Source organism: Erythrolamprus reginae, chromosome 1, assembly GCF_031021105.1.
Source record: "Erythrolamprus reginae isolate rEryReg1 chromosome 1, rEryReg1.hap1, whole genome shotgun sequence".
Taxonomy (NCBI): Eukaryota; Metazoa; Chordata; class Lepidosauria; order Squamata; family Dipsadidae; genus Erythrolamprus; species Erythrolamprus reginae.
In genome coordinates this window covers 187,294,704-187,583,061 of record NC_091950.1, presented here as the reverse complement: position 1 = coordinate 187,583,061, position 288,358 = coordinate 187,294,704, and the positions used below count along the sequence as shown (strand labels likewise).

Below are 288,358 nucleotides of genomic sequence, written 5' to 3'. Positions count from 1 at the left end.
AATTATCTAAAATAAACCTTTCCAACAAAAATTGCATGCTATTGTTCGTTCATTTCTTTGAACTAAAATGTATTCATATTTTCCTTTTAAGAAGTCTCATTCAAATGGTAAGCCTTTTGATTTACTTCTCAAATATCAAGTCATGACCTAGCTTTTTAATATGCTTACCATGTCTTACACAGAATAGTAATACTTTTTTTTAATAGAAGGGAAATGCTGTGACAAAGATGATAGGTATCCTATCCCACTCAAACATGCACTTGACATGGGTGTTAGAAGTCTTTATTGAGGTTTCCCAAGCCTCGAAAAGTCTTTCCCCAAATTTCCCCACACCAGTGCAACCCCTAAGAAGTTCAGTAGTATATTCCAGGAAAATCCTAACACAAATCCACAGGACAAAGGCAAACTGCAAATCATGTGACCGCTTCTCTGTGCATAGTCTCACTGCTCCTGGCTCAGGCATGTTCATCCATGTTTCTCTTCCCCCTCCCAAATCAACTCTTCCTTGTCTGAACCAGAGCCTGAAACTGTGTCCGGAGTAGCATCCAAAGAAACCAACGTAATACAGCTCATCTGTCTGGAACCCACACTGCATATCAGACATTAATATAGTTGAACAGGTCCAGAGATACTTCATGAGAAGAGTCCTCCACTCCTCCACTCGCAACAGAATACCTTATGCCACCAGTCTTGTGATTTTGGGATTAGACAATTTAGAACTTTGCTGTCTTCAGTCTGACCTAACCATAGTATATAAAATTATCTGCTACAATATCCTACCTGTCAATGACTACTTCAACCACAACAATCCACCAGCACATATTAGATTCAAACTTATGGTAAACCATGCCAAACTCGATTGCAGAAACTATGACTTCAGTAACAAATTTGTCAATGCCTGGAATGCACTACCTGACTCTGTGGGTTTTTTCACCAAACCTCCATACTTTAACCTTAAGCTGTCTACTGTCGACCTCACCCATTCCTAAGAGGTGTTTAAGGGGCATGCATAAGCACACCTGCGTGTCTACTGTCACTGTCCTAATGTTCCCTGTTATTTGTATCCATTTCATGTATTCATAGTTACGTTTGTACTTATATCTCTTATCTAATACATGCCTGAGGAAATAAATAAATAAATTTAATAATAAATTTAATAATAATAATAAGAAGAAGAAGAAGAAGAAGAAGAAGAAGAATTCAGTTCTGTTTAAGCATATCTTGAACTTCATCACTGTAAGAAGTTTACACTTCTATTTATAATAATAATAATAATAATTATTATTATTATTATTATTATTATAATTATAATTATAATAATTATTATAATTATTATTATAAATAGAAGTGTAAACTTCTTACAGTGATGAAGTTCAAGATATGCTTAAACCGAACTGAATTCTTAGCTCTCATTCTAGATTTGGAAAGATCTGTAGGAAACTCAAAAAAGACTATAATAAAAATGTTGGATGGATAAAAGAATTTGAAGATGAATTTAGGGAGAAGCTAATCAGAACAGAACAGTACAGTACAGAATAGAATAGAATACAATAGAATATATTGAAACTCTTTTATGTCGACAACTTGAAGCAGTATGGAAAAACAGCATTTATTTATTTATTTATTCATTCATTCATTCATTCATTCATTCATTCATTCATTCATTCCAATACACAATAATACACAATGAAGATAAGTGAGGACACCTTCAAGGAAATAGAATTAGAGAAAGAAGAGAAGAGAGAGTATAGGATAAAACAATCAATGAGAGAATAGAAGAAAGATACAGTATAGGGATAGGAGAGGATATATGGGATATAGAAGAGACAATAGGACAGGGGTTGGAAGCCACTCTAGTGCACTTGTGCACGCCCCTTACTGACCTCTTAGGAATCTGGAGAGGTCACCCTCTTCAGAATTACTGTCCAGTACTGTTGGAATACAGGTAGCCCTCAACTTACAACAAGAACAGAGCCCAAAATTATGTTGTTTAAGTGAGAAATTTGTTAATTGAGTTTTGCTTCATTTCATGCCTTTTCTTGCCACACTTACTAAGAGAATCATTGATGTTATTAAATTAGTAAATCGGTTGTTAAGTGAAGTTGGCTTCCCTCTGACTTTGCTTGTTAGATGGTCGCAAAAGGGATCACATGACGCCAGGATGCTGCAACAGTCAGAAATATGAACCAGTTGTCAAACATCCAAATGTAAATCACATGACCATAAGGAGGCAGCAATTGTCATGAGTGTGAAAAATGGCCATAAATCACTTTTTTCACTACCATTGGAACTTCAAATAGCCATTAAACGAACTGTTGTATATAGAGGATTACCTGTATCCAGCCAAGATATTGCAATGGAATTTGGTCTAGACAAATTTACCATCAACAAGGGAAAAATAGGAATCAAGATGCTCTATGAAAGTAACAGCAAGTGCCCACATGAAGAAGATCACTAGAAATACTAGGATTCTATTAGGCTGACAAACTCAAGCACGCTGAAGCCAAGAAAAAGGCTAGAAGTGACTACGTCATGAGATTGAAGAAGATTTTAAATGCCAAACTCAGTGGAGGAAGTACCAGCAAGGAAATTAACATGTGGGCAATTTCAGTCCTATATAACTGAAATAGTTGACTGGAATCAAACAGCCCTAAATAGGAAGACAAAGGAAATAATGGCAATGAATCATGCACTTCATCCAAGCAATGATGTTAACAGACTCTACTTACCTAGGAAAATAGATGGGCAATGTTGAAAGTATACCACATAGTTGAAGAAGAAGAAAAATAGTTGAAGAAGAAGAAGAGCCGGGGTGGTGCAGTGGTTAGAATGTAGTTAGAATCTCACCGGCTCAAAGTTAACTCAGCCTTCCATCCTTCCGAGGTGGGTAAGATGAGGACCCAGATTGTTGGGGGCAATATGCTGACTCTGTAAGCCACTTAGAGAGGGCTGTAAAAGCACTATGAAGCAGTATATAAGTTTAAATGCTATGCTATTGCTATAAGAAAAACGTTGGTTGACAGGGCAACCAATTACATAATAACCCTTAGACAATAAGTCATACATTTAAATGTGAAGAGGCTTTTTCCATAACTCTACAGCATCATTCCTACTTATATTTTTTTTCAAAATTCTTAGCTAGGCCTGGAATATCACCAACCACTTCCAGTTCAGACAACTTACAAATCAAATGTTCCAATGGTATCTGGAATATGTAGTTCCCAGGTCAATGAGATTTATGTACAATTATTTTGCTGTGTCATGAATATGCATGCATGTACACGTATGCACACAGAGAGAGGAAGAGGGAGGGATAGGGAGAGATTTACTCTTCAAAGCAATTGAACATGAATCTATTGAATTTGGTACACATTATCCTTTCACAAACAATTCCTGCTTTTGAAAATGTCATCCAATTAAATACAAAATGAGAAAAATAAAGGCTAATGGTTTACTAATTGCTAGTTTATGGCAGGTTTCATGAAGATTTTTTTTTTCTAAAAAAATATTTGAATCTAAGTCTGAGTTAGTCACCTGGGGCTAAAAATAGGTAGTTTTCCAAATGATGTAATTAATGTTTGAGCTAACCCTTGTGGTCTGAACAAATCCCTAAATCCAGCCATGGTGTGGCATTAAGACCAAAGATGCCCGCCCCAGCCTCCACTACTTTTCTCTCCACAATAATTTTGCTCTGAAAATTGGGCTCAAGGAAAGCAAGCCTTGTAGCAAGCACTTTCCTCCCTTCTACAATTTTGCTTAATTTAGAGATTATTGAAAGGTGTCAAATTGGGCTTCCTTTTATTACCTCCTTATTCTGCTTTCCTCCACACTTTGTCCTTCCTTCGCTGCTTCAAATGACTCAAAATCTAGGTTTCTAATAAGATCTGGAAGGGTGGTTTGAATCAAGGATTGGGCCAGGGCAGAGGTAGGCAAAGTTGGCTCTTCTGTGACTTGTGGACTTCAACTCCCAGAATTCCTGAGCCAATCATGCTAGCTCAGGAATTCTGGGAGTTGAAGTCCACATGTCATAGAAGAGCCAACTTTGCCCACCCCTGGGCCAGGGTGACTAGACTTTTCTTGTCTTGCATAACATTTTGATGTGCTGCGGTGTTCATGAATGTGCAGTGAGAGAAGCAACAAACAAGAAACAACAACTCTTCTGAGTTAGGGTTGTATGCCCTTGTCAAATAGTGTGTCTCTTCTTCATATAGAGAATGATTATGCCCTAAATTAGCCAACTTCCCATTTGCTGACATTCACCTCTGCTCATTCACAGTCAGCAAATTGTTTGCGGTACAGATAAATTTCTATCATCACTGATTGATTGCATCCAGATGGGGCAATCTTCTTTAGCATTTGCTTACCTGAAATAATTTGTATAATTTAGAGCTTTACACTAGCTAGCATAATGAGTTATTATTCATACATTATTAGCCAATACAAAGCTACAGTGCAAAAAAAACATCCCATCACCTTTCAAAAAACCCCAAAAGCTGCCCTTTTGGCAGCCTTCCCTTGTTGGAAAGTCATCTTCAGCATGCCATTGTAGCTATTTGACAAATACTTTAAGATCAGGGATACTAAGCCTGCAGTCTTATTTCAGCAGAGTGCTGGACAGAGGTATCATCCTGCCTTCCTTTTTTCCCATTATTCTCCTTCCATTCAAGGGCAGGAATGGGTGTAATGTGATGTCTTTGCATTCTCTCCTCTCTGGTGTAATCAAAATTCCAGATTTGATTAAGCTTGTGGCATTAAGCAGTGTTTACATAGATTGAGATGCAAAATAATCAAGTTTAACTTCATTGCATTAATAAAAATCATTTACCACATGAAGTGAATAAATCCCCTTGGCAACCAGGTGCTATGACCTTCAAAGAATGGCCCATAACTCTGAAGATGATGAGCCAAACAGCAACCATGAGAAAACCCTGCATTAGATGATCGCAAAAGTACTACCTGGTGCTTGGCAGAATTGACATGGCAGGATCTTGATATCTCAGGATCTTTTCCACCCTAAAGAATGTAAGGGATAAAAAAAGATGCCCGCCGTGGACTTGGTAGCGTATATTGTATCAATATTTTGCATCATCAAAAGAATTTGATTATATCTTCCGCTGGTCACTTCACTGCAATTTGAAATGTTGGGGCCCCAGAAAGCTAACATCTCTGTAAAGACATATTAACATATATCTTTGTAATGTATATCAATGTAAAGATATACATTTAGATTCAAATTAAATGTAAACTGCTCTAAATGCCTGGGATGCACTACCTGACTCTGTGGTTTCTTCCCCAAACCCCAACAACTTTAATCTGAGATTGTCTACAGTTGACCTCTCCCCATTTCTAACAGGTCTGTAATGAGCTGTGCATAAGCGCACCACTGTGCCTACCGTCCATGTCCTATTGTCCTTTTTTATGATTACTTTTTACTTAGGCTATGTTTATATAAACTACTACTATTCTATACATGTTTGACAAATCAATCAATCAATCAATCAATCAATCTTTGATATACCATGGCATGAAGTGATTCTAGGAGTAATGGTGGTTCTATTACTTTTCCAATCTCTCTCTCTCTCTCTCTCTCTCTCTCTCTCTCTCTCTCTCTCTCTCTCTCTCTGTCCCTCTCTCTCTCACTCACATACACACTGCTTCTCCAGTCTCTGAATTCTTCAGAGTGAATCCAAACAGGTGCATCAATAGATTAAAAAAAGAACATGATTGGAGAAAATATCTGAATGCTGATTTCCATGCTCTCTGACAAGTCAGTCCTATGCTTAGATATAAGGTAATGAAAGTCATCAGTGTTTTCAACGTGTATTAATATCTCCAGTGGTCTGCGCCTTATCTGGTTTCCAACCCTTTGTTTCAATGCCAATGGTTAACATCACAAAGTAACTCCTTCTATTGGATTTCAGTATCATCCTCAGTGAAGCATGCAAACCATCACCTGCATTTCCTGCATTGGATGAGGAGAGCACATTTTTTTCCTTTTTTTCTGGCCACTTTTTACAGAGGCCTGATTGTGAGTGTTTTAATAAACTGCATCACCACTGAACCATTCAGAGAGTGGTAAGGACAGCCAAGGAGATTATTGGTAGCTCACTTCCCATTTTTCAGGATACTGCTTATAAGTGTTATGGGCTTAGAGCACAAAGCATTATTAGAGACCCCACACACCCATTTCATGGTCTGTTCCTGTTGCTTCTTTCTCGAAGGAGGTTTCAAAGTATTTCTAGCAGGACTACCAGGTTCTATAACAGCTTTGTTCCCTATGCCATCTGTCTGGTAAACTCACAAGAATTCTTTCTCTTGCCATGTACATCTATGCATCTGAACTAGACTGTGTTTCTCTGTGTCATATAATATATGTGGGTACATGTATGTATGTACCGTATGTATTTATGTATGTATGTATTTATTTATCACTATTGTGAGCCACCCCGAGTCTACGGAGAGGGGTGGCATACAAATCTAAATAATAATAATAATAATAATAATAATAATAATAATAATAACAACAACAACAACAACAACAATAATGTATGTATCTGGTCATGCTTATGTTTATATTAGATGCGGAGATCCTTTGAGAGCCGTATGCAATGTAATTACATTTGAATGTATACCAAAATGACAATAAAGTTATTTTAAACCTTAGTCAATGCTGCCATTTTGAAATAGTTCAGGAAGTGTGGAGAAATCAGGTCACTCACGTTCTCTGTCCACTGAAATAAAGCAGCAGAAAGAAATGAATTACATTAGCCATATCTTAGACAAAAGGAGTCAGTGTTAGAGGGGACATTCTTAACTCTCTATCTGAAGTCTACTGTCCCTTTTGATCACTCAGTTATAAAGTAATGAAGTGTCAATGCCATTGAATTTTGACTGCCAACAGCAACAAAGCCCATGGAAGTTGGGCTTCTTTCTACTAAATAATGATGAAGAAGATTGCATTAGAAAGGTTTCTGGGATCAAGTGAGGTTCATACCATTTTATTACCCCCCTCCCCAAGTTTATCTGGGCTGCAGTTACCAAGGAATATGAACTTAAGAACAAATCTAGTGCCATTTCCTAGGCCAAAGATAGAGTGGAAAGGCATGTCCACCCTCTTGAATTCCTCATAGCAATGCAGAATATACTGTAGGCATGTTTATCCTAGGGCTGTGGAATGTCTCACTACCATTGTATTAGGTTTGTTTCCAAAATGAATGCAAAATTTGTCTGTTTTATTATTGCTTCCATTTAGTATTAGTCTGCTTAATTCATCAGATGTATAACCTGCTTTTTCTCCAGGAATTCACGTTCAGAGCTGGTAGCACTTCTGTTCTCCTATAACAGTGATGGTGAATCTTTTCAGCCAAAAAGGTCACGCAGAAATGACACACATGCTTGTTGGAGCTGTACCAGGAGTGGGCTGCTGCCCAGATGGGGGGAAACGCAGTGGGGTAGCGAAAATAGAGCTCCACCCCAGAGCACCCAATTTGCACTGAAAGATGTTGAAAGAAAATACAGGGCATCCTGCATAAGCCATGCCCACAGTGTGGTAGTAAAAAAATTGGTAGCCCTTCACTAGGCTGCACTCAGGAAAAACTGAACATCTGGGTTCTAGCATGTATGTGCACCCGGCAATCAACTAGCCAGTGTGCATGCGTAGGCTGGTTTTCAGCACTGCCATGCACACAATGGGGCTGCACTCAGGAAAACCCAAATTTCCAGGTCCTGGCACACATGCGTATCCAACAATTAACTGTCCAGTGTGCATACACACACTGATTTTCACACTGCCATGTATGCAGAAGACAGCTGATAATCTCATGTGCATATGTGCCAGAAACCAGGAATACAAATAGGCAAGGCCATGTACTATTATTATTATTATTATTATTATTATTATTATTATTATTATTATTATTATTATTATTATTATGTCAATGCAACACAGCAAACAAGATCACTATGCGGGATTTCATATTTCATCACCAGCACCAAGGACTGAGTGATGTAGCGGCGAATTATGTTTGCCGATCCCAGTAAAGCGGCCTTTTGCAATTGACAGATGGAGATTTTGTCAATTCCGATGGTTTTCAAATGTCCGCTGAGATCCTTTGGCACTGCGCCCAGCGTGCCAAGCACCACTGGGACCACTTTCACTGGCTTATGCCAGAGTCATTGCAGCTCGATTTTTAGATCTTCGTATTTCACTAATTTCTCTAGCTGCTTCTCCTCAATTCTGCTGTCCCCTGGGATTGCAATGTCGATGATCCATACTTTCTTTTTCTCCAGAATCAGGATGTCTGGTGTGTTATGCTTCAGAATTCGGTCAGTCTGAAGTCGGAAGTCCCACAGTAGTTTTTCTTGCTCATTTTTGACCACTTTTTTGGGCTTATGATTCCACCAGTTCTTTGCCACTGGTAAATGGTAGTTCCGGCACAAGTTCCAGTGGATCATCTGTGCCACAGCATCATGTCTATGCTTGTAGTCAGTCTGTGCAATCTTTTTGCAGCAGCTGAGCATGTGATCGATTGTTTCATCTGTTTCTTTACAGAGTCTGCACTGAAACATTATTATTATTATTGTTGTTGTTGTTGTTATTATTATTATTATTATTATTATTATTATTATTATTATTATTAATTAGATTTATATGCCGCCCCTCTCTGGACACTCCTATAACAACTTCATAAGTTAAATTTAGTTGAGAGATAATAATTGGTCCAAAGTCCCCAGTGAGCGATAGTGATTTGACCAAAATTGTCCAATGAGCTGATAGTAGATTTGACCCTGGTCTTCCTGGTGCTTGTTTAATGGCAGACTGTGTGTCCCATCTGGAAAGGAATGTCATCTGATGGGACCCAGGTGGAGAATATTTTCTGCCTGCTCCTTGGAACATCTTCCCCTCTGAGGTCACCTAATCTCATTGGAGGGTTGTTGTTTTTTTCCTGGTGAACCTGGTCTACTCAATTATGGGATAGAGCATACTGCTTCCACTTCCACTTTTCAGTCCCAGTCCACGAGCCTTCACAAGCATTTACTTTTGTGACAAACTATTTTTTCTGTTGAATTGATGTTACCGACAAAGAAATAAAGGAAGAGTAGTATAGATCTATTTCAAGCTATTTAGCTATCATCAGCTAGCCATACCCTCCCTGGAATACCCTTCCTGGCTCCCCTTGCTTTGTCAGCTATACCAGGGGAGATATTAAATGTTATTTTCTGGTGAGGCCAGTCTATCAGAGTAACCTGGTCTATGCAATTATGGGATGGAGCATACTGCTTCTGCTTCTTGTTGGCTTTCTGGATGAGCCTGAAGGATTGCTATCTGACATTGATGGAGAATCTATTAAATGGGTTTCCTTTTAGGAAAATCAGTTATGCTCTCCAGGAGGTGATGCTTTTTATGGTTTAAATATTTTTATTGTTTTAATTTTTTTTGCGAGTGGTTGTTTTTGTATTTTTTAGCTTTGTAACCCACAGCAGTCAGATGGTTAGCTGTACTAATGTAATAAACAAACAAATAAATAAAGCCACATCCTACATGATACTATACCAAGGTGGTTATTTCCAATCCTTGGTACTTTATTTTACTCTGATTTACTTCATTTTATTCCAATGTATTTCTTACTGCATTGTGGCGATCGCAAAAGAGTAACACCAAAATGTCACCAAATTGTGTGAAACCATTTTTAAAATTTCTTTTGGAGTGTAGGGTTATTCAATAGACACAATGTGTGCAAGAAATCCCCCTACTATGTGTGAAGAATTATTTTTCTGTCCATGCTGAAGATGCTTTGGAGGGCATTAAATGAATTCTACCTTCCTGCATATAGATGATGGGATGTGAGTTATCCATCTGCACTCTGCACAAATAGCCATATCACTATGGTTCCTCCATTGCAGAGGTGGCTTCCTCCCACTCAGACCAGTTCTATGGAACTGGCAGTAACTTGGCGGCCTGGGTCACTGGAACCGGCAAGGACCCAGGCCTGCCACGCCCCTGAATCAACTCTCCCAGTGGTGCTTTTTTGCTTCTGCGCAGGCATCAGAAAATGAACTGATAGCGAAGAAAATCAGAACTCACCTCTGCTTCATTGGTCTTTGCCTTGGTTGTAATAGGGCTTGGTAAGTATTCAGCTAGACCAGTAGTTATCAACCTTTCTAATGCCATGACCCCTTAATACAGTTCCACATGTTGTGGTGACCCCCAACCATAAGTCTAGTGCCAATTCTCCCAACAGAGCTTTAAGCTGATTGACAGGAAGGTCAGAGGGACCCCCTCTGTAAACGCCTGATTGGTCAGATTGTAAAAATATGTTCCAAGGTGCCAGGCTAGAAGCTTTAGTTCCTAACACCATGGGAAATTTGTCTTTTCCCATGGTCTTTGGCGACCCCTGTGAAATGGTTTTTTGACCCCCAAAGGGGTCCCGCCCCCAAGATTGAGAACCACTGAGCTAGATAGTAGTTGAAGGATAATATTAATGACCACTGTGTAATTGATTTGTTGTCATTCATTAGATATACGCTGTTTCCCTGAAAATAAGACAGCGTCTTATATTAATTTTTGCTCCCAAAGATGTGCTACATCTTATTTTTTTTCAATGAAGAAGAATTAAGTCTTCCACTAAGCAATTAATTTATAATAAGCTTTAAATATGGTAAATTGGAACTCTTATGCCTATCAATCAAAAATGTAATAAATAGAAGCAATATATATCAAGCACTATCAATGCCACCAATTACTAGTTTAGCTTATAATTATTAAATTATAAAATATACACAGTAAAATTATTCTAACAGATTATATAGATTCCTATGTCTATGGTTATTTGGAACAGGATATTAGAGGGAACACTGCTCCCTACTGTATTTAAAACTACGGTATACATCTCCTACGTCTTACTTTCGGGGGATGCCTTATATTAGGCAATTCTATGAAACCTCTTCTATGTCTTACTTTCAGGGGTGTCTTATTTTCGAGGAAACAGGGTACTGTATGCAATGTAAGGGATGCGATGGCGCAGTGGCTAAGGCACTAAGCTTGTCAATCAGAAGGTCAGAAGTTCAGTGGTTTGAATCCCTAGTGCCACATAATGGGGTAAGTGAGACGGTTGGCTGTATAAACAAACAGCTTCTGCCGACCTAGCAGTTCCAAAGCATGTAAAAATGCAAGTTGAAAAATAGGGACCACCTTTGGTGGGAAGGAAACAGTGCTCTGTGCACCTTCGGCATTTAGTCATGCATGGAGACGTCTTCAGACAGCTCTGGCTTCTCGGCTTAGAAACTGAAATGAGCACCGCCCCCTAGAGGTGGAAATGATTAGCACACACGTGCGGGGGAACCTTTAGCTTTATGCAATAGAACGATTACTAACACTGCATGCTCTTCGAGTGCTCTCTGTCTCCCCCCATTAATAAATGTTTTTCAATGTACAGTGATCCCCCGTTTATTGCGTCCCCAACCATTGCGAACAGGGTACTTCGCTATTTTTCAACCCGGAAGTCAAAATACCATCTACGCATGCGTGCCCGTGGGCACGCATGCGTAGATGGCAACCGGGAGATCAGCTGCTGGGCGGCTTCCCTGAGTCTTCCCCCTCTTGCTGGCGTCAGCGAGGAGTTTCCCCACCGCCCACGCAAACTCCTCGCTGCCGCCCGCCCTTCGCCCGCCCACGCCGTTCATTCTCGCCGCACGGGCCTGTCCACGCTGTCTCTCGGCGCTTTCCAGCTGAGTCCGGGAGCGAACTCGCTCCCCGACTCAGCTGGAAAGCGCCGAGAGACAGCGTGGACAGGCCCGTTCCTTGGCGCTGTCACTCGGGGCTTTCGTGCTGAGTCCGGGAGCGAACTCGCTCCCCGACTCAGCACGAAAGCCCCGAGAGACAGCGTGGACAGGCCCATTCCTTGGCGCTGTCACTCGGGGCTTTCGTGCTGAGTCCGGGAGCGAACTCGCTCCCCGACTCAGCTGGAAAGCGCCGAGAGACAGCGCCCCCCGGACCCCCAACCCGGGTTTGGGGGGTGGTAGGAAGCTCCCATTGTTGGCGGAGACCTTTTAAAACACTCGCGCGGCTTCCAGGACTCGGTTTGGAAGCCGCGCGAGTGTTTTAAAAGGTCTCCGCCAACAATGGGAGCTTCCTACCACCCCCCCCCCGAGCCCCCAACCCGGGTTTGGGGGGTGGTAGGAAGCTCCCATTGTTGGCGGAGACCTTTTAAAACACTCGCGCGGCTTCCAGGACTCGGTTTGGAAGCCGCGCGAGTGTTTTAAAAGGTCTCCGCCAACAATGGGAGCTTCCTACCACCCCCCCAGCCCCCAACCCGGGTTTGGGGGGTGGTAGGAAGCTCCCATTGTTGGCGGAGACCTTTTAAAACACTCGCGCGGCTTCCAGGACTCGGTTTGGAAGCCGCGCGAGTGTTTTAAAAGGTCTCCGCCAACAATGGGAGCTTCCTACCACCCCCCCCGAGCCCCCAACCCGGGTTTGGGGGGTGGTAGGAAGCTCCCATTGTTGGCGGAGACCTTTTAAAACACTCGCGCGGCTTCCAGGACTCGGTTTGGAAGCCGCGCGAGTGTTTTAAAAGGTCTCCGCCAACAATGGGAGCTTCCTAGCACCCCCCAAACCCGGGTTGGGGGCTCGGGGGTGTGCTAGCGAGCCCCTCATGTCGGCGGGGATGTTTTAAAACACCCGCGCCGCCCCCAATCTTAGGCTCCTCGCTAGCGCTGCAGAAGTAAAAACACCCTCTGCACATGCGCAGAGGGTGTTTTTACTTCCGCAGCGCTACTTCGCGAAAACCCGCTCGTTGCGGGGGGTCCTGGAACGGAACCCTCGCAAAGAGCGGGGGATCACTGTAATTGGGATGGGAGAGATGATGAAAGGAAGAGCTTAACATGGCATCAGTAATTGATATCCCTATTTTGAAGCTTACAGGAAATAATATCAAGTACAGGTAATCCTCGACTTATGATCAAAATGTCCATTGCTTAGCAAACACAGTTGTTACGTGAATTTTGTCTCATTTTATGACCTTTCTTGACACGTTTGTTAAGCGAATTGCTGCAGTTGCTCAGTGATTATTATTATTATTATTATTATTATTATTATTATTATTATTATTATTATTATTATTATTTAGATTTGTATGCCGCCCCTCTCTGTAGACTCACGGCGGCATACAAATCTAATAAATAATAATAATAAAACCAGTGAAATGAATCTGGCTTTCCCTTTGACTTTGTTTGTCAGAAGGTCACAGACACCAGGTGCCAAGCATCAAAATTTTGATCACATGAACAGAGGAATGCTGCAAAGGTGATAAGTGTGAAAAACAATGCTAGGTCACTTTTTCAAGGCCTTTTTAAGCTTGAACAGTCAATAAAGAAATGGTTTTAAGCAGTGAAGGGCTATCAAAATTTTACTACCACACTGTGGGCGTGGCTTATGCAGGACGCCCTGCATTTTCTTTCAATATCTTTCAGTGCAAATTGGGTGCTCTGGGGTGGAGCTCCATTTTCGCTACCCCACTGCATTCCCCACATCTGGGCAGTAGCCCACCCCTGGTTGTAAGTTGAGAGCTATCTGTGTTCAAACACGAAACATTAAATTTATGCACAAAAATGCATATCTATCAACATATACATAGCTTTGTGATATTTCTGATTATGTTTTGTCATTCTGTAAGATTTTCTGTTTCAGATTTAGCTTTGTAAACAGATAAAGGTGGGAATGTAAGTGTTCCTTTCTAATTTTAGCCTTTCTGCTCATGATCCAATTATAGAGATTATTAATAAGTGTTTGTATATAGATGGTAGCCTGATAATTTTGTTTACTGTGAGAACTCAGAATTATTTTTACATAACATGCATGGAATAACCATCTGAGGTTTTAGATCAGGGCTCTCCAACCTTGGCAACTTTAAGATTTGTGAATTTCAATTCCCTGATTTACTTTGATTCAGCCTGATTTACTTTACTTTGCTTTGCTGGCTGGGGAATTCTGGGAGTTGAAGTGCCAAGGTTGGAGACCCCTGTTTTAGATTGAGTTCTTAAAGAATTTAAGAGGTTTCAGATGTATATTAAAAAAAAAACTTACATGTTTTACCTTGTTTCTTTTGCACTTAACTACTGTAACAACTGTTGCCAGGTACCCGAATTTTGATCATGTGACCCATGGGTGGGTTCCACTTACCTTTGCCACCAGTTTGCATCACAACATTTCAAAAATCATCCAATCAAAAGTATTAAACATTAAAACGCACTCCCTCAGTTGACTACACATACTTTAAGCCAGTTATATTACCTTTGGGTGATTCTGGCTTAAAATTCTGCTGATAGAAATTTTGAAACTTTGAAACAAGTTTTGGAAGGAACTTCCCTGGTCCAACATTAACAAGGCTTTACACGTTGTCGTCTTTCTTAGCCAGCACTTTCTGCTCTGGTCCTGGTGAAACTCTTGCTGAATTAAAGCAGAAGATTTGGGACTTACAAACAGATATTAAAATTGGCAGAGCCTATATTTCTCATATTTACTATAAGTGGAATTGTTTTACACTTCTTGGACTCTCCCCAGATATTTTAAACATCCAACATGTTCTTTGTGGATATCATTGGTTTCTCTTCCGCATGGGAGACGTTTTACTCTGTCATAAATCGGTATGACACCTATTAGGGCAACAACAGGCAGATTAACTGATCTTTGCTATCAAAGCCTATGTTTATATCTGCATCACATCTGTTATTCAAATGTCCATTATATACACAATGGTAATCAAAATATATAACCTCAAATGTCAGTAATATTAATTGCTTTTGCAATTACTTCTCAACTACTACTGTATATCATGGTGTCAAACTCAAGGCCCAGATTCCGCCCATAGAGAATGTAGATCTGGCCCACAGGGCCACCCTGGAAACAGTGAAGGACCAGTCTGTAGTGTTTCTGCTAGTGAAAATGTCATTCATGTCAGGGGTGCCTGGGGTGACCTGAGCTCTCTGCCAGCAAAAAAGGACTCCTGAGTTCCATTTTTGGCTGCCACGGATTCCTGCAACCCTCAACCAGATTGGTTTATGATTGATTCCATGATTTTGCATGTGATGTGGTCTTTAATTTTCAATTATGCTAGGGTCACACTTTTTGAAGATAGGGATGACCATGGCTAGTGACCATAAGTTTGGTAAGGAGCTAGTTCTAAAATATATTTCATAGATTATGCTAAGAGGTTCTGTTATGGTGGTTGAGAACTTTTTAAAGAAGTAGGCACATAATCCATCAGGGCCAACAGATAAATATGGTTTTAGGTTGTGTAATGCCTTTTCAATGGCATCTTCTGTAAAATTGATATGTAGTTGATCGTTGTGGTTAGTTGTGGTATAATTGGGAAATGTGGAGCATAAACCATTGCTGTTTACTGAACCAAAGAATGTGTTGAAGAGGTTGGCCTTAATGGTTTCATCATTACGGTCATTCCCATTTGGCTCTTTTAGTGTTGGGATGGATCTTGAGTCTAAATTTGTTGTTTATAAAATTATAGAAGGGCCAGGTGGATTTTGTGTGTACTGTAGTAGGTTTTCTCCTTGGATTTTTTAAAGGAATTTAATGTACCTTAATTCTTTTATTTACCTTATTTGTTTGTTTTCATGATTGAGATCTGACTACATGTTTTAATTTGCATCATTTCTACCTAAGTCACCAAGAGTCAGTTATTGATTGATTGATTGATTGATTGATTGATTGGCCTGAATTATATTGCCACCCATTTTACAGTTATTGTGTTTTGCCAACACAATAGAATTGTAAATATAATAATAAGGACAATGTTAAAAAAAAAAACACATTATTTTCCCCCTTTCCACTTTTGTCAAATTGTAGCAGCCTAAACATATGCTATTTTTTAGAGTATAAGATACACTGGAGAATAATATGCACCTTAGTTTTGGGGGAGGAAAATAAGGGGGGGATCTGCTTGCCAGGTATTCATCTGGCTAGTGTCCTTAGTCTGGTCAGCTTCAACACATTATTTTATACCCTGGTTAGGGCTTTAAAAAAACTTATTCGGATAGAATAATAATGAAAGAGCCTGCAAGCCGGTAAGAGCTGGGAAGATCATTAGCACCTTGTCAGGGCTGGAAAGAAACAAGTATAGGAATGAAAAAAAGGACTGCAAAATCTTAAGGCTGGAAAAACATTCTTTGGAGAGAGTAACAATGAAAAACCCTGCAAGAAGATTGTTAGCACCTCGTTAGGGCTGGACAAAAAGCTTTGAAAAAGCTACTTTCATTGTATAAAATGAACATAAATTTTCAGCCTTTTAGGGAGGAAAAAAGTGTGTCTTATACAGTACTCTGAAAAATATGGTATGTGCAATAAACAAACAGATAACATAACTTGTTTGGTTTGCTGCATGAAGTGATTTGTAATAACATAATGTATGATTTAGTATGATGTTAATTCTTACATTGGGTCTTACAGCAAACTCTGGCTTAATGCATTGTGTCTGAACTTTCCCATTAATGATATCACTGTAAGAGAAAATGGCCATGATTTAATTGTACAGCTATTTGAGAATCCATATAGATAATAAGGGGAGTGGAGAGCAAGAATTTATTTATTTATTTATTTATTTATTTATTTATTTATTTATTTATTTATTTATTTATTTATTTATTTATTTATTTATTTATTTATTTATTTATTTATTTATTTATTTATTTATTTATTTATTTATTTATTTATTTATTTATTTATTTATTTATATATATGCCGCCCCTCTCTGTAGACTCAGGGCAGCTCACAACAGCAATAGAACAATTCATAACAAATCTAATAATTTTAAAACATTTTTAAAACCCCCATTATTAATCAGACATATATACAGTACAAACATACCATACATAAATTGTATAGGCCCGGGGGAGATATCTCAATTCCCCCATGCCTGGTGGCAAAGGTGGGTTTTAAGGAGTTTACAGAAGGCAAGGAGGGTGGGGGCAGTTCTAATCTCCAGGGGGAGCTGGTTCCAGAGAGTCGGGGCCACCACAGAAAAGGCTCTTCCCCTGGGACCTGCCAAATGACATTGTTTAGTCGACGGAACCCGGAGAAGGCCAACTCTGTGGGACCTAATTGTTCGCTGGCATTCGTGCGGCAGAAAGTGGTCCCAGAGATATTCTGCTTCGATGCCATGAAGGGCTTTATAGGTCATAACCAACTCTGGTTGGTTCCAAGGTGAAGGGACAATCTTGAGATGACATGCGTTTATCAGATGATGGGCATCTCTTGCTTTTTCTCCACTTTTTCTATGAATGGGGAGCTTTCCTTTTCATGTAGTTTTCTCTGAAATGAGCAATCATTATCCCGCAAATAAGAAGCCTGGGTTTTTGTAATAGCTTATCTTTTTCTACTTAACTCTAGTCCGTTTCTTTCCTCTCACTTTGCCTGGATTATTATATGCATGAGAAGAGCTGCAAGGATGATCAGGTAGCAGTCAAAACAGCCAAGATCAATCTTGGATATGTTTTATACTGGAATCAGAAGGTTTGGAGAAGAGAAAAGCTATTAATCTGGAAGTGTCCTGGGAATTAGAATTGAACAGCTCAAAAGCTACAGGCGTTCCTGCATAATGAGGACACTGCAAGACAGAAATGCCTTTGCAGTATTTTTTTTAAGGACATGGTGAGGATTTGGGACTTTTAGGTGCAGGTGCTTTATATTAAAAAAAGGTATTTGTGGTTATCAGCTCTAGCATGCCTGATCAGTTGCTGGTTTCTAATTTTTGTAAAGGATGTTTATGTTTGGCAACACAAATGTACAGTACATCTGTAACCTAATGTTGGTAAGGTGAGGCAGAATAGCAAAATATCCTCCCCTATCATTGCTGAAATAGTTTGCAAAGTTGTAAAAGCATCTTATGTGTGTTTACGCAGGGGTGTCAAATTTGATTTCATTGAAGGCCACATCAGGGTTTGTTTGTTTGTTTGCTTGTTTGCTTGTTTAATAAGCCTCCCAACTCACGAGGGTCTCTGGGCAGTGTACAACAAAACTAAACATCAAAAACAATTTTAAAACAATTTAAAATCTGCTTAATAAAATCATACATTCCGTCTATGGACAGATCTAGGGGATAAAGCACCCGATCAACAGCCCCAGACTGTTGCCAAAGCCAGGTCTTCAAGGCTTTCTGGAAGGCCAGTACGGTGGAGGCAGTACGGATCTCGGGAGATAGATGTTCTGGGGAGATGGTGCCACCACAAAGAAGGCCCTCCCCGCGCCCCTGCGAACTGACATTGCTTAGCCAATGGGATCCAGAGAAGGCAGACCCTGTGGGTTCTTATTGGTCACTGGGAGCTGTGCTGTTGGAGGCGGTCCTAAAGGTAGTCTGACTCTAAGACATGTAGGGCTTTAAAGGTGATAACTAACAGCTTGATTTGCATCTGGAGACTTATTGGAAGCCAGGGTTGTGTTTGATTTGGGGGGGGGGGGGAGGAATGGCGAGGGGGTGTGGCCAGCTTGACTCAATCGTGTTGGGAATGGTCTGAGCACACTGCCAGTGAAAATGGGCTTCCAAGCTCCATTTTTGGCTGGGACAGCCTCCTACAGCCCTCTGCCAGTGAAAATTGACACCCCCCCCAGCTCCATTTTAACTGTCAGAGGGTTGCAGGAGGCTATCCTGGCTGAAAATGGAACTCTCCTGAGTTCTGATTTTACTGGCAGAGACATTGGGGGCTGGACTTTTACTGTTTTCAGGATGGCCCTCCCCCCAGGCCAGTTCTGGCTGCTAGGCCTTAAGTTCGACACCCCTGATGCAGACAATTTGACTTCTAATAAATCATGGCACATGCTGTCGTAAGCCATTTGTCACAGATGTTCACTAAGAGGGCCCTCATTTGCAGAGTCTTGAAATTCAAGGGATTTCTGGGGTAGACTCTAGACATTTATTCAGAATGAAGTGCAATTGAGCAACTTCCTGGTCACTGTCCCCAGCATTGCAACCTCCATAAGTTAAACTAATTTCAGCAAATTAACTTTTGCTGCTTATTGAATTGGCTTTTTTTCATGTTGCTGATCTAGGAATTAATGAAATACAAGCTTTTTGCCTTCTATTCTCATCACCTCTCTCCCCTAAATAACAAGCTGTCTGTTTCACACAACATTTATGCTATCAGGAGAGGCCATTATTTTTTCCTTCTAAAAATTAATCCAGTTTTGAACGGGGTTATTTCAGCTTGCACGAAGCTGTGATTTCCTTTAATCATGATTCATATTTCATTTTATTTATCATTTGCCATGTAATTTCTTTCTGGAAGCTTTCACCAGATAAACTGACCAAGGCTGCTAGCTTTGAGGCTGAGAAGACAACCTTGTTCCCTCTTATGTTAAATTAGCCTCACATGGCAATACAGGAAGCACTGAGGCTTTAACAATCCATAGCCGATTTTGGGAGTGGGAATTGAAAAACTGATTTATTCTAATAAATTTACTCTCTGTTAAAAATATAAATATGGCTGAAAAGAACTCCACAGCAAATGGAAATTCTGTCTATTGGGATAAAGGTAGATTTTGCTTTTCTCCTGCAGTGTGGTTTGGAATTGGGTCTTAACAAAAGATGCTTTCACTGATTCTGTATCTATCAAGCATAATTTAACCACTCCAAATTTGACTGTAAAAAATACGACTTCAGTAACCGAGTTGTCAAAGCGTGGAACTCATTACCAGACTCTGTAGTGTCATCCTCAAACCCCCAACACTTTACCCTTAGACTATCCACAGTTGACCTCTCCAGATTCCTAAGAGGTCAGTAAGGGGCATGCATAAGTGCATTAGAGTGCCTTCCGTCCCCTATCCTATTGTCTCTCCTATATCTCCTATCTCTTTCTTCTATTCCTATATCTTTTCTTCTATTCTTTCATTGATATATTTTATTCCTATATCTTCTCTTCTATTCTTAGATATATTTTACTACGAGTATATCCTCTATAAACTTCATTGTGTAATGGACAAAAACAATCAATCAATCAATCAATCAATCAATCAATAATTTCACATAGTGAAATCTTCTAATAAAGAAACCCAAGAGACAGTCAAACCCAAACATTGAAATCCAGGACCAGGAAACAAATTGGAATTAAAGTGGTGAACCTATGACATGGTGCCACAGGTGGTACATAGCGCCCTCTCTGTGGGCATGTGTGCCATTGCCCCATTTCAGCTCTGCTGCACATGCACATGTGCCTCACACCATCCAGCTGGTCATTGGATCTCTGCTGCACATTCATAGGGTGCATGCGTGCACATGCTGGGGAGGGCACATGCATGGGCACGAGCTTGGGGGACAGGTTGCATGAAGGGGCATGTGTGCATGTGTGGTGGACAGGGCACATGGGGGCTGTGTGTGCATAGAGTGGGGTGCATATGAGGGTATGCACACATTGTATTTTGAGGGTTTGGGGGCACACACGTGCATTGGGCACTCGGTCTGGAAAAAGTTAGCCATCACTGGCCTTGGTGGAAATCACGTGTGTGTGTGTGTGTGTGTGTGTGTGTGTGTGATATAATAAAATAAGGCAGGAATGGAATTTCCACAAACAGGTGAAACTCAAAGAATTAGAATAACGTGCAAATGTTCATTTATTTCACTAATGCAACTTAAAAGATGAAATGAATATATGGGAGAGACTCATTACAGGCAAGATAGTTCAAGCCATGATTTGTCATAATTGTGATGATTATGGGGTACAGCTCATGAAAACCCCAAATCCTCTATCTCAGGAAATTAGAATATGCAATCAATAAAACAAGGATTGTACATAGAACAATTACTTACGGGACCGCATACTGCCTCACGTATCCCAGTGAATGGTTAGAGACCACAAAGTTGACCTTTTCCAGGTCCAATCAGGCAAGGCGGGGCCCAGGGGAAGAGCCTTCTCTGTGGCAGCTCCAACCCTTTGGAATCAGCTCCCCCCCAGAGATTTGTGCCATCCCCACCCTCCTGGCTTTTCATAAGATCCTAAAAACACATCTTTGCCAGCAGTCTTGGGACTGTTGAGCATTGCCTTCATGCTCTGGCCGACGGTATGAATGACTGATTATGGATGAATGTTATTTAATTGCTTTAATTACATAAGGTTCTAGATTAGGTTTTATATTATTTTTAGGTTTTATATTGGGTTGCTCAGATTTTGAGAAGGGCAGCATAGAAATCCAAACTTCTTCCACTGTTGGCCACAGGGACAGGCTGGCTTTGCCAGAAGTGATAACAGCAGCAGCATCTGGAGGGGCTTGCATTGCCCACCCTGGGAGAAAATACTATCAATGTTCAGTGCTTCTTAATCTTGGGCAATATAGGCGATGTAATCAGATTTCATCAGTGGTTCTGACTCACATCTCCCATATTTTACTGAAACTCTATTTCAGCACTCCCTTTTGGACAGCGCAAATGCAGTGGGGTTCCTTATCTTAACTCTACTTGTAAACCTAGGTGGCCAAGAAAGTGTCTCAGCTTAAAGAGGCAAAAGCCAAGTGAAAGAATACATGTTCAGAATGTTCAAATACAGCAGCGTGACACCTTTAATGGGCCACTTCTTTGAAATGATAAGAATCCTCCAGAGTGAGTACAATTTAATGAGAACAGTGGAAGGTTAAATTCCTTCATTTCTGACGGTTCAAGGCTCTTCTGTACTGGTAGCTTTGCCAACTCTTGAAGGCCAACTGTATTTCATGGATCGGCCCTATCATTTCCCTTTGCACGGAGGTAACTTTGGTGTAGCTTGCAGTAATAAGAGTGTTTTCTTTATTGCTTTTCAAGGTGTTTTCCCAGTCCTGACTATAGATCCCCTGCGTCCTTATTAGATCAGAGCAGTCTAAGACCCAACCATCCCAGAATTCAACAGTAAAACATTTCCTTGCAGCATTTATTTGTTTACTAGAATCCTCTTTGCTAGTTTAACCATATGATGCCTTTTTTTTAAATAAAAAGGCTTCCAAAGTGCAATCATGCACTGGATTATTCAATTGTGAAACAAGAAGGAGCTAAGATACCCTTTGTGTTTGGCTTCTCTTGCTAGCAAGCCAGATTTGAAAGGCTTCTGTTCGAGACAAACTGATGGTAGCTTTAACTACTAGGAGCCTTTCATTTCTTCTTTTCCAAGTACTGAAAAAATCTATTGCCAAGGACGATCGAAGTATTTTTTTTGTTGTGAGCCGCTCCAAGTCCTCGGAGAAGGGCGGCATACAAATTTAATAAATAAAAATAAATAAATTTTCTCGAACTGAATGCACTGTTTTCACTGATAATTTTTCACAGCTTAATGATCAAGGGGTATTGATCATGATGGCTGTATAGGTATAAGAATCAAATCTAAGTTTTATGTTGGTTTTATTTTAGATATCCAACATAATGGTGGCTGGAACAGACTTAGTAACAAACCTCACCATGGAAGAAGAAAAAACACTACAATATTTGAGTTTGATCCAGTGAGTAGACTGTATGGCATACAATATTATGTCAAACTATGGTTGGCTTATTTGCTTGTTTGAATGAACCATTGTTAGCCAAGCTCACATTACACATAATCCTTAACTATAGCTTATAAACCACTAATTATAGCACATTCAGTGCCAATCAAAGAAGCACATAATGGCCTTTCACAATGGGTAAATGTAATTACATTTAGATTCACACACAACGTTAAACTCAGTGGCATTGTATAAATCCGCCCCCTGTATCATTGTGGTCTAGTCAATAAACCACAACTAAAATTAGAAAATTCAATTTCATTTTTGTGATGTCCATCATGTAATCTGACAGCTACCCCAAGGATATACATAGTGTTGCATAATATGAAGAGCCAACTATATGGGTTCTCAGTCACCTGAATTATTTTACCATGTTTTGATTGAGCACTATTGCACTTTCTGATCGGAGTCTGACCAATATGGAAGTTACATAATTGGGGGTTGGGAATCCTATGCCTCTAGTTTTTATATAATAATTTGGAGGCATAGTTAGGACTACCCAAGAATCAGGCAACAGAGGAAATAGAACTATCAATCTTCTTGAACCAAAGCCTATTTTTGTTCTTCAATATTTGCATGTAACAACATTCCTGACAAAATTGCCGGTGATAGTAGCTACAATTGTCTATTGGCTTTGAGCCTCTTTCAGACAGAAATGCAATTAATACATATTCATATTTCATTAATACAATTTATTTTCATACTTAGAAGGATTTCTTTTTCTGGCTCAGAGCCTAATAGAAAGCAGAGGTGATGTTTTCCTTATTATTCTATCATTAGGCTAGGAAAAGTGTGTGCACTGTTTTTTGTGCCAAGACAGCGTGCCTCTAAAATATGACATTCTATTCCCAATATCTACAATTGCAAGACTGAAAGTAATTTGCTCAGAATCTTTCAAATAATCCCTAAAAATCCAGATTTTTTTTTAAAAAAGATGCTTCTAAAATATGTCGCCTCTTCATCACCATTAAACCGCGCGGCGGTGAATTTAATCTGCAACCAGAAACCAGAAGGAAATAATCTAATAATCTCATTCCATTAGAAATCATTACAGCATAATATAATGATGTAATTACAGCATAGATAATAATAAACCAGAAGGAACAAGTTGCAAGCAACCATTTATACCAGCGAGTCCAACTTTCTATTCCGTGCAGAAAGATACATTAAAGTATCTTTGACAGATGGCTAGCTGGCACTTGAACATATCCACTGCAGAGGAGTTCATTGTCTGTATGGTTGATTGGTTCCACTGTCAAACTGCTCTTCTTAGAAAAAGAAACATAATCTGTCTCCTTGAAACTTGAATCCATTATGTCAAGTCTTAGTTGCACTCTGGAACAATAAAAAACAAGTCTAGAACGTCTGTGCATGCCATTCTTTCAGGGATTTCAAGACCATAACCTTAGTCTTCTCAAGTCTAAACCAGGGGTCTCCAACCTTGGCAACTTTAAGCCTGGCAGACTTCAACTCCCAGAATTCCCCAACCAGCTTTACCGGGATTCTGCGAGTTGACGTCCGCCAGGCTTAAAGTTGCCAAGGTTGGAGACCCCCAATCTAAACCTTTCTAAGTCCTTTAGTCTCAGTTACTTTCAAATCCTTAATACTTTCTCTTAATCCTTTGGAAAATATGATGCTTAGAATTGGATAGAATATTTGATCTGGAGCCTGTCCAAGGCAGAATAAAGTGGAACTGTAATTTCCTATTACTTGCAAATTATTATTTTTTCCTTGATGTAGTCATATCGCACAGTTGGCTCAGATTCAATCTGTCATCAACCATTATTTCAAGATCTGTTTCCAAGTATATGATTTAACAGTTTTTATTTCATTTTGCCAGTCTTGGATTATTTATTTGTTGTGTGTTGCCCATGGAGGTAATTTAATATGTTTACAGCTACATGTATCAGTTGGAAGTTAACTTCTGTGACCAAAATCTTTTGTAAGTACTTCTGGTAATTATTCTCTGGCAGTGGTGGGATTCAAATAATTTAACAACCAGTTCTCTGTCCTAATGGTTTCTTCCAGCAACTAGTTCACCAAACTACTCAGAAAGTTAATAACCAGTTTTTCTCCGTTGTGGTGCAAGCTGATTGAAACCCACCACTGATCTCTGGATTTAAACAGAGACTTTGACTATAAATATGTACAGCTAGATTCTGCAGGAGACATTTTGCATGTTTAGACAGGGTTGCTATCTCTAATGTGTTGTCGTTAACTCTGGCCCAGCTCCTGCCCCAAGGACTGTGGATGTGGGGAGACATCCACATGCCGCAGGCCTGTTTTGCTCCCGGTGGAATCTGCTGATGAAGGCCCCTCTGACCAAGAAGACATGAGTGACAGGGAGGAGGAGAGTGTGGCAGACAGCTCAGAAGGAGATCAATTATCTAGCTCCTCCTTGGATTCGGAACAAGAGTTAATGATACAGCCATGCATGTGGAGAGCGATGCATAGGCGGCAACAACTGAGAGATTATTATCAAAGAAAATGAGGCCACCTGTGGTTGGGTGGGTCTGTGGTAATTAATGAGGCTGCTATAAATAGCAGCTTGTGGGTTTGGCCATTGTGGAGGATTATCTGATCGTTGTGTTTCATGCCTGCCTTGCTGACTTCAACCTTTGTGTACTGATTTTTCCCCGCTTTGAAACTAAACCAGAGCAAAGTGTGTTTCACTTTGTGAAAGAAGAAGGACTGCGAACTGCCTCACAGCTGCAAGCTAAGTATCTCAGAACTGATAAGGGACTTGTACAAATTACCAGTTTGTTTGGAGACGAGTGCTCTTTGCTATACAAAAAGAGTGCTTCGTTTATTTGGATTTTCGGTATAAAAAACATTGTTTTGAATTTTCAAATGTGTGTGTGTCTGAAATTTGTATCTGTGACTTTTCGGGAGGATTCTACCAGAGACCTCGACAGAACATAATGCAATAGGACATTTTTCTCAAATATTAGTAGAAGTAAAATGGGATTTATCATCCCTCAACCCGCAATGGGACATTTTTTAGTAGGAAACTAACATTACTCTCACCAACTGCTGGGCCACAGTGCCTACCATCTATATATGACAGTACAATCCATCTACTTCAGTTGAGAGTATTCGTCTTTGATATAGGATCGCCAATTTCAAATGTTGACTTCAATGGGCTTCCTTGACTTTTTAATTCCTGCTAATATCAGGTGCAAGGCGATTCAAATGACTACAGGATTATTGCAGGGTTGAAATGCTCCCAGTTTGCTCGGGGCCTATCAGTCATTGTACAGCCAGTCGCAAAGGGAGCATGAGGCTCCGCCCACCTGCCTGGATGCAGCTATTTGGGTTCTTTTATTCTCTGTGCAAGTGCAAAGTGTTCTGTGCATGCGCAGAGGGTAAAATGACCTAAATCGCAGCATCCGGATAGGCTCATAAGTGAACCGGGAGCATTTCACTCCGGTTTGTTGCATGCTGACACTCTCTGCAAGAATATAAACTACTAATGGCCAAAACAAATTGGTGGTGGATAAGAATCAATGGAATTCAAGGTGAGGCTGGATTTAGACTCTTGTAGGTATGAAAGGATTCAAGACTGATGATATGCTTGAACCCTCCCTTGGGTTGAGGCTGGTCTTCTCCTACAGGTAGTTCTACTAGAAGGTCCAGCAGAATATTCTTAAAGTAGTTACGTTTACGTGACTTGATCATGCATTAATCAGACCTCGGTGATTATAAATTTCACCATTGGAGTCAGTAACCTGCATGGAATCTAATCAACTACAGGATATGTAATAAACCCATATTTAAATAAAAGGTAGAAAACATGTAGTACCAGGTGGCATGTGCTCCTTGAAATATTTTTTTTCTGGAGCCTCCTCAACACATCTGTCCCATGTTTTTTAAAATTTGAAATACCAAGGACTTAAAAATGTTTTTTTAAAAAATCTGAAAGAAACAGACTCTCCAAAATTCCTTTGCAAAACACAAGGAAAAGCAGAACATTCTGTCTTTGCCCATAATGTGGTCAGAATTAAAAAAAAATCATTATTTTTATGGGAACTTTCTTAAATGTAACAATACAAAATAAAAGAATATTAGAAAAAAGAGACTAAAGAAAATGAAAAGAAATATATAAAGAAATGACTTCACCCACAAATATAAATAATTTTAGTAATTTATTAGCTTCTCAGAAAATATAACTGATGTTCTCTTTTCATATTCCAGCCCTTGTTTATAAACTAATCCTTAAAGTCAGCCCTGGTATCAGCAAAAGCCCTCTACCAGAGCTAACAACACAGTAGTGGGATTCAACTTTTTAAAAACAACCAGCTCTGTGGGAATGGTTTATTTGGGGGCGTTGCTTGGTGGTCATGTGACTGGATGGGCATTGCTAGCTAGTCATGTGATCGGGTGGGTGTGGCTACGTGCATAGGGACTACTCAGAGGGCTGAAAAAAGTGAATTATGATGCTCACACTTACCACCAGTCCTCGCACTTACCACTGTCCTCATATTTATACCTGTTGCAACATTCTTAACTATGTCACTTATTTCACAACTGTGGTGCTTCTCTTTACCATGGTGACAAGATAGGATGCAAAATGTAAAATGAGAAGACAGGCGTAAGTATGAAGACTGATTAAAAATATTATTTTCAGCCTTCTGAGTAGTCCAGATGTGCCCCTGACATGGCCAGGTGGTCACGTGACTTGGTGGGTGGAGCCAACTCACCATCACTCATGTCAAGGGTGCTTCTCGTCACGTCTTGTGACTGTGGAGATACCGCAATGATACTGCAATGTCATCCTTGCTCCTTCAGGGACACCTACTTTGCCCATAAGTCAAGAAGTCACTATACCGATCTTTTTCTTCTTAGCTATCCTGGCCATGATCCAGCAAAGCTATATAATCTTCTTCTATCCTAAAGAGGAAAGATATTATCTAGTGATAAATGTTTTGAAACAGACTTGTCTTTAGAGAGCTGTATCTGTGGGGGTGGGGGAAAGGAGAACAGAATGATAAAAGCAGTGCAATATTGTTGTGACAAAAGGACACACACACACACCTTTGTACAAGCATCCTAGCATCGCGTATTATTCAAAAGGGAGCAGAGCATATCATGTGCAATACTGTATATGTCATATTTAATACAAGCAGATACAAATTGTGGAAATCCATGTCTTTAGAGACACTTTTGCCCTTCTAAAAATGTAGATAACCCACCATATTTATTAAGCCTCGATCCAACTGAACCATCACAATTAGCTGCCCTGCAATTGGCCAGAATGTCAGTTTTGAAAAATCAAGATACTTCCACCCAAAAGACATGTAAGGGCCAGTAAGCTTGATGCAGCCAAGGCTTCGCTTGGAGTGAAAATAACCTTTACACAAAATCTGCCCTTAGGTACATGATAGTAGTCTTCCAATATTTGAGTAGCTGTCATAGAGAAGATGGATCAACCTTATTTTCCAAAGCACCTAAGGGCAGGACAAGAAGTAACAGAATGGAAGCTTATGAAAGAGAGATCCAACTAGAATTAAGAAAACCAATTCCTGACTTTGAGAACAATTAAACAGCGGAATGGCTTGCCACTAGAATGTTGTAGAGGTTTCATCACTGGAGAAAAGATTGGACAACCATTTCTTCAAAATGGAATACGGTTACCTGCTTGAGCATGAGGTTAGACTAGAAGACCTCCAAGGTCCTTTCCAACTCTATTATTCTATTATTATTCTGATCTGAATCAAAGTGAGGGTTTGGCTCAAACCTCCACTTCAGTTTAAGGATTTTCTTTAAAAGGAAACTTTGAGCAAAGTTTTGTCAACTTGAAGATCTTTTTGAAATTCTGCATGAGCCTAGTATTGCCATACTAATAATATTTTGGTGTTTGCCAGAACAATAGAAGCTAGCCAAAACTGATAAGAACTGCTAACTGTTGAAATATTTGTTGTTGTTGTTAGTTGCGAAGTCATGTTCGACCCATCACGACCCAATGGACAACGTTCCTCCGGGCCTCCCTGTCTTTTAAAGACCTTGGTATACTAATAACAAAAGATTTAAGTGCCAAAGCCCACTGCAACAATATAGCAAAGAAGGCTTCAAGAGTTGTAAACCTAATCCTACGTAGCTTCTGCTCTGGCAATCTCACACTACTTACCAGAGCTTACAAAACATTTGCCAGACCCATCCTCAAATACAGCTCATCTGTTTGGAACCCATATCGCACCTCAGACATTAACACCCTTGAAAATGTCCAAAGATACTTCACCAGAAGAGCCCTTCACTCCTCCATTCAAAATAGAATACCCTATGAGACTAGACTTTCAATCCTGGGCCTAGAAAGTTTAGAACTAAGACGCCTTAAACAAGATCTAAGTATTGCCTGCCTGTCGGCAACTACTTCAGCTTCAACCACAACAACACAAGTTGAAACAGATTTAAACTTAATATTAACCGCTCCAAACTTGACTGTAAAAAATATGACTTCAGTAATCGAGTTGTCGAAGCGTGGAACTCATTACCAGACTCCATAATGTCATCCCCAAACCCCCAACACTTTACCCTTAGATTATCCACGGTTGACCTATCCAGATTCCTAAGAGGTCAGTAAGGGGCGAGTACAAGTGTACTAGAGTGCCTTCCGTCCCCTGTCCTATTGCTCTCCTATATCTCCTATACCTTTCTTCTATTCCTATATCTCTTCTTCTATTCTTTCATTGATATGTTCTATTCCTATATCTTCTCTTCTATTATTTCTTAGATATATTTTACTATGAGTATCTCCTCTATAACCTTCATCATGTATTTTACTATGTGTATATAGATATATACCCACTAAAACCCTCATTGTGTATTGGACAAAATAAATAAATAAATAAATCATCCAGAATCCATTTATGCTCACACCGACTGCTTCAGTGACTCCATCCATTCTCTGTTGTCCCCCTTCTTCTTTTGCCCTCAGTCTTTTGCAGCTCTATCTTTCCCAGCACCAGGCTTTTCTCTAGTAAGTCCTTCCTTCTCATTAGGAAACCAAAGTATTTGAAACATTACTATTGAAACATTACTGTGTGTAAATTTCAAGTCTAGTGGGCACCCAGCAATTCTTTGTCAATCCCTACATACCAATCAGAGCAAGCACACTGCTCTCATCTTAGGTAGCAAATATCAAGGCAGGACCAAAAAGCAGAGATAGAGAAACAATAGACAATGATAATGATACTTATTTGTACCCTATGACAATCATTAAGTGATTCTTGACAAATGTATCTTTTCTTTTATGTACACTGAGAGCAGTGAAGGGCTGCAAAAAATTTTACTACCACACTGTGGGTTTGGCTTATTTTGGAGGTGTGGCTTGACGATCATGTTACCCGGGCTGGCTTAAAGGTCATGCGACTGGCTTAAAGGTGGCCTACTTGACGTCACTCACGTCAAGGATTTGGGTTAGGGTTAGGGTGCCTGGCCTCTACTCGCCTCAAAGAGATACAATTTCCCTATCTATTTACTATTACTGAACATCTAAAATATACTCTTTAATTCTATGTATATATGCTATATGTGTACATACATATTACACACAGGCACACAAAAATATACATTATTTACTATATAAACAGTATGTTTATGTATATACACACACACGCACACATGCAAAGCTCTTCTAAAATTATACACATTATACTAATTTGCTGCAATTTACTGTGTACCTGACTGTAAATGTTGGAGCCCATCACTGCATATGCACCAAAGACAAATTCCTTGTGTGTCCATACACACTTGGCCAATAAAGAATTCTATTCTATTCTATTCCATTCCATTCCATTCCATTCCATTCCACTCCACTCTACTCTACTCTAAAATGAAAGAAGATTTATTAAGGACAATCTATTCGGTATTATAAAAATTTTCAGAGCCCCTGGGAATAATATTTTGGATAATCAGCATGGGCTTCCTCCAAAGGGCTGCCTTTATGTGTTACATCTTTCAACCTCTTTTATAGCAGTAAAATAGAGATAGAAAGCAGATTACACTAGGTCATCTCTTCTCTATTTAGTACCACGAACAAAACAATTCACTAAATGAGGATGATGTATCCAACACCAGCTATGAAAAAGAAGCTACAGTAGGACCTTGCCACCCACAATTCCAATACAGAAATTGTAATGCAAGAGACTATTAAAGGCATAGCATAGCATCATTTATGGTGCCACAGAGTTCTAAATCATCCAATATGCGTCTATATGCTAAGTTATAGAATCTGGATTCTCACACTGTGGTATGATACCATAGGGATTTTTTGGGGGGGGAGGCGGGGTTGTCTTGGCAATCCCTTTGGTGTACAATCCATTTGGGGGAGGGGGGCAAGTGGAAGCTTTGAGAAACTTTGTCTTTATGACTGGGTGGGTTGAGTGTAGAAACTGAATGAGATTTGATTGAAATTATATTTAATTCAGTTAATTAGACGCTGACCATATTTAGCAATTTCTGCCTTTTGCTTTATTGTATTATAATTCAGGAACAACTGTTAGAGGGGCTCTGGAAGCCTCAAGCAAATTATTGCTCTATTTTTTAAAAAAATCTAATGTGATTCTGCTGTAGCTTATCATTTATCAGACATATTTAGAGTTTTGGAGGAACACTGTTAAACTTCCCTGTGACATGTCTTCTAATATCTCAGAAGCACACTATTTATCTATTATTCTCTAAGGCAAAAAGTGTCTTTAGTGTTACATATTTAAAAACAGACTGAGACACCGTACCAATAGCTGGATCTCACCATTTTGGATAATGTTAACCTTATCTCATCTCCCAACCCCTCCTTTATTTACACCAGGTGGTTGAGAAGAATTGCATGAAAACTTCAGAAGATCCTAGAGGAAGTGGGTTACCTGGACTCTTTTCGGACTTAGTAGGAGTGGGATGAAGGTAGTGCATACACCCTTATTTGTGATTTCTTGGCACTTTTTGTTATAATTGATCATGATAACCTTGTAGATGGGCTTTGAAGTTTAATAGTAGGAGGCTGATTCTTCTCCTTCTTCTGGGTTCAGTCAATGTTGATGATGGAGGAGAGGGAGAGGGAGAGATACAGGCCACAGCCCCTTCTCTGTGGACTCCCTCAGGGCTCAGTGGTTTCCCCACTCTCATTTAACATCTATATGGAGCTGATGTCAAGTAATGCACCCATAGAAAGCAGAACTCTGAGGCAGGTAAGTTCTTCAAAGAACAATTTTATTGGATACATCATATTGGCACAACTGGTGAAAACCAACTCTAAAAGTTACCTCAGCTTTCGCCTAATTAAAAGTAAAAGTTTCCCCAGGTGCTGGTCGGTTGCTTGGTTACTTCACTCCTCCTCTGGTCAGTCACCTGTGAGAATGTCCTTGGTTCCCAACTTTATGGTTTTGGCTGCAAAACCCCATCTCCTTTCTGAGGGGGAGAAAGATGGCCTCACACAGGTTCACTTCAGGATTGACAGCTGCTGGGTGATGTCATCTGATAGCATAGGATTAGCTGATAATACCCAACTCTACATTTTTACCTTCATACTGAGTGATGTTGTGGACATTCTGTCTTTGTGTATGGAAGCTATTGTGTTTTGAGGGAGGAAAGCTAGCTTCAGCTCATCCCTGTCAAGAAAAACTGACTAGCTTTGGGTTTTAAGGCCCCCTCGATCCAATGATTTGGATCTGGATGAGTTTCATTCTCCCCAACAGAACCAATGTACAATATGCAAGTGCTCCTGAAGGGACAATTCTTGTTTCATGAGCAGGTGGGTTTTTGCATCACTTCATTTTGTGCACTGGATGCACCCTTTTCTGGACTTATGGAGGCATTACTCACAGTCACTCATACCTTAATCACCTTCACAATGGATTACTGCAATGATGTTTGGCTGGAAGTATCCAGAAGTTACATATAGTGACATGGTTAAGTACTGTATGGGTGCATCTCAGTACACTCATGTTATCCCTCTGGTCTGTGAGTTGCATTGACTCCCAGTGTGTTTCTTGGTGGAATTCAAAGTACTGGTTGTCACCAATAAAGATCTTTCTGGGATGGGATCAGTTATTTGCAAGACTACATTTCTCTGATTGTTTGCACTTGTTATGCCAGGTTTGACAGGAGAGGCTCACTCTGGGTCCCCTCAATTAAAGAATGCCCTCTAATGAAATCTAAAACTGGGCTTTTCCAGCTGCCACTGTAGGATTTTATGCTTTTGGTATCATTGTTTTATCATTTGTCTTGTTCTAATGTGTTGTGGGTCACCTAGAGTTGCACTCATCGTGACATAGACAATCATATAAATTGAAGCAAGATAGAAAAAAAAAAGAACTCTTCTTTTCTCAGAAACAAAACTCTTTAATTGGATTGTGGGGGTAGGCCAGAAATAAACATGCTACATACTGAAATACAGTTACAATTGTGATTTCTGTCTTATGACCTATTATGAAGTTGCTCACGACCCTGTTCTAGCCTATTATACAAATCGCACCCACGTTATTTTTATTTCGTTATGTCATGCAAACCTCAATAATTGGATTCGGGGCTAAACACAGGGTTATGAAAATAGTGCCAGACACAGAAGACATAGTAAAAGATTTAACATATTTGTGTTTGCTTCCAATCTTAGAGTTTCTTTTTAAACTGTTTTAGAAATACCGGTAGTTTTTTTTCTTCAATTTTCCCAGTATGGTAGCAATTTTATTTTGTTTTTACAAAGCCACAGATTTATTTGTAAATAGAGGGGGCAGGCAAAGAAAGTATCAGATCTGCCTCAACTGAGCCTTCAATGGTCCTTGACGCCATTTGATGAGAAAGGTAGAGTTTGCTAAAGGTCAAATGAAATACAGTAGAGCAAAACCAGAACTGAAAGTAGCACGCCAAATCCTCAAGTATAACTTTTCCCTTCTTAGGCATTTCCCATTCCTGCCCCCCAACCCATCATCCAATCAATTTTGAAGAAGTATAAAATGCACCAGAGTATAAAATACACCTTAAATTTTGGGAAGGAAAATAAGGGGAGGGGGGAAATCTGCCTACTAGGTATTTAGCTGGCTAGCATCCTTAGTCTGGTCAGCTTCAGCACATTATTTTATCCCCTGATTAGGGCTTAACAAAGCCTTATTCCGAGCAAGCAGCAATGAAAATACCCCTGCAAAGACTTAGGGCTAGAAGAAACCTTCAGAGAGACTAGCAATGAAAAAAGCCTGCAAGCCTGTAAGAGCCGGGAAGATTATTAATACCCCGTAAGGATTGGAAAAAATATTCTTCAGAGCTAGTAGCAATTAAAAAAAGGCTGCAAATACTTAGGGCTGGGGAAAAAACCTTCGGAGAGATTACCAATGAAAAACAGCTTGGAAGGCATAAGAGCCAGAAAGATTGTTAGCGCCTCGATAGGGCTGAAAAAAAAGCTTCGAAAAAGCTACATTCAGAGTATTAGAGGCACACAAATTTTCAGTCTCTTTTAGGGAGGAAAAGGTACACCTTATACTCCAAAAATAGTGTACTTTCACTTTCCCCCAAGCCAGCAATGGGCAGCCAAAATTTTTACTGCCACACTCTAGGTGTGGCTTATTTTATGGGTGTGGCTTGATGGTCATGTGACTGTGGCTTGCTGGCCATGTGACCTGGTGGGAGTGGCTTAAGCGATCATTATCGTTCAAGTGAACTGTTAAGTCCTCGATTTACAACCTCACCAGTGTCGCTTGCTGGGGTGACAATTTGCTTCGCCTTTTCTGTGCTCTCCTTCCTGGGTCACCCCCTGCCTCACCCCTGGGTAGCTAGGTGAACAGGTGCTGATTAGCTGTTGAGAAAAGAGGGGGGAGGAAAAGGACCCCCTGCAACTGCTGCTGGTGCTGGTCTCCCTGCTGCTTTCCGAGGAGGAGGAGGAGGTGGATGGGAGGGGAGATAAAAAAAATATTGGAGGGAGAGTCACAAGGTTATTATTGTTGCACAATGCCTTTTTATCTCAGCTGCGGGTGAAGTGAGAGCTTTGCGAGGGGAAAAAGACTGCAGCTCAGACTGCTTTGGCACGGTGCGGCTCAGTTCTCCTTTTTCCCCCTGCTGCTGCTGCTCCTGCACGCTCCTCACTTTTTTTATCTTCCCTCCTTCCTGGCCTCGGGAGGTGGCTGTGTGAGGCTGGAGGGGAGCCGGGCAGGAGAGAGGGAAGCTCATCCAAGACCAGGAAGGAGGAAAGAGGAAAAAGGTGAGGTGCACAGACGCAGCAGCAGCAGCAGTAGGGAAAAAAAGGGGAGCCCAGCCAGAAGTGACTGCTGCGGTCATCTGGAGCTGGGCACACAGCTTCATTTCGGCCAGTGGAACTGAGTTCCACCCTGTCCTGCCTGCCTCAAATGTCTCCTGCCTGCCTCAACTCCCCCCAGATATCAGAGTTTCCCCCACCCTCCTTGCCTTTCTTAAGCTCCTTAAAACCCACCTCTGTCGTCAGGCATGGGGGAATTGAGATATTCCCTTCCCCCTAGGCTTATAAAATGTATGCATGGTATGTCTGTATGTATGATTGGTTTCTTAAATTGGGGTGGTGGTGTTACATTACTTTTAATATTAGATTTGTTCATATTGTCTTTTTGCATATTGTCTTTTTGCGAGTCTACAGAGAGGGGCGGCATACAAATCTAATAAATAAATAAATAAATGTCAGGGTTCCAAATAACAACTACATAACAAAAAAGACTCTGAAGCATGTAGATTAATAGAAACATAGAAACATAGAAGACTGACGGCAGAAAAAGACCTCATGGTCCATCTAGTCTGCCCTTATACTATTTCCTGTATTTTATCTTACAATGGATATATGTTTATCCCAGGCATGTTTAAATTCAGTTACTGTGGATTTACCAACCACGTCTGCTGGAAGTTTGTTCCAAGGATCTGCTACTCTTTCAAATAATACTTTTATTTGGAATTATCAAAATGGCACAAAGCTGGTGAAAACCAACTCTGAGAATCCACCTAATTAAAAGTAAAAAAATGTTTACTTTCTCAAAAGTTATATGGTCCAATCACATTGTGGTCTGGCAACTTGGTAGCATCACTCTGACTTCCTCAGACCAGGTGTAAGAATGTCCTTGCTTCCCAAGAGAAAGTGTTTTGATTTTACTACCCCTCTATCACAAATCCCTTCTCCTTATCACTCAGCTCCAGTGAGGCAACACTGAAGTGATTAAGTTGGCCTCAGTCAGGTCATCTTCAGGGTCCATTGCAGACTGGCAGTGCGCAGGTGTGAGGTGGCAGTTCTGACAAAATGTCCTAATATAAATGAATTGTTTATACTGGAAGGCAGCAGTAAAACTATTTTAAAAATCAAAAACAAAAGGAAGAGGGAGTTTAAAAGAAAATGAAAACTCCAGACGATGGCTTCAACCTGACAGTTACTTAAAACAAATTCCCTAACCCTGAAAGTGATCACCAACTGATCAAGAATTTCTACCATATTTTTCCCTCTTGTTATCTGTCATCTTTGTGCCTATTAATTCCCCCTCCTCACCAGAAATAATTTTACCCTGAAAGTTCAACTTCATCATGTCCAAGTTGTATATCTCATGAAAGTAGTTCATATGTTAGTCCTATGAATTGATTCAAGAGTTTTCAGTTCATTTTTGCCTCTTAAGCAACTCTATCATGTTCAAATTGATTTTCATGATTAGTACCACTGCCTTTAAATCTTTAATATACTTGTCTTCTTCAACATCGGTTTACTAATCAAAAGTTAATACTCACTCATTTGGGGTCATTAAAAAAAAGCTAATATACCACAGTTTGTAGCTTAAGTCATTCAAAATTCCGAATTTTGCACAAGTAATTATAATTATTTTCTATGTCACAATTGAAGCTTGGATTCCAATTATCTGAACTCAAACTGAATACAAATAAACTAGCATGTGGCATACCGCAATCATCAATGTGGTTATTAAAAATGAGCTATAAGTAATTACTGCAGTACTGAGCTGGAACTAGAGAAAGATACAGGTAAAAAAGACCCATGGAAATCCATCATGATTAACAAGTTCTACTAATATAATTAGATTAGATTAGATTAGATTGAGAGATAGGGAGATAGGGAAATAGAGAGATATAACTAGCTATAAAGAGATGATAGATAGATAGATAGATAGATAGATAGATAGATAGATAGATAGATAGATAGATAGATAGATAGATAGATGACAGATAGATTAATGATAAATAGGTAGATAGATGATAAACGACAGATAGATGATAGTTGGTTGATAGATAGAGAATAGATAGAGGACAGATAGAGGATAGCTAGATCTCAACAAATGCACTGAAAATCTCCTTGTCTGCATTCTATATCATTCTATATTCTATACTTGTGATGGCGAACCTATGGCATGAGTGCCGCAGGTGGCATGCGGAGCCATATCTGAAGGCATGCGAGGCGTTCCCCTTTGACAGTTGCAGTGCGCATGTGTGTGCTGGTCAGTTGATTTCCAGCCTGGGGATGGCAAAAAATGGGCCAACTGGAAGTTCATTTTTGAACTTCTAGTTGGCCCATTTGGCTGATTTTCAGTCCCCAGGCTTCAGTAGGCAGTGTAAGGGGTTGTGTGTCTGCAAGGGGGGGAATGTGGGGGTTACACACATGCACACAGGTGGAGGGCATTACATTATGGGTATGGACATGCGCATGTGCACTATTATGTGCATGCGCCCTTTTGGCACCTAGGTCAAAAATGGTTTGCCATCACTGTCCTATACAGTGGTACCTCTACTTAACAACTTAATTTGTTCCGTGATCAGGTTCTTAAGTAGAAAAGTTTGTAAGTAGAAGCAATTTTTCCCATAGGAATCAATGTAAAACTAAATAATGTGTGCAAACCCATTAGGAAAGAAATAAAAGTTTGGAATTTGGGTGGGAAAAGGAGAAGGAGGAAGAAGAGGAGGAGGACAGTCGCTGCCCAGAGTGAAGGGAGCGTTTCTTTTCTCTGGGCACTGGCAGAGGTTTATTCCCTCTCCAAGCGCCCAGGGAAAGGAAAATACTTTGTTCACTCTGGACTGCCAAAGCCTCCTTAAGCGCCACTGAAAAGCTCCTCTGGCAGTTTAGAAAAGCCCAAGATGGTCAGGATTAAAGGGGGAATGGCAGGAAACTCCCCAGGCCTTCGTGCCACTATCAAATTTCCTGGGAAATTTTTCCGGGCTTGGGTTCTTAAGTAGAAAATGGTTCTAAAGAAGAGGCAAAAAATCTTGAACACCTGGTTCTTATCTAGAAAAGTTTTTAAGTAGAGGCGTTCTTAGGTAGAGGTACCATTTTCAATGGGGCATAACAGTGTTTGTGAACCTTCCCCAATTGTTATGATTACAAGTGAGCTGTGGGAGGGAAATGGAGGTAAAAGTGGGAAGAAAGAATGGAAAATAAGAAGTGGAGAGGAAAGGAGTTGCATTTGTGAGAACTACCGGTTTATAACATTGGATGTGGATTGATTCAGATGTGCAGATATAGGCCCGTACCATTAGGTGAGCTCCATTGGTTCTTTAGAACTGTTAGTAAAGTGGCGATGATGTCATCGACCAAAGCACGTGAGCACCCCCAATGCAACTCTGAGCAAACCGGCAGCAAAATGATCCACAACCCACCCCGACCTATACCTAAATTCACCCATTACACTTTCCATTAAACATTTTGTTGGAAAGTAGCCTCAGTGAAAGTCATCAGCAAAAATAGATTCCATTTCTCAACCTTACCTGAATCCAGGGTAGAGACAAGGAAATGTCACTTTACATTAACTTTTCACAACACTCTTTCTCTGTTATAAAATATGTCCTGGTAGAGTCAGCTCTTTCTATTTTAAAAAGGGAAGGATTTCACTATTCTTTCTATCCTGGAAATTGGACAGGGAGGGCTATGCAGGATGTAGAGGCACCCAATAATGAGGACAGACATAAAGGAAGGGATGGGGCTAATTATCCCTCTCTCTATAAGTCCATAGAAAACAGCAAAAGAGGATGGATTAGAAATCTTAATATAGGAAAATGAATTTGATTTAGTGGGCATTACTAAAATATACTGAAACAAAATGTAGGCATGGAATGAAAAAGATGGGAGGGTATCAATTATTCAGAAGGAAAAGGGAGGAAATAAATGTGTTGGGGAAATTGTATGCATGTACTGAGATCAAAAACCTGGATGGTAGACAAGAGCTTTTCAGCAAAAATACAAAGTTTCAGAAACAGTAAAGATATTTTTGCAGACTATGTTAAAGATCTCCAAGTCAGGCAGAAGACCTGGATAATGATCTCTTGGACCAGACTACAGATCAGGTTCCTCCCGGTTTGGACCAGATTGCCCCAACTGCTAGTGACCTGCAATGCACTTTACATGGGGCTACCACTGAAGACTGCAAGTAGTCCAGAATGCAGCCCCGTGAGCCTGCACTGGCTGCCGATCAGTTTCCAGTCACAATTCAAAGTGTTGGTAATGACCTTTAAAGCCCTACATGGCATTGGACCAGAATACCTCCAGAACCGCCTTCTACCTCACAAATCTCAGTGGCCGATTAGGTCCCACAGAGTTGGCCTTCTCCGGGTCCTGTCGACCAAACAATGTCATTTGGTGGGGCCTAGGGGAAGAGCCTTCTCTGTGGCGGCCCCGGCCCTCTGGAATCAACTCCCCCTGGAGATTAGAACGGCCCCCACCTTCCTTGTCTTTTGCAAATTACTCAAGACCCACCTTTATCGCTAGGCATGAGGAAACTGAGACATCCTTCCCCAGGCTTTTATATTTTATGTATGGTATGCATGTGTTGTATGGTTTTAATTGTTGGGGTTTTATATATATATTTTAAAATATTAGATTTGTATTACTATTATATTGTTTTTGTTATTGTTGTGAGTTGCCCCGAGTCTTTGGAGAGGGGTGGCATACAAATCTAATAAATTACTACTATTATTATTATTATTATTATTATTATTATTATTATTATTATTATTGGTGTACCTCAGTACATCCATATAACACCTACGCTCTATGAGCTGAACTGGCTACAAATTAGTCTCCAGTCACAATTCAAGGTGTTGGTTATTACCTATACAGTGGTACCTCGAGATACGAGTTTAATTCGTTCCGGACCTGGGCTCTTAAGTCGAGCAGCTCTTATCTCGAACGACTTTTCCCCATAGGAATTAATGTAAATAATTTTAATTGGTTCCAGCCCTCAAAAAACTCACAAAGTTAGTCTAAATTATGCAGAAAGACATGTTTTTAATGAAGAAATGTACATGTACATATAAATGAATAATGAAGTTTCTTTCACTTAACTTGTAAACTTTCTTAAACTTTTAAATTTACATATGTTCAACTTCTCTGCCACCCAATCCTGTAGGACAGAGGTCCCCAACCCTTTTTGCACCAGGGACCGGCTTTAAGCGATCAAGAGAGGAATGGGTGAATGAATGGACGGAGGGTGGGAAGGAAGGAAGGAAAGAGGGAAGGGACAGGAACAGAGGAAGGAAGCAAGGAAACTTATGAAAGGGGAGAGTAAGAGAGGAATGAGTGAAGGGAGGGAGGGAGGGAAGAAGGTGGGAAGGAGAAAGAAAAGAAGAAATAGAGGAAGGGAAGGTAAAAGAGAGAAAGAAAAAGAGCAAGAAAGAAAGAAAGAAAGAAAGAAAGAAAGAAAGGGGGAAGGGACAGGAACAGAGGAAGGAAGCAAGGAAACTTATGAAAGGGGAGAGTAAGAGAGGAATGAGTGAAGGGAGGGAGGGAGGGAAGAAGGTGGGAAGGAGAAAGAAAAGAAGAAATAGAGGAAGGGAAGGTAAAAGAGAGAAAGAAAAAGAGCAAGAAAGAAAGCTGCAAGCACCCCCCCCGAGCCCCCCAGGCCGGCTGCAACCTTTTAAAACATGCGCGCCGCTTCGCAGCTGTCTCCTGAAGCCGAACGCGGAAGTTAGCGTTTGGCTTCAGGAGACAGCTCCTTGGCGCTTGTATCTCGAATTTGGGCTTGTAAGTAGAACAAAAATATCTCTCCCCTCCCAGCTCTTATCTCGAGTTGCTCTTAAGTAGAGCAGCTCTTATGTCGGGGTTCCACTGTAAAGCCCTACATAGCTTAGGGCCAGACTATCTATGGGGCCTGCTGCATACCTCCCAGAGACCAATAAGATCACACAGGGTTGGCCTCCTCCAGATTCTGTCAGCTAAGCAATGCAGGTTTGTTGGACCGCAGAGGAGGGCTGTGGCTGCCCTGACTCTATGGAACAATTCCCCCGAGATGTCCGTAGTGCTCCCACCCTACTGGCCTTCCGAAAGGCTACGAAGACCTGGCTTTACCGGCAGGCCTGGGGGCCATGAACTGACATCTGTCATGGCCAAATTATATTGAATGCTATGTATGTGGGTTGCCTAAATTGATTGAGTTATGGATTTTTAAACTGGGATGATAGTTTTTGATTTTTCCATATTTGAGTTATTTTTTACTGTACAGTGGTACCTCTACTTAAGGACGCCTCTACTTAAGAACTTTTCTAGATAAGAACCGGAAGTTCAAGATTTTTTTGCCTCTTCTTAAGAACCATTTTCGACTTAAGAACCCGAACCCGGAAAAATTTCCTAGGAAATTTGAGAGCAGCACGAAGGCCCATCCAGTTTCCTGACATTACCCCTGGGTTTCTCTCTCTGGCGCAGTGTATGGGAGGCAGCCTCACTGCCTCAGAGTCCCTCTTTTTTTTTAAGCCTTAAAGTTTTGGATTTTTTTTTTGATTCCCCTCACCTTCTTCCTTCGGCAGCAACTGTCCTCCTCCTCTTCTTCCTCCTCCTCCTCCCACCCAAATTCCGAGCTTTTATTTCCTTCTTAATGGGTTTGCACGCATCATTTGCTTTTACATTGATTCCTATGGGAAAAATTGCTTCTACTTACAATCTTTTCTACTTAGGAACCTGGTCACAGAACGAATTAAGTTCTTAAGTAGAGGTACCACTGTATTGGTATTTTTATATCGTTGTATGCTGCTCTGAGTTTTTCGGGATTGGGCAGCATAGAAGTCAAATATAAATAAATAAATAAATAAACAAACGAACGAACGAACGAACGAACGAACGAACGAACGAACGAACGAACTAACTAACTAACTAACTAACTAACTAACTAACTAACTAACTAACTAACTAACCAACCAACTAACTAACTAACTAATAAATAAAAGCATCATGGATGCAGTTCAGTCCGTGCTAGTCCATGGACACTGCCATCTTTTTTAAAAAAATTTTGACTTTTTTTGGTACTGTTTGGACATTGTTTCCTCTAATGCTGCTTGTAAAAGGGCCCTCCTGCAAGCCCCCAGGTTTAAACGAACCTTTATTCTTTCGCCCGAAACACAGATGCGTTTTGGGCCTATTCTGGCTACTGAGCATGTGCAGAAGCAAAATTGCACGACAGAACACGCACATGAACGGATGTGCACCACCAGTGGGCTGCTGCATGGACAGTCCAGAACACAGTCCCCCTTGGAAAAATGGAGATGTGCCCGCATCTCCGCATCCCTAACACATGCATTTGTGGGCCCACATGGGATTCAGCTTCTGCACATGTGCAGGAAGCGAAATCTGACGCAAGGATGCTTGTGCGTGTGAGAGTTTGCTGATTTTCAGCCTGTTTTTTGCTTCTGCACAAAAATCTCATGCACATGAGCACCCTCACATGAGATTTTGCTTCCTGCCCATGCGCAGAAGCTGAATCTCATGCTGATTCACACACCCACTGGATGCGCTTGCGCCAGTCAGCGAGAAGGCACCGGTAGCCCCAGTGATGGGCAGCCCTCCACCGATGTGCACGTATGTGTGCAAAACATTGAGATGAGAGCCAGAGGCAAAGATAAGTGGAACCCACCCCAGCTGCAGATGGAGAGTTATTGTAATCTTGGGAGACCTTGACTATCTAGACAACTGTTGCAAAATCAATTTGGTCAAGACTGCAAAGTTCCCAAAAATTTCAATGGTCTTGATGACAGTTTCATTTCTCCGAAGGCTGTGGGAGTTTAACTGAACTATGTGATCATTGACCAAATGCACATAAGTTAAATACAGATTACTCAATTATATTGGCTAGGCATCCGATAAAAGCCTACTCATGTCTGCACTAGATAACCTGGGAAAGCAATCGGGTCATGAAATGTCTAATTGACTTACAATGGCACATTTGACTACGGTTCTTGGATTTTTAAAAAATCTTAATTGTTTAGTAAGTGGTGCATGATTGCCATATGGCAGCAGTCTAAATTGTTTGTAATTAGAGGGAAGGTTAAAAAGCCAACACAGTTCTAGGCTGCAATAACTGAGGGATAGAATCCAGATCACGTGAAGTGTTAATACCAGTTTATAATGCCTTGGTAAGACCACATTCGGTTGCCATGATGTAAAAAACATGTTGAGACCAAGGGTGGGTTTTGGATTGTGCTACTGACGGTTCACTCAGAAATGTGCCATGCAATGTGCAAGTTGTGCATGCATGCACAGTACTAAAAACACAACTTTTGCACATGTACAGAAGCATAAAAGCAAGATAGAGGCGCCTACAGCTCGGGGGCATGGCAGGCCTTGTTTGCTGCCAGTTCCACAGGCCTAGAGCAAGTTACTAACGATTCTATCGAACCAGTCTGAACCAGTAGGAACCCACTTCTGGTTGAGACTCTAGAAGGAGTGCAGAGAAGCTAAAACATATAAAGAACAGCTGCTAGAACTGGGTATGTCTAATAATAATAATTAATAATAATTTATTGGATTTGTATGCCGCCCCTCTCCGCAGACTCGGGGCAGCTAACAACAATAATAAACACATGTACAATCCAATAATAAAAACAACTAAAAACCCCTATTATAAAACCAAACATACACACAAACATACCATGCATAACTTGTATGGTTTAGTTTGATGAAAAGAAGGACTAGGGGTGACATGATAGCTGTGTTCCAAAATCTCAGAGACTGCCACAAAGATGAGGGAGTCAAACTATTTGGGTAGGGCAAGAAGCAATGGGTAGAAACTAAACAAGGAGAGAAGCAATTTAGAACTAAGGACAAATTTCCTGATAGAACAATCAACCAATGGAATAATTGATGCATGGTATGTTTGTGTGTATGTTTGTTTAGTAAATGTTTTTTAAAAAAATATTTTAAATAATATTTAGATTTGTCATGAATTGTTGTATCCTGCTGTGAGCCGCCCCGAGTCTGCGGAGAGGGGCGGCATACAAATCTAAATAATAAAATAAATACATAAAATAAAATAAACTTGCCTCCAGAAGTTGTTAATGCTCCAACACTGGAATTTTTAAAAGATGATGTTAGATAACCATTTGTCTGAAGTGATGTAGGTTTCTTGTCTAAGCAGGGTTGGACTAGAAGACCCCCAAGGTCCCTTCCCCTCCCTTATTCTGTATTCTAATGTTCTATATTCTCCCAAAGTGGTAGAATGAAAATTTCAGAAGCAAGTGCACTACTGTCTCAATTTCAGTAGGTGCTGGCCTTCCACTTTTACAATTCTTTTTAGTCCTGTTTCACAGGAGCATTTTCAAATTGGCACATCTGGATGGTGTACCCTGAATATTGTTCAATAATGTTCCTTACCAAGGATGGCCATTCATGTATTTGTTCAGAAGGCTAAAAGAGAGTGAAGAAGATTGGCTGTCCTAGAGCTGTGCCTAACCTGTAGGGAATAACTGGTTAAAAACAAAGGAGTGCATTTTAGGAACTACATTGACAAATTAGAGAGGATGGCTAGTGAGGATGGCTCTCTTCAAATATCTGTCATTAAGAAGGTGGGGCAGGATTGTTCAAAATTGTTTTAGAAGTTAGAAAAAGTTGTAATTTTTATATAGGCATCAGTAAACATGTACTAATAGTAGGAACTGTTAAATTGTAAAATAGAGTGCCATAGTGGATTCTCCTGGCTGGACTTGTTTAAACAGGCAGAACAATAATCTGTTTGGGGTGCTGTAGTACTGGATTCCTGCATTGTATGAGGTTTGGGCTTGATGATCTACAGGTTTCCTTCTAAGTCTTTATGGTTGTCAAAGCAATGATAAAATAATTTTTGTGAAGGTTTCAAAATGGCAGCCAGTGGATAATCAAATCAATAGACTGGCTAGGCATGTCATATTTGGCATGAAAAATATCCACCTGACCACTAGATGGCAGTAAAGAGATACAGAAAGGTCTAACTGCAGTATTTTATATCACATCTAGATATTTGCTGCCCAGGTTCCAGAGTTCAAAGTCTGGGTTTGTTGAAGGAACTTGGTAATGCATTGGTTTTGAATATTTTCTCTCTGGCTCTGCAAAACCCATATAATATAGCCCTAGATGTAGCAATATAGCGCTAGAGAACATCTATTAAGATGGCTGTCTAAGTACTACTTTGTCATTGGCTCATCTGATTTAACAAATGGCAAAGGTATTTCTGTGGAAGAAATGCTGGTTTACGTTTTAACTGATCACAAGTATACTATATGTGTTGCAGGCGACTTCTTCTGTTGCAGAGGTTCATACTGAATTAAATGTGGCTCTGACAAAGACCTTAATAAAACGACCCTGTAATGGTATTTCCACACAAAAGTTTTAGATTATTACCTCCTTTCTATTAAACTGATTTTTCTTCTGGAGAGAAATGCTTTCTTTCAAGCCAGAGCAAACAATGAAACATTTAATGTCACTTTTAGTCACAGTTCTTTGGCAAAAGTGTAAAGTGGTAGTTTGTTTGTTTGTTTGTTTGTTTATTTATCAGATTGCAACTGAATGTCTTGGTTCACAGACAGTTCTGGAATTCAGAGGGATAATTGTTATAGTAGGTGTTTGCAGGGGTTGAAATGCTGCAGGTTCTGGAGAACAGGTAGCGGAAATTTTGAGAATTTGGATTTTGCAACATCCTATGCCCACCAAGCCACACCCACAGTGATCTCAAAGAAATGTGTGAAATTTCTTGGAGGATTCCTAGACTGATGTAGGGATTAATTATGATGAGTTGCTACTGGTGTGGTAGGCACAATTTGCATGCAATTGCTTTGGCGCCAGTCCTTTGGGAGCTGCCATCTTTCCTTAAAAATTTTGGTATTTTTTGCTTCCTGAACATGCGCAAAAGCAAACTCTCACGATGCATGACAGAGACTTTGGCAACTTTTTGCTTCTGTGCATGTGCGGAAGCAAAAAAAATCACCAAAATCTCACACACCTGCATGGCCCCTTGCCAGATTTTGACACGTTTTTGCTTTCTGTGCATGTGCGGAAGCAAAATCGCATTGGAGATGTGTGCATCCAAGCGTGCATAGCACGTGTGCACGGGTCTTCTCATGCTGCTCATACAGCGCACCAGTAACAGCAGGTAAGCTCAATCCGTCCCAACTCACTCACATGCAGGAGCAGGCTACCATTCCCGGCCCTACTGGAACGGGCCTGGAGCGCACCCCGGCTTTCCCCCCTTGTGTGTGCATGCACGCGTGCTCACACGCGCACGATTTCTTGGTTTTTTCATGTCTGCACATGCGCAGATGCAAACACCCCCCCAGAATTGGCAATCAAGTAAGTGCCTGCTCACCGCTGCCTCCCGCTGTTTGCCTCCCCACCGACCGCTTGCCACCGTTTGCCTTGCTCGCCTCTCGCTCTTGGGGCGAACAGCAGGGAAAGGCAGCGCTCGCAGTGGGGCAGAGCAGGCATAGGTCCAGGGAAGCGCCGGTGGCATGTGCACACCTGGCATCGCCACCGAAGCTAGGCTACGCTCTACATGGCCGCCACCGGAACCACGTTCCCCACTGTTTGGGCTCAGGCCCACCATTGCTCACATGATATGTTTCCACTAACTGATAATGTTTTGCTTTGGTTTAGCAAATGATGTGAAATGAATCATGATGTTTGTAATCCATGGCTTAGCATGTTGAGTGAAACATAGAAACATAGAAACATAGAAGACTGACGGCAGAAAAAGACCTCATGGTCCATCTAGTCTGCCCTTATACTATTTCCTGTATTTTATCTTACAATGGATATATGTTTATTGCAGGCATGTTTAAATTCAGTTACTGTGGATTTACTAACCACGTCTGCTGGAAGTTTGTTCCAAGGATCTACTACTCTTTCAGTGAAATAATATTTTCTCACGTTGCTTTTGATCTTTCCCCCAACTAACTTCAGATTGTGCCCCCTTGTTCTTGTGTTCACTTTCCTATTAAAAACACTTCCCTCCTGAACCTTATTTAACCCTTTAACATATTTAAATGTTTCGATCATGTCCCCCCTTTTCCTTTTGTCCTCCAGACTATACAGATTGAGTTTATTAAGTCTTTCCTGATACGTTTTATGCTTAAGACCTTCCACCATTCTTGTAGCCCGTCTTTGGAACCCGAGTGAACCCAGCTAACGATGATTTAGCCAAACTTCATTAAATACATAATGACTTACTGTGATGTCAAAATTCAGGGGCATATTTGAAAACCTATCCCAGTCACCTAATCCAAATTGGGTGTTTTCCACATGTTACTTCCAGAATTTTTGAAATCCCAGCAGATCCAGGAGACCTTACAGATTCCTCCATAATTTTCATTATACTGCTTTAATCTGATTTCCACATCTACTCAGGAGTTGTTTTAGCATATCCTCAATTGTATCCGATTCTCACTTTATCCAAAACTTTGTAAAAAAGAGAAGTGACAATCTTTTTTCTCTCTCAGTCTGCTATTGAATATTTCCAAGGTCATTATAGGACAAATGATTCTTCCTTCCCCAATCTCTTAGGCCGCAACTTTTTATGCTAACAATTCTGCATAGCTGTTGCTGTTTCTATTTTATTTTAGCATTCATTTTCTTTCAGTCACTCGTCTTCACTGAAATTGATGGGGATTTAGGCAAGTGATCCATGTGTTTCATTTGGGGTATGGATGAGCTACCTCATTTTTATGTCCTTCAGGAGAGATTTACAGTACCGCTTAAAATTTTAGATTATTGTGTAACAGGAAAACATATATATACGGAAAAAGCTTTTCTATGAATTCTTTGGACTTGTAATCAGGTGTGCCTCAGATTTTATGTTTGAAAGTCACAGTTCTTGCCAATCATTATGCTGCAAGATAGAATAATGCTATATACAATAATTCTGAGGTAAAAGAGGCAACTCTTCCCTGCTATAAAAATGAGGGAAATAAAAACAATCATAATCAATCATATTGGTGATAAGGATTATTTATTATTTATCAATTTAAATTATTAATATAGCTGAACTGCTATATGAAGAAACATCCAATGCTTTAGAAATTATGTGTTCAGGGCTAAGTGCCTTCAAATGGAGAAAAAGCAATTTTTTAGAAATGTACTTTTTCGCACAGTTTATCGAAGAATCAGACTAGTAGGCCGAGTGATTGTACTAAGTAGACTAGTTTTCTTCATGCTGACGCCTAATAGGTCTCCTGAATCGACTCTCATAATCCACAGTCATCATATTTAATGGTTGCTGTAGCCAAATAATACATATTTTGCATATTTGAATAATATGCACCTTCTCCCTATGGTGTTCCTGTAGAAAGTCACTAGTAGCGAATAACTTCAGGAATACAGACATATTAATTCTGCATCTCACCTCATTTCACCTCATTGCACAAAACAATAAGAAGCTAATTTGTAATTGTCCCACTGGATCTCAAAACTTGAATAATCACTGGGAATCTACCAACTGACCAGACAGAGATTTCTTCATCTTATAAATAGCCTATCCCTAAGCTATCAGAGAGCCTAGAGCAGTGATGGCGAACTTTTTTTTCCTTAGGTGTCAAAAGACTGTGGACGCACACTATCGCACATAATTCAATACTTGGGGAGAGTGAAAACAGCTTCCTACATTCCCCAGAGGCCCTTTAGAGACCAGAAATGGCCTGTTTCCCAGCTTTTGGTGGGCCCAGCAGGCTTGTGTTTTGCCTCCCCAGGCTCAAAAGATTTCCCTGGAGCTGGGGGAGGGTAAGAACACCCTCCCCCATCCCCTGGGCTAGTTATTGAGTATTTTTATTTGTTCTGCTCTCTGGTCTATGACTATAATGAATTCAGCACCTGAGGGGAAAAATGGTTTGCCATCACTGCCCTAGAATTTCCCAGAAAATATCTATTGGAGTGATAGTAGTAAAACTTTGCTCTGGCAAGATTCTGTCTATTGGAGGTAAGCAAATAAAGAACTGGATTTTGGCTGGATTATTTTTACGTCACTTTCTGCTGGGTCTTACATCAATCCTGCCACACTCGAGGCCATCACTAGCAGACGCAGAAAAAGATTACAAGATATTTAGAACACAACGATTTGATTTATAGATATATCATTCTTATTGACATATTATTAGCTTGACATCAGTTATAGTTAAAATGATGGAGACTCTACTCAAAAAGAGGATAAATCAGCACCTAAAAACCAATAACTTATTGGACCCAAACAAGCATGGCTTTACTGAGGGAAAATCATGTCAGACTAATCTCATTGATTTCTTTGACTATATCACAAAGGTGTTGGATGAAGGTGGTGCCGTGGATATTGCCTATCTGGACTTCAGCAACGCCTTTGATATGGTTCCACATAAAGAGCTGATAGATACGTTAGTGAAGATTAGACTTAATCCCTGGATAGTTCAGTGGATTTGCAGTTGGCTGAAGTGTAGATATCAGAGGGTTGTTGTTAATGGCGAGTATACTGAGCAGAGACAGGTTACAAGCAGTGTGCCACAAGGGTCTGTTCTGGGTCCTATTCTTTTTAATATCTTTGTGAGTGACATAGGGGAAGGTTTGGTAGGGAAGGTTTGCCTATTTGCCAATGACTCTAAAATGTGCAATAGGGTTGATATTCCTGGAAGCGTCTGTAATATGGCAAATGATTTAGCTTTACTAGATAAGTGGTCAAAGCAATGGAAACTGCAGTTTAATGTTTTCAAATGTAAAATAATGCACTTGGGCAAAAGGAATCCTCAATCTGGGTATTGTATTGACAGTTCTGTGCTAGCAAAAACTTCAGAAGAGAAGGATTTAGGGGTAGTTATTTTTAGCAGTCTCAAAATGGGTGAACAGTGCAGTCAGATGGTAGGGAAAGCAAGTAGAATGTTTGGCTGCATAGCTAGAGGTATAACAAGCAGGAAGAGGGATATTGTGATCCTGCTGTATAGAGTACTGGTGAGACCATATTTGGAATACTGTGTTCAGTTCTGGAGACCTCATCTACAAAAAGATATTGATAAAATTGAACGGGTCCAAAGACGGACTACAAAAATGGTGGAAGGTCTTAAGCATAAAACTTATCAGGAAAGACTTAATGAACTCAATCAGTATAGTCTGGAAGACAGAAGGGAAAGGGGGGACATGATCAAAACATTTAAATATGTTAAAGGGTTAAATAAGGTTCAGGAGAGAAGTGTTTTTAATAGGAAAGTGAACACAAGAACAAGAGGCACAATCTGAGGTTAGTTGGGGGAAAGATTAGAAGTAACGTGAGAAAATATTATTTTACTGAAAGAGTAGTAGATGCTTGGAACAAACTTCTAGCAGACATGGTTGGTAAATCCACAGTAATTTAAACATGCCTGGGATAAACATATATCCATTGTAAGATAAAATACAAGAAATAGTATATGGGCAGAGTAGATGGACCATGAGGTCTTTTTCTGCCGTCAATCTTCTATGTTTCTATGTTTCTATGTAGCTAAATCTGAATGAAATACTAGCCATTTATGCAGGATTTAAATTTAGGATGGAATATTGTGTACCTATTTAGAGAACCCCTTGTTAACAATTTCCAAAGAAAGAAGAGGTTAATAGAAAAATGCAGTGTGAAGAAAGTCCAGTACGCGCACAATTTATTCCTTTAAACAGAAACAAAGAGAAAGAGACTTCTTGTATATACTGTATTCAGAAACAGATTTGTTACTTTAGATGAAATGCAACTTCCTATGACTGTTCTTAGAAAATACGACCCATCTGTATTTCCTTGCAAATAGGCTATATGCGGACATGTTATCTGAACAATTTTCAAGAACATCAAAAATGAATTGTTACAAGCCCCGAACAATTCAAATCCTATTTCCAAGACATATCACATTTGCAATATTTTATGAATGATTTGGAAGCCTCTCCAGTTTTATCTTGTCCTACAAATCGGGCTACTTCTGTGGTGTTCATTTGCATTGCTATTGCAGAGAACTTTCTTTATTATCATTCTGGCCAACACCTATTTTACATCTTAGCCCAACAGTGGAGAATAGAAGGCTTTTCGGACACATAACTCCCAACAACCCTAACCAAATGAGTAATATTTAGGGATGATAGGAGAATCAGATTTCATATCCACATCCTAATGTAATCAAATGTATTCCACAATATGCAACCTCATTTGCAGTCTCCTCCCACTTTGAATTTTGCCTTTGAAATAAGAAAGGACATATGTAAGAACTAGAAAAAGAATAGATCCTTGAGGTAGCATAGGTAAGAATACTACAGAACTATACAGATTATGTTGGAAAAGCTAGAGTTTGGAATTAACTGAAGTTGGCAGAGAAAGCTAACAAAAAGGTTTCTTTTTTATTTCTGTTCAAAACAAAAATAGTGAGGAAAAAAATAAATATATTATCAGATTGGTAAAGGCTCAAAATGCTAACAGATAAGAAAGAAAAGGCAGGGCAACTCAATTTAATAATAATAATAATAATAATAATAATAATAATAATAATAATAATAATAATTCTGCTATATCGCAATCCCAGGAGACAGCAGAATTGAGGAAAAGCAGCTAGAGAAATTAGTGAAATATGAAGATCTAAAAATCGAGCTGCAACGACTCAGGTATAAGCCAGTGAAAGTAGTCCCAGTGGTACTTGGCACGCTGGGCGCAGTGCCAAAGGATCTCAGTGGACATTTGAAAACCATCGGAATTGACAAAATCTCCATCTATCAATTGCAAAAGGCCGCTTTACTGGGATCGGCACACATAATTCACCGTTACATCACGCAGTTCTAGGTGCTTGGGAAGCGCCCGACTGGTGATAAAATACGAAATCCAGCATAGTGATCTCGTTTGCTGTGTTATATTGATATAATAATTTATTAGATTTGTATGCCGCCTCTCTCCGTGGACTTGGAGCGGCTCACAACAAAATAAAAACAGTGTAACAAATCTAACATTAAAACATCTAAAACCCATCCTTAAAACCATACAACACAATCATACCATGGGGTATCTCAATTTCTTTTTTGCGTGCCCATGACTGCCTATAGCAATCAAAAAATAGCTTCTGCACATGTGCAGAAGCAAGATCCAAGATGGCGGAGCTCACCGCAACACTGACAGAACCACGATGTCATCGCTGAATTACTAACAGTTCTAAAGAACAGGTTAGAACAGGTAGAAACCCACCTCTGGTTCCACCAAGAAATTCTACTAGAACATTGTGAAAAGCAGAATGAAAGAGCAGGAGCTGAATTAGACATTGATAGAAACATGGTCAGAGAAAGTCTATTTACCTTATTTTTATATAATTAACTGATGGTGGGTTGAATGTTTAAGTGTTAAAAAAACATTTCAGGGGACTAATGAAGTGATCTATGATTACAGGAGGACAAATATTAACTCAATTTTCTAGAAAGAGGAAACGGGGGACACAACAGCCAGTTTTACTGGATGTGTCAGGGAAGATTCTAGAACAAATCATAAAGAGATTTACAGTAGTCCCTCACCTATCGCTGGTGTTACGTTCCAGACCTGGCCGCGATAGGTGAAATCCGTGATGGGGAATTTATCGACTGATAGTACTTATTTAAGTATTTATATTGTAATTGTTTGGTAAGTTTTCATTGTTTTAAGTGTTTATAAACCCTTCCCACACAGTATTTATTTTAAATACAGTATTTAAATTACAATTTTAGATATATATATATTTTAAAAAACCCTGCCGATCGAGTTCGGCGGGCTGTTTAAATCTGCCGATCGACTTCCTCAGAAACCCGCGATGAAGTGAAGGTGCAGTAGGTGAAGCGCAGTATAGTGAGGGACTACTGTATCTGTAAACATCCTGAAAACAGTGCAGTAATTACAAGAAATTATCAGGGATTTATCAAGAATATGTTTTGACAGATTAATCCTTTATATCCCCTTTTCTCTCTGGCATTTTAAGTTAGTAAGTCGTGGGAATGTTGTAAATATATTTTTCTTTCAACAAAATATTTTATTGTTTATTGTTTATTTTTTTGTTTCTTTGTCTGTCTGTCTGTCTATCTATTTAATTCGACTTCTATGCCACCCAATCCCAAAGGACTGAGGGTGGCTTACAACAAAATAAAAATACAATTTACAATAAAAAGAAGTCAAATATAAATATTTTTCAAAGTATCCCACAACATTCTAATCTGCCAGTTAGTTAAACGTGGCTGGGTGGCCTGTTGTTTAAATTTATGACTGACTTGATAATCAAGGGAGAAGAAGATGGCTTGAGATAATTCTTAGTATAATCCTGGGTCCTTTACTTTACAATATTTAGTAGATGATGTGGTATAAGTTGAGATAGTCAGCTATAGAAATCAAGTAAAAATAAACAAATAAGATTTTTTAAAATATAATCGTTCAGGGTGAAACAAGGGTGGGACAGCTGAAACTTTAGACAATAGAAATAAAATTAAAAACCATCTTTCTAGAGTAACAGGTTGAAAATAACAAAATGAAATTTAATAGCAAATTGTAACATACTTTACTGATAAAAATAAAATACATGGATATAGGAAGAGAGATACATGCATTGGTAAACAGTCTATACAGCGTACTGTGCCTATAAAAAAGCACTTTTATACTGAATCAAGAAATTTATAATAATCACATCACTGAAGTAATACTTCTATTTTATTTTGCACTGGTCAAGTGCTGTATTAAGGATGCCACATGTTAAGAATGAATCCAACCAGAACAAGTTAAAAGAAAAAACAATGAGGATGTGGACAGAGGTTTTTGAAACTAAGTCCTATGAGCTGAGATTCAAGGAGATGTTTAGCCTTGAGAATACAGAGAGGATAAATATGATAGCACTCTTCAACTGAAGTGCAGAATAGATGTTATATAATGGAAAGTTTTTTTTAAAAAAAACTATTCCTCATTATTCCAAAGAGCAGGATATAGAGTGATGGATTTGACTTACTAAACTCAGAATCTGATTAAATAACAGATTTAAAGAAAAGCCATAATGTTTTTACAATGGAAACAATTGCCCAGAGTTGATAGTCTTTGAATGTCTTCAAATAGTTGGTCATCTCTAGAGAGCCTTGGTGGTGCAGTGGTTAGAGTGCAGAACTGCAAGCTACTTCTACTGATTGTTGGGGATAATATGCTTACTCTTTGTAAACCACTTTAGAGAGGGTTGTAAAGCACTGTGAAACGGTATATAACTCTAAATGCCATTGCTGTCTCTCAGGGACACCTTAATTTGGATCCTTATACTGAGCAGGGGGTTGAAATGGCTGTTTCCAATTTTATTGGAAGAGACGGGGTGGCGCAGTGGTTACAGTACAGCACTGCAGGCTACTTCAGCTATCTGCTAGCTGTAGTTCAGCAGTTCAAATCTCACCACCGGCTCAAGGTTGACTCAGCCTTCCATCCTTCCGAGTTGGGTAAAATGAGGACCCAGATTGTTGGGGGCAAGATGCTGATTCTGTAAATTGCTTAGAGAGGGCTGTAAAACTCAACCCTGATAAGACGGAGTGGCTGTGGGTTTTGCCTCCCAAGGACAATTCCATCCGTCCATCCATCACCCTGGTGGGGGAAGTACTGACCCCCTCAGAGAGGGTCCTCAACATGGGCGTCCTCCTTGACCCACAGCTCACATTAGAGAAACATCTTTCGGCTGTGGCGAGGGAGGCGTTTGCCCAGGTTTGCCTGGTGCACCAGTTGTGGCCCTATTTGGACCGGGAGTCACTGCTCACAGTCACTCATGCCATTATCACCTCCAGGCTTGACTACTGTAATGCTCTCTACATGGGGCTACCTTTGAAAAGTGTTCGGAAACTTCAGGTCGTGCAGAATGCAGCTGCGAGAGCAATCATGGGCTTTCCCAAATATGCCCAGGTTACACCAACACTCCGCAGTCTGCATTGGTTGCAGACCAGTCATAAGGTGGATTGTTTATGTCTAGTAGCTATGAGTACATCATTAGAACATCAGATTAGTGATAAATCATCATGGATATTTTTGAATGTGGTCAATAAGAGTCAGCACCAATTTGACTGCATATAATCAATTAATGTTATGACTCCATCATTATATAAAATAATTCTCTCAAATCTCATCTGATCCCATTTAAAAAGAGCTGTCTAATTTATGATTCCGATTACTCAAGGTTTAAATTTGTGCGCAAAACCCCCCCATGTGCTTGTTCATTCTTTTATATCATGAGCATTATAGCCCTAAATAGGTTGCTGTTTACTGTGTAGATTTTCCTGCTGTCACCTGATGCCTCTGAAGTCGGAGGAGACCTCTTTCAATTGGATAAGTGAACAGGCAAATGTTTATTTTCCAATCTTCATGGAACAAAGTAAATTGGAAATATATAAAAAAGAATTAGCATCTATGAAATGAATTATGAAATAACAAAGACCATTAGTAGCTGAGCATCAGTGGACTGGATATCAGGTGTAGTATGTAGGTTTCTCTAGCAGAGAGTGTTTGACATGGGGAACAACTTCTGTTGAAGGACACAATATTGTAGGAAAAGAAGAGTATTTCAGTACTAGAGTACCATTCTTGAACATCATTTGTCCTTGAGCGTCCTTATGACTTCTGGTTGGCAATATTGCACACAAGATGTTGAACAGTTTAATTTTTGAACCAAAATAATGTAACAATAATTTTGAAAATCAGATTTCGCTGTATGGTAAGTATTAATTTCTGAAATACTTACTGCCAAGTAATTCTTGTACTTTAAAAGGCTTCAAATAATTTGCTATACAGTAAGCCATTTTCAAGTGCAATGGGTTTAAAAATAAATTCAGAAACAGCATTTTGTAAAGTGCTTTTTATTCAGTTTTGTCAATTGCTTAACGTAGTATTCTCATGCAAGCTCGCTAACCTAGAAAAACCATTTTATTCAGTACATGAGGACAAGCGTCAACAATGCTAATGTGACTAAGTACACACAGATTCTAAAACTGAGCTTGGTTTGCTTTCCAGATAAGTTGGAATAATTTGGTAAATTAACATTAGTTCCTCGGCTCACCATTTCTGTTAATATTTTCCATGTTGTTCTCCATTCTCCATTCTGCTTTTTGACTTTATTGCTGAACAAAGTCCAGTGAAATTTAAGTGAGTTTATTTCCTACTGCATTCAGGGGACGATAATCAGCTTCATTTTCTTTCATTAAAGCAAAAGAGAGTTAATATCCTATATTTCTGGGAACAAAGTCCATTAAACTTAATGGCATTATTCTCAGTAGACATGAAGAGAATTGAACTGTTAATGTGTAAACCAATGCACTCTTATTTCTGGTTGTATTCAGTAATGCATGGTTCAATTTTGGTTGGATTCTACTCTTTCCTATTGGTTTTTAAGAAACAAAATGTGCATGTTACGTAGCCTGAAAACTTCTAGGAAAAAAAATAAAATAAAGAGTATAACTTACAAATGATGAGGGAACTATAGTGCTTTTTGATCACTGAGTTCAATCGAGTACTTGTATTTCAATATTTCTTGGGAGAAAAGGGTGCAATGCTTAAAAGCTATAAAACTCCAAATATACTTATTATATCATAGAACAACAACTTCGTTACAGTAAAACAATCGGTGAAAAAATAATTTTAGAAATATTTCTCTTATTCTTAGAGCACACCAGGTGCATAATCTCTAAAGTCATTACAGTGGTTAAAGCATAACACTGAAATAGTGCAGTAGTAAGAGAATCTTACAGCTTGTTTTCAAAGAGTAGATAAGTTGCAATTCTAAGTGATGACTTCTGTATATCAATGGAAATGTAAATACAGATTTCATTTACATTATGTCATCTGAAAAAGTTATTTTACATTTTACTTCCTCAATGATGACTTGCATATGAAGTAATCCTTAATAAGTATAAAGAAAAATAAAAGTACAGGTATGTAACTTCCAAACATATGAAACAAGTCTAGATATACATGGATTCTAATGCATTTTAAGCAAATTAAGTTCGCCCGTGTTTTCTGGTACAAATGTAGATAATCATTTCTTTCAAAATTCTGATAGGTAACTGGATGTTTAAATATATATATATTCCACAAATTAGAGGTACATAAGTTTTTAATCAATTCTTCAAAGAAAATTACAGATTTGCTTTGATCAGTTCAAGTGCACAAATTAATGATCTTCAATTTGACCGTTTTTCCTAATCTGCTCACATTTGCTTGGGTGGTCGATCCTGATTTGTTCTTTTTGAGATGACAAAACTACTCCGTTGTTTCAGCTCATCAAATCTAAATATCTGCTTTCATCTTTCTGCAAGGTTTACTTTCCTTCATCTTGACAAATTGCAGTGTGGTAATCCATGAAGTCTTCAGAACATGGACTATAAGCATTTTTGGTTGATGCTGTAGAGCCAAAGAGACTAATTCTGTCATTTCCCGGTTAAAAACTCTGTCGCTGCTAGATCACATGAAATAACACCTAATGTTTTGACATATTTCATTGATTTCTTACCGCCTGGTAATTTGCCTTCAAAAGGAAATTCTTCAACATTCACTTCCTTTAATAAAGTGACTTTGTTGTTAATGCATTGTTTTTCACAATGGACACCCTTATTTTTCTGCTAGACTATCTGAGGTAATGAAATTCTCTCCTTTGATGCTTTCTTCAACATCTGTGAGATTGAGAATCTCTGTGGAATAGCCTACTTCAGAGTCAGCTAGGCAGAGCACCTTTGAATTTACATCACATCTGTCTAGTCTTTCAAATGTGGATTTGAAGGCAGGAGGACACTTTTCCTGACCCACTTCTGTAAATGGATCCTCCTCCAAGGATGTTGCCTTACTACAGAGTTTGTGATGCAGGAAAAGGAGTGTGAAAACCATTTTTATCATTGTTATTGTTGTTATTATTGTTCAGAGTGCTGTTTTGATTACTCTGCCATTCAGCATCATGATCATCATCAGTGTTTGTAACTGGTATAACTTCGGTGACATTAGCTTCCTTATTTTCACCATCTTTCCCCTTGTTAGCAATTTGCACGACCACCTTATCATATTCCTTTGCACTCCTTTCACTTGCTTTTTCCTTTTCTGAATCACCAGCCACATCTGTTCTTCTTTGTACAACTCCATTGCATGTCTTTGCTGTAATAATATTAGTAGATTCATCTTCCCTAGGCACAGGAATGGGAGAGGGATGAATGTCTGAACGCAAGTCAACATTTTCATTTTTCTTTTGTTGGTTTGTCTCCCGAAGATGGCTATTACCATTTGTGAGCTGTGGTTGGCTTGTATCACCCACAGAAAGATTTGTATTAATTCTGTCAGTCTCATATTCAGAAATTTCAGGGGGCCATTTTGGTTTATTCATCATTGGAACCATGTCAATTGAGAGTGAATTTTTGGGAGTTTCTGTAGAAGGAGGCCACATAATGTTTAATTTGCCCCTCTCTGTATTCTGTTTTAAATTATCATTCATAGTTTCACAATGGGCTTGTGGATTCTCAGGATACAACATATGAACAGTTGTTTTATTCACATTTGATGTGGATTTATGAACTTCTTTAGCAGGAGCACAACTATTAGGGCCTTTTTGATTTTTGGAAATCCATAATTCTTTATGTTGCTTGTGCCCGAAGCCTTCGTCGTAATTTCCTTTGGATTTGAAAAGTTGCTTAAAATGTGGTTTGCAATATATTTTACCATGGAGAGAAGCATAATTTCCTAAGCTGTCAAATCAAAGAAAAATGTTTTATAGTACTTTTCAATCATAAACAGTCCAATAATATTTTAGCTGTAATTAATTGTAATTTTACTATCCATAAATAAAACCCCCCCTCCCATTCCCTCTTCCCCTCCTTTTCTCCTTCCCTCCCTCCCCCTCCCCTTTCCATATTATGCCAAAAATTAAATAATATTAAGTTGAATCAATATTTAGTCATACATTGGATTTAAGCCATAATGAATATTTATGGGATTGCTCAGAATATGATTTAATCTAACTCCAAATTGTTCACGTTTAAGATTGGGCTTTAAATGCTTAATTTCACTCTGTGAAATAAGTGGCACAGAATAGATCAAAGAAGTCTTTTTCTTAGTGTATTTTAAAGGAAAATATTTTGAAAGTTAGTTATACATTTGACAATGTTTGAGGATCAGTTCTGTGTAGCCCCCTGATTTTAACAGAATTGCTATATCCTCAACATTTTACATTAATTGCTGGAATTAAAAAGAAAGTACTTTCTTTGTTAATATTTGTCTTATATATGTTATATATCTGTTCAGTGATCCTTACTGAAACATTATTTTTGGTTTAATACCAATATGGGATAAATTGATATTCTGCATCTCTACAAAAAATTGCTACTTCACTCCTGCTACTTTTTTCTCTGAATGTTCTGTATCCAGCAAAGTAATTTGAGGGATATGAAATGTTCCAATTCTTTTAATTTTAGAACTGTCCTCTTTAAACCTCACAATGTTAGTGGGGTAGCTATGCCATTTCATTGTTTCGGGGGTTTCCCTTAAACCACTAAAAATCTGACCTTTTTTATAACTTTAGGATTATTCTATCATCTTCCAAAAGTGTGTGACTTTGACATTTATAATGGAGTATTAAGTATGGAATCCAACTGTGATGCATTATTTTCAGCATACATTCATTTTGGTGCCATTTTTGTAGTCTTTTTAAAATTGATACATTAATTGGAATTGATCTTATTCTACTATCTGACATCACTAGGTAAAAGAAATGGGAGAATAGCAAAATATATTGCAGGTTGTTGTGGAAAAAAATAGAAAGTAAGATTTTTAGGTATATTCACCACCTATTTTTTTTAAATACACATGTATGTATGATAAAATAATATAAATAATAATAATTGCAAAAGGCATCTTTCCTTGGAACAGAACCTTGCAATTATGCCTTTAACAATATCTAACAACATTTGTCTATCTCAGATTCTTGGGCAGGACTTGATAGGTGGATAAAAAGGCTAAGTCTATCTAAATATGGCTGGCTGTGCAGCCAACCATAACAATAATGGAAAGCATACAACTTGTCAATGCTTGGATGTAACTTTGCAATACCAGTCAGGGTTTGCAGGGTTTGTTTTGTTCTTTTCATGACATTGCAGTTTGTACCAGAGTGTGCTAGGTAAAATCCTGAGTGAAAATTAAATTCCCGGTTTCCACCATTAGAAGCTAATGTTATTTATTCTTTTGGGTTTTTTAAAAAAGATATTGGATATTAATTACAAATCTCCCCACATTTTAGCCATTTTTTAAAAAAAGTTACTAACTTTTTTTAGTAATGAATGTGGTTCATTTGTTTTTTGCTTACAGTGGCTTACTATGAAAAAAAAGAAAGCCATTTTCCCCCAGTTAATAATATTCTAAAACAGGGATGTCAAACATATGGCCGACGAGCTGGATGGGTCACGTGCTGGCCACACCACCCCCATTTCAGCGAAGGGGGAAAAATTACGATATATCATGTGATGACAATGTGACAACATGGGTTTGACACTGCTGTTCTAAAATATCCAGATTTGAAATGATATGTGAATTGACTGAGACCATATAGTGTTTCAGCTATAGTAACCTATGTCTTGCCTAATGTTAGGCCAAAACTCATAGCTTACCAACTGCAGTGATTGAATCTACACCTCATATTACATTAGCAGGACAGTAATTGAAGGAGGGGTCAATCAGAGAACACTGCAAATTTTTTCCTACCCCTTTCCTCCAACTGATTCAGTATATTAATATATGCATACAATATTATTTATTTGTCTGTCTGTCTGTCTTATCTATCTATCTATCTATCTATCTATCTATCTATCTATCTATCTATCTATCATCTATCTATCTATCTATCTATCTATCTATCTATCTATCTATCTATCTATCTATCTATCTATCTATCTATCTATCTATATCATCTATCTATCTATCTACCGTTATGTTTATGTAGCATATATTGGAGGTGGTGACACCTTGAGAGCTGTATGCAAACAAAATTTCATTTTAATGTATGGCAATTAGCGTACATTCAAAGTGACAATAATGTCATTCTAAGTTCTAAGATCATTTCTCCCTTTTCTTTTTTTTTAATGCAATGTTTTCTGTACGCCTTGTGTATAACTTCTTTCACTGTTTAATCTCAATATTTTTAAAATTCTTAAAAAGCAGGGCATATTTGGCAGAATCTTCTGATTCTGTAAACAGCGTTAAGTCATTTCCAAGGAAGAAATTACTTCAATAAATCTTTCCACTTAGATTATTGTTGTTGCAATTTATATAGCGGCTTTCAAATACTCTGTAATATGAAGAACACTTTCCCCCTTTAGATAGAGATAAAGCAGAAGTTAAGTAATCCAACTCAGTCATTCTGGTGATAAGAGTTCAGTGGCACCACTAAATATGTTGATTTATTTTCAACATTTCAAGTATCATTCATTCATTCATTCATTCATTCATTCATTCATTCATTCATTCATTCATTCATTCATCTGAACATCAAATCAAGCTTTGACAATGTATAAATGTTAACATTTCTAATTGCTCACTTCATCTTACCTTAATTTATTATCACAATGGTAGCACCGAAAACATGATTTATGGAAAATCTGCTTGTCGGCAGCTAGGCACTCCATTGGATAAACTCTCTTTTGACAAAGTAGGCATGTTTCCTTTCCCTGAAGTTGCAATTTCTAGAAATAAATGAGATGATGTCAGTGCTATGTATTGTTATATTTCTTTTCTTCAGGCTATGCACAAAAAAATTGCAATATCATTAGGAAACCTGAGAACCTTCACTAAATCTCCTCAATAATTAACCCTTTAAGCTTTCTGGGAATCAGATGAAATAAATTCTTTGTTTCGCCTAATGCCAGACTTTTTATATTTATTTGAAGATGCTTAAATATTTTCAATAAAGTGAAAGGCAAGAGAGGATGTATGACTGACCCTTCCTTTGTTCTTTCTCTCCTTTCTCTCCTTCCTTCTTTCTTTCCTTCCTTCCTTCTTTCTTTCTTTCTTTCTTTCTATCTCTTTCTTTCTTCTCTCTTTCTCTTTCTATCTCTCCCTCACTCCCTCTCTCTCTCCCCTTCCCTCTCTCTCTTTTTACATTTAGATTGCATTGAAGACAAACATGTGCTTCTGCCGCTAGCTGCAAAATTCTGCATCCAGGGCTTGTGACATTTCCCCACTGGAATTGTATCCTCTCCGTCTGTCTATTCACAGTGGAAATGCTTCTATTTTGTGGCAAGTTTGATTATGCACAGGAAGAACCCAAAGGATTTTTTTAAAGGATTGAATCTACAGTGTTGATCAATAATACAGATTTCTTAAAATGCAATTCACTTTGGGGACCAAGACTAGTCTTGCTCATGACAACAGCGGTCTTGATCTTCTGTGTGGGTAATGCGATTCGCACTGTCCCCACCCTCCTCGCCTTTCGCAAGAATCTTAACACTCACTTATGTCGCCAGGCATGGGGCAGCTAGATCATGCCTCCCCCCACTATTAAATGTGATGTGTGGTTGTGACTGTGTTGATTGACATTGTTTAGTCGACGGGACCTGGAGAAGGCCAACTATGTGGGACCTAACTGGTCGCTGGGATTCGTGCGGCAGAAGGCGGTCCCGGAGGTATTCTGGTCCGATGCCATGAAGGGCTTTATAGGTCATAACCAACACTTTGAATTGTGACTGGAAACCGATCGGCAACCAGTGCAAACTGCGGAGTGTTGGAGTAACATGGGCATATTTAAGAAAGCCCATGATAGCTCTCGCAGCTGCATTCTGCACGATCTAGAGTTTCTGAACACTTTTCAAAGGTAGCCCCATGTAGAGAGTGTTACAGTAGTCAAGCCTCGAGGTGATGAGGGCATGAGTGACTGTGAGCAGTGACTCCAGTCCAAATAGGGCCGCAACTGGTGCACCAGGTGAACCTGGGCAAACGTCCCCCTTGCCACAGCTGAAAGATGTTTCTCTAATGTGAACTGTGGATCGAGGAGGATGCCCAAGTTGCGGACCCTCTCTGAGGGGGTTAATAATTCCCCCCCCCCCAGGGTAATGGACGGACAGATGGAATTGTCCTTGGGAGGCAAAACCTACAGTCACTCCGTCTTATCAGGATTGAGTTTGAGTCTGTTGACACCCATCCAGACCCCAACAGCCTCCAGACACCAGCACATCACTTCCATTGCTTCACTGACTGGACAAGGGGTGGAGATGTAAAGCTGGGTATCATCTGCATACTGATGATACCTCACCCCATGTCCTTGGAGGATCTCACCCAGCGGTTTCATGTAAATATTAAATTATATTTGTATACACATTGTTTTTATATTGTACCCTGTGAGCCGCCCTGAGTCTTCGGAGAAGGATGGCATACAAGTGTAAGAAATAATTAATAATTAATAATAATAATAATAATAATAATAATAATAATAATAATAATAATAAAATGAACAGGTGTTTCATAAAATGGCATTTTGTCAAAATATGCTGCATTTACCCTAAGAGCCTCATGCAGTTCTATAACAGTAACAGCAACAACAACAACAACAACAGCAACCCATAGTTTTTAACTTGAGCAAAACAATACAATCGCTATAAAACTTATTTTGTGAGATATTAGTTAGATACAGGGAAATTATTTCATCATCAAAGTCAAAATATAGCTTTTACCTTGGAAGACCACACTTAAAACCCTCATTATTGGTTAGCCACATGCTCAGCACATGTACTAAGCTCATGCTTTTAGAAATGGAATAGAGATTTCTGGGAGAGAGGAAAGAGAGAAGGGGAAGCAAAGAGGTGTTAGCTAGAGTTGTGTTACTTTCTCCTTCCAACTGCATTTAATTGAACAGAATGTTTTATTGCCATAGTGCACACACTAAAAGCTTCCTTCACACATCGCATGCTTATTTACCACTGATAAATTCTGCTTCCTCGTGGAAACTACTTCTCACTTCTGCTTCAGTAGCTTCTGACATGGTGTAGCCAAGGCTTTGAAACACTCTCTCACTTTCCTGCCAAGTCTGCTGGAAGTTCTTTAGAAGATCTTCTGGTGAATCGCGAGCAGAAATATCTAAGATGTGTCCTGAGATGACATCTTCATAGGTCGGAGGTGCCCGCTTGAAGCCAAATCCTGACTGAGTTCCATCGGTGCTCTGTGTGGTGGAGGCTGCGGTTCTAGATTCAAGGACCGTGTTCTCAAAGGACTCCATGCCATAGGAGCATCCCATGGGAGATTTTGCTTCAAAGCACACCCTTGGCTCACGGGAATGCTCTTTAATGACACACTGGCTTTGCTTCTTAGAGTTAGTTTCCTTTGATTCTCTTTGATGCTTTCCAGGACATTTTTGGAAATTATCTTTTCTGTTGTCTGGCTCTTGGGAAGTTTGGCTAAGTCTGTCCTTTCTCAATCTACACCTGGCTTCCTTTGACTTGTCGCTCATGATACTATTTTCAACATATTTGTTCTTGAATTTTCCATCACTTAATGTCTGACCGTTGGAAGCCTGTAACATTGCATCTGTTTTATATTCGTAGTCACTGCCAAACATTTCTGGCTCCTTCCTTATGTGAATCACCTGGTCAGATGCTTCATACGTATGCCTAAGCCCTTTAGGGCCAGACTTAGGGACCTCAAAGCTATGTGCAATGGAAATACAGCCTACACTTTGTCCACGTGGCTCTTCTGGATTGCTCCCACCTTTTTGAGAGATGTACATTTCCTTTACTTGGGATTCTTCATGCGTCTCTTTGACTTTTGCCACTGCCTCTGCGCTAACACGGGTGTCTTTTATAAATGGTACTTTGCAAATGTCAGGTTGACATGTATCAATCTTGATTTGCCGACGGAGGGTTGCAGGAGATTTAACAATCTCCGACCTTTTCTCCACAATAGGAATTGGAGTAATTGATCTATTTGGGATTACCCCTTGAGATAGTTTTACTGTAGTCTCTTTAAGTTTTGCAAGTTGTTCAGAACGAGCAGATGACTGGTGTATCTTAGACGTTGGCGTAGTAGATCTCGGTGGGGGTGATGGTGGAACTGGAGTGCTTTCTCTTTGGACTGGAGACAATAAATCCCTGAGAGGAGATTCAACACATCTAGATTCAATTGTGATGTAAGTAGGTGAAGGCGCTCGCATTCTTAGAGATGGGGAAGAAGTCGTGGTTTCTGAAAATCTGTTTGCACTGACTTTCTGCTTTACTTCTTGGTGTGCCCTGGTTTCTTTGGATATTTCTTTAGCCGTCTGTAAATCTTTTCTGCTGGATCCAACAGTCACTTTAGCTATTTTCTGCGATGATCCTTTAGCACCATGAACATTTTTTTTACACTTCAGGGAATTTGTTGAAGTCATGGCTGCTTGGATTGCCTCTTCACATGAATGAAGTATTTTGGAAGCTTGATTTTTAATAACCAACAGTTCTTCTCTCATCTTTTCAACACTGTCTTCCCGTGCGATGTAACTTAAGTCCTGCTTCTTTTCTTGTTCTACCAGCCATTCTGGAATAACACTTAAGAACACCTGGAATGTTTTCATTCCATTTTTACTTGGTTCTGTCTCAAATTCTTTCATTCTGGACAGAAGTTGCTGTATCTCCTCCCGTTTCCTCAACAACTCTAATATGTCTACTGAGTTTTTCTCACTTTTCTGCAGGGATCCTCTTGGTGAACTAGACAGTAGCATTTTTTCTTCCACAGGCTCTTTTTTTGACTCTGGTGTCTTATGAGGGCTTTTTTCCTGCTCTGATCTAATTTCCCAGGTATATTCTCCCTGCCCTTGTAGATTATTCTTTACCCGAGACAGATTTTTATTCTGAACATTTGTCTCCAAAACAAAAGATGGTTCTGGTTTGGAATGCACAGCCTGAAATTCGTTATGTATATCAATTATTTTTTGCTTAACCATTTTTTCTGATTTGCTGCTAGCCACTTGTTCTTTCCTTTGAATTATTCCTTTCCCTTCTTTGAGGTGAGCAGTTGCCCGGCTTTCCTTTCCTTCCATAGTTAAATAGTTTTTTTCTTGCTTCAATTTGTCCTTCTCTGTTTCCTTTCTTTGAACTAATCTCTGTTTCGTTTCAGTAGATTCTTTATCCCTCATTTCCTGTCTGCCTTCTGCATACTTAAAAATTGTTTTTTCTGTGTGGATTTTCCCATCCACTTTCATACCATTACTTGCAGCACTTTTCTTGCTTATGTTTTCTCTCTGGTTTTCTTGAACCTGTTGCTTCACAACACCATGGACACTTGATCCCTCTTGTTTGTTATAAATCATGGAATCCCTGTGGCCTTTAGGTAAGGGGTGATCACAGGCGGGAACCTGGATGGTTCTAACTTTGAAAGAGGGGTATGCTGTTTTATTATTTGACACGTGCAACTGTTCCTCATTCTGGTGCTGCTCTTTCTGGATCATTGCACACTCTTTGTGGGTCTCTACTTTCTCAGAAGATACACTCTGTTTTGAAAGATGTTGTGATTCATGGACTGCTTTTTTCCTGATGTGTTCTTCTGCCGAGCGCTTTGAAATCTTTTGAGTCTGTTCAGCCGTGAATTGTTTCGGTAAGGGCTGTTGGTCATCAGCTTCTGAGTTGGTGACTTGAGGCTTTCTCTGGCATCCGGGCTCAGCAGGTGTAGCTGGAACTTCACAGGGCAACAACCCCTGAGGAGTGATTTCATCCTGTTTATATGATTCTGTCACTGGCAGTCCACCTTCTGACTCTGCCTGAGCTAATCTTCCCCAGCTTTCACTGTCCCTTCTCACCTGGAGGTGACAAACCTCCTTGGTTTGTTTTTGTTCCATCTCTTCCTTTTGCAGTTTGTATTTTTCTTCTGCAATCATTAAAGGAGTTTTAAATTTCCGGACATAAGGCTTAGGGGATGGTTGTGTTGCCTCTGCTGGAAGAGAAGGAGACCTAAAATGTGGAAATGTCTTATTCGGCGATGATACTTCCAGATTGATAGTATCCACAACTGATGCGGCTCTTTTAACATCCTCATTTTTTGTGCAGACTTTCTTCTCTTTTCTTTCATGACTAACAGCGTTCCTTAACACTGAACTTTCTGCCCTTTCTTCCACTGCATTTGTCTTATCCATCTCTTGGTGCATCTGAATAATCCTGGGTTGCATTTTTCTAGATGGTTTGCACTGGCTCGCTTCTAATTCTTTCATAAGTTCTGCCTGAAGATGTTTTGTGTTGTACGGGGTCTTGCTCTGCGGTGGAACTGTTTTGTCTAGGCTTCTGAAGAAACCTTTTGCCTGAGGGAGAGGTGGGGGAGGCAGGTGAGATGTCCATTCATGGTCACATTTCTCTTCCACAGTGGGTGGTGGAGGCGGGAAACTCTTGTGCTTTGACTTCACCTCTTCATTTGGTGGTAATGGCGGAGAAGGAAATCTCTGTCTATCACAAGGCATCAATAAATGAGGAGGTGGAGGTGGCAAAGGAAAGTCAACTTCAGATGAAGCCAATGGAAGTGGAGGTGGTGGTGGAGGAGGAGGAGGAGGAGGAGAAGGAGAATCAATTTCTGTCCTATCTAAGCCTTTAGGATTCTTGTAGGGATTCATAGGAGTTTTCACTTGAACCCTCAAGTCTTCATCAGCACCTTCACCATAACATTTTCCTGAGGACTTCAAGACAGATTTCTCACCACACTTTTGCTTCCTTTCTGCTTCTTTGAATTGACTGTGCATTTCCTGTGTGACTCTGACTTTTTGATTGGTTTTTACATTCTGCTCTGATGCCATGGAAACCTGAGCTTGGCTTGCCACGACATTATTTTTCTTCCCTCTGCAAACCTCCTTTGAATGCTGCGATTGCTTTCTGTCTTGTTGAACCTCTTTTGTTTCAAGATGACCAGCCGCTTTGGAAATCAGGCCAGCTGACTGGTTGAGCAGTTGTTCTGTCCCTCTGTAATTGGAGCTCTGGCGATCACATGTTGACTGGGCCGATTTTGCTTTTGTCTCACTTCTCACATTAACATATTTTTCATCTTTATTTTCATGAAAGGTGCTTTGTTTCTTTCCCATCATTTGTTTTGCACTCTGCATCTCATTGGTTGAATGGGCCTTCATCAATGGTCTGTTTGCCTCCAACTCCTCTGATCTTTCATTCTTCTTAACATTATCGCAAAAAGTAGATTGGCCAATCACATGCTGATCTCTATGTCTCTTTGCTGTGCCTTTATCCACAGAAGATTTATCTGATTTTTCAGTGACTTTGTACTGAGATTTAGGTAAGGCCTTCATATTTTTCTTCTCCATCTCATGACTCTTGGCGTTCCATCTCTGATCCAAATGGGTTGCTTTGGCATCTTCTGAGAGAAAACTCTTCTTTTGGGACATCATTTCCTTCTGAAGAAATGTATTATTGCTTTTCAAGTGTTCAGTTGGATTGACTTTATTCTGGGCTAATTGTTGAGGTGGCTTCAACAATATTTTGTTACTTTGTTTGGCCTGTGCCTCTGTGAATCTTTGGTATTGTCTTATTTTCGTTTCTTCAGAGGTATCCAGCAATAGAGGTATCTCTATAGCAGTTTGAATATTGCCTCTGACTTCTTTGTCTGTTTCCTTGAAAGATTGCTGAACTGTGGATTCAAGGTCATGTTGGACAACTTCTTCTCTCAAGACTTTATTTTTTGTTTGTTTTGCTTTCTCCAGAGATTCAATGGTCTGTTTAATATCACCAGAAATTACCTCTGGTTTTTCTGTCTCTCTCGGTTGATAAACTGATTCTTGAAGAGACTTCAAAATTGCATGGATGTCAGCTTTTGCAATTTCTTCTTTCTCTGTAACAGTGGTCTGATTTATAGCCTGACTTAGGGAATTTAAAGTTGTCTTCAAATCACCTTTTATAATTTCTTCTTTGTCTACATGACAAGATGTATCTTGTGGCTCACTGGTAAAGATTTTAAGGGTATTACAGACATCACCAGGAATTATGTCAGCTTCAGTAACAGTCCGCTGTATTTGAGACTTCTTTTTCTTTAGTAATAGTTTAGTGCCTTCAACATCTCCCCCCACTATTTCCTCTTCCTTGTCTTGATCTTTTCTAGCAAATTCTTCATTTGTCTCTGATTGGAGTAATTTCAAATAGTCCAAAGCTCCAGCTTCTATGCAAGTGGTAAAAAACTGAACGTTGCCCCTTTCTGAATCATCTATTTTAGGTCTTTCTGATATTTCATGATTCATTACGGAAGAGAGAAGGCTGTGAATTGTACGCTTTACATCACCGCCTATAACTTCATCTTGCTCAACTATATTGCCTTCTTTTTTGTGGAAGAGAGAGTAGATTGTCATATTAACATCGCCCCTTTCACTTTCCTGAATTAAAATCCCACTTTTTACAGAACGATCCTGATTAAACAGTGTTTTAATGGCTTGCTGTATATCACCTCTCACAATCTCTTCTTTTTCAACATGCACTGCTGTTGAGGTATTCCTCAGTTGCTTTTTGGTCAATTCTACATTGCCTTTTTCATCTTCATTTACTTTCCTTTCCTTTTCCAGAGTACTTGGCTTGGACAGAAGGTTTATCATGATGTTGGCTAAATCTCCTTTAATAACCTCTTCCTTTTGTATTTCAGGAGCTTCCTGGTTCATCAACCTATATTTTGCCATTCGGACATCTCCAATTTCATCTGCTTCCAAGATGATCCCATGAGTCTCTACCACTTTCTGTGAATAAAGTTCCTTTAAAGTTTCTTTCACGCTTTTCCCGACAATTTCTTCCTTTTCAATTCTACTTTCATTAAATTCATGGAAAGGCGTGGTTTCAAAAAGCCATGTGGTGGTTTTTACATCGGCCTGTGGAATTTCCTCCTTATCTATTTCTGCATCAGTCTCATCATTTTCTTTAATGGAATCTAGAGGCTGGCTTTCAAAGAGCCATACCGCGTGTTGAACATCTCCCTCCTGAACCTCTTCCCTTGTTACTGTCTGGATGTCTTTGTATTCTGAATCTTCCCCTCTAATTTCATCAATAGTGTGTGTTTCAAATAGCCAAGTACATGTTTTAACATTGCCTTGTTGTATTTCGCTGACATTCACTGTTCTCATACACTTGTCTCTCTGGTTTTCTTCAGATTCAAATAATTTCTTGTTGGTTTTCACATCACCACCCTGGACACTGTTCACTGTGGGGACAATGAACTTCTCCTCGTCTGAAATCGTGTCCAATGACTGTGTTTCAAATCGATATCGAACGGAGCTAACACTTCCTTTCTGGATATCTTCCTGGGTGACTGATTTTATAACATACACGTTTTCAGACTCATTTATTGAGCCTAAAGGCTTCGTTTCGAACAGCCACCGGGTCCCACGTACATCTCCATGGATAACTTCCTCCTTCTTCACTGTAGTCACCTCGTGATAATATCCTTCTTTGTCCTGAATTGCATAAAGTGGCTGGGTCTCAAAAAGCATTCGGTAGCTTTTCACGTCCCCCTTCGTTATTTCTTCATGGTTGATGGTTTTCTTGGTATTCTCCTCCATGGCATCTTCATCTTTAATCTGGTCCAGAGAAAATGTCTCAAAGATGAAGCAGCCATTTTTCACATGCCCATCTTGTACATCCGTAACGGTTTGGGCCAAGGTAATTTCTTCTTTGTCCTCTGAAATTTCATCGAGAGACTGGTTTTCAAAAAGCCAACAGCAACGCAAAACATCTCCTTTTTGTATATCTTCACTTTGTATGGTTTTAATTTTGTTCAGGACTTCCTCTGAGTTGATACTGAGTGAGTCTAAAGGTTTGGTCTCAAATTTATATTTCATGGTAGAAACATCTCCAGGCTGGATATCAATTTCCACAATTCGCTTGAGTTCTTTGTCATCGTCTTCTCCTTGTATGTTCTCTAGCTTTTCTGTCTCAAAAAGGAAACATGCTGTACGGACATCGCTGCCTTGAATATCCTCTTGCTCAACCGTGTGCAATTTAGCTGTTTCTGATTCTACTCCGATTGCGTCAAGAGGTTGTGTTTCAAATAGCAAGGTGCATGTTTTCACATCTCCTCTCTGTATTTCGCCAGTGTTTGTTACTGTTGTCTCTTTCTCATACAGAGATTCCATTGGCTGAGTTTCAAACAACCACTTGCACATTTCAACATCCCCTTTGACCACTTCCGTAGCCTCCATCTGTTGCTTACTTTCTTCATCTTCTACATTGCTAAAATATTTAATGGAGTCAAGCGGCTGAGTTTCGAACAGCCATTTTGCTGTCTTCACGTCACCCGACTGTACTTCTTTAGAGGTTATCCCTTTGATGATCTCCATTTTCTCAATGCTCTCATCAAACTGGTCAATGGGCCTTGTTTCAAAAAGCCACCTGCAGTTCCTGACATCTCCTCGGATCACCTCTTCTTGACGAATTGTTTTAACTTTATGGTATTTCCCAAGATTATCCTGGATAGCGTATAATGGAGTGGTTTCAAAAATGCCTTTATTCAATTTTACGGCACCTGTTGTTACGCCTTCAACCTGAATTTTGTGTGAGTCATTGTGTTTGCTTAACCAGCATGTTTCAAATGCATGCTTACAGCTGCTCACATCTCCTTTGTCAATTTCCTCCAGTTTCACAGTTCTTATGAATTCTTTTCTTTCTTCCCTAATTTGTTCAAGAGGTTTCGTCTCGAAAATCCATTTCTGATGCTTCACATCGCCTTTCTCTTCCTCAGTGGCAGCCATTTTTTGAAGTTTTTCAACATCTGAGCTGTCTTTTAACAGATCCATTGGCAATGTTTCAAATAGATGTTTAGTAGTGTTTACATCTCCTCCGATGATTTCTACAGTGGGCGAAACATTCGGGTCTTCATTTTCTTTTAAGGTATCAAGAGGCTGAGTCTCAAACAGCCAACATTTTCTGCAGACATCAGTCCCCAGTATGATTTCTTTTTCTGCAGCAGGTTCCTCGGTCTCTTTAATAGTATCTAAAGGCTGGGTTTCGAATAACCATTTTGCCTTGCTCACTTCCCCTTTAATGTTTTCCTCCATGGAAATCCCACGGACAACTTTGATTTCCACAGAATCTTTGTTGATAACATCCAGAGGCTGGGTTTCAAACATCCAATGGACTGTTTTGACATCTCCTTTCTCCAGGTCTTCTCTGTGGACTGTTTTAATTTCTAGCATTTGACCTAAATTGTTTTGAATAACATACATTGGCAGAGTTTCAAAATGCCTTATGCTCCTCTTTACATCGCCTTTAATCTCCTTTAGTTCTGATCTCAGTTGCAGGAGCTTAGCTTCATCCACCGAATAAAGCTGCCCAAGACTATCCAAGTTCTGTGTTTCAAACATATATTTCACTGTTTTGACATCTCCACCGGTGATTTCCTTGACCGAATTTTCACTTGACTCTTCCTCCTGCTCCTGGTGAATTTTATTCATTGAATCCAGTGACTGAGTTTCAAACATCCACGTGGCTGTGTGGACATCTCCTCGGGCTAAGTCTGGTATTCGATCTGCAGTTCCTGCATCATCTGAAAAATTTGCACTCAGTGCATCTATGGGTTGTGTTTCAAACATCCAAGTAGTATACTTAACGTCTCCCCCGGCAATTATTTCTTTGCCTGCAATGCTTTTAGCATTGTCTTGGTCAGGAGACTCGTCCTTTATTGAATCCAGGGGCTGATTTTCAAAAATCCACTTCATGGATTGGACCTCTCCCTTTAGGATCTCATCCCATTCTAAATATTCTCTTTCCGGGCTCATGCTTTTCTGAGGGCTGCCTTCTGAATTTTCGAAGACTTGTTTAGCCTGAAGGACATCTCCTACTGAGCTGTCCATTTCAGCACTGCCACCACAGACTATGTCAGAAATATCCTTGAAGTAATCTTTTTCTAAATTCTTTCTTAATTCAGGGTGAATGTGTTTGTATAAACGGTTTAATTCATACAGATTTCTTTGCCTAGAATATAAATTCTTGGGAAGAACTTGCTTGGATGGAGAGAGAGGGGGTTCAGGGGACTGGGAAAACTCTGTCATTTCAGAGGAAACCTGTAGTAAATCTGGCGATGGTGGAGGAGGAAATTCCTCTGTACTCCCATACTTTGGAAACTTGTTGTAAGCTAGGGTTGAAGCAGCAGATGTGTCCTCTGTTTTCCTTGCCATAAACGTTTCCTGTCCTCTACTCGTAGAAGTAGCTTCAGCAGAAGAATGAAAATTTGCAGTAGGCCACACCATTTCTTGATACCCGTTTTCAATCTTTAGAAGAGAAAATAATATACCTTTAAATTTATTTCCAGGGGATACTTTTAGATTTCTACTGTACAGTTGACCCAATGTTTCAAAGAGCTAATCAACAAGAGTTCAGAGACAGCTTTCGCAAAGTATCTATTCAATATGGGGCATCAGGTGTATTTCACATACTTGAAAAATCTATATTAGAATGTACAAATACCAATTGTTGATAGTATTATTCTCTGCAGCAGTCATGGGCTTTCACTTTTTTTTAATCAGAATTGGAAATAACAGGCTATGGAGTAAACTAGCAAGGAAAAGATTTTAGAAAAATAGAAAAATTATTTGACAGATTAAAATGGATCGAAGTTTTATCTTAAGACAGTGATAGAATGTACTAGTTCATTAGATCCAAAGCTTGTGCTCAAGGACCCCAGTATTGGCATAATAGCAATAGCAATAGCACTTAGACTTATATACTGCTTTACAGTACTTAATAGCCCTCTCTAAGCAGTTTACTGAGTCAGCATATTGCTCCCTTGTTTTACCCATCTTGGAAGAATGGAAGGCTGAGTCAACCTTGAGCCTGGTGAAATTTGAACTGCCAAATTGTAGGCAGCCGGCAGGCAGCAGAAGTAGCCTGCAGTTATGCACTGTGACCACTGTGTAACCATGGCTCATAAGGACATAAGAGTGGATGGACAATTTAAACTTTGTCATGGTTTGTCTAAACTCCGAGCATTCTTGGAATCTCAGAAATCAAAAGTCTGCTTGTCTCATCAGGTCTCACTACTATGCTGTATTGAGACAAGAATAGTCAACATGTAATATTTTAGGTACAGGTAATCCTCCATTTACAACTGTTTTGTGGCCATTCAAAACCACAACATCCCTTGAAAAATGGGCTTATTTTGGTCTTCACACTTATGACTGTTGTGATGTCCCCAGAGTCAAGGGCTAAAAAACCAGGCACTTGGCAGCTGGCATATATTAACAATCACTGTATGGCCTTGAGGTCATGATGTGACTGCCATTTGCAACTTTCCCAAATGGCTTCCAACAAGCAAAGTTGATAGAGTGAGTCAAAGTCACTTAATGATTTTGTAATTAACTTAACAACTACACTGATTTGGTTATATATATTTTACACTCTGACAATGTTATCAGGGGCTAACAATGTGTGTGTACATACATACACACACACACACACACACACATATGTGCACACATACGCATGCACACAAAATTATCTCTTACCTTGATCTGCTTTGGAGCTATTCCATTTTCTCGTCCAGAATGAAATGTCTTTCCTTGGGTTGTTTTCTCAAAATGCTGCTTCAAACATTGTGTAGAGATCTTTGGAATTTCCTCATTCACAGAAGTATCAACTCCTAGGACATGACAAGAAAACCGAGAGGTTTTTAAAATAGTCAATTGAATTGAGTTTAGTCCCTTTGGGGATGCCTTGGGTCCTTCTGAAGTTAGGCTTTCCATCCTATCCCATGTGTTCTTAGGCCTCTACTTGTGTTCCATGATAGACCAATAAGCTATTGTTTAAAAAGTAATTCATCAGGCAGTACGGGGAAAAAAAGCACAGCTCAAAAGGAGAGAGAGAGAGGAGAAGGAGGAGGAGAAGAAGATGAAGAAGAAGAAGAAAAGAGAGAGAGGTAGGGAGAGAAGAGAGAGAAGGAGAAGGAAAAAGAGAAGAAGAAACAAAGAGAGAGGGGAGGCATTCTTTAAAGACCACAGAATATGTTTATTCAATCAATTGCCATATCAAAAGATAACTAAAGGTATTAGACTTATACAGTGCTTCTCAAATAGTGGGGTGGTCCCCCCTGGAGGGGCATGGAGTGATGCCAAGGGACAGGACCCCAGGGAACATGCATTTTTTTGCCACAGGGAGTAGGACGCATGTCCTACCTGACACTTGTACTGATACCTCCATCCCATTCCTTGGCATTGCGTCCAGGACAGCCCATTCTAAAAGAAAATGTCTCACGAGTTCAATCAAACTTCTCAACGTTTTATTTTAGAACGAACTGCCCTAGGCACAACAACAGAGGTACTGGTACAACTGTCAAGTAGGACGTGCGTCTTGCAATGGGGTGCAATTTTGGGGTAGCATATCAGGCAGGCTGGGCTGCGATAGTATTTACAATTGTGGCAGAAAGTTGGGTGTGTGAAATGCTTTCTTTTTCCTGGGGGGAGAGGCATAACCTACAAAGGAAGCTCAAATCTTGGCTCTAATGATTATGTACATTAATCTATAAAAGCATGGTTGAAGGAATTGTGTTCCTATAAGGATGAGGAATCCTTTGGCTCAGTCTTTATTCACAGCAAAGGCTCATGCCCCAAATTCCCTAGACCAGTGATGGTGAACCAATGGCATGGGTACCACAGGTGGCCCACAGCACCACATCTGCTGGCACATGAGCTGTTGCCCTAACTCAGTTCCAACATGCATGTGTGTGCCAGCCAGCTCATGTTTGGCTCACACAGAGGCTCTGTGGGAGGGGCGTTTTTGGCTTTCAGAAACCTTCCGGGGGGTGGGGAGGGAGTTTTTACTCTCCCCCAGCTCCAGGAAAGCATTTGGAACCTTTAAGGTAAGTCTGGTCTCATCATTTTTTACATTTGTATCTAATATAATAAGCAGGAAAGAGTTCTTTCAGACGTTGTGGACCAACTACCAGCATTTTCTGCCATAATATTTCTCTATGTGCAAGAGGAATTTGGAATTTCTGAGTGATGCCATGGCACCTGCATATTATAGAACTCCTGTTTAGCGTTGTGATAACAGTATCTGTGATCATTAAATGCTGTTCAGTCATTCAGTGTTCATATCTGATACAAAATGATTACAATGAAAGTAAACCAAGACAAAAGAAGGATTTGCTTCAACTGGTGAAAGTTATTGTGTTTCCTTTGAAGATTGCCTAGCAAACAATATGCTTAAAACGGATTCACACAGAATGGTAAGCTGTCTTGCTTTGTTTGTTTTTGTGCTTAGCAATGAAGTGTGAACTGGCCCATTATGGCTAAGCATTCTGTGGAAATCCATTCACAGTCCTTGTCTAACAAACAATAAAATCCTAGCTTAGAATTATGTATGTTCTGAGCCAAGGTGAATTATATACTGATGTCTTTATTCCTCTAACAGTTATCTTATTCTCAAGATGTGTCTCAACTCTCTGTTTAGCGTTTTACTCCTACCTCCATTTAATTTCCTGTATCCCTTATGGAAACTGCTGAAAACCATATTATTGCAACGCAGGCAGCCGGTATGCACAGCACACTTAAACTTATAATTGGTAACTTTGCACACATTGCTCTTCATACCAGTAGGGTATATGCATTGTTGAACAGGACAAGGCTAATAAATGGACAAACATAAATATAAATGTCATTTATTCAATCTTCATGGCATGACCTCTCCTGAATTCAGAGGATGCGCTTTAATGAAATTTCCAGTGTGTAAATTTGGATCTATTTTCTAACCAACATAATATGAATAGAATGTTTGCTGGGTGAGCTATTTACAGGTCCTTTTAATCTTCAACAATATTTTTTATCTAATATAACTTAGATCTTACCTGTCCTGTCAATATTTTGAGTGATGGTAGACGTTTTTCTCTTGGCCTCCATGGAAGCTTGGCCCTGATGAGAAACCTGGGACAAAGAAATATACCAGTGTCAAGAAAAACGAATGCCTTCTCTTCTACATTTTGTGTGGCTCGGGGGGGCTCAGGGGTGTACAAATAAATGGATGCTTTATGATGTGGAAAATAAGATATCTTCTCCCATCAGGAGTTTTCTACAGTCAGACATCAGTAGATCAAATGTCAGCACTGCCACAAATTCATAAAGTCCTAATCCTCTCAATTTAAATGTGTAGATCTATTTTGAAAATACATTCCACGAAGGTTTTTTTTTTCTAAAGCTGTCCACATAAAACCCATTTGACACTGATGGATTTAGTAATACTCAATGGATTGGCCCAGTAAACTATTATTCCCCACTTCTTTGTATCACATGATTCTTGACAAATGTATATTTTATTTTAAGTACGTTGAGAGCATATGCACCAAGACAAATTCCTTGTGTGTCCAATCACACTTGGCCAATAAAAATTCTATTCTATTCTATTCTATTCTTTCTGGAGTTAGGATACTACAAGGTATATGAGGGCCAGAACTAGGATTTTTGGAGGCATTAAGCACCTCCCCACGAAACATTCTTCATATTTTGAGCATGAGTTCTTGCTACCTTTGTGATCCAATTATGCCAGACAATTTTATAGTTGCACTGAGAGAATTAACATTAACATTAATCTGACTGGGATGCTAGTAATGGAGAGAAACAACATTTTCAATCATATGTCCTCACCTGGCCTTTGAACAGTATACTAAGGACTTAATTTCCAAAAGATCTGATAAAGCAGGGCAAAGAAATTTGAAAAGCCAGGACAAAGACTCCACTGCCTTTGTTTTTACTGACATTTAAGTATATACAAAACTTTGCAGTAGCTGTATTTAATTACTTTCTCTGCAATAAATGCTTCCCCCTTCTGTTAAAAATGCCAAGTGAAAACCTTTGGAAGGGTTACGCTCCAGGCTTCAGGGGCTATGTGCAGGAAGAATTCTGTTTTTAAAAAATGCAGCCGAAGGGCAATTTTGTACCGCAAGGGAGTTAAAAAGAGTTGAGGTGGCAACTACAGCTGTGTAATCTATACCCTGTCTTTTAAAACATATTGGTCACATGCAGCGAAGGGCTACCAAAATTTTTACTACCACACTGTGGGCATGGCTTATGCAGGACGCCCTGCATTTTCTTTCAACAGTGCAAATTGGGTGCTTTGGGGTAGAGCTCCATTTTCACTACCCCACTGCGTTTAGGCCAAGGAGGAATGCAGTACTGTCCATTCTCGTCCTTGGGAAGGTTTTGGTGGCTGACGCTGCCACTGAATCTAGCATAAAGTCTAGATTTGCCTTACATTGATTTGGTTGGAATTGCTGAGAAACTGCTAACGTCCTTTCTCTAATCGTTGTTGGAAAAAAGGTTACCCAATGATATTATATTCCTACTGTTGTTTGTGAGATGTGTGGTGAAACTATAGCAGTCCTGAGATGAAGGCCATTGTTAATGTTGCAGATAAAAACTGGGGCTCACTTTCAATTTCCACAAACAAAACAGATAATAATAATAATAATAATAAGAATAAGAATAATAAGAATAATAGTAATAATAATAACTATTATTACTATTACTATTACTATTACTATTACTATGATGATGATGATGATTATTATTATTAAAATAATAATAATTTAAACATGGCATTTATATGGCCACACATCTCAATCACATGACTCTGGATGGCTAACAATATTTAAAGACAGAATTAAAACAATGCAACAAAATACCTACATTAAAAACCTCTCAGGTTATAGTATTCTTATCCCTCTATTTCTACTCCTGTCTCCCAGGCTAGCCATCAATTCTCATATACACTCCTTTGATCTCTTCTAAGACAATTTGCACTTTTAATTTTTCACTCCCTGCCCCAAATTTAATTATGTGCCTTTGAATTAGGAAGAACGATCTATTATCTTTCCGACAATCTGCTGCTTTTAAAGTGAACGTCGAGGTCCAGTCAAATACAATAAAACCTTGAATCTTGCCCTGATTTTCAGAGGTAGTGCTCACTATCCTCTAGAGGAGAAAAAAAGATCTGTTAAAACCTGAAATTCAGAATGTGTTTTTGTGCCTTTGATCATTTTATGTCTCCATGGAAAATGAGGGAAGGTTCAGAAAGAGGGTTTGAGTAGGTGGAAATGAGAGAGAAAGAAAATGCCTAGAAAATGAGGTGGTGGGGTAGGGGCAGAGAGAGAGAGAGAGAGAGAGATACATTTAAGAGAATTCAGCACAGTGCAACAAAAAATAGATTTTTAGCTTTCTATTGTGAACAGAAGCAAGATTTTGAATAACTGTTTATGAAAGCATATAGAAGCCATGCCGGAAATTGCACAAAGCACAAAATAATGCTTCAAGAAAAGTGGCCAGTGTGAGATTGTTAAAAGGTTCTGTACAGCACTTGTTTCCTTAGAATAAATCTCAGTGTGTCCTGTGTGGACTTGTGACTCCTTAACTAGTGTGATTGTGATTGCAGGATCAGTGACGCTTGGATTGCTTGTCTTAGGCAGCTGACAAATGCAACACTGCAAATCTATTGCTGAAGCAGCAGCAGCTGCCGTTAGCGCTACTACTATAGTACAATTTATTGTACATGGCAAGTTTCTAGTAGAAGGATGTTTTCATTTACATTTGGATCCATATTCTGGACTGGTGTTTTGTTGGTTTTTTTGCTTTTAAATTCACTGGTACTGTAATAAGGGAATTATTACTACAGCTGCCATTTCATATTTATAAGCTTGACTTCAATTTAGTGAGAGGTGAGAGCCTAAGAGGAAGGTCAAAAAAGAATTCAGTTTGATGAAGAAAAACAAGTATTGTTAGAAAGGGGAGAGGGGGAAAAGAAGAGTTTTGTTGAAAATTATTCTGTAGTCATTCCAGCATTTCTGAAAAGTGCTGATTTCAAGCAACAAAACAAAACAAAACTGAAAACCACCCTATGTTTTCTTACAATATTCTCATGGGATATTGTGTTTATTTATTTATTAGATTTGTATGCTGTCCCGAGTCTTCGGAGAGGGGCGGCATACAAATCTAATAAATAAATAAAATAAATATTAAAATTTCTTTCATGGTATTTTTGACTCTACTTTGTGGTTGTACAATAACAGTGGATGATTCCCTCCTTCCTTCCTTCCTTCCTTCCTTCCTTCCTTCCTTCCTTCCTTCCTTCCTTCCCTCCCTCCCTCCCTCTCACCTTTTCTGAAAAAGCACCTTTGGGGCAACCATAATCTGGGTGAATGAGACTCTCCATAGACAATCCTCTACAAACTCTCTGGCCTTCTCACTTTGCTGCCTAAAAAGCCCTTAGAGAGGTTTTCTCCTGATGTCTTCCTTAGGTTTTATTGAAACTATGAAGATGATTTCTCTGAACTCCTTGAGAAATTGTACATTGTACAATGAATTGCAGGACACTCACTTCCACTCTTCCTGAAAGCAATTGGAAGAACCCTTCCCCTCTGCATGCAATTTCACTCAATTTTTGTTTTCTTTTCAGTGAAGCACAAGTTATTAAAAAGAAAAGAACAGTTTAAAAACATAGAAAAGAATTGCTGTGGTTTGCTTGTCAAACCAGAAGGGCTGCTCCTCGTATAAGCAAGAACATCATTGCGTAAATTACCTGTTGTCCAAATGACATAACATTTATCAAATGCTAATATTACCTTTTCTGACTGAAACGCTTCCACGTGCCCTCCTGAGGTCACTTCATTTATGTTGGTTTCCGTCCTACTGCTAGACACCATGGTTTGACTCTGACTTGTTGTCTTCTGCAGACAAACAAAAATAATTTCACATTTTTCAACTTGGTGGTAAACTTTAATAAAATCTTAAAATCATCTTATTTTATTTTTCTTGAGAATGATTCTTCAGGGACATATATTCATCCAAACACTTACATATGCTACTTGATTATAATTAACCATATAGTTTAAAAGGGCAAACTATGTAGAGAGGCAGGAGATTCGAGATGATAAAGATGGTTGTTTCATTTTTACAGAGCACCTGAAATTTTTATTATTATTATTAGTGTAGTATATGATATATACCACAGAACATTGCAAATAGTGACCTGGGTTTTAATGCATTATTGATTTAATTGCCAGACTCTTATCTCCTGGCCAAGATGTGAACAGAATACTTAGAAAAATATAAACTTTCCAATGTTGAGGATGCGTTAAAAGTTCTTGTTGATTGAAACAGGTTGTTTACATTTGCAAGTGGCTGGGTTCACATACTGTGCTAGGCCTTGCAAACTGTCAGTAGGTTTCCATAACATATTAGGATAAAGCAATAATTTGTGCCCAACTGAGTTAGCTTGTGATTCGCTACACCGTGCAAAATGAGACAACTGGCAAACAAGAGCTAAGTTAATTATGAGCTTGTATATCTGGAAAACACAGCCAATGCGTGAACAAAGTGTGTGGATTATCTGCACAGTTTTCGTCTGTAAGTCCTATGAGTAGTGTTGCCAGAAGAGGCAATGCCAGGCCCATTTCCAATGATACAACACAATTTTATAGTGGTTTGATTCATAATATGAATCGCAGCAGTATGCAAAGCTTTGCCATCGATACAAATTGAGCGTTATGGCTCCCTGAATATTCTGCGGGGGGTTTAATGCATTTCAAAAATTCCTTTCACTCCTGCCTGCAGGTGCTCCCTAAAAATGTGAATCCAAGCCTTTAAACAGTGTATATTTTGAACAACTTGCATTGCAGGTGGCACCATCAATTTGGTCAAAAGCAAGATTTGGGGAATATCCAATCTGTGCAAGGTGGAAGAGGAGACAACAGAGCAACTGCAATTAGAGAAGAAGGCTGTTTGCAAAGAAGGAAGGAAAAACTGTAGTCATTCCACGGTGGTCAGAATTTAGCCAGTCCTCCTGAGCCTGGTTCCTTTCTGGATCTAAGCAAGTAGCGCTGTTCTCTTCTCTCCCATCAAACCAGGGCATGTTGCCTGGCGTAACTACCAATTCAGCGGATCTGCCAGCTGCCTGTCACTTGGTTTTCACCTGCCTGTTCATTGTTTTTGCAGCTGCACCAAAGTGATTAAGCTTCTCCCCAGCAAATATTCCAAGAGTAGGCTGGGTTGTATATTAGCTTATTCTTAATTAGGCTCAAATGGGCTTTTCACTACTAGCTTCTCTTATCTTCTTTTCACCAAGTCTGTAGAGTGCTGGGCCAGGAAAGAATGATCTTATATGCAAGAAACTCCTTCTAAATCAAATTTTTCTATAACTGGAAGAGCAAGAGTTTTAATGGAGTTTCGATCCTTTCCTGGCCCTCTAAAGGGTAGTCCTCAACTTACGATCACAATTGAGTCCAAAATTTCTGGGATTAAGTGAGACATTTGTTAAGTGAGTTTTGGCCCATTTTATGACTTTTCATCCCACAGTTGTTAAGTGAATCACTGCAGTTGTTAAGTTAATAACATGGTTGTTATGTGAATCTGGCTTCCCCATTGACTTTGCTTATCAGGAGCTTGCAAATAGTCATCACGTGGTCCCAGGATGCTACAATCATCATAAATATGAGTCAAGCATCTGAATTTTGATCATGTGACCATGGGGGTGCGGCAACAATCATGCGTGTGAAAAAGGATCATAAGCAGTACAGTAGTACCTCTAGATACGAACTGCTCCACATGCGAGTATTTCAAGTTACGAGCTGCGACGCAAGCAAAATTTCTGTTCGACACCCGAGCTCAAATTCGGGATACGAGCCGAGCGTCCACTAGGTGGCGCAAGAATTCCAGTTATCTCTGTGCGAAAAGCCAAATCTAAATGCATTTGTTTGAGATACGAGATGATCGACATACGAGGTCAGCTCTGGCACGAATTAAACTCGTATGTCAAGGTACCACTATATCGGGTTCCTACCCGTACGGATGAGGACGCTGTACTGGTAGTAAAACTGGAGCATGCAGTTTCAGGTCTTTGGTGTGCGGCACATGTGTCCCAGCAAGATTTTGCTTCTGCACATGTGCATGTGAGATTTTGGGGATTTTTTGCTTCTGTGCATGTGGGGAAGCAAAAAATAATAATCACCAACTCTCTCTCTCACATGCGCCCCCTCACAAGATTTTGCTTCCTGTGAATGCACAGAAGCAAAATCTTGCTGGGATGATGCGTGCACACACTAAAGATCTGAAGCTGCGCACGCAGTGCATCGGTAATGGTGGTAGTGGCAACCCCCGCCTGATCATAAGTAGCTTTTTTCAGTGCAGTTGTAACTTCAAATAGTCATTAAATGAATTGTTGTAAGTGGGGGACTACCTGTATAGAGATGAACCCAGAATTCTCTGTGAGAAAAATGTGGGTCTCACCACCGGACAAAAGCTATATTATTGTTCTCCAAAGTGCAAATAACTATTGCTCTGCAGATTCTTCTAACACGTAGCTTCAGTGCCTCGCCTTATCAGCCCTCTGACAATCACAATAAACTTGCCTGACCAATTCATGGTTTAAATATATAGAGTGACAGAATGCATTCAGAAAAGTGGCATTTAACTGGCGCAAATTTAGTGGCAGCTGGATGGCTACCTGTCAGTAGTACTGGGTCGCATTCTTGCCTTTCTGCACCCAGCAAGATGTTACATTTGATCACCTCTGTTCTGGACAAGGGCCTCCGGAGTGAACCCCAAACTCCATTTCATGATAAAATCCACTCTTTATTTGAAACCAAGCATACATGATGAAAACGCAGGGTTTAAAATAGTACCGAAGCAGTTATTTCTTTCTTTAGAGCTAGCTGTAATCTATGTCTGGGAAGAGCTCATTCTTATCTGTATTCCTGAGGTAAAGCCCATTTATTTACTTAAAGCGCATTTATTTCATAAATTACTCAAAACCCACCCATACCGCCAGGCATGGGGGAGTTGAGACACCTTTCCCCCAGGCTCTTTATATATATATATATATATATATATATATATATATATATATATATATATATATATATATATATATATTTAAAATAAAGTTTTATTGATTTTTAAAAGTTTACATAGAACAAACATATAACAGTGCACAGTACATGTGCCCATCACCTAACAATAACACACACCCCATCACCCCCACCACCCATACAAGAGGATTCAAGAAAATTTAATTATTTATCTGTTATTCCTTGGCTCTATCTTGCATCAAGTATTACTAAAAGAGTGATTGCAATTTATTTTTCATATTTACATCACAGATTCTACTTAACATATAATCTTTTACCTTATTCCATCGCACCATCAACTTCTCCAATTTGTTCTCATCGAAATTATTTAATCTTATTTCCATGATTTCAAAATGTATGTGGTCCACCATGTACCAGTACCAATTTTGTAATGTCCATTTTGTAGAATCTTTCCAACCTAATACCATCACCGCTTGGCCACTTTCCAATGCTGCGGCTTTGATTTCCTTAAATTCTCCTAGTTCCATATATTTAATTAAAATTGCTATTTCTTTTGTGATTATCCAGTTAATGTTTAACATTTTGTTAATTTCGTTCTGCACTACATTCCAAAATTTCTGAATTTCTGCACACTCCCAGAGCATATGCATAAAAATTCCCTTTTCCTGGCACCCATGCCAACATTTACCCTTCTCTTTCCCCTGGAAGTGTGCAATTTGTACTGGTGTATAGTACCATTTATGTAAAATTTTCCTTCTCATCTCTCTAACTCTCGTATTTTTAATCTTATATATATTTTCTATTATTTCTTTCATTTCCCTTTCATCTATTTGTAAATCATCTTGCCAGCATCTTGTCAAAGTTTTCCATCTGCAATAGCATTCTGTATATGTTGCCGGCTTGTGCTTTGCTCTCATTTATCTTTTCTCTTATTATTTTTTCTAAGCAATTTTCTTCTCATAAGAAAGCTTCTTTATTCTCACTTTTATTTAAATATGTACTTATTGCATTAATCTGCAACCATTTCTGTTTACCAATCCACCATTCCAATCGAGTTCTGCTGACTCTTCCATCTTTCTCATATAATTGTTCAATTCTCGTTATCCCTTTACTATTTAATATTTTAATGATTCTACTTAAGTTAACATCATCCCCTATATTCAATACATATAACGTTGATAGCCTGGATACCCTTATTCCACTTTTCCTCTGCCATTTATACCATATTTCTAAACATGCTTTAAAAGGATCACTTAATTTACTGGTTTCTATTCTACTCCAATTTTTAAATAATAATTCTTTATTGTTTATATTATTGATTTCTTTTTCTAACTCTACCCATTTCTCTCCCCCCCCCCATAACTGTAGTTCCATTAACCTTTCCATTTGAAACGCTTTTCTATATAATACTAGGCACGGGCTGCCCCAACCTCCCTCTTTCTCTTGTGCAAACTGCCAATGCTTCCTTATTCTGGGTTTTTGTCTCCTTCAATCCAATAACTTAATTTGTTATCCCATTCTCTTAGTTTTGCCTCAGGAAAACTACCCGGTAGAACCTGAAACAAATACATCATTTTTGGTATTATCATCATCTTAAGGGCCCTAATCTTAGCAATTCTTCCTAACTTTTTACCCTTCCAATTTTTTATCTGCTTCTGGATTTTTTCCCATATTAGATTATAATTAGCCGTCACTATTTTTATTGGATTCTTAAACAACCAAATTCCCAAATATTTCATTTTTTTGCAACCTAATTTCAATCCTGATATTTTTTGTATCTTGATTTGCTCTTTAGGGCCAGTATTTAAACATATTATCTCTGATTTCTCTATATTAACCTTAAGTCCAGATTGATCTTTAAATTCATGGAGCAATATCATTATTCTTTTCATCATTTCTATTGGAGTTTCGGACATCACTATAGCATCATCTGCAAACAAATTTAATTTCAATTCAAATTTCCCTACTTGATAACCTCTCCATTCCTTATTGTTTCTAATTTTGTTTGCTAAAGTCTCAATTGCTAATGCAAATAACATTGGAGATAGTGGGCAACCCTGCTTAGTTCCATTCTGAATTTTAATCATTTCTGTTCTGTTACCATTTACTCTAATTTGAGCTATATTATCCTTATATATTGCTTCTATAATTCTACAGAATGAATCTCCCATATTTAAATCTTTACATAGTTGAAATAGGTAATCATGGTTAACTTTATCAAAAGCTTTATAGACATCTAATTTTAGAATACTTAGTTTTCTTTTGGTATTGGTAGCATGGTGTAAAACATTGACCACATTCCTTATTGGTTCATAAATCTTCCTTCCTTTAACAAATCCGTATTGATCTTCTCCAATTACTTTCGGTAAGATATTTTCCACCCTGTTTGCCAATATTTTCATAAATATTTTATAATCCTGATTTAATAAGCTGATAGGGCGATAAGAACCTGGGTCAGTTAAATCACGATCTGGTTTTGGGACCGTTATAATTTCTGACATTTTCCACATCTGTGGAGTTTCAAAAGTCTCCATTACATTGTTAAACAATTTTTCCATATGCGGTAATAGTTCATTCATATACATTTTATAATATTCAGCAGTAAAACCATCTGGACCTGGGGCCTTAGCAGGTTTCAACCCTTTAATAACTCTAGATATCTCATCATTTGTAATTTTTGCATTTAGCATTTGTCTATCCTCTTCCTTTAATTTCTTTTTAACCTCTATAGTTTGCGAAATAACATACTCTTTTTTGTATAAATTCCCATTAAAATCTCTCATTATTTTTTCCATTTCTAGATTACTACGTTTAATTAGGCCTTCCTTATCTTTTAAAGCAGAGATGTGGGATTTCTCTTTTCTTTTTTTCAGATAATGTACCATTTGCTTCATTGATTTATTACCCCATCCCCTAATTCTATGTTTTATAATCATCTTCATTTTATTCCATCTTTCTTCGTCAAGTAATTGTAATTTCTTTTTCTTAAGTGATAATAATGAATTCCATTCTCTATTTCTTGTAATTTTTAAAGTTTCTTGGATTAAATCTATTTCTCTTAATAAATTGTTCCTCTCAGCTTCCCAGGATTTCCTAATAAAAGCTTCAGTACTAATGCAATTACCCCTCATAACAGCCTTATGTGTATCCCAGACTATTGTTTGTTTAATCTCACCTGTTGCATTAGTACAAAAGAATCCATTCAGTTCCCTTTGTAATTTAATTCTATTCTCCTCATTAGCTGAAACCAGAGGGTTGTATCTCCATATCCATTGTTTCCTACAGGTCTCTATCTCAATCACTGCCAGGAGAGGTGCGTGATCTGATAACCAGATACTTTTCACTTCCACTTTCTTAAGCTTTGCCTCATCTGTCTTATTAATTAACATATAATCAATACAACTAAATTTATTGTGTCTTGCAGAATAAAAGGTATCTCTGTTTACAATGTCTCCATGTAAATCCGTCATATTGATTTTATTTAAGTGTAACTTTTTCTTTCCCCCCCTCCCTGCTGTTAATTCCAAGTTGAAATCGCCTGCTAAAATCACTATACCTTCCGCAAAATTGTCTAGTTTCCGTTTTACCTTTATTATAAATTGTTTTGCATTTACATTAGGAGCATAAATTACCGCTAAGGTTACTAACTTATTTTTTATTTTCCCCTTAATAAATAACATTCTGCCATCTTTGTCCCTTTTAATATTAATTAATTGAAAATAAACCCTTCGATTAAACAAGATGGCGACTCCTCTTGAACTGGTTGTCCCTCTCGACTCATAAACTTTCTGCCACTCACTATTTGTAACTAATCTATCTGTTCTTTCCCTTCCTTTATGAGTTTCTGATAAAAGTAAAATATCAACTTTACTGTCCCTAGCTAGCTTCATGATTCTAAAATGCTTTTTCTGTGATGAAAGACCATTTACATTCAACGATAATAACCCTATATCACCCATTTACATAATTTTAAATACATTTCCCCCTCCTGCAAAACAGAGCCTACCGGAAAAATGTTTTTTAGTTACCATGAATCCCCACCCTAGTGGCTTCCCCCGAACCCCCCCCCAGGGGGAGGCAACGAAAAAAACTTTCGTTATCGAGAGGCACTCCTGGATCTGCGTTCCACCAGAAAGCTCCCCCTTCCTCCCCATTTTGCAACGTATCAAAAGATTCCCCCCTCCTTCCCTCCTCTCCCTTTATTAATTAGCGAAGAAAACCAAGAAAAAAATACACACAAAAAAAGATTAATTAGTTGAAAATCATAATACCATATTAGCAAGTCAGCTCAGTTCAGTTTATTATTTTTTCTTCTGGCGGGTGACCCTTGGCTCGTCCCTCTTCTCTTTCTCTTTCTCTTGGAGAGAGTCCAGTTCCTTCTGGAGTGCTTTGATCTTCTCCGCCCTGCTTTGTTCTGCTACCCAGATCGGTTGGAGCATAAACAGCTCACTCTCTGCTGCTTCTGGCTGGCTTTTCGACGTCTGTGCCTGGGACTCACCATCCGGATTTAACCCCAACTGATGAAGTAACTTTCTTCCCTCTTCCAACGATCTCGCCTGGAAAGCCTTGGAATCTTTAAAAACAAATATTGTAGCTGGATAACGCCATGAAAATTTAATTCCATTTTCATAAAGTTGGGAGGTCACTTCTCTCATCTGGTTTCTCATCCTGAGGGTCTCAGCAGACAGATCTTTTAAAACGTGTATTGGAATAGCTTTGTAACGTAAGTTTAAAATCTGCTTCAACTCTTTGAATATTTCTGCCGCTCTCCTTTCTGAGGCAAACCTTACGATAATGTCTTTTGAATCCCCTCGGTTCCGGGATCCAAAAGCCCAATGGGCTCTTTCAAATTCTTGTAGATCACATTTAACCTTGTTTTCATTGAACCACTGAAGAATTTCTTGAATAAGATGTTTGCTCTCCGCAAAGTCTTTAGGAAAACCCCTCAGACGAAGATTAGACCTACGTTGTCTGTCCTCCAAGTTAATGATGCGGAGTTCCTGGAGAGACTTCCCCACCTCCAGTTTCCCAATTCTTTGATCTTGTGTTTTGGATTGTTCTTTCAAGTCTGCCATTCCAGCCCCAACGACCGATAATTCCTTCTTCATATCTTGGAGCAGCTGTCCCATGTCAGCAAATGCTTTAAGCAACGAATCCATCTTTCCTTCCAACTCCGTAGTAGACGCCATCTTTCCTTTGTTCTCGCTTCTTCACTTACACACGTTAAAAACTATTGCTTGCTTCAACTTTTAACTCCTTCTCATAAGGTTTTCAACAGCTTTGTTCAGTTCGCTTCCTCTCAAACCACTTTCACCAAGCTAGAGAGGGTTGTCAGGGGTTAACTTTTACTTTTCCTTCTTCACATGAGGGAGCCTTCTCTCGGTGCGTCTATCTAGGGCGACGCATGCGCAGATCCATCAGGCTCTTTATATTTTATGTTTGATATGTATGTGTTGTTTGGTTTTTAAATATGATAGGGTTTTATATGCTTCTTTTTTAATATTAGATTTGTTTTGCTATAATATTGTTTTTTATTATTGTTGTGAGCCACCCCGAGTCTTTGGAGAGGGGCGGCATACAAATCTAATAAATTATTATTATTATTATTATTATTATTATTATTATTATTATTATTATTATTAATCATATGCGTCTGCTCACCAAAGCTTTCCCTAGCAAAGCGTCCAACAAGGATTGTCTTTTTGAAACAAAAATCATGGTTTAAAAGCTTTGTTCAAGTATACCCCCAGTTCCACATCTTTTCCATAGAACGGTGTTGATTGTCCATGCTCCATTTCCCACAATCCTTTTTCTTTATACTGCCTGGAAGTGACATCACACTTCAAAGACGCTAAGGCTGCAACTTCTGTAACTCCTCTCACCTTCGAAGCATTCTTCTATAGCGAGAGTTGATCCAATTGCTTTCCACTCCCATGTCTTCCTCACTCTCTGACTGGGACCACTCCCCCACTGTCACATCAGCCCCCTCTAGTGGTTCCTCAGGCTCACTCAAGTCACTTTCTGCCTCACTCTTGCTCTATGCTTCATCTGGCAACCCTCCTGACCCAGAGTATCCAGAGAGGCCTGGGCTCATCCTCCTCAGAATCTGACATAACCTGAGATGGACAAGGAACACGCACAACACCCTCTTTATCTTTTCCAGCTCTATGACTCTTGAATGATATAATAAGAGTCTCTCCCCCTAAGGCAGGGGTACTCAACCCCCAGTCTGTGGACCGGCACTGGGCCATGGCATGCCAGATAAACTGGGCCACTCAAACATCTGTAGGATGCAGGCAGCACATGAAATCACACCCTCTCCAGTCTGTGGAAAAACCTCTCTCCATGGAATTTATTTATTTGTTTGTTTGTTTGTTTGTTTATTAGATTTGTATGCCGCCCCTCTCCGAAGACTCGGGGCGGCTAACAACAATGAAAAGACAATGTAAACAAATCTAATATTAAAAATAATCTTAAAAAACCCAATTTAAAGAACCACTCATACATACAAGCATACCATGTATAAAATCTATAAGACTAGGGGAAGGGAAATTTCAATTCCCCCATGCCTGACAACAGAGGTGGGTTTTAAGGAGCTTGCGAAAGGCAAGGAGGGTGGGGGCAACTCTGATCTCTGGGGGGAGTTGGTTCCAGAGGGTCGGGGCTGCCACAGAGAAGGCTCTTCTCCTGGGTCCCGCCAAACGACATTGCGTAGTCGATGGGACCTGGAGAAGGCCAACTCTGTGGGACCTAACCGGTCGCTGGGATTCGTGCGGCAGAAGGCGGTCCCGGAGATATTCTGGTCCGATGCCATGAAGGGCTTTATAGGTCATAACCAACACTTTGAATTGTGACCGGAAATTGATCGGCAACCAATGCAGACTGCGGAGTGTTGGTGTAACATGGGCATACTTAGGGAAGGCCATGATAGCTCTCGCAGCTGCATTCTGCACGACCTGAAGTTGGTCCCTGGTGCCTAAAGGTTGGTGAAGGGACAGTGATCTAAAGTCCTACTGGGACTTGCCTAGAAAGGCCTTCCTTGAGTTGTACAAGAGAAAGATTTTAGAGTGCCATGAAGTGGCTGGGCACATTTACTTACAAGTATGCATGTAAAAACCCTCCTCAAGCTACGAACAGTTTATATCCTTGTCAAAACGGTAAGAGGGAATTTATTTTTCAGCCGCTCTTCCTCTTCACAGCAGACCCCGTGAAATCCTCCAAAGCTGCTCTAGAAACTTGGCAGACTCTTTGGAACAGATTTTGAGAAGGGGATGTTTTGATGGAAAGGAAAAACCCCCCAAATATCACTTTCCTCCCCATTTCACAGATGGACAGATTTTTTTTATTGGCAGAGAGACACTTGCTGGTCACCATCCAATATTATAACAATAAGCAACAACCAAGCAGCCAGTTCATTTGCACTTTTTCTCCTAAAATTATTTACTACATTGAGATTAGATTAAAGACGATGCATTAAGTCAATTAAAAATAGTCCAGACTCCAGATGTGTGTATGTTTAGATCTCATGTACTTTTTTTGAGCATATGTTTTGATTTCAGCTTAGGGAAAAACAGTTTCCTCCATGGCAAGCATGCTTGCTACTATCTTGGTCAATTGAATGTTTTCTTTTAGCATTTAAAAGACAGAATGTGTCCTGGAGGGGAAGAGGCTTAAATATTAGTTTTAGAATGTTTTATATACTGCCTTTATCCTAAGACTTTGGATGGAATCCAGCAAAATACAAAAGCCAAAGAAAAGTATAATATCCATTAATGAATATTAAAAATGTTCACAACCTATTTAGGGTAAAGTGACCAGATTTTAAGATTGGGAAAGAGGGTCACCATTTGGGAGGGGGGGCTAAAAAAAATTTGGGCGCTAAAAAAATTTGCAAATTTTTTTTTTGCAAAAAAAATCTTTCTCTCTTTCTCTCTCTCTTCCTCCTTTCCTATTTCTCTTTCTTTCCCTCCCTTCCTTTCGCTCTCTTTTTTCTCTATCTTTCTCCCTCCGTGTCTAATTCTCTTTCTTTCTCTCTCTCTCCCTCCTTCCCCACCTCTTGCTCTGTTTCTCACCAGAATCTTTCCCAACATGCGGGTCAATTCTCACCAGTTTAATTCTCAGCTAGTTTCAAGGAGGTGATTTAAATGCCCCAATTCCTGAGGCAGAACTCTGACCAGCCAATGCGGCCACCGCACGGCAGGCTTCACATGTGTGGAGTAGTGGCCCAAGCCCACGTCCTCTTTCCTAAGACCAGCGACCAAAGAAGGTGCCACAGGCGCTACTTGAAGGTACTGTCCCCCAGCCGCAAACAGCAAATGGTGGCGGTTAGGAAAGATGGGGCATGACAACCTGGAGTTGGAGCTCCCATCTGTCCCGGTCCCGGGGGAGAGGAGGAGGAGGCTGGCGGCATCAGCATCACATGGACCCCACTCCCATCTTCTCTCCCGCCCCCTGCTTCCATCTCCCCCTTCCTTCCCTTGTAGCCTGAGCGGTAGCGGCAGCGATGCCGGCAGCAACAGTATTGACATCAGAAGCAGCATACAAAGGGGAGTGCAGGGAGGCAAAGGAAGAAAGGGAACTTCCCGAGCTGCCGAGGCTTATCAAATGCCACTCTGCACCACTTCGGTTTTCTCCTAAAACCTCTGGGCGGAGGTCTCTTAACACGGACCTCTGTTAAAATCGGGACATTTTGGAAACCCGGTGGGATGTGGGACAAATGATTGAAAAGTGTGACTGTCCTGTTGAATGCGGGACTTCTGGTCTCTTTAATTTAGGGGACAATCTTGTTTACATAAAGCAGTTTTCAGGTCTTCCTAACCAAAAGAAGAGTTAGAACCAACCATACATTCAGGGTTATCCTAAAACGCAAACGAAATGCAAAAGAATGGCAAAGCTCTAATAATAAAAGTCAAGGAGCACAGTGAAAAAAATGGAACTAAGATTAAATACAAAGAAGAGCAAACCCATGACAAGTATAAGAACTGGTCTTGGGATTAAAAAGGGACAGGCAGTCAAGAAATACTAGTGTATATGATTGCTAAAAGGCAACACTGATTTAATGGAACACAACCAACCAATCAACCAACTAATTTTTGGGGGGGGGGGGGAGCTATTAACATATTCTCATAGAATAAGCTACTGTCAAGAAGTAGACTCTGTTTAAATATTTTCCACTTCTGGATCCTTTACAACCCTCTTGATGTCTGGACTGGACTGGCAGTATCATAATGGCACGGCAGTGTGTGTGTGTGTACATATACACATGCATAAACATAGATAAGCACACAGAGAGGCATGCACTAAATGTAATAACTCAGTTCAGTGTGTGCATTTAAAAAAAATTCACCTGTGATAATACTAGGGTTATGGAAATAATGTACACTGAGAGAGCAATCAGAGTGGCTACAAACAGAATCTATCAAATTCATATAAATCATAGGAGGAAAGGTGAGTGAAATTATTTAGACGGCCCTTCTCTCAGAAATGTAGTTGTGAAACTGTTAGTGTAAAGAGACTTTCACACAAAAACAACACCCAGCAGAAAGCGAATACAGAAAATCAAAGCATGTCCCACAGGTAAGAATAGATGTTAAGAACTGTCCAAGATTAATTCTCTATATTTAGAATTGACTGAAGCAGATTCATCTCCGAAAAGGAGTAGAATTTAGGAAATCAGAAATCGTGTCATGAATTTGGCGGGCCCCAGGGGAAGAGCCTTCTCTGTGGCGGCCCCAGCCCTCTGGAATCAACTCCCCCCAGAGATTAGAACAGCTCCTACCCTCCTTGTCTTTCGCAAATTACTTAACACCCACCTATATCGCCAGGCATGGGGTAACTAAGACATCCTCCCCCAGGCTTTTATATTTTATGTTTGGTATGTATGTGCTGTATGGTTTTAATTGCTGGGTTTTTACACATGTTTTTTAATATTGGATTTGTTTTACTGTTATATTGTTTTATTATTGTTGTGAGCCGCCCCGAGTCTTCGGAGAGGGGCAGCATACAAGTCCAATAAATTATTATTAATTATTATTATTAATCTCTGGTGGTCCCATGTTAAAATTATAAATTGTATCAAATTAGATGTTTTCCTAATTATAATTTCAGTATGTACCGATTACTTTGCTAAAGAATGTCAACTAACGAAGGTTTCTCTGCTGCTGTTCTGTTCGGGTCGTATGTGACCCGAAGCCAAGTTTGAGTCCCTGTAAAAAATTTTCCCTGCATATCTGAAACTTGAAATTTCATGACTATCCATCACTTCAGGGGTTCTCTCTATGAGAATTTTTTTTGGGGGGTGGGGGGCTTAGTTTTTGCTGGGCAAAAAAAGTTACAAATCTTCTGTTCGGGTCACATACGACCCGGACCGAAAACTCTTCATTTGCAGTGCTTATGTTTGGTCAATTTGAAAACTTTTTTCACTTGGAAAGTAGTCTGAACATTTCTGCACACAATGATATGAAAATTGAAATGAAAAAAGTAAATCTTATTGGTTTATTTTGCGGATATAATGCACGCCCCCCCGTTTTTGTGATTTTTTTTTCAATTTATGGATAGTTTTGCTTGCAAAATGCATTCTATTTTACTAAAGTTGGTGTGGGATTGGTAGCTTGAACATTTCTGAATATAAGAAAAATATAAAGGAACTGAAAAAAATGATTCTTATTGGTTTTTTAATATCAGAAATAAGGCCTCCCCCCCCCCTCGGCTGCTTGCAACCATTTTCACTTTTTATTTTTTTATGCTCCAAATCCGAAATATTCTTTAAAATCTTAGGCATTAATTTACTCAATTTAACAATACTGATCATCAAAAAAATATTTGTGGGGGTGGGGGAAAAAATTTTTTTCTGGGCAAAAAAAAAGTCACGTTTAGTCTGTTCGGGTCATATAGACCCGGACCAAAATGATTTTTTTTAGGTACTTGAATTTGGTCTTTTTGAAAACTTTTTCAACTGGAAAACTAGTTTGAACATTTATGAACATAATGATATGAAAATTGAACTGGAAAAATTGAGACTTATATTTTTATTTTGATCAAAAAGCCCCTCCCCCCATCCTTTTTTAATTTCGTGTCAATTTCTATTTTTTAAGGCTACAAATCCCTAAGGAATTTTCCCCCAAAAGGTTTGATATACTAAATTGAACATTTCTGAATATAAGAAAAATATAAATGAACTGAAAAAAATGGTTCTTATTGGTTTATTTTTGCCACAAAAGGGCCACCCCCCCTCGGCCTTGCTGTGTGCCATTATTGTCACTGTTTATACATATTTGTCTAGAAATATTTGGAATATCCTTTTGAAAATCAACCACATTGTAGCCAGAGAACTAATTTTATGAAACAAATCCATTTTACTAAAAAAAAGTATGTAAGTTTGAAATTAACAGCATAATTTTTATATAAATTGAAATAATTGAGGCATACTTTATGTGCAAAATAAACCAATATGCATCAATTTTTCCAGTTCAATTTTCATATCATTATGTTCAGAAATGTTCAAGCTACCAATCCCACACCAACTTTAGTAAAATAGAATGTATTTTTCTAGCAAAACTATCCATAAAGTGAAGACTATTTAAAAAAAACGGGGGGGGGCGTGCATTTCATCAACAAAATAAACCAATATGCATCAATTTTTCCAGTTCAATTTTCATATCATTATGTTCAGAAATGTTCAAGCTACCAATCCCATACCAACTTTAGTAAAATAGAATGTATTTTGCAGGCATAATTATCAATAAACCTAAAGAAAATTCACAAAAACGGGGGGGGGGGAAGGCATATTTATGTGCAAAATAAACCAATAAGGATTAATTTCTTCAGTTCAATTTTCATATCATTGTGTGCAGAAATGTTCAGACTACTTTCCAAGTGAAAAAAGTATTCAAATTGACCAAACATAAGCACTGCAAATGAAGAGTTTTCGGTCCGGGTCAGGGTGACCCGGGAACAGAAGATTTGTTACTTTTCTTAAACAGAACAGCAGGGTTAAGTGATTAGATGCAAATGGTTCACAATTTTCTTTTTCTTGTACTGAGTGCAAGCCAAAACAAAACACATTGCATCTTACTGCAAACCACATTGTTGGCTACTGTGAACTAGAACAAAAATGATGGCATGGTATGTAAACTAGATAAGCTACAGCTGCTTCTACTTCTACTGCTTTAGCTATAGATGCTATCATAGGCCATATGTTTTGCAGAACTGCCATAATTTTATACATAATCTTATTTTATTGTGAACAAAATAATCTCCATTGTTATAACTATTAATAACCACCATGAGGTAAAGCAGATAATACATTGATAGCAAATAATATTCTAGGTAGAAAGGTGTATATTAAAGCCTGGGAGAAAAACACTATTGGACAGATACATTTGATATATTCTTAGCTAATCCATCGATGTTTTTATCTTTGGCCAGCATTTAAACATAGCTTGAATGTATATATTGAATTAAATATTGTGATTTTTTGGGGGTACATGTTTTATTTACAGTTTTTCTTTAACAACCAACATTTTTGTGAACAGTGTAATGACTGCATTGACATATTTTTCACACAGTGCTCACAGTAATAATACAATTACATATAGAGAATTATTATCTTCCAATTTCTAGCCTTAATGTGCTCATTATAATTATAATATATTCTTTTATGTATCGATCGACATTACATTAATATTTTCCCAATTTATCGTTCAGTGTTCCACCACATTTTCAATATCTCAGCTTTCAATAAATACCAGTAAAAGTGGTTGCAAACAAAATTTAATCAGTCCCAAGATGATATCTCTAAGTCCCCTGAATTTATAGTCCTGGAAAACTATATTTTCCAATATATATTTTTTACCCCTGTTGAAGATAATAATACCTTTAAATATATCTGATACTGTGATTCTCTGATGAATCTATGCTACCTTCCTTAAAACTAGTGAGGGAAAAGAGTTTTGAAACTTCATAACTCAGAGCTATGCTTTTTCACTCAGAAATTCATTTCACAAAGCTCACTCTCAAGTAATCCCGTATTGGCTCATATAACCCATCATCCTAATTACATCAGCGAGTAAACAGCATGACATCCTCAAGTTTCAGAATTAATCTGACCATTTCTTTTCATTTTATACTGAATAACTTTCCCAATCCTGTTGCCTTCTAGGGATGTTTGATTTTAGCCCCTAATAATCCAATCAATGGTCAGCAGGGATGATAAGAATTTTAGTCTAACATGCCTGATGGCAACAGAATGATAAAAAAAAAAAGAGCTGTCTTCTGAAAATGATAAAGTAGTAGATCCTGCAGGAATTATTTCAAGATTGAAATCCTTCTTTGAAACAACCCTATGTTTATACTATTCATAAACAGGAAATTACTACAGGTAGTCCTTGACTTACAGAGTTCATTAAGTGACCGTTCAATGTCATTGAATTAAGTGACATGTGTCCGCTTTTCACACTTAAGATCATTGGAATATCCAGTGGTGGTTTCCTATGGTGCAGTACAGAGTGCCACACTGGTAAAAACCCACTGATGACACAATTTTCAGTGATTCCCCCCCCTCCCCCCCAGCATCTCCATGTTGGAAGAAGGCCTCCCATCCACCATCATCTTAATGCCGACCTTTTTTCTTTGTTCAAAGCACAGCTGAGAAGCTCCTACTCAGGAGATGCTGAAAAAAAAATTGCCGACAATTTTGTCATCAGTGGGTTCCCACAGGTGCAGCACTCTGGACAGCACTGGTAGGAATCCACCACTGGGAGTATTACCATGGACACATGATCAAAATCCAGTCCCTTGGAAACTGACTCATCTGAATGAGGGTCACAGTGTCCAGGCGTCATGTGATCCCCTTTTGCAACCTTCTGATGAGCAAAGTCAATGGGGAAACCAGGTTCACTTAACAACCGTGTGACTAACTTAACAATTGCAGTGGTGCACTTAACAACGGGGGCAAGAAACATTGCAAAATGGGGCAAAATTCACTTAACAATTGTTTCATTTAGCAACAGAAATTTTGGACTCAACTCTGGCTTTACATAAATTGTGGCTGTAGATAAAAACAGGACTTAGATACAGATTAAATGAACAGGACTATTTTTAATAAAATATATAGTTTACATGCAGGGGTGGGCTCCTGCCCGGATCGGGGGGGACGCAGTGGGGTACCGAATATGGAGCTCCACCCCAGAGCACCCGATTTGCACAGAAAGATGTTGAAAGAAAATGCAGGTTGTCCTTCATAAGCCACAGCCACAGTGTGGTAGTAAAAATTTTGGTAGCCCTTCACTGCTTACATGGTAAGTGTGTATGTAGAATCTTGCACTGTACAAATGCTAATTTTGTGTGAGTAAAGCCAGCCCCCATAAAATATCAGAATTAAAAATACCTGTCTCTAGCCCTTCATCTATGAAATGTATTAGCAACAAGACTGCTATTCTGCAGACTCTACCTGTGATACAATCAAGTGTCTGTCCATTCAGCCATCTGCTTTTGTTTGCCATTATATGGCACTGCAAACAAGCTGATAACCTTTTCCAGCAAACCACTAAATATAATGGATGAGCACTACGTACTCGTGGGCCAATATTTGTAATCACATCTTTCAGAGAGATGTACAGCCTGAGGTCTCTGAAGAAAATGTTGATCGTATTCTTCAGCAATGACCCAAGCGTGCTTCTCTGGTTTTACTAGCTGTAATCCATTTTCCTGGGCGCTCTTTCCTTTTTATGAGGAGACAAACTTCATAGCAGTTGATGTTGTTTTCCAGTCTATCAGAATCCTCCCCCCCCCCTTTGTCTCTCCCTGTGAAGAAACTCTTGTCCAAAAGTGTTTGTAGCTGTCAGCTAGGTTTATGCAATATTGACCGTCTCGGCCTTCTTGCTCTTCAGAATTAATTTTGAATTTCTCTCTGAAATATTTCTCTCTATCTCTCTTTCTCGACAAGATCTTTCTGGATTCAAGCAATGAAGCAGTACTGCCTAGAAATCACGCTGGTCCTGAATTCAAAGAATGACACATTCTTATCATAGCTATATAAAAGTATAGAGAGGTAACCAAGGGTTGGTTCCTGTTCTGTCTGGGTCCCCCCAGACGCCAACACCAACCAAAAAGAGTATCCAGACACACTGGTAAAAAGCAAAGGCAGTTTATATACTGGAAAGCAAACGCAGGTAACAAAAACTGTTCTTACAGACAGGAACACGATGAAGCTTCACAGAGGTTTCACGAAGGCCAGGCAATAAAACAGGATTCTTGCTGGCAAAAACAACACTGGAGATCATAAAACCCACGCCTCCCCCAAGTCTTTCAGCCTTCTAGGCCACAAGCCAAGATCAGAGATGCCAAGAATCGAAGCAAGGTCACAGGACTCCCAGTTGATAACTCTCTACAAGACTGTAAGGGCGGGCCTGCCTTTTCAACCCTGCTGAGGAGAACCACACCCAAACCCAGCTGTTGCCAATTCAGGGATGGAAATACCTTTCTAATTGGCCCCTTCTTTGAGCTGCACGTCTCTGCCTCATGTCTATTATAGCCTGTGCGTCTTCATCCAATGAATCCAGGCTACTAGCTGGGGAGAGGCCCCCTCGGGGGTCTCAGGCTGCTTTCCCTCCTCCTCTTCCTGACGTTCCTCTCCCCCGTCTGCCTGGTCCTCCCCCTCCTGGTCACTGTCCTCCTCCTCTGGGCGTGGATCCGGCAGAGCTCCAGCCGGTCCCTGAGGAGCCTCAGGCTGAATCACAACAGGTTCCACTTAACTTCACCATCCGTTCGCATTTTGCGCACACGCATGCCCTATGCTCCAGACACCTTCCTGGCTTATTTGCAAATTCAAAACAGTTGTTTGTTTTTTCATGCCATTTCATTTTGATTTATCAGATTGATTTTAGGTTTGGTCATAATCAAATCTTTTTTGGTTTTACTATCTTTTGGGTTTTTCTTTTGTTTATTATTTTTATCTCAATACTTGGGTTGCCTTATTGCTAATCATATTTAATTTTTATTTTCTTTTTACAAAACATGCTCTTTTTCTTTTGTTGAACTTTCTTCTTCTCTTGTTTCTACTTTGTTATGACACTTATTCAGATGAAGATAAAGATAAAAACTAACTTATTTATCCAGACTCTATTTCCTCCCTCCCTCCTTCCTTCCTGTTTTGTGTCACTTATGTTTTCCCCCATATTTCTTGGATATTTTAGTATCAATTATCAATCAACTCTACTATTTTCAGCTTTTAAAGGTGGCTAACACTTAGTGTTAGCTAAAGATACCCTTCTCTTCAAATTCATTCGCTTATTTTTTATCATACTTGGAATAATACAATTCCTTTCCCATTCCTGCCACAACCCCTTTGGTTTCTCTTTTTACATCTGCCACTTACCTTACCGCGTCTCACTGGGTATGCCTTTTATTTCCCTTCATTGCATAAAGTTTTCTTTTCAGATTCCATTTACACCTCTGCTTCTGACCTTCACTCTCCAATCTTTGCTTATATGTCATCTCTGATTTTTTCCCCCTCTTCCAATATCTTTTCATTTTTCTAGGGTTTTTTTGTTATCTGCTCAGCTGCCTGCCTGCCTGTTTTTCTCCCCCTTAACTCGCTACCTAACAAACAAACCTACTGAATTTACTAGAAACAAATCTGCATAGAATTTGTTTCTAGTAGATCTTCTATAGATCTTGTGTGTTCTAATATTTTTTTTCTACAAAGTTTACTTTCTGGGGCTCTTTCCTATGTTTTTATCCTGTATGATATATATTGTTTAGGCAATTTAACATAATAAGAAAATCATGACCTTAAAAATTATATATACAGTGATACCTTGTCTTACAAACTTAATGGGTTTCAGGACGAGGTTCTTAAGGTGAAAAGTTTGTAAGACGAAACAATGTTTCCCATAGGAATCAAAGGAAAAGTGATTAATGCGTGCAAGCCCAAAATTCACCCCTTTTGCCTGGAGGTGGGGTTTCCCATCAAAGGGAGCATCAGTGAAATCGCAGCATCGCAAAAACACCAAAGTCCTCGAAACCCCACCTCCGGACCGTTATTGTGATGCTGGGATTTCACTGAGGCTCCCCTTGCTGGGAAGCCCCACCTCCAGACTTCCGTTGCCAGCGAAGTGCTTGTTTTTGCACTGCTGGATTCCCCTGCTGGGATTCCCCTGCAGCATCACAAAAACACGGAAGTCCAGAGATAGGGTTTCCCATGGAGGGGAGCCTCAGGAGAATCCCACCAGCGCAAAAACGGGTGCTTCGCTGGCAACAGAAGTCCAGAGGTGGGGCATCCCAGCGGTGGCCGTGGGTTTGTAAGGTGAAAATAGTTTGTAAGAAGAGGCAAAAAGATCTTAAACCCCGGGTTTGTATCTCAAAAAGTTTGTATGATGAGGCATTTGTAAGACGAGGTATCACTGTATTCATTTGCTCAACTGCTATGTGGGATTTCTCATGCACCACTGAAACACTACCGAACTCTAATTCTACAATAGGGACCACCTCATGCAAATGATTAAGGACTGTTCCAATACTTATAAAATTATGATCATGAAATCCATTTTAGGAGATTAGATAGATAGATGATAGACAGTCAGACAGACTGTGTGTGTGTGAGAGAGAGAGATAGAGAGAGAATAGATAGATAGATGGATAGATAGATAGTTATAAACCGGTGATAGAGAGAAAGAAAGAAAGAAAGATAGATAGATAGATAGATAGATAGATAGATAGATAGAGCCTTGAGTTATTTGTAAAAATAATAAAAGTGGGATGTAAATAAAAAACAAAACAAAAATAGGATATATACAATTTTTATATTTAGTCAGAACAACAAAAAGAGATAGCCAAGATTTTTTTTTGTTTTTATGGCACCAGGTTAGAAACTAGGAGACTGTGAATTCTACTCCTTCTTTAGGCATGAAAGATGCTGGATGGCTTTGGGCCAGCCATTCTCTCTCAGCCCAACCAACCCACAGGACTGCTGTTGTGGAGAAAATAGCAGGAGGAAAGAATTTTATATATTTTCATCACCTTGAGCTATTTTTTAAAAATGATAAAGACAGAATATTAAACCAATAAACAATGAACTACCGATGTAATGAAGTAAATTATCTACCGTTATGTTACACAGTGCACCTATATACACACTGACACACATAAACACATACTTCACACAACAGGGAAACACGTTTCATTTCAAAGACTGGTTCTCCTGAAGGGGATATCAAATTTTCTTTCAATTTCTAACTATCTCCAAGTTTATTTTTGAATTAGAGATAGGAACATAAGAACATAAGAAGAGCCATGCTGAATCAGGCCAAAGCCCATCGAGTCCAGCATTCTATGTCACATAGTGGCCCACCAAATGTCCATGGGGATCTTGAGCAGAAAGGGAAGGCAAGACCCTCCCTTTCCCCTGACCCCCAACAAATGGTACTCAAGGGAATCCTGCCTGCCTCAACCAACATAGAGGTGGCACATGGACATCAGTTTCGATAACCATCAATACACTTGGCATCCATGAATCTGTCTAATCCTGCCTTGAAGCTATCAAGGCTGACAGCTGTCATAACCTCTCCTGAAAGTGAATTCCATAAACCAACGACCCTCTGGGTGAAGAAATATTTCCCTTGATTTGTCCTCACTTTCTTACCTATGAGCTAGGATAGGTTCCTACTGGTTCTCTCGGCGGTGCTACAAGTGCACTAGAGTGCCTTCCGTCCCCTGTTCTATTGCTCTCCTATATCTCCTATACCTTTCTTCTATTCCTATATCTCTTCTTCTATTCTTTCATTGATATGTTCTATTACTATATCTTCTTTTCTATTTTTTCTAAGATATATGTTACTATGAGTATATCCTCTATAACCTTCATCATGTATTTTACTATGTGTATATAGATATATACCCACTAAAACCCTCATTGTGTATTGGACAAAATCAATCCATCAATAAATCTTGTTTTTTTGCTTCTGTGCATGTGCAAAAGGTGTTTTTTTTTTTAGTACAATGCATGCACGCAGGGGGCATGTCCCTGAGCAAACCAGCAGTAACCAGAACCCATCCCTGTTTTGAATCCTGCATAAATACAGACCTGCTCCTTCCTGTTTGTTTGTTTATTTATACTTTATCTATTTACTGTCTATTACAATGATTTGCAAGCCTCTTGATTCACATAATTCCACAAAGGATGAATTACTAATAATCATTACCCATTACCCTATGTCTTGGTGGGTCGATTTAGATCCCTCACTTGGATACTACAGGTTATCAATAGACTTTTTCCAATCTTGAGACATTTATTTTTAAAAATCTCTATGGCAGGGGTGTCAAACTCGCAGCTCGTGGGCTGGATGCGTCATATGATGGCCATACCCATGCACAGTTTAGCAAAGGGGGAAAAAGTCATGATATGTCACATGACAACAATGTGACACTGTGAGTTTGCCACCCCTGCTCCATGGCAAAAGTTAGGGATCCCAATGTTTATGACTACCAGATCTAGTGTGCAAATAACTAAATGACCATTAGATGTCAAAAAAGAGATGGGTGTGATTCTAACTTGGGTCTGACAGAGTTAGGAGGCTTCTGAAAGAGTATTGTATTCAGGCTACCATATCTTCAAATTTACAATTTCAGTGCTGTTCTTCTTAAATGGAAGATAATGTTCATATTGTATATAATTGTGGATGTGAATTTCATTTTTATCTAATGTACAGTATCATATGCCTGGTAGTGAGGAAAAAGCAGGCTTTTCTATATTGATCAATATTCTTTTCTTTCTTATTTCTAACTCTGAATAGCAACTGCCTTTTCTATGGTACATAACCACTTTTTGAATATTATACATCCAGGACTGAAAAAGTACATGTATTAAAAGAATAGGAGGAGAAAAAAAATGCTGTTAGATAAGTCAAGTAAATTACTCCTTCACAAATTTATTTTCCAAAGGGGAGGGAGAATGTCATCTTAGCTAAATATATGTAAACACTAAGAAGGTTGATTAAAACATAGAAGACAGGGACAGCACCAGGGAACAAAGGTAGTAACTCCTCAATATCCGTAGTAACTTTTATTCAAAGAAACTGCCTTTCTAATTCAACAAGCTATTAGTTTTGTAGCTCCACCAGAGATGGTTTCCTGCCAATTCGGATTAGTTCTATGGAACTGGTAGCGGGAATTTCCCCCCGCTCGCTAAACTGGCACCGATGCCGGCTGGACACCCCCCTAAACCTGGGATGTGCCACAGGTGACACCATCTTGTTTTTTGCTTCTGCGTACATGCAAAAGCTATGTTTTGCTTCTACACATGTGCAGAAACTGGGTTTTTAGCATTGGACATGTGCCCCATGCAGTGTGTGAAGTAGCAAACCGGCAGTGAGGTAAGTCAGAACCCACCCATGAGCTCCACCCTTCTGATCCCCCAAATCAAAAAAGACACATAGAATTACTTCAGTTTCTTTTATTGTTCCTCACCTACAGAGAGAATCTTGCCAGACTAAAGGAACTATTTGTACAACTGGAGGAATACTGTGAGAATTGTTAGGTAGGAGCCTCTTAAATCTTTTCCTCCCAATCAAACTATCAAAACTTATCTGTTCTTTATCCTCTGGAATGCAGCCCCTTCCTCCTGGAAATCCAACGGCATCGCACCTTGCCGCCTTCATGACTTCACAGTTCTTACCATATGAATATGATATTAGCTGAAATATGTTGCTATACTGTATCTAATCAATTATTTTTCTGCATTAACAACATGCATAGTTTTAATGGTCATGTGGCCATATATGAGAAATAGCTTAGTTATAGTGGTTAAAAGCACTGGGTTAGAAAGGCCATGAATTTGCTTCTGCCTTTGATAAGCAAATTTGATTACTTTGGGCCAGTTTATTTTCTCTCTCAGCTTTAGGAAGAAGGTGGCAGTGGCAATCCAATTCTGAAAACACAGCCAAGAAAATTAAATAGGCTTGCCTATATAGTCAGGAGTCAAAACTAATTTAAAAGCCAAAAGAGTCTTTAAAAAAAAAAACAACCTCTAACGAGTCTATATAACAGGATTGCATCCATACCTCTTTAGGTTAATCTCTGCTGCCACTGGTACCATATGAAATAGTTTTTCTTCAACAGAAGAGTCATTCTGTGAATTCTCAGAAGAAATTTCTCCAATGGGTTTTTAAAAAACAAAATGTATTCCTTGACTTAAGATCACAATTGGGATCAGAATTTCCATAGAAAGTAATTTTGTTGTAGGTCAAGTGGAAACTGATTTTATGAGAATTTTATGGCAGCTTCCCCAATGAGTGTGTTTTTTTTAAAGGCCACAAATTGCAATCACGTGACTGTGGATCACTGCAACTGGTCAAAATGTGACCTGATTGCCAAGTGCTTATATTTGTTATGGCCTACCAGCCACTGGCCCCTCCAGCAGCTGAATCATATGAGAAGGAGGCATGAGAGTCTGGGTCAGCATCAAGGCAATCTGAGAGATCTGAGGGAGAAGAGGAAATGGAGCTGTCAGAGAGAGAAGAGAGAGAAGCAGAGCCTGGGCCATCAGTCAGCCCTCAGAGGGAGAGTCAACAGCCCCCAGGTCTGGAGATGGCTGATGAAGAAGAAGATGAATAGCTGGGTCCTGTGTCTGACATGCAAATGCGCAGAAGGGAGAGGAGAGTAGTGGAAATATGTGGGCTGATCTTTGGCACAGAAGAGCCACCGCTGCTAGCAAAGCCCTGTCTTAACTCTGGGGATAAAAGGCAGGGGAAAAGATGATTAGATGTGACAGAGAACTATTCATCTCCCCGCCAGATGGACCTATTGGCTTGCTGTGTGTGAGAGATTTTTTGCTGGTGCTGCTGGTGCTCCTAATAAAGGAATTGGTGATTCAGTACAAAGGGTTAATTGTGTTTGGGGACAATATTGTGATCACATGACAATGTGGGTGATGCAACAGTCATCGATGGAAGTACAGGTCATAAATCATTTTTTTCCAAGGCTGTTGTAATATTACCAATGTCACTAGTAATATGAGTCAAATAGGTTATCCATTCTTCCCTTTCACCTCTCTTAGAAGGTGCAAAGACAATCGAGTCTAAAATTAGCTAGCTGTCTTTATGGTCGAATCAAAGACCTTTTAAACCTCAGTACTGTATTACACAGAATATCATATCAGTAATTTAATGGAAAAGGCCAAAATGACTATTGAGCTGAAAGTGCTGTATGAAAAAAAACAATCCAGGGTCACACACGAAAACCTTCATGCCAAGCATCACTGAGCAAGAGATGATCAACCATGACAGCAATTTGTCACATTTCCCCCTAAAGTAATATTATACACAGCCCTCTGTATTGTTCCTGATATCAGTGAGCACATACTTTAAATCTAGATCTAAATTTATTTATTTATTTATTACTTAGATTTGTATGCCGCCCCTCTCCGAAGACTCGGGGCGGCTCACAACATGTAGAAACAAATCATAAGTAAACAGACAAATTTAAAAATATTAAATATTTAAAAAAACCCATATACTAACAGACGCACACACAGGCATACCATGCATAAATTAAACATGCCCGGGGGGAGATGTTTCAGTTCCCCCATGCCTGACGGCAAAGGTGGGTTTTAAGGAGTTTACGGAAGGCAGGAAGAGTAGGGGCAGTCCTAATCTCCGGGGGGAGTTGGTTCCAGAGGGCCGGTGCCGCCACAAAGGCTCTTCCCCTGGGGCCCGCCAACCGACATTGTTTAGTTGACGGGACCCGGAGAAGGCCCACTCTGTGGGACCTAATCGGTCGCTGGGATTCGTGCGGCAGGAGGCGGTCTCGGAGATATTCTGGTCCAATGCCATGAAGGGCTTTAAAGGTCATAACCAACACTTTGAATTGTGACCGGAAACCGATCGGCAGCCAATGCAGACTGCGGAGTGATGGTGAAATATGGGCATACCTAGGTAAGCCCATGACTGCTCTCGCAGCTGCATTCTGCACGATCTGAAGTTTCCGAACACTTTTCAAAGGTAGCCCCATGTAGAGAGCATTACAGTAGTCGAGCCTCGAGGTGATGAGGGCATGAGTGACTGTGAGCAATGAGTCCCGGTCCAGATAGGGCCGCAACTGGTGCACCAGGTGAACCTGGGCAAACGCCCCCCTCGCCACAGCTGAGAGATGTTGTTCTAATGTGAGCTGTGGATCGAGGAGGACGCCCAAGTTGCGGACCCTCTCTGAGGGGGTCAGTAATTCCCCCCCCAGGGTAATGGACGGACAGATGGGATTGTCCTTGGGAGGCAAAACCCACAGCCACTCCGTCTTATCCGGGTTGAGCTTGAGTCTGTTGACACCCATCCAGGCCCCAACAGCCTCCAGGCACCGGCACATCACTTCCACCGCTTCGTTGACTGGGCATGGGGTGGAGATGTAAAGCTGGGTATCATCGGCATATTGATGATACCTCACCCCATGTCCTTGGATGATCTCGCCCAGCGGTTTCATGTAGATATTGAATAGCAGGGGGGAGAGGACCAACCCCTGAGGCACCCCACAAGGGAGAAACCTCGGAGCCGACCTCTGACCCCCCACTAACACCGACTGCGACCGACCGGAGAGGTAGGAGGAGAACCACTGGAGAACAGTGCCTCCCACTCTCAACCCCTCCAGTCGGCGCAGAAGGACACCATGGTCGATGGTATCGAAAGCCGCTGAGAGGTCAAGGAGCACCAGGACAGAGGATAAACCCCTGTCCTGGGCCCGCCAGAGATCATCCATCAACGCGACCAAAGCGGTTTCCGTGCTGTAACCGGGCCTGAAACCCGACTGCCGGGGACCTAGATAATCGGCTTCTTCCAAGGACCGCTGGAGCTGGAGTGCCACCACCTTCTCAACAACCTTCCCCATAAAGGGAAGGTTGGAGACTGGACGGTAGTTATTAAGCATGGCTGGGTCCAGGGAGGGCTTCTTGAGGAGGGGGCGCACAAGCGCTTCTTTATAGAGTGATGGAAAAATTCCCCTCCCCAAGGAAGCGTTGGTAATCTCCTGGGCCCAGCTCCGTGTCACCTCCCTGCTGGCCGAAACCAACCAGGAGGGACACAGATCCAGTAAACAGGTGGCGGAACTCACAGCTCCAATGGCCTTGTCCACTTCATCAGGTGTCACCAGATCAAACTCTTCCCAGACAGGTGGACAAGTACGTGCCCCAGTCACCTCGACTGACTCGTCAGTCGACTCTGTTTTACAATTGGAGTCGAGGTCGGCCCGGATCTGAGCGACTTTATCAGCGAAAAACGTGTTAAACTCCTCGGCACTACTCTGCAAGGGCTCCCCAACTCCCCCCTGGTTAAGAAGGGAGCGGGTCACCCTAAACAGAGCGGCCGGGCGGGATTCCGCTGATGCAATCAAGGCGGCATGGTACGCGCATCTTGCCGCCTTGAGCGCCACTTTGTAAGTCTTAATAAAAGCTCTTACAAGTGTTCGATCAGATTCAGACCTACTCTTCCTCCATCGCTTCTCTAGACGTCTCTTTTGGCGTTTCAACTCCCGGAGCTCCTCGTTGAACCATGGGGCTCTACGGGGTCTAGCGCCACGGAGAGGTCGCAAAGGCGCAATCCGGTCGAGGGCCTCCGCAGCAGCCGTATTCCAGGCCTCCGCAAGAGACTCCGCCGAACTGTGGATGAGTGCCTCTGGAATAACCCCAAGCGCCGTCTGAAAGCCCTCTGGGTCCATCAGGCATCTGGGGCGGAACATCTTCATTGGTTCCGCCTCCCTGCGGGGAAGGATTGGAGCCAGGAAGTCAAGCCGTAGTAGAAAATGGTCTGACCATGACAAAGGCACTGCTTCTAAGCCCCTTAGTCTCAGACCATTACTCAATTGCTCGGAAAGGAATACCATGCCAGGTGCGTGCCCCCCCTCATGAGTCGGACCCCGTACTACTTGAGTCAGGTCCATGGCTGTCATGGTGGCCATGAACTCCTGTGCCAACCCAGAGGTTTCGCCGAGTGACGGCAGGTTGAAGTCCCCCAAGACAATAAGTCTGGGGAACTCCACCGCCAACCCGGCTACCTCCTCGAGTAGCACAGGCAGGGCTTTTGACACGCAGCTGGGAGGCAGGTACGTGAGAAATAAGCCCACCTGAACCCCTAAGTCCAACTTCATCAAGAGTGACTCGCAACCTGCAATTTCCGGAGCAATGAGTCCACGTAGGCAAAGGCTCTCCCTGGCTATAATAGCCACTCCTCCCCCACTTCCCTGGGGTCGAGGTTGATGCCATATCTGAAACCCAGCTGGGCAAATTTCAGAGAGAGGAACACCTCCCTCTGGGCCCAGCCAGGTTTCAGTAAATCTCGAAGATGTTACCGAAGCACCAGGTAATGAAACATCTGTAAGAAAACAACAAAGCTCAGAGGGTACCAAGGACTCCCCAGTATTTTAAACGCAGTGTGTAACTGCAGAAGGAATGTAGTGGCTCAGGTGGTTAAGGCAAGCCTGCATTCGAGACCCAAGTGTTTTGCAGTGTGATGGGGCGAGCTCCCGTCATTCGTTCCAGCTCCTGCCAATCCAGCAGTTTGAAAGCAAGTGACCACAAGAAGATAGATGGCTACCACTTTGGTGGGCAACTTAACAGGGATATGAAAGGAAACCCCAACTGGGCATGCCTTAGATAAACAAAAACACTTAGATTGATTTTGTGTTAGCACTGGCTAGCCCTGGAAGAACCTCCCTACTTCTGACACGAGAGCAAGTGACCTTCTAAACTTTTCGTTGTATGTTGAACATTACAGGAAATACTGCACTGAATGTAGGCTCCAGATTCCAAAGTCAAGTAAGCGTTCGAAAATAGGAAAGTATTACATTGATTAAAAGAAATGAAATATTTTTTTTGACAGCACCGCAGATTATGGTTTCCCCGAAGAGCAGTCTGATAGCTTCCGTTCATGCAATTTCAGAAGTGTGTGTGAGAGAGTGTGAGATGGGGGTAATGCATAACTCAATTACTTGAGAATTTTGCCAGAAGCTACTTTTCATGCTTGTGTCACATCTGTGTCAAGAAATAGCAGCTACCACATGTATTTCAATGCACACTTAGTTTTAGCCTCAGGTCTACACTCAGTGAATGAAATGCATGAGGGACATGAACCCATTGAGATTCTACCAAGGAAAACTATAGTACCTTACTTCCAACTAGTATTAAATAAGACAGTGAACTCCTTTTTTTTTTGCTAACCATATGTTTTGTTCATGATTCTACATTTAACAGAAGTATCAACAGATAAAAATAACATAAAATCATTCTAAGTGTATTTGTTTGTTTGTACATATACGTCTATCTTGCCTCTTTAAAAAATTGAAGATGCATGTGCTGGAGATAATTGGTTTCAGCATTATTTTGTAAGGCTCTACAAAGGCAGAAAGTCCATTGAATCCCTCAATTTCAAATCTCTCGAAAGTCATTATATTCAAATCTGAAGATCAGGTTTGCTTATGGGAACCTCAGTAATGCAAATTCTGTACAGGCAGTCCTCAAGTTACGGATGTAACTTGCCCATTCAATTTGTAATCGGGGATTTCATCGGGAATCACTCCTCCTTTCGCCCATGTATATACTAATTGAATACCCAGCTCGGTAAGTGCACATGAGGTATTTCAGGATGGGAAAGGCGATGGGGGCTTAGCGATGGACAGGCCTACCTGCTTCAGACCACCCAAGGCCTCCCTGACCCAGTGAGATACCTTGTTCTCCCTGCCCTGGGGTCCCTCAAAATTGCTCCCTCTCCTACCTCCCCCGTTTACTGCACAAAGATTTAGAAAGCTGTCTCCTCTCCAGCCTGTGAGCTCCATTTTGGGGTGCACAGACCTCACCTGGCACTTTGAGGATGTAAAATAGAACTGTGGAAGCTCCGTTCTGGCCTGCACGGGCCTTGCCCAGCATTTTGTCAGCCAAAACAAAATGTCCCTTTTTGCTGCCCCTCCAACACTCCATTTTGGCCAACAAAGTGCAGAGCAGAGGGAAATAGGAAGAACAAACGTTACAGATCCTTTTATTTTTTTATATTTTTATGTTTAGATTTTTTTCCACCTGAATTTGCTGTGATTATCCCAATGGCATTTTGCAATTGAAAAAGTATTTTGGATATTGTTATTTATCTACAAATTGCTACAGTAAGCATGGATTATTATTCTCTATCCATTTTATATTTACAGCAAGCTGGAAATAAATTAGGTAGAGACAAGAACTGCTAGTTCCCCCACTTCATGCTAACCATTTGTGAATGAGCAGGGATTTGAATCTCTCCCTAATCCTATTTGTCAGTTACTTACTTAATTACTTCAGGTATGCTGCAAATAATATTTTAAATGTTTATATGGAAAACCATCTGGAGAACTACATGTATGCCATCAGTTTTAATCTTGCTTGATAGGAAATTCTTTTTGTGTATGTGTGTGTGACTTATTTGAAATGAAGAAATTAAATGGTAGTGGCTTTCCTAAACTTGCTGTCAATCTGAAACTTATTAAAGTTATGCCAGAGTGCATTCACTTAGTATCCAGAGTTTCAACCCGCCAGAGTAATTTCTGGTCCTCTGATAATAAGGCAGACGAGAGCTAAGCAGTCCAATAATTTCCCCAAAATAGCTGCCACTTTTCCATTAGAACAAACCACTGTGCCAGTTGCTAAAACTAAAGCAAAGCCAGTGAATGAAATAATGTGAATATACTTGTGACATGCAAACACATGGACTACAACTTGATTCTCAAGATTACATTCTTTGTAAGTGCTGTGTATATTTTAAAAAAAACCCCCACACAAAAGATTGTAATTTAAAGAATAAAAACTTATACAAACTAAAAAGAATAAAAAGAAATAAAAAGGTGCAGAAAATAAAAAATAGAAAACAGAAAAATATAATAAAAAAGAAAAGAAATATATAAAGAAATGACTTCTTCCTTCATCAGAAATAGAAACAATTTTAGTAATTTATCACTTCTTAAAAAGCAACAAATAATTTATTTTTTCCATTTATTATCTATAAACCAAACCTGGAAGGTTCATTATTTCAGTCCTGAGGTCAGCCAAACCCATTAAGGTTACCAGACATACCGATAGCAACATATCTATTTCAACCTTGATCAAATAAACCAACTTTATGTTACTTCCTTTGCTTCTAACAGTCTTGATCTTTAGACACTAAAAGTGATGTTTAAAAACTTGCTTTCCTTGTATTTTCTCTCACTTCTCACTTCTCACAAACTATCCCTTTTAATTATAAAGACATCAATCAATTCTTTGTATATGTCCAATGTAGCAATTTTTCCCCATGTAATTTTTGAAACTGTCAGTTTTAAATCTACTTTCAGATCTTTCTCAATCATGTTCGGTAACTTTCCCCCCTCCTCTTCCATGACATCTTTTAAAAACTATCTATAAAGGCAGACACATTTAGAATTATCTTCTGGTTCCAATGTTAAAAAATATCTTTCCATATGTTCAATGTTAAAACATTTTGCTTCATTCTATAAGCTGAGTCAAACTGTTCTTGTTTTATTGTAATCTTTATTTCCTTCCAGCTCCTTCTAATGTCCATTTTTTAAAAACTTGACTTTAAAAGGTAAGCTAAAATGCCTTTATTCAATGTACAGCTTCCCATGAATTATGCCATTTAATTGGATTTTCAAATATACCATGAAGTAGCAATTATTTTCCCACAAGTTGCCAAAACACAAAAAAGGAATTATTTTTACTAATCTTAACAGAAATCTGTGTTAGTCTCATATAAACAAACCCTTTTAATAATAATAATGAGTTCTATTGGCTAAAAGCCACAGCTGTGTCTTAGTCATTATGTCTGAAACAAGACTCCAGACACAAAAGAAAGCATTCATATAGAAATCAGGACCCATCTTTGCAGTGTTAATAGAACAAAACAATATAGAAAGAACCATAAATAAAACATGCAGCTTGAAACTGTACAGTATGTGCATATGTATGTAGATATGTGTTTTATATGTTAGACCAGAGGTCTTCCAACTTGGCAACTTTAAGTCTCGTGGACTTCACAAGTCTTAAAGTTGTCAAGTTTCGGGACCCCGGTGTTAGACTTACAGGTAGTCTTCATCTTATGATCAATCTCTGCATGACTGTTCGAAGTTACAACCCTAACTCTAACCTTAACTTCATAAAAGTTGGAAGAAAGGTTGTTGCTTTCTGGTAATTAAAATATGACTGATTGTTAGCAACAAATACTTTAACAAAACATAATGAGAAAAATTCAAAGTGTCAGTAATGACTTATAAAGCCCTACATGGCATCAGGCCAGATTACTTGCGGGACCGCCTTCTGCCATATGAGTCCCAGCGACCGGTGAGGTCCCACACAGTCAGCCTTCTCCAGGTCCCGTCAACTAGACAATGTTGTTTGGTGGGACTTAGGGGAAGAGCCTTCTTTGTGTGTGGGGGGTGGCCCCCTGGAATCAGTGCCCCCCGAGAGATTTGCACCACCACCACCCTCCTCACCTTTCACAAGAGTATTAAGACTCATTTATGCTCCCAGGCCTGGGGCAATTAGCTCTCAGCTCCCTGGCCGATGAATGTTTGTATGGCTGTTGTTTGAATGGGCATGACTGATTTTTAGCATAACAGGGGATTTTAGATTGTTTGTTTAGTTTTTAATCAATTGGATTTAACTATTGTATTCTGTTGTTTTAATATGTTGTAAGCTGTCCCAGGTCCTTGGAGAGGGGCAGCACATAAATTCAAATAGATAGATAGATAGATAGATAGATAGATAGATAGATAGATAGATAGATAGATAGATATAGATAGATAGATGATAGATAGATACATAGATAGATAGATAGATAGATAGATAGATAGATACATAGATAGATGATAGATAGATAGATAGATAGATAGATAGATAGATAGATAGATAGATAGATACATAGATAGATACATAGATAGATACATAGATAGAATGGCAGATTAACATGTCATTCTTTTTCTACCCCGAGTGATGAGCTGACATATCTTCTTCTTTGCAATGACATGTGCTTTGCTTACAAACCAACTAGAATGGCATGAAACCATAAGAGAACAAGGCAGCTGACAAGTAAGTAGAAAGAATGCCTTTTTCTCAATAGATACCTTGAGTTTGATTTTACCCATTATAATCCCAATTCCATTAAAACCAGAAGATTACATTTCATAATCAACCATATGGACTTTTGAGGAATGGAAAATAAAACCCAACACACAATGAATCTGAAATTACATTTATGAAATAGCAGTGCAAAAATTTGTCAATGTTTTAACTCTGGTGGCTCAAAATCAGGAATTACAGATGGTTAAAAGATAATAGTTATCAGTACTTTGATGGGAAGCCACCAGAGTTGCAGGCTGGATTGGAAAAATAAAAAGTGCCTCTGGAAAAGTGACAGCAGACCTCCGTTTTACTCTCAAAACTGATGCCTTTGCAGAGATGGAGAAAGGCAGAGATAAAACTGGCAATGAACACAAAAACTGTTAGCAAATAAAAGAGGAAATAAATGCCATCTCAGCTCTGAGAAAGATGGAAACTCAAGAAAGTGACTTAAAATAACCCAACCTTGATTCTATATGATATAAGAATTGCCAGAGGGAAATGCTGGAAAGCTTTCAAGTTTTTGTTAATATACCCTACAACAATAAAGTGTATTCTCAGTGGGTTTTGTGGTGTGTGTTACCTGATCTGGCTTACCTCAAAGGATAACAGCCAGGATGGATAATTTCTTAAGGTACTATAGCAAATTTCCCTCTGCGAAGGTCAGAATCAGATTACTTTAATCCATTACCCCACAAGACTAATGGACCTGATTGGACTGTATTCTTGTTGCTTTGGGAGATGTTTGTTGAATCTGACCAACCACCCTATCAATGATCTGATTGTCTCTCCTTATCTCATTTATCTTTTCTTCCTTTCATATATGTTATCCTATACATTTATATCTTCTATCCTTTTCTTTATTTATATTACTACATATCTATTCTCTTCAATGTGTATTATGTATTGGACAAAATAAATAAATAAAATAAATAAAATGTGGAATAATTATCTGGGTTAAAAATGTTTGGTTCAGAAAAGAATAGGCAGGGGTGGGCTACTGCCTGGATGTGGGGGGCACGCAGCAGGGTAGCAAAAATGGAGTTCCACCCCAGAGCACCCAATTTGCACTGATATATGTCGAAAGAAAATTCAGGGCATCCTGCATAAGCCACGCCTACAGAATGGTAGTAAAAATTTTGGTAGCCCTTCACTGAGAATAGGGTATTTTCTAGATGTCCCCTGCCTTGTGTCAAGCCTGTAGAACACCACAGAATGTGGAGTAATTGCAAAATACAAGGTGTGAGAACAGATGGTCTAAGTTATTGTGGTAGAAGATTAAAGAATGAGTTAGTCAGTATGGGGGTTTGGCATAATAAAGTTTCTATTACTGCAAGCAGAAAAGAAAGTAAACTTTAAGTCTTCCATCTGCGTCAGTGGATAATTGGACAGTGGAATTAATTAGAACTAGTAGAGAGATGACCAGGCACTGGGAGACCTTGACCAGTGCTTTTGTGCACCTGAGCTCCAGTATAAACAAGCTGCCAACAAAATGGAATGGATTTCGCACTGAATTTGATGCAATTTTGAATAGAATTAAGGTTTTCAAATGTACTATCTATTAATCTCTGGGCCAGATTATTTATTTAATAAAAATATATTTCTACTTGCCGACTCTACTTATCCACCCAAACAATTGCAATCCATAACATGAAAATGGCATAAAAGAAAACAATAATAGTACTGGAGGCCCCTAAAAAAATTGAAATAATCATTTCTTGCCTCTCAAGAGAGTAGAGATAAGATCCTTCATTTGCTTCTTGCCCCTATTTGCTTGTTAGACCCTGCCATGGCTTGACTTACAAGGACTTCTAAAGACTTTGTATCTAATTAACACTTTGCTGGAGCAGACAGAGCTTCTGTGGGACCAGCCAACTGGAACAACTTTTGGCCAATATCCAGCATTTCACATTTAGCCAAGCTGGTTGAGAAGGCAGTGGTGCTGCAGCTTCAGGAGATTTTGGAGTTAGGTGACTATCTAGATGTTTTTCAGTTTGAAGTTGTACATGGACTTGGCACAGAGATTGACTTGGGTGGTCACTCTGATGGATGATCCATACCAGAAAAAAAATACAAGGGGAATATGACCTTGTTTTTAATTCTAGAATTATCAGCAACTTTTGATCATGTTAACCACAGTATATCGGTGGGAAAGTACACTTTGTAGCAGTTTCATTCTTACCTGTTGGGCATGATCAGAATCTAATAATTTAGCTCAATTCCTTAACAGACAGCTCTATCTTGTTATTTAGGGTCCACATCAAGCCTCTGTAGGATCATCCATATATTTTGAGTTAATTGGATCTGCATAGAAGATGATACTGAAGACGATGTACTTTTCATTTTTTATGGATTCAGGATTGGATATGCCATGTGCCCCAACACAAGGAGAGGATGGAGAGAACAAGTTAAAGATCCTTATGGATAAAGCAGAGTTGTTGCTGATTCTAGACCAGGGCTTTCAAATAGTGGGGAAGCCCAGGGGGGCACAGAGCAATACTAGGGGGGGCACGTGACCCCAGGGAACATGCTTTTTTTGCCACAGAGTCCTACCTGACACTTGTACTGGTACCTCTGTTGCGTTTCTCGGCATTGGGTTCAGGGCAGCCCATTCTAAAAGAAAACATCTTGCGAGTTCAATCAAACTTCTCAAACTCGCAAGATGTTTTGATGGAATATACTCCGGAATTCTTTTTACTAGGGATAATAAAGAAGCAGCAACCAAAGGATATTAAATATTTATCACTACACATTATTACTGCAGCAAGAATGGCTTATGCTCAATATTGGAAGGCTGACAAATCTCCAGTGGAAAATGTATTGATTGACAAAATATACAGATGTGCAGAGATGGACAAATTGACAATAGAATTGAAAGGACAAAATAAGTCGGACTATGATAAGGTTTGGATAAAATGGTATAACTGATCAAGATGATACAAGATCATACGCTGCAACGTCCTTCCGGTCAACGACTACTTCAGCTTCAACAGCAACAACACAAGAGCACACAACAGATTCAAACTTAATATCAATCGCTCCAAACTTGACTGCAAAAAATACGACTTTAACAATCGAGTTGTCGAAGCGTGGAACTCATTACCGGACTCAATAGTGTCAACCCCCAATCCCCTACACTTCTCCATTAAACTCTCCATGATTGACCTCTCCCGATTCCTCAGAGGCCAGTAAGGGGCGTATATAAGTGCACTGATGTGCCTATCGTCCCCTGTCCAATTCTCTTTTCTTACCTCTTTTATCTTATATATTCTCTCCTCTATATATATTCTCTTCCTATCCACTTCCCTTCTTTTTACTTCCTATTTTTATATATATATTCATAATGTATATTCTCTCTCATATGTATTGTATATTGGACAAAGAATAAATAAATAAATAAATTAAAAACTGGATGGGAAAAATAAGAGAAAAGCTGTGACAGTGTGAAAAAAGACTAAGAATCAGGACAATGGAAAGATATGATATACAGTGGTACCTCAAGATACGAACCCCTCGTCTTACGAACAACCCGTGATACGAACCCGGGGTTCAGAAAATTTTTGCCTCTTCTTACGAACGTTTTTCGTCTTATGAACGCCAAACCCGAACTTCCGGGTTCGGCATTCCGGAGGCTGCTGGGAAGCCCCGCAGCCTGGCTGTCACCTTTTAAAACAGCCGGGGGGCTTCCCAGCAGCCTCCCGAAGCTGAACCCGGAAGTTCGGGTTTGGCGTTCGGCTTCGGGAGGCTGCTGGGAAGCCACCCGGCTGTTTTAAAAGGTGACAGCCGGGCTGTGGGGCTTCTCGGTGGCGGCGGCGGCAGGTTGGTAAGACGGAAAACGTTCGGGAGGCCGCTTTGGGTTTTTGGCTGGGAGGGAGGGCTTGCACGCATTAATCGCTTTTCCATTGATTCCTATGGGAAACTTTGTTTCGTCTTACGAACTTTTCACCTTACGAACCTCCTCCTTGCACCAATTAAGTTCGTATCATGAGGTATTACTGTATTATAAACAGATATGGGAATTGTAAAGTATAAAATTTAGATGTGGATTTGTGGAAAAATGTTATGATGTTTAAAGAAAAAACCATTAAAATGTTAAACATTTTTTAAACATTAAAAAACATTAAAAATATTTTTTTTAAAAAAAGTGCTCTATCATCTCTATGAAAAAACAGTGGCTTTCTGAGCCCCATTCAGAAAGCACTCATTTTGTGCAAAAACAAACAAACAAACAAACTTGCCTGGTTCCAATGCTAATTATACAAACCTACTCTTGTATAGTCTACCCAGCGAAGGGCTACCAAAATTTTTACTACCACACTGTGGGTGTGGCTTGTGCAGGATGCCCTGCATTTTCTTTCAACATCTTTCAGTGCAAATTGGGTGCTCTGGGGTGGAGCTCCATTTTCACTACCCCACTGCATTACCCCCATCCGGGCAGCAGCTCAGCCCTGAGTCTACCTCAAAACTTCTGTAACCACAGATAAATGCAGCAGCTACAACACAGTTGGTTTTTTTGTAGCAGGAATCAATTGCTCTTGGAGTTGAGGTAAACCTTTTTCATATTATAGTATAGTGAGAATCTGTTCTTTTACCCAAGCCTTTTAAGAATTTTAATGTGGTTGAGCTTTTAGAGCTTTTAATATTTAATATTAGAATTTTATATATGTCATACATGTACTTTTGTAAGTTGCCTTGAGCCATTGGGATTGGCAGAATGTACATTTATAAATATATGAATAATGCACTTTAGTATAAAGTGCTAAAAATGGGTATGAATTTGTCCATAAAGGTTATTGGGGAAGACTCATAGGCAATGAAACTCAAAGCACAAATTAATCAGTTATAGAATTTTGTCAGCATTGCTAACACAACTAATTGTTGTGGGCACTTGTTGGTGCTTTGATTCTGCATAGGGGAGAACTACGTTTAAAAAGGGAGGCAGAGCGGGAAATATTTCACTAGAAAAGTCAGATAGCCTACAATTAAATTACCAATATAAGAGACAACTTTTAATGCAGGCATCAAGAAAGGGTAAATTAAAAACAAAAGAAAATTTGGCATTAATTGGCATAAACATTGACTCACAGCCTTATTTTCAGATACAAAACAAATATAAATCAGAGTTAGCTCAATTTGGTTTTTCAGAAAAATTACCAGGAATTGGATAAAATTTTATTAGGCTCTGACAAGAAAGTGATTTCAAAATTGTACAATTGTCTATTCAATTACCAAATGGAGGATGAAAGAGTCAAGGAGGTAATGATAACATGAGCCCAGAGTATTGGGCACATGACTGACCTAGATGATTGGGAAAGAATATGGGATTTGAACCTCAATTTAACAATATCTGGGGCATACTAAAAGAATGTTTATAAAATGTTTTATCCTTAGCATCTCTCTCTGACAAGTTTGGCAAAAATCTCGCCCAAATTATCCACAAAGTGTTGGAAATGTAAAATAGAACTGGGTATGTACTACCACATGTGGTGGAGGTGCCTGGTAGCCAGGACCTATTGGAAGTGAATACAAAGAGGGCTAACCGAAATTACATTAGTTAAGCTAGACCTAAACCCGAAATGTTCCTCCTAGGCATCATGGACCAAAGCATAAACAAAAATAATCAATATTTGATGATATACATAATGACGGTGGTAAGAATTTCATATGTGCAACTATGGAAAAAAGAAACAGCCCCTACTAAATTAATGGTTATAAACAAGATATTGGAATCAGCAGAGATGAATAGGTTAACTATGCGAATAAAGGAGAAGGAAGAAATAGATTTCTACAAAATCTGGGAGAAATGTACAATTGGTTGGACAAGAAACATAAAATAAAACAAGTATTATAGAGGTAATCTAAATGAGAATTTATTGACAATGGTAATATATTGGATATATTGGATAAAAGATTGAGCAATAAGAAGTGAAGAGAGCATCATAACTGATAATTGACATAGTTTTTGGGAGATATTACTACTACTAATTATATGAATGAGATTTGTTAAATTTTTGAAGTACAAAAAGAAAATGATACATATAACTGCATAAATTAGACAATGAGTATTAATAGATGAAAGGAAGATACAATAGAACTGTGATGTCTTTCTCTTTCTGGTTTAAGTATGCAGAGTTGTAAGATACTGTAGTTATATATGTATATATGTTTGTGGGGGGTTTTGGTTCAGATTTTTTTTCTATGTATTTTCTCTTTTTTGTATACATCTTAAGCTTCAGCTTTTCAAAAAAACTTTCAATAAAAATCTTTTTTTTTTAAAAAAAGAAAGGGCAAATAAGGGAAAACAACATCAAAACATTCTCTAACGCTATGCTTAAAAATCCCTATCACCTCTGAGTCTATATTTTGTGTGAGGACATTACTTTTTAAATATAAACTAGACTGATTTTCCTTGTAAACAAAAAATGAGAAAACAAGACTATTTACAGCATGCAGTTTAAGAATGTGCTGTTGTTTGTTTAAATCACAAACTATGGTTGAGAAGAAAGATCCCTTGCCAAAAACAGGGTGGACACTAAATTTATTCCCCATATCAAACACACACTGTCATGGTGCTATGATCCTGCCACACTGATCATCTATACAAGACTTGTCTTGACAGTGATCAGCAGCAGGAAGCCCACCCCAGTACCAATACATTCCCAGGCTGGATCCATCCTCTGGTTTCTCAGGCAAACACCCCCCCCACCCCCGAGAAATACTCTTCAACATACTGAAAGTTGCAACTATTTCTGCTAAGTTTTGTGAGCTCAGGAAATTATTTGAAGCCCAGCATCAATAACATATATTTAATGAAACCCTAGTGTAAAGATTTAGTTGAGACTTATTTGGGATGATCTCTTTAACTCAGTCCAAGTTTCTCTGCTGAAGCCTGTCTGATTCTTATTAAATTTCGTACAGGTCCACCAGAATGTTTCACTGCATCTAAAAAGATTCCCTCTCTCTAAATAGGAAAGAAGTGATCTAAAGCGAAGACAGGTACTTCAAAACCAGAGGGCTCCTCTGCACCATACCCCATAATTTAGGAGCATTCTGACATGAAACGTTACATTTCTCCATTTGGGTTTCATCTGCATTTCCCTTTTAGGACAGTGTCTACTTTGTAGTATGTAGCTGCCTATTTCTGTCATGTATTTCACTTGAAAATAACACCTCCTCCTCTGCTGTAATCCATCCACCGTGCCTGCCAGGAAGATGTGACAGGTGGCTATTTAAAGGAGGGCCTTTCCAATCTAATGTCTCAGTTTAGCAAGCCTCACCCAGCATGTATGCTGTGAATTCTTCAGCCAAGGTGAGAAGGTCTCCTTCACTCAAAAGAAAATGATGGCTTTTTAAAATATTCTTCTTATTGAACTATGCTCGCCCTATTTGGGTTGGTTGATTCTTTGACTGCTTTTAATTCCATATTAGATTCTTTAGCTCTATTTTTCTTATTTCAAGGTTTGGATCTGGTCTTCTTATTCCACCAATGGGAATGTTCTTGAGAAGACCTCCATTCCGAATGGTCATATTTAGTAGGCTTATGGACATAAAATTTTCAGCTGTTCCCCCTCCTTTGATAACCTTACATGCTATTCAAAAAATTATAATAATTCTTTTTAAGCAAAAAGCAACACCCTATTAGAAAGCAGCGGCAGACTGTTTCCATATTGTTACCAAAAATCAAACAAGCCCTATATGAACATCTCTACAAAGATATCAGGAGCTCATGAAAGCTTATACCTTTTAATAAAATTTATTAATTGGAAAAGATATACCAGACTCCTGGTTTTGACTATCACAGACAAATACAGCTCTCCTTCTACAATCTCATTGTTATGCTTTGCACAGAAAGACTACTTAATAGCATTTGCCCTCAGAGCAAGGCTACGGAAAACTCACTTTTTAGCTCAGCAAACAGAAGCCATGCATACATCCCAAGATGTTAGAGATAGTAATCTACTCTGAAAATGTTTTACAATTGTTGGTCTTTTTGTCTTTGGGATTTGCAGCAACTCTTATTCTTTCCAGTAATATTCCCATTGATAAGATTATCCTGGGAGGCGTTCTCTTCTTTAAAGCCACAAGTTTACATTTTTAGTATCATCCATCACTGTACTCTGCATGTTCTCAATTGCATACTCTCTGTCACAGGTTGCTCCAACAGGAACAAAAACTAAATTAAGTTACCTGTAATAAAACAGAGGGTAACACTTGATTTGGTGATACAATTTTCAGTGGGGTCCCTGTGGTATGCATAATGTTTAGTCCCATACCGGACATAAGAAGGTCATTTAAAAAGCAACACAAGATATTTTAAATGATTCATTTCAAAACATACATAATAACATAATAAAATGCACAAATTAATGAATGAAATGGAAAAAATAGATAAGCTCTCTGTCTATGAACTAAAAGAAGGGATAATAGATCTGAATGAAGGTGATAATTTTTTGTAGAATGGAGTGATGAAGTCATGCAGGAAAGTGAAAAGGTAGGTTTAATGATAAAGGAAAGTCTAAAATATTGTTCCTGAAAGAATTCACAAGAAGAGTCCTTCATTCCTCTTCTCACAGCAAAATACCTTACTCTGCCAGACTTGAAATACTTGGTTTAGACAACTTACAACTCCGTCGTCTCCATTCCGACTTAGTTATAGTTCATAAAATCATATACCAAAATGTCCTACCTGTTAACGACTACTTCACCTTCAACAGCAGCAACACACGAGCACGAAATCAATTTAAACTAAATGTCAACCGCTCCAAACTTGACTGCAAAAAATACGACTTCAGCAACAGAGTAATCAACGCCTGGAATGCACTACCTGACTCTGTGGTTTCTACTCCTAACCCCCAAACTTTTAACCTTAGACTATCTACAATTGACCTCTCTCCCTTTCTAAGAGGTCTGTAAGGGGCGTGCATAAGTGCACCACTGTGCCTACCGTCCCTGTCCTATTGTCTTCTTTTGTTACTTTTTATCATTACTTATCTGATGTTTCATTTGTACAAATTATCACCCTATAATTGTTTGACAAAATAAACAAACAAATAAATAAATAAATTCAGTAAAAATGATGTAAACTAGACAGTTATGATGCAACAATTCATAGGTATGAAAGTTGTATGTCATACATACGATGAATGATGTATGTCATGCACTAATGAATGATGATAAGGGAAGAACCAGAGAGAATTTAAGGAATATTATGAAGGAATAGAATCCAAGGAAAAATTAATTTTGTGAGGTAACATGATTGGATTTGTTAGAACAAGATGAGAGAGTCCAAAAAAGTAACAAGGCCACTCAGGGGCCCAAGAATGAATACAGGTAGTGATGGTCTGATGATTATTTCCTCAGGAAAAAAAGTCCATTTGTTCTGAATATATGATTTCACGTTTCACATATGCACATGGAAACAACTGAATATAATCTGGAACAATTCCTCAGGGGCCACAGGAGACTGCAGAAGTCAAGGAAGGATCAGTTAAAATCCTTTAATTCCTCCAGCAAATATCCTATATGTGAGGATTTGTTCATAGGAAATACGTTTTCTACCATCTTCAAAACTAAAAGTTGTTTTTACAATATTTACATAACACATTCACACACGTACATAACATTATAATATATTCACTCTGTGATCTTGTCAGGATTCAATCCTACTCCTATAAAATGTGAGGTACAGTGATACCTCGTCTTACAAACCCCTCGTCATACAAATTTTTCGCGATACAAACCCGGGGTTTAAGATTTTTTTCCCTCTTCTTCCAAACTATTTTCACCTTACAAACCTAAGCCGCCACTGGGATGCCCCGCCTCGGGACTTCTGTTGCCAGCGAAGCACCTGTTTTTGTGCTTCTGGGATTCCCCTGAGGCTCCCCTCCATGGGAAACACGACCTCCAGACTTCTGTGTTTTTGCGATGCTGCAGCAGTGCAAAAATGGGTGCTTCGCTAGCAACGGAAGTTCGGAGGTGGGGTTTCCCAGTGAGGGCAGCCTCAGTGAAATCGCAGCATCACAAAAACACAAAAGTCCAGAGGTGGGGTTTCAAGGATTTTCATGTTTTTGCAATTCTGCAATTTCGCTGAGGCTCCCTCGCTGGGAAACCCCACCTCCGGACTTTCGTTGCCAGCAAAGCACCCATTTTTGCACTGCTGGGATTCCCCTGCTGGGATTCCCCTGCAGCATCGCAAAATCACGGAAGTCTGGAGGTGGGGTTTCCCATGGAGGGGAGCCTCATGGGAATCCCAGCAGTGCAAAAACAGGCACTTCGGCTGGCAAAAGGGGTGAGTTTTGGGCTTGCACACATTAATCACTTTTCCATTGATTCCTATGGGAAACATTGTTTCGTCTTACAAACCTTTCATCTTACAAACCTCGTCCAGGAACCAATTAAGTTCTTAAGACGAGGTATCACTGTATTTCAAAGCGTTTCACGTATACCAAAAAGCTGGTTCTGACTTTTTCCGAGACTTGAGATATGTCACAGTTTTTACCTCCATCCTGCTTCCCTTTCTCCGCAATCTCTCCCATCCATCCTTTTGGAAGGTGATATGGCATTTCTAAAGTATTGCCATTGCAGAGTGCATGAAATTTAATCCGGTTTCTCAGTGGGAAAAATCCATTATTCCATCAGCACATATCTCCAGCATTAAACTTAAAATGCTCCCTGGTATTGTTTTTAATCATTTATCTACTCTGTACCACTGGAGGTAGAGAGGAAGCGCCTTTGGATTCCTAGTTCTATTTTTATGTAAATAAAATCTGCTCACGTCGATACCCAAAGGCAGTGAACCATCTAGCTGTGGACTTTAATAGCTGAATGGCAAAACTGGTAGTGACCTCGTCCATGGTGACCTTGATAGAGATTGCTTCATTGGTGCTGCACTTTCAAACTAAAATAATTCAGTGAGTGAAGCAGTTATTTTTGATTATATCACACCTTCTGTCTTTTTCTTCTTCTTTTTTTAATACTCTCCAATAATTGAATAATAAAGTACATAAATCATTTTTTCTCAAACAACATTTGCTAGCTAGCTATAGGTAGCGTTTGCATTTTTCTTGTTCATATCACAGAAAAGAGCAAACAGAAAAATCTTTGCACAGCTTCAAGAGAAATAAATGCAAACCTTAGAGAGTTTACAATGAATTATAACCGCGAAGTTATGGTTTAGATGTTCACATTTGGGGGAAGGTAAACTAGTTTTATGTCTTGATCATTGTTCTCCAGTGAGACATTTGACAGGTATTTAGATGGTGATTATTTATGTAAGGCTGTAGTTACCTTGCAATAGGCATAATCTAATATTCATACGTATGTAAGAAAATAGCTTAGCATTGAGATACAGAGTACTACTCAACATGGAATAGGTTTTGTCAATGGTTAGAAATAAGAGGTAGAAATTAAAAAAAGAAATATTATTGTTATAGATAAGTAAAATATGAATGTTGTTTATAACCATAAGCATTCTGGAACAGGGTTAGGCAAAGTTGGCTCTTGTTGGCTTCAACTCCCAGAATTCCTGAGCTAGCATAATTGGCTCAGGAATTCTGGGAGTTGCAGACTACAAGACATAGAAGAGCCAACTTCGCCTACCTCTGTGCTAGAACAATTAATATGATCATACATAAGTTGTAATCAGGGGTGGGTTCCTCCTGATTCAGACCAGATCGCCTGAACCATTAGTAACCCACTGATGATGTGACGATGGCGTCATGTTTCTGGTTTGGTCGGTGCTGGTCTTTTGGGGGGAATTTTTGGCAATTTTTTCTGTGTTTGAATGGCTTCTCCTCTTCCACTGCTTGAAAAGGAGCCCCCCACCCACCCACCCCTGGGTTAATACTGATCTTTATTTCTTTGCCCAAGGCACAGCTGATCAGTTCCTCAGCTATGTTTCAGGAAAAATCCTGCTACTGAACATGAAAGCGAAATTACATGGGCAAAGCAAGTGCACAATGTTTGCAACATTGTGATGCGAACCAGTGGCAAAGGTAAGTGGACCTCATCCCTGGTTGTAATTATTACGTGTATTATCATTATTACTATCTGTATATCTGTTATTTGTTCCCGTCTTTTGTAAAACGAAATACCCAGACAGTAGACTGCCTTCAAAATATTTATATATAAATAAAAAACTTGACTTAAAAAGAGAAAAACAAAATAGTTTAACTGAAAAGCATTTCAGATGCATTTATGTCATTTGCAAATTCACTGTAATGAACGTTATTGATAAATTATGCCTGATGCATTATATCCCAAAGACAGGATGTATCTTTCCTTTATTTTGGACTATATAACCGATCTGTGTTTTTCTCACTGTTACGCGGTTGGTGTTTTGGCTGGTATTTGAGCAGTTGTTAGACCTTAGGGTAACAATAGCCTTTCAAAACAGAACGTTTCCAGTATTTGTGCACGTTTCAGGAAATAGTTTACCAGAGAAAAACATCGTATATTTTTTTCACAACCAAGTGGCTACTCCTACAACGAAGCCTTTGCAACCTTTGTAAAATTTTATGTGGGCATCATAATTCTCACATGGGATGTGTGTCTAATGATAAAGAAAAAGCGAATGAATCAACACTTCTAAGGGAAAATGGGACACATACTGTATATAGCAAGAGCTTTGGATTGTAAGATGTGATCCAGGAGATCAGGATGTGATGTCCTCATTATGGCTTAACCAGTGATGGGCTACCAAAATTTTTACTACCACCACTGTGGGCGTGGCTTATGCATTTTGTTTCAACATCTTTCAGTGCAAATTGGGTGTTCTGGAGTGGAGCTCCATTTTCGCTACCCCACTGCATTCCCCCCATCTGGGCAGTACCCCACCCCTAATTATCTACTATATAAAGTGTATGTACACACATGCAAATGCAGCTCTTCTAAAATTATACACATTCAACCTCATTTACTGTGATAGAAACATGTCCAGAAGGGAGGGGGAAATCAAAATTTTGCTACTGGTACTGCGTACAAGACCGTACCTGTAAGAGCCCACCACTGGGCTTAACTATTCAACAGCTATTATGATTCATTCATTTTACCTGTACAGATTTTTGTTGATATCGGTACTGAGCTTCTCCTTTTTCAAACTGGTTCTTCACACTTGCCAAACCTCCAGGTATTCTGCATGTCTCTGATTCCTCCAGAGCCTGGTGGGAGGAAAACAAAGTAAAGAGGTTAAAAATAAGCCCTTAAAAACAGCAACAGGCTACTTTGGATGTTTAGGGTTTTGCTTTATCTTTGAAGTCAGTGTTGAATGCCTGGGCAAGTCCCTGCAGTTTCCTTGGCAGGAATTCACAAGTGGATCGTCATAGTGTCCTTTCTAGGACTGAAGAGATTAACTGGCCTAAACTCATCCAGCTGGTTTTGTGCCTAAGGAAGGACTGGAACTCACGGTCTCCTGCAGAGGTGGGCATCACATAATGTAACAACCAGTTCACCCAGCACTGAAAATGTGAGCACGTGTGCATGTAAGCAGCCTTCCGTGCGAGTGCATGGCTTGGAAAACATGGCAATATAGGATGGAATAGCCCCAGGGCAGGTGAGCGAGTTGGAAGTACACATGCCATGGGTTCACCATCATGACTCTAGACTGAACCAGCAGCAGCTCCACTTCTGGTCTCCTGGTTTCTAACCTGGTGCCTTAACCACTACACCAAATTAGAAATATAGAAACATAGAAGACTGACGGCAGAAAAAGACCTCATGGTCCATCTAGTCTGCCCTTATACTATTTCCTGTATTTTATCTTACAATGGATATATGTTTATCCCAGGCATGTTTAAATTCAGTTACTGTGGATTTACCAACCACGTCTGCTGGACGTTTGTTCCAAGGATCTACTACTCTTTCAGTAAAATAATATTTTGTCATGTTGCTTTTGATCTTTCCCTCAACTAACTTCAGATTGTGTCCCCTTGTTCTTGTGTTCACTTTCCTATTAAAAACACTTCCCTCCTGAACCATATTTAACCCTTTAACATATTTAAATGTTTCGATCATGTCCCCCCTTTTCTTTCTGGCTGTTTGGTCAGCTGTTGTAATATTCCATGGCGCTTTTGACTTCAATTTATTTATTTGTATGTATGTATGTTTGTTTGTTTCTTTGTTTATTGGTCTTCAAGGCCGCCCTTCTCCGAAGACTGGCCAACATTTGCTTTACTCCCAGTGAAAGTGGGTAAAGATGGTCCTTGTTTAATGACCACCCATACAGTGACTATTTCAACTTATGATAGTGATAGTTACAACTGGTCAGGTTCCTCTTACTTCCATACTGGTGCACATAAGCAAAACATTGCCAAAAATCGCATGTGCACAAGTGTCCCCTAGCACGATTTTGCTTCCACGCATGCATAGAAGCCAAAAGAAGCCAAAAAATAATTTTTAAAAACTGTGTCCCGTACAGACTGGCAAAGACCATACCGGAGCTGTCGTACACAAATTGCACAATCGGCGGGCCATTACTGGACTACCGCACTGGAGTCCAGCGGTAGGAACCCACCTCTGCCACTGATCTTTAAAATTCTGACTGGTGTATTGCCCTGTGGTTGCATATATTCTTTCCCCCTAGGCCTTTACAATTTTATGCATGGTATGTCTGTATGTATGTTTGGTTTTTATAATAATGGGTTTTTAATTGTTTTTAGTATTGGATTATTATTGTATGCTGTCTTGTTATTGCTGTTAGCCGCCCCGACTCTCTGGAGAGGGGCGGCATACAAATCAAATAAATAAATAAATAAATAAATAATAATAATAATAATAATAATAATAATAATAATAATAATAATATAGTAACTGCAATCTGGATGCAGTTGAATGCATGGCCAATGATAATGGCCTGGATTTACAACCATCAGATTTGTCCCTTGGTTATGTGATCATATAATGTGTAACCCTCCATGCCACCTTCAATGGGGTCAATGGGGAAACCAGCAATGTAAGTTAGAAGTCATCTTCATGGGAGGCCCTTGTGAATGAGCTACACAGTCCTCACTTAACAACAGCAAACAAGAACTGCTGGAATTGCCTTTGCTAAGTGGTTCAATATCATGTGTCCTAATTTCTGTTGTTAACCAAGGCCTACCTGCACACGATTAGGCATTATAAATTTTGTTTCTGCCTGTTCTTACAAATTACGATGTTTGGTTTTAAAGTTTGTGTTTTTAGAATATATATATTCTGTTCCAAGAAGCTACAGAAACACACCAAATATTAAAAGTATCTGAAAAGGAAAATGCAAAATATCCAGTGCACAATGCTCTGAATTATTTTAAATTTGTTTTGCTTCACATATTTTGCTATTGGTTCATTCCACCTCATTCTAATCCAGCTATGTACAGGCCTTAATAAGTTATGCCAAACTTCTAAGGCAAACTCATGAAAAGAACGTCATCAAAATACTTAAAATATGAATGCCTAATGTATTATCCAGATTTAAGCAAAACCTTATGGTGATATTATTATTACCACATTGATTTAAAAGATTAAAGAAGCACTAACAATCAGTAGCCCTCAGTACCTTCTAATCCAGCGTTTCTTCAGGACCATTAACTGCTTTATACCATCAGGGGCTCAGAGACCAGGAAGATATTCTACTGTTATACAACTGTGAATTAATCTCTCTTTTCAAAACCAACACAGGCAGTCTCGGGAGCTTCTTTTATGATGTTAAAGATTAGTGCAACAATATGGACTGCACTTTTGTGTTTTGGAAAAAAACCCTCACCCCCAATTCATAACCTAACATTGTGAACCACATGTGATTTAAAAGCCTAGGACTGATAACAAATTAGAGACTGGGACTTAGGCAAGAAAATTTAAAGCCTCCCTCTGGATCTTGTCTACCTGGTCCACAATGCTATTTGCCTCTAACAAGCACACTGGTGACTAATCATAGTCTTCTAGACTTTTCCTGTTGCCTATTCATCTTACTTTGCTTCCTTCGACGTCAATGGACTGCTGTTATTTTTCAGAGTTTTAAGAGGAGGGGGTAAAAGACTGAGCTACCAGGTTTTATTTGTTTATTATTTATGTACCTTCAAATCAGACTCCTAGTAGCTGCCTGAAGTGCTTCCTGTAGATTTCTTGTCCTGACTGTTCCAAACTGGTTTACCATTGCCTCCACTTTGGGGCTGGGAGAGATGGACTGGCCCAAGTCATCCAGGTGGCTTTGTGCCGAAGGCAGGACTAAAACTCACCATTTCCATGATTCTAGCCTAATGTCCTAACCCACGGAGCCATATCTGCCAGCATGTGAGCGGTTACCCTAGCTCAGCTCCAGCGCACATGTGCATGCCCGCCAGCTAATTTTTGGCTCACGTAGAGCTCTGGGAGGTTGATTTTGGCCTCTAGAGGTCCAACAGGGAGGTGGGGGGGAGAGTTTTCACCCTCCCCAAGCTCCAAGAAAGCCTCTGGAGCCTGGGGAGGGTGAAAAATGCCCCTACAATGCCCACTGTAAGTCAGGAAATAGGGCAGTGGAAGGTCATACATGCATGGACAGGGTTGGGGTGAGTAGGGAGCTTTGAATTATGGGTGTGGGCACACATATGCATGTGACAGCACACGCACACTATTTCACACTCATGAGAAAAAAGGTTCGCCATCTCTGACCTAACCGCTACCCCAAACTGGCGCTCAGATTCTACCACAGTACTAATTAGCTCCATGTCCTGTGTTTCTATGTTTGCTTCTAGTTCTGTTTTGCCTTTATGTCAGTGGTTCCCAACCTTTCCAACTTGACAGCCTGCTGGAGGGGGGAGGGGATGGTCCCGTGTGAACAACGGGGGCTCGCATATGTGCCTGCTACACACACAAGTAGAGATGTGAAGGAGCATGAGTGCTTGCCGGTCAGGCAAGTGAAGCTGCATGTGCAAACTCACCCACTTGCATGGCCCAGTTCCAAACAGGCCATGGCCTGGTAGTGAGCCACGGTCTGGGTATCAGGGATCTCTGCTCTATGTAGTCATATTTGAGTAAAATCTTACTGGTCTCTTTTCTCTTATTACCTTTGGACTGCAATAGATGGGGCTGTTCTCAAGGGCACAGCAAGAATAGGGAAGGAGCAGCCCAGAGGCAAAAGTCAACCCTTCAGTTTTGCTTCTATGGCTGCAAAGCACTCATGGAGGAAGTGTCTCTTTGGGATATTTGTTTGGATGGGTTGTGGGATGGTTAAATGATTTGTAAGGGATGAAATGGATCCCTGGAACCCTGTAAGAATTAAGCTTTTTCATTTCAGAAAAACGTTTGGACGAGTGCAGTTCTTAACATTTCCAACCACTTCCAAGCAATATTTGGCTGCTACGGTTTTAACTCAATTTTAGAATTCGATATCACCAGTGTAATTAATATAAATTTATTTTCCCCTTCTGGAGATTAAATATTTAATGGCAAATTTCCAGGAAACAGTTGGCTGGTTGTGACAAGGGATGGTCACCTTTCCCATTAGAATTACATCTGAATTAAGACAGAAAACAATGCAAGATGACAAGAGATCATGAAGATCTGATGGTTTAGCTAGAAAACGTCGGTATGAAATTATGCGGAAATATGCCGAGATCGTATAGTCATATTTTTGGCTTCACATAAGTAAGTTTGCCATCTCACAATTGATTTATATTCAGTTACGCTGAATTCAACATCTTGTCTGGAATTGTGTTATTGGGCATGCATGCTCAGCTTGGGATACACTCCATACAAAGGAATGCTATTTCTGAAGAAAAGCAAGTGATGAGAAAATTCTCTCCCTGCTGAGCAATTTTCTTCTCCAAACATTGATACAACAATCAAAATTGGGAGAATTGGAGTATAAAAATAACCATCTGCTTCTCCAACTGAAACAGCTCCTAAACCCCATTGCAACGCAAATAGAGGTTGCGTGTAAATATATACATCTCTTTTGTTTCATATACACCATTGTTCAGATATGGTGGATGAATGGGTGTTTCACTCCTCCAATGCCAGTGTGAATCACCTGTACATTTGCTGCTAGCATTCTTGTATCATAAAGCTGTGAAAAACAGGTAACCACATACATATTGCAAATATTTTATTATGCTTGTTAACTTTTGGGGGGGGAAACCAAGGGAATTTATCTGCAGAATGAATTGAGGGCATAATCTGAGGTTAGTTGGGGGAAAGATCAGAAGCAACATGAGAAAATATTATTTTACTGAAAGAGTAGTAGATGCTGGGAGCAAACTTCCAGCAGACATGGTTGGTAAATCCACATTAACTGAATTTAAACATGCCTGGGATAAACACATATCCACCCTAAGATAAAATACAGGAAATAGTATACGGGCTGACTAGATGGACCATGAGGTCTTTTTCTGCCGTCAATCTTCTATGTTTCTATGTTTCTAAAGACGTTTTGGGCAAGTATGAGTTCACATAGCGAGTTTGGAGCTCTGGATTTGGTAAATTATCTTACAAAATAGCTTAAAAAATAAATTGGGAAATCTGCTTACCTTCCCTACTGGTTTGGAAGCATGCATGCACAGAAGGCTTTGTGTATGTACAGAGGGTTTTTTAAAAAGAAAATGCCAAGATCCAGCCACCTTCCCCCCATTCCGAGGACAAGCACACCCTTGTGTTAAAGCAACTATGAAAATGCAGCTCTCAATGGAATTGAATTTGATACCTCTAACAACTATGCCCTTTTCTGGATGGGAACAGGCTAGCTACAGCAGCCTATATTTTGATAATCCTACCATAATCCTACCATCCTTATAATGGATGCTATTTATCATATACTTTACTTTACTTTATTAGATTTGTATGCCGCCCCTCTCCGAAGACTCGGGGCGGCTCACAACATAGCAATACTACAATACATTACAAATCTAATAATAAAATTTAAAAGTCAATTAAAAAAACATTAATATAACATAACCAGTGTCATAAAATCACCAACTACACAATCGTACACATTAAACCCAGTTCATCATACAACAGAGGTCAGAAAACACAACGAAGGGAGGAGGTAATGATCTCCACGCCTGGCGACAGAGGTGAGTCTTCAGCATTTTACGGAAGGCAAGGAGGGTGGGGACTGTTAGAATCTCTGGAGGGAGTTGATTCCAGAGGGCCGGGGTCACCACAGAGAAGGCTCTTCCCTTGACCCCTGCCAACCGACATTGTTTAGTCAACGGGACCCGGAGAAGGTCAACTCTGTGGGACCTAATCAGCTGCTGGGATTCATGAGACAGAAGGTGGTCTCGTAGGTATAGCTTGGTAACAGAATACCTGAGCAATTTGGTGCATTGTTAAAATGCTGTTTATACCATGACTGAATTGACAGAACGATACATTTCAGACATTTGCAGCCGTGTTTTGAAATGCTCATATTGCTGAAATTCACATGGTACTTTCAACTACCTCATCAAGTGCCTATCGAAGTTCACTCAGTTCTTCCGTACAACAATAAGAGGAAATGCATGGAGGGTCTTGTTCCTTTCTTTCTTCTGCCCCATCCCCTTTGTTTAATTGAATATACTTTAAGCACTATTTGAATCTCTTAGGTTTTATTAGCCAACCTTCATGATCTTTATTTTTAATAGTTTTGAGATGAGACCGTAAGATAAGATATGCTAGTAAGTTATACCATATACATAACAACATAAATTATATAAGCTGTTTTTATTTAAAGTAAATAAGGAGTACTACGTTAAAAAAACCTAAGTGTGTACAGATATATAATTTTAGCATTAAAAGCAAAACAAAATATATAAAACAATGTAAATATTTTTCATATTTTTGATTCCAAGGTTCATTATATACATACATACATACATTCATGTTGATTGACTGAATATGAGTGATTGTTTTTTTAAGAAATTGGGGCTTGAATATTGTTGTGGTTAGCTCTGGCCCAGCTCCTACCCCAAGGAATGTGCAAGTGGATGTGGGGGAAACATCAACATGCCGCAGGCCTGTTTTTCTTCTGATGGAATCTGCTGACGAAGCCTCCTCTGACCAAGGAAGGGTGAGTGACAGGAAAGAGGGGAGTTTGGCAGACAGCCCAGGAGGAGTTCAATCATCTGTATCATCCTTGGATTCTGAACAAGAATTAATGACACATCCACGCATGCGTAGAGTGATGCATAGGAGACAACAACTGAAGGATTATTACAAGAGAAGAAAATGAGGCCACCTGTGGTTGGGTGGGACTGCTGTAATTAATGCTACAGATAGCCTGGTTTAGCCTCATGGCAGTTTATCTGATTCATTATTTCATCAAGATTGTGGGTTTTGTGCTGTTCAAGATTGTGTGTGGACTCTCTGGACTTTAGAATTGGACTCAATTTCCCAGTTATTGGGTGAGCAATTGGATTGCATTTAACCTGTGCCTTGTGTGTACCAGAAAATTCCTTTGACATTTAAAAAGGGACCTGTTTCTCTTTTTCTGTTTATAAAAACTTTTGGGTTTTCCTTTTATCGTGTGGTGTGTGTCTTCCTGGACTAATGACCCTATAATTACGGGCGGTTGAAACACCCCGGCAGAACAAATATGCTTTTAAATTTAGATTTCTACATGTTATGTATTATTTTGTTGTGAGCTGCCCTGAATCTTAGGAATAGGGTGGCATAGAAAAATAAATAAATAAATAAATAAATAAACAAACAAACAAACAAACAAACAAACACACATATACTTATTTCCTATAGGTAGCCTTCTACCCTCCATTTTAAGCCTTCTACCCTCCATTTTAAGGCTTTACAGGAAGCCAAGCTAATCTATTCTTGGTGATTTGTTCTACTTCCAAGAGTTTTGTTAGAAAATGTTTTTTAACATTCAATTTTAACTTATCTTTAATATTCTATTTTAACATTTTTAAACATTCAACTTATGTCTTCTTTCAACTGGCATCCCTTATTCTATGTCCTGCACCCCAGAACACTTCCTGACTTTCTATGTGATACCCTTTCACTCATTTGGTATCGTAATTCCTTCCATCACCATTCTTTAGGGATAAACATGGTCTTTCAGTCTATCTTCAAAGGATTATGATTCCAGTTCCTTGATAATCCTTGCCCTTCTCTGAACCTATGGCAGTTTTGTTAAACCCCTCTTATAGACAAATATCCACCGTGTAACATACTCCCTGGTTTGAGATCTCAATGAACAATAAACAGAACAATTCCTTCTCATGATTTACAAGCAATGAAGGGCTACCAATTTTTTTTACTACCGCACTGTGGGTGTGGCTGATGCATTTTCTTTCAACATCTTTCAGTGCAAATTGGGTGCTCTGGGGTGGAGCTCCATTTTCGCTACCCCACTCCGCCCCCCTCCCTCCGTCCAGGCAGCAGCCCACCCCTTGTTTACAAGTATAATTTTACTGAAGCAGTTTAAAGTTGCATTTCTCTAAAGTTGCTACACCACTCTGCTTACTCAGAATACACTCAACTACTGTTCCCAGATCTTTCTATTACAGTGTTCCCTCGATTTTCGCGGGTTCGAACTTCGCGAAAAGTCTATGCCACAGTTTTTCAAAAATATTAATTAAAAAATACTTTGTGGGTTTTTTCCCTATACCACGGTTTTTCCCGCCCGACGACATCATATGTCATCGCCAAACTTTCGCCTTCCTTTAATAAATATTTTTTTAAATAAACTTTAATAAATAAACATGGTGAGTAATAATCTAAATGGTTGCTAAGGGAATGGGAAATTGCAATTTAGGGGTTTAAAGTGTTAAGGGATGTCTTGTGATACTGTTCATAGCCAAAAATAGTGTGTTTACTTCTGCATCTCTACTTCGCAGAAATTCGACTTTCGTGGGTGGTCTCGGAACGCATCCCCTGCGAAAATCGAGGGAACACTTTAGTACCACCACAAATTGAATCAAGTTTGATTTTAACATCTCTATAAATTACATAAAAAGGAAATTTTCCTAGTAATAATGAGGCTGTTGACTTTGAGTTTATATATTTATCTGGAGAGTTACAGTAATATTATATTTTCTTTCTTTCTTTCTTTCTTTCTTTCCTTCCTTCCTTTCTTTCTGTCTTTCTTTCCTTCTTCCTTCCTTCCTTCCTTCCTTCCTTCTTTCCTTTCCTTTCCCTTCTCTTCCCTTCCCTTCCTTTCCCTCCCCTTTCTTCACCATTCCCATCAGATGCTTATATATTTCTTTTTAAAACATTCAGAAACTAGCAAGGAATGAAATTTTCTTGAAACATCCAAGTCATTTTGAGATTCCAGTGCATATATCTAAGGGGCAACAAGGCATAGCCTAGCAAAATAGCCTTATTTTTCGAAGGATCCAAAGACGTGAAAGCTATGTCTGAAGATCTATGTTTTGGCACAGCAAGTGTGAACAGCCAGTTATATTATCAAGCAACCATTTCATGCATGCCTGGCACAAGCCAGTGAAATCGCAATGATTTGTAGTGGGCCATTTTTATCTGACACTCTTTAAACTCTTTGTTGGATGTTACTTATATAATGGGCTCCTAGAAAATAATCAGTGTTCTTCTCATATCCCATTCAAGCAAAAGTAAATTAATGTCACTGTGAGATCCAGTTAAGTTTTGATGGCATAAATGGTATAAATGGAAGGTTTTTTTATCAGAAAAGACAATGGAAGCAATTTGTCCTGATATGGAAGGGGCTCAGCCAAATATGGGTCAATGTTTGAAATGAACAGCAAAGCAGACACTTTCCATTCAAAGCAGTAGTAGTTGGGGTAGGTTCTATGCTTCCTCCTGCATCGCATGACCATGCCTCATGACCATGCACACAAGAGCAGGTGCAATGCCAAAAATTCCAAAAAAATTCTCCTCCCCCCCAAAAGAAGCAAAAAACAATATGGCAGCACATGCGCAATGGCAGAAACCTGGCTTCTGCGCATGTGCAGACGAAAAAAGGAAGTAAAATAAATAAATAAATGGCAGCGCCCATGGACTGGCACTGACAGAACTGGTTCTGTGATATCATAGTGATGTCACTAGCGGCTTGCTACTGACAGAACTGGTTCTATAATGTCATAGTGATGTCACCACCAGCTTGCTACCGATTTGAGTGAACAGGTCCGAACCGGGGGGAACCCACCTCTGGTAGTAGTATTAACCAAAATATAATATCAATAATTATTTCAACATTTTGAGTTTCTCCAAGTTCTCATTTACTTGGTCATCAGGGTTTAATGCACATAAAACAGCACAGAAAAAGTGAGAACCAAAAAGAAGGAAATGCCAGGGAAAGTTCAAATAAGCGTTATAAGCTCCGAACATCTTAAAACTTTCTTCAGCAGAAAACATTTAATTTGCTTAGATTTACAATTAACTAATTATAGCTGATGAGACTTTTTTAGTATGGTTCTTTCATGCAAGTCTCTCTATGTGAATTAGAGAGGAGCATTTTCCAACAAAGATGGAAACAAACAAGTATTATCTTGCATTGGAAAATGTAACACACAATTAGAAACATTATTTATTTCATTTTGACCAAAAATGAAATGCCAATTTCTACTGATGCAATATGTTCGATGCTAATTGTATATGATAGATAGGCCATCATTTGCCTGATGGGTGACGATACAATGATTTATTCATGCATTTGAAACAATGTAATGCAAGAAAAGTTAAAAACAGAAAGCTCTGGAGATTGTGGCAAAATTTGAAGCCTTTCAGAGACCCAAAAATGATAATATATTTGGTCTCCACATCTATACAAATCTTGTCCTTTAGGATACAGTGGCACCAATAGAGATGTGCATATGGATGTGGATTGGTATTTCAATCTATTTTCCAAAGCATCAGAAGGCAAGACAAGAAAGAATGGATGGAAACTAATCAAGGAGAGAAGCAACGTAGAACTAAGGAGAAAAATTCTAACTGTGAGAACAATTAATCAGTGGAATGACTTGCTTCCAGAAGCTGTGGGTGCTCCATCACTGGAGGCTTTTAAGAAAAGCCTGGATAGCCATCTGTCTGAAATGATATAAGGTCTCCTACAAGGCTTCAAAGGTCCTTTCCTACTCTGTTAGCTGCAGGGGAAGGAGGGCAGTCACTAACAGGACTGTAATAAAAGCCACCTTGCTAGCTTTTTGCAAGGCCCTAAAAACTCACCTTTGCCGGCAGGCCTGGGGCCGTTGAGCACGAGCATCTTGCTCCAGCCGATGATATGAATGTAGGATTGTGGTTAGAATGAATAAAAATGTCAGGTTTTGTTCTGCCTGGCCACAGGGCCACCCAAAAATGAGGCAATTAAACAAACAAACACACATGCACACACAGGTTTTCTTTATGTACAAAAGGCTGCACGCCTCAGCGACTGCAAGAGCAATGCTAGTTTATTAGTCCAAAAGGTCAGAGTTAATCACTCAGGTCAGCACAGAATCCTTTCTGGCTTACGTCAGCCAAATTACTCACTGCTTGAGTTCAGAATATTCAAAGATTTCCAAAGCAAACACAAAACCACAATGCATCAAAGTCTTTTTCCAAAAACCGAACAATAAATTCTCACAAGGTCAACCGCAAACACTCCCTTTTCTAACACTGCGGCAGCATCTTTCATGCCTAACAGCCATGACTTAGAATCTGTTTCTGCATCTGCGCAGCTGCTCTTGGCGTCCCATCATTCTCCTGACTCAGACATTTAGAATAGGATCATTCATCATTTCCTCCCCATCTGAATCAGATGGGAATCTGGCTGGAGATCTGACTGGTTCTGCTGCCCTCTCTGCCCTCTCTGCCACTCCATCCCCTTCCTCATCCCTTTCCCCATTTGGTTCACTGTCTGACTCCTCATTAAGCCAGATAGGTTTTCTGTGATCGGACAGCCCCAGATCCTCTGAGTCAAAATCAGTGGCCATAGGAGCTGGCCTGAAGCCAACCATAATAGATTTTAAATAACTTGGGGTTTTAGTATTTGTTTTATGTTTGGGTTTCCCTCTGCTGTATTTTGTATTTTATTCCTATTTTTGTAACCTGCCCTGAGTTATGGAGGAGGGTGGCATCGAAATCCAAACAAATAATAATTAATAATAATATTAATTTATTAGATTTGTATGCTGCCCCTCTCCGAAAACTCGGGGCGGCTCACAACAGTAATAAAAAAAATGTTACAGTGGAACAAATCTAATATTGAAAGGGGAAAAAACATATAAAACCCCATCATTTAAAACCAAACAACACATACATAGGCAAATAAATAAATAAATGAATGAATGAATGAATGAATAAATAAATAAATAAATAACCTCACAATTTCCATCCCAATTGAAGTCCTTGGAAGCAGCACCATTCAACTGGCAAATGCCCAGTAATATTTAGTATCAAGTAATGTAAGGCTTTAGTGCCTTTCTTTTGGTCATTCATATCTCCTCAGGTCAATATTCAGACCTGAGGAGATATGTGCGGTGGAGCACAGCATATGCTATAGGTTCGCCATCACGGATCTAATGCAATTCTACAGAATTTGGTAGCTAATTGATATTAATTTTTTTAAATTAAATTTTAAATTTTAGACAGCTATTAGACATGCTGTAACTCTACAGAATTTGGTAGCTAATTGGTAGCTACAGAATTTGGTAGCTAATTGATATTAATTTTTTTAAATTAAATTTTAAATTTTAGACAGCTATTAGACATGCTGTAACTCAGAATTTGGTAGCTAATTGGTAGCTACAGAATTTGGTAGCTAATTGATATTAATTTTTTTAAATTAAATTTTAAATTTTAGACAGCTATTAGACATGCTGTAACTCAGACTTTTCCAATATGTCATCTTACATACACACATTGGAACGACACCTTCTAAAATCTCAAGCATTGCATCTTGGTAGGGAAATCTACCATCTAGTGCAGTAATGGCAAACCTCTTTGTCCTTGCCTGTCAAAAGTGCATGGGCGCAAGACAGCATGCATGCACGTGCCCACACCAATAATACAATGTGCCTCCATCTCATGTGCATGTCCGTGCAACAAATGCCCAATTGCCCCATTTTGGGTCTAGAAAGCCTCCCTGAAGCCTCCTGGGACAAAACAAAAGGGGCATGGGGGATGTTGCACCCCCTCTGCATTTCCTCCCCCATGCTGTATAGGTGTTATGTCAGCTTTGTATGCAGCTTTGTTCCTCTCTAGCATTCATCTCCATCGTTTAGTGATGCATTTCCTGCCTCTCTAGGATTTACCTCTATCTGCTCCTGTGAGGCACTTACTGTTCCTGTTGAATATAGTTATATAGTATAATGTTTTAACTTCATTTTGATTAAACAACAGCTCTGCAAAGACCTGAAAATCCGCTGGCTGGTGGGAGGCACCTGTGGACATGTGCGGTGGAGCACAGCATATGCTATAGGTTCGCCATCACGGATCTAATGCAATTCTACAGAATTTGGTAGCTAATTGATATTAATTTTTTTAAATTAAATTTTAAATTTTAAATTATCCATGTTCTTTCAAAACCCCAAATGCAAACCTATTAAATGTAAGCATTCTGGCCCCATGAAAGAAGCCCATCGAGCAAAACTGAAGTCTGCATTTGCATCACTAATGATCAGCTATGGACCCTATGATCTCATCCTGTCATTTTTGTTGAACCAATTTATTTCTGTCTCAGCTACAGTTCAATAGCTTTACAGATGAAACACTTGAGCTCTGAAGAGCTTGGGGACGACTTGGTTTCCCATTGGTGGAAATATCACTCTTCTTCTTCTGGGAAGCCTTTGTGAGTAATGCTAGCACATCACCATAGTTTTAATTGATTGGGGGGAGATCGCTTTAGCCCTTGTTAATAGGATATTGAAGGAGAATATATAAATATATTTAAGCACCAACATATAGCTGTAAGTATAAGATATACATCCATGTAAGGTATACATGGAAGGTAGGATGGCCCTTGTTGATATTTTTTGCTCCTTTTCACCCTCCAATATTTGTCAGTCACATTGGCTCCTGCGGGATTCTCAGCAATTTTAGTGCTTTATGGATCTGTTTGGGGGCTGCTACCATTGTTGCTATGGAAGTGCATGTAATTTTCAAGGATTGGATTTGTAAGCAATAAAATGATTTTTGTTGTTCGCATTTTATGAAAATTGGAATGTGGGTGACTGTCAGAGATTTTAACAAGCAGAAGTTATAAGTTATCGCTTGTCTGAGTAGGTGGAAGCACCTGGCCAATTTGCCTGAGCCTAGAAGCTAAACAAGAGCAGGCTATTTAGTATGTGGATGGCATTCTGTGCTGGGGAATTTGAGAGGTGCAGGCAAGCCTGTAAAGTAAAAATAAATTCTAAAAAAACCCCCTACCAGCAAAAAATAATTTCCATATGGATACAGTATGTTCATGCAATCACCTGGCACTAAACTCAATGTGAAATAGTTTGTGGATTCCCAAAATATAATTTTAGTCCTCTTTAAAAAATGTCATTGTAGAAGTTGTGTTCTGTTTATTTAAGCTTTTCCTGAATTTTACGAGTTGATAATACAAATTTTAAATTGGTGGCTAACTATGAGTAAAGGAAATTTTAATTTTGGTTTGGTTTTGATTCTAAAATCCTTCTGGATAAGGAATACAACACACATAATAGAAATACAATGCAGTTGATCAAAAAAGTGCTTCTAAGTTTGCTATATAATGCATGCAAAAATCATTATTGGAAACAGAGTTTGGATAGGATTTAGAGCTATAATCAGTCATCCTTCTTTCTGTTGGAGCAGACACAGGGTATTAGCACAAAATATTAGGGGAAATGTAATATAAGAATGGCATCATATAACCTAGATATTTTACCAAAATATCAGCAGAGCTAACTTAATTCTAATTAAAACTGAATAAATTTTACCTATAGAAGGATATAAAGTAAGTTCTAATCAATTATATGCCATGTTTATCAGGCTCTTTTGCATAGGGTTATGTATGTCCCCTAAGGATGAAGTTGGTGGCTTGGGAACAAGCACAAGCTACGGCCAAAGTGTTGCAAGAACTTTTGTCACCCAGGCTGGTGTGACCATTGTAGCCCACCTTGGATGGAAGTTTAATTAAAAGAAGGACTAGGGATAACATGATAGCCATATTCCAATATCTAAGGGGCTCCAACAAAGAAGAGGGAGGCAACCAGGGGTGGGCTACTGCCCGGACGGGGGGGGGGGAATGCAGTGGGGTACTGAAAATGGAGCTCCAACCTAGAGCATCCAATTTGCACTGAAAGATGTTGAAAGAAAATGCAGGGCGTCCTGTATAAGCCACGGCCATGGTGTGGTAGTAAAAATTTTGGCAGCCCTTCACTGGAAGCAACATATTCTCCAAAGCAGCTGAAGGCCAAAGCAGCTGAAGAGCAGTGGATGGAAAGGAAGAAGGAGGGAACCTATGTAAAAGAAGAAGACGTTTCTGGACAGTTGGAACAATTAATCAGTGGAACAACTTGCCTCCAGAAGTTGTGAATGCTCCAACACTGGAAGTTTTTAAGAAGACACGGGTAGATGAAAATTTGTCTGAAATGATATGATATAGTTTTTCCTGCCTGACTAGGGGAATGAACTAGAACACTTGCAAGGTCCCTTCCAAATCTGTTATTCTGTATGAGACTCTATTCAAGAGCTACTTCCTAATCTTTGGAGGAGTGTCTCTCTTCAGTGAAGCACCTGGCAACACCTTATTGCTTCTTCAGCAATAACCTTTTTTCCCTGTCATTTATGCAGATGGCTGTTCAGACTATAATTTTTCCTAAAATGTCATTTTCTGCTCATTCTGTTGAGGGAGGATAGTGAAACAAATAAAAATAAAGCTGATTACAAGTCTCTAGCCTGTTTTGAAACGAAAGGAAATGTAGCATATTTTTCATAAGCTCGTGGGATCTTGTTAATCAAATATTAACAAACTGAAAAACATGTCTGTACATATTACTGTAGTTAATGTAAAGGAATTGCTTTGTGTTATATATAGTGCGTTTCACCAAGCACAAGTGGCTCTCAGGTGGCAGGACACAATTAACACAGACATCAAAAATTGTTCAGCTGGACCCAGTTGCTGTGTTTGATTATGTGAAATGGTGTCCATTGATCTAAAAAGGGAAGCCTGCACCTGCGTGAAAATGCTAGATAAGACAATGACAGTAGGTTTTAAACAAATTAGAGATAGGGCTTGTGATCCGAACCTGATTAAGTCCATTTGAAAAACATTATTTAACATTTCTCCTAAAACTATTTTGGCAAGACACCAACAATTCACAAATGATTTGCACTGCCCCCACCCTCCTCGCCTTTCGCAAGAATTTAATGTAATGGGATTTTAGTTTGTAGTTTTTAATTATTAGATTTGTACACGTATTGTTTCTGTATTGTGTTTTGTGAGCCGCCCTGAGCCTTCGGAGAGGGGCGGCATACAAGTCTAATAAATAATAATAATAATAATAATAATAATAATAATAATAATAATAATAATAATAATGATACCATGGACCTTAAAATTGCACTGTATTACTCAAAGTCATTCTAGATAGTGTTGGATTATAATCCAGTTGAAATGCATTGCTATTTCTGGTGGCAATGGCCATTTACTCGCTTGTTTGGACTGAAAGTTTTTGAATAAATTAGAAATATTATACAATTCTTAATTATAACTGTGAGTATAAGTTTATTGTCTAGATTTGCCAGAACATTTAAGATGGTGTGACACAAGAATTAGCAAAGGGTACGAAAAAAAATTCAATTATTATTTGTAAGAGTCAGATTTACTACAGAAAAACAGAGGAAAACTAAAGTATATCTTTCTTTGGATCAATGGTGTGGGAAATGGAATTGGCTGAAAAATGAACACTGCAGTAAAGATTCCTGAAGACTCCTTCAGCTAAAGATTGTTTTATTCACCTTTGGTCTCCATTTCTGGTTATGGCAACAATATAATTCCTAATTCTCTCTAATTCTCTCTTTTTATACCTCTGTTTTTTAGTTGAGCTGCAATAAGCACGGGTCTTTAAAAGGTTGTACCTCCCAGAAGATTCCAAATGTATTTATATTTAGTTTAAAAGTATACTAAATGTGTTTATATGTGTGTTAAGTTACACTTCTTTTTTTTCTTTTGTGTAGTTTTTATTGTGCAATAATTTTGCTTATATTTTTATCTTCAATTTCTCATTGATCAATGAATATTTAAATAAATCTTTAAAACACAGAGAATATGGAAAATATTAAATAAGTGTTAACTTAAAGGAAGCCTCTTTTCATATCCAGAAACAGAGTTAAAAAAATATGTACCCTTCATGGCTTTCTTCTTTTAATTTTCAGTTATAAGTTCACTATTCTTAACAGGGCTGGGAGAATTCAAATAAGTCAAATTTCTCAACTTTATGTAAGTGAAAAATTGAGATATGTGTCATTTTTTAAATTTGATAAACATGACATAGAAAGTACTTTTTATGCAGTCTGTATGGCATGCTGGTGGGACCACAGGGAAGAGCCTTCTCTGTTGTAGCCCCGGTCCTCTGGAACCAGCTCCCCCCAGATATTTGTGCCACCCTCACTCTCCTCGTCTTTCAAAAGGCTTTGAAAACACACTTATGCTGGCAGGTCTGAGACTGTTGAGCGATAGTTTTCCACTCCAGCCAGTAGTGTGAATGAGTGATGATTGTATGCAATTTATACTGGGCTTTAATTTTTCTACTTGTTTTTATTTTATGTATTGGGTTATCTTAATTTTGTAATCACCCTGAGGCTGCTAGGAGAAGAGCGACCTATATATTTGACAAACAAACAAACAAACAAACAAACAAACAAACAAACAAACAAACAAATGCTGTAGCTTTTCTTCTAGAAAGAATTCCAATATCATAAAATCTATTTAGAGTAGCTATAGATGTAAACCGAACAAAAACAACAGCAACAACAACAATTTGGAAGCAGTGCAATGCTGAAATTTAGAAAAACAATGTGAGGAAATTTTGTGAGTGCTTTCCATTCTTCTGTACTCAATCCTTGTATACTGGTTGTTATCCAGTAATAATACACCATTATTCTTACTGAGCAAAAATCAGGCTGCTTATCTTGAAATAATAATAATAATAATAATAATAATAATAATAATAATAATAATAATTATAATAATTATAATTATAATTTAGATTTGTATGCCGCCCCTCTCCGAAGACTCGGGGCGGCTCACAACAAATGGAATGAATCCAGGGTTGTTCTGTTTTTTGGGGGGAGTTGATCTTTTTCCTTTGTAAATAAAACTGCTGCTGGATGCTGGAATCACAGAAGAAGACTGCCGGGTGAAGACAAAATGTTTAAATCTTTAAAATCTTTCCTACTACTCATTATTTATTTATTAATCAAACTGATCTCCTGCTGTAATCGTAAATGGATTCTCAATGGCTCATAAACAAGACAATAACATAATCATGAAAAATAAAAAAAAATAGTGTCTACAGAACTCAAAACAATTTAGTTTCTAGAAGGCAAATGCTGTAACTTTGGAGCCAATGAAAACTATGACAGGCCATTCTGAAAAGCAAGCCCCATTGGGGAAGAACAATGTCTTCAAACTCATTCATTCTCTCTTCCTCTCCCTCTCCCTCCCTCCCTCTCTTCCTCCCTCCCTGTCTCTCCCCCTCTCTCTCCCTCTCTCCCCCTCTCTCTCCCTCCCTCTCTCTCTCCCTCCCTCTCTCTCTCCCTCCCTCTCTCCCTCTCCCCCCCTCTCCCTCCCTCCCTCTCTCTCTCCCTCCCTCCCTCTCTCTCCCCCTCCCTCTTCCCTCTCCCTCTCTCTTTCTCTTCCAGAAAAACAGCTGCATTTATCTTCCAGCCAGATCAGTGTGGATATACCAATTCAAGAGGAGCAACATAAACCAATGCCAAGCCATAAAGAGCTTCACAGCTTCAAACCAGCTTTTCAAATTTTGTTTATAACCTCTTTCCATTATGAATATTTTTATATTTGTTTTTCTTTGTTTGGGTAAAAAAAAAGAGTCTGAAGTTTCTGTAGGATTTGAGTTGGATAATGGCAGAATGGCAAAAGTGGCAGCGCCGGACTTACCCGGCGGCAGGCTTTGCTGGAGGGACCGGGAGACACGGTCCCTCATGGCGGCCGCCATTTTGGATCCCGGGCGAAGTCTCGCGATGCGAGACTTTGCTCGGGAGGTCAGGCCTAATTGGCCAGGCTCCTGATTGGTCCGGGCGGGGCCTGCTTGCCCTATATAAGGGCGAGCAGGCCCGGGGCTCTCCCTTTTCGCCCGGACTGCAGAGCCTCGAGCAGACACCCGCCCGCCCTCCACTATTTTGCAGTGTGCTTAGGGGTCGCCCTTAGGGGGCCGAATGGGAATCTTTTGCAGTTCTGCCTCTTAGCCGAGCTGTTTTTTCACCCATTCCACACTGAGGAGATGGATGTGCGGTTAGGGGGTGCTTGCATTTATTAGGTTAATTGGCTTACCTTTGGTCATTTGGGTAGGCAGGTTAGGGGCGGAAAACTGGGGTGGTTTAGCAACCGCGCGTTCTCCCTTGGGCATCTTTGGGGATGATTGACAGGTTCTCCGCAAGCTCATGGAGGGAGTTTCTGCCTGAGCAGCTGGGGGGAAGCTGTCTTTGGGTCCTGCACCTTTAATTCCCGGATTCGGGTTAGCCGGTGGGACCCCCCTCATGCACAGCATGGCAGGGTCGCAGGTGATGGTCTGGCCCCTCACCTGGACTTGCATCGAGATACGCCCATGAGTTGCCCAGGAATGTTTTTTGGCATAACGTCATTTCCGCCCCGGAAGTATTTGTTTGACCCTGCAGGTCCATTTCCGGGTCATAGTTGATTATGCTAATTTATGCAAAGTATTGAATAAATTATGCAAATTTATGTTAATAAAAATGACCCAATTTAAATCCAGCTCTTGTGTCCGTGTCGTTACTCCGTCTCTCCAGCAAATGGAAGAATTAAATAAACTCTTTGCCACGTCTTTACAAATTGTAATTGTATGAGATAGAAATTTTAAAAATCTCCTAAAATATTAATCTGCAACCTGATGTAGCTTGTCCTAAACCCTGCCAGCCAAATTGCCTTTTTTGAATTATCATTTATTCAGAATCGCATCAATTGATGTGTTTTAGAGGAATAAAAAATGGCCACCATTAATCCTGATGTAATATATGTGGATTATAAATGGATCCTCATGAGACTGACTGTCTGTATAAATAGATACTGCAAGATGAATTAAGGAATTTACTTCTTCTGTATTTACCTAAATTGCACATCTCTGTTGTTATACCTTCAGTGTGGATCCACAGGTCTATACATCTAAAACCATGACTTTTAGGAAACACACAGAAGCCCTGGGCATGAAATATACTAGCTATATAGTATAGTTACAATTGGAACTGCTACATGTGATATTTACATCTTGATATTATAAACATTTGATATTGTTTTCTTTCTCTCTTCATCATATCTATATTATTGCTCTTTTGGTCATTTAATCCTCTGTAAGCTACCCAGAGTCCCAGATGAATGGGCAACCATAGTGAATGAATGGATGGATGGATGGATGGATGAATGAATGAATGAAATCACTGTTGAACAAGAGAGTGAAGAAGATCTTAAAAGGCCAAACTTGGTGGAGGAAATACCATCAAGGCAATTAATACCTGGGTAATTTCAGTCATTAGATATACAGCTGAAATAGTGGACTCAATTCAAACAAAACTAAAGTCTCCAGATCACTAGATTCTAAAGACCAGAAAAAATAATGGCAATGAATCATGCCTTTCATTCTTGTGGTGATATTGACAGATTTTATTTACCAAGGAAAATAGATGCGTGTGGAATATTGCATGTATATCAGAGAGTTGGGGTGTGGGGCAGGCATTGGAAGAATATCTGAAGAACAATGAAGAAGATTTATGAAAGCTAGTACTGTATATCAGGAAGGCGAGACCAAACTGGCATACAGGAATATGCATAAAACCCAGAAATGAGAAGACAGCAACTGAAAGCAAGTCTAACCCACATTTTTCTATTTTTTCAAGTTTTAGGTTATGGTCTACTTTGTCAAATGCCTTACTGAAGTCCAAATAAATTATATCGAAGCATTCCTCTCTTTTTTTTGTATGGTTTTTCTTTGTTCATTTATTTTATTGTTCTAGCTTTTTTAAGGAAAAAAAATGTCCAATTCACTGGTAATCAGGCATTTTTTAAAAATGTAAAAATAAATACATTGCTACTTATACCAGTGATCATAATTTGATCCAGTCATCAAAATTTCTATTGTTTTGTTCTTTTAGAAAATACAATGTAACTGATATTTCAAATTCCTTAACCAATTTCATAAATAACAATTTTATCATCACTAGTATTCGTGTTTTAATTACCAATTATTGAAATTCTGTCTCCAACAGCAACATCATAAACAGTTCTGATTTCTTTGTTGACTGAGTTACTTCTAATAGATTTTGTGCTTATAGCATCAGGAAGAAAAATAATTGGATATACTGAATTAAAATAATCCCTTTCAAAGGCTGGCAGTATGATATACAGTGATCCCTCGATTAGTGTGGTCTCGATTAGTTCGAAACGCTATACCACGGTTTTTCAAAAAATAATACATTTAAAAATAGTCCGCGTTTTTTTTCTACACCACGGTTTTTCCCGCCCGATGACGTCATACGTCATCACCAAACTGACGTCAGCCAGGGAGGGAAGGAGGGAGGGAAGGAAGGAGGGAGGGAAGGAGGGATGGAGGGAAGGAGGGAGGGAGGGAAGGAAGGAGGGAGGGACGGAGGGAAGGAGGGAGGGAAGGAAGGAGGGAAGGAGGGAGGGAAGGAGGGAGGGAAGGAAGGAGGGAGGGAAGGAGGGAGGGAAGGAAGGAGGGAAGGAAGGAGGGAGGGAGGGAAGGAAGGAGGGGGGCATTCTAAACACCGAGAAGCTGTTGCCGCCAGCGCCGCTGCAAGAGGACTCATGCCCCAAGAAAGCCGGTGAGAGGGGCGAATCGGGCGGACGGGGGGTAGCAGCGAGGAGGCTGGAGGTGCTGGGTGGGTGTCCAACATTAAAAACAACCATTGCCAGCCTCCAAACTTTCGTCGCTCCCTGGCTCCACCATCTGCGCATGCGCGGCCATGGAAAAAGGGCACGCATGCGCAGATGGTGTTTTTACTTCCGCACCACTATACCGCGGAAAATAGATTAGTGCGGGAGGTCTTGGAACGTAACCCCCGCACTAATCGAGGGATCACTGTATTATGCATCTTATTATCAGTCATAGCCAATGCAATACTATGCTTCCATATGGTATGGAATTTGATTGATTGATTTGATTTCTATATTGCTTTGAAGCAATTAATAGTCTCCTGTTAAAAATTTCAGGGACTCACATCAATTGCGTTACATCTTCTTAATTTATGTTCTTATAATAGTGGCATTTATAGGTAATCAAGTGTACATACTGAAGATTTTTTAAAAATCCCCAATTTCTATGCAAAGTTATTACTTTGACTTAAAATGTCATCCAATCTGGTTTTCATACCATAATTAGGGAAAGGGTCCCTGTGCATGTATGAAGAGTACCCTTCAGATTTAAAGATATCCTAGGTAGAGATTTCCATGTTCCCTTTAGAGCAGAGCTAAGTTATGTAACATTAAGCTTGGTTGATAGGTTTTATTTGTCATACAGAGTTAACAAATGCATTGCATGGATAAAACATCTTTTATTTACCCTTGATTTGTCTTACTGAAAACTCTTTTTGAATTACCCAAATGAATTGCTTCAACGTTTGCTCCACTTTCTGGAGTGATGATGTTTGCATAGTTTGGGGTTTTTTGGCTTTCCCAAAATGTTTCAAAGTAAAATGATTCCAAACATCATTTGTTTGTGTCTTAGACATGAATGCTCATATGCATTCAAAGTTTAATTTGAGAGAACGTTTTCTCTGACGGAGTGGACATCAGCGTTTGTGAGCAGAAAATAGGCAGCCGAATGGGTGCATAACAGTGAACCTCTGACCCACATTATTATCTTTGCGGAGAGCAATTTATTTTCCTGAACTCTCCTGGAATTACTTATACCTTCACAGCAAGCCCCAGGAGTCTATCCCCTAATCATGTTTGTTATCCTTTGGCAGCAAATGGATTAGGTTTTTCTCAATATTTCTTATCAATTTTTGGTACACCTTCAGTTCTGAAGAGTAAAGTCTCCTTTGATTCAGTTTTGATTCATGGTGACTTTATGCATAGGTTCATACAATTTTCTTGGCAACAGTAAATAATTGAATTATCTGACCCTCCTTAACATTTTGAGTTCAACCAAGGTCACCCAGGCATTGGTACCTAGCTGGGCAATCAATTCTTACTGTTACAAATAGCTCTACCGTGTCCATTTAGTCCTAAGAATTTACATTTCATTCTGGTCATGCTATTTAGCAAACTTTGCTTTGGGTGAAGGGAAAGTGTTAAAACAAAATTCTGAATTTAGTTAATGGCCATCTTGAAAATGTATCTACTACTTCTATAATTATTACTCTAAAATTCAGGGTATTCCGGGTTGGGCTACAGCCTGGACGGGGGGGGGGCCGAAAATGGACCTCCACCCCAGAGCACCCAATTTGCACTGAAAGATGTTGAAAGAAAATGCATAAGCCACACCCACAGTATGGTAGTAAAATTTTTGGTAGCCCTTCACTGCCTGTATTCAAAGATATCATAACAGGGTAAAAAATAAGGATGCAATTTTTGGGAATGACATGGGGTATGACAGATGGTAGATCATGATATTCAGGTATTATTTTTTTTAACTGTTTATACTGAGTTACATTACAGTCTCTCACAAACTATTTATAAACAGGTTTTGCTTTAACATTGAGCAGAAGAGTGGTTAATCTGTCCAAATTGTTAATCGAACAGAGCAAGTTTTCTTTACGTGCTGTTTAAGAATGCACCAGGAAAAGGTGAAGTAAGTTTGCTTATCCTTGTGATGAAGATCAGAAGTCATATTTTGAATTTTTTTTTATTTTTCCCTTTTTCTTGCACCTTTTATTCTTTTCTATCTCTCTTTTTTTCCCTTCAGTTTTATTTTGCACTTGTTTTTAGGAGTGTACTCAAACTTTTCAATATGAACTGTTAAAATGAAGAGTTTGCCACAACGAAGGTGCACATTTTCACATTTCTTTATGGTTAAAAAGAACCCAGTAATTAATAAACCACCTCTCTTGACGCAGAGCTCAGAAATGTAAGACAAATTGAAATGCAATTGACCTTATTCTATAAAAGCTGTCTGAATGGATGATGTGAATCTGTTAGACAAAAAAACATGTGTTTCTTACATTAGCAGAGGAGTTGCTGATTTCTACTTTAGATGCTGCAGCCTGGTACAAAGCCATTCTTTCTTTTAAGGAGATGGCCTCCTGGATCTCCAGAGGCCCGTGGTCACTTTCTTTGATGCCTCCTGAAAGCCCTCCAGCAAACTTTTTACCGTCCGTAGAACCTTGAAACAACAATAGAACACAGTCAAAATTTTATAGGATGAACATGTAGGGCAATTGCTTATTTTACAGGTAGACATCAAATATTTTCTTTTTTCCCCCCTAGAGGTCATTCAATCAGCATTGCGTAATGAAGTATGGCTTCTATTAAATGCAGGTACAAATCCTTCAAGCGGAAAATTTAAAAACAAACACAAAAATAGCACTGTGAACCATCACAAGCGATTGATTATATTTTTACATGTGCACACATGCACCACAAAATTACCACCTAGAACAAAGGGTTACAATTCAGAATCCATCAATATTCAAGTCAGCCAACAAGTAGCCAGCTGTCAGGTTGTGTTTTTCCTTTTCCAGCAGCTTGTTATAGTTACTGGGCATTTATTTCTAAATAATTTAAAATTATCCCATATTTTAAAAAGGGTTTGCCTCACTTCTTTCTCCATAACTTCCGTTCTCAGGTCTCTCCCCCTTTGCCACCATTTTCTTGTTAGAGAGAGGTGTTATTATATAAGGTTGTGGGTTTTTTTTTACAGTGCATAAAAATAAGATGATTTCCCTAAAAAGTTGAACACTTTTTTCATCTTCTTTTTTTTCTATTAGCACCACGATGAATTCAAAGAAAGGTCTTCAGATACACGCCAGAGTTAAATTTCTACTACTCAAAAATGGGGTAGATTCAAATCATCTCAAATTGACACTCTAAATAAGAAGAGTGACCAGAGGTGGGCTGCTAAGGTGGAATGGTGATGTGTGCTTGCCATTCCACCTTAGCAGCCCACCTCTGCCTATACCTACATCTATAAAAAGAAAGTAAAAACATTGCTATATATTTTTCAGCCATTCAGCTCTTTTGGGGTATGATGGGAACTCTTCAGATTTCATTTACTCAACACTAGATTTTGTCTTTGCCCCACTGTAATTTAAGTTTTATAATAATTGGTTATTTTGACCTAATTTGAAAAATTGAAAGATGAAGTCATTCTGCAAGAATGGAATCATGCAGAAGTGAGAACTTGTTATTTGATACTGTAAAAAATGGCTTTAAAAAAAAAATCTAAAATGTACATTATTTTCTTTGTTAACTTTACAACAAATTTGGCCATTTTCTTTAGCCTAGCAATTGATAAAACAATTCTGTCGTGTTGCTGTCATGATATTTTTTCTATTGACAGTTTAACGAACTTCTTAAATGTTTTATTAACTTCTCAGCTGTGCTAAGATATAACCTTTCCCGCAAGAGCGATCCGAACAATCAACATCTGTACATTAGACAATTTATATGACTGATGTTTTTCTAAGTTTATTCACATGGACCTTTTTTTCTATATATCAAAGAATCACAAAGTAAAAAATAAACAAGTTTAGAATCAGGCTTAGTTCAGAATTCCAATTTGCTACAAAGAATAAATCCTCTTTTCATACAGTTCCCATTCATTTCTTTAATGCTTAGTATATTGAGTAGTTGTGATTATTTGTACCCAGCACTCATTTGCTTTAAGTTCTTTGGTCTTGAACGTTGCTCCTTCCATCCTCAAACTACTTTTATCACAGCTGCTGCTTAGAAATTATTTTTAGTTTTCCCTGGCTTATAATATTCATGAGGTTACTAGAGGCCTGAGTAATTTTCAACTTCACTTAACTCTGACATTCAGGAGTTATGAACCAAAACCTTCTCCTTAAAACGCAAACTTGCAATAGCTAGAGAAATCTTCCAGATCAAGATAACCACCATTTTCGGGATCAAATCCTGAGGCTGAGTAGATTTCTCAAATCTGGCATTCACCAGATGTGAAGTGAACTCAGCACCCCGAATTCTCTGACAGAAGGCTGCCTTCTGACAAGGTCTTTGCAGCTGTCAGTTTGGCATGCCAGACATGGAATTTCACAATGTAGTATGACTGAAACTAATGATCATGGAAAGGTCTGATTTGGTTCACTTTAAGTATAGATTGAAAAGCTAGAAAAACCTGAGGGACCCTGAAATAGGCAGTGTATATCATACTCCACTCTCTGCATGGCTTCAGCTTGTTCGGTTATCAACTGGTCACAGGAGTGAAATTCAAAATTTTTCCTTACCGGTTGTTCTGTGGGTGTGTCTTGGTGGGCGGGACAGGGGAAGGATAATGCAAAATCCCCATTCCCTCCCCATTGTGGGGCCAGCCAGAGGTGATATTTGCTGGTTCTCTGAACTACTCAAAATTTCCACTACCAGTTCCCTAGAACCTGTCAGAACCTGCTGAATTTTACCCCTGACTGGTCAGGATGATCCTGTTTAAACCACGGAAGCTGTCTCAGATGAAAATTATTTGGGACAGGAACGACAGGATAGTGTTAGAGGGGAATGTTTTCTGTGTTCTATCCATGAATCCTCTAAGTCAATGTTTCTTAAAAGTTTTGCTCTTGGGACCCCTTCCTACCTTTAAAAGTTATGGAGGACCCCCAAAAAGAGGTTTTATGTCTAAGAGTAATATTTATCAATATTGACTGCATTAAAAATTAAAATGGATGCATCTGTAGAATATCTATTTATCAAATCATGTACCAATAACACTATTAAAGCTAGTAGACAGCAACATAAATAAAATATTTTTCATGAAAAAAACCTCTGTATTTTTAACAAGCAAAGAATACCGATTGTTTTAAAACAAAGATTGTTTTAAATCTTTGCAAATAACTTCAATATCTGACCAATTGTTTTGATTTCAGAGATCCTTGAGAAGATTTTGGTGGGGGAGGGGCAGGGTCCAAGACCACATTTGAAAACCAATAGCAATAGCATTTAGACAATAGCATAGTGCTTTTACAGCACCTTGTAAATGGTTTACAGAACCAGCATATTGCCTCCAACAATCTGGGTTCTCATTTTACCCACTTTGGAAGGATGGAAGGCTGAGTGAACCTTGAGCCAGTGGTGAGATTTGAACTGCTGAACTACAGCTAGTAGTTAGCTGAAGCAGCCTGCACTCTAACCACTGCACCATTGCAGCTCTAACACTGCTCTAATCTGCCTTATTCCATAGATAGTACTGAAGTCAGTTTGGTTGACGTTACCGATGTAGTCTGCTCTTGCTGAAAGTACCACATATTCAATAATAAACCTGATCACAATTTCATAACATCACTGCTACTAACTACCCACTATGAAAATTTAGCATAAATGTATCAAATATTACTTTGTAATATATATTTGTTCATTTCATACTAATTCATATAGCGGCTGGATTCTTTCGCCCCTTGTCTAGTCCCCCTTTTACATAGAACGGCATCAAGATACAATATATCTGCTACAAAATCAAAGATTACAGAATTAGGATGTGAGTGCTTTTTTACACACATACCTGAGAGAGGAGCTTTGGTTAAGGCTCTGAGCTTAATTGGACTAGTGGCTGAAATATATTTTTTGACAAGTGAGCATGGTACACAAATGAATGTAGACGCTAAAATAAGAGAGGGCATGCTGAGCTTAAGGACAGGTCTCAGAGATTTTTCAGGAAACAAAGAATAATGTGCTAATTTTACTGGGTAAGCAGCCACATAGCATGTACGTTCCATCATCCTCACTTCAACAGACAATACAGGAAATGTCACATCCTAAAGACAGAAGGCAATGTATCTCATAGACAGTAAGGGAACTTGATTTTTAAATGTGGTATGATGGGTATCATTTATTTTTTTGATTAGTGTATTCTTTTTCTTAGAAATAGAGGATGTATGGATTCTACCCCTGTGGTTCATCAGCCACAGCCAGTATAGATTTGGTACAATAAATCTTGGAACAATTCAATAAGTGGAACAGAAAAATTTGTGTAAGCTGTCTCTTGGGATCATTTTATGTGAACGTAACATAAACAAAATGCACACAGTGTATTTCCTTAAACATTCTTTGGATGTATTCATCTGTGGGAAGGTGAACTCTAGATTTGCCTCATCGTTTCTCTGTAGCTGAAAATATCTAGATTACACTGATGAATTAAAAAAATATTCGAATGAGTAAATACATAAAATTAGTTCTTATACTCCAGCTCATATATAGATACATACACTTCCAAATCTGAATGGTCACTGCACAGTACTTGCTATAACATTTGTTACAAGATTATTTTTATATAATTATATTATTATTATTATTATTATTATTATTATTATTATTATTATTATTATTATTTACATTTGTATGCCATCCTTCTCCAAAAACTCATATTGAATAGCTCCTTGGGCATGACTGAACATCAGGAAAAATTTTCTAATGGTAACAAGACTTTGACAGTGGAACCAACAGCCAAAAGAAATGGTTTACTCTGAAGGTCCCGAGGTTTCTCCCACCCAAATTAAACATTAAACATCTTTCTTTCCCATGGTCCACATGCCCATTACAGAGTCCAATCAAATCACAGCCCTAACTCCAGTTGGCTTCAGTCCACGCCTCCCACACCAGGTGCTGACCTAGTGAGAATGTTCTTGGTTCCCAGGAGAAAGAATTTTATTTTGGCTACAAGTCCCCAGCTATCCCCGGAGTCCTTGGAGGGGGGCGGCATACAAATCTAATAAATTATTATTATTATTATTATTATTATTATTATTATTATTAGTATTATTATTAGTATTATTATTAGTATTATTATTATTATTATCTCTGCCCCCCTTTTCCATTCCACACAGCTCCAACTAGCATTGCTGTGGCAGCCATCTTCAAATGCTCCCAAATAGCCATAGCACTTAGACTTATATACCACTTTACAATGCTTTACAGCCTTCTCTGAGTCTCTGGAGAGGGGTGGCATACAAATCGAATAAATCTAATCTAATCTTCTCTAAGTGGTTTACAGATTCAGCATATTTTCCCCAACATTTTGGGTCCTCATTTGACCCACCTCGGAAGGATGGAAGGCTGAGTCAACCTTAAGCCTGGTGGGACAGCTGAAGAAGTCTGCAGTACTGAACTCTAACCATTGTGCTACCTTGATTCATCAAAATGGTTTCAGGGATGACACTCAGCTAGATAGGTTTGAGCAAACGCTGGTCATCCTTCTGTTGGAAATGTATGCAGGTTAGACCCGATGGAACGTCCTCTGTCAATTCTTCAGTTCAATCATTTCACGTGCACATATTTTAAGCTCCTGAAAAAATTTATTGTGGAGTCAGAAGCTCAAGAGTTCATGGGGTAATTTAAATCAAAGCTCTTATTTAGTCTCAAGACCATACCTATCGCTTTGTGTTCACCAGCTTCTTAAGATTCCTATGGGTACTTATTGTAAGAGCCAACGGTTGTAGGTCATATCTCTAGATGCACCCCAGTGTCACACAGTTCCTCTAACCTCTGCTATTATGTTAGAAAGGAGGTCTTGACTTCAATAAATAGAGGTTTCTCCGAATACTGGAGCTCAAATTATGCACAGTTAAGTACTTGGAGAAGTCTCCACTCAAATTCATTCATTAAATCTCCCCTGCTATAATTGTGCTTGATGCCAAGAGGTAACATGTGAACATCATACACATATTAGCAGTGAAGGGCTACCAAAATTTTTACTATCACACTGTGGGTGTATCTTATGCAGGACACCCTGCATTTTCTTTCAACATCTTTCAATGCAAATTGGGTGCTCTGGGGTGGAGCTCCATTTTCGCTACCCCACTGCATTCCCCCCCATTAGGGCAGTAGCCCACCCCTGATACAGTAGTTTCAGTAATAGTAGAAGTCACAATTGATAGAAATCCATATTCACGGTTCAGTTAAAATGTGGATAGGTCAAACTCAAGAGTATTGTTTGTACAGATACTTTTTGGGGTGTCTACTTGGCTCTTTTGGAAAACTAAAATCCAAATGTGTCCAATGGTCCCTAAATATTGCTTACTGACGCTCTAGAAATTATATTAGTGTCCTATGCGTGTCCATTTTCATATATATTCCTTACCTGTATTGCCTGCATGTTTTAAAAATAATTGTACTTTCTCTCTATTTCATTTATTTAACTTCCAATATAAGTTCTTATTCCTTAGTTACTCCATTAACTAAGTTAAAAGTAATAACGCCCTCTTCGTAGAAGTTTCTGCAAGATGCTTCTGTGAAAAACTGAATAACTATCGTAATAAATCCATATCTGAAATTTTATCACCATCACCAGTGCAATACAGCATAGATGCTGCCTTAATACTAGTTTCGTTGATGTTTGCCATTCTGATCGAACTTGAAAAAAAGCTAAAGAAGAATTTGGTTTCAGATTTCTATCTAATCATTTTTTTGGTTTGTATTTTACATTCCTCAATTCTTCTCTTGCAATTTGATCTATGATCGGGAAAAAAGTTTTATCCGGTCCTTTTGAAAGAACACAAAGTGCTAATATTTGTTATCAGTTGCTCAAAGACACAGACGCCTGAATAAGCAAAGATCTTGAGAGTTGCATTATATCAAAATAGTAGCCATAGTCTGAATTCACCACTAGGTGGAGTCTGTCTGATAGCTACCTGGAAAATATGCTGTTCTAATACAGTAGCTGGTAAAATGATACAAATACAGCCAATTCCATTTATTATAATTATGTTCCAGTGTTATAATTATGATAAGAATGAGCGATCTGCCTGCATACTTTTATCATTTCTTTCATATTACATCTAAAGAGAATTTAAACATTATTTCAAAAGATAATGCTTCCAACCAGAGAACTTCCATGGTAAGCAAGATTTGGTCAAAATTGAGGAAAACTAGAGGAATGATGGAATGTATACTTTTTTATCAGATCTCACTTTGTAATCGTTCTCATATTCCTCTTTAGTGCTTCTATAAAAATGCATATTGAGATAGTTTTGTGGGATTTCCTTCCTTCCTTCCTTCTTTCCTCCCTCCCTCCCTTCCCTCCCTCCCTCCTTTCCTTTCCTTTCCTTTCTTCCCTCCCTCCCTCCCTCTCTCCTTCCTTCTTTTCTTCCTTCTTTTTCCTTCACCCTTTCCCTATTTTTCCTTCCTTGCTCTTTTCCCATCTTTTCCTTTTCTGTCTTTCTTCTTTTCCTTTCCCTTTTCCTGTTCAAATGCAAAAGGGGGAATATTTCTCCTTTTGTTTTGTTTTCAGTTTGCTTTGACCGTGAGAACAGAGCTCAGTAGGGGTGCGTGCACAGCACCCTCACCCATTTTTGGCCTATATGGCATCCTGCAGCCCTCCACCAGCAAAAGACAGAGTGCTTATTCTCTCTGCCATAGCCACCACAGGAGGCCATGCTTATGCTATTTCCAGGACGGCCCCATGGGCCAGATCTAATCACCCCATGGGTTAGATCCGGACGGCAGGCCTTGAATTTCATACCCCTGTTATATATATGTGAATAAACTATCTCAATGTACTTCTTTTACGATGGTCGTTTTTCTCTATATTCCATTCAATTTCATTAAACTCGTCATGACCTTAAATCTTCTTGTTACACTTCACAGAGTTCTCAAGGACTCCATTCCTGTTGTATTCGACTTATTTTTATGCAGCATTTGTATTGACACAACAACTCACATTAGAAATGAGTTAGATGCATGCTCATAAGCATAGCCATTTTCATTTCTTTAACATGTGTACACACATTTTTGCTCCAAACTACATGCTATCATTCGACTACTATTTGCATCTTAAACACTATCCCCCCATTTCCTCATCTTTGGCAATCATTCCACCAAGAGGCAAAAATTGAACTGTTTGCTCTGTTTTTTGACAAATCATGAGTAAATTGCAATCATTCACTCTGTTTTTCTCTGACAAATGCAGCTACTTTGATTTTTATATGTTATTGTCAGTTAATACTATTCATTCTTTCATACTATTTCCAGCATATCATTCTGGTTGTCAACTAACAACATGACATTAGATATATATTCATGTCCCTGACTTGAGATGTGTATTAGCAGATGTGCCTAATACACATCTCAAACAAACAATTCTTATGCATCCACCCATTAAAGAATCAAGGACATCAGCATGCCTGTCTTACTCTCTGTTCAATGTTCAATGGTTTGCAATTTTATTTATTTATTTATTTATTTATTTATTTGGTTGGTTGGTTGGTTGGTTGGTTGGTTGGTTGGTTGGTTGGTTGGTTGGTTGGTTGGTTGGTTGGTTGGTTGGTTGGTTAGTTAGTTAGTTAGTTAGTTAGTTAGTTAGTTAGTTAATTAGTTAATTAGTTAGTTAGTTAGTCCAATACACAATGAGGGTTTTAGTGGGTATATATCTATATACACATAGTAAAATACATGATGAAGGTTATAGAGGAGATACTCATAGTAAAATATATCTAAGAAATAATAGAAAAGAAGGTATATAATAGAACATATCAATGAAAGAATAGAAGAAGAGATATAGGAATAGAAGAAAGGAGTAGGAGATATAGGAGAGCAATAGGACAGGGGACGGAAGGCACTCTGGTGCACCTGTACTCACCCCTTACTGACCTCTTAGGAATCTGGATAGGTCACAGTGAGAATAAATATTCTATTTATTCTCACTGTGCTTTACTTCCCTATCAACCCAGTCTTACCACATTCAGCAAACAATAATCAATTCACTAATCATGCAAAACATTCCATAATTTACACCATTTTATTTCATATTTCCACTAAATCAACAAATGTACAAACTACAAAGAGTCAAAGATGTTGTGCTTGTCAGTTGGAAAGCTGATAGTGTGAGTTTGAGACCTGAGAACTGCGTGACGGAGTGAGTCCCATTTACTTGCCCCAATTCCTGCCTATCTCTCAATTCGAAAGCATGCAAATGCAAGTAGATAAATCGGTACTACTTCAGTTGGAAGGTGACAGTGTTCTGTGCACCTCAGCGCATAATCATGTTGGTCCAGTGAAGGGCTACCAAAATTTTGCTACCACACTGTGGGCGTGGCTTATACAGGACACCCTGCATTTCCTTTCAACATCCGGTCCTCTGGAATCAACTCCCCCCAGACATTAGAACGGCCCCCACCCTCCTTGTCTTTCACAAATTCCTCAAGACCCACCTATATTGCCAGGCATGGGGTAACTGAGACACCTCCCCCAGGCTTTTATATTTTATGTTTGGTATGCATGTGTTGTATGGTTTTAATTGTTGGGGTTTTATATATACTTTTTTAATATTAGATTTGTATTACTATTATATTGTTTTTGTTATTGTTGTGAGCCACCCCGAGTCTTCGGAGAGGGGTGGCATACAAATCTAATAAATTATTATTATTATTATTATTATTATTATTATTATTATTATTATTATTATTATCTTTCAGTGCAAATTGGGTTCTCTGGGGTGGAGCTCCATTTTCACTACCCCCCTGCGACCCCCCCCCCCATCCGGGCAGTAGCCCACCCCTGTGTTGGTCACATGATACTGGTGGGATCTAAAAATTTTATGCCGGTTCTGTGGGTGTATCTTGGTGGGTGTGGTGTGACTTAGAGGGTGGGCTTGGTGGGTGTGGTAGCGAAAGGATACTGAAAAATTTCCATTCCCTCCCCACTCCAGGGAAAGGATACTGTAAAATCTCTGTTCCTTCCCCATTCCAGTGGAAGATTACTGCAAAATTCCCATTTCCTCCTGATCAATTGTGACTTCAGAGGCATAGATGGGGGTGGGGCCAGTCAGGGGTGATATTTACCAGTTCTATTAACTACTCAAAATTTCAGCTACTGGTTTTCCAGAAATGATCAGAACCTCCTGAATCCTGCCCCTGCCACATGGCCAGGGAAATGTCTTCAGATAATGCTAACTCCCTCAGCTAAGAAACGAACATGAGTACTGTTGAATATGTATTGGGTTAATGTAAATAGTTGAATCCGAAATGATTGAATGTGATTGGATTAGAAGTTGACCGGGAAATTCAAGACAGTGACAGTTGCGTTTAAGCGGGAAAGTGAGAGTATAAAAGAGCTGATCTGACACTGTTTCAGTCAGTTGCACGGAGAGCTGAAGTCACAAGTTCAACTGTATCTCTGCTGCCGAGAATAAAATACTTTTAAAGAAGCTGACAGCCTCAGTATTCTTCAAGTACTGCCCCCTAGAGTTGGAATCAACTGGACATGGGAAACTTTTACCTTTACAAACGTTTTCAAATTTATATATTACTCACTGAGCTGTTGAACATTAAATCTGATCTTAAATCTAACCCCTGTCTGGCATGCAAGCTATAATATACTTCTGAAATTTTGTTTACTGTCCTCAGTAATAAAATTTCAATTAAAAATTTGCCAAATATCTCCCCAAATATATTTAGAAACTTATTTTCCTGGTAGTTTTGCACTCACTTTTTCTTATTTTTCTCTTATACATCCCTAAAATACTGCTTTCAGTGTTCCTTTACTTCACTTTCATCTCAATTCCTTAACCATTTTTTATTTTTATTTCCATGTGCTCTGCTAAAGGCTTGCTTACTGCCTTTCACCCTTTTCCAAAACAAGTTTTATTTCCATCAAAATTGCTGAAAATTAGTTCTCACACATTCAGTAAGAAACATGATAGCAAATTTGTCAGTTGCAAAATAAGGGACAGATGGAAACCGTCCATCCTACTCAAAAGTGGGTCCCAATAAGTAACTTCACTATTATTTGTTGGAAATATTTTGAATTACTTGTGAGCTTGAGAAAGTGGTACAGTCTTGTCTGGGGGATGAAGCTTGATAAATGCTCTGTATTTGATCTTCTTTGATCTGATCTGGTCTTTTTTCACTTTGATCACATCCCTATCTTTTCCGCTTTAGACACATTATGTAATTTATTTTTCTCTTCGTGTAGCAATAATTTTTACAAACTTACACTTTCTCATTCAAAGCTGCTTTTACTTGATCCTTCTGTCAAACTGAATAATTCTGTCTTGGAAGACAATTTTCTATACCCTTCTTTAGGCCAGCGAACGAATTGTCTAAACCAGGGGTGTCAAATTTGATTTCATTGAGGGCCCTATCAGGGTTGTGTTTGACCTTGGGGGCCCGGGGTGGGTGAATCAAGGGTGGGCATGGCCAGCTTGACATCCCTCAGGTCTGGGGGCACCTGTGGTGGTTTGAGTGCTCTGCCAGTGAAAACAGGCTCCTGAGCTCCATTTTCAGCTGGGACAGCCTCCTGGAACCCTCTGCCAGTACAAATAGAGCTTGGGAGGGCAAAGACATTGCAGGCCAGTCCTTTGCTGTTTCCAGGGCTGCCCCACAGGACCAGATCTAAGTTTGACACTGTTGTGAGTGATCCTTGTCAGCCTCAGGATATGTCTGATTCTGAGGACGATGAGCCAGGTTCCTTAGTTTATCCTGGGTTAAGGAGGTTATCAGATGAGAGTGAAGTTGACAGTGATTTAGGAGTGTCTCAAGGAGCTGATGTTACAATGGAAAGTTGGTCCCTGTCAGATAGTGATCATGAGGTATTAGAAAACAAATGGTTAGATCCAAGATATAGAAGAAAAATAAGAAAAAGAGAAGAGATTCAAGGTAAGAGGTATTAATCCACATTTAGTAGTTCTGTGTTTTGCAGATGTTACTTCCAGGATTTAGCCGGAAATGTAGGTGTGGTCTGACAACTGCGGTGAAAGAGAATGGCATAAATTTTAGTGGCGTTCTTGAAAGAAAACAGTAAGGATTTATGAGAGGCTTCTCAAAATGAATCCAAAGATGCTTTGCTGAACTGTCTGCTGTTGTCCGGTAAGTTTTTGCCTAAAGCAGTGATTTATAATGCTATTCAGAATTGAATGTTAACTATGCCAGAAGAGCTATTAACTACCTGCCGAGAGAGAATTCCCCAGCCCTGCTGTTTGCATTTTACCTGACTGTATTTCCATGTATATACACTGCTGTGAAGAACAATAAAAGAGATTGCTTGTTTGTTCAATGGGTCTTTTGGAGAATTTGTGGAAAACGTAGCCATGCCTGGAACAGACACCACTGGTCTAAACAGTGGAATAGCCTGCCTTCAGAAGTTATGGGTGCTCCATCACTGGAAATTTTTAAGAAGAGAATGGACAGTCACTTGTCTGGAGGCTCTCCTGCTTTGAGCAGGGTGTTAGACTAGATGACCTCCAAAGTCCCTTCCAACTCTGTTATTTTGAGAGATTAATTTATCATCTAACATTTCATGCAGTATAGACCTTAATTTTCTGTTCTTATAGTTTATTCTTTCAGGTCCTTTTTTTAAAAGGATCCACTCTTGACTTTACCAAAACTAATCATCCAACACATCTCAACATCAGCCTTGTATTTTTCACAGTTATTTTTCATAAACAACCACACTGCTTTATGTATTCCTTTTCCATGAAAACTTACGAACAGGCTTATACTTGCACTGAACCAGGTCTTTTTCTAGTCATACAACAGTCACTGTTTTCATTCATTCTTGGACTGAATGGTCCAATGACTTTTTCAATTCTATTTCATCTCATTCCTAATTTTCCTCTCATGAAAAAAAGCAATCATTCAGAATATTAGTCAATTTCCCCAAAAGACATGTTGGTTTTTCTATTATCGCTATGTCCGGGAGCTATTGCTATCACTATATATATGCAATATCACTAAGCTCTTGCTTCCCTGTTTTCATTATGCAGCTATAAAATCCAATTCAACTTCTCTATCCCCCCCTTATAATATATATGTAGGTAGGTAGGTAGGTATATAGGTATATACTGTATGTATCTATGTATGTTACAAATTGTCCTAAAAATGCGAGCTCCGGGTATGGTAATAGATGAAGAAATGATAGATATCACAATCTCTGGAACATTTAAATTTTAAAAAATATACTAAGCTTTCATCAGTCCCTGCTGACATTGTCAAAGTGTAAAAATCCCAATGAAGAGATACTTGCTTTTATGTAATGCTGATTGATTTAGTCATTGCATATGTAATAGGCCCACAACCTTTCCTCCCCCTTGTAACTGGCTTTGTGTTTTTTGTCTTAGTCATGCAAACAGGTGGCAATGCAATTACTATTGCCTCTTTCCCCCATTGTGTATTGCTTTTTTCTCTCCCTGGGAAGGGGGTGGGGTAGAGCAGGGTTATCAGGGTTTGCTTTGAAGGTATTCCTCTTGGCTCCCTCTCCCTCATTGTTATTCCTCTCTCTTTCAGGCACACAGATTGCCTCCTCCAAATTCATCTGTTTTGCCCATGATCTTGTGATAGGTCTGCATTGTTCTTTATATCCCCCCCTCCCCGTCACTCTCATTTTGATGCTGTTCTACTATGCTCTCTTGCACTCAGCTAGGGCTTGTCATACCTTCATTGGGCCAATCTCTATGCCAAGAGGGTGGAATTTGACTCCAATTTCCGTTCATGGAGATCGGGGGCATGGCTGAATGGAGCTAAGTGGAGATGGGGAGTAATATTTTTAATGACATTTTCCTCTGCAGCGATCTCTACATTTTTCCATTATTGTGCAAACACAATTCTCGCTGCCATTAACACAGTTAAACTTAAACACCCTCTAGGCATTATTATACTGTTCTGGTAGGATACCGAACAGAAATATTTCTGTTTTCAAATCTATATGTTGCTTTATCATTTTTTTTCTAACCATGTATTTTAGCCCAGTATTTGTTTTACCTTTGGACATGTCCACCACATATGATAATAACATGTCTTGCAAATTTTCATGAGTCATGGTTGTCAGCAAAAGGCCCAATGAATAACTTTTACCATCCATCATGTCATAGGCAACGAGGCCTTCACATGATATTTTTTTCTAATATAGAAAAGTTGTAGGCTAGGTTACAAAGTCATCTCTGTGCCACATGCATGTATATCACAGATCCAAGCAAACCTTATTTTTATCACAAACTTGATAATATTATTCTATTCTAGCTATGAACTCCATCTCAGAAACTAATTACAAGCAATAACAGATCATTGCTAACCTGGAGACTATTTTACAAGCCAATACACCGATTCTTTCATCTGACCAAATAATTGAGAATACTGAGGCAGACTCTCTGTAGATAATATTCTGTGAGTTAGATGTGCCAAGAACATGCAAAAAATCGATCTATGTATCTCTAGCATCTTAGGCCAAGGGTGGGGGCCAGTTTTCTTCACTGCCAGTTCGCTCAGTGATACATCATGTGTGCTAAAAACTCAGCTTCTGTGCATGTACAAAAGCAAATAACAAGATGGCAATGCCTGTGGAGCCACTGAGAGGACTGGTTTGGTGGCGTGGCAGGCCTGGGTCACTGCCAGTTCCAGCGACCCAGGCTGCCAAGTTACATACTGGTTCTATAGAACTAGTATGAACAGGGAGGAAGCCGCCTCTTGTCTTAGATGTAAAAGTATTCATATACACTATAGCACTGAGCAATCTCTTCTTGCCATTTTCTCTATTTTCCCGATATACCCAAAGAAACATTTTAAATTCATAGGATATCTTAAAAGATAAGTTATCATAAAGATCTGGACTCCTGATTACGATGGAAACAGGGAAAATAAATTGTGAACACCACTTTGTTCATTTATAATCTGTTTGTTGATAATTAACTCCCTACCTCTCAAATCACCTCTTGAAAAGCATAGATAAAAAGTTTTGACAGTACATGGAAACTTTTATTCAGTTAATACTCAATTCCTAGGAGAAGAATGTTTCCTCCAGAAATAGGAAAAAGTTCAACCTGCAATCTGTATTTATTGGAATATTCCTTATGCAGTAGCTACTTCCCCCTAAGGATATAGCAAAGTAATATCTGTATATCCTTTTGGGGACAAAACAACTTAAAATTTTCCAGCTGAGTACACTGTTCAAGGAATACAGATGTTGGCTGAATGTTATAACCTCAACTGGTTATCACAGAGTCTCTCTGCTGACAAAAGGTTGCTTAATCCAGTGAGAGAAAATGGAGGCAGCTATGCTGAAAATGAACAAAAACCACAAGTCTTTCATGATTTATTTTCCCTATTCTCACTCCTATCTGATTTCTGCCTATTACTGATATTAGAATTATCTATTATTATAAAATGGTAGCAGTGAGAAATTGCATATATGTATTTCTTAAGCTGATACTTAAGATTTTCTGCTTACTGTATTATTGTACAAAAAAGATTCAATTAACTCACAAAATTTACATTTTAAAGCTTCAGCATCAATCTTCTCACTGAAGATTGAAAGGAGCAGGGAAAAAGGAATTAAAATTTTGCACAAAAAGAGGGAATGAGAAAGAAGGAATAACCAAAGAAAATTGTATTGCTTTTCTTCTAATGTTTAAAAAAATATAATTAGTGGTAGATGCGTCTAGGGCTATGGCATTTATTTGGAGGCAGTTCCAAATACTTTCTGATTTACATAATTTCAAAGCAAACCTAATCATCATGTTTCTGTGTTATCTGGCACAACTAAACATACTTAAATCTGTGCCATACTTCAAGGAATTCATCTTCACTAGTATCCAATTTCTTACATGGGCTATCTTATCACCCCATTCCTTGTTTTTATTAAGCTTCAAGAATAAGGAAAGAATCCCAGAGTAATTTAACATCTTCATTTTCTATGTGTTGCTGTTGCTGCTGCTGCTGCTGTTGTTGTTGTTGTAAGCAAATTGACCTTTCATTCCCTTCACAGTAGATGTGGGTTCGGACTGATTAGAACCAGTTCTATGGAACCAGTAGTAACTTGGCGACCTGGATAACTGGAACTAGCAGTGACCCAGGCCTGCCATGCCTCCAAACTGACTTTCTTGGTGCTGTAGGCGGCACAATTGTTTTTTGCTTCTGTGCATGTGCCAAAGCTGTGTTTTTAGCACTTTTTAATTGTGTGTCCAGAAGTGAACCAACAGCGAGAGCCTATCCCTGCTTCATAAGGTTTGTAAAGTCAACATTCTGTTGCTGATCAATTTCTTTTAGGACATACAAGGCTTTGGAGTACTATTCCAAGAGGACTTTCAGCTAAGAGAAATTTCAGTGGAACATTAGACCTCTACTGTCCTAAATATGTCAGCATGCAAATTTGTGTCCAAGTGACAGGAGGGGGCTTGTCCAACATCTTTACATGTAAAACCCTATTCTGTCCACACTTGACTTTAATACATTTAGCTAATCAAAAATGTAAAAAGCAAATAAAATCAAATGAGAAAAAAAAATAGGAAACCAGTAAAACCAAAGGCAGTCACACACATACAACATACACTAGGTGCAGCTTTCCCAAATTTTGTTTTTTAGTCCATATGTTGGCTTCTTGGAGAGGACCACATGTGGTAATGAAAGCACAGGGTTTCAGACTTTGGGCATCTTCTCTCTAAATTTCAGAGATGTAATCTCACAACATTAGGTAGCATAAATGAAATGCTGGTGGGTGGGTGTGTCTCATGTTGCATGGGCATTGCTTACTACAACCAAATATGCTTAGTGGTCTCTTCGGTGCAGAGCTGAGCAGACAAGACTGAGGTACACAGTTATGGTTAAGTAGTGAGCACCGGCTTCTCTATTTCCACAAATTCTGACTAATAAATATGTCAACATGGGGGGGGGGACATCAAACAGTGAGCACAAGCTCTACAAATGAGTTCAAGAAGATTATGTCTTTTTTAAATTAGCTTGAAGTTTATTTATTTGTTTGTTTGTTTGTTTGTTTATTTATTCAATTTTTATGCAGCCCTTCTCCTTAGACTTAGGGCGGCTTACAACATATTAGCAATAACACTTTTTAACAGAGTCAGCATATTGCCCCCACAATCCGGGTCCTCATTTTACCCACCTTGGAAGGCTGAGTCAACCTTGAACAGGTGATGAGATTTGAACCGCTGACCTGCAGATCTACGGTCAGCTTCAGTGGCCTGGAGTCCTGCACTCTACCTGCTGCGCCACCCCAGTTGAGAATATAGAGGAAAAAGATGTCATACTTCCCAAATTATTATGCTAGTCTCAAGAAAAATGTGTATGCACTATGAAAAAAGTCATACAAAAATGCATTTAAAAAAAAAAAAACAACCCAACCTGCCATGCCAGACTATGCACAGTGACTGATATAAAGTTTGTTTGTTTGTATGTATGTATGTATGTATGTATGTATGTATGTATGTATGTATGTATGTATGTATTTGATATATGCTTAGCCAAATCAGGATTCCACTTTCCGTCCTAAATTCCACACCAAACCGTTCCAGAGGAGATAGAAATCTGATTGGAGAGGCACATAGAAATTGCACACTGAAGTGGAATATACTGGTAATCCACTCTCTCTGTCCAACCCACATTTCCATTTTTTCAAAATAGTTTCAGGATATTATATGGTTGTGTATCTTTAGAGAAGATACAGGCTTTTTCAGACACTAAAGCTGGGAGTTTAAATACTAGAGATCAATTATTTCCCTGTGAAATAGAGCACGAATCTCCAAATTCAGCAACTTTAATAAGACTTGTGGACTTCAATTGCCAGAATTCCTCAGTTAGCAAAGCTAGCTGAGGAATTCTGGGAGTTGAAGCCTGCAAGTCTTAAAGTTGCCAAGGTTGGAGACCCCTGAAATACAGTAGTCCCTCACCTATCGCTGGTGTTACGTTCCAGACCTGGCCGCGATAGATGAAATCCGCGATGGGGAATTTATCGACTGATAGTACTTATATAAGTATTTATATTGTAATTGTTTGGTAGGTTTTCATTGTTTTAAGTGTTTATAAACCCTTCCCACACAGTATTTATTTTAGATACAGTATTTAAATACAGTATTTACAATTTTAGATATTTTTTTTTTAAAAAACCTGCCGATCGAGTTCGGCGGGCTGTTTAAATCTGCTGATCGACTTCCTCAGAAACCCGCGATGAAGTGAAGCCGCAGTAGGTGAAGCGTGGTATAGCGAGGGACTACTGTAGAGTATCCAGAAAACTGAGCTCCAAATGGAAATCTCCACTAATCTGCATTTACAATCTCAGAGATATAGGTACCAGTATATTTAAGAAACAATATTCCTCATGAATAATTAGTACGTTCTAGACTTGGCCATGGATAGTTTTGCTAAAGCCCCAGTGGTTGTTTCAGCTTCAAATTTGATATGCTGGAAGCAACATCACTTACCTGATTTTATACTTCCATAGAATCTATACCCACTTTAATAAGTGAACTGCCTTTGAACTCTACTATTGCGACATCATTCTGCCTGGTTTGGAGTAGCGGGGTGGGTGGGTGTACCTAAATGCTTATCATAATCTCAGATGCTCTTCTGAAGAGAGTATCCTGGGTCCCACTTGGCATTTAGACCATCTGTGCATGTATTTAATATTATGTAACAACCCAGCTGTACATCTCCATTGCTCCAGGTGATCTGCCATGCTCTGGAAAGGATATTGAGCTTCATTTAATAGGCTGCGGAATTTGAAAAAATATTTGGATGTAAATGCAAATGCGGTGACATACGTCACAGCATTTCCATTTACATCCAAATATTTGGATTCTAAATAATTGCATACGATTTTTAAAGACAGCAGATTGAATGGAAGCCACGGAATAACCTTGGGGAAAATATTTAAGTAAGTAAAAATCCACAATATCCTACTAATAATTGTGCAGTGGTTCATCTTTAATATGTAAATATTAAGTATTTGATTTCCATGCCTCATAAGAACGATAGCCATCTTCAGTTTAATAAGGGGTGATTGTTATTATAAACACAGACCCTAAAACCTGGGTGTAATAGATAAACCCAAAATATGAAAAGATCCTGTTTTTTTTCCCATGCCATCTCTGAGTCCTATATTAAAGATATCAGAATTACGCAGCTCTAAATTCCCAAAAGAGATGAGGTCATCATCAATGGAGCCCATAACTAGAGTTCGACAAGGCAATAGAAGTCTCTCCAGCCTTAATAATCTCCTATTTTAAGCCCTGTAATCATATTACTTCTTTTTCTTCTCCCTCTCCCCCTCCCTCCCTCTCTCCCTTTCATAATTTAAACCCAAAGAACTGCTGGGTTAAAAGAAGGAGTTGCGCTCAAATTGCATATAGAGAAATATACAATTTCATGAGTTATTCATCCTGCACAGTATGTGCATCTAGAAATATAGTTTAATGCAAATGGAAGAAAGGAGGGTGAAGGAAACAAGAGGCCACATGTGTTTTCTTGTGGATGTAATGTCATTATTTCTTTTAAACCCCTGTCCAGTTTTGAAATCCTGCCTGGCTCACTTTGAAACTAGGTCCCTGTATTACAACATATTCTTAATATCGAAGATGATTTCAAGTTAATTAAGGACATGCATACAGCAATCACAATAGTAATAACATTTTGACTAATATCCTGTTTCCTAGTGCTTCACAGCACTCTCTAAGCAAGTCAGCATATTTCCCCAAAAATCTAAGTCCTTGTTTTACCAGTCTCAGAAGGATGGAAGGCTGAGTCAACTTTGAGCTGATCAGATCGAACTCCTAGCAGTGAGTAAGGGACATTGACAAGCTAATCTTGGTGCGATGCACAAACAACTGAGTGACCTTGGACCAGCCCTTCTTTCTCAGTGCTATGAAGCAGGCACAGCATTTCCAAAATTTTGCCAAGAAATCTGCAAAGGTAGTTGCCAGAAGTCAGTGCTGACTTGAATGCCCTACCCCTAGTGAAGGGCTACCAAAATTTTTACTACCACACTGTGGGTGTGACTTATGCAGGACGCCCTGCATTTTCTTTCAAAATCTTTCAGTGCAAATTGGGTGTTCTGGGGTGTGTTCTGCCTGACTGGCTCAGGCAATGTGTAATAGTCCAAGGAAAAGAAATCAAAAACACACGTGCTCTGCTAATCAGCAAACTTATATTAAATAAACAAAAAAGGGTTACTCAAAACAGTTCTTAGTGTCCAAAAACACTGATAGTGCAAGGCTTACTTCAGCTGCATACAAAAACACAGGAAAAAAACAAACAAAGACAACTTGGAATGAGCAAAGACGTTTCAGGAGTCCTTTTGAATCTTTGAAGCAAACAGCAAGTCCCAGAGTTTTTACCTCTCACTTGTCTGAAAAAGCTGGGTTGAAAACTCCAATGGCACGGAACAGAAACTTCAGAGCAGGAACCACAAAATAACACAGATAAACAGCCACAGTTTGCCTTCGGCTGTTGTTCCCTTTTATACCTTTAGCCCTCATTAAGGGAACCACACCCAGCCCTCAGTATAAGAACCACACCCAGCCCAGGTGCTCCTATAATGACTTGTAATACTCCTGAAAGTGATCCCTTCTTTGCATAGCTCTTCGGCTACGCAGATCAATATATTGATCTGCAGAAGAACCCAGGGACGAAAGACTGTCTGAGGGACTGCATGCCAAATCCCCTGGGCTGTCTGCTGAATCCTGCGTCCCAGTGGCCTCATCCTCCTGGCTGTCTGCCACGTCTTCCTGGCTGTCTGCCACATCTTCCTGGCTGTCTGCCACGTCTTCCTGGCTGTCTGCCACATCTTCATGGCTGTCTGCCACATCTTCCTGGCTGTCAGCCAGGCTTTCACATTCACTTTGTGCCACGTCTCTCCCATCTGTGGGAGCAACGGCTGGCCCAGGCCCAAACACAACAGGGTGGAGCTCCATTTTCGCTACCCCACTGCATTCCCCCTCCCCGTCCGGGCAGTAGCCCACCCCTGCATACACCCAAATAAAGTTTCTCAGTGTGCTTTCCTCCTCACCTAAATCAGAGTTTTCAACATGTATACTAGCCATGGGGAGACTGGAATGGAGATGAACATACATGGAGGGTGTCATCCCTTCCTCCACAGCAAAATTGTTGCTGGCATTTTTGATGGACGCTGGAAAAAATGAGCCTGCCTCTTTATACTGGGCCTCACCGCTCCACCCTCAGGCCCCCAATCCTGCCTTCGCGCTGAATGCTGGGCATGCCGGGCGATCGTGCTTGTTAGTGCGACCCCCCTAGCCTCGTTCCTCTCTGGCTGTAGCCATTTTGTCCAGCCCCGCCACAACTGTCAGCCTACCTCAAGCAGCCAGCCTTCAATTTGTAATTGCAATTTAAATGGGGAGGAGAACCCAGGGAAAATCATTAAACGCCACTCTTCTCATCCATCTGTTCTTATCTCACTTATGTGGGTAAAGTGCCAACGAAGAAGAAAAAAAAATCTAGTAGATATTAAATCTTCTCTCTGCACAATATGTCATAAAAGAGAGAAGGGGGAGCATTTTTGAGAAAGTAATGGGAAGGGTCCAAATCCACCAGTCTTCTTAACTACTTCACTTAAAGTGTTCTACCCTAAACTAATGCAGCATTGTAGAGCCAAAAGGTCCAGTGACAAGTACTAAAATCCACCGTTCTTCTTTGAATATGTCATTTAACTTGAATTAATGCATAATTCATCTCAAGGTGAAAAAGCCCTTGTATTTGTCACAAGTCTCTGCCAGTCTCTCCCTCTATCTGCATGTAAAAATGATAGACACTGACATTTTCATGACAGTGTAGCTCATACAATAATGGAAAAGGGTTTTAGGTTGTTTTCCCATCCTGAATTTATTAGTTTATTATTTATTTTATTGAAGAACATTTATATGGCTGCCCAACTCTCTCTCCGTGATGCTTACAAAGATAAAAACCCAATATAAAAACAATAAAAAAGCAATACCCCCCTCCAGCAACAATTGATAAATAAATTATCTTTGATAAACATGTCCACTAGTAGAAAAATATTAGGAATTTCCTGGATTTTAATATTTTAAAAAATATTACTTTTCTCAAATTCAGAGAAATCTATATTTTATTTATTGACTGATTAGATTTATTTGCCACTCATTCCATTTCAAATGACTCTGGGTGGCTTCCTACATAATAAGCATAAGACAAAACATTAAAATGATCAAATATAAAATGACAGAGCAGACAAAGTAAAATCATTAACACAAGATGGAGAAGGAAGGAGCTGGATACAAGCGGGAGGGGAAGAGGGATTAGCTTTTAATTAGTCAACCACTTCCAATGTGAAACTCCCCAAGTCATTTGGTACCCCAAGCCATTTGGCAGAACCAGTTTTTAAAGCTTTTATGAAATCAAGAGGGTAAGAGCCCATCTCACTTCAAAGGACAGGAGCCACAGCAGAGAAGGCTCTCCTCTTCGATCCAGTTGAAATTCCTTGACGTCAAGATCCACCGTATACCCCCTCTCCCAGGGTGGATGGGGCAAGCCAATCCCACCTGGGGGAGATGGTTTCTCAAGTAACCTGGACCATGAGGGATTTTATAGGTGATTACCAACACCTCGAATTGCACCCAGAAAGTGGGATCCATTCTTGGTCCACCTGCCACTAGATCTTCTTGCTATGTGACCAGCCCATTTCTGTTTCAATTTTTTTTACTCTGTTGATGATATTGTATACTTTTGTTTGTTCTCTAATCTATGTGCAGGTCTTTCTAACTTGGCTTGTTATGGTATCTTTCCATGGCTGGCTCTTGTAGGTCAATACTCACACACACACACACACACACACAGAGAGAGAGAGAGAGAGAGAGAGAGAGAGAAAGAAAAAGAGAGAGAGAGAGAGAGAGAGAGTTTATATTATGATTTTCAGGTACTCTAAAGTCAAAATTCTTTTAATTATCAAGAAATCCTACATGGCTTTGGGCCAGATTACCTACGGGGACCGCTTTCTGCTGCATGAATCCCAGCAACTGGTGAAGTCCCACAGAGTTGGCCTTCTCCAGGTCCCATCAACTAGACAATGCCGCTTGGGCCTAGGGGAAGAGCCTTCTCTGTGGGGGGCCCAGCCCTCTGGAATCAGCTCCCCTCAGAGATTCATACTCCCCCCATATCCTCCTCACCTTCTGCAAGAGTCTTAAGACTCATCTCTGCTGCCAGGCTTGGGGCGATTAGACCCTAGCCTCCTGGCCAATGAATGTTTGACTGGGTATGATTGGTTTTTTTAAATAACATTGGGTTTTTATAGATTAGTACACTTAGTTTTAAATTAATTGGATTTAGACGACTATATTTATTTATTTTTATTTATTTTATTTGTCATACAAATATAGTATTGTATTGTAGTATGTTTAACATAATATAAGTATAAAGTAGAGATAGAAAAGATAAAAAAGACATTTGGACAGGAATGGTAGGCACAAAGGTGCACTTATGCACGCCACTTACAGACTTCTTAGAAAAGGGGAGAGGTCTATTGTAGATAATTGTATTGTTCTTTTTTTAATGTGTTGTAAGCCGCTTGAAGTCTTCAGAGAGGGGCGGCATATAAATCTAGATAGATAGATAGATAGATGGATGGATGGATGGATGGATGGATGGATGGATGGATGGATAGATAGATAGATAGATAGATAGATAGATAGATAGATAGCCTGTCTGTTTGAATTTTGAAGTCCCATAAGATCTTAACCTGCTAATTTTCCAAAATGTCTCAACCTGATGGTCCCAATGGTTCTTGCAGATGCAAACCTCTGGCAATAAATAACTCTGGCAACTTGATATTATAATCATTGTCACCGTGTTGAGGAGTCAAGATCTTATGCGCCATGATATCCTGCTGTAACTAAATTCTCCATCTCCTTCATCGTAAACAGGTTTTATTTAGAAATAAATTCTATGAATCTTGTACCAAGACTCTGAACTGTGGTTGAGCTAAGTTATTAAAAATAACTCTACATGTTTGTTAGTTTTGACAGTACTTTGCATCCTATGTGTTGCACATTCTGCTTGTCCTCTCTAAGCAACGTGTAAAAACATCCATCAAGGACATTTCATGTAATTGTCATTGTACCACTCATAAGGAGTGTCAAACGGGAATAAAACTCCCAGGGTAGATTAAAAATAGAAAACAACTTTGAACCGGTGAATCTCCATAATGAAATCAAGCTTATTGCCAGAATTCTTCAAAAGGTGCCACAAGAGAACATGAAAATTAAAGTACAAAATAGTTTGTGCGGAAAGTAAAATAAACACAGCTTGGGCTTTTGCCAATTCTGCTTTCTGCCAAAAATTGAATGTTTCCATTAATGCAGTCCAGGGAAAAACAGCCGATGTTTTCAAAAACTTCGTTTCCTGCATCAACAAAGATTGCTGACCCACCTGCCCCCAAAATGTCCAAATCAACAGAGGCCGCATAAGGTTTGCTTAGGTAGCTGTGAGATTAAGGCACTGACCTAGAAGCTGAGAGACTGTGAGTTCTAGTTTATTTTCAGCTATGGAAGCTCACTGTGGAAGTTTGGGCCACTCTTTCCATGTCCAGTCCAACTCACAGGTGGGTGTTGTGGGAAAATAAGGGGAAGGGGCATTATTTATTCCACCCTGAAATCCTAACATAAATCTTGTAAATACATCAATATTTAGCCACTGCTCTCAGAGTTCTATAGTATTAGACACAAGATTGGGTGATTGCAAATAATATACTTTGCTGCCATTATCGTTGCAATGTGAACCGGTGGTGAAGGTAAGTGGAACCCACCCCTGGAGAGGAACAAAACATAAGACAGCAACAGGTAACTCTGCAATCCTTTCTACTAGCATGCTGCTGGATTGGAAGGAGAAATATATGTTGTGTGATTGTCCATTGTATGAGCAGGAGGCTTTGTGAGCACAGATTGGGAAAGGGAGATATCCTTTCAACAAATAGATCTTCTTCATGCGATGAACACACAAATAGTGTATAAGAATTAGAAAACCCTACCGAGTCTATGCGGAATCCTAGATAAGATGATCTCTGAGGGTCTCCTTTCCATGTGCTCCATTGAGTTTTGCTCTTTCTTACCCAGCCTTCATATTTCCACATCTCTCATCTGCCTAATCTTGGTCCTTTCCAATCCTGAGAAAAAGTGATGGATGGATTGACAAATAAGCTCTTTTTAGCGACAACTAAAAATATTATCTTACTTTTCTCCAGAAGTTAAGTATGAGAAAATCTGGAGCTGGATTTATAATGGGAATAGCACCTGTTGTGGTTGGCTCTGGCCCAGGTCCTGCCACAAGGAATGTGGAAGTGGATGCAGGGGAAACATCAACATGTCATAGGCCTGTTTTATTGCCGACAGAGTCAGGTAGTGCAGTTTCCTCGGACGAAGAAGAAGGTGGGGGTGACTTGGAAGAGGGGGGCTTGACACACAGCCCAGGAAGCCAATCTCCATTATCTTCGGTCGATTCGGATGAGGAAGTGTTAGACCCACGCATGCGCAGAATTATGCATAGAAGAGACCAATTAAAGAAATATTACAGGAGATAAGATAGGCCACCTGTGTTTGGGTGGGGCTCCAATAATTAGAGCTGCTGATATAAATAGCAGCGTACTGGCTTGGCCATTGTGGAAGATTATCTGATCGTTGTTTTTTCAGGACCGTGCCTTGCTGTTTCCGAACTTTGGTTGTTGATTTTTCACGACTTGGAAACCAAAGCTGAGCAAAGTGTGTGTGTCTCACTTCATGGAAGAAGGAGGGCTGTGACATTTCTTCACAGCTGCTAGCTAAGAACTTAAGGACTGATTAAGGGGATTGTACAGCCTACAAGGTTGTTTTGGGACGAGTGCTCTTTGCAATACAAAAAGGGTGCTTTGTTTCTTTTGAATTTTGTGATAAAGAACATTGTTTTTGAACTTTCAAGTGTGTGTGTGTGTGTGTGTCTGAAATTTTTAACCTTTGAATTTTCGGGAGACTCATACCATAGAACCTGGCAGAACAGCACCCATTCAATATTAGATCTTAAATTTATGGAAAATAATTATATAAACTTAAAGGCCACCTGGGATCATGTCATGCTCTACTACTTTTCTCCCTAGTTCTCCTACAAATATGTATTAAAAACAAAACACCTCTACAGTAACTGCATTTTTCACAAAGAAAATTACTTGTCATCTGAGTCTGTTAAAAATGCTCTCATTTTTAGCAGGTAGCAGTAGGGTTCCACCTATTTAAATAGATTCGCAATCCTTTTAGAGAACAATCCACCGATGGAAGAATGTAAGAGGATGGTGCCATATACAATTAGCCTAACAGTCTCTCAGAGTATTTTAGAATCATTTGACTATAGTTATATTATTAGCACAAGCCAAGTATTTGCTTTTAGGTTAAACTGACACATGCGACTTTTGAGAAGACAGTACAGTTTGCAAATTTGTTTACAGTTACTGGAATATTCCTTCAAGATAACATATTCAAGAGATCCTTTGTGGCAAATGATGTACATTTAATGGTATGATTGTGTGAGAAATAAGCTTAGGTAACATGTACAAGCTAAGAATTGAGAGCCAGTTTGGTGTAGTGGTTAAAGCATAAAGCTAGCAGTCAGAAGATTGTGAGACCTATTCCTACCTAGGCATGAAACCAACTGGCCAGTCAATTTTTCTCAGCCCTAGAAGCAGGCAAATCATTTCTGAAAATCTTCAGAAACTTTAGGGATTATATCAGGGGAAGGAAGGCAGGAAGGAAGATGGTTACCTATATCCAGAATCAAAAATGTAATTAGGTCTCTTATTTTCAGATTTCATTGCTGATAAAATGAGATGTATGCTGGTCACTTATATCTTTTAACTGCTTGCAAACAGAGCTGTATTTCATCACTGGATCCCTTTCTGAAAAAATGCTCTTTTTATCTTAAACAGATTCTCGTGATGCAAATTCAGCTTTCTGTAACCTGGCTGACATGTATCAAATTGTAATTCCCACAATCCACAGGAAGGCTATGAAAATCCACCTTGATTGTTTCAAATGACCCACTATTCACTTTTTAAATTCTCAGGACAGAGATAAATTGGCCAATTTTAATTACGCTCAGATAAACTTTTACGATTGGACAATTAGCAGTTGCAAACTGTCTTTCAGCAATTGGAATAAGACCACAATATTTCAGACTACAAAACTGAAGGGCAATTTCAAAACTTTTGAAGGGTTTTAAGGGGCAGCCAGGTACGTACTGAGGCTTTGCTGTGCTTGAAATGGTAGCATTTGCACTAGAAAGAACATTAAAAGTGTTCCCTTGGCTTTCCAAATAGAAGAATATCCTTTTATTTACTAACTCTTATGTAAGAGCATTTTATTTTTGCCCTAAAATAGTGTCCCTATTAGGAGTCACATGTTAGGCTCTGAAGATTTTTTTGGCTGTTCAACTTATCCCAAAATGCTTACCCCAATTTTTCCAATCAGACATCTTTAGAAATATTGGATTATAATTTCCTTTATTCCAAATGAGGGCACGTAATGCAGACTGAAGACAATGGGAGATATACTCTAACACGGTGATGACAAACCTATGGCACGCATGCCACAGGTGGCACATGAAGGCATATCTGCTGGCACGTGAGCCATTCTCCTATCTTAGCTCCAGAGCGCATATGCACACCAGTCGGCTGATTTTCAGCCCATGAGGAGGCTCTGGGAGGGTGTTTTCAGCTTCTGGAGAGCCTTGGGGGGGGGGGGGGTAGAGGAGGGCATTTTCCCTCTCCCCAGGCTCTAGAGAAGCCTCTAGAACCTGCCCCCCCCCCAAAAAAAATGGTTCTACTGAGCTCACTGAAAGTCAGGAAATGGGCCATTTCCTGCCTCCAGAGTGTCCCCAGAGGGTAGGGAAAACTGTTTCTGCTCTCCTCAGACATTGAATTATGGTTGTGGGCACTCACGCATTTGCGATAGCGTGTGTACATGTGCTTTTCACACCTGAGGAAAAAAAGGTTTGCCATCATTGCTCTAAGACATCTGGAGTATGCCAGGTTGGATAAGGCTGGTTGAAATTATGACTCAAGCAAGCCATCATATTGGTTCCCAATTTATTTAAGCCCATATCAAAATGTTGCTCTTACAATAAGAACTCTATGTATCTAAAGTAGGGCTTTCTCTTGGATGACTCTAACTGATTATTGAGATCAACTGTTGTGACCCTTCACTAACTTTCTCCAATATTTGAAGTTAAGAGAATGGCAGTTGAGAAAAGAACATTTTGCACTGGTTTTTTTTTTCTTTTTAAGATATGTCTCTGCTCCGATCCACATAAATGTTTAATATCATAAAAAGATTTTTAATTGTACCTGCCAAAGCCTTTAAGGCTTGGCTGCATTGCTGCTATTGGAATGTTTTACACTGCTTGGATGGCTTTTGGTTTTTCCGTTTTATTACCATTGTGGTTTCATCATTTGTAATTTCGGTTGTGTTTCCTTCTGTAGACTGCTTAAAATCTGTTTTATTGTAATCACCCTTGAACAGAGATATAAAATATTATATTTTCCAAAACGAAACAAAATGTTACCAGGCCTAAAGCTCCTTAAGGCACTGATCACTCTGCCAGATGCATATTCCAAGTGCACCCGCAATTTACACTACAAACATCCTGATAGTTGTGTGGATTTTCCCAAATGAATTTCCTATTCATTTTACTGGAAACAGTCATCTTGCAGATAAATTTCTTTGCAGCTGTGAATTAGTTTCATTTCTTAAATTACAATGACATGGATATAAAGCAGATTCTTTTTAAGGGCAAAAAGGCCACATAAAGTGTGATTATCATGTATGTATAATTTTTGAGAATTTAATTGCCATGTGTTTTCTTATTTGCTGTAAGTAAACAATTGTGGCATCAATCTATTTAAAGTTCTATGTAGCACAAGAATAGGGAGTTACTTTTCTCTGACTCAATCCTACCAAAACCGTAGTTGTGGGTGTTTAGGACATTGAGACCTAAGGATATTCTATCTCTGACTTGGATCAGATTGAACTTCCCCATTCAAGGTTGGGAAACTTCCCCTAAGACATGGTCAAACTCGCCATGTCACATTGTCATCATGTGACATTTCATGATGTTTTTCCCATTCATGGAGCTGGGATAAGCATGGCCTGCACATGACACATCCAGTCCTTGGGACACCAGTTTGACACCCCTGCTCTAAGAGTATGTAGAACCTGTGGCCAGAAAGGCCTCTGTATACCTTCATTTGGTCCATTTGTTTACTAGTCTGGGAGGCCCTTGGCCATGATTTGACCATGAGGTGAACACTACACTGTGTAAGGATGTATTTATTTAAAGATCACCCAGGAGGATAAAACTGGGGCTACCTTTGAAAAGTGTTCGGAAACTTCAGATCGTGCAGAATGCAGCTGCGAGAGCAATCATGGGCTTCCCAAGGTATGCCCATGTTACACCAACACTCCGCAGTCTGCATTGGTTGCCGATCAATTTCCGGTCACAATTCAAAGTGTTGGCCCTTCATGGCATCGGACCAGAATATCTCCGGGACCGCCTTCTGCCGCACGAATCCCAGCGACCGGTTAGGTCCCACAGAGTTGGCCTTCTCCGGGTCCCGTCGACTAAGAAATGTCGTTTGGCGGGACCCAGGAGAAGAGCCTTCTCTGTGGTGGCTCCTGCCCTCTGGAACCAGCTCCCCCCAGATATCAGAGTTGCCCCCACCCTCCTTGCCTTTCGCAAGCTCCTTAAAACCCACCTCTGTAGTCAGGCATGGGGGAATTGAAATTTCCCTTCCCCCTAGGCTAATAGAATTTATACATGGTATGCTTGTATGTATGAGTGGTTCTTTAAATTGGGGTTTTTTAGATTATTTTTAATATTAGATTTGTTTACATTGTCTTTTTATACTGTTGTTAGCCGCCCCGAGTCTTCGTAGAGGGGTGGCATACAAATCTAATAAATGAATGAATGAATGAATGAATAAATAAATAAATAAATAAATAAATAAATAAATAAATAAATATCCAGAATGAAGCAGCACAGGTGCTAATGAACATGCCTTGATATGCCCTATAACAGTGATGGCAAACCTTTTTTTTCTTCGGGTGCTGAAAGAGCGTGGGCGTGTGCTATCATGCATGCACGAGTGCCCACACCCATCATTCAATGCCTGGGGAAGGGCGAAAAATGGGAAGGGTGAAAACAGCTTCCCCCATCCATCGAAGGCCCTCTGGAGGCTGGAAATGGCCTGTTTCCCAACTTATGATGGACCCAGTAGGCTTGTGTTTCGCCCTCCTCAGGCTCCAAAGGCTTTCCTGGAGCCGAGGGAGGGTAAAAATGCCCTCCCTCATTTCCCTGGAGGCTCTTTGGAAGCTAAAAATGCCCTCCCAGGGCTTGTGCTAGCCAAAAACTAGTTGGCCTGCACACACATGCATGTTGGAGCTGAGCTAGGGCAATGGCTCGTGTGCCAGCAGATATGGCTCCACATGCCATCTGTGGCACCCATGCCATAGATTCACCATCACTGCCCTATAACTTTTCTAGTTGCCAGTTTGCTTCTCAAGGTGTTGGCTGTTATCTCTAAAGACCTACACTGTGCTACACAGTATGGAATTAGGTTACTTATGGGACCAGCTCTTCCCCATATTATCTATCTGGCTAAATCAATCTGGCAGGCTGCTTTCTGGGTACCTTTGAATACATAATGTCATTTACCAGAACTCTGGAAGTGCACCTTCTCTATAGCAGTGCCTGCACACTAGAAAGGTTCTCTCCAAGGTTGGGATGGTCTCTCATGCTGCTGACATTTTGAAGAGTCTTGAAGGTCTTTGGTGAGAGTGACTGAAATCTCCTTGGATTGTGAAGTTTGTTTCTTCTTCGTTCCTGTTTCTCGTTTTTGCATATTGTTTTTTATATTTTTTCTTATTTTTTTATATTTTTATTTGTGAATTGTCCAGAATCATTTGGAGTCTGGCAGCATACCAATTTTGATAATACTAGTAACGTTGTCCCAGCAAAAACAAAAACAAAACAAAAAACTATGCAGAGTTGGAACTATTCAGAAATTGAATAAGTGTCTATCAAGAAAAGAACAGTTTTGACTAGGGAATAATAAAAACATTCCAGAAGAAAACAGTTGCACCCCACTTCCATACTGTTGCCCAGAAAATTGCATGGTTGTGTCCATCTAGACTCGTGCACAAGTTGGAATTATTCTTGCCTTAGTGCTGTTCAACTTATGTCTATGGGGAATCATCTATGCAAAACAGATTTCTTCAGGAACCTTTGTATAATTTTATCATTCCCAAAAATATATAGACAGATACACATACACCATTGATCTTTGGCTGATCTGACTTCCAAGCAGTCTTTGACAAGGATGGAGAAAAAACAGCCTAACATAATTACTTTGAATGTCAGACGTTGAACGATGACAAGTATTTCATGATTAGAATGAAAGCTGCAGATACTGTTCACCGAAAATAATCTGCTTCATGAAGAATTTAAAATTTTATCTTACTGCTGTTCTAAAACAAGTGGTCTGGGACCACTTGAGATTTAGAAGAACAAATAAAAATAAAGTTTTGACACATAATAAAGCTGGTTAACAATGCTTAGTCAGAGACAATAGTGAACAGACAAAGGTCAACTAGAAGTTATAAAAAAAATTGGTAAAGAAGAAGCTAAATGTGCAAGAAAACTTCTGGAAAGATGCAAACTCCACTATAAATGAGGAGATGCTACTCTTTAATTCTTATTTGTAGCATTGCAGTTTGAAGAGTTCTTAGTGCAGAAAATAAATACGAACTCTTAAAATATGTAGTGGCTGTTAAAATAATATTTTGAAATATACTTGTAAGAGGAAGAAAAAGAAAAAGCACAATGATGCCATTAATTCTCTTTATGCCACATGAACAAAGTTGATTGTCTACTTACTAAAACATGTTACAACTCACACAAATGAATAATCCAACAGGAAATTCTGCTGAATGCAGGACTCCCTAAAAGTCAACTTGAGTTTTAATTATATGCTGAAGTTTAAACACAAAAATCTTGCAGTGGAATACTTCTAAATATTAAAAGAATGCAGTTTCAGTATGTGTTATCATTATAAGCTTTCCACTCATAGTCCTTAGATCCCCCTTATGCAATGCTAATTGTAAAGCAGTAAGCTATCGGGTTATATTTGTCATAGCTGGACATACCTTTTTATTTTCAGCATGGCTATTTTTATAAAGATTGCAACTTGCTAACAGTATTTAAATACATACTAGCAGAGAAGAGATAAGGGAATACAAACTGATTTTGATTTCTGCCAACCACATTAGCCAAGATTACAAAATTAAGGGCAGTGATCTCACTCAAGGAACAAGTAATGTATCATTGTATTAGATTAGCAGTGAAATGTGTAACATGGTAAAAAAAATTCCTATTTATCACTATTCAGTTTTTAAAAGCAAAGAGTATGTCATACAGATGTGCATCAGTTATTTTGGTGAATATTTATTAATCACATCTAAATCAAAACCACACTGCTAATTTTTTTTAAAAAACCTTAAAGAACTCAGTTCTCAAAAACAATATCTATAACATTTTTGCCATTTTTCACTCATATGTTCTAAAATTTACTCAGAACCAGCTAGTCTTCATAAATATTAGCAAAAATGAACTTATTATTGAACTAAACTCAACCCCCACTGTTATTATTCAGAGAAAGGATTTGTTAAGAAGCCCAGGATTGAAAGCTGCCCTTCAACTGATGTTTCTCCCCACAAAATGAGAAATGTAATTCCACTTCCTATGGAATTTGAAACAAAATGTCTGAATCTGTCTTCAGGCCCAGCTGCTCAAAAAGCTAGGCACTGACTGTGGATTCATAATTACTTCAGCTTTTACATACGACCTCCTCTGATCACAGCAGCAGAGCTAGAAAATCAGCTCAGACTAATAAAGCCAAACAAAGCCATTTGCAGAAGACGTTCTGCGATAAAAGATGCTTGATCTAAGCAGGACACATATTACTTGGTTTCCAAGCATGAAGAGTGGCTTTTCTCTCCTTTCGATTCTATAATTCAAAAGCCACTTGCCTGAGATTTGCCCTTCTTCTTCAACAGCAGCCAGTATTCTGAAGAATGGGATTTTATTTCAAATACATATATTAAAGAAAAAAAAGTTTGCCCCGAGAAAGGGAAACACCTGGATTTTCTTTCCACTGCTGGCCCAAATACGCAAATACCCAGAATTGTTACACAGCCACTTGCGTTTCTTCCTGCTCACAACTAAACCATAAGAGGCAAAGAGCTGAGCCTACCTGTGAAGGGAAACGCTTGGAAGTCCTCTGTTAAAAAATCCTCTCTTGCTTCCTCTTGTGAGACAAAGTTCCCAGTCCCCTGAAGATACAATCCAGTGGAGACCAGCTCCACTGAAACTCACCCCTCTCTCCTTCTCTCAAGCAAGTCACTGGAGACAGCTGGTTTTATTTTAGCCCTGCATGCACACCGTGGCACTTGGCACCTATTTTTAGGGGCTGAGACGTACAGGGCCGGTGCCTGAGTCAACTGCTTGTTCTAGAAATCTGCTAGTAAAGTTCATCTTTTGTCATCTCTCTATGCTTGGCGTAACAGCACTTGTGCAGTCAATCAAGCGGTCCCTGGCCCAGCTTTCTCCTTGTGAGATGGTTGTTTTTTAGAGAAAAGAAACCTAGATCTCCCTAGTCACACTCCCGTGGACTCCACCCCCAGCTGACACTCCTTTTCCTGGCTCTTCAATGCACTCACTCCTTTGATTCACAAGGCAAATAGGGGAAACTTATTTCAAGAAAATGAACCATCATGTTCAGGGCCGCCATCAGGAAAATACAGCCCCCCCCCTGCCATTTTAAAACTACTTTATTTTGCGACATACCAATTATGTATTAAACCGCCCCCCCCCCCCCATTTTTCAATTTGGCCAGGCCCCTGATGCCAGTAGCAGTAATACTGGCCTATCGGCGGCCCTGACCATGATACACACACACACACAAAAAAAAATAAAATGCAGAAGGCACTTAACCAAATATTCCAGGGCTTTTCAAATGTGGAAAAGCAAGGATTGCCTTTTTTAAAATTGAAAATTAAAAAAAGCTTCCCTATATGAAGTTGGTAAGCCAAAAAATGTACAGTATTAGTATCAGACTCATCGTTGGTACAGTATGCTTATTCATACCAGCAAGATGCTCTTCATAACATCCTAGTTCTCTTGAGCAATCTGGAATGACTGTTGGCTCCAAATAAAGCAGCAAAAAAGATTCCTGTTTCCCAGGACGAATGGATTCTCCCAAGTGGGAGGGGAGAAGGAGTGACTCAGTTTTAGTTTTGATATGAATGATGACTTTTTCGGTAGGAATTCCCCAGGATTTTTTGTCTACCGTTAGGTTTCACCTGATGCCAATTTCAAAATAAATTGGGAACTATTTGATGATGTGTAATCTCAGAAAAAAATTGTTGAGGGAAGATTCGTAATGTGCTATCGTCAAAGAGAAAAATAATGACATTTTTCCTTTAAAAAAAACAACCTTCCAATGAGGACAGGGATTTATTTTGTAATTGCTAAAAAGGAAAAATGTCTTCAAAATAGCCAAATTGGAGGTGTAAATGACTGCAAGCTGGTGGAACTTATCTTTTTGTAACACTGGAATCACTTCCTTTTAGTTAGTGATTTCTGTTTAATTCCTTTCTGCTTGGTCCTTCATTCCTCCTCTTTCTCTTTTCTTTTCTTTGCTTTTCTTTCCTTTCTTGATGCATCTCCGCTTCTTTCAACATATTTTTTAAAAAATTGTTTTCCTCCATGTTTCGCAATGTTTCAGCTAGAAGAAAGTCTGTACATGTGAATTCGCCAGTTTCTATGTAAGAGAATGGATTAGTTCACAGATGTCAAACTCAATTGCGTCACATGATATATTGCGACGTGTCACATTTTTTGTCTTTGTGGAGCCAGGGTGGCCATGGACAGCACAAGATGCATCCGACCCATGGGTCACCAGTTTGACATCCCTGGATTAGTTGGATTAGGGAACATTGTAGACTTACTTGATATAGAAGACTATAGAAGACTATAGAGACAGTTTTTCTCCTATCTTAATTTTTCTGGTTACCTACTAGCATATTTGAAACTATACTATAAACACATGCACATGTCCAGATTTGGGTATGCTATGCAATATATGTCTACTATGAGTCTCTACTCACAGTTGCTCATGCCCTTATCACCTCAAGGTTCGACTACTGCAATGCTCTCTACTTGGGGCTACCTTTGAAGAGTGTTCAGAAACTTCAAATCGTGCAAAATGCAGCCACGAGAGCAGTCATGGGCCTCCCTAGGCATGCCCATATTTCTCCAACACTCCACAGACTGCATTGGTTGATGATTGGTTTCCGGACACAATTCAAAGTATTGGTAATGACCTATAAAGCCCTACATGGCATCAGGCCAGATTACTTACGGGACCCTCTTCTGCCGTATGAGTCCCAGCGACCAATTAGGTCCCACAGAGTTGGCCTTCTCCAGGTCCTGTCAAGTAGACAATGTTGCTTGGTGGGGCCAAGGGGAAGAGCCTTCTCTGTAGGGACCCCGACCCTCTGGAATCAGCTCCCCCCAGAGATTTGCACTGCCCCCATCCTCCTTGCCTTCCATAAGAGTCTTAAGACTGACCTATCTCACCAGGCTTGGGGAAATTAGGTTTCAGCCTCCTGGCCAATGAAATGAGATGCATGTTGTATGATTGAATAGGTATGATCATTTTTTAAATACTGGATTTTTAGATTGTAATTTTAAATTTAATTAGATTTGCCTTCTGTGTTGTACTGTTAGATTATATGCTGTGAGCCACCTCGAGTCCTCGGAGAGGGGTGGCATCCAAATCTAATTAATAAATAAAATAAATATTTATTGGAATATGGAAATTAAGGAAGGTGTCAAGTGGTTTTGGCCACTCGGGGATGACAACGTGGATTATTGCACAAACTTTTGTCTGAATCCTAAACTTTTTTTTCTGTCTACCTTTTTATTTTAGCTCATTTTAAATTCACAGGCATTTTATTTTTAGATGAATAAATTAAGTGGAAGACATACTATTATGAAGAAGCAAGCATTCTTCATGACGCTGATTGTACACACACATCTGCATGAGTATCAAGTATGCCATAAAAAAAAAAGACGGCCCAGGGCAGTTTTGAAAATTCAGTTTGCTTAATTTTAGACCAACTTAATTCATAATATTTGTTTTACACAGTTAAGGGAATGCTGCAAACATACTACAATAAATGTAGACCGCACAAATATGGAAGCAACTGCTTGCAAACTGTATAATTCTATATTAGAAGAGAAAATGCTGCTACATTTTTACACATTACAGTGACAGTAGCATCATTTATGCTACTTGGTTATCAGTGTTTAATTCAAAACAAGATCTGGCTGTTCTTCAGTTAGGGGAAATTGAAGCAACTGGCTTGGTAGCCAACTTGGTGCGTCATGAAAGGGCCAGAAATATATGGACGTGTTTATTTACATTGTCTTTTCATTGCCAAGAGGGAATGTGTTTCAGAACTTTTTCTGACTCAAGTGCAAAAATAACTTTACCAGACTAGAACACTATGCACCTTGTGGGAGAGGGTAGGGTCAAAGTGGAAAAGGGGCCATTTCTGTTTTTACCCCACCAAAGTATTATAGGATGGGTACTACTAAATTAAATAGCTTGTTTCTTTGTCACATTCCATAAACAGAATCCAGACAGCAAGGAAGGACTATCGATATATAGGACAGTAAGATGGCCAGAATTACACTCGTTACCAGTATCCTGAGTTGAGCTCACGGAACCGGAACAAGGGATCACTATTAAACAACAGTAGCTTTCAAAACATAAATTAAAGGCCAGAAAGGAGAAGAAACAGTAGATTTCTTGATTGAATCCAGGATCCTGAGTTCTCTGATTTTCCCCCAAAAATCGTGCCCTTAGAACAAAAACTAAGGACAGCAGGGGAAAAGGTAAGATTTCCCCTCAGGCCTTGTGGCTAAGGAAGCTTGGCAGACTCAACTTTCAAACTTCTCAGCAATGTCTGTGTGATAAAATGAAGAAGTGTCATCAGCAATTTTATTGAAAGGGGTATTAAAAATCTGCCTTCCACCCCTCACCCCCAAATCTTAGCATCACCAACCAGCAGGGTTGATTACATTCTATTCCCCTCAAAGGTATCCGGAGATTTCTGAGAATGAGAATATTAGCCCGAAAACTGCAAAGTGCTCAGAACCTAATTGGTAATGTATTTCATCCACTGATTAAAATAAAGAGAGATATGAGTTTCCTCGATTGATTAAGGGAATTATTCCCAGGGAATTGCCATTATCTTGGAAATGCCTGCTGACTGCCAATTTATAACCCAGACAGCTACACCTCATGAAGGATCTGTAAATTGGCTATATCAGAGCTGACGCAGAATACACGGTAGCACTCCTACTTCCAAAATGAAATATTAACTGAGCACCTCCCACAAGATCTTTGGAGTATCACGTCAGTACTTACAGAGTGGCTTTTATATTATTCAATCAACCAAAGAAGCAGAATCTTCTTAAGGAACATTCATTTCACAGGATGTACATTAGGCATTCCTTTGTCCTTGTACTACAGGGAATTGATTGGGAGGCATTGTCATGCAATAATCAGCTAGCAATCATGCACATGTGATTTAAGATCACATTTTCACCTAAAAGTCAACCTAAATTCCTGTCATTGGGAAGAAGAAGCGGCTGATTCCAGGGTGATTAGAAAGATTATTTGTAGCTCCAGCAGAAAGGGATCATCACAAAATTTGCATAGATAATCATGTCGGTCGCTGCCCAGAGTCACTGTAACAGTGAGTGCCATATAAATTGATTAAATAAACAGGAATAGCACTTAGACTTCTATACTGCTTTACAGTGTTTTACAGCCCTCTCCAAGTGGTTTACAGAGTCAGCCTATTGCCCCCAACTGTCTGGATCCTCATTTTACCCACCTCGGCAGAATGGAAGGTTGAGTCAACTTTGAGCCTGGAAAAATTTGAACTGCCAAATTTCAGGCAGCTGGCATGCAGTAGAAATAGCCTGCAGCACTGCATTCTAACCACTGCGTCACCGTGGCTCATAAATAAAGCCTGTAAGCAAGAAGCATAGAACATGCACCCTTTATACGATTCACCTATAAATTCCTACTTCAATAAACATCTATGCATTCCATGGCAGACGTGCTTCCCTTGGGGGGTATTTCAAAATAATTTTGGGGGCCTCTCTTGCAGAAAGATGGGCATGATAGCAACTAATAAAACTATTACTTTTCCTCTCATTCAAGAGAAACTACCGCCTTGTAGTTCTTTTGAACTAGAGGGTGATCTCCTTGCGCAAAAGAAAGCTCTTTGATCTCTTCTTACTGCGAACATGCATCAGAGGACAAAAATGTTACTTGGCACATTATTATTATTATTATTATTATTATTATTATTATTATTATTATTTAGATTTGTATGCCGCCCCTCTCCGTAGACTCGGGGCGATTTCTTTGAGAATTCCCTCGCTGGGAAACCCCACCTCCAGACTACCGTTGCCAGCGAAGCGCCCATTTGTGCGATGCTGGGATTCCCCTGCTGGGATTCCCCTGCAGCATCGCAAAATCCAGAGGTGGGGTTTCCCATGGAGGGGAGCCTCAGGGAAATCCCACCAGTGCAAAAATGGGCGCTTCGCTGGCAATGGAAGTCCGGAGGCGGGGCATCCCGGCGGCGGTGGCAGGTTTGTAAGGTGAAAATAGTTCAGAAGAAGAGGCAAAAAAATCTTAAACCCTGGGTTCGTATCTTGAAAAGTTTGTATGACGAGGGGTCCGCAAGACGAGGTATCACTGTATTAATATATATATAAGATGTGCTATGAAGTCTAGTTGGTTTCCTTTTAAAGGAACCCTGGATCCTTCCTGGTAACAAAGTCATGGGTATTTGTAGCCTTTGACTCACAAAATTATCCTTGAATTTTGCTCCATGCATAAAAACTAACTACCTGTTGCATAGTTTTGAGAGCTTTAGCTCATTTTTAAGATTGGCCAAGATTTAACTTTCCTCAATAGATCAAGAAATTTTATCTAATATATTTTCCTACAATTACTGTTCTGGTTCCCTGAGCAGAGAATCGCATATTTCCTTTCAATTTTTGTTGAAAGGAAGCAGGTTCTCTGTGTAGTCAATCCCTTGTTAAGCCTGATTCCATATAAAGCACTGCATGATCTACAAAGCTATAGGACCTTGCAGGAGAATGTTAGGGTTCATATGTGAATGGATAATTTTTGAAATTACGATTGGTTAGGCAGACAATTTAGAGCATTTGGAAGCCCAGTAGTATTACTTAGATGCCTTTTAAGTCTATTCTAGATGAGCCATGGTGGAGTAATGGTTAAAATGCAGTACTGCAGGCCGGTGGTGAAATCTACAAATTTTCCCTACTAGCTCTGCAGGCGTGGCTTGGTAGGCATGTGACTGGGTGGGGGAGGCCAACTTGTAAAATGTGGTGAAACTCACTTAACAATGCTCTCATTTAGTAACCAAAATTTTGGGTTCAATTGTGGTCAGAAATTTTCTTTCTTTCTTTCTTTCTTTCTTTCTTTCTTTCTTTCTTTCTTCCTTTCTCTTTCTCTCTCTCTCAGTCTCCTTCCTTCTTTCTCTCTTTCTCTTTCTTTCTGTCTGTCTCCCTTCCTCTTTCTTTCTTCCTTTCTTTTTCTTTCTCTTTCTCTCTCTCTCAGTCTCCTTCCTTCTTTCTCTCTTTCTCTTTCTTTCTGTCTGTCGCCCTTCCTCTTTCTTTCTTTCTTTCTTTCTCTTTCTCTCTTTCTTTCTCTTTTTCTTTCTGTTTTATTTTTCTCTCTCTTTCTTTTTTCTTCTCTCTCTCTTTCACTTTCCTTCATCCACCCACCCACCCATCCATCCATCCATCTTTCTTTTCTTTCTTTTCTTTCTTTCTTTCTTTCTTTCTTTCTTTCCCTTCCTTTCTTTCCCTTTCTTTCTTTGTATTGGCAGCAGGAGAAGGAAGAAACTGCTCTGGGAGGATGGGTGGCCCAGCAGCAGTACGTTCCTTGTCATAGACTGGATGCAGGGAGCAGGATCCAAAGTGGAGGGGAAGACAAGTAGGCAGTGGTCAGCCAAAGGCCCCACAAGAGCCAAGTGCACCAGGCAGAAAAGGCGAGTGAGTCCCGCCATGTCCCTCTGAAGTGGCTCCTCAGATGAGTGCAGTGGATTTTCTTTCCATCTCCACCACCAACATTGTCCTTCTAGTTCCTCTGCCTGGCATATTTGGTAAGCCTGACTCCCCTACTCCCTTCCCTGTGGACCACAGCCCTGCTATGCTTCTCTGCCTTCTGCGCAGTCTTCCTGGTGTCCCCATGGCCATCTTGTGAAGAGAGGCAAGTGGAATGTCGCATGGTAGGCAGGCACACATGTTGGGGCCAGCCAGCTAGCAGCCAATCTCCTACATCTGCTTGCCTTCCGAGGTCAGTATCCAGCTCTGCCCAGCCAGTGGGTAATGAGTGGCCCTTGGTGGAGATGCAGCTGCTACTCTGGGGCTGAAAAAGTTGGTAGTGGGGGCACTCCGGGATGGCAGGCAAATGTCCCGGGGCTGCTGCACATGCGCACTGCATGTGCAGCCCGGAGTGCCACCACCGACACTCCTCTCAGCCCCAGAGCAGCAGCAGGTGGCCCTGGTTGGAGATGCAGAGGACCCAGGACATCCATCCTGGAGAGCCTTTGCCACCACTGCTGACCCTCCCAGCTCCAGAGTAGCAGCTGCCTCTCCACCAAGGCCACCCGTTGCTGCTCTGAGGCTGAGAGGGGCAGTGGCAGCACTCGAGGATGGGAAGCAAATGTCCTGGACTGCACATGTGTTGCTGCAGCAATACTGCCGCCACCAACCCTCTCAGCCCCAGAGCAGCAACTGCATCTCCACCAATAGCTGCCCGCCCGCCCACTCACTGGCCAGGCCAGGCTGGATCCCAACCTCAGAAGACAAGCCGGCATGGGAGTTCACCGAGAAGGCTGCTAGCTCCCTTCCCTGTGTCCTGCCAGCCACAACATTCTTGCCTGCCTTCCATGTGGCCTTCCGTTTGCATGGTGGCCATGGGGATACCGGGAAGGCTGTGTGGAAGGCAGGGAAGCATGGCAGGGCTGTGCCCCATGGGGAAGGGAGTAGAGAAAGTGGGCTGGGATGAAGGGGGGCAGAGGCAGCTAGGTAGGCTGCAACTTCACAGGCTTACCTGGCAGGTAAATCAGGGGTGCAGCACTTCAGGTAGGCAAGAGGCAGAGCAGAGACTGGGTGAGGTAGGGCAAGAGAGTGGCAACCATGGGACCAGTTCCAGGGCATCACCAGCCAGCCATTGCTACTGGTTTAGTGAACTAGGCCACATGTCTGATCATGAACCAGTCCAAACCGGAAGCATTTCAGCCCTGCTGTAGGCTACTAATTCTGACTGCTGGCTGCCTGTAATTTGGCAGTTTGAATCTCCCCAGGCTCAAGGTTGACTTAGCTTTCCATCCTTCTGAGGGGGTAAAACGAGGACCCAGATTGTTGGGGGCAATATGCTGACTCTGTAAACCACTTAGAGAGGGCTGTAAAGAATTGCAAAGCAGTATATAAGTCCAAATGGTCAATGTCATGCATGTCAGAGGTGCCTATGGTGGCAAAGGGGACTCTGCTAGCGAAAATGGGCTCCTGAGCTCCATTCTCAGCTGAAATGGCCTCCCCCATCCCTCTGCCAACAAAAAGGGAGCCTAGGAGGGCCAAACACAGCCTTTCCAAACTCCATTTTTGCTGACAGAGACATCGCAGGCCAGTCCTTTGCTGTTTCCAGGATGGCCCTGCAGGTCAGATCTAAGCACCCCAGGGGACGGATTTGCCCCCCAGGCCTTGAGTTTGACAGCTCTGTTGTACAGGAAGTGAATAAAACTGGCCAAACTGCAAATGGATAAATCTATCAGTTTCAAAACTGTAAAAGAAAATAATCTGTCTGCATAATATATCAGGCACGATAATTTAAAAAACATTCTACTCCTATTTTAAAAATGTGTCAAGGAGAAAACACGGCAGCTGATATCAGTTCTTAAAATGCTTGTCAGATAAAAGAAATGCGTGGAATTAAATGTTGCAGAAATAAATTTCCTTCAATAGGTATAAGAATCCAAGTCCTCTGGCACACATAAAGTGCTATAAATGAGCAATAATTCGGGGGTGACATTGTTATAAAGCAATATAAGTACAAGGTGAACTCATCTGCATGCAATTATTCACATTGTTTAAATTGTGCTGATCTACCAGAAACTACTACTTAACTGCCTCTGTTTTACTTTTAAGACTTCAAATAATTTCAAGGTTGCTGGAAGCCATGGTTCTATTACAGCTTAGGGTGGGTATTTTTCCTCCGCCTTAACTTCCTTTGTAAGAGCACAGTTAACAACATCCATTTTTTGTTTTTATTAGATGAGAATGTGCTGTTCCTATTTTAGCTTCATTTCCTGTACTAAAAATGCATTATCTTCCCCAGCCATAATTCCGATTAACAAGGAACAAGATTAGTCAGTGGTAATGACTAATTAACAGTTACTGACAGCATTTAAATTGTCTAAATTACAGGTCAATCCTGCAGTCTGGATCTGCGAGGCAGTCACTATCCCATTGCTACCGCTAGCATAATCATCACTGAATCAATACCAAGCCAAGAGCACAAGAAGCAAAATTTTAATGTGTCAACTCAATCACGCCCACAACATTCTTTGCTGCTACCCATCAATTACATAAATCCTGTCTCAGTGTTAGCTGTATATGATAAAGGCTGAAAATTCAAAATACTGCATGAAAATTTCCCAGCAGTTGCATATACAATACTGTAGCATAGCAATACAGTAGCATAGCAATAGCACTTAAACTTATGTAACACTCCATAGTACTTTTACATGTACTATGTTATGTAACACTCCATAGTAATTTTGCAGCATATTTCCCCCAATAATCTGGGTCCTCATTTTACTGACCTTGAAAGGATGGAAGGGTGAGTCAACCTTGAACCAGTGAGGATCAAACTTCAGGCGGTGGGCAGAGTTAGCTTGCAAGACTACATTTTAACCACTGTGCCATCATTTGATTTAATTTACCTATTTTCCAGCAATTTTATCTTTAAAAATTGGTTTTTTATAGATTATCCTCCTGCATTTGCATTTTGTGCATACTTCTGCACAATTATGGATCTGAAGTCCATAAATGCTATAGCTATAGGTCTGTGGAGATTCTCAGCTGAAGAAGCCTCCTGGATGAGAAGTGAGATGTCTTCAAAGAAAAACTAGAAAGTCCAATTGCCTCCTTTGGGTTGTGTTCTGTCGGGTTCTCTGGTAGACTCCTCCCAAAAATTCACAGGTACAAATTTCAGACACACACACGTTTGAAAATTCAAAACAATGTTCTTTATAAGGAAAATTCACTTAACCTAAGCCCTCTTTTGGTATAGCAAAGAGCACTGGTCTCCAAACAAACTGGTAATTTGTACAAGTCCCTTATCAGTTCTGTGATACTTAGCTTGCAGCTGTGAGGCAATTCACAGTCCTTCTTTCGCAAAGTGAAACACACTTTGCTCTGGTTTAGTTTCAAAGCGGGGAAAAATCAGCACACAAAAGGTCAAAGTCAGTAAAGCAGTCACGAAACACAACGATCAGATAATCCTCCACAATGGCCAAACCCACACGCTGCTATTTATAGCAGTCTCACTAATCACCACAGCCCCACCCAACCACAGGTGGCCTCATTTTCTTTGATAATAATCTCTCAGTTGTTGTTGCCTATGCATCGCTCTCCGCATGCGTGGCTGTATCATTAACTCTTGTTCTGAATCCAAGGAGGAGCTAGATAATTGATCTCCTTCTGAGCTGTCTGCCACACTCTTCTCCTCCCTGTCACTCATGTCTTCTTGGTCAGAGGAGCCTTCATCAGCAGATTCCACTGGGGGCAAAACAGGGCTGCAGCATGTGGATGTCTCCCCCACATCCACAGTCCTTGGAGCAGGAGCTGGGCCAGAGCTAACCACAACAAGTTGTAGCTTTATCCTCAGAAGCACCAACTCAGCATTTTTCATCCTATTAACCCCAAAGAGATTCCCTCTTCCTTCCCATTTATCTTCCTCTTCTCTGCTTTCTCCTAGTTGAAATGTTGTTGAATTATCAACAATCTCTAGCTAGAGTTATCCAACCCCAAAGTTTAAGAAATATGCGTATGACAAATTTATATAAAACATTGGGATTTTTTTTTGTTATCATTCCTTCTTAAAGGATTGAATTGTTTATTGTCTATCTTTATTGTAGCATCAGGTTCTTGGAGTTATAGTAGAGGAAAGAAAATGACAATACTTGTGGAGCCTTTGAAATCTGCTTGGGAAAGGAAGTAACAACGAGGACTTCATTGATGGATTTCCATGCTGAGAAGAAGTATACCCATTTCATAACTCTCTGCCACGAGCTCCTGAAGATGCACTGAGGCAGCTTGATGGGAAAGCAGCAGGATTCCTCACTGCTATAGATGCTTGTAGGATTTCTTATGATGTGCACAATGTTCAGGGAGAAAAACAACCTTGTTTATGGATGCCTTGCCTGAAAGAGTATGGGGAAGGGGATATGTAATGGATTCTTTGATGATCCAGTGAAGAAATGCCAATTATCAGGACTATTTGCCTCATGAACTTTCTACACTTGGAAAATCTCATCAAATATTTATTATTTATTATTTGGATTTCTATGCCGCCCTTACAGCATGAAAAATACAAAATCAACAATATAAAATCTTATGCTAAAAGCTACATTTAAGAATCCAAATAATTAAAACCTACTCTAAAAACCCAAAGCATTTAAACCATTCAGCCAACATTCACCTCTTCAAAATCATCATATTTGGCTGGGGCAGAAATCAATGTTCAACAGCCCCAGGCATGCCGGCAAAGGTGTGTTTTTAAAACCTCATGAAAGACTGAGAGGATGGGGTCAATATGAATCTCTGGAGGGAGTTTGTTCCAAAGGACTGGAGCTACCACAGAGAAGGCCCTTCCCCTAGGCCTTGCCAGGTGACATTGCTTGGCAGATAGGACCTGGAAAAGGCTGACTCTCTGTGGGATCTAACCATTAATGTTCTACCATGACAAAGGTATTCTGGAAATATATACTGTGACAAAGTTATTCTCGGCACTTTCTAGTCTATTCTTCGGTTGTAAATGAATAGTCAGTCATGGCAACAGGAAAACAGTATGCCTGACAATCAAAGACTCCATTTATTCACTGAGGTACAGGAGATTTTGTGACCTCTTTCTGCACAGTCCATCATGTTGGATATTATTACCACTGATGAGAAAGAAGAGTTGAACCTTTGTGTCCACTATTTGAAAATTCTGGCCACTAATCTCTTTTCCTATCGACCTTACAATATGCTTTGTGAATCTTTCCTAAAAATAAAAATAAAAAATAAACCTGAGATGGGAATTCTGTAAAGGATCTGAGAAAAAGAATGTTTATCTGCCTTTGTTTATTTTTGTTCTCACTGTTTTGTGCATAATATTTTCTGTCCCATCCTTGAGACTAACCTCAAATAATCGAGCCACAGGTTTCGTCTCTCTCTTTTGCCATCACACTATTGGCCTGTCAGTATAACATTTCCCCAACAGTGTAGTGGTGCAAGAGGATTTAGGAGTCATCTGGTCACTCACCCAGCCCACCCAGAAAAGTATCAGACTTTTAACAATTTGCAAAGTTAATAACAAGCTAATCACATTCAGTTTGACTTTCTTATTTTCTAATAAGTCCCTTCCATGTTTGCCCCTGTTTGTAATTTACTTTTAAAATTGCCTGAAAGATTCCTAGTCATGAAAAACCACAACCGCACTGCTTAAGACTGGTAAGACCAAATCAATTCCACTGCAACATGTAGTTGTTCCAGAGAAGAAAATGATACTCTGTGATGAATCATCATTTACATCTGTAGTATAATCACAAGTTGGATTTTATTCCTTTGATGTGCATCATTAACTGTATTAATACCAGAACATGAATCAGCCTCGGCTTCTGTCTCTCCCTCTCTCTTTCATACAAAATTCAGAAATTAATGAGCATTAGTGAGTCTTTAATATGGCCAAGTACCGCATTTTTCGGAGCATAAGACTCACCAGAATATAAGATGCACCTTAGTTTGGGGGAGGAAAACAAGGAAAAAAATCCTCTGCCTTCCAGAGATTTGCCAAACAGGAAACAGCACTGAAGATATACACATTTTGCTATGTATTTCTGTGCATGTGTGCCTGACCCATAGAAATAGAATTGGAGAAATGTACATTATGGCAGTATATTAATTCGAGAAAATAATCACACGAACTCCTCCCAATTATTTAAATAGATTTACGCCAAACATGACTAAGTCAGGATTTAACTCAGCTGCCTTATCTTAATACTAATACCTAATACTAAAAGAGGACATTTCAGATTATATTTTTACAGATCTTTAAAATTGATGTGGCTTTCTGGAAGTATTCTCTGATATTTACATACATATTTAAAAGAAGGTACAATAGCACTGGGCCTCTTCAGATCAAGCATTTATTTTTAAAAGCTTCTTCATTTTGTTAAGTTGTGTAGAACAATAATAAAGCAGTCTTTAAATAATAAGTAATAATTTTAACATTCTATAGACATTTATAGTTATTGACTTATTTATTTATTTATGTATTATTATTTATTTATTTATTTATTTTGTCTAATACACAATACACATTGAAGAGAATAGACAAGTAGTAATATATATAAAGAAAAGAATAGAAGAAAAGATATAAAAATAGGGGTGAAGATATATGAAAGGAAGAAAAGATATATGAGATAAAGGAGAGACAATTTGTCAGAGGATGGAAGGCACACTAGTGTACTTATGTATGCCCCTTACGGACCTCTTAGGAACCTGGAGAGGTCAATCCTGGATAGTCTAAGAGAAAAATGTTGGGGGTTAGGGGTTGACACTACTGAGTCTGGTAATGAGTTCCACGCTTCGACAACTCGATTGCTAAATTCATATTTTTGCAGTCAAGTTTGGAGTGGTTAATATTAAGTTTGATTCTGTTGTGTGCTCTTGTGTTGTTATGATTGAAGCTGAAGTAATCATTGACAGGCAGGATGTTGCAGCATATGATCTTGTGGACAATACTTAGATCGTGTTTTAGGCGTCGTAGTTCTAAGCTTTCTAGACCCAGGACTGTTAATCTATTTTCGTAGGGCATTCTGTTTCGAGTGGAGGAGTGAAGGGCTCTTCTGGTGAAGTATCTTTGGACATTTTCGAGGGTGTTGATGTCCGAGATGTCTTGTGGGTTCCAGACAGATGAGCTGTATTCAAGGATGGGTCTGGAAAAAGTTTTGTAGGCTCTGGTGAGTAATGTGAGATTGCCGGAGCAGAAGCTACATAGGATCAACTACAGAAGTCTTTTTGGAGATATTGTTGCAGTGGGTTTTGGCACTTAGTTCATTTGATATTAGTATTCCAAGGTCTTTTACTGAGTGGGGGTTGGCTGTGAGATTTGTTTATTCAGTTTATATATGAGGTTCGGGTTCTTTTTGCTGATGTGGAGGGTAGAACATTTGTTGGTTGATATTTGAAGTTGCCAGGTGTTAGACCAATCTGAGACAAAGTCGAGGTCTTTTTGGAGACTAGATGTGTTGTCCGTGGTGTTGAAGAGTTTTACATCATTGGCGAAAAGAACACAGTTGCTTGTGATATGATCACAGAGGTCGTTGATGTAGAGAATGAAAAGAGTAGGACCTAGTACGCTGCCTCGGGGAACACCACTTTTAACAGGGATAGGGGTGGAAATGGCTTACCTCCTTGCAGCAAAAGTAAGTTTCAGCATTTGCCTCTTCCTGCAGCAATTTGCCTCCTGCAGCTTTAGTTTCACTTTCATTTTAGCACTGTGGGCTTCCTGGCAACTTCAATCAATCAGCTGAGTGTAAGGAGGCAGATAATCACTGGCTTGTGCTAATTAGGCTCTAATGTTGTTTGCTGTAAGGAGGCAAATTGTTGGCAGGCAGGAACCAAAGAGGGGTGGGGTGGCTATATTTGGTGTATAAGACGCATCCAAGTTTTCACCCTCTTGGGGAGGTAAAAAGATGCATCTTATACTCTACTAAAGAATTTCATTTCCACAAAAAGGAGAGTAGTTTAGTGGCAAGCATAAACTAAAATGTAAGCTGATTCTCCCAGGAAGCATTGAAACAAAAAGGTACATCTGAGCCAGCTCAATTCACAAGGCATTGGGAAGATAATAAAAATGAATGTTTATGATTATTAAACAATATTTCAGGGCTGGAATGCATTCATGCATACTGCTTTATGTAAAGCCAACTTCCTTAATGGCTTTTAGTTTGGCAGTTGGACAGTTCATTCTCAGCAACAGCTAGTGAATGTTTCCTAGATCCTCCGCAGCCAATCCGCTGTGGCCATCTTGCCACGGCCATTTCACTTCAGCTGACTCACTGTGCGTCAACGCGCCATAGACAACTTGCTATGGGACAACAACTCGCTGTGGACAATTCCATGTAAGGGATAACTCAACATGATAAATTTTATCTGCCACTGTTTCTTTGACATTATTTTCATTTTTGTCAATGGAAATAATGTGTGGGGATAACATTTATTGCATTGGGTTATCCAGTGTGAAATTGTCCTATGGTGAGTTGTCCCACAAAGAGTTGGCCGTGTGAGATGGCTACAGTGAATTATCCCACCCCACCCCAAAGATGGCGCTATTTAACCCACAGTGTATACAGTCTATTGGCTCTTGCCAGCTGGGCTGAAACCATGGAAACCATGCCCCCATGCCATATAGAACTTTATAGGTGATACCCAGACCCAGGTTGTTGTTATTATTGTTATTATTATTTATTAGATTTGTATGCCGCCATTCTCCGAAGACTCAGGGTGGTTCACAAGTCACAATATAAACAATGCAACAACAAATCTAATTAACTTAAAAATTACAAAGTAAAATCCCAATGTATTAAAATCAGACAGCCAATTCATTCACAACCACTCATCAAATTTAGTAAATGGGGGGGGGGTTGATCTAATTTCCCCATGCCTGGCAACATAAATGAGTTTTGAGGCTCTTGCGAAAGGCAAGGAGGGTGGGGGCAGTGCAAATCTCTGGAGGGAGCTGACTCCATAGGGCCGGGGCTGCCACAGAGAAGGCTCTTCTCCTGGGTCCCACCAGACAATATTGTCTGGCCGACAGGGTCTGGAGAAGGCCAACACTGTGGGACCTAACCAGTCGCTGGGATTCATTCTACTGTTGCTACCGGTGCGCTGCGCATGCAGCTTCATTTCTCCTGCACATGCCCACATGCTTCCCAGTGAGATTTTGTTCTGCACATGCACAGAAAAGAAAATCTCACAAAGGGATGCACAAGTGTGAGATTTCAGCAAATTTTTTGCTTCTGCACATGCACAGAAGCAAAAAATAGCTGAAATTTCATGTCTTTCCCTTGCAAGATTTTGCTTCCTGCATGTGCACAGAAGCAAAATCTCACTGGGACACATACGGGTGCACGCAGGAGAAGTGAAGCTGTGTGTGCAGCTCAACCTTCGCTACCGGTACGGTGTTCCTAACCGTACCGGTAGCAACCCGCTACTGGTGATAAATGAAGCATATTGAAAAACACACTGGCCTGTGCAGCTCATGAAGCGGGGGGGCATCATCTGAGTCTGTGGAGAGGGGCGTCATACAAATCTAATTAATAATAATAATAATAATAATAATAATAATAATAATAATCAGCTAGAGAAATTAGTGAAATACGAAGATCTAAAAATCGAGCTGCAACGACTCTGGCATAAGCCCGTGAAAGTGGTCCCAGTGGTACTTGGCACTCTGGGCGCAGTGCCAAAGGATCTCAGCGGACATTTGAAAACCATCGGAATTGACAAAATCTCCATCTGTCAATTGCAAAAGGCCGCTTTACTGGGATCAGCAAACATAATTTGCCGCTACATCACGCAGTCCTAGGTGGTGACTGGTGATGAAATACGAAATCCAGCATAGTGATCTTGTTTGCTGTGTTGTATTGACATAATAATAATAATAATAATAATAATAATAATAATAATAATAATAATAATAATGCTGAGACAGGTCCGCTACCACTCATGCTGTTGTATTTTCGACCCGATGAAGCTTTTGAGTGGTTTCCAAGATCATCCCCATGTAGAATGCATTGCAGTGGTGGATCCAACAGTTCGCAAGGCCTTGACTGGAGGGTGCCACAATCTAGAAAGGGTGCAACTAGAGCACCAGATGAAACTGTACCAAGGCCTTCTTGGCCACAGCTACTATCCACAGTTTGTGCAGTATCTGTAAAAGCCCCCACCCCCATATTCCATATTCTGTATAATTAAGTTTATTTTTGCCTTAACATTTCCCAGCCCAGCTTTTCCTGATTGCACTACCCAGAAAAGATTGATCCTATTGATGTTAAGCTATATCTGCTTATATGCCATTTTTTCCACCTCTTTCAGTTGAGTTCATAGTCTTCAGTTTCAGTCGCTCTCCCAACTACTACTACTCACATGAAGAAAGAATCCTCTAACCCAACAGTGAAATCTATTTACCTTCCCTATCGGTAGTGCATGCTTTGCACATGCACACTTGTGCCACCGTTATGCATGCTTTTTTTCCCTCTGAGCATGAGCAGAAGGCTTTGCGCATGCGCAGAGGGTTTAAAACAAGAAAATGGTTATATCCGGGCAGGTGGGCAGAGCCTCTTGCTGCCGCTGCTACCCCCACACCCGAAACAGGGCATACCAGTAGGATTTCACCACTGCTCTAACCTAACACTCAATAGTTTTAGTTCTCCCACTTTATAGTGCCTAGCTGGTTGCACAAGAAGGACAGGATATGCCTCACTGCCCTCAGGAGCTATTTCTGCCCTGATGTCTTTATTTCATATTACAATAGCTTAGGAGATGTTCAGTTAGAGTAATGGCAGGGAAGTGGGACAAACAGCACAGAGCAATACTTCCCATACTTACTGCAGAGCCTGACTGATGGATGCTTTCCCTGAGTCTGGCAGTGTGTTGAAAGAGCTAAGAGAGGCAGGATAGAGATTGTCAACAGGAACAGCAAATGACTTGCTCACATTGTTTTGTGGTGACTGATAGGTACAGAGCCTATCCCCATTTAGTTCTTAAATGGGGAAAGGCGTGAAATGTATTTTAGCAGCAGAACTCTAAATGACGTTTCCCAAGTTGTTATAGGCAACTATATCCTCTGTATTGGCTAGATTATTTAAATGGAGATTAATGGATGTGAATTATCCCACCTTCCTTTATCAATAAAACAGGACAGGATGCTTCCACGTATCCACTTCTTTTCTAAAGTGGAGTTAAATTTTTACAAGGCTCCCAATTAATTTAAAAAGCCCTCCTGCAGTCAGTTCTCTGAGAAGATACTGCTCTTGCATGTGGGATTAGAGTTATTGGTTCAGTTAGAGATATTGGAAGAGACTCTTCTTGGTGCATCTCTCCAATTTCTTTCATGAACCTTGGTGGCACAGTGGTTAGAGTGCAGTACTACAACCTGCTTCTGCTGACTTAACTCCACTTTAGAAAAAAGTGGATACATGGAAGCATCCTAACCTGTTTTATTGATAAAGTTCAGCAGTTCAAATCTCAGTAGGCTCAAGGTTGACTCAGCCTTCCATCCTTCCGAGGTGGGTAAAATGAGGACCCAGATTGTTGGGGACAATATGCTAACTCTTAAACAGCTTAGAGGGGGCTGTAAAGCACTGTGAAGCAGTATATAAGTCTAAGTGCTACTGCTATTACTATTTCAGGGCCTTCAAGGAAAGCAATCACATTTTATTTAACTAATTCCACAAATGAAGGATATCATTAACTATTTCAAACTTTTAAATAATCCATTTAGTTGGTCAACCTCAAGTTTTGAAAAGACAGATGTACCTTTAAAAAAAAAAAACAAGGCAGGCATAATTTGTTATCACAATTCATCTCTGCACTTAATCAATTTAGCTCCTCTCTGCATGCCCATTTTGGCTAGGAATCATGCATCATCTTATCAAAGGACGATTGATCTGTGACGATTGAGAACCTCCATAGACATCTCATCCAGTGCATCTGAAAGGCATCAGGATAAGGAAAAATGCTTTTAGCCTCTCCTTTTTTGGACTCCAGCAACCTATATTCTGACTGTCTTTTTGTTGTTGTCATTGTTTTATTTTCCCCAGAATTAACACCCAGTTTCAATATCAATGGTTCAATGACAAATTTAATATTATATAGGAAAGAGAAAATGTCCTCCCTCTTTACTTTGCTGTTCTTCCACTATACGTAGATGAACTCTAACACCTTCAGAAGTAAAGAAATAAATATGAAATATTGAAAATGAAAATGAAAAAAGAGAAAATTCTATAGGCATCATGACAGCTTTCTGCATTCTGACTCTTTTCCCATACATCTTTCAGGACAGCCGTATAGCCTGAGTACATTCAAACTCTGCTGATAAAGCTAATAATGCTAACCCACATCATAAAATTCACTATATGCCTTGCCAATAATATGCATTAATGTTTGAGAAATTTAATGTTTGCAAATCTATATGCAATTCCCTGAATTTATCTAGATGCCAGATTTGGAGCTGCTGTTAATGTTCAGAGTAGCCTATCTTGTTTTAATCAGGGCTATGACAGCGGTGGGTTGCTCTCGGTTCAGCCTGGTTTGGCGAACTGGTAGCGGCGGCAGCAGTGGGAGGCTCTGCCCACCTGCAAGCGCGTGTGCAAACCAGTATCAATGGGATTTAGAATCCACTACTGGGCCATGAGATTGACCAACTAGAATCTTGTGCAAAAATACTTAACTTAGAAAGAAAGGTGCCTGTTTTAGTCACAGATTTTTGACACAGATTTTTGATTCTTGATTATCTGAACTTTGTTCCGTCTAGCACAAAAGTGTCAAACTTGATTTCATTTGAAGGCAGCATCAGGCTTGTGTTTGATCTTTGGGGAGGGGCAATATGGATGTGGCCAGGGTGGGCATGACCAGATTGACATTAAATCAGGCCCAAAGTATTATGTGAAGTTAGAGGTTTTTGGTCTGACACTAGTGTTGGGTGAATCCAATCGAACTTTGCCGTGAAGTTTGGGTGAGTTCGCCAAACCCGAACCCGTACTTTTGTTTGCAGCAAGCCGCTGTGGCGTCCTTTTCTGTAAAAATAAACAAGGAGCTGGGGAATTCCCCACCTCCTTTTGCTTCCTTTTATTTTTACAGAAAAGGATGCCGCAGCGGTGATGCAAGCAAAAGAATGTGGGAAATCCCACGAAGGGATTCCGGGGGCGGGGCTTTGACGTCACAGAGACTCCTTCCTCCCCGTTTCGGCCGGCCAGAAGTAGTCTCTGTGACATCAAAGTCCCGCCCCCGGAATCCCTTTGTGGGATTTCCTACCTCCTTTTCCTTGCAGCGTCGCAAGCAAAAAGAGGTGGGAAATCCCATGATGGGATTTCCCACTCTCCTCCTGGGTGGCGGCATTTCGCGGTGTTTGGCCGAACCCAAACCCAAACTTTACCTGAACTTTTTAAAAAGTTCAGGTTCGGGTTTGGCATGCCGAACACTGCAAAGTTCGGCACGAACCCGAACTTTGCAGGTTCGGTTTGCCCAACACTACCTGACACAGCAGCAATAAAGAAATGGGAGGGGTGAGAGAGAGAGAGATTGATATCAACACACATTCCTTTACACAGAGTCCGAGGTCAACTGAATAAATGAGGAAGCCAGTAATCCCTGCACTGGATTAGTCCACATGATTGCATTTATGGGTGTGGGGATGTGAAATGAACTTTAACCTGAATGGGAACTGAAGAGTAATTCAGTGTTGGAATGAATTCCACAAATCCAAAATGGACATGTTAATAAATCCGAACCTTGTGTGAGAGCACAGGAGTGGAATGTGATTTATTTCTCAGATGCTATTTGGTTTGCTGGCCTTGAGTCTGACACCCCTGTTCTACTAGAATTTTCAGGCAGGCGGTAGGTCTTTGTGGCCCCTACAAGTATAGCTGAAAAATTTGGACTCCTATATCACCAGTAATGGGTTGCATCCGGGGTTCTGGTAGTGAAAACTGAGATGCGCATGTACCTCCGTGCCCCCAACATGTGCACGGGTGAGATTTATTTCTGTGCATGTGCAGCAAGTGAAATCTCGTGGGAGGATGCTCTCGCATGTGAGATTTTGCCGATTTTTGCCAGGCTTTTTGCTTCTGTGCATGTGCAGAAGCAAAGCAATTGCTAAAAATTGCCAAAATCTCTTACATGTGAGCATCCTCGTGCAAGATTTCTCTTGCTGTGCATGCGCAGAAGCCATATCTCATGCCCACTGGACACATGCGCTCACGCAATGGTACCAGTGGCGGCTGGTAAGTGGAGCCCCCGCCTGTAAATCACTATTAATTTATTGCGAACCTCAAGCCAGTCAACACGCAGTAGATTTATCTGTAACTTAATATGTGTATACTTAATATGCATCTCGCCTCATGGTCATTACAGGAAAATAAAAAATAAAAAATCCTGAAACAGTAAAATTCCAAGAAATGTCACTTAGGAACAAATACAACAAATACAATGTGTCAGGACAAAGCCATTTTATTTGGGATCTTTGGCCTGCCACACTTTATATTATTCTACTATGTATTTTCTACTGTGGGAAAATGGGAGGGGGGATTCTATGAGTTTGTTAGCATGTAGCCATAACAAAGTCTTTCTAGAAAGCCAAGGTTATCCTTTGTCTCTGCACCTCTGCACTTACACGGAAGGAGATGGATGGACTCTGTCAGCATGGCCATAGAAGATTGGACAACATGATGGATTTATGGGTATGGGCAGAAGGGTTTGAACTTTCAACTGGGTGATGAAACCTGGAGGACTTCAATAGGTATTCAGGTTTCACCCAGATCTACCAACATGGCTCCAATAATAAATTGGGACTTTGACTTGGACTCTGATTTAATTTTGGGTGCTGTTTGGAACCCTTGCATAATAAAACCAAGTACATTTTGATTCATTGTAGCTAAAGAGGGAAATTGGGGAAAAAATTAAGCTCTGTGACAATAGATACACAGTAGCTCTTTCAAAAATGGGCATGAGTAATACACGTGTCAAAATATTCTCAACAAGATTTAACAGTCCAGTTTTGTATATCATGGAAAGAAAAATGAACTGTTATTAAATTGCATTTCAGCCCTTACGCTATATCCTGTGAAATCATTTGGCTATATCCTGTGAAATCATTTGTCTAAAATGTTTTGATTGTTCCTGAGCTAATAACTTAATCATTATGAGAGAATTTGCTGGACCTGTTTGGAATCCTGGTTTATGAATTTTAATTGTGAAAAACAAGGCAATGCTCTCCTTAAGATCATATGTCTTAGGAACATTCATTTTCCCTTACTGGAATCTCAAGAAATCTATTCACACAACTGAGGAATACAGTATACTATTTTGGTTTATGCACAAAATGTAAGGTTTTTAGTTCTATGACAGCAATCTGCTTATTCTTTTCTTAAACCATCTACATTTCTATGGAATTTATTTAGCAAAAGAATGATAAAAGACAGCTTTTCTCTTGGGAATGACAGAATAAGGTTGCAACGGAGTTTCTGTCTGTGGGCATAAACAGACCAAATCAAAAGATTTGTTAAATCTCATTTTGCTGTTATTTTGAACCTTTAAAATATGATGCAGTGAAGTTCACACATGCTGAAAAGATCAATTTCACCTAATCTGAGGCAAGTTTGAATGAATGCTATCCTGAACTCCATGTTTTTGCATTCTAGTTGTAGGCTAGGATGTATCTAAATCCAGTTTATGTCAATGCCATAGGATTTTCCATATCATTGTATTCCCTCTATCTTTAAAAAATGCTGGGGGGGGATGTATTTAGTCTTGCTTATATTTTTTTCCTAAAATGGAGACCTTTATATAAAACTTTCACTAATCTTTATCTTTTTCAAATAAATATACCCTCTAAAAACATGTAACTATGCTAAAAATCACATTTCATATGCACTTTCCATAAACATTTTTTTCTGCAAAACAACTTCCCCCAAATTATGTGTGGTACTGTACTCTACTTATTGTTGCCAAACAAAACCTGCATCCATTTTAATGTATTGCATCCATTTACTCAAGACTGAAATCTGTAGCAGATTTCATTTCCACCCCAACTATAGTGCAGATTTAATTGCCTTTGTCTCACAATCATATCTTCCAATTATGTAAGGGACTTTTTTTCTTCACATATATACTTAACATACTGTACAAGCGTTTTGTCTTAAAGCTGAAAGTGGGGCTAGGCTCTGTTCTCCTCTTTTCCATGACAATCATATAATTTACTGTTAGAAAATGGTAGCACGTAGCCTATCATATCTGTGCTAGAAAGCTAAGCAAGCCAGTACAGGCTAGAATTTACAAGGAAGACTTCTGGGGAGTTTCACAGTGATAGGCTAGACTGAGAAATTACAAAAATGTTCCGGAAGGCAGCAATGACAAGTCAATGAGCCGGGGTGACGCAGCAGGTAGAGTGCTGTACTGCAGGCCACTGAAGCTGACTGTAGATCTGAAGGTCAGCGGTTCAAATCTCATCACCGGCTCAAGGTTGACTCAGCCTTCCAGCCTTCCGAGGTGGGTAAAATGAGGACCCGGATTGTGGGAGCAATATGCTGGCTCTGTTAAAAAGTGCTATTGCTAACATGTTGTAAGCCGCCCTGAGTCTAAGGAGAAGGGCGGCATAAAAATTGAATGAATGAATGAATGAATGAATGAATGAATGAATGGATGGATGGATGGATGGATGGATGGATGGATGATAGACAGACAGACAGACAGACAAACAAACAAACAAACAAATAAATAAATAATTTTTTATATTGTTGCTCCAGAAAACTGTTAACTAAGTCATATAACAATGCTCAGACTTTGAAAATACTTGGTTTTGGTTCTCCTGTTGCTTATGAAGTTGGTTTAGTCTTTATCCTGAAACTACATCAATTTCTCCCATACTTGACTTCTAGTAATAGTAAACTAAAGCTTTCATCAAACTGGTTGAGGCAAGACAAAATCCAACTAATCAAAGTGATGGCTTCAATCAACTTTTAAACTATGTTAATGCCATCCATGCCAAATGTTTTCCTAGAGATTAAGATTAAGGCTGAAGCATATAAAGAAAGGTTGCCAGAATTGGGTTTGTCTAGTGTAGTGAAAAGAAAGATAAGAGGTGACTTGATAGCAATGATCCTATATTTGAGGGGTTACCACAAAGAAGAAGGGGTCAACTTATTTACCAAAGCACCAGAAGGTGAGACAAGAAACAATGGGTGAAAACTAATCAAAGAGAGAAGCAACCTAAAACTATGGAGAAATTTCCTATCAGTGAGAACCATTAACCAGTGGAATGGCTTGCCTTCAGAAGTTGTGGGTGCTCCAACACTGGAGGCTTTTAAGAAGACACTGGACAGCCGCTTGTCTGGAATGGTATAAGAACTCCAGCTTGAGCAGGGGGTTTGGACTAGAAGATATCCAAGGTCCTTTCCAAGTCTGTTATTTTAGTAAGATGGCATACAACAAAAGAAGGAAGGACCTGAAGTCTTGAAGACATGGTTCTGCTACTATGTTTGGCTGTCCAGCAGTAATTCTGAGTCAGTTGAATGGGATATATTGCTTGTACAATATTCATCTGCTGGGCCTCTTGTATTGAGTTTTTATAAGGGTTTTGGTATGGTTGTGTGTTTGCTGTTTCTATTTATATTGTTTACTGTTCTTGTCATATAATAATAATAATAATAATAATAATAATAATAATAATAATAATAATAACAACAACAACAACAACAACAACAACAACAACAACAACAGAGTTGGAAGGTACTTTGGAGGTCTTCTAGTCCAACCCCCTGCTTGGGTAAGAGACCGTATACTACTTCAGAAAAATGGTTATCCAACATCTGCTTAAAAACATCCAGTGTTGGAGCATTCACATCTTCTGGAGGTAAGCCATTCCACTGATCAATTTTTCTAACTGTCAGAGAATTTCTCCTTAGTTCTAAATTGCTTCTCTCCTTGTTTAGTTTCCCCCATTGCTTCTTGTCCTATCCTCAGGTGCTTTGGAGAATAGTTTGACTCCCTCTTCTTTGTGGCACCTCTGAGATATTGGAACACTGCTGTCATGTCTCCCCTAGTGCTTCTTTTCATGAAAAAAGACATACCCAGTTCCCGCAACTATTCTCCATATGTGTTTAGCCTCTAGTCCCCTAATTTGAACTGTAGTCATTGCCAAGCATCATATATGTGAGATAGATGGCTAGACAGATTGATTGATTGATTGATTGAATAAATGAAAATGAATGAATGAATGAATGAATGAATCCCCTGACAAGCAAGTAATAGAGGTAAACAGTGAGAGACAGACAGCAATCATAAATATGAGAAATCAACTATCTCCCTCTCTACTGATGCTTATCAACAGAAAACCATCTCTTCCCAAAGTTACTTCCCAGCATGATAATAGAACCTGCCCTCCTGAAAATGCACACTTGTATGCAATTTCTAGTTAAAGTACTAAGTTGTTCATAGATGGCTTCTCTCAGCTTAACTGCCGACTGAGTCATCTTCTTGTCTGCAGGCCATCAAACTTGACCAGCTGTCTGGCAAAAAAGCATGAAGCAAACTGGGCTGCCTGATAAGGAACTGCTGTGCCTGTTCCAAGCTCCACTGTGAAGTGTCACAATGAATGAGGAATAGAGGCCACTTAAGGTCAAAATGCCTGACAGCTTCAGAAGATCCTTTGTTTTTCCTACAGTGGTCTGTTCAGCATGCTGCAGTCGTTTTACCTGACTGATTCACCATGACCTGGGAGCTGCTCTATACCATTTAATTTAGAGGAACTGCCATATGCCATGCGGCTTTTCTTTCACTTCAAAACTCCTGCTTAAAAGCCACAGCATGATGCCTTCCTGTGGTTATGCAAGATAAACAGGCCCCCAAATTATTGGATTTTTCTCGTGAACTCAGTACAGCCTACGATGACGGATAGAAGAAAAACAATTGTTTTTTTTTTAATTTTGATTGATCTCTCAGAAAATGAAAACTGTCCAACAGCTCATTGTATCCATAAATTGTAACATTCATTTCAGGCCAGTATGCAGGGATACAAACTCATCACATTATTCCTTCTTGGGACAGGTAATTTTATAATAAAGAGCATGGAAAGGGAAAAAAGAAACAGTAAACCAGGTAATTACAAGGATGGCAAAAGGAAAAGGAAATGTTGCAATAATTAATTACGCCAGCACCGTCCAGAATATCTCTCTGTTTATTTTTATCTTTACAAATCAGTCTTTCTAGTATCTCCTTCAAAGTTTTAAAACTTCTCACCTTTTTGTATCAGTTCCATCCCACAGTTTTCTTGGTCTTTATCTTCCTTTTGATCCAATCCCTTTAGCATTCTAAATTTATGAGTTATTTGATTGTCATTCCTTCTCGCTGTGAACTATCTACCTCAATATTTTGCTCTCAATCTACGGTCTTTCAGGACCCATTCATTCCCGACCTTATCACCATCTCTACTATTTCTTATTTTACCAGATAAGTCTCTTTAGTATACCATTCTCATCGTATCTAACATATGTCTATGTTTGTTATGATATAAACAACTCTCATTTCCATGCAACAATTGAGCAAAAGCAGACTTCTATATGCAGCTATTTCTGTTTCATTTCCAACATATCCACTACTTATTCTATCAACAGGTGCATGTCTTAAACCTTCTCTATCCATTTTTTGTAAATATTCTATCAACATTCATCTATTTGCTCTAGATTTTGTAATTAAGTATAATTCACAGTCATTTTCCTGTCAGACACAAGAACGTGATACAGCCGTGTTCAGAACTATATTTTTATTTCATCGTACAATCTATTTGCTGCAAATTCCCAATTACCAACATACAAGGGACGGGGTAGCCCACAAATGCAGCACGTTTTTTTTCTCAGCCTACAGTAATGGCACAAATGTGAAACTTTAGGTATACATTATTTGAATTGTCAGGAGTGTGTGTGTAAATTTTATGTTTCTTCAGACAGATAGCGTAGCTGCAGCAGTGTTTCAAAATGGCGTAGTCACTGGGCACAGAAGGTGAGGCCATTAGAAGACAGCTCGGCAGAGCTCCAAGGCTTTGTGACTAGAACAAGGAGTGGTACCAACAGGGCATACACACCCTTGTCTCGCTGGAGGAAGGCTATAGAACAGGATGGAGATTACGTAGAAAAATAGGGAGTGTAGAAGAAACATCATTCTTTTTTGTGTGTAAGTTTCATTGTATTCAATAAATAATTGTTGAAGAAAAAAAATGTGGTGCATTACGTTCTTGGCGACCCTCGTAGTATCATTTGTATAAACATGTACATCTCCAATCAACACAGTTCTAAGACTACTACAAATATTCCTTATACATTTATCTATATATACAATAAACGTCCTTGACATTTCAGCTCCTTGTTTTATACTCTGCTCTATGCTCAACTACTTACGAAGCCTTCCATTTAGTCCTGTACATTTTTTATTTCTAACATATACTAGTCTCTTATCATATTCAGCAGCAAACCTTCAACTCCACAATTCAAGTCTATTTGTGATAGTATACAGTATGTTTTAATATATATAGGTTAAAAAGTAAAAATCTGATTTGCACATCCCTTGCCCCTTATAAAGCCACACTTCCAGATTTTGATCATTATCTCTTATACCTTTTTGTTCAGTATTCTACAAATACTTCTCGGGGACACATAACAAATCAATCCATGTAGGTTTTGAATTTACTCTTCCCGTCTTTGTATTTATATAAGAGAATAATAATGGTGCCCATAAATGTGCTTGTGTGTCTGTGTATCTGTGTATAATTTTATTAACGTTTTAAGAAGAAGAAAATGCAAGCAAATATGAAAGGTCTCTCTGAGCTTGGATAATTTCTTGCAGGCATTTCATTACTCAAACTAGGTAGCACTGATGATAACATGAAGAGTCTAATCTGTGGCTTCAAAACTCTCCTTTCTAATCTTGTGACTTTCATCCCAAATAATAATCCTGGCATATTGAAGGAAATTTGCAGTGCTTGAACTTTTAATAAATGTTATAAAAACATTTTCATTCACTTTGGGAGATATTTTAAATCTTGAATGTGTTGTCCTACCATCAGGTATCAATGCTGCTGCAATTCCAGATGATGCTACTGCAGTAGGAAAAACTGTGTAACTCCTAACTCCTAAGCATCAAGCTGGTGACAAATGGGTTTCCTGTTCTTCCTGGTACGTCAATGAAAATTACTGAAGAAAAGTTGCTTTGCAAGCAATTACACACATAATCATGTATTGCTCTTTGTCCCTTGCTCATTAATCAAAGGGGGCTCGTTATGTACTACAAATTATTACTGTTTGTCTCTGTTATATTGCAGTTCATGCAATAATTAAAGAATGCTGCTATTTTGATTAATTGTACTGTTTGTTAGTACAATAGTAAATCCCCCTTTTTTCTTATGCACAATTGTAATAGGAATTTCTTTAAGAACAAGTATATCTGTTTTGTCAATTTTCAATCGTGTAATAAAATATTGCTGTGAAACTTGATCCATTTCCTCCATCTTGACAAAGAACTCCAAAACATTTTTCCCCCAATTAAAAAAAATGCCAGGGCTTTAGCAATGTTTTTTCTGATCCCTTCATCAGAATTCACTGAGATGCTCTAAGTCTCAAGAAAAATTCATTTTCTCTCACTTTCAATAAAGTTAGATTATCTAATTCTCTTTCCAGTTCTCTAACTTCTGTCTTACTCACTAAAATTTCCATGTTGCCATTAACTTGTTTTACCTCTCCAGCCATTTATTTTATCGAACTTGCCATTCTGTTACCTTCTTCTTTCACCCTTTCATCGTTCTTTTTCAAAAACTGTCACTTTGTCATCTGGTTATTTAGTCAGTTTAATATCAAATGATTCTGCTAGTTTATTTCCCAGTTCCTGAAACATTTTCTGAGACAAATAGAGTGTAATTCTTTTCGTTGCAGGCTGCTTTAGCAATCCTCTCTTCGTCTCCATTCTCACTGCTTTTCCAGTTGTCATTGTAATGTCATAATCCCTAAAGGAAAGTGTCTACAGGACAGAGGGAAAAAGCAAGGTTCCCTTTAAAAAAAATAAAAATATTTTTGTGCCTTTAACACTTTCTTCTCTAATGGCACTCTGTAGTTTCAATCCACATCACAATCCATGTCTCCATAGCAATGAGCAGCATCAGAGCCTGGCTCATATTGCTTTTATCTTTTGTTTTGTAGTCATCAATTGTCTGCACTCTTTAATGGTAAAGAGAAAATGGACCATAAAGATCTGGTCCATTTATCTAATTCAAATCTATTCACAAACACTTTCACCAAAAATAATATTTTGAAAATAATCCTCCCATTTATCCATTTTAAATTCTCTTAGGTCAGTTCCTCATGTCCCCTATTTCTAGGATACCCTATAGTAGATCCCACAGTCTACCCCAACCTTTTCTTTAAAAGGAAGGTATGAAACGGAGAGTAGTTGTTCATCTACAGAGATGCTACCTTAAAGATGAAGCACATCACAACCTTTCCAAGGCTGCTATGATCATATTTCTAAAGTGGGGGACTAACAGTCTTCTGAATCCAGTTCATCATGCCTCCCCTCCTCATCCTCCTCCCACAGAAGCCAGGAGTGTATGGCTCTAGTCCAGTAGTAGCATAAATCATTCTATTCATTTCATCACAGAACACAGAGGGCTAAAGGAGTCCCAGATAATGTGGCCAGGCATCATCCTAGTCACCATTTGAAACTTCAGCAACACAGCATTGAGGCTTTAACAACAGCAACAGATGCTAAATATGCCTTGCCTCCCTTATTGCCATACTGAAGCCCCAAATGTGAGCTCTGTTGGGTTCATTTGTCAACTTTTTCTTCCCAGTGTTCAAGGCATTGTTTCTGCTGCTTGGTCTCCCAGTGCTCTTTGGCAAACCAAGGACACCTCCATGACTAGGTGACAGTGAGAGGCTACTCAGAATCAAGAACATCAAGATTGAGTTGCCTCCTGTTGCCAATAGTAATGAGACACTCAACTGAACTGCCTGCATTTAAATGGGTTGATAGAGATCCTTATGCATTCTAATTCACAATTTTCCATGTGTCATGATTATGGCCCCAGAGATTTTGCCTTCAACCATCCATCATGGCTTTAGATCAACGCTTTCTCATATGGAAGCGATAGCATTGGCCATGTTACCAGTCAAGTCCATACAAAATATTTCTTGTTGTTGGTAAGAATAAAACCCATATATTTTGGCAATTTTTGCCCAATAAACACACATCCAATTAAACCCCAAATTTTTAGGCAAGGTATGCTAGTGCTATTCTGTCTCAGGCAGAATCTTCTTTGCAAGCCAATGTATCATAGAGTCCCTCCCACCAGCTTAGGGTACATGCAATCTTCAGCCATACATTAAGCATACATCAGTCCATTAGTAGAAACAAATGAATAACCTCCAATGAGGTTATTTGTTATGTTTTTCTGAAATGCATGTTATGTTACATAGTACATAACTCCAATCAAGTTAATAGAATAGAATAGAATAGAATAGAATAGAATTTTATTGGCCAAGTGTGATTGGACACACAAGGAATTTGTCTTGGTGCATATGCTCTCAGCGTACATAAAAGAAAAAGATACATTTGTCAAGAATCATGTGGTGCAACACAATGAATGTTAATGAGATTTAAGTAGCATAAGTTTATATAGAAGTCTTATAATAATACACCAATGTATTTAAATTATGAAGTTTAATAATTAATTTATATATTTAATAATTAAAGTTGTTGTGGACTATGTACAGAATTGCTTCCCTTCCCACTTTTCCTTATAAAAACCTGCATGTTGGGTTGGATTTGATCATCATTGCTCAATAAGACTGGCTATGTGGGGTTTGGAACCCAATTGCTCTAAGTTTCTACTACACTGATTCTCTTAAAATTAATTCAGTTTAATGTTGTATTAATGAGGCATTTCAATTTTCTGATTTTTATATCTGATTCCAAAAGTACATTTCATTTGCTCAGAAGGATTCATTATGTAATTATGTATGCAACATTTATAGTTGAAGAGAAATCTTCTGTGTAATGGTAGCTTTGACAAACATAAAGCCATTTTTTAAAGTTAAATTAATCTTACAACTTTGGAAGTGCTAGATATTAACTGTAGTTTCATCAAATATTTTGGGTTTTTTTTAATGAATTAGGAATGTATTGAAAACTCTGCCATTTGAAACTTACAAGGTATTAACATTTAAACATATTCCTGAGTTAATACATAAAAGTGTTACCCGAATAATAGTTTTCTTGAAACATGACACTGTTCTGTCTTATTCAATTTTAAGATTGCTAAATATGTTTTCAAGTGATCATTTGAAAAAAGAAAAGAAATATTTTTTGCTCTCTTTCCAAACTAGAAACCTCAATTCATTATTTTACTGAATATAGCTTCCATTTCACAGCAATGGTTTTCCTGAAAGCCGTTAGATGATTACTAGTGCTTTAAAAAAACCTCCTGCAATATTTTTGGCTGTGAAATTAATATTGTCAATGAAAAGCAAGGAAAGCAATTTTAAAGAAAACAATATTAAATCATTTTTCTTGCTTATGTTTTATTGCAAAAACCCGTTTGCACTGTGAAATGTATCTTTCAGAATTACCAAAATGTCAAATACATTGTTGCTTTAGAGCATCTAACACAATTCTTCAGAAACCCTGGCACATATTACCAACATCATTATTTTGCTTTGAATCTGTATAGGGAAAAATATCACCATCCCCCACGCAAAGTTTTATGGTCTTTCTCGTTCTGTATATGGCAGTAAAGCAAAGAAATCAGATCAAAAAGCAGCGATGCTAACCTTCAGCTTTGTTGTTCTGAACATTTTCTGATGACATCTTGTCAAAAAATGTTTTGCCACCTTTTGCTTCTGGGTTTCTCACAGGAATGATGGAATGGCTCCCAGGCTGATTTTTAAATGCCGGTGATGGCAAACTTCTTTCAAAGTCTACTTCCTGTTGGAAGACATTAAGGGGATGTATATTAAAAGCTATCAGTAGGAAACAGACATGGGGAGGAGGATGTGAAGAGGTGAGGGGAAAAGCAGCAGGTTTCCATTACAAGGCTAATGTTTTTTGCTATGCTTCAGGAGAAATTTCTGCAATACTGTAGAGAGTTACAAATGTACTTTTGAAGTCAACTTATATTTCAACATCTAGAGACGAGGTTGCATTTTCACGTGGTGTTTTCCATGCAGTTTTCGCTTTCACAACTTTTTCTATGGTAAATTACCCATAGTGATTAAAAAAGGGCACGTAAATTTTCTGCAAAGCTGTAGCCCCACTTTCAAAGTTGGATGCATGGATCGTAACTGAGGATCTTCTGAACGTGTTTTACTAATGGTCAGAATCAAACCAAGCCCCTCTCTTCATTTCATTTAGCAATCATCAGAAGCAGCCCACTAAGTAATATTAATAGCACTAAATTGGGGGATTTAAAAACCAGATTGTTCTCCAATTCGTTTACATGAAACAGGGAAACATACTGGAATTTTTGGGGGGAAAGACAGTTCTTTAATATTAAACAAGCCGAGATAACTGCAATTTCAAAAACTATTTGATGTTATAAAGAAGCTTATAGGTTTTTGGTTGATAATTCTAGACTGCAAATGTTTACTCATCCATTGTATAAAGAAAAGATATCTCCACTAGCACCATGTCACTATGGATACCTTTGGCTGGTTTACATGCTAAAATCAAAGGAATAAGAGCAAAAAACATAACAGGGCAAAATTTTAAAAGCATATTTATTGCAGTAATTTTTTATTAGTTTAGGAGGCATCAACTGTATTTTTTCTTTCCATGCTGAATACACATGAGTATTAATAATAGCTAAATAATAGTAATTATGGGCAGTTTCCATTATATGTATTGTTTGTCTGAGATGTATGACTGTTTTTTTATATTAAGGGTTTTAAATTGTCTTTTAATCATTGGATTTGTACCGTTTCGTTGTTGTGAGCCGCTCCGAGGGGCGGCATACAAATCTAATAAATAAAATAAAATAAAATAAAATAAAATAAAATAAAATAGTAAAGTAAAGTAAAGTAAAGTAAAGTAAAGTAAAATAAAATAAAATAGTAAATAAAATAAAATAAAATAAAATAGTAAAGTAAAGTAAAGTAAAGTAAAGTAAAGTAAAATAAAATAAAATAAAATAGTAAATAAAATAAAATAAAATAAAATAAAATAAAATAAAATATATTTACACGGTCTTCTTCCCATAGTGGTTATATTATACAGTAAGCTCTACCATAATAGATAGCAAAATATGGTAAGCATCGGAGAGGGGCAGCATACAAATCTAATTAATAATAATAATAATAATAATAATAATAATAATAATAATATTTAAAGTTGGTTTTATAGAAGCAGCATAAAAGTTAAGTATATAAACAAATGGTGATACAGCCAAATTCATACAGCTTTGCTTCCCACCCACTCTTTGCAAAAGAGAAAGAAATGAATATTTATCTGGTTTTTGTTTGTTTATTTATTAGAGACTATATGCTGCTGCAATCCAGAAGGATTTTGAGTGGCTTCCATTCCTTTCTCACTATATAGGTTTAATAAAACAACAAAAACTGAAGAGAAAAATAGGGTCATTGAGGACAAAACGATCTAAACACAACCCAGGAGGAATGAAATATGTACAGATACTTCTTTCCTGTAATGCCTTCCAATGCTATAATGTGCATGGTCCTATGGGCACAAATGGATGAAAGGCAGAATGAAAAAGCCAATAATCCTCATATGGAAAAAATTGCAAGCAAGCAACTAATATTTGCAATTTATACAAACATCTAAATAGAATCTAAAACACAGGCAAAGTAATTGTAACCACGATAGTCACTTGTTTCTTATCGTGCCACCCAAAGTGCAAATAGATTCATGGATTCACAAAGAGCCTTTTAACATCCTTTCAGAAGACACTAGGGCTGGTGGTCGACCGGCCAAAACAAGAATAAATCAGTTGTCAAGCATCTGAATTTTGATCACATGAACATGAGGATGCTGCAATGGCCATAAATGTGAAAAATGTTTATAAGTCATTTTTTTGCAGTGCCCTTGTAGCTTTGAACAGTCACTAAACAAACTATTGTAAGTCAGGGACTGTGTGAGCTACATACTCGGTCACTTTTTCTATACTAACATGCCTTGTAAGTTGATGCACGCATAAGACAGAGACAAGTGGCAACTTAAACCAATGCAGTTGGAAACCTCCTTAAGCCTGAAATTGTAATACTGGACCCTTTTCTCAATATTTGCTCATATATTCGTACCGCATGGCAGATCATGTGTGAACTTTGGGAAGGGGGTGATTCAGCTGAGCGGGTTGGAGAGAGCTGGAAAGGAGTGACTTTCTCTTATAGCATTTTAAAGAATGGGGGAAAGATCTTATCAAAGATCCCCCCACTTCTTCCTATATTTTGACCTTCGGAGATGTGTTATCCATATGTAAAATATTAAGCAAAACAATATAAAAGTTTGCCTACCTGTTCTTGAGAGAAGTGGCTGAGTTGTGAAATATAAAGCACCCAGCAAATACATTTTTCATTCTGATTTATCCATTAACCATTAACCATCATATAGTAATTTTCGAGGTCTTCTAAATGGACTCTTGGAGATTAATGCTACTCATATGCTTTATATAATACCACACCATCACTGACTACCTTATTTTGTTTGCTCAAAAGGGATCGCCTCTCAGGATATGAAATAAACAGGCGTACAAGCATTTCCAGAGAATCCAGAATATTTCAGTATTCTCAAGGTCACTCTTTAAGACAGGAAAAAAAAAAAGACAACCTGGATAATGAGCCATGAAATTAAGAACTGTAATCAGGGAAAGCAAAATGTTTTATACTCCTATTTGTATTCCTTTTTTTCTGCTTTCGAGCCCTTGTTTTCTTTGGTTTGAGAAGGTGTGTTATGGGTTTGTATAAGAAAAACATGATCCGCATATAGATTCCTAGGGAAATGTGGTTGCTTTCATATAGGAACTAGCAAAATGATTGTTTCTTTTATAATTTAAAAAAAATGCACTATTAACTCTAAAATGTCTCCAGGACATGACCCAATCTAACTTTGCTTGCATTAAGAACAAAAAAGGGGACTCTTGCTGATTGAGGTCCTGGCCTCCCTTTTACTGCCAAACAAGGGGTAGTTGTGGAAATAGAAGTGCCATTTGAACAAAATCTTGCCATGGCAACGAAGGAAATTGGGAGCAGCCATGACATTATTTGACAGATTAGCTTGGTGCTCTGTTTCCTTCCTCAAAGGATTTGAAAATATTCCTGGTAATGTCCCTCCAAAATAGGCAACTTTAAATTGAAACTTAGATCATGAAAAATATTTCAGGTTATGATAAACAGATTGATTCTATTCCCTTTCAACCCACTGCTATTAAAATATTAAACTTTTATTCCTGGCTTTAAATTTTCTTTCCTGTTGCCTCACCAGACTGAAAACACAATATCGAAGCCATGACAGTTGATTGCAATTTAACCAATATAAAAGAGTTTCTGAACAATGTTATTATTTGAAACAATGCATTTAATTTACAAATTAAAACTGGGAGTCCAGAATAAACAAAATTTAAATCCAATGGGTACTTTAAACAACATTTCCCAGCTGCAACTGGAAATGATACCATAGAATTCTCAAATTAACTCTGACGGCATATTAAAGTTACAAATGTATATATTTACCCAGGAGCAAATTTTAATGTGTTCTGTATATATGATTAAATTGTAAGGTTTTATTAATTTACAGCTTGTCGAATGTCAAGTTCCAGCCTACATTTATTTTGAAGTAAGTCCCACTGAGCACAGTTGTGGATAGTTAAAATTTAAAATTAGTCTTAGAATTTTATACACATTTTCCAATGAATGTAATAAGAAATACTTCTCTCAAAAGTTGCATTAGGTAAAGGTGTATGCAGATAGTAATGGAGTCTGCCAATTATTGTCATAAGTTGTGATGGTCATAAAGCAGGCCATTATTTATCTATCTATCTATCTATCTATCTATCTATCTATCTATCTATCTATCTATCTATCTATCCATCCATCCATATATATGACTTGTTTGGTGCCTCTCACCACAGGAACAATTTGATTTTACTCCCTGTGCCCCATTTTGGGCCTAGCAGCCCACCATGAAGCTTCCGGAAGCCGGAAATGAACTATTTCCAGACTTCCAGTAGGCCTATTTTTTACCCTCCCCAGGCTCAAGAGGCTTTTCTGGAGCCCAGGGAGGCTGAAAACGGCCTCCCCTGGCCCTCTGGAGACCAGAAATGGCCCATTTTTAGATTCCAAGGAGCATTTTTTGCCCTCCCAGAGTCTCTGAATGAGACGTATGTTTACCTGGCATCCAAAACAGGCCACATAGAGACTCCTGGGAGGAGTGGGGCAGCGTGGGTGGGACCAGACAAAAATCAGCTTGCCGACGTGTGCGCATGCATAGTAGAAGGGCAAAGGTTTGCATGCCCACAGAGATGGCTCTCTGTGCCACTTGTGGCAGCATGCCATAGGTTTGGCATTACGGTTATAGCATGACCTGCCATATTTTACTCCATTGCTTCTCTTTTCACCCTTTCCCCTTCTTTTATGCTCCATATCTTCCCCCATTACTGTACTCTGCTCTGTTTTGCTTTATTGCTTAGCTTGTTAAATTTATTTTTATACTGGATTTTATTTTATAGTATTTTAATCTTTGTTACTATTTTATTGCTGTAAGCCACCCTGAGTCCACTAGGAAAAGGGGCGGCCTATAAATTTGATAGATAGATAGATAGATAGATAGATAGATAGATAGATAGATGGATAGATGGATAGATGGATAGATAGATAGATAGATAGATAGATAGATAGATAGATAGATAGATAGATGGATGATAGATAGATAGATAGATAGATAAAAATAAACAAATAAATGTGTAAACAAACCAATGAAATAAATAAATAAATATTCTGCCTTTCCTTCACAGGTTCAAAGCAACATTCATTATAATACCTCTGACCATTTTTCCTGCTACAATAACCATATGAGGTAAGAAATTCCTATGAGGAAGAGGGAATTATTTAAATTTGAGTATATTATTTTAACTATATAACATGGAGCCATATCTGAGGGCATGCAAGGGTAAGGTGACCAGACATCCCACTTTCAGCGGGACAGTCTCTCTTTTTGATCATTTGTCCTGCGTCCAGCTCTGTTTGAAAAATGTCCTGCTTTTTTTTCTCCCAACCAGCCCCCCTGGGAAGAGGCTGGAGGGAGGGGATTCCAGGCTGTCTGCTGCTGCCTCGCCCTCCCCACCCCTAACCCAGCTTGGCTGGAGGTCTCTGCAGGGAGGAAGAGGTCTCTCCATGTGAGGAAGAAAGAGCAAGAGGGCCCACTGAGGTAAAGGGGCGCTGCGGTAGGGGTGGGTGAGGGGCTCACTTGCTGAAGGGAGACAGTGGTGCTGGGCGCTCGGCAAAGTTTTGGTTGCCTCAGTGCTTCTGGAGGTTCTGGTGAGCCCGAGGAGGAAGCGCAGTGTGCTTTCCTTCGCTTTGGAGCTGGCGGAGCCCGCCTGAGTGTGCTTGGGGGCATCCAGAGGCGGGATCCTCCCCTTGCCCCCCATTTGTCCCCCACCCTCGGAGCCCCTGTTTGGCCAAAGGAGCAGGTGGGGGGTGCTGGAGGTACCAGGGAGGAAGGGGCCTCTCGCTGAAGGGCCTGGCCCAAAGGGGGGAAAGTGGGGGGGAGGCTGGACCAGGCTGCCTTTGCGTCTCTCTTCCAGGAGCCAGAGCACTTACTGAGCCCCGGCGAGGGGGCTAGGTTCATGGGGGTGAGAGGCCCTTATGGAGAAAAAGGAAGGAGGGGAGAAGAGGAAGGAAGAGTGAGGAAGAAAGAGCAAGAGGGAGGGAATCAGGAAGAGAGAGAGAAAAAAAGAGAGAGAGGGAGAGAAAGAAAGAAAGAGAGGGAGGGAGGGAGAGAGAGAGAGATGGAGGGAGACAAATGGAGAGAGAAGGAGAAAGAGAGAGAGAAAAGTGGAAGAGAGAACGAGAAAGAAAGAAAGACAGAACAAAAGAAAGAAAGAAAGAAAGAAAGAAAGAAAGAAGGAAGGAAGGAAGGAAAGAAATAAAGAAAGAAAGGGAGAGAGAGACAAAGATAAATAGAAAGGGAGGGAGGAAGAGAGAAAGATAGCGGGGGGGAAGGAGAGAGAGAGAGAGAGAAATAGAGGGGGGAAGGAAGAGGAAAGAGCAAAAAAGTGAGGAAGGAAGGAAGTGAGAAAGAAAGTGGGACGGAGAGAGAGAGAAACAGAAAGAAAGAGGAAGGAAGAGAAAGAGAGAAAGAGGGAGGGAGGGAGAAATAGAGAGAAAGGGAGGGAGGAAGAGAGAGAGAGACAGAAAGCAAGAGTCACTTTATGCAAGGGGTTACCCTATGTCAACTCCAGCGTGTGATTTTTGGCCTTTTTGGCTGTTTTCTCTCTCCCCAGGCTTCAGGAGAGCCTCTTCAAGCCTGGAGAGAACAGAAATGGCCCAATGGGCCAACCATAAGTTCACTTGTTTGTGTCGGCCCCAGCCTCCTTTTCACTGTCATGTACTTCAGGGACTTCTTCGGCTTTGAACAGTTGCAGCCAGGCCTCACACACCTCGGCCCATTTCTTCTGCAGCCTGCAAGGCTTTCCTGAAGACCTCTGCAGCCGATAATAGATCTCTAGATCAATCCGGAACTCTGTTATTGGCTACAGAGGCCTTCAGAAAAGCCTTTCTGACTGCAGAAGAAATGGGCCAAGATGCACAAGGCCTGATTGCAGCTATCTGAACATAGATAGTAGGGCAGCTCCGCTTCTGTTTCATTTCCAAACTTGCGATTGGTCCATTGGGCCATTTTTCACCATCCCCAGGCTTCAGGAGGCTTTGTGCGCATGTGCAGGGAGACATTGCATTATAGGTGTGGGCATGCGCACTTGCGCTATCACACATGCACTTCCTTTTGGCACCAGAGCCAAAAAAGGTTCATCATTGCTGCCTTATAGTAAAAATGGTTTTGATATTTATGAGTTTGCTGTCCAAGTCTGAAATACCTGGAAAAGAGGACTCTTGAAACTCTGAATATTTTTTCCTCCACCCTGGCTCTTTCCTAAAGATAAATACAGAGGGTCTAGCTTTCTCAATTCCATTCCTGCTTTGGACTCAGACTTCTTTTATCTAACCATTGCCATTGCCTTTTCTGTAACCATTGCCTCACCTTCCTTTCTCTCCCCAAGGTAATTCTCACACCCCTTTATAGTAGCATATAAATAGCATTTGGGTGAACCTGAACTGGAGACACTGAATTGCCAACCAAGCTGGTTTCCAGTTCATCACATTTTTCCAACCTCCAACCTTTCATCTGCCATAGTCTTGAGATTTTGCTGGGCCTTCAGTTTGATAGGCTGGATGTCATGCCCTCTGCTGCCTCATTGGGATTTATAATGTATATGTTTTTACTGGATGGGCTCAGAGGTGTCCTTGGGCTGTATATTCTTTCATTCTTCTCCCTGAGAGAATTCCAGGGAACATTTATTTACCGTGTCCTAAAGACATTTCTGGTAGAGGATTTCTGTTTGTTCGTTCTTCGCTCTCACCATGGTTTTGATACACGATTCCAGGTTATCCAGTTCTGCACTTTCATATATACAGGCAGTCCTTGATTTACGCCCACAATGGGGCCCAAAATTTATGTTGTTAAGTGAAACATTTGTTAAGTATGTTTTGTTTGATTTTATTACCTTTCTTGTCAAAGTTGTTCAGTGAATCACTGCAGTTGATAAGTTAGTAATTCAGTTGTTATATGAACCTGGCTTCCATGTTGACTTTGCTTGTCAAAAGGTCACAAAAGGAGATCATATGACCCCAGGACACTGCACCATCGTAAGTATGAACCAGTTGCCACACGTCTGAATTTTGATCACATTATCACAGGGATGCTGCAAAAGTCGTAACTGTGAAAAACGGTTGTAATGTTGAATGGTCACTAAACAAACTGTTATAAATCAAGGACTACCTGTATATGTAATCCATGTCTCCTTAGTCCTGGAAAGTTTGTATTCATTTCTTTCTTTTCTTGTATCTTCATTTTACTGTTTTATTTTTCTGTCAGCCTGCCTTATGGCCACAATATTTTATCTTATACTGTCCCCACCTAAGCATCTCATTTGGCACCCAAACCATAATGCCAGTGTGTAAGAAAAAACAGCTGTTAGAGTTTCTTTTTCTGACAATTAAAAGACTAAAATACAAAAATTGGCATAGTTTCAATAGTATCACCTCCTGGCTATGTAGCATACAAAGTGGTGATAGAGGATTCGGTATTACCTCCCACTGACCCGTTGTAATTAAATCAATCTCACTACAGATAAGCAAAATAAAAATATGTTAAATAAAAATATAGACTATAACCCCCTTCTTTTGATAATAAATATTAAAATGCAAATATTAATTGTGAACTGAGAGAATTACAAAATTACAATGCGTCCAGATCACATAAAATAGCAGCCTGCAAATTAGCTAGAAAAGAAGTACTGTAAATGAATTATTTTGCACATACCACAAGTGGCATTGGTCTGCTACAAATCAAAAAAGCTTCTTCTAATAAATCTATTAAAAGATTGAAAAGAGCTAGCTAAATCATAAAAAAGATTCCAAACCCTGGTGGTGCAGTGATTACAATGCAGGCAAACTCTGTCCACAACCTGGAGTTTGATTCTGATGTGGCTCAAGGTTGACTCTGCCTTTCATTCTTCCATATTGTTGGGGGCAATATGCTGACTTTTGTAAGCCACTCAGAGAGTGCTATAAAGTATATACCGTGTTTCCCCGATAGTAAGGCAGTGTCTTACTATCTTTTTACCCCCAAAAGCCCCACTGTGTCTTACTTTGGGGGTATGTCTTATATTGTCCTGGGCACCAAAAACCAATTAAATTTGCAATAAAAATTCTTCCTCTCCCTTTCTTCCTTTCCTTTTCTTCCTTTCTTTGCGCCCTCCGGGCTGAGCACCGAGGGAGTGGAGGTGGGGGGGAACCCGCTCCAAGTTTTCCCCAAAGCACTGGATCCCTTTCCCGGACCGGGATCCTGCTCACTTAGTCGGTCCTTCCGGGGCTGCTGAGGACCACCCGCACGCTTCCTCCCCCCGCCATTCCCGCTCCTGCCTCTCTCTGCAAGAAATTTGGACGGATTCTCACGATGCCTGCGAAACACGGGAATCAGCCACCTGGGCTAGAGCTGCGGTCGACGCGCGTGCAGCTGCCGGAGCCTCCCGAGTCTCGCAAACCTTGACGCCGGAGAAGTGAGTCGTGTGGAGGCAACGCCGCTGTTCCCGCGACTGCCGGGTCGATCCTCTCTTCCCGCCTCAATCTTTTCCCCTTCTCTCGGAGGGAATCTTCCTTGGTGCATAGCCCCCCTCCAGACAGCCCCCTCTTTCCTGCACGGGATGATGGGCTATGTGGTCCAGCACACCAGGAAGGCACCAGTTGGAATACCGCCTCCACCGCCCCCCCCCCCGCCTCTTCTGGATCTCCTCACCTTCGAACCGGCTTATCTTAAGAAGCAAGCGAAAGTGAAGGCAAAGTGGATGCGGAGCGCCCGGGAGGCATTTATCCGCCCGGGAGGCATTTATCCGTCCTTCGCTTTGACGGCGCTGGTCCGCCCGCTCGGCTCGCTTCGGACCAGCGCCGTCAAAGCGAAGGACGGATAAATGCCTCCAGGGCGGATAAATGCCTCCCGGGCGCTCCGCATCCACTTGCGCTTCTCCTTCTTCCCTCTCGCTTCGCCGAGTCAGGCGCAGAAGGCTTAGCGGGGACCAGCGCCGTCCTTCGCTTTGCCAAGCCGGGGAAGAGGCGGTGGCGCCGCGGCAAGGCGAAGGACGGCGCTGGTCCGAAGCAAGCCGAGCGGAGGGGAGCGCCGTCCTTCGCCTCGCCGCCACTGCCTCTTCCCCGGCTTGGCAAAGCGAAGAATGGCGCTGGTCCGAAACGCCACAACCCCTTCAGCGGAAGATGGAGAATTCTTCTATGTTTCTAATCCAGGCTCGCCAACCCGGAAATGCGAGGCGAAGGACGGCGCTGGTCATCGGGCTCCCCCCCCCCCGGCAATACCCCCGTGTTTCCCCGAAAGTAAGACATATGTCTTACTTTCGGGGTATGGCTTATATTAGCCAACCCCCCTGAAACCCCCCATATGTCTTACAATCGGGGGGGTCTTACTATCGGGGAAACACGGTAAGTGACATTGCTATTGCTAAACAGATTAAGATCATCACGATTAAAGCCTGAAATATGATGGCTGAAATTATGTAACCAACTCCATGTGTCAAAGAGAAAAAGAAAGAAAACAAAACCTAACAAGGAAAAACCCTTATACTTATTTATCCATTCCTACACAATTAGAAGTCTTCTTGAAGAAAATATTTATTAATTTATTATTTATTAATTTAATTTATATGCCGTCCAACTCCCTAAGGACTCTGCAACTCCCTAAGGCAGTGATGGTGAATTTTTTTTTCCTCAGGTGCCGACAGAGCGTGGGCGTGCGCTATCACGCATGCGCAAGTGCCCACATCCATAATTCAATGCCTGGGGAGGGGAAAAACAGCTTCCCCCAACCCCCGGAGGCCCTCTGGGGGTTGGCTTGTTTCTCAACTTCTGGTGGGCTCAGTAGGGTCGTGTTTCACCCTCCCCAGGCTTCAAAGGCTTCTCTGGAGATAGGGGAAGGTAAAAACGCCCTCCCCCATCCCCCTGGAGGCTCTCTGGAAGCCCAAAACACCCTCCCAGAGCCTCTGTGTGAGCCAAAAATCAGCTAGCCAGTACAAACATGCACGTTGGAGCTAAGCTAGGGCAATGGCTCGCGTGCCAACAGATATGTCACCGCGTGGCATCTGTGGCTCCCTTGCCATAGGTTTGCCATCACTGCCCTAAGGACTCAGCAAATAATCCGTTGCTGTAACTTCTTGGATTCAATTTTCTTGGAGACACACAAAATTCAGCTGAGGGTATTAAGAATAATAGAAGCCCTATTTTTTTCTGGCCTCCAGAGATACATGGGTGTTTTCCCCAAGCCAGGTGGAGAAGAGGAAAAAAGAACCTCATGCAATTGCAAATCTTATAAAACCTTTTTTTAAAAAATTAAAACACTTACTAAGAACTAACTCTAACAGCTAAACAGTGATATCTGCTAACCCCCCACCCCAAGGCAGAATATTGTCTTTATTTTTCATAGGTTTACATTAATATTTTCAGGAAACATGAGAGATAATTTCAATCCTAACATTCAGGGGGGGAAAGAGGAGGAGAGTGAGGAAAGAAAGAAAGGAAAGAAAATAGGAAGGAGAAGGTGGTGGAGGAGGAGGAGGAGAGGAGAGGAAAGAAAAATAAGGAAAGGAAAAGGAAAGGGAAGGAAATTCAGTTTGCATTACTCCACAGTTTCATTCCCATTTTCTGTAACTGGAGAGACAAATGCAGTTCTTCTGCCCTTTCCTGCAAGCCATACCATACAAGAAGTGCTTTAACAGCATAGGAAACCAACAACATACATTCACACTCTACTCTTATCAATTGCTTCCAGCTTCCTTCTAATGCTCAGGGAAATCAACTGAAGTTTTCCCAAATTTGTGGATAGAGTTTGTCATGCTATGAACCTGGGGACATTCCGTGAAGGTCAGCAGTGTTGAAAACCCTCCATAGATGAAAATAGGAACATTCCTATAATGTAATAGACATCTCTAAGAATTCAGAGATGTTCCTTCAGCTGAAACACTGAAGCGATGGAGGAATATTCCACTGTAGCTGAATCCTGATGATCTTTCAAGGTACATCTTCCAATTCTATGGTTTACTAGACTTCTAAGAATTATTTTTAGTCAATTTCCAATAGACAAAATGTTGCTAAGACAAAGAATATGTGAAACTCACATTCCATTTTTAAATGGCACATCTCTAATCTGTTCTATTGAGCAAATTCTCCCCCACCAATCCCCAGAGATTTCATTTATTCACAGTACTGTATCTAAGAATACCTGCTACATTGGAACAAAATCATGTCATTGTTCCTTCCAATTTAAAGAGTTAAGGCAGCAAACTGGGTAGTTTATTTTTTATTTTTTGCTTGTTTTGGGAGAAATGTTGTGAAGTCAGTGTTTGACAGGACTGATTATTTTTATTCTTTCTGAATAGATTCTGTGTTAAGCTCTGTGTCGTTTGGGGCCAATGAAACTGTTTCTTCTTTAAATACAGGCAGTCACTGAATTTAAACATGATTCATTAAAAGTCCCTGTTAAACAGAACTCTGAGCTTCTTATTTGAAAGATATTGGTCTATTTCAAATTATAAAAACCAGTGAGTTTTTTTAAAAAAAAAAACCCTGAAGATACCCTCTTTCTCCTCAAAGCATTGAAAGGATGGGTCTTTTAAAAAAGCTATTTTAAAAAATCTTTTGATGTGAGTTGGCTATTCTGTATCTTATGGGCTATTTTGAAACATAACTATTCGGAAGCCATATGTCAAGAAATGCATAGTCATTATATTCAGAATGGGCCAGAGATAAAGCCTCTTCATTTCAGCGGCTTTCCTAATAGCCACATTTCATTTAGATAGTGGGGTTTTTTTCTGGTTATCAAACCCTGTGCCGATCTAAAGGTTACAATATGTAAGGCTTAAAATAGAGATTTTTTAAAAAACACAAAAACAAATTACTGCTATCTTTTCCAGTGGACTGCTGGCGAGGCAAAGAACACTTGACAGAATACTGACAGTTCCAGTGGTAATGTAAGTTTAATTTAAGTCTTTCTGAGAATATACAGGAAACCTGACATGTTCCTTTCCCTTTCAATGGGGACATGACAAGCGTTTTTCGGCACAATCATAGATAGTTAAGGCCAATGTTTGGAGTTAGATCATCTGACCTGAGGGTTATTTCAGGTCAAGATGTGGGAAATCAGATAATTGTGCCTATATTGCAATGCTGACTCCCTTCTGTTTTCATCCATCTCTCTCTCCTGTTTAGGAAAATTAAACAAGGTAGATAAAGCCTGCAGATCAAGGCTTCTGGGATTCTCTCTAACTTTTTGTTTTATCAATCATGGACATAGAACAGTAAAGGGTTGCAAAAGTTTTTACTAGCAGACTGTGGGCATGGCTTATTTTATGGATGTGGCTTGCCAGCCATGTAACCAAGTGGGAGTGACTTGACGATCATGTGCCCAGTGGGTGGCTTAAAGGTCATGTGACTGGCTTAAAGGTGGCCAACTTGACATCACTCACATCAAGAAAACATAGAAACATAGAAGACTGACGGCAGAAAAAGACCTCATGGTCCATCTAGTCTGCCCTTATACCATTTCCTGTATTTTATCTTAGGGTGGCTATATGTTTATCCCAGGCATGTTTAAATTCAGTTACGGTGGATTTACCAACCACGTCTGCTGGAGGTTTGTTCCAAGGATCTACTACTCTTTCAGTAAAATAATATTTTCTCACGTTGCTTTTGATCTTTCTCCCAACTAACTTCAGATTGTGTCCCCTTGTTCTTGTGTTCAGTTTCCTATAAAAAACATTTCCCTCCTGAACCTTATTTAACCCTTTAACATATTTAAATGTTTCAATCATGCCCCCCCTTTTCCTTCTGTCCTCCAGACTATACAGATTGAGTTCATCAAGTCTTTCCTGATACGTTTTATGCTTAAGACCTTCCACCATTCTTGTAGCCTGTCCTTGGACTTGTTCAATTTTGTCAATATCTTTTTGTAGGTGAGGTCTCCAGAACTGAACACAGTATTCCAAATGTGGTCTCACCAGCACTCTATATAGAGGGATCACAATCTCCCTCTTCCTGCTTGTTATACCTCTAGCTATGCACTTGGGGAAAAGGAATCCTCAATATGAGTATTGTATTGGCAGTTCTGTGTTAGCAAAAACTTCAGAAGAGAAGGATTTAGGAGTAGTGATTTCTGACAGTCTCAAAATGGGAGAGCAGTGTGGTCAGGCGGTAGGAAAAGCAAGTAGGATGCTTGGCTGCATAGCTAGAGGTATAACAAGCAGGAAGAGGGAGACTGTGATCCTGGAGACCTCACCTACAAAAAGATATTGACAAAACTGAACAAGTCCAAAGACGGGCTACAAGAATGGTGGAAGGTCTTAAGCATAAAACGTATCAGGAAAGACTTAATGAACTCAATCTGTATAGTCTGGAAGACAGAAGGAAAAGGGGGGGACATAATCGAAACATTTAAATGTGTTAAAGGGTTAAATAAGGTCCAGGAGGGAAGTGTTTTTAATAGGAAAGAGAACACAAGAACAAGGGGACACAATCTGAAGTTAGTTGGGGTAAAGGTCAAAAGCAATGTGAGAAAATATTATTTTACTGAAAGAATAGTAGATCCTTGGAACAAACTTCCAGCAGATGTGGTTGGTAAATCCACTTTAAACATGCCTGGGATAAACATATATCCATCCTAAGATAAAAAACAGGAAATAGTATAAGGGCAGACTAGATGGACCATGAGGTCTTTTTCTGCCTTCGATCTTCTATGTTTCTAGTTTCTATGTTTCTAATTCAAAGAAGCAAACTGCTGAGTTAGAAAATATGCTAAGAAAGAAATGAAGTTCATATGATTGCTAGGCAAGCCAGAAATGTCTTCCCTTCCAAATATGCAATAACGTACCAAAACAAGAAATGAATGTAAATTTGTTGCCTGCTCTATAATATTAAGAGAGAAGGGGGGAGGGGGAGGGAGAGAAAGGGAAAAGGAAAGGGAGTGGGGAGAGAGAAAGAGAGGGAAAAAGGATCCAAATCCTTCAATGGCCAAAAGTGGCATGATAAAAATGTGTTTCCAATGTGATTCACATTTGTTAATTAAAATATGATGAAAATTTATCTCACTGCAATTCAGCTCATACTAAGCTCAGAATCCTGTTGAGTATCTGCAGGGATGCTACAGGCATTATTAAAATTGAATGTAAGTGCTTCAGATTGTCTACTACAGGTGAGTTGTAATCACTCGCTGCATAGAAGTGGACAGAAATCAAAATGGTGTGGAAGGAACAATCCTCTGCAATGAAACATTTCAGTTCGCTTCCATTTCTCAGCAAGCGAGAAAAAAACATCTCACAGAACTAGAACTTATATGCCATCTTTGCAGTTTCTGGCTCCCAGATATACCTGCCCTTTCAGTCAAATGAATCCATATGGTAATTTAAAGATAATGCCCAGTTGAGAAAGCCAGAAGACTGTGGTCTGAAAGAAACCTGTGCAAATTACCTGTTGAATTAGCCTGCAGTTCCAGAAATCAAAATGAGTAATAATAGGACATGCTTGCAGGGGAAAGCAGCTACATGCCCTGCCATATTTTGCTTTTAGCTGGGGATTAATTCAACTGTAATAGAAATGCTATCTTGCTTCTCTGCCTAAGATTAAACTTTTGGAGAACTTTAACATATTCATGGCAGTGGAATGTCTCCAGACTCAGATTTGTTATTTGCAACAAGCCGATTTACTTCAACCAAGCCTGGGAAGTCCCCGATTTCAAACCCAATGTCACTCATTGAAGTTTACTAGCTAATTTTTACGTCTTCGCCAACCTACCTCACATGATCATTTTTTTCTGGAAGAATTGGGAGGAGGAAATGCTATCTATATCAACTGCAAGAAAGATGGGATTTACATTTAAATTACAATTGCAATAAAGAAGCTTAGTGTACATTTATAAAAGCACTGAAAGCCAGGGGTGAAATTCAGCAGGTTCTGACAGGTTCTGGAGAACCAGTAGTGGAAAATTTGAGTAATTCAGAGAACCAGCAAATACCATCTGTGGCTGGCCCCAGAGAGGGGTGGGAAAGGAGATTTTGCAGTATCTTTTCCCTGCCACGCCCACCAAGCCACGCCCACAGAACTGGCAGGGAAAAATTTTGAATATCAACCCTGCTGAAAGGAATGTATTTGTCTTTGATGGTTTGTCAGAAAGGCAACAGAGATAGAGGCAGGCAAACATCCTTTGGAAGGCTGTTCCACATTTTGAAAAGATAGAGTTTCAATTCTCAGTGATCTATCCGCTGCATGAATTTGGGGTCCTCTTTAGTTCATCAACTCTTTCATGAAATTTCAAGTTGTTCATTGAAACTCCAAACATTTATTGTAGGGAAATAATTTTATGAATACTGCCTCAACTATCTATAATAATAACAATCTCAACCCCTTGAACAACCCCATTGATCTTTGGGAATCAAAATTGATGTGGACTACTTTAGAATACCCTGACCGGAGCAATATTTTTCTCTCCTGCTTCTTCAAAATCCAACTTTAATTTCCATAGAGCATTACATGCAGTATGTTTGCACTGTTCTGATCTTTCTAGGTGTACACATATCATAGCCTTAGAATATATTTCCAAGGTCTTCATAGCTGCTCTACCATATGCTAGTCTGTAGCATATTTCTTGGCTGTTATTTTTCTTCAAAAATATACTGCTCAAAAAAAATAAAGGGAACACTCAAATAACACATCCTAGATCTGAATGAATGAAATATTCTCAATACTTTGTTCTGTACAAGTTGAATGTGCACAACAGCATGTGAAATTGATTGTCTATCAGTGTTGCTTCCTAAATGGACAGTTTGATTTCACATAGGTTTGACTTACTTGGAGTTATATTGTGTTGTTTAAGTGTTCCCTTTATTTTTTTGAGCAGTGTATATTTTTAAATATGATTGATAGTTGATTCTGAAATTCAGATGCTGTCCTCCATTTTGATTTCTTCATTGTCAATTCTAAGGCTAGCTTGTCGTATCCATTGTCATCAGTTTGGTCTTCTTTATATTTAGTCTTTTCTTTCCCTCACTGTGCTTCTTGACTTTTATTGCTACAGCTTGCATTACCAGAGTTTTTATTATTTTTATTACTTGCATTACTAGAGCTTTTATAGCTGGAATTTGCAGATCATTTGCAATTCAGAAGGTGTCATCAGCATAGCTTAGTCCAGGAATCTGCAACCTTAAACACTCAAAGAGCCATTTGGACCCATTTCCCAGAGGGGAAAAAAAGGAGCTACAAAATCTCTCCCTCTCTCCCCCTCTCTCTGTATTTCTCTCTCTGTGTGTTTTCCCTTCTCTCCCTATCTTCCCTCCTCCCTCTCTCCCCCTCTTTCACTATCTCTCTGTATATCTCTCTGTGTCTCTCTCCCTATCTTCCCTGTGTATCACTCTGTATGTCTCTCTATGTCTGTGTGTCTGTGTGTATCACTTTGTATGTCTCTCTCTATGTCTCTCTATCTCTCTGTGTGTATCACTCTGTTAGTGTCTCTCTATATCTCTTTTCCCCTCCTCTCTCTCTTAAAGCCGCAGCTAAGCCAAATCAGGAGGCTCTCCTTGGGGCACTTCACTACTTCTTTTTCTTCTACTTGGAAATCTGGGCTGGCTGAGGAATGATTGCATGCATAGGGAGACCCTCTTCAACCGAGCACCAAAGCGCAGCAAAGATGCACATGGAGTGGGTGGTCACTCATTTAAGGAGGTCTTAACAGGATGCAACATCTCTTTGTCATGTCATCCCCCACCGCCGGCAGCTCTTTGGATGAATGCGAAAGGTGCAAACTGCAGCCCAAAGCGGCAGGAAGCAAAGGCTGCCTTACGTGCAAAGGCAGGTACAGGGTGCTTCTCTCCTGTATTCCCTGGTGACCTCCTCCCCCTCCTTCTCCTCTTATGATCCCTGGCTGGCTGTTGCTGAGTCGGGAGCGTGTTCATGCACAGGGAGATCCTCCTTAAGTGAGCAGCTGCATGCTTGCTTGAGAAGAGTGACCCTGTTTGTGTGCAACCTCCCAGCCCCGCCACAGCAGCCAGGAGGTCACAAGAGGAGGAAAGGGAGGAGGAGGGTCGCCCAAAGGGAAGCCTCCATCGCAGCTGGCTATCATCCCTCAGCCAGTCTGGATTTATATATAGTGATACCTCGTCTTACGAACCCCTCTTCATACAAACTTTTCGTGATATGAACCCGGTGTTTAAAATTTCTTTTGCCTCTTCTTCCAAACTATTTTCACCTTATGAACCCGAGCCGCCGCTGCTGGGATGCCCCGCCTCCAGACTTCCATTGCCAGCCAAAGTGCTGGAATTCCCCTGAGCCTCCCCTTGCTGGGAATCCCCGCCTCCAGACTTCCGTTGCCAGCCAAAGCGCTGGGATTTCCCTGAGCCTCCCCTCGCTGGGATTCCCTTCATTTTTGCATGCACTGCTTTGAATCCCAGTGAGGGGAGGCTCAGGGAAATCCCAGCAATGCAAGAACGGGTGCTTCGGCTGGCAGTGGAAGTCCTGAGGTGGGGTTTCCCAGCGAGGGGAGGCTCAGAGGCATCCCAGCAATGCAAGAACGGGTGCTTCGGCTGCCAATGGAAGTCTGGAGGCAGGGATTCCCAATGGTGCAAGGCAAAAGGGGTGACTTTTGGGATGGGGTTGCATGCATTATTTGCTTTTACATTGATTGCTATGGGGAAAATTGCTTCATCTTACGAACTTTTCTACTTACAAACCTGGTCATGGAACGAATTAAGTTTGTAAGACAAGGTATCACTGTATATATCCTCCAATCCTGTGCAAACATGAAAAGAATAAAAAGCAAACATTCCCCCAACCTTACAGAGTCAAATATTATCAGGCCAAGGAATCATAAAAATTCATATAATGCTATTCCAGAGAAGGAGAAAAGAAGCAATCAATAAGTACTTTGATTGTACTCTTGATTGTATAACTTTAAGTTAGGGGAAACTTTATACTCCTGTCAGTATAGATTTAGAAGTTAGGCCTCGCCATCCATGTTTTGTGGGCCTTTCTTTTCCTTGGTAGGTGACAGGTTGTAAAGAGTAACTAAAACTATCATTTTCCTTAATGAAATCCATCAAACTGTCTGTGGAACTTCCACAGTTTGAGAGTAGAGCTATTGCAAATTTCAGCTGCTATAAATTATATATGATTCATTTCATATATAATTTCCTCATCATTTAATTGATAAGGTTTTCTTATCCTTTAATTAATATGGTTAGCAACTGCTGAAAGATTGCTATAGCTGGCAATAATAGTAAACAGTCCACTATTAAGTTATCATGATATGAAGACACAATTGTGTTTATAAATATATTTTAGTGAACAATGTATTGATAGAGTTTATTTAATGCAGAAATAAAGCTGATTAAATTGTCTCATTATTTGTTTCAAGATTACAACCAAAATCCCTCACTCCCCAAATTGGGTATACCAGGATAAAAGTGATGTTCTTTTTATTGTAGAAATAATTATCAACTTGATCTATTGTTTATGTTTGGCACCATCATATTGATACTCACTCCTAAGACTTTAATCTTTTTTTCACTAATGTTGAAGGTCACCAAGACACAATAATAAAATACCTGCCCTCGCTAAAAATCAATTAAAAGTTTCTGTAATTGATGTCAAAGAAAACATTGCCATTGATTTCACTAAGATCAGCATTTTAGCCAACAACAAAATGAAAATGAACGTCTTGTATTGAATAATTCTGTTTCCGCACCACCAATATCATTTTGCTTCCATCAGCAAGCAAAATCTCTGTGTCTATTACTAAATGATGTAATTATGTTGTAGTCAAAGTGGTACAAATGAAAAACTTAAATTGCATTTCACTTTAATTGCATTGAATTTTTAAAATTATTTTTAATTTTTTTTCCTTCTGAGCATGCGCAGAAGTCAAGTTCCAGCTTGATTAGGCCACTTCAGAGGCCTTTGATTGAGTGTGCCATAGCCTAAGCAGATTGCCCGGCCCCACCTCACTGGGGCAGCCCAATCATGTAGGGAACATCTTTATCCTGTGTTCCCAGGATCATCCTTTGCCCAAACTTAGGCCTAGGCTTCCCTCACATAGTAGGTTTACAAAGCGAAGGGAACCTAATTAAACCAGTACAGAGCCCTTTGATTGATCATGCCATGGCCTAAGTTTATTGTCTGCCCCCACCTCACAGCTTCGGCCCATGTTCCCAACATCGGCCTTTGCCCCAACTCATCACATGAAGGACAGGACCACCTCAACCGAAGTGAAACAGGTATGGAGGTCAGAGAGGAGACCCAACCTATTTCAGCAGGGTTATGTTGCTAGTAGCTGATGTCGACACCTGATGTGGTGAAGCCCCAGTGGCCTGTGCAGCTGGCATTCAAGTTGGACAATGAGGAGGATGGAGAGGATTTGGTGCCAGAGGTAGAGATTCAGCCAGGGCCTTCGAAACCTCCAGAAGCTCCCATCAGTGATGAGGAAGAAGAGGAGGAGCCACAGAGCTGCCAAAAGGCAGGAATGGTTCCTCAGAATGAGGTCTCCTTGGGAGTAAAGACTGGGGCTAATTGGCCAGCCCTCTAGCATGGCGGCCAAAGAAGGGGAGGACTCAACCGCCGTTCCGGTTCCTCCGCCGGAGAGCTCGGCGCTGGTCGGGTGGGGGGTTTCCGAAGGTCTCCAGCTGATCGCGGCAGCTCGAAAATCGCAGCCGTCGGATCTGGTGGCTTTAGCCGAGCAAGAGAAGGCGGATGAGTTTGTCCGAGCGAATGCCTGCAACCGGTTAACTGCCATTGCAGAACAAATCCGATATTTGTAAGAACAAGCCAGCAAGGTTCTGGAAGACGCCAGAAGAGACGGCAATCTCCATCACGTGGCCTGTAACTTTGTAAAGAAACCTGGGAATACTTATTACCTGTACAGGAGAGAAAGCGGCCAGCGTTATTTCTCCTTGCTTTCCCCAAAGGAGTGGGGGGGCTAACTGCCCCAGTGAGTTCCTTGCCGCCTACAAGCTGCAACACGACCTCTCCTGGACCCCTTCGGACGAGGCGGAGAAGCGGGACGCCAAGCTCAACATCCTAGAAAAGCTGTTGGACCAACAAGCCGCTTTGGCTCCCTGCAGCGAACCCAATTTCCGCGGCCTTACCATGTGACGGCGGTTTTTGTCATTCCCCCCACCCACGTAATTAAGGAGGTGTCCGCTTCTCCTCTTCTCTCCCGGCTCCTTTTGAAAAATAAAAAGGGGACAGAACACCTGGAGGACAACTTCACCTTCAATACCCATTTGGAAACTTTTTGTTGATTTTTTTTTTTTTTGAATCGTGTAGATTCCACCTTCCCATCATTGTGGTTTTAGTCGTTTAGCCTGAGAAAGTCATTTTAGCTTCATTTCATGTCCTCCTGCAAGGGACAGTACAAATTAAATCTGCCTCTTCCTTTTTTCCCCCCCGAACTGGGCATCCTCTTTACTCTTCAGCAGAGAAGGTCAGAAGCAATGTGAGAAAATATTATTTTACTGAAAGAGTAGTAGATGCTTGGAACAAACTTCCAGCACACGTGGTTGGTAAATCCATAGTAACTGAATTTAAATATAGATCCACCCTAAGATAAAATACAGGAAATAGTATAAGGGCAGACTAGATAGACCAGGAGGTCTTTTTCTGCCGTCAATCTTCTATGTTCTATGCTCTATGTTCTGGCCTATTTAAAGGATGACAGCAAAGGAAGCAATTTGCAGAAAACATTCGTATTCCTTTGTATCTTGACTTCAGAAAATCTGATTGGCTCTTGTTCTCTCTCTTGGCTTTTTCCTGTGAATTGCTTCTGGGCATTTTGCCAAACACCATATCTACAAGACTGTTTTATTCAGTATTGAGTTATTATTTTATGGACACATGCTAGCTGTTAATGAATTCGAATTACAGCCAGTGTTCTGAAAAGGCTGCTTTAAACTGTATTTGTGTGTGACGACTACTAAGAAAGCTCATTAGTAATCCTTAACTAGGGTTTGTACAGAGTTTGTGTGTGGTCCGTAGCTGGAGCAGAACAGGGTGGATGAGGTACAGCATGGGCCAGCTCAGGGATTTATGTTCCAGTCCCATGCTCAATTTGAGGAAATGGTAAAATGGATGGTGGCAAAGGGTGGTGCTTCTAAATCCCCTAGCTATCCACAGATTTTTTAGCTGGGATTTGAACAAGGTCAGTAGCAGGTTGCTACAGGTATGGGCCACAACATAGCTCCGGTAGGGAAAATGGAGCTGTGCGAGCAGCTCCATGTCCCTGGTATGCACATGTCCAAGTGTGATTTTGCTTCGGCACATGCGCAGGAAGCAAAGTCTCATGAGGGAATGTGTGCACGTGTGAGATTTCGGCAATTTTTTTGCTTCCGCACATGCTTCTTTGACCATTATGCAGAAAATAAGGAAAATGCAACCGATATGTACTGAATATTAACCCAAATAAGAACGTTTGGTCATTTGGATGCAAGTCAGATATGAAGCTGTTATCAGCAAAGAGCTGCTTGGCATAGATGGGCAGCTCTTTGCTTGATTCAACCGAAGTCCATTTTCTTGATATGTCCAGGAAGTATCAGAAGTGTTTGGTAACCACAATGTGGACAGGATGAATACCGATCTTCAGTTTTTAAAATCATACTCGGGTCAGGTGACATGCTAATTTACTCATTCTAATGAAAGCAGGGCAAAGGGGGAACAGCGTGATGCTGGGAATGTGGACAGAAGGTTTGATTCTACTTGTAAAAAATATTATTCAATAATATTTAGGATATTCCTGCTGGATGAGAATCAAAACTTTAAAAAAAACCTTTAAAAATATTTTTTAATTAACCTGAATTGATAATTGATAATTAATTAACCTGAATTGATTATGCAGAGCTAATGCATCACTATATATCCCTGCCTTGACTACATTGTGGCTTGAAAAATTCTGTGGTAAATTGCCTGATGTCTTCTTTCTTTATAGACAGAAATGCAAAATTCCCATTATTTTTTTTACCACTCAGGGAGGAAAGTATCACTGAATTCATGGTCTGTAAAATCTGAAAACAACAATTTAGGTTAATTTGCACGTTTCCCTTCAGAGCACTATGAATGAACAGGATCATGGTTGTGACCAAAAGGCCGTGGAGTTCAGCTATTACACAAATAATCAAGGCCTCTCTTTGCCATAAGGGGCCAAGAATAACTTTCTCAGGAATTCCACAAAAGTACAGTGATCCCCCGGTTATTGCGTCCCCGACCATTGCGAACAGGGTAATTCGCGATTTTTCAACCCGGAAGTCAAAACACCATCTGCCCATGCGTGCCCTTTTTTCTATGGGCACGCATGCGTAGATGGTGCCCGGCAGATCAGCTGCTGGGCGGCTTCCCTGGGTCTTCCCCCTCTTGCTGGCGAGAGGGCGAGCAGCGGGCATCAGCAAAGAGTTTCCCCACCGCCCACGCAAACTCCTCGCTGCCGCCCGCCCTTCGCCCGCCCACACCGTTCATTCTCGCGGCCAGAGCGAGCGCGGACAAGCTGTTCGCTGGCGCTAGCTCTCGCCTGCCTGCCCGCTAGCGAGGAGCCGCCTGCCTACCCGCTAGCGAGGAGCCGAAGATTGGGGGCGGCACGACGTTGCCACCGGCATGGGGGGCTTACCAGCACCCCCCGGACCCCCAACCCGGGTTTGGGGGGCTGCTAGGAAGCCCCCCATGCCGGCGGGGACGTTTTAAAACACCCGCGCGACTTTCCAATGAGTCCCAAAGACAAACGCATTGTCTTCGGGACTCATTGGAAAGTCGCGCGGGTGTTTTAAAACATCCCCGCCGACATGAGGGGCTCGCTAGCACACCCCCAAACCCGGGTTGGGGGTTCGGGGGTGTGCTAGCGAGCCTCCCATGTCGGCGGGGATGTTTTAAAACACCCGCGCGACTTTCCAATGAGTCCCGAAGACAAACGCGTTGTCTTCGGGACTCATTGGAAAGTCGCGCGGGTGTTTTAAAACATCCCCGCCGACATGAGGGGCTCGCTAGCACACCCCCAAACCCGGGTTGGGGGTTCGGGGGTGTGCTAGCGAGCCTCCCATGTCGGCGGGGATGTTTTAAAACACCCGCGCGACTTTCCAATGAGTCCCGAAGACAAACGCGTTGTCTTCGGGACTCATTGGAAAGTCGCGCGGGTGTTTTAAAACATCCCCGCCGACATGAGGGGCTCGCTAGCACACCCCCAAACCCGGGTTGGGGGTTCGGGGGTGTGCTAGCGAGCCTCCCATGTCGGCGGGGATGTTTTAAAACACCCGCGCGACTTTCCAATGAGTCCCGAAGACAAACGCGTTGTCTTCGGGACTCATTGGAAAGTCGCGCGGGTGTTTTAAAACATCCCCGCCGACATGAGGGGCTCGCTAGCACACCCCCAAACCCGGGTTGGGGGTTCGGGGGTGTGCTAGCGAGCCTCCCATGTCGGCGGGGATGTTTTAAAACACCCGCGCGACTTTCCAATGAGTCCCGAAGACAAACGCGTTGTCTTCGGGACTCATTGGAAAGTCGCGCGGGTGTTTTAAAACATCCCCGCCGACATGAGGGGCTCGCTAGCACACCCCCAAACCCGGGTTGGGGGTTCGGGGGTGTGCTAGCGAGCCTCCCATGTCGGCGGGGATGTTTTAAAACACCCGCGCGACTTTCCAATGAGTCCCGAAGACAAACGCGTTGTCTTCGGGACTCATTGGAAAGTCGCGCGGGTGTTTTAAAACATCCCCGCCGACATGAGGGGCTCGCTAGCACACCCCCAAACCCGGGTTGGGGGTTCGGGGGTGTGCTAGCGAGCCTCCCATGTCGGCGGGGATGTTTTAAAACACCCGCGCGACTTTCCAATGAGTCCCGAAGACAAACGCGTTGTCTTCGGGACTCATTGGAAAGTCGCGCGGGTGTTTTAAAACATCCCCGCCGACATGAGGGGCTCGCTAGCACACCCCCAAACCCGGGTTGGGGGTTCAGGGGTTTGCTATCGAGCCTCCCATGTCGGCGGGGATGTTTTAAAACACCCGCGCGACTTTCCAATGAGTCCCGAAGACAAACGCGTTGTCTTCGGGACTCATTGGAAAGTCGCGCGGGTGTTTTAAAACATCCCCGCCGACATGAGGGGCTCGCTAGCACACCCCCAAACCCGGGTTGGGGGTTCGGGGGTGTGCTAGCGAGCCTCCCATGTCGGCGGGGATGTTTTAAAACACCCGCGCGACTTTCCAATGAGTCCCGAAGACAAACGCGTTGTCTTCGGGACTCATTGGAAAGTCGCGCGGGTGTTTTAAAACATCCCCGCCGACATGGGGGGCTCGCTAGCACACCCCCGAACCCCCAACCCGGGTTAGGGGGGTGCTGCTAGCGAGCCCCCCATGTCGGCGGGGACGTTTTAAAACACCCGCGCCGCCCCCAATCTTCGGCTCCTCGCTAGCGCTGCGGAAGTAAAAACACCATCTGCACATGCGCAGATGGTGTTTTTACTTCCGCAGCGCTACTTCGCGAAAACCCGCTCGTTGCGGGGGGTCCTGGAACGGAACCCTCGCAAAGAGCGGGGGATCACTGTATTTGGGATTTGTAAATTCCTTTTTAAAAATAATTCATCTCTTTATCTGCCTTCTCAGTGTTCATCTATAATAAGAATTCCGTATAAAGAACTAGGAAGAAAAGGCTAAGTGATCTGGCCTGTCATTCTACTGGATCTCCGGACTTTAATGTAAAGTGAAGCTTTCATTTTACAGCTGCTTTTTTCTGCTTTCGAAATGAATGGTTTATTTGGAGTGGAGGATTGGCTCCCATGTGTGCAGCAGCACGTGCTGAGCCTGTAACATGTTTGGAACTTGGAGAGAGGCATGCTTTATTTGCATCAGCCCAGGAAATGTGAGTTACATTCAGAGAACTAATCCAGAGCCTCTCCAACTCATAGTGCCAAGGAATATTATTTTAAAAAGACAAACAGCCCATCTTATATGCACACAAGCATAGCGGAACTGAATTGAAGTGACAATACTGCAAGCTTAAAATAATCTTTGTTCAAAGATTATTTGCTTCTTACCAAACTCCAGAAGTCAAGATGGAGGACACAAGGACAAGAATGTCTTGCATTTGCCCCAACATTTGAACTCGTACTTTAATTGCAAACCTAGAAGTCCACATAAGCATGGATACACTTGTCCTTTGTGAATTTGTTCAAAGCACCTTGAATGATGTGGCGCCTGTTTATCTACTTGGGTTTGCATGCTTTCAAACTGGTTGGCAGGAACAGGGGCAAGGAAAGAAGCTCGCTCATCACATGGCACTAAAGTCTCGAACCTGGGCTGTCCATAGTACATTTCAGTAGGAAGATAACAGCTCTCTCTGACACCATGCTGGCCATATGAATGCAGAAATTACATAGACATAGATATAGAGTTGGAAGGGACCTTGTAGGTCATCTAGTCCAGTGTTTTTCAACCAGTGCACCGTGGCACACTAGTGTGCCACGAGACATGGTCAGGAGTGCTACGAAGCTCGCAGAAGCTGAGCTTCATTCTTCCCGCCTCCTTTTTCGTGCCTTACTTCTTCATGGCAGATGAGCTTTGGGGCCCAGCGGGAGAGCGCTGGCAGCAGCGGCATCAGACAGTAGCCAGCAATATTACCTCTAAGGCCAAAAACAATCCCCCACCGAGCGTTGGAGTTTGGAGCAATGAAAGTGCGGAGGCCGGTGCTGCGGCCGCCCCCACCCCCCAGTGCCTGAGAGAGAGAGATAGCAAGAGAGAAAGAAAGAGAGAGAGAAAGCAAGAGAGAGAGAGAAAGAGAGAGATAACAAGCGAGACAAAGAGAGAGAGAGAAAGAAAGAGAGAGACAGCAAGAGAGTGGGGAAGGAGGGAGAGAGAAAGAGGGAGTGAGGGAGAAATAGAGCAAAAGGGAGGAAGAGAGATTTTTTTTTGTCCAAACTTTTTTTACACCCCCACCCCCACACACACTCAATGTTCCCCAGGATTTTGAAAATGTGAATAACGTGCCGCGGCTCAAAAAATGTTGGGAAACACTGATCTAGTCCAACCCCCTGCTCAAGCAGGAGTCCCTACACCATTTTAAACAAATGGCAGTCCAATCTCCTCTTGAAAGTCCCACGTGTTGGAGCTCTCACAACTTCTGCAGGAAAGCTGTTCCACTGGTTGATCACTCTCACTGTCAGAAAGTTTCTCCTTATTTCTAGGTTGAATCTCTCCTAGGTCAGTTTCCATCCATTGTTCATGTCTGGCCTTCTGGTGCTTTGGAAAACAGCCTGACTTCCCTCCTCTCCGTAGTAGCCCCTCAAGTATTGGAACACTGCTATCATGTCTCCCCTGGCCTTTCTCTTCACCTGACTGGCCATGCCCAGTTCCTGCAACTGCTCTTCATGTGTCATAGTCTCTAGTTCCCTAATCGTCCTGATTGCTCTCCTCTGCACTTTCTCTAGAGTCTTTTTTGTAGTGGGGTGTGGTGACCAAAAGTGGATGCAGAATTCTAGGTTTTTTAGAGCAGTATTACTACCACCCTAGTCCTAGAATGTATCTATCTATTAATGCAATTTAGGATTGCATTGACATTTTTGACTTTTGCCGCCCAAGAAATGTCTTGGAACGGCGTTATTTCAATGGCCTTGAAATGGAAATGAGCATGGCCCAATATAGTCAGCAATGACTAGTGGAGTAAAATCCGGAGGGGCTCTTTTTACCTTAAATGATATCGTAGCCAGTGGCCATAGTTGTGTTTTTCATTGTGTAAAGAAGGAGTTCCTTTATCTATCATTGTGTGCAGACCATATCCCTGAATAATGGGAAATTCTAGAAATACTACATTGTAGACAGAAACCTTCCAATAGTATTTCATTTTCTTTACAAAGTACAGCTTCAACACAGATAAAAGGACTCCGTCTTAGCTAAATTTTCCACTACATCTTCTGAGTTTATGCTCTCAATGACTTGTTTTATGCTTTTCTTCTTTTGCACATAAATCTAAAACCAAGGATAAAGCATCTCCTTTTCTTAGCTTCCCTTGTCATTTATTTCTAATTCCCCTGTAAAAATAAAAAAGAGAAGGGCCAAGACAGTTGGATTGGTTGATCATTAAAAAAAACCTTTATATTGGTTTTCTGTCCCTATTAATTCTTTCCTCACCAAACTAGTAGCCATCTTGTAACAATAAACTATTTTGAGAAATCCCTTGCCTAGCAAGAAATGCTCATAGTTTCTCTGTCTGATCTGCAGCCCATTGATCAGAAACCCTGGGAGGATCTACACGTTGCAGAATGCAGGTACTTTTAGAATGTAAAGAAATAGTCATTATATCTAAGCAAACCCTCTGAGAAGAGTTTCATTTCTATCAAGACTTCAACAAACTCCTCTTGGGATGCAACTGTGCAAATCAGTTCCCCATATCTACACATAGTTTCAGAGTCTACTCAGTTTCTATCTCTCAGAAGAAACATAGCAGTAAGACGAATAGCTTATTTAAGGAGACAATCAGGAGACGGTCAAAAATCAATGAATGTGGATTGCAGACAAAAATGGGTGGCTAGTACAGTGATGGCGAATCTTTTTTCCTTTGGGTGCCAAAAGCATGAGCTATTGCAAATGCACAAGTGCCCCCACCCATAATTCAATGCCCTTTGTGCAAGCACACATGACCCCCTCCTGCTCCCCTCTCTCCTGTTTCCCGACTTCTGGTGGGCTTGGTAGGCCCATTTATTGCCCTCCCTTGGCTCCAGAGACTTTCTAAACTAAATATCAACAAATTACCGAGCCCAGATGGCATCCACCTTTGAGTTCTCAAGGAACTCAAGTGTGAAATTGCTGAACGTCTAGCTAAAATATATAATCTTTCTCTAAGATCAGGCACTGTACCTGAGGATTGGATAATGTAACCCCGATCTTCAAGAAAGGATCCAAAGGCGATCCAGGAAACTATAACCTCAATTCCAGGCAAAGTGATGGAAACCATTATTAAAGATAAAATTACTGGGCTCATAGAAGAACAAGCATTGCTTATTTAAATATTTTTATTGATTTTATAATATAAAACGCACAACTTCCTTTTTGCTTCTCGGCCCCATGAGGGGCCATATTCCAAGGCAGATAAGCTTTTTATAGCCAACAACTATAATCTATAAGTGTAACATATTTTGCTGATAATGAAAAGGAAGGGAGACTACTATAGATCTATTTCGGGCTTATTTGCCTTCATCAGGTAGCCACACCCTTACCGGGATTTGAACTTGGGGCCTCTGCCTTGTAAGGACTGGGTTCAAATCCCAGTAAGGGTATGTCTGGCTGATGAGACCATAACAAGGTCAAAATAGAACTATACTAGGCTCCCTTCCTTTTCACTTATCAGCATATGTGTGTGTGTGTGTATACATTTATACGTGTATATTTATATGTGTGTGTGTGTGTGTGTGTGTGTGTGTTTATAGATTTTCACAGGTACAGGTATGAAGGTCTTGGCATATTCGGGTTTCTTCCCGTGTATGTTTCAGATATTTCTGGCGACGTTTCGACGAGGCCCCACTCGTCATCTTCAGGCTGGTGCTTTTGTCCTTGTGCAAGGGTGAACCCAGCGAGACCTGAGCTGCCTTCCCTCTATAAATACTAGTGGGTGGGTATGAAGTTCTGGCTCAGCAGCTGCAAGCTGTGTTGGAACTTCCTGGTGAGTCAGTGGGATAACACCTGGGGTCACTGATGTAATTGATGTATGCTGATTACTAAATATAAACCTGAATATGCCAAGACCTTCATACACACACACACACACACACACACACACATTAACGACAACTTTCACTTTCATCCTTCATGAATTGATGATGTAACCATCTATTGTGGTATAAAATGTTTGCAGAAAAAAAAAACCCAAGTTCAGAGAACACTCTGAGGTCAGTCTTAAGCTGCACAGCAGAGGTTGGATCCTGCCAGTTCAGACCAGTTCTATAGGACCGGTAGCAGGAATTTCCCCCACTCACCAAACTGGCAGTAATGGCCAGCTGGACACCCCCCTCTCTCAACTGGCTCTCTTGGCGGTACCCTAGATGGTGCCACCTTTTTTTTTTTTGCTTCTGTGCATGCATAGGAGCTGGGTTTTAGGTATTGTGCATGCACACGCATGACACGTGAGGAAGCAAACCGGCAGGGAGGTAAGTCAAAACCCACCCCTGCTGCATAGACTGTATTCTCTACTATTGAGGTGCAGCAATCAATTGACAACATAAATAAGGTTCACACCACGAGTGAAGGGGAAGAGTTAATTAAGTGCTTTGCCATTTAGATGTTTATTTGGCTTGCATTTCTTCCCATTCCATTTTTCCCAGTTCTGAAATTATGATTTTCTTTTTTTCTCCTGAAAAAGGTGTTATAATAGATGATATGCCTGAATGCTTCTGTTCAAATCAATTCCAGGCGAGCATTCAACATGTCTAACTATTAATATCAGATTTCAATATGTAGCAGAGTAGCAAAATCACTGTAGAAATATAGATAAAATTACTCTGATTAATTTCTAAGTGAGTTTGATTACATATGTCTGCATTGTCAACGTTCTAAAATATAGCTAATTTGGTTTTGAAACAGATCTCATTATTCTATATTTTGAAGGATCTTCATGATATCACAAATATATTGCTTCTGATACAAGCCCTAATTTTTCTTCATATTATGATACATAAGTTTTCCACTAATCCACTTAATTATGTAGAATACTAGCAAGGAGTAATCGATACAATTAATAGAGTGGAGCTACAATTTCTAATCATTCATAATTTTAAAATATTGATGGCAACTGTATTGGACGCATTATAGGAAACCAAAACTAAATAAGTTTTAATTAGTGGAAATGTAATTTCAAAAAAATGTTTATATATATATACACACACACACGATTTTATTGGTTTATAATGTAACATACGAAAAATGTTTAATTATAGAAGTGATCATATTTAAAGTATGTTTTCATTTTAAAGTCAAAGGTTGAAAAATAGTATTACATAACTTCAAATATCTGTCAGTACATTAATAGCATTTCCCCACTCAAATTCAAAAATTACAACTGAAATACTGTTTATCAAACAAATCCATGTACTATTAATTTCCATGGTTTTTGTTTTAATGAGCTTCCTTTCATGGTTCTTTCTCCCTACTGAGCGGCTGGTATAGCTCTGGATTATTGGTTTTATTTTAACTTTACTAGATTTTTTTATCCAATACATGCAGAAGTAAAGGTCTGCATGAATAAATGTATACATACTTCAAATGAACACATTTTATAGATATTTTTTCAGAGTGTAAATATTTTCTGCTAGTGCTCACATGTATTTTTCATCTTTCAAACTTGAATTTCATTTTAGCATACACTTTCCTTATATTCTTTTATTTTCCCCCTAAAGCATGTTTTTTTGTACATATCTTGGTTTGCCAATATACAGTATAGATAGATCTGTAACTAATAGATTTGTGTAAAAGTTCTGATAAGCAAAATTATTTATTTCTTCCTTAATAGAGATAACACCATGGGTGGGTCCAAACAAACAAACAAACAAACAAACAAGATGGCGACGCAAATGCAGTGCCAGAAAATTGGTTTCTGAGCATGCTCAAAAGATTTTGAGTCTTCAGAGAGGGGCGGCATACAAGTCTAATAAATTATTATTATTATTATTATTATTATTATTATTATTATTATTATTATATTTTAAAAAAAATCTGCCCCCCCTCAATTCAAATAAATTGCAAAAAAAAGAGATGGCCGTGCCCACAGACTGTTCGGCGTTCGGAAACAGCTGGGAAGCCACGCGGCTGTTTTAAAAGGTGACAGCCGGGCTGGGGGGCTTCCCAGCACTCCCCTGGACCCCGAACCCGGAAGTTCGGCAAAAGTTCGGGGTTTGGGGGGGTGCTGGGAAGCCCCCCAGCCTGGCTGTGACCTTTTAAAACAGCCATGCGGCTTCCCAGCTGTCTCCCGAAGCCGAACGCCAAACCCAAACTTCCACGTTCGGCGTTCAGAGACAGCTGGGAAGCCGCGCGGCTGTTTTAAAAGGTCACAGCCGGGCTGGGGGGCTTCCCAGCACCCCCCTGAACCCCGAACACGGAAGTTCGGCAAAAGTTTGGGGTTCGGGGGGTGCTGGGAAGCCCCCCAGCCTGGCTGTGACCTTTTAAAACAGCCGTGCGACTTCCCAGCTGTCTCCAGAAGCCGAACGCCAAATCCGAACTTCCGTGTTCGGCATTCGGAGACAGCTGGGAAGCCGCGCGGCTGTTTTAAAAGGTCACAGCCGGGCTGGGGGGCTTCCCAGCACCCCCCCCCGAACCCCAAACCCGGAAGTTCGGCAAAAGTTCGGGGTTCGGGGGGGTGCTGGGAAGCCCCCCAGCCCGGCTGTGACCTTTTAAAACAGCCGTGTGGCTTCCCAGCTGTCTCCCGAAGCCGAACGCCAAACCCGAACTTCCGCGTTTCCGCGTTCAGAGACAGCTGGGAAGCCGTGCGGCTGTTTTAAAAGGTCACAGCCGGGCTGGGGGGCTTCCCAGCACACCCCGAACCCCGAACCCGGAAGTTCGGCAAAAGTTCGGAGTTCGGGGGGTGCTGGGAAGCCCCCCAGCCCGGCTGTGACCTTTTAAAACAGCCGTGCGGCTTCCCAGCTGTCTCCCGAAGCCGAACACCAAACCCGAACTTCCGCGTTCGGCGTTCGGAGACAGCTGGGAAGCTGCGCGGCTGTTTTAATAGGTCACAGCCGGGCTGGGGGGCTTCCCAGCACCCCCCGAACCCCGAACCCGGAAGTTCGGCAAAAGTTCGGGGTTCGGGGGGGTGCTGGGAAGCCCCCCAGCCCGGCTGTGACCTTTTAAAACAGCCGCGCGGCTTCCCAGCTGTCTCCCGAAGCCGAACGCCAAACCCGAACTTTTTTTGCAGAACATAAGAATGCATTAAAGAAAAAAGAAAAAACCTCCTCCCTTTTCCAACACTTCAAAACTACAGGACATGAAATTGATTTTGACAGTACCAAATTAATTTCCAAAACAGAACACTACAGCAAAAAAATAATCATGGAAGCCATCTAAATAGAAAAACATCCCCAAAATATGAACAAGCGGGATGATACCTCTTGCTTACCAGACATCTGGAAACCAGCCCTCAAACGTATCCCAGCCATAGAAACCAGACTCAGAACACATATTGTAAAGCAATCAAGTAGCCTGCAAGTTCCAACTACTCAGGATATCACACCTAATCTACAACCATTAACTAATCAGCATACCTCAGCTACACCAACGACCCCAATTGTTACCCCACTGACTCACCAGGAAGTTTCTACACAGCAGGCAATTGCTGAGCCATCAAACCACACGGCGACGTTTCGATGAGGTCTCACTCATCATCTTCAGGCTGGTGTTTCTGTCCTTGTTCTAAGGTGAACACTGCGAGACCTAAGCTGCCTTCCTTCTATAAATACCAGCCACCAGTATTTATAGAAGGAAGGCAGCTTAGGTCTCGCAGTGTTCGCCTTAGAACAAGGACAGAAACACCAGCCTGAAGATGATGAGTGAGACCTCATCGAAACGTCGCCAGAAATTTCCAAATCCTACACGGGAAGAAACCCGAATATACCAAGACCGTTATATATATATACAGTGGTACCTCAAGATACAAACCCCTCGTCTTACGAACAACTCGTGATACGAACCCGGGGTTCAGAAAAATTTTGCCTCTTCTTACGAACTTTTTGAGTTATGAACCGGCGTTCGGAGACTGCTGGGAAGCCGCGCGGCTGTTTTAAAAGGTGACAACCGGGCGGCGGGGCTTCCCAGAAGCCTCCCGAACGCCGGTTTGTAACTCGAACAAAGTCAGATTCTGAAACTAAATCTTGCAGTAGACCTAGGTGATTAGATAAAACCAGTCTTTTCAAGCATTATACTCAGTTTAGCTACTAAAAAACCCAGTATGGTTCTGGGTCTCTCTGAGAGCTAGATAGGTGGTGTCCAAAGTTAATAAATAAATAAAAAAAAAAATACAATCTAGCTTTGATTTCATGACTTAAGCATGGATACGATTTGAGGAAGTCTGTGCCTAGATCTACGTAGGTCAGGAATACTCAGTCCAAGGGGTCTGCGGACTAAAACTCCCCTTTTATTGCTTGTTGAGCTTGTTGAGTCACATCTTGCACCATTCTTGTTACAAGTATCAGTGCCAATGGTATTAGCTGCTACTGGAATGCACAAAGAATTATTTAGGAAGAAATATCTCCAAGTCTCTGTTTTTCTTCAAATGATAAGAATAGATGCCATCCATTTCAGGTTCTGTATACTGGGCAGTCTGACATCTTTGTATTTTTCTGTGGAAAAATACATTACCACTTTTTTCTATGGTTACATTACTTTTTAAATGTCCTTTTATAATTGTGATTCAGAGACACACGGGTTCTAATTTGTCAAATCCCTATGAAGTGCCATGTTGTTAAGGATTTCTACAGTGATAAGTGAAGATATTAGAAGCAAGAAACAGAGGGAATACAATTATGCCAGATGAGACGTAATGCAATATTCTGTATGAGACAAAGACAATTACAGAGAAAAAATCCTGTATTTAACTTTTTTTTGGGGGGGGGGGCATTTAAAAGAGCTGAAAATCAGTACAAGGTTAGAAGGAAATTGCTGCCAGAAAAACACTGAAATTCAGTGCTAATCTGTACCAAAGACACCTGTAGTAGGAAGATTCTAAATGATGGCAGCAGAGTTCAGCCGCTTTTATATTAATGTCTTGATTTGACATACATGTACAAAAATGGTGAAGCTTACATCACAAATGTGATACTAATTTTGTCATTTGGATGAAAGCACTGGATCCTGCAGATGTCACAGCTGCCTGTAGGACTGTTCCAGGGGTGGGTTCCATTTATTTATTTATTTATTTATTCATTCATTCATTCATTCATTCATTCATTCATTCATTCATTCATTCATTTATTTATTTATTTATTTATTTATTTATTTGATTTATATGCCGCCCCTCTCCGAAAACTCGGGGCGGCTAACAGCAATCATAAACAGTATACAATAATAATCCAATACTAAAAGCGAATTAAAAGCCCCTTAATATACAAAACCAAACATACCTACAAACATACCATGCATACAATTGTAAAGGCCTAGGGGGAGAAGAAATCTTAATTCCCCCATGCCTGGCGGCAGAGGTGGGTTTTAAGTAGCTTACGAAAGGCAAGAAGGGTGGGGGCAATTCTAATCTCTGGGGGGAGTTGGTTCCAGAGGGCCGGGGCCGCCACAGAGAAGGCTCTTCCCCTGAGTCCCGCCAAGCAGCATTGTTTAGTTGACGGGACCCGGAGAAGACCCACTCTGTGGGACCTAACTGGCCGCTGGGATTCATGCGGCAGAAGGCGGTCCCTGAGGTAATCTGGTCTGGTGCCATGAAGGGCTTTATAGGTCATAACCAACACTTTGAATTGTGACCAGAAACCTTTACAATCAGTTTGTATTGCCATGTTTTGTGGGCATGCACCTCCCTCTGCTTGCATGCACACACACATCCCCTCGCACATGCTCAGAAGGTGGTTACAGCTGGAAACGCAGCTGGGGAAACGTTCAGCTGTGTGCTTTGGGTGAAGAAATAAAGATCGGTATTAACCAGGGGGCAGGAGGGAAGGCTTTTTTCAAAGCAGAGGACAAGGAGAAACCATCCAAACAGAGAGAAAAAAATTTGAAAAAAAGAGATGGCGTTGCGCACAGACCAGCACAGACCAAATTGGATCCATGACACCATCTACACGTCACCAGCGGGTCATTAACGGTTTGGGCAATCTGGTCTGAACCAAGAGGAACCCACGTATTTCATGAATTACAGTAGTCATCAACTTACAACTGATTGCTTAATAGCCACTCAAAATCACAATGGATGTCCAACCCCCTCCCCAAAAATATTTATCTATTTATTTTATTTATTTATTAAATTTGTATGCCGTCCCTCTCCGAACACTCGGGGCAGCTCACAACAATAGAACAATACAAATCCAATAGTTAAAAACAATTTAAAACCTTTAATATAAAAAACAATCATACGTCTCATACAAAATACTTGCAATCTGGTTCTGAAGTTCTGGCAGCTCTCCCCTGCCCCCATGGTCATATGACCACATGTTGGCTGACCAAAAACTGGTTTGCAGAAACCTGCTGTTATGTGACTGCTTTTTATGATTGTTTTTCCCCCTGAAAAACCAGCATTTATTTCTGGTTTTGGGGAAAAACTGCCCATAGCAAACAATGGATTTGCTTTACAATGGGGTGTTTGCTTTATAAGGGCAACATAAATGATTGTAAAAATGGCGAGCCATTTTATGGCCATCACAGTTTATGACTGTAATGGGGAAGCTCCATTACAGTCATAGGTTTTATCTGTAGATAAAAATTTGGACAGTTCTTCCAGTCCCCAAGTAGTCACTGATAAGTTAAACATCAGCATCTGCAGGAATCCGGGGGGGGGGGGGGATCAGCATGGGGGGCGGGGGTGGATGGCACAATCTAAGCTCTAGCCTTTTTTCAGTCATGTAATACACTTTTATACAGGGACCATCCACAAGACCAATTCTGTGAAACAGAGGAAGAGGGAATTATGATAGCAACAGCATAAATCGTGTTAGCATTCCACATTCTAGGCAAATCTTTGCATCCTTCTCCATTCCATCAAATTTATCTTTTTTATTTTCCCCTACAGCATGGTTTTCTTGTATGTATCTGAGTTCTCCATTGTACAGTATAGATAGATATGTAATTTTTCCGAGTTGCATTCAATAGCTACTGGTTTGGCACAGAGATACGTGCAGGGCTGGGCTACTGCCCGGATAGGGGGTAACACAGTGGGGTAGCAAAAATGGAGCTCCACTCCAGAGCACCCAATTTGCACTGAAAGATGTTGAAAGAAAATGCAGGTCGTCCTGCATAAGCCACGCCCACAGTGTGGTAGTAAAAAAATTGGTAGCCCTTCACTGAATACATGACTATATACTCAGGAACTGAAGCCTTTGAAGAATGAAAACAATGCAGCAGGAATTGTTTGCAGAAATTTTATTATTATTATTATTATTATTATTATTATTAATTAGATTTGTATGCTGCCCCTCTCTGTAGACTCGGGGTGGCTCACAGCAGTGACAAAAACAATATACAATAACAAATCTAATATTAAAATCTAAAATAACAATTTTACATTAAAAAACCTAAAAAAAACCTTATATAAAAGCATACACACAAACATTCCATACATAAAATTGCATAGGCAAGGGGAGATGTCTCAGTTCCCCCATGCCTGATGGCAGAGGTGGGTTTTAAGAAGTTCACAAAAGGCAAGGAGGGTGGGGGCAGTCCTGATCACCGGGGGGGAGCTGGTTCCATAGGGTCGGGGCTGCCACAGATAAGGCTCTTCACCTGGGTCCCGCCAGACGACAACTCTGTGGGACCTAACCAGTCGCTGGGATTCGTGCGGCAGAAGGCGGTCTCGCAGATATTCTGGTCCGGTTCAGTATATCAAAAATAGATATCTCTTTCTTCTATGTACAACACCACTATTAACTGCAGATTATTAACCACCACAAACTTTCCAACCAACCAACCAACCAAATCAACCACAACGAACCACTACAACCCACAATAACCATGCCCACTGCAAAGATGCATTGCTATTTATACTGTTCTAGTCCAATCAGTGTGCAGCTTAGTCATTGTGACTCAGCAGTATGACTCCTTTACATAATCACAACCTTTTTACTATAAATGGAATATTAACCCAGGACAGTACTGATTCTGACATAACTCATAGATCTGTATAAAAGTTCTGATAAGCAAAATTATTTATTTCTTCTTTGATACAGATAACACCAAGGGTGGGTTCTAACTTACCTCATTGCTGGTTCGCTTCCCCCACTTCTCTCTCTATACCAATGACTGCATCTCTAATGATCCATCTGTTAAACTACTGAAGTTTGCAGATGACACAATAGTGATTGGACTCATTCAAGACAATGATGAATCTGCATACAGATGGGAGGTTGAACAACTAACCTTGTGGTGCAACTGTAACAATTGCGAAGTGAACACACTCAAAACCATAGAAATGTGGTAGACTTTAGGAGAAACCCACCCATACGTCAACCTCTTAAAACACTAGACAACAATATCAAGAGTAGAGACCTTCAAATTTCTAGGTTTGACCATATCACAAGATCTAAAATGGACACCAACATCAAAAACATCATCAAAAAAGCACAACAAAGAATGTTCTTTCTGCGCCACTCAGAAAGCTCAAACTGCCCAAGGAGCTGCTGATACAGTTCTACAGAGGAATTATCGACTCTGTCATCTACACCTCTATAACTGTCTGGTTTGGCTCTGCAACCCAACAAGACAGACACAGACTTCAGAGGATAATCAGAACTGGAGAAAAAACAATTGCTACCAACCTGCCTTCCATTGAGGACCTGTATACTGCACAATTCAAAAAGAGGTCTGTGAAAATATTTACAGATTCTTCATATCCTGGACACAAACTGCTTCAACTCCTGCCCTCAAAAAGATGCTATAGAGCACTACACACCATAACACCTAGACACAAGAACAGTTTTTTCCTAAACACCATCACTCTGCTAAACAAATAATTCCCTCAACATTGTCAAACTGTTTACTAAGTCTGCACTACTATTAATCTTCTAATTGTTCTTATCACCCATCTCCTCCCACAAATGACTGTATGACTGTAACTTTATTGCTTGCATCCTTACAATTTATATGGACTGGTTCCTAATATGATTTGATTGCTTATTCTTACCTAGACTATCATTAGATGTTGTACCTTATGATTCTTGATGAATTTATCTTTTCTTTTATGTACAATGAGAGCATAGGCACAAATAAGACACATTCCTTGTGTGTCCAATCATATTTGGCCAATAAAATTCTATTCTATTCTAATTTTAAAGCCATTAGTCTTAAATATTTTAATAATATTAAAATATTTTAATAATTTAAACAATACAGTCAAAAGACGAACAGGGGCAGATGCAAGCATTTCACTGATGACTCATCAATACGTACATTACAATAATACAATTAAAATCAACCTCAGATATAAAATCTAGCAAGAGCATTAATTATTTCATTAATTATTTTTTTAATGACTGGTAAATTTATAGTCATCCATATTTTTCCCTCACAAGGATAGCTTTTGACATAGCTTTCTCTGAAGAACAGAATGTGTTGTATGATGCAAGCTTTTAATAAATCTATTAGTATAAATGTTATCATCTTCTACAGGAAGAAGATGGAGAAGGAAGAGTGCATAGTTTCACAAGTCACATGGATCTTACCAGGTTTCATGTACTCCAAAATCTTATATATTCAGACCCCATTGGGGAAGAAGGGTTCAGTAGAAAAATTGGTTCTTTAAGCATTTTCCCCTCCTGAAAACTCCCCCTTATTTTCCTAAAAGGAAAAAAAATGTCCACTTTTTGACCATATTTATTTGGAAGAATGTTACAGTGGGCTGACTGTGACCCACAGGGCACATACTTTGTACACTTGCCCTGGCATGTGCTTTTGAAAATCATTTTTTATCCACAGCAAGTGTGTTTTCAGATCAAATATACTGTATGTTAGGAAGAAAAACAATTGAGTAGAGAATGATGGATAAAAGTAGACTCCATCAATCCCTGCCATTTTTCTTACTGTGGAGTTCCAATTCACTTTCATTAAACTTCATGTCAGATTTCTTTGCCATCACCACATTCAGCGAGAGGGCTAAGAAACAATAAGAAAAACAAAAATACCGTGGGCAGGCAGCCGATCATAGCGATAACATCTGCATTTAGATTGAGTCTTCCTGTGGCTTTTGCGGTGGACTGAATGAATTAATCTCTGCTGATGTTGCAGAATATGAGGTTATTTTTAAGTGACCAATAAAAAAAGTTAAGTATCAATTAAAAAGCAATAAAAATATAGAGAATTTGAGTATAATTACCACATATTAGCAATAAACAGAAGGAAGCGTGGTTTATATCTGAATTTCCAAGCTTGTCTCAGCTGGGTAAACAGGAGTAGCGTTTATCAATTTGATGCAACACACACACACATACACACACAAATGGATAATCAAACTTGACATTAAAACATCCAATGTACTATAAAGCCACAGTATTTCGCCAGTATTAAAAAATATTGATTATTTGAACTGTTACCAGTGTTTATACTTTAAATTCAACTGAGGGATGGTTTACAGAGTGGCAAAATTATATGTCACTCTCTCATAAAATACATTAGAGCATCTCAACTGAAAAAAGGAATTCTTTAATACCTGCTCTTTTAAGAAGTAATTCAAAGAGCTAATTAAAATCCAACATTTAAATAATCCCTCTGCATGTCCATTTGAGAGGGCTCCCCCTCTGTAGACAACTGAACCACTGCCAGGGATTAAATGGAAAGAACAGGTGCTTAATGTAAAAGGTTATACTTCCATTATAACAGTTTAAATGACCTGCAACATTTATCCTATAAAGTTTGTGAGATGCATTTATTCTATTTAGTTTTAATAAATCATTACCATAGCACTTAATAATCTTACTGCTGAAAAATAGACCTTCTGGTTCACCTTATCCAGTGAGACTCACATCTGGTTCTCCTTAGGAATATTGTTTCCTATGAAGTTGCATGTTGAAGAAGTTCTATATAGTTGGGTTATCTAGCTGGATCATGAAACATCTGCAAGCAAAAATCCAAGCTCAAGAAACTTTATACAGTGGTACCTCTACCTAAGAGCACCTCTACTTAAGACCTTTTCTAGATAAGAACTGGGTGTTCAAGATTTTTTTGCCTCTTCTTAGGAACCATTTTCTACTTAAGAACCCGAGCCCGGAAAAAATTCCCAGGAAATTTGAGAGCGGCACAAAGACCCAGCCAGTTTCCTGCCATTCCCCCTTTAATCCTGGCCATCTTGGGCTTTTCTGGGTTGCCAGGGAGCCTTTCAGTGGCACTTAAGGAGGCTTTGGCAGTCCAGAGTAAACGAAGCATTTTCCTTTCTCTGAGCACTTGGAGAGGGAATAAACCACTTCGCTGTGGTGACTCCCTCGCGCTGCCTCCCATACATCCGGTGCGAGGTTGCCTCCCGGAGCGCCTGGGTGCAGAAAGGCAAAAGAGGGCACTTTGCCCCGGCCAGATCAACTTGGCTTCAGCCAAACTGAGGAGTCACCACAGTGAAGAAAAGGCACTGACTACAAAGCGAATGAGTGAGAGGAGAGGGGAGCCCTGCAGTATGGGAAGGAAAAGGAAGCAGATAGCAGCAGCAGCAGCAGCCGCCGCCCTTCAGTCAAAGCAACGGGAGGTTCCCCCCTCTCACCACTGGGTTTCTCTCTCTGGCACAGTGTATGAGAGGCAGCCTCGTTCCAGATGTATGGGAGACGCGTTCTCCTCCTCAACTCCTCAGGGTCCCCCTTTTTTTAAGCCTTAAACCTATGGATTTTTTTGATTCCCCTCACCTCAACTTCTTCCTTTGGCAGTGACTGTCCTCCTCCTCTTCTTCCTCCTCCTCCTCCCACCCCAATTCTGAGCTTTTATTTCTTTCCTAATGGGTTTGCACACATTATTTGCTTTTACATTGATTCCTATGGGAAAAATTGCTCTACTTACAAACTTTTCTATTTAAGAACCTGGTCACGCAACAAATTAAGTTTTTAAGTAGAGGTACCACTGTACTTGTCTTCACTATCCAATATTAAACTGCAGAGGATTCTTAGATACAAATTTTGGGATGGATTTTTGGCTTGAATCATGTTTTTTTGTTTGGCCATTTTGAAAGTTTACTGATAGTGTTCAACCTAAGGCCAAAACTGACCCCAGGATTATAGTCATAAATTGCTGCAGCCATCAACTGAGACATTCACATGACTGCCTCACCCAACAACTGCAATCCCACCCACCCCCGACTCTTGGGTACGCTGCTCTTCCCGCTGCATCATGCAACTTTGGACCTGCTTCCTGCCCTGTCATGTCTCACAGCCTTTGGTGTGGTTCCCGCCCCACCTGGGTCTCACAGCTGCAAATATCTTGTTTGCATCTGGCCTCAGGGCTGTATTACATACAGTAAATGAGATTTGATTCACTCTTGGCAAGGGATAGATTATTTATTCTAATAAAATCATCAGTGGGAAGCAGGTTGGTATGGAGGATGTTAACATCAAACATTTCTTGCATATAAGACACTGAAATGCAATCCCACCACCACCACAAAACACCAACCATACATGCAAACAGCTCTTTTCACAGTAAAAACCCCTCAACTGTTCCTGACATTGTTCCCCCAACCTGAGTTGAAGGACAAGAGGTTATTCCTTGCAATCTGCACTTGTTTCTGAACAGATCAACAGGCTGCCTATCAAACAGATAATAGGGAAATGGGTTGCTTTTGAACAACAGAAAACTCTGAAAGATTATGGCTCTATCATGAATGACTACCATGCCTTTATCTTCTAGTAAGGCTGGGGCTAAAAGAGTACAGCCAGCACAGAATGAAGAGCGGTGAAGGATGCCAGGAACTGTCATAACCCAGCATATAACTTTTATACTGTTGTTGCTCTCTAGCCCCATTAGTGGCCGGAGTGAGAACTATATCCCAACATATGATCTTTATATACTGTTATTGGTCTCTAGTTCCATCTAATGGTCGGAGAGACAAATACCAAGTACAGTGGTACCTCTGCCTATAAACGCCTCTGCTTATGAACTTTTCTATATAGGAACTGGGTGTTCTAGATTTTTTTGCCTGTTCTCAAAAACCACTTTCCACTTACAAATCCGAGCCTTCAAAACTGTAACCGGAAAAGGCAGGGAGAAGCCTCCGTGGGGCTTCTCTAGGAATCTCCTGGGAGGAAACAGGGCCAGAAAAGATGGGAAATGCCCCTGTGGGGCCTCTCTAAGAATCTTAGAGAGGGTCTCCATCCTCCCTGTGGTTTCCCCAATCACACACATTATTTGCTTTTACATTGATTCCTATGGGAAAAGTTGCTTCTTCTTACAAACTTTTCTACTGAAGAACTTGATCACGGAACGAATTAGGTTCATAAGTAGAGATGCCACTGTATATTGTTTGAAGCTGACCCAACCTCTTTTATCCATCAGCTCACATTCTCAAAACAAGTGCATGCTGGGAAGCCAGGCTCCATTGCCTCTAACATTTGGAGAAGGCAGAAACACAAAGAAGAATTCTTCTTAATCTGAGGCACATGGTCATCCAAGGACAAACCCACATCTCACACACAGAGTATCACTGGTGAGATTTAAATTACTTGTATTTATTCATTGTTATGTTCAGCTGTAACTCAATACTACCTATCATTGTACATATCCATATTTCCCCCAATTTCACCGTATCCTGCTCTTTCACTAAAGCACCCAGATCTACCCACATAGTCTGTTTTATTGGCGGATAGGTGGGTTTAGCTCCATGTTGAGTTGCACACAGACTAATGTGTAGTGAGGACAGAACAGTGCCAATCATCACAGAATCAAAGATTCCTCAATCTTCTTTTCCAGCAACAGGACAGGCAGAGAAGCAGTTCACAGGCACACAATTCTGCCATAGAACCATATGCCTACACTGATTGTTCGAAGACCACCTGTGACCCCAGCAACGGTGCTTTCCTCTGGCATCTTCATGTTTCTTTTCCCCAAACCTCTAAACAGATGCTGCCCAAGCTTTTTAAAAAGACTCACCTCTTCCTTAGATTAAAGGTTGAGGTAGGCAGGTGAAGCAAAGCAAGAAAAAGACAGGTATAATTCTTCTTGCTTCCTATTCAATCAGAGGGGTGAAGTTTCCTAAATTTTGAGGGCTCTGCACAGTATGCTGAGGCCACACAATATCCCAAAAGCAGGAAGGTAGAAATATTATGAGAGAGGCATTAAACCCTTCTCCAAACTCCAAAAAATGGGGAAAAAACAGTACACCACAAAAAATGATTACAAGTATTTTTCCCGGGCTTCCGAATTAGAAAGCAAAGAAAACTAAAAGAAAATCGGATGTTCACTTTCCAAAAGTACATTTCAGAATAAAGTAACATTCTGAAAATAACTTTTACAGAAAATGTTTACTGAAACAGAAGTACTGAAAATTTACTGAAAAGGAACAGGAACCCAAAGTACATTAAAGAAACATTAGAAGAATATTAAAATCATGCCAATAACCAGGTTGTGTGCCTTGAAATCCTCAAAGTGCGGCTGCGAGAGCTATCGTGGGGCTTCCTAGATTCGCCCACGTTTCTACAACACTCTGTGGCCTGCACTGGCTGCCGATCGGTTTCCAGTCACAATTCAAAGTGTTGGTAATGACCTTTAAAGCCCTTCATGGCATTGGACCAGAATACCTCTGGAACCGCCTTCTACCGCACAAATCCCAGCGGCCGATAAGGTCCCACAGAGTTGACCTTCTCCGGGTCCTGTCGACCAAACAATGTTGTTTGGTGGGCCCCAGGGGAAGAGCCTTCTCTGTGGTGGCCCCAGCCCTCTGGAATCAACTCCCCCTGGAGATTAGAATGGCCCCCACCCTCCTTGTCTTTCGAAAGTTACTCAAGACCCACCTATATCACCAGGCATGGGGGAATTAAGACATCTCCCCCAGGCTTTCTTATATTTTATGTTTGGTATGTATGTGTTGTATGGTTTTTAAATTGTTGGGGTTTTTTAATGTAATTTTATTATTAGATTTGTTCCATTGTTATACTGTTTTTATTGTTGCTGTGAGCCGCCCCGAGTCTTCGGAGAGGGGCGGCATACAAATCTAATAAATTGAATTGAAATTGAAAGTGCCCTTAACATTCTATTCTTACAGAATATATATATATGTATTTGTATTTGCATAATTGCTAAATACTGTATACTAATTTCTGGTCCTGTTTGGGGCAGGGTTTGTTAACTTCTCAGGGTAATGTTTTCCATTAGCCATCTGTTCACATTAAACAGTGGGCAAAGTGATTTACTGTAGGAAATCACGCCAACATTGGTTGAATGGACAAAATTAAATGGAGCTAAATACATCGTTTAAAAAGAGATGGGGAATTTTAAAATGCTCCATGTTTGGTATATTGTGTCAAAGAAGGATAGCATTTAATAAGCATTCATGATTACATTAGAGAATTATGGTTATTGTTCTTTTCAATACTCCATTTAAATGAGCAGCATATTATTCTGCTTTCCAAAAGCTCCCCTGACACTGCTAAAGTTCTCGTTCCCAAAAACACAGCCAGAAGCACCAATAGTTACTGGGGGAACAAACCCAAAAAGGTAGGCGGTCATTTTAAAAAGTTGACAAGGCCAACTAAATCATGAATAGGGGCACATAAATGTCCAATCATTGTAAATTTGATCTTTGCACAGAATTGCACGAAAAGGGGAAGGAGTGAAAACAACATATTCAAGTATTGAAAAATTGATGTGGTTTATTTTTAGAGTGAACCCCACTATTGGTTGTCACTGGTAACTGGGAATGGAATCTGTACAGGCTGCAAACAGGCAGATAATGGAAGGTTACTCACTCCTGTTTTCCTTCATCATTTCCATTCTGTACAACAATAAACATCTGGCTGACTGTGTAACAAACCATAATAATTCACAAAACACGGAGATTTGCAAATAGAAGGAGAGCAACTGTGGCAAAAGAAAACAACAATCGTAATAGATGCCTTGGGTGCAATCCCAAAACAATTGAAATACGATCGCCATTGACAAGTTCATCACCAGTCAATTGCAAAAGGCAGCTTTATTCAAACAGCTTACATCCTCTGATGATACCTCTAAGACTTTTGAACAACAACATCTGCCTGACCCAGGTCCTCAGTCAGGGTTGGGCTACTGCCCGAATTGGGGGGGAATCAGTGGGGTAGTGAAAATGGAGCTCCACCACAGAGCACCCAATTTGCCCTGAAAGATGTTGAAAGAAAATGCAGGGCGTTATGCATAAGCCATGCCCACTGTGTAGTAAAAATTTTGGTAGCCCTTCACTGGGCTCAGTAGACAGATAAAAATATCAAATCCAGTCTAAATATATTTGGCTGACTGTGCAAATAATGTGTTAATGTATTCCTTTCTAGGCTAAATTAAACAAACTACAAATGCCTGAGACTATACTTTGCCCTCAGTTATAACTTGTGACTTAACAACCATAAGAGGAAGCATAATCACTGGCTTTATACCATGCACTAAATCAGGTTTTGGTCATAAAACCCATACATGGCATAAAATATATAAAGAACGGTTACTGGAATTTTGTATGTCTGAAGGACTGGGGTGACATGATGTTCCAATATCTCAATATCCACAAAGAAGAGGGAATCAAGCTATTCTCCAAAGAACCTGAGGGCAGGACAAGAAGCAATGGGTGGAAACTAATCAAGGAGAGAAATAACTTAGAACTAAGGAGAAATTTCCTGAAAGTTAGAACAATTAATCAGTGGAACAACTTGTAGAGTTCTTCATTCCCACCCTACCCCGGGGGAAGGATACTGCAAAATCCACATCCCCACACCACTCCCTGGGGAAGGATACTGCAAAATCCACATTCCCTCCCCACTCCTGGGGGAAGGATACTGCAAAATCCACATCCCCTCCCCACTCCTGCAAAATCTACATTCCCACTCCAAACCTGGGGGAATGATACTGCAAAATCCATATTTGCTCCCCACTCCTGGGGGAAGGATACTGCAAAATCTACATTCCCACTCCACTTCTGGGGGAAGGATACTGCAAAATCCACATTCCCTCCCCACTCCTGGGGGAAGGATACTGCAAAATCCACATTCCCTCCTCACTCCTGGGGGAAGGATACTGCAAAATCCACATTCCCTCCTCACTCCTGGGGGAAGGATACTGCAAAATCCACATTCCCTCCCCACTCCTGGGGGAAGGATACTGCAAAATCCACATTCCCTCCTCACTCCTGGGGGAAGGATACTGCAAAATCCACATTCCCTCCTCACTCCTGGGGGAAGGATACTGCAAAATCCACATTCCCTCCCCACTCCTGAGGTGCACAGAAGCAAAAAAAAACCACTGGGGTATGCTTGTGCGCAGGAGAAGGGAAGCTGTGAACCACACTACTAGCAGTGGGATTGGAAATCCGTCCCTGATGTGATGTAATTGTGGCTTTTACTCGATACCTATCTCTTCTTTGATTCATGGTTTGTGCTAAGCATAGTTATCTGGGCTTCATATTTTTGTTAAGATGTGCAGTTTGATCTATAATGTACTCATATTTTCTCCCCAAGTGGAAAAAAGGGGCTTGCACAGGTCAGAGATCATAATCTTTTAGTATCATAGCATTTATTTGTCTTTTTTTCTGCAGTTGATTACCCTTCAATCCAACAAGGCTCAGACCAGTTTATCCATTCACACACACACACACACACACACACACACACACACACACACACACAAACTTCTTAAAATAAATCCTTAATAAACAACAGTAAAACAAGGGAGAGAGAGAGAGCCCTAAGGAACAGTCCCAACATCCCAGCCCATTGCCACAGCAGCAGTTTAGAAATTCAGCAGTTGTACAAATGAAAAGACAAAAGACCCAGCTAGAGTCATTTGCTAGGAGGTAATTGAAGATGCTGAGCTTCATTAAGCTCCCTCTGTAATATAATCCTCACCAGTTCTGATAATTGGAAAAACTGAGAAGCATTATATGAAAAGTCAAAATCATATATTTAAAAGCATTAAAACCGTGCTCTTGTGGGAGCCACCATATTGGATGCGAGCTGTAATATCCATAAGCAAGAAACAGCCATCCAATTTTCATGCTAGGTTCTAACTCATGAAAAGTGTTAATGGGCCTTTTAAAAAATTGCTTATGGTCCTGGAATGCTAACCAAAGCTCAGGCCCTTGAATCAAAGTTGGAGGATGCTGACAAGTCTGATTCCGATAGACGTTAAAATGCTTTACAATGAATGTCTTAATTTGCTAGCACAAGGCAGCTCAATTAATGGCAATTGAGGATGTTTCCTCCTCTTTTTATTTTCATTGTGCTGGCTTGTCAAAGTTTCAACAGTCAAGGCGCAAGATTAAAAAGGCTGGCAGGGCGATTAGGAAGAGAAGCCTTTTATTTCAGCAATATTCAGACGGAACAAAGTTAATACAAAGATCTTACAAAGAAGTAGTCTTTATCATAAAATTAGGCAATATTTTGATGTCGCATGCAACTGAATGTTTTAATAATGCATAGAATCATTGAGTCATACAATATGAGTTGGAAGGGACTTTGAAGATTATCTGTTATCCCAGCCTTCTGCTTCATGCAAGAATCAACTACTGAAGCAAATAGAGAGGTACCTTTACTTACGAATTTAATTCGTTCTGTGACCAGGTTCTTAAGTAGAAAAGTTTGTAAGAAGAAGCAATTTTTTCCCTAGGAATCAATGTAAAAGCAAATCATGTGTGCAATTGGGGAAACCACAGGGAGGGTGGAGGCCCTGTTTCCTCCACAGAGAGGCCCTATGGAAGCTTCTCCCTACCTTTTCCGGCCCTATTTCCTCCCAGGAGATTCCTAGAGAGGCCCCACAGAGGCTTCTCCCTGCCTTTTCCAGCCCTGTTTCCTCCGAGGAGATTCCTAGAGAGGCCCAATGGAGACTTCTCCCTGCCTTTTCCTGTTACAGTTTCAGAGGCTCGGGTTTGTAAGTGGAAAAGAGAAGAGGCAAAAAAATCTTGAACATTCCATTCTTATCTAGAAAACTTTGTAAGTAGAGGCATTCTTAGGTAAAGGTACCACTATACTATTTTATTATTTTTTATTTTATTAATTTGACTTGTATGCCACCTAATCCTGTAGGACTCAAAACAGATGCTACTACATCGAGTCTCCAGATACTTTCCACCCAGGAGAGTCCACTATCACCCAGGTAACCTGCTTATTGTTGAAAAACTCTTATCACTGGATTCCCCTCCCCCCAGTAGAACTAAAACCCATTTCCTTGCAATGTAACCCAATTGTTTCCTATCCTACCTTATGTCCTACCAAGCCTGAGCAAGGCCATCTCCTTTTATATGTGATAGCTATCCATGCGATCAGGTCTTTCTACCATTTTCTCTTCTCAGGTCTAACCATAGACAATTCCTCTAACTTTTTCCTCCTTCCAGCTCTTTCATTAATTTAACAGCTTTCCTCTCCATGTGATTCAATTTGACCCTGTTCTTCCAAAAGAGGGTGCCTGAAACTGGATACATTATTGTAGGTATGTATCGTACTAATGAAGAATGGGAAACAATTGATCTTGAACCTGTATTTCCATTAGTAAAGTCCACAGTTAACTTTGCTTTTTTTAAATAAATGCATCACACTGATGTCTTATATTCAGCCTGGTAATCCATCAAGAGACTGTGATGGGCTTCTACAGGTACGGTCAGATACGCAGAACTAGTAGCAAATTTTGATTTTTTTTCTTTTTTTCCTTTCTGAGGTTGAATGTGTATAATTTTAGAAGAGCTCTCCCTCTCTCTCTCTCTCTCTCTCTCTCTCTCTCTCTCTCTCTCTCTGTACATACACTTTATATAATAGATAATGTATATTTTTGTGTGCATGTGTGCAATATGTATGTACACATATGACATATATACATAAAATTAAAGAGTATATTTTGGATGTTCAGTAATAGCAAATAGATCGGGAAATTGTATCTCTTTAAAGGCGAGGAGAGACCTGGCGCCCTAACTGTAACCCAATCCCTTGACATGAGTGACGTCAAGTTGGCCACTTTTAAGCCAGTCACATGACCTTTAAGTCACACACACACCCGTCACATGATCATCTCACCTGGTTACATGGCTGGCAAGCCACACCCACAAAATAAGCCACGTCCACAGTGTGGTAGTAAAAAAATTTACAGCCCTTCCTTCACTGTGTATGATCATATTCTTTGTGGTACATAAATGTGCTACAGCCTAAGAACAACATCTCAGTAAATCCAGTCCATATGTTATGGTTGACTCTTCTGTCACAGAAGTGGGAAGGGATGAGGGAGGGGAAAAGCAGAAGGTGTGTGGTGTGACTGACTTCAGAAGACGTGTGGTGTGACAGACTTCAGGCTGTTAGTATTCAGGCACAATGCTTTCTTTGCTGTATTAAGCAATGGCACCACAACTGCCAAGCCACACTCTGTTGCAAAATACCTTTCCACAAAGGCCATCTTCTTTACAATGGCTATTTGGAAGGCATGTCAAATGGAGCTCCAGATCACAGAGGCTTTAACAGTTTGCTCAACAATATGTGTTAGGCTAGGTTTGGAAAACCAAGCTGACAGGAGCCAACACTGGGCACGCTTTCCGTTGTATGTACTGCACATTGTGCTCTAAACCTCTTGTTTTTGTAATGGGGAAAAGCTGGTGCGCTTTCAGCTGTATTTCTCTCACGCTTGCCTGCCTGGCCATTTTTGCCTGTGGCAGAATAAATTTGTAGGACTGTTCATTACTGCCAGTGGAAAACATATTGGGGGGCATATGGGAAAGCCTTCCTGCATTTACTGCAAAGAAAGGCAACTCTGACTTTTAAAATAGCCTCACCTCTGCAGGGGACAAATGACCAGAAAAGAATTATAAAGCCAGGCAACATGGAATCTCAATTTATGTATCTTTTTCTGTAGATATATGACACATTCATCTCTGTTCACATGCCTATACATACATATACATATATTGTATCCATCTGCCAGTAGCTGTTTAAAAGGAAAAGGAAAAGTCTAAACAAAAAAGCAGCTGCAAATTAATAATTACTAATTAAAATTGGCAGACTGCAAAACAAGGGACTGCATTGTGAAAATAGATCCTCATCTGCATACATCCAGCTAGACCTCACATTGATTGATTGATTGATTGATTGATTGATTGATTCGAATGTGGATGCCGCCCAGCTTCTGCGGGACACATCCCCACTTGAAACCATTCACATATGCCGAAGCACATAAATAAACTCCTGTGCATAAATTCTCCTCCCTCCTTCCAGAAGAAACGGGGGAGAAGGAGAAAAAAATTATGCAGATATATGCATGCATAATCCGCACCCCAAAGAAAAGTAAACATATGATGTTTATTTAAAATGAAAATACAGAGTGCTAGAAGCGTAAATATTATTATGCTTAATTTTTGAGTAATCCACCAATGCTAAACTCTGGAGTAGGGTTGTGGGTGGGATTTTTGTGTGTATGTGCATGCTTCCTTTATTGAAAGTTTTAATACTTCGCAACCCACAGGTTCCAATGAGTCTGCCACAAAGGGAACCCAAATTAATCAAACAACCATGTAAGAAAACAGGCATAACTACTCAACCAATATCTTAATCGTCCTCTTTCAATGACCCCATAATCCCTTGAGGGTTGTAGTCTGGGCAACTGAATGGAGCTGAGTGTTAACTGACTGGATGCCCTTCCAGTCACTAATGCAGAGTTTTATTCAGCAGATAAATTCTCAATGTGCCCAGATAGAGAAATATCTGCTTTACCTAGGATCAAACTGATAGCCTCCTGATTGTGAGGGGAGAGTTCTACCTCTAGGCCACTGCACCACTCTCAAGCCATATCTTAATACACTACAATTATTTCTGCCTCTGGTTCATAAATTAATTGTTTCCTGAAATACTTTGCATTTAGGATTTCCATGTCATGGAAATAGGTCCACCTTTGTTATAATGTAACAATAGTGTGATACATTTTGTTATAATTCTTATATTTATATCTTGCTTTAAGATACGTAGTTTTATTGTAGGTTTTATTTTATTTTTTTCTCAAAGGTCTTTTTATTATTGTTGTTATCCACCACACTGGACTCCTTCTGGAAAACAGAAATATAAAAATAAGATAATGAAACAATAATCATGCTTCCTGAATATTGTGCAAAGCATTGAATTGTTGAGAGGCCTGAGGTGGGGAGGAGAGAGCGCCACCATGTTTTAAAAATTGTTGGATGTTTAAAATTTTAAATTAATTTTAATGATTTTTTTAAATAAAAAACACCATTGGATTCTTACCAGCGCAAAAATTGCCCCGTACCATTTTAATATACTCTGAAGAATATTGAAAACCCATCAAGTTATAAACCTTTTTTTATTGGCACACATTACTTGGAGCAATAAGCATTTAAGGCCACTGAAAGAAAGTCAATTGCAGAAGTTGGTGTGTGCGTATATGTGTGTTTCTGTTCACATAAAGAAACTGCAGTAGAAGCATCTTTCCCCTATGGTAAATCACTAATGCATGAATCACTATAATGGACCTTGCTATTGCAACTTGCTTTCCATGCTGGCAGAGTAACTTTGAAAGGCTACGCAATGTCAGAACTATTCATGTTTTCCCTTTTCTTTCCTTGATCAGACTAAGTGGTTCCTTCCACTAATGGGAGCCTTTGGAGCAGAAATGAACCAAGTCACCTCTTACTCAGAGAGGGGAGGTTCTGCTGGGGAAGTCCCTTGTGCTTACTTTCTTTGTAGCATGTGACTCTCACAGAACTCTTAGCATCTCCATTATTTTTTTAACAGAGGCTTAATAAATGGCTATCTATCCATGTCTCCTGATTAATGATGGCTTGAGCTTGTCGAAGCATGACGGCTGCTAAGCTCGCTTCTAACTTTCCATTTAAAAAAAGCTTAATTTATATTGGGAGAGGAATTCAAGTTTATATACATGGAAAATATGTTCAGAAAATATTTTTGTTTGTTTAAAAAATGTCAATGGCGTTTTTCAATACCAGAAAGAATATCTGTACAGTAACCAATTAATGAGGGAGAGTTTGATTGTCCATATCTGCAGTTATATCATACTTACTTATTGTCATGAATTAAATATTGGAAGCCAACAGTAGGTGTTAATTATCCAATTTGGGCAATTCAGGAATATATATGTATAATTGTTCTATTCCAGGCTTATTCAGATTGAAACAAAAGGCAAAACCCCACATTTTAAGCTTTCAATTACAATCTTTATATGAAAAAGCCACATTTACAAGCAAAAGTAGTCTCTGAAAGTTCATTGAAATAGGTTTTCACAGCTGCAGAGTTGATGCCAGAGTCAGGGCTAATTGCATTCCAGCAAGATAAGCCAGGCATGAGTCATTGGTAATACAATCAGCTCACCACATTCTGGCAGGACAGGCAGCTTCTAGGAGATGAGTTTTGCAGAGCAGAAATCAGGTATTTCAGGGAAGATTTCTGAAACCCTAGATCTATCACAGCGTCCATGAAGGCAACATTGAAACTCCACCCAGAATTATCCAGAAGGCCGGGCTTATATACCTGCTGGGAGTGGTCAGCAAACCCATAGAGTTAAAACTACAAGCTACTTCCTTTTACTGTACAAGTGTTGTTGTCTGCTTTGTAATCTCCTGAATCGAGCATCTAAGAGTGGCTCGTTAATGTCTAATATCCCTTTCATCCTCTGACTTAGACCAATACCTCATTGACATATCTGCCACCTCTGTTGGTCACTCGGGTTCATCCAGGTCTATTTCTCCTTCATTTTCCCTCTCTGCATCAGCTGGAAACACCACTGGCCCAGGGTACCCAGATGGGCGTGGCTCATCTTCCTTAGAATCTATCATTACCAGAGATAGACGAGGAGCACTCACAACAATAATGCCTTTGGTTGCATGGGCTGTGTTATGTTCTAAATATACTAATATGCTAGTATCTGTTGCCACAATTATGTCAGAAAGTTATGGAATGGCATATCTAATTTTAAAAAATGACTCAATTCTTTTTCCCATGTAAATTGACATTGTAGGGAAACACAATTTTAAAAACCAGAAAGAAGATGCTGGAAGTGGGGATATTGACTTTGGACCTATGGATAGATGAGAATGGTGAATTTTGAACATAATCTAGATGAAGAATAAATGCTGTATCATCTATTAGATATTACCTAATGGCAATATTTGTAATTACAAAACATTAGAGTTGCACTTCCATATTCTTATGACCTTTTGGAAATCACAATCTTCTGTAGGTACAAATTTCATCTGCAAGTTGAAAGTGGAAAGAATACAGAGAGAAAATATCCAAAGGAAAAAAATATTGTTATAGCAGCCATTATTCCTTATGGCATGCCACCTGAACATAATGTATTTTCGGAGTAAAAGACGTACCTTTTTCCCTCCTAAAAGAGGCTGAAAATTTGGGTGTGTCTTATACTCCGAATGTAGCTTTTTAGAAGCTTTTTCCCCCCAGCCCTAACGAGATACAAACGTTTTTCTTGGCTTACAAGATTTTTTCATTGCTACTCCGAAATTTTTTTCCAGACTTAAGTCTTTGCAGGCTTATTTTCATTGCTATTCCCTCCAAAAAAGTTTTTTTTCAGCCCCAACCAGGGGATAAAATGATGTGCTGAAGCTGATCAGACTAAAGAAGCTAGCCAGATGAATGCCTGGTAGGTAGATTTCTCCCCCTCCCCTATTTTCCTCCTCCAAAACTAAGGTGCGTCTTATACTCCAAAAATACAGTACTTGAATGTTCCAGTCTCAATTTTTTCTGTGCTAGACCATGTCAAAGATATATGCAGGGAGTCCTTAACCTACAACCATTTGTTTTGTGACCCTTCAAAGTTACAACGCCATTGAAAAAGTTACTTATGACTGTTCCTCACACTTAAAAATGCCAAGCATCCAAATTTAAACATGATGGTTGTAGAATCGGGCATGACTCCCTTAACAACTGCCTAGCTTAGCAACAGAAATTCTGGTCCCAATTGTGGTCAGAAGTCAAGGACTACCTATATGTTTCATTTTTCCTCCAACCAGCTTTCTGGAGAACTGGAGAAGAGTCTAAGTCCCTACATTTTAGAATAAGGCATATTGTTGTTATTTCATTAAGCATAATACAAATTGTTGCTTTCTTCTGAGAAGGTCCTCTTCCCCAATGGTCTATTGTACAAATCAGTTCTAGCTAAATGCGTCAATGAGCAATAATAAAAAATGCTTAAGCTTTCTGCCTTTTCTACCTCTGATTCTAACCTCACGCAGAAATGGAGATGCAAATATTGGTCTCTGTATTGTATCTATTTATTGGTTTGAAATATGAATAGTGGGTGTTTGGCAATTCCTTAATTCCTATCAGCAGGCATCGGTTTTCACACTAATCTAGTCATAAAGCTAATTGTAAGCCAGGTTCTACCTTCCTGAAACATATTCACATTTTTGGATATTTGAAAAATACTCACTTATTGGGAAAAGGGCATACAGTAAATAGGATGGATGGATGGATGGACGGATGGACGGATGGATAGAACCCCATATCTCTAATATTCTGTTCTAAAAGTCAGTTGCCTATATCTGGAAAAAGTAATCAGTCATCTGATGATGCCATTTGCACTTTTTTGGGAAAGCTTGACCAAACAATTATCACCTTCTTTTAAACACCCCATAATCCCTTGCAGGATGGAGTCTGGGAAACTGAATGGAGCCTAGCAGATTGTTTTAATGCCCTGATGCCTTTCCTGTCACCAATAGGGAGTTTTGTTCAGCATATATATTCTCATTGCGCCAAGAGAGCGAAATATCTGTCTCTACCTAGGATTGAACTCACAGCCTCCTGTTTGTGAGATAAGAGCTCCACCTCTAGGGCACCACTCCACCAAAGCGTGACTCAACAGTGCAACTATGAAATTCATGGGACATGGCAGGCTTGTCCAGATTTCCTACTAATTTCCCAAACATGAATGTAATTTTTTCCCCCTTCTCCAGAAAGGATAAACAGCGTAGACTACAATGCAGGGGAATCCAGCAGGGGGAATAAAACAGTCAAAGGGACAAACTAGGGCTACCTATTCAAAGCCTTCCCTTTTAATATGCATCACTCATCTGTGCCTTTGATTCCATGGTCCTATCCACCACATTGACACTTACCGTGCGCACCACAACAGCCATTCTGTGAACTGGTACCTTGAGCAACGTTTTGTGTTTGGAACATTATCTCTAAACTGGCTTCTTTGAAAATGCAGCAAGAACTACTGCATTTGTCAGAACTGACCTTCTCTTTTAACCAAAATCTGAGCTGAAAGAGAACATGTATTATAAATCTTCTACAGTGACACTTGCACAAATCATACCATATTTCTTATTACAGTGCTGGAAAAATGTTTTACAGGACTGAGTTATAGCATGCTAAAATAGCACACTTGCATGTATTTATGTTGTAAACATAGAGAAAGTGTTTGTATAAACACACATACACCCACAACACACATACACACAAACATATATGATGAAAGCCAGAATTGTCTATATAGGAAATGATGGGTGGAAAAATAAAGGACCTGCATGCTCTAGTAATGAAAGCAGTGTGCGGCAGCAGCCAAAAAAGCTAATGTAATCCTAAATTGCATAAACAGAGGGATTCCATCAAGATCATGTGAAATACCATAGTATGACCACACCCAAAATATTGCATCCCATTTTGGTCACCACATTTTAAAAAGGATGTTGAGACACTAAAAAGAGTGCAGAAAAGAGCAACAAAGACTGGAGGCTAAAACATATGAAGAACAGTTACAGGAACTGGACATGGTTAGTCTAATAAAGAGAAGGACCATAGCAGTGTTTCAATATTTGACAGGCTGTCACAGAGAGGAGGAAAGTCAAGCTATTTTCCAAAGTACTTGAAGGCCAGATGAGGAATAATGGGTGGAAACTAGTCAAGGAGAGATTCAACTTAGAAAGAAGAAGACAATTTCTGACAGCGAAAACAATCAACCAATGGAACAGCTTGCCTTCAGAGGTGGTTGGAGCTTCATCACTGGAACATTTCAAGAAGAGACTGGACTGCCATCTGTCAGAAATGGAATAAAGTCTCCTGCTTGAGCAGGGGGTTGGATTAGATGACCTACAAGGTCTCTTCCAACTCTGTTACTCTATTCTGTTCTAAAGTCAAATAGCACAGCAATGCTTTGTTTATAAACCAATTACTTTTTATGTAGCTGTTTGTAAGTCTGTTTTGTTAGCAAGTCCAACAGACACAAAAAAACCACATGTACAATAAATCTTGCACCAAGCAGAAGTGAGCCCCTCAGCTTCTTCTCACCCCTTCCTCCCAGGGATCCTGGCGTTGGGTTCAAAGAACCTCTCTGACACTGTTTCCCTATGGAACCACCAGCTCTGGTATGGACAAGTTGACCCACAAGTCATGGGTATACCCTCATCGGGAAAGGGCAGCTGGCAAGGCAACCAGGCCCTGCCATCCTGTGCGACTTGTGGGCAGGGTGGTGGTGAGAAGCACCCTGGTTGGTTGGTCTCAACACTATGAGCAGCAGTGGACAGTCCCACACTGCTCAATTGTCCATGGAGATAAGTAGGATATCTTCTGAGAAGACCCAGCTCCCTTGATAAGTTCATATTACTGTTGAAGTTGAAAGGAAAGGAAAGAAGATGATTGGATGAAAGGACATCAACAAAGGGCACATTGTTGGAAGTCCTGAAAGATTAAACTGGGGACAGATATCATGGAGAAAATGCTGTTCCTAAGATTTGATGATGCATAATCCATCAATCAATCCATTGTTGAGGATTCTTTTTAAAAGATATGTTACATTGTGATTACAGATTAATACAGTGACCGGCAACTTAAAATTCCTGGTCCCGTGCAATTGTTACAAAACATAGCATCTCCAAAGTCACTACATACCATCGTTGTCAAAGAACTAAGAAAACCTGGACAACTTCTGCTGATCACCAGCTGCCAGCAGTTTGGCAGATTGATTCTCACCAGGCTCAAGGTTGACTCAGTCTTCCGTCTTTCCCAGGTCGGTAAAATGAGGACCCAGATTGTTGGGGGCAATATATTCTGACTCTGTAAACTGATTAGAGGGGGCTGTAAAGCACCATGAAGCAGTATATAAGTGCTATTGCTATTATATTACAGTCTTATTTATTTAATTGTTTAAGGTTATGAAAGAAATATTCACCACATATATAGCAATAGCCTAACAAATGGAAGAGTTTCTTTTTGGCTTCTTCTTTAAAAAAAAGTCAGTACATTAAGGTTGTATAACAGCACAGATTTTAAAACAGAAAAGTTGTGTTGCTATTCACAGCCTCATTAACTGCAATTATGCCACTGAAATGAGATAATGGCTGACCAACCCATCCTTATAATAAAAGAGGGGAAATGTAGGACAGCCAAAAAAGAAAAAAAATCCCTATTTCTGCAAATGTTTTTTTTTTATCCTGTCACAGGGCATGCTTGAAAACAGACAAAAAAAGTTTCCGAAATCAGTTCTACTTTTTGAAACCATTGACTAAAAATTGGAGTGCACAAACTCCAGTAGAGCACGGAAATTGTAAGAGCAAAAAAGAAGGCATGTATCTGAAAAATGGACGAGCGAGGGAGAAAAGAAAAGAAAAGAAAGTCCTGGGACCCAAGCCAATTTTAAGCATCCTAGTACATTTGTATCCTCTAGCACTAAATGTTTGAAGCAGGGGGGCGGGCAGGGGGGGGGAACCACTTGAGGATGCATGCAAGTACTGCAGAAACTAATGCATTCAGACCACCAGGCCAGACTTACAACCTCTCAATTCATTTCATGCAGCCATAAATCTGTATGCTGCAATACAGATTTGCCAGGAAAACCTCATCAGTATCTATTTCACATTAATAAAGTTCTGCAAATAGACCCGGTGAACTATGAACCAAAGAGAAAACAAGACGATCTGGTGGTCTTAGCATTTCTTAGAATGCCAGAGTACTAGAGAATTAGCGCTATCATAAAAGATTGCGAGGCTTTGCCATTTTTATAATCCTCGCCGCTTTACTGTCTGCATGATTAGTCAGATGGAAAGTTCTGGGACTTATTCCCAGGTGGTTATGGATGGGACCTGCAGCTCCCAATTAATTAGTTGAACTCCATGTGACACAAAAATCCAAATTAATTCTGTTATGATGGGATGCCATAAATTTAATTCTTCTACTGAGGCAGATGTAGCTGCCTCTGGAAAATGTCAGAAAGCATCCTTGTCTAACAGGAGCTCTCCGTGGGCTTTTGTTTCTTTCTTTCCTGGTTCTTGATTAGGCAAATGAACTTCCTAGGCATTACGTTTGTCTGCTAAGTTGATGTCTCTTCCATAAGCATTCATTTAAAAAAGTGACACCAAAGCCAAACTTACTAATTGCTCACTCTAGAAAATAAAAGATCAAGAACGAATAAACGTCTTCAGAATTTCCACTTTTTGGGAGGGAATGCTTAGGAATCAAGAAGGTATAAAGAACAGTGATAAATGGCTCCCATTATGTTCTATCAGCAAAACTGTATCTGGAAATCTCTTCTGTGAAGCACATGGAAGTATCTTTTGTTATACGTGGGCATTGACCCACTGAGGGGCATCCACTATTCATAATGAATCCAGGATAAACAGCGGCAATGCTGTATCCTCTGTCAATGAAATGAAAAAAGACTTTGGGGACAGCATGAATTCATTGTCATACTGCCTTTTAAGCCCTATTTTTCCAATTACGGCAAATATTCAGAAAAAAAAAATATGAACAGCATTACTACAGGGACAGTTTCTCAAACTTAACTATGGCTGATCTGCATCTCTTAATCTAATACAATTTTTTAGAGGTTTTTTAAGCTCAAAATTACTAACTGAGAAAACAAATTCATCATTCTGGGAGATGGGGAGATTTAAAAAGATGTATTAATGGTTAACATTTCAGTTTTTGCTCTTTGGCTCCCAATGAAATTTGCAAATAAAGCCATTTGCGAATGGGGCTGATTCTTGCAGCAGCAGCATTCATCTGAGTGACTTTTATTTATTCAAAAACATTTAAATGAAGTGGCCACAAGTTTGAAGATTTTCAATCACATGGGAGTAATGGATCCCAGATTTGGGGTGCATGTTTTAAGTCGAAGTGCATCAATTCAAAAATTGTTGCCTTGTGATGTACCATTTGAAGGCTGAAACAAACACAGAACAAGCATCAGAGCAGCGTTATTTTATGGGTGATTTCTGTCAATAGCCCAAGTTAGCAACACATATTCTGAACCCCTGTTTTCAAAAGGTGATCCAGCCTACAGGCCTGAGCATTTAGGTTTTAAATGCATGCAACATGCAATTGAGAGGCAAGAGAGCTTCACAGAGTTTAACTGGAACCAGCATTCACATAAGCATTTGAACAATTAGAACCTTGGAGATCATTTTACTTGTCACACAGGTTGATGGGCAGCCAGGAAGGAAAAAAGAGAGGAATGAGTCAATGAGTCCACTTCCCAAAAGGATAGATTTTTGGAAAGCCGGACTGCTTGACTGCCTACATAACTATCTAAGTGGTGGCCTTGTTAACCACCTGCATATTAATCAGCTCAAGGAAAGATTGTGAGAGACTTTGGTGCACTGAGAGTCTCTGTTTAAACATCTGCAAGGAGGTCAGAGAAGGGCAAGCCTTCTGAGAATGATGCTTGCTGTGCATTCGGATCGGAGTCCTGATTGGTCCAGTCCCTGGAAGAACTTTGCTTCCTATCGTTTCCTCTCAGATTCTGAATTAACAGATAGATTCACAGAATCAGGCTCTCATAAACCTCTACTGGCTAATGATCTATCTTAGTTGGAACCAAACATCCATATAAGAGTTGCATGGGGGAAGAGGGAATGTTGGACCTGGATGAGGAAGGCTCTTCGTTGAGTTCCCACCCAATGATGGGCTCCTATGGGAATGGCCAGGTACGCAGAACCAGTAGAAAATTTTTGATTTTTTTTCCTTTTTTTCCCTTCTGGGCTGTGGGTATGTTCTTCCTATTGCAGTAAATGAGGTTGAATGTATATAATTTTAGAAGAGCTGTGCGTGTGTACGTGTGTGTACATACACATACAGTTTATATAATAGATAATGTATTTTTTTTGTGCCTGTGTGTAATATGTATATATACATAGAATTAAATAGTATATTTTGGATGTTCAGTAATAGTAAATAGATAGGGGAATTTGAGGCGAGGAGAGGCCAGGCCCTTTAACCCAAACTCAAACCCTTGATGTGAGTTGGCCACTTTTAAACCAGTCACATGACCTTTAAACCACATTATCTTCAAGCCAATCCCACCTGATCATACGGCCCGCAAGCCACACCCACAAAACAAGCCACGACCCAAGTGTGATAGTAAAAAATTGTGTAGCCTTTCACTGCCTTTACCCATTAAACTCACTGAGACATGCAGATGAACCAAGCTGTAAAATAATAATAATAATAATAATAATAATAATAATTTATTAGATTTGTATGCCGCCCCTCTTTGAGGACTCGGAGCGGCTTATAACATAACATACAAATACAATGATTAAAAGCAAAAGCAAAACAAACAAAAAGCAAAACAAAACAATTAAAACCCTTAATTTAAAGAACAATCATACAACCCAAACAAGCCATACATAAAACGGAGCGGCTGAGGGGAATCAATTTCCCCATGCCAGGCAGCACAGGTGGGTTTTTAGGAGTTTGCGAAAGGCAAGGAGGGTGGGGGCAGTCCTAATCTCTGGGGGGAGTTGATTCCAGAGGGTCGGGGCCACCACAGAGAAGGTTCTTCCCCGGGTCCTGCCAGACGGCATTGTTTTGTCAACGGGACCCAGAGAAGGCCAACTCTGTGGAACCTAGTCAGTCGCTGGGATTCATGCGACAGAAGGGGGTCCCAAAGATATTCTGGTCTGATGCCATGAAGGACTTTATAAATATTGCGCAGATATGAGAGAGTATATTTGAATGAAAGGCACTTGGAAGCAGTAAAAGAGCAGAGGGTGGGGTTAACCCCTTCCCACTCAGTCATCTTTTTTCTAGTTCAATACTATCTTATCAGTGTTCCAAAGGTGCCTTTTCAGGAGGCAACTGGACTTTGTTGTTTTTTCTTTGAAAACATTTAGCTTCTCATCCAAGAAGTTTCTTTAGCTCTGACAGGATAGTGGGGGATGACAAGATTTATATTCCTTATAGATATCTGTTAATCCTTTTAGAGGGTCATTGAAACTCTTGGAGGTTTATCTGTGTCCTCAGGGTCACCTGAGTAAATTCCGGGTTGCTGTAGTCTGCAATTTTTTCCTCATGAAATCTATTCTTATTCCCACACCATTCAAAGGGTGTTCATCCCAAATTGTATAGCTAAAAGTCTATAGAGATTCTCAGTCATCCAAGTCATGGTTATTCCAAAGGTGCTTTTTTCAGGAGGCAGCTGAAGTTTCTTGGTTTTTTTTTTCTTTTGAAGACATTTCCGGAAATGTCTTTAAAAGAAAAAACAAGAAAGTCCAGTTGCTTCCTGAAAAAAGCACCTTTTTGACAACCATGTCCTGGATGACTGAGAATCTCTACTGATTTGTATCAGTGGTTGGGTGCTATGAAACAGCAGCAGAAAGAAAGAACAAATTTCTAACCAAAATTATTATTCACCAAAGAATGGGCATTCTGTCTGGGGAATCTGCCTGTCCATCTAAATCCCATAAAATCTTTATGGCAATACAGTGGTATCTCTACTTATGAACTTAATTCATTCCATGACCAGGTACTTAAGTAGAAAAGTTTGTAAGAAGAAGCAATTTTTCCCATAGGAATCAATGTAAAAGCAAAGAATGTGTGCGATTGGGGAAACCACAGGGAGGGTGATGGCCCTGTTTCCTCCCAGAAGATTCCTAGAGATGCCCCACAGAGATTTCTCGCCGCCTTTTCCGGTTACAGTTTCATAGTCTCAGGTTTGTAAGTGGAAAATGGTTCTTGAGAAGAGGCAAAAAAATCTTGAACACCCGTTTCTTATCTAGAAAAGTTTGTAAGTAGAGGCATTCTTCGATAGAGGTACCACTGTACACTGATTACAGATTTCTCACATATAGAGGACCACCACAAACGTATGCCAAAATTCTGAATTTTGCACATGGTTCACAATTAAAATAGGCTGAAAAGGACTTTAACAGCACCAATGAGCAGGAGTTTGCTGAATTCATATACATTAAAAGATTGCAGGCTAAGTCAAGGACAAGCAAGCAAAACCACCTGTGAGGAAAAAAAAATCCCAAGGTATATATTGCAGTTTATTGCTGATTACCTGTATTCCCCAAATCTCTGGCTGGGGGGAATACGAAGCTCCCCCCAGAAATTCGTACTGGCCCCACCCTCCTTGCCTTTCATAAGAATTTGAAGATGCACTTTTGCCGACAGGCCTGGGGGCATCAGACCCTGCCTATGGATGAACGTATGTTGAATGGAAAATATGTTGGTGAATTGAAATGACTGTTTTTAAACTAAATTGGGGTTTTAGTCTGGTTTTTTTTTAGTAATTATTGGATTTTAGAATTTTATTGTTTTTACATGTTGTAAGCCGCCCAGAGTCCTCGGAGAAGAACGGGATACAAATCACTGAAGGGCTACCAAAATTTTTACTACCACACTGTGGGTGTGGCTTATGCAGGACACCCTGCATTTTCTTTCAACATCTTTTAGTGCAAATTGGGTGCTCTGGGGTGGAGCTCCATTGTCGCTACCCCACTGTGTCCCCCCCCCATCCGGGCAGTAGCCCACCCCTGATACACAGGTACAAATCCAATTAAATAAATAAATAAATTACAAGAATCTTGCCAGGTTGTTTGTCTCCCCTTGAGAGATGGCTGATGTAAATTAAAAGTTTGAACTCAGAATTTCCTCACCACAAACCCACTCTAATCTGGAATGTCTCTTGAGTCCCTCTAGAAGAGCCCCCCCTCTGCTTCAGCCAGTAATTCCACCATAGGTTATTTCTGAAGGTCTCTACAAACACAGTGGGTCGTTAACACATTACAGTAATTGATGAGGCACTAGTACTCTGTCTCACATATATATAATCTACATCTGTATAGCCTATCTTCCTTCCTTTCTGCACACCTGCCCTCTGTAATGTAAACCCCATATCTATTTATAGTCACTTCATGCATCTGACCAAGCGAGGTGCAGTTTATAAAAGCTTAAGTTTTTTTAAATAAAATGTATTAGTTGGGAAATATAAGAATTTATAAATATGGAAAATGAAATAAGGAAGACAGATAAATAATAGTATAAATAGGTGCAAAATAGGATATTGATTTATGACAGATTGGATAGAAATGCATAACTATGTATGTATTGATATGATTTATAGCAATAGCAATAGCATTTAGACTTATATACCACTTCATAGTGTTTTACAGCCTTCTCTAAACACTTTACAGAATCAGCATATTGCCCTCAACAATTTTACCCACCTCGGAAGGATGGAAGGGTGAGCCGGTGGCGAGATTTGATCTGCTGAACTACAGTTAGCAGTTAGCTGAAGTAGCCTGCAGTGCTGCACTCTAACCACTACACCACCCCAGCTCTATTTATGCACAGATGTTTATATGGAAATTGTGCAGATTTTTTTTTTTAAAGTTTTTTTAAAAAAGCTTGTGTATTGCTTGTATGATTTCATTTCATTTCATTTCATTTTATTGGATTTGTATGCCGTCCCTCTCCGTAGACTCGGGGCGGCTAACAACATTGATAAGAACAACATGCGACAATCCAATACTAAAGTAGCTAAAAACCCTTATTTTAAAACCAATCATACATACAAACGTACCATACATAAATTGTAGAAGCCTAGGGGGAAAAAAATATCTTAATTCCCCCATGCCTGACGACAATGGTGGATTTTAAGAAGCTTACGAAAGGCAAGAAGGGTGGGGGCTATTCTAATCTCTAGGGGGAGTTGGTTCCAGAGGGTCGGGGCCGCCACAGAGAAGGCTCTTCCCCCGGGTCCCGCCAAACGGCATTGTTTAGTTGACGGGACCCGGAGAAGGCCCACTCTGTGGGACCTAATCGGTCGCTGGGATTCGTGCGGCAGAAGGCGGTCCCGGAGATAATATGACCCTCATTGTCATACAAGTTGCTGTTTTAATACAGTACATTCAGTTTCTTTTCCCTTTAATTCCTCATTCCTCAGCACCAATGCAGAAAGTGAAAGGAGAGAGAGAGAGAGAGAATGCATGCATGTTGTCAACAGAAGTTTGAGATGCCCATCACCAGCCTTGTTATATTCCTGAAAGCCAATGCCCAAAGTGACAGCAGCTTTCTCAACTGAAAGCAAGTCAATACTGCCTTACGTCTTTGTCTGGTAGCTGACATTACATTCCAGATTATCGTATATCAGTGTGACATGCCCAAATGAGATTGCAGTTGCTTCTGAAGGTTGTAAAAGCCATGCAAATATTTTCAGCTAAGAACTCGTCCATCAATCTATGGTATAAGCATTTGCATACGCTGGGTTTTCCTTTAAACTTAAAATAAAGGGCATTTCTTTGGACCAGATGTTATATTATTGACTTGAAAGAAGGTGTCAACTTAACAAGTAAGGATAATAAGAGGTATATTGCAATTTTATATATGCCACATGGATCCTCCTCTGTTTTCTTATTCTGGAAAGTGGAGGAAATGGCTGATCAAACAAGGATCATTTGGAAAGTCAACAATTCCTTCCTCGCATTAAATAATTACCATATGTACTAAAGGAGGTATTCCTCAATTTAAATGGCTCGGAGGTGATTTGATGGACCAAAATGATCCTAGTACAATTCCTAGATTTCAAAAAAATGACATAAAACAAAGTGAAAGTATATTTAGATCTTTATGCTGGGCTACAAAACAGTTTTCAAGCTGCTGCTGAAGTACAACTCCCAACTTCTTTCACATTTGATTTGTTGCCAGAAATCATGGTTTACCTGTCTGGAAGTTTACACCTTCCTTAAACTATCTCAAATTCTAATCCCCAAACTCTATCCATCAGTCATGGATGTACTTAGCAGTACTTGGCAAATTTTTTCCCATTCACATTTGCATTCTACTTTTTTCTTAACATCTCCTTTCCCCCAAATGGAAGGTTCCTTTCCTCCTTTTCTTTTCCCATTTATTCTTTTAAGTTCACACAGAGAACTGTCTGAGATTATTAAATACCTGTACTATACAGTTTTTCTACCAATTAAGAAATGTATTTTTTTATTCTAAAGGAAATGCTTTGCTGGTATGCATTTCTTATGAAAACAGAGACACCCAAACAGTGATGGGCTCCTACAGGTACAGTCAGGTATGCAGAATGAGTAGAAAAAAATTGATTTTTTTCTCTTTTTTTCCCTTGTGGGCTCTGGGTATGTTTTTCCTATTGCAGTAAATGAGGTTGAATGTGTATAATTTTAAAAGAGCTGTGTGTACGTGTGTGTATACATACACATACAGTTTATATAGTAGATAATGTATATTTTTGTATGCCTATGTGTAATATGTATGTACACATACAGCATATATACATAGAATTAAATAGTATATTTTGGATGTTCAGTAAATAAATAGGGAAATTGTATCTCTTTGAGGTGAGGAGAGGCCAGGTACCCTAACCCTAAGCCAAACCCTTGATGTGAGTGATGCCAAGTTGGCCGCCTTTAAGCCAGTCACATGATCGTCAAGCCACTCCCCATGGTCACATGGTCAGCAAGCCACACCCACAAAATAAGTCACGCCCACAGTGTGGTAGTAAATTTTTTTAAAGCCCTTCACTATACCCAACACATACACACACCCAAATATTTCCAGATGTACATTTAAAGGAGAGTTTGGGTACAGTAGTAATCTTCATTGATATGGATAGTAGCATGTGATCTGTCCTGTAGGAAATCTGACACCATAAAGCACACCAGCGTGCCTACTGTCCCTGTCCAATTGTTTCTTTTTATCAGTACTCATCTTATGTACTGTATTTAAACAATGTTAAATCTATGTATGTTATAAATATGTACTTGAATTTTTTTTAAAAAATACATAAAATATAAAAACAAAGAACTCAGGTTTCACACATACATTACACAAATCTGTCCAGGTGGAAATTGACAGAACACATGGAATTCCAAGAAAACTAAAAATGTTAGCAATGTTGCAAAACTGCCATGTTAGCAATGGGAGTTTAGCCATATGGTTTTCTGTATAAATTCCCCTGCCGTTTTGTCAGTACTATTGGGAATTTAGATTATTATTGTGACTGTTTGCCGAGTCAGCCAAACATTTAGACTGAATCTGGCATTTTTATCCAGCTGTCACATGCTTCCCTGGGATAGGCAGATGTTGTTGTTTGATGGTGTTAAAAGTATCAACACAGGATACACACGGTTTTGAGTGAAGCTGTCTTTTGCAATTGACTGGTAGTGATTTTGTCAATGCCGATAGTGTTCAAGTGGTGGTTCAATTGTTTTGGGATTGCACTCAAGGCACCTGTTATTATTATTATTACTACCTTTGCTTTCTTTTCCACAGTTGTTCTACTTCCATTTGCAGGCCTCTGTATTTTGTGATTTCCTCCCATTTTTTCTCTTCTACTCTGCTGCCTTCAGGTTCTGCAATGTCCACTGTCCAGAAATTTATGTCTTTCTTATTGAAAGTTAAGTGTGGGATGTTGTGTGGCAGGTACTTATCTGTTTGAGTTTTAAAATCCCAGAGGATTTTGGCTTCTTCATTTTCAATTACATTGTCTATTTGATCCCACCAGTTCTTGCTTGCAGGCGAATGATATTTCTTGCAGATATTCCAATGCTCTATTGTCGATATTTAGCTGTTGTTGGCAATTGATCTGTGCAATCTTCTTGCAGCAGCTAACTATTATTGTTTATTTAGCTTCACTGCAGAAGCATATTTTGTTGTCCATTGCTATCTTCTCAACCCTTTGTTTAGCGTATTTTTGGAGTAAAAGACGCACCTTAGTTTGGGGGGAGGAAAACAAGGAAAAAAGGCCTCTGCCTCCCAGCAATTTGCCAAATAGCAAACAGCACAGATGATATATACTGTTTGCTATTTATTTCTGTGCATGTGTGCCTGACCTATAGAAATAGCGAAGAATTGGAGAAATGTACATTATGGCAGTATATTAATCCCAGAAAGTTTTCTTAAATGTAATCACACTAACTCCTCCCAATTACTTAAATAGATTTACTCATAATATGACTAAGTGAGGGTTTAACTCAGCTGCCTTATCTTAATATTAAAACATGACTATGTTACATTTCAGATTATAGTTTTACAGATCTTTAAAATTGATGTGGCTTTCTGGAAGTATTCTCTGCTATTTAAAAGAAGATACAATAGCACTGGGCCTCTTTGGATCGAGCATTTTCAATCAAGCATCTTCATTTTGTTATGTTAATAATAAAGCAGTCTTTATATTACGTTAATATTAAAGCAGTCTTAAAAAAAATAAGTCTAATAATTTGAATATTCTATAGGTGATTATAGTTACTGACTTACCTCCTTCCAGCAAAAAACAAACAGCCAGTTTCTGCACAGTCTGATCCCTCCAGCAATTTGCTTCCATGCAGCTTTAGTTTCAGTTTTGTTTTAGCCTGTGGGCTTGCTGGCAACTTCAATCAATGAACTGAATGTCGGGAGGCAGATAATCAGGGGTTTGTGCTAAGCAGGCTCTGCTGCTGTTTGCTGCAAGGAGGTAAATTGCTGGTAGAGTGGGGGTGGCTGGGTGGGGCTTCATTCAGTATATAAGATGCATCCAGGTTTTCACTCTCTTTTGGGGGGTAAAAAGCTGCGTCTTATACTCCAAAAATATGGTATATGCATTTACTTCTGCAGCCAGAATAGGTCCTCTATCCCTTTTCACTTGGGCTGTACTTAACCATTGCTGGGTTAGGGTTAGTGCTGTTGTTATCTGCTTTGCCTGCTAGGGCTGTGGATGTGTGTATTGGCCATAAAATACTGTGTCTTATTATGTCTCTTATCTGTTCTTCATTTTATTACAAACAATTATGATATAACAGTGTGCCCCATGTATTGTAATTTGACTGAATTGTATAATTAATCTCATTCATTGAATGGAAGAGATTATTAAACAAATGGTTCAGAACACTGATGTTTTAGATCCATATAGAGCATGGGTGTCAATCTTGCAGCATCACATTGCCATCATGTGACATTTTGCGATGGTTTTTTTCCCTTTCACTGAGCCGGGGTGGGCGTGTCCTGCCAGCCTGCAGGTTGACAGTTTGACACCCCTGATATAGAATTTTTTTTTTTTTTTGGTATGTGTTGTCATTGAGTCAGTCTTGACTCCTAGCAAGTGACTGGACAAGTGTTCTTGGCAATGTTTTTGTAAGTGACTTTGCCTCCTTCATAAGAGAGCTGAGAGAAAGTGACTAGCTCAAGGTCACCCAGCTGCCTTTGTTCCTGTCATGGGATTTGAATTCAGTCTCCTGGTTTCTAGTTTGATGCCTTAACTATTACCCCGAATTGGTGCTCATAGACTAAGTAGGGTATAGTAATTGGGAGCAGTTTAGGACTAGAATATAAGGGGCTAATACTGGTATTCTAGGTAGGCTCTTTGGTATTAAGCTACACTAGAGAATATTGATGCATACTAAACATACATATAATTAAAGTTAAATATGCTTAAAGAAATAGTTGCAAAAGGTGAAGTGGTTAAGTTGTTGGACAAGATCCAAAGTCACTCAAATTCAATTCACAGAGCCTTTCTGGAGAACTTGGTCCCCCCACCCTCAACACAATGCATTTAATTTGATTGTTGTTGAGAAAAATCAGAGTGATAGGTGTTCTGCGGGCGTGGCCCAACCGCCCGTAATTACAGGGTAATTAGTCCAAAATGACACACACCACACAATAGAAGGAAAACCAAAAGTCTTTATCAACAGACCATGTGACCAGAGCTCAGGCAGGCAGTTGTTACTGCTGGCCTCAGCTGCCGCTCTAGGTGCTGCAGCGAGATTCGACTGTTGCGCATGTGCAGCAGCTGAAATCTCATGTGAACTTCCTTGCAGCAGCGAGATTTGGGCAATTTTTTTAAACCAAAATCGCACCAGTTGCACCTGCGTGGTGCGTGCATGCCCAGTGGCAATGGAGCAAGGCTATATGCACTCCATTTCCGCCACCGGAACAGTGTTCCCACCATTCCAGCTCATGGCCCATCCCTGTTTACAGCCATTTCTAAGCAGTTTACAAAGTCAGCATATGAATCCCAACAAACTGGGTCCTCATTTTACCAACCTCGGGATGGAAGGACGAGTCAACCTTGAGCCTGGTGAGAATCGAACTGCTGGCAGTCAGCCAAATTAGCCTGCAATACTGCAGGCTAATTGCACCACGAGATGCATCAAGATGGCTAGTTTGTCTAGATATGCTACGAGTTTTAATCCCAGCATACCTGGAGGACATGAGAGACTCACATGGTAGTGAATGGCATCAAATGTTATTAGTAATCCCCCACTTGCTTTCATTTTCCTCTTTCCTTTGTATGAAATAAAGGCAACAACGTCACACCGCAGCTTAATAATACAGATGAACAGCCTGTCAACTGAATTTAGAGATTTGCTTGTAGAGGAGAAAAAGCATGAAAAAGAGAAATGCTCACTAGCTCTGCAAGGAAGAAGAAATTCGATGCAGCTGTTTTCCCTGTGGAAGCAAATCTATGAGTAGGAGTCATTTCTGATTTAATTAGCTTGTGCTGAGTTCTCCTTACCTGCTTGCTTTTACCTGCAGGTGATTCAAATCGGTTTCTTAGATCTTCCAAGGGAATATTGAAGCGCTCTATCCTGCATCGGACACCCGGAGGTTCCTCCCTACACACTTCAGCAGAAGAATGCTTTCGACAACTCTTATCCATGGTGATCAGTGGCTCTATTGCATTATTTTGTTTTTGTTTTTTTCTTGAACAAAATTCTGGATGCTCATTTCTCACTTTGAATCTACTAATGCAGAGATTTTATTCCATTCCATTCCACTCTTCTCTTTGAAGGCGCCAGATACCTGTCTCTGTTCTTTAGGTGTGGAGTCAACATTAGATTCTTCCCCAGCAGGATTTCGCCAGGATTAATCCCTGTGATTGACGTTTATAGCTTTGAACACCAGTTTTTCAGGGCAATTCCATTTGCATGTCTGTTTGATGATTTGTGGAAGGCTTCTTCAACTGGATAGTTGGCCAGAATCAGGCTGAACTGTAAAATCAATTGAAAGATGTTGTTATAGCACATAGAAGAAACAATTAACATACAGAAAACAATGGATTGTGTAGAAATAATAATAATAATAATCATCATCATTATCATTATTATTATTATTTATTAGATTTGTATGCCGCCCCTCTCCGAAGACTCCTGTGACTACTTTAAATCTTGTGACTACTTTAAATCAGCCTCAAAGATTTATTTGAAATCCTTAAAGAAAACATGGAATTAGAGATTTGGATCTTTTCTTTAATAAGAATGAATTAGTTAATTGATTAATAATTATCCTATTAATTCTTAATTAATAATTGTTTTATTATTCCCTAATTAATCATTATCTTATTAATTCTTAATAAATAATTATATTATTAATTCCTAATTAATTCTTATTAATTTTTAATTGATAATTATCTTATTAATTCCTAATTAATAAGAATTGAGGCTAGAGCCATGATGATGCAGTGGTTATACTGCAAGTATTGCATGCTAACTGCTCATATTGCCAGGAGTTCGATTCCCTAAATACTGACCAGCTCAAGTTTGACTCAGCCTTTCATCCTTCCAAGATTGGTAAAATGAGGGACCCAGATTGTTGGGAGCAATATGCTGATTCTATAAACAGCTTAGAGAAGACTGTAAAACCACTATGAGACATTATATGAGTCTAAGGACTATTGCTATTTCTTCCAGAGGGTAGTGTGACAAGGCCAAAACAAGTTGTTAAGGGGTAGAACTAGTGAAGGGCTACCAAAATGTTTTCTACCACACTGTGGGTATGGCTTATGCAGGACACCCTGCATTTTCTTTCAATATCTTTAGTGCAAATTGAGTGTCCTGGGGTGGAGCTCCACCTCTGGGTAGAACCTAGGTTTAAGGGAGCCTTGTGCAATAAAAGTGACTTTATTTATTTATTAAGAAAGTTTAAATTTACCCATTTCATAGACTGGGTGGCAAATAATTGTAAAAACCCCAATCTATCAAATGCAGTTTAAAAAGAAAAAGAAGACTAGGGGACTCAGTGACTAGATTGCCCAACCACACATTTTCCCTTTCATTAAAGTATATTGGGTTTATAGGGAAAGAATGAGTCTTCGGAGAGGGGCAGCATACAAATCTAATAAATTATTATTATTATTATTATTAAATTATTGCCCTGAAAAAGCTAATGGCAGGAAATAAATATATCCAACACTGGCTTCTCCATTGTAATGAAACCCACTGATGGGATGCCAATTTTTTTACTGCGACTGTGGGCGTTCCTTATTTTGTGGGTGTGGCTTGATGGTCATTAACGGGGTAGGAGTGGCTTGCTGGCCATGTAACCAGGTGGGAGTGGTTTAAACAATCATGTGACCGGGGGTGACTTAAAGGTCATGTGACCGAGCGGGAGTGGCTTACCGACCAAGTTAAGTTTTCAAATAGGTGCTTGGACTCTTTTTCAGTTGATTAAGTCACATTATTTGAGTAGCCACGAAAAGGACAAATGATAGACAGCATTATTTGTTGAGAAGCACAGTAACATTTTAAGGATTTGTACTGAACCCACAAGGTCCAGTATGATAACAGATTAGGCAAGTGGCTCAATTTTCTTTAATTGCTGTAAAAGTTCAGTTCTAGATAATGATTAAAATGATTAAAGCGTTTATGGGTAAAAACATATTATTTAATTATTTCCTATTTTAAAAGTAATTAAGGATCATACTAAGGTACCAGAGAAGGAAGGACAATTTTAAAAAAAAGGTATTCAATAAATACTGCATAAACTTACTACCCCCACTGTACACACACCCCATGGGGACAGCAGCCCATC

The 288,358-nt window shown here is 39.9% G+C and overlaps 2 protein-coding genes across 2 annotated transcripts; one reads left to right on the top strand and one right to left on the bottom strand.

The window, feature by feature from the left end:
* Positions 1-58,293: 58,293 nt before the first annotated feature.
* XIRP2 (xin actin binding repeat containing 2) lies at positions 58,294-286,208 on the bottom strand. The gene is made up of 10 exons (XM_070731703.1): positions 286,065-286,208; positions 215,542-215,695; positions 150,755-150,915; positions 126,568-126,675; positions 80,173-80,277; positions 76,411-76,486; positions 74,075-74,208; positions 63,565-72,841; positions 61,204-61,337; positions 58,294-58,352 (listed from the first exon to the last, which is right to left on the bottom strand). The coding sequence occupies exons 1-9, from the start codon at positions 286,206-286,208 to the stop codon at positions 61,243-61,245; spliced, it is 10,254 nt and encodes a 3,417-aa protein (XP_070587804.1). The 3' UTR covers positions 58,294-58,352; positions 61,204-61,242.
* On the top strand, positions 236,112-236,693 carry C1H1orf50 (chromosome 1 C1orf50 homolog). The gene is given in 2 exon segments (XM_070737225.1): positions 236,112-236,498; positions 236,500-236,693. Coding segments are annotated over 2 exon segments (564 nt in total). The 5' UTR covers positions 236,112-236,114; the 3' UTR covers positions 236,680-236,693.
* Positions 286,209-288,358: the final 2,150 nt, after the last annotated feature.

Excerpts from the sequence above, each read along its gene's own strand:
- XIRP2 (XM_070731703.1), bottom strand. The coding sequence starts at position 286,208 with ATGGATAAGAGTTGTCGAAAGCATTCTTCTGCTGAAGTGTGTAGGGAG. Across the intron at positions 150,916-215,541 it reads TCAGAACAACAAAGCTGAAG|GTTCTACGGACGGTAAAAAG; the intron begins GTTAGCATCGCT and ends TGTTGTTTCAAG. Across the intron at positions 74,209-76,410 it reads TCAAAATATTGACAGGACAG|GAGTTGATACTTCTGTGAAT; the intron begins GTAAGATCTAAG and ends GTCATGTCCTAG.